Source organism: Lathamus discolor, chromosome 6 (assembly GCF_037157495.1).
Source record: "Lathamus discolor isolate bLatDis1 chromosome 6, bLatDis1.hap1, whole genome shotgun sequence".
In the NCBI taxonomy this organism is placed as follows: domain Eukaryota; kingdom Metazoa; phylum Chordata; class Aves; order Psittaciformes; family Psittacidae; genus Lathamus; species Lathamus discolor.
The window spans coordinates 24488528-24776885 of NC_088889.1; the positions used below are offsets into that span (position 1 = coordinate 24488528).

General features: G+C 42.7%; 3 protein-coding genes and 1 long non-coding RNA gene across 19 annotated transcripts; 1 reads left to right on the forward strand and 3 right to left on the reverse strand.

Moving 5' to 3' along the window:
• The first annotated feature begins 40253 nt into the window (after positions 1-40253).
• On the forward strand, positions 40254-141100 carry CDC42BPB (CDC42 binding protein kinase beta). Of its 12 annotated transcripts, none has more exons than XM_065685143.1 (39): positions 40254-40767; positions 68673-68764; positions 82041-82124; positions 85639-85734; positions 90192-90340; positions 97535-97628; positions 99506-99706; positions 102972-103220; positions 104084-104163; positions 104917-105083; positions 105177-105296; positions 107154-107287; positions 108568-108810; positions 110436-110546; positions 111012-111256; positions 111434-111539; positions 112127-112251; positions 113046-113151; positions 114994-115142; positions 115813-115907; positions 115995-116074; positions 118630-118719; positions 119149-119238; positions 119646-119751; positions 122109-122245; positions 122408-122446; positions 122831-122970; positions 124544-124625; positions 127866-128082; positions 128486-128548; positions 131994-132590; positions 135226-135323; positions 135436-135520; positions 135673-135793; positions 135883-136000; positions 136913-136951; positions 137080-137188; positions 137281-137351; positions 139337-141100. In XM_065685143.1, the coding sequence occupies exons 1-39, from the start codon at positions 40590-40592 to the stop codon at positions 139466-139468; spliced, it is 5238 nt and encodes a 1745-aa protein (XP_065541215.1). In that variant the 5' UTR covers positions 40254-40589; the 3' UTR covers positions 139469-141100. The 12 variants fall into 12 exon arrangements, with proteins under 12 accessions (XP_065541215.1, XP_065541216.1, XP_065541217.1 ...); XM_065685144.1 differs by having other exon boundaries at positions 135676-135793; XM_065685145.1 differs by having other exon boundaries at positions 119164-119238.
• Positions 141101-147433: 6333 nt separating this feature from the next.
• AMN (amnion associated transmembrane protein) lies at positions 147434-169482 on the reverse strand. Its single transcript, XM_065684475.1, has 12 exons — positions 169378-169482; positions 167113-167231; positions 166900-166944; positions 156567-156654; positions 154881-155116; positions 153206-153343; positions 153017-153125; positions 152194-152276; positions 151026-151212; positions 150275-150449; positions 147917-148019; positions 147434-147726 (listed from the first exon to the last, which is right to left on the reverse strand). Exons 1-12 carry the CDS (start codon positions 169418-169420, stop codon positions 147616-147618), a joined length of 1437 nt encoding a protein of 478 aa, XP_065540547.1. The 5' UTR covers positions 169421-169482; the 3' UTR covers positions 147434-147615.
• A 4830-nt stretch (positions 169483-174312) lies between these two features.
• Positions 174313-248583, reverse strand: TRAF3 (TNF receptor associated factor 3). Of its 4 annotated transcripts, XM_065685175.1 has the most exons (13): positions 248452-248583; positions 248041-248169; positions 247296-247351; positions 211183-211439; positions 208134-208185; positions 205050-205154; positions 203991-204158; positions 197196-197276; positions 194429-194503; positions 192534-192626; positions 188121-188261; positions 183360-183534; positions 174313-182125 (listed from the first exon to the last, which is right to left on the reverse strand). In XM_065685175.1, the coding sequence occupies exons 4-13, from the start codon at positions 211422-211424 to the stop codon at positions 181554-181556; spliced, it is 1704 nt and encodes a 567-aa protein (XP_065541247.1). In that variant the 5' UTR covers positions 211425-211439; positions 247296-247351; positions 248041-248169; positions 248452-248583; the 3' UTR covers positions 174313-181553. The 4 variants fall into 4 exon arrangements, with proteins under 4 accessions (XP_065541247.1, XP_065541249.1, XP_065541250.1 ...); XM_065685177.1 differs by lacking the exon at positions 248041-248169; XM_065685178.1 differs by lacking the exon at positions 247296-247351.
• Positions 248584-254673: 6090 nt separating this feature from the next.
• LOC136017405 (uncharacterized) lies at positions 254674-269595 on the reverse strand. 2 transcript variants are annotated; one of them, XR_010613928.1, is made up of 4 exons: positions 269455-269595; positions 265835-266021; positions 262486-262702; positions 254674-256584 (listed from the first exon to the last, which is right to left on the reverse strand). It is a non-coding gene; the product is annotated as an uncharacterized LOC136017405 (long non-coding RNA). The 2 variants fall into 2 exon arrangements; XR_010613929.1 differs by lacking the exon at positions 254674-256584 and adding an exon at positions 257343-257421.
• Between the last annotated feature and the right edge of the window lie 18763 nt (positions 269596-288358).

Sequence of the window (288358 nt, forward strand, 5' to 3'; positions counted from 1 at the left end):
TTCCCTCCTGCAGGCTGTGGTTGTGAGTATGGTTGCTATGGTGGTAGCAAGACAATTCAAATGACTTTATAACCAGCTGAAGGTACCAACTGTTTCCAGGATACCATATATCCTAATCAATCTCAGCTCTGACAGACCCTGGAGCAAAGCCAGGTCCAATGACAGCAGTTGGTGGTGTTCAATGCTTTTCCTCCTTCTTCAGCCCTCTAGGGTTAGCTCTGCTTCATGGGTTTGAAGCTGCAGCTCAAGACAAAAGAAATCATCTTTTCTGCATGTGGTATCTTTCCTTCTGCATCCTTTAACTTGGGCCACACAGTGCACAAAAAAATATGTGTGAAGTTATCACCACGCTTCTGATCTCTTGGCCTGCCAGAAGCTGAACTGCCTTCCTTGCACTGACTGATGTAGGTGCTGCCCTTTAGCTGAGAGCAGGGAATAACGGATCTCTTTGTTAGAGGCTCCTCCTAACAGGCTGTGCTGCTTCCCCTGCCAGGCCATTCCCTGTGGGTGGTGGGGGCTGGAAGCAATATGTTGGAAGTCACACTGTATCCCAACAGCTTGGGATTCAGAGCTGTCAAGCAGTGGCTCATTGTTAGTATAACTTCTTCCAGAATGCCGGAAAAAGAAAAGGCAACTCAAAACTTTTTATGACCTGCTGACACATGAGTCTGGTAGGAATCTGACTGTCTGTGAATCCAGAGGAGTAGTGGAGGGGTTTGGAGATCTGCTGCTGCTAGTTACAGGGTTATTTTTCTCTACAGGTAGCAATGTGAGCCAGAGGACTCCTCCACTTTGCATCCGTTTCTTCCAGCTGGCTTAAATGGATCTGCTGTGTGGTGTAGGTGCTGCCCTGTACTGGGTCAGCATTTCAAATGGATTAGAGGTTTTTTTCTGAGGGCTTCTTGTACCTTTTCCACAACTGAAGAACAGCTGGATTCCCATTTTAGAGAGTTTCTGACTTACATGAGCCCTGAGGTGACTTATGTAGTCCCAGGTAGGCAGCTGGGCCAGCTGTGTCCTGTAAGTCTGGATGTGTTTGCAGCATTAGGCTATGAGATGGAATGAAACAGCCCTCCTAATTGCTACTACTTTTCCTCACACTAGAGAACTTAGCTCAGAGCGGTCCTGTATGGTGCTAGGCAGCTCCCCAGTGCAGGTGCTACAGTGGATTTCAATTTTCAGGGCTCTTCTGCGTATCATGGTCACACTGTCTAGCTTAATGTATGCAACTTTTCTTTTTCTTGAGTGCTCACTTAGAGACAGGATGTTTAAAACAGCCACAGTTACCAGCATAAAAATAAAATTAACATGAACCTGACTTAGGTTTATGGTTCTGCTTAATGCTTCTAGGGTTGTAAAACCTGTTTTGTAAGATGCTAGTCTATGTCTTTGCAATCCATCAATAACACAATGTCAATCACTGTATATAGAATCAGAATCATAGAATCATAGAACAGTTAGGGTTGGAAAGGACCTTAAGATCATCTAGCTCCAACCCCCTGCCATGGGCAGGGACACCTCACACTAAACCATGTCACCCAAGGCTCTGTCCTACCTGGCCTTGAACACCACCAGGGATAGGGCATTCACAACTTCCTTTGGCAACCCATTCCAGTGCCTCACCACCCTCACAGTAAAGAACTTCTTCCTTATATCCAATCTAAGCTTCCCCTGTTTAAGCCTGAACCTGTTACCCCTTGTCCTATCACTACAGTCCCTAATGAAGAGTCCCTTCCCAGCATTCTTACAGCCCCCTTCAGGTACTGGAAGGCTGCTATGAGGTCTCCACGCAGCCTTCTCTTCTCCAGGCTGAACAGCCCCAACTTCCTCAGCCTGTCTTCATACGGGAGGTGCTCCAGTCCCCTGATCATCCTCGTGGCCCTCCTCTGGACTTGTTCCAGCAGTTCCATGTCCTTTTTATGTTGAGGACACCAGAACTGCACACAATACTCCAGGTGAGGTCTCACAAGATCAGAGTAGAGGGGCAGGATCACCTCCTTCGACCTGCTGGTCACGCTCCTTTTGATGCAGCCCAGGATACGGTTGGCTTTCTGGGCTGCGAGAGCACACTGCCGGCTCGTGTTCATTTTCTCATCAACCAACACCCCCAAGTCCTTCTCTGCAGGGCCGCTCTGAATCTCTTCTCTGCCCAACCTGTAGTTGTACCTGGGATATCATTTGCTTTATATTATCAGACCTTGCACAAGTCTCCTGAACTTCTAGCATGCCCATAGATCCACTAGCTCTTCATTTACTGTTTGGATTTACCTGATCCCTCCAGCTGGAAGAGTCTGCAAACAGTCTCCACTTCACAAAAGGGGCACTCCACCTGGGCAAACAGTCCTGGAATCTTCTGAAACAACAGATTTGCAAATGTTAGCCTGTTCCGTAAATCTCCAGGTTAGAGGGTCACTGAAAACCCCCAGTGTAAACGGAAGACCTTGTCTCAAGGCTTTTTTTCCTTTAGGAACCAGCTACCTTCAACACTTCCTCCATGACCGAAGAGAACAGCCTGAAAAAGCCCTGATTTTCCAAATATAAGCCATTTAGCTATGTAAATGGAAAGTTATGGGTTTCTTTAAAGGCACTGTTTGAATACACTTTTCCCATGACTCCCCCTTGACAACATTAGATCTTCCTGGCTTCTCATTTTAGATGATTTTGTTTTAAAATACGTTTAGAAACTTAGGTTCTAATGAAATACAGTAATTACTTGGCTAACAATGAACTTAACCAACCACCCGAGGAGTCAGAATGATTTACAGCTTTCAAAGGAGCTGATGCTAGCCTGCCTTTTGTGTTTCTACTTAATGCCTCTCTAACATTCTTCTCTGGACACAATGACTTTCTGAAGGGGTTGGTTTTCTTTTTTCTTAAATAGAAAGCTAAGTCCCTCCACCACCTAATTCTCTGCATACGAAAGGAGATTTAATATCTAAATGACTGTAGAGAACAAACATAACAGATGGCAGACTTCATTGCTCAAGGGGCATGCAGGCTGCTTTTCTTGGAGAAGAATTTCAATGTGGTTTTGAAAGAGAGAGTCACTAGATGTATTAATCTTTTCCTTAGTGGGGTGCTGTGATATAACTCAGGAAGAAGAGGGCAATACAGTTTGTGATCCAACAGAAGAGACGAACAGAGCTGCATGAGGAACCTTTTCTGCTAATTCCTCGAATCTCTTTGAGAATCACGTTAACTATGACCTTGAGCATCTCTGCAGCAGTTTTGAGACGTAACATCTGGATCCTAGGCAGAACTTTACAAAGTTGGAGGAAGATTCATGAAAGTTACTAACATTCAAAGACTTATTTTCCAGATTTAAAGCAAGGATATTGCTGGCATATAATCAGTGCTCTTCAGGAAGAAACGGTTCTGCTTCATTCTGTTTCCATTTTTCCTGTGTCAGAAGCCAACTTGCTAACAAGATTAATTGACTAAAAGGACTCCTTTAGGAACAAATGTTTTGCATCTCACTTATTTTACAAGTATTCGGCTGCATAATTCATCTGACACATAGCTAAATAATTTCTCTTCATGATTATCTGAGAAGCAATCACAACATTTACATATGGACCTATTGTTCAGACTTACTTGCTAAGTAATTTATTGGAATAATCTGTGCTCTGTGGCTAATCTCTCACTGTGGCCACTTCCTTGGGAGATGTTGATATTCTGATGATGTGATATGTTTCTTTTCCCAAGTGGGTGAGTGTAACTTTCTGGAATTATTTTGTGATGTAAGTGGTTGTTATTATAAGTTTGAAATGTGTTTTCACGCTAAATTCACACTTGGTGAGTATTCCTACCAGAAAATGTGTTCTCTAGGATAATTGTGGAAAGCAAACATGAAAAAGGAAGGAACATAGTCAAAGCAAAGCTATAAAAAGATTCAGATGAACATAAATGTGTTTGCAGGACACACTTATCTCTGTTGTAAAGCAATGTGATAAAGGAGGAGACCTCAGATTTGCAAGGTAGGAATTGCTATATGCCAGCCAGCTACATATCGTGTATGGACAATTTGGAAGACGATCAGCTGTCAGACCTGCTACCAAACAAATATAACCCACCGTCACTTGTGCTCTTCTTGGGATATAGGTTACACAGCAAAGCACCAAGCAAAGCAAAGTATAAAGTTACATACCAAACGATGAAAAGCAAGAAAAGATAAGAAGGGCATATTAATGAGATGGCAGCAATCTTGGTATTAGGGATAAAGAAAATAGGCTATTTCATGTCTCCAAACTAACAGAATAGCCTGTAGTAATAGCCACTACTTGAAAAGCAAAGGAATAATTTCCATCATGATTTAGTGATCAGCTTTCACCCTGGATTTGGAGATCTGATCCCCTTATCTTTGCAAGTGCTACTGGGAGACCTGCCTGGTAACAAGAAAAGAATTCAACTTAACAACAGTCCATTCATCCTGGTGCTGCATCAGGCAAAAAACCAAGCATTTATCTGGAACATTAATTCTCTGCAGACCTTTGCTTCAAATCATGTTTGCTGTATGCCAGTAGGTATATTAATATAGCCAGAGAGAGGCCTTACTCTCACTGAAAGTCAATTGAACTACATTTCTCCCCACTGTGAGAGTAGATTCAAATGGTATACCTGTCACAATATAGTCATATAGCTCAATAGGGGAAAACAACTATTCCAGATTTAATCCCACCTATCAATTGGGAAGACAGGTTGCAGTTTTCTCCCTCCTAGTGTTTCTCCCTACCAGTATACTAGTAATCACATCTTTCTCTAAATTTCAAAGGATGTCTTTGGCCAACTAGAAAAGATATTGGCTTTTTCAGAGCTTTGTCAATGTCTGTACAGGGATGGTAATTTTCTGCATGTATATATATAGTGCAAGCTGTATCTAACTCCCTGGTCCGCACTCCTTGGTATGACAGTCTAAGACCCTTCTCTTAACAACCCTTGTGCACACAGTTTGCTCAGTACTTGGGAGATGTCCTGAGGTCCAGTGCTCCCTTGCTTTATACTGTGCTCTACAAATTTACTGGCAGTACATTGTGGGATGCCTTTCCAAAACTACAGGAATACTGGTCTGGGGAGGTAAGTGTATGAAAATGCCAAACTCCCGTGATTCACATCCTTTCCTGCTATCCATTTATGTTCCTGGCACCATTTTCAAACTACTATTGGACAGCAGATGGAAGACATGCTGCTAATTGCTATGATTATGAGGTTCATTAATATGGGTGGGATTATGCACATGCATTTGTAGTTGGGCAAGCAGAAGAATTTGCATCTGGGGTTTCCTAAGACATTGGGAACTGAGGTGATACAACTGTAGGAAATGATGCTGTAAGAAGATGAGATCAAATTTTGTAAAGCAGTTTTACTTGACAAAATTTTAGTGTCAGGGTTCACATAGGCAGCAACAACTGGTGGTTCCCAGGTAGCAGTGCAGAACTGGATGGCCACTGCCTGTGGCAAAGCTTTTGGATGACAAAGACCAATTAGAGATAGGAGCAGAACCCAGAGGTACAAGAGAAGGTGGGCTATGAATGCGCCCATCCAAGTGGGCAACCGTGCCACCATGACCTCCAGCATCTTATTGCTGATCAGGAGCTCACCAGCTGGGCTTGGGACACCAGTTATAGCACATGTTGTCGTGCAAATTGGAAATGGGAGGGTTTCTGCTTTGTCATATCATAAAACTAGAACTGTGTAAGTGTTGGTGCTGGCTTTAAAGCACTGTAAATGATAGACACACATGCCTAGTCTTTGCCAGCAGGAAAAGGTATTTTCCATGCATTTGCAGAGGCTGACTGATCACTATAAAATATTCACTGACATTAACGTGATGTGAAAAGGTCTGTGATGCTGTGCTATTGCAAAAATAGGGTCTGGGTTCTGGAATGAAGAAGGGCAATTTAATTCTAGAAAGGCTATAAACGTTATGGTTCCTCTTCTTTTTCTGAGCATCTGGATTCAGTGTATGCCGTGTTTCCCTGGCCAAGGAAGCTCTCTGTTAGTGGTTTTGGTATGAAGGAAGAATTATTTTGCTTTGTGCAGAGCGGTTGCAGATGATCATTGGCATGCACTTGAGGAAGATGGATAGGAGGGAGGTAGTACTTCATGAGAAGGGTGGGTGTTTCTCATCATGATATGCCTCATGTGATAAGTGCCTGAAGGTTTTTTGCACATCCGTAAAAAGAGAGATATCCTGAAGGAAATAGTGGAGCAGGAATGTGAGTGGGAGCAGGAGGCAGAAATTTAATATTTTTGGCAGACGGTGAAAGTATCTCTGCAAAATGACCAAAATAGTCATGACCACAACATAATGGATGTTTAGTGTGCTAGGGGCAGAGAGTGATTTTTGGCCTATGAATTCATTGTAGCCAAGGAAATGTCTTTGTGTTTGATGGTGTGTGGGCATGATCTGTCATTTAGGGGTTGAGCTGGAACTAAATGACCTTTTTTCAGTCAAATGTACCTAAACAAATTGGAGTGAGTAAAGTAATACAAGACATGCTAAATAAAACCCAAAGACTGCAGTGGGGAAATATACAAAAGTAGTGGTTGTGAAAGAAATGCCTGGTTGTGTTAAGGATGTGCAGGACCACAAAAAGGTGCCAAAGTGGGGCTGAGAGTAATGAGAGCCCCAGGATGGTATGTGCCCTGGCTTGCAGGGGGTTCTCTGTGCCAAATCCAGTCTTCCCACATGTTTGACTCGGTATTGCCCGTGCTATCCCTCCTTCCAGTTCTTTGGGAGCACCTCAGGAAGTGCCATCTCCCTGCTGTCTCTGCAGCCCCTCTGCTGGGACGTGTTCAGTCAGCCCAGACACAGATTCTCTCACACATTTTCCCCATTCAGGTATCTGTCAGTCTCCCCGTGTGTGGTAATGCTCCTCTTCATGCAGGTTGTGTGCTACAAGTGCTAAGGGAAATGATAAAACCTCTAAGTGCTTATTGTCCATTCCCAGTTTCCATGGCAACCATGATAAAATGCTTCTTTTCCTACGTTTCAGGAATGTCATTCACCTCCTTTCTTCCCATTCTTCAGCTCCCTTCTGGAGGAGGTGATGTTTACCCTGCTGCTTCCCAAGGGACAGACACCTATGACAAAGGCTCAGTGCTGCCTGCACACCCAGGGCAGACAGAGCAAATGGGGTAGTGCTTGGTAGCTGGTACAAACTCCCTAGACCCCAAACAGGACTTGCTTGAAGAGGCAATGATCATGCCAGGACCGCACTGGGAGCCAGTTCTCCTCATGGTTGCAGGAGTGGAAACAGAGAGCCAGCTCTCTCCCGGGAGAGTACCTTTGCCTTGCAGGGGTGAGCTGCGCCATATGGGCTCTGATTTCACTTACACAGGACCTACAGATCAGCATAAGTGCACCACAAATTAACTGAGTTTCCCAGCGGTCTTCCTAAGCACTTTACAGCGCCCTACAATCTGCATGCACCTCGGCCAGCCTCGGGAGCTCAGTTACAGGAGATCACTGCTGATAGCTCACCTTCTTAATCAGCTGAGTGAAACAATGACCTAGAGAACCTTTTCTAAAGAGTTTTTCTGTCTGGGATGTATTACTGTTATACATAGACTGGGTTTGCACTGTGCTTAAGTATTTAACCAATGTGTTGCTGGTGCACTGAATCCTGCATTGAATGAGCTGTGCAGGTGTACCAGTAACAAAGGAATAGGATGTGAGGACAGTGAGTATGGCTAATGACTGTGGGTGGACATAGTAGGCAGCAAACCTCCAAATCTTGGATGACTGAGTTGTGTGATACATGTACAGAAGGGAAGAGGGAAACAATAGCACCAGAGAGCTGGCATGTAGTCAAGATGTCGCTGGAGCTGTGGTGGGAACACAAGGGTACGAAGGAGTTCAGTCCCAATAAGGGCAGTATCACTTGGTTAATGTTTGGAAACCTATCAGAATTGGCAATGTTGGTACCAGAGCTGGTTGAAGATCAGGAGTTCTAGTTCACTCAAAATAACGTTTTTCTTGACTATTTTTCTTTTCCACCTGGATTTTCAGCAGATTTGGGCCCAAAGACCCATAACCTCAAGGCTTCTTAGCCCAGAAAAAGACTTTCCAAATACATCTTTCTGACCCCACAGTTTGCAGTACCCCCAGCCTGGGGATGTTAGGGATCCAGAGGACGGCACCCCAGAGCCTGGCCTCAGATTTTGTCTGTTGAAACTGAATCTTGCATGTGAGACATTCAAGACCTGGAGAAAGCAGGTCTTGGCCTGAAAGCTGGCTGGAAAGCTTCCAGCCAAACATAGCTTGAAATGTGCCCTCATGAACCCTATAAACCAAACAGCCTCACTGGGAAGTCAACAAGCACCTACTCAGGGGTGTTTCTTATGGGTCCATTTGCTTGGGCAAATGAAAGGCCCCAGGTGCAGGCCATCATCCCTCCTTTTAAGTGTTGTCTTGCTCCCTGGACTGGTGCTGTCTGGTGTCCTGGCATGGCATGGATGGCAACATCCACCGAAGACCACGAAGAGCAGCAAGGGCCAGGCTGCACCAGCTTCAGCACCATCCTCCTCACAGTCTTTCACCAGTGCTACAGAAGTGACACACTTTTTCCATACTCCCATTTTTACAGGAATAAAATATCACCCTGCTCCACCACAACACTACTTCAGACGCTTTGAACTGTGAACAAGACAAAGAAAGTAAAAAATAATATTAGTAATAGCATATTAGGGCAAAAGGGGCAGCACATGGGGACCACACAAAAGGCAAACAGATGTGTTATGGACTGGAAGTGGCTAATCTGTGCCACTTGGCTTCAAGGCCAGAGAATGGTCCCTGACCTGATTTATTATTTCAGACCTAGACTAGCCAGCAAATTTGGTATGGAAATGAGCTGCATGAGGACATCAGGCACTTCTTATGCAAACCGATTTAGTTCCTCTGGTGTAATATCTCCTTAATGAAGGTTTTGTGAAAGCACCTGGAGGTACAGATGTGTTGTTTAGCCTGCATAACAGGCTCATAAGAGTGCTCAGGATGAAGTATGTTACACTAGAGGTTCTTCAAATTGCTAAGGTGACTAAAATCCTCGGAGCTGCCCAGCTCTTCTGTATCTCTTGATTGTCATTTCAGTGGTGGTGTTACGAACTACCCATAATTGGCCAAATATCTCACAAACTTATTATGGGACAATTTCTACATGGACCTAGCCCCTATATGATCAGTGTGCAGAATGGGGAATGGGGATGATCCAAGGTTGGAGGATGTTAACTAACATTAGTTTGGATTTTCACTCCTCTAGTTGACTAGTAGTTCTTTGGAAATCAGCTTGGGATTCCTAGGTCTGTTGAAAGAAAGGTATTTGAAGGAGGACTTAAAGAAGAGGGCTAAAGAAGGGACTGGCTGCACAGTTAATTCCACATCATAGCCATGAGCATCTCATCTATCTGCCCGCCATTCCCATTGCATCTGAATAGACCTGTTGTAATGAAGCATTGAGAGGTGAAAGAGGGGGTTAATGTACTAATCTATTACCGCTGGAGATGTCATTTTCAGTTTGATGGAGGTCACACAGGAAAATAAGTGTGGTTGCCTCAGCTGATTCTTCAGCACATATCTGGTGACTAATTTTCTTGAAACCTGGTATTGCATTAGCTAAGAATTTGCATATATGACTCTGAGAGAGGAGACTGTGTTTCTATCCTCTTGGTTTTATTTAACATTGTACCCTTATTACGCAGGGTTTACTTTTCTGGTGTGATGCATTTTCCCTCACTTGGATAAAGCAAAGTAATAGCTACCCAGAGGCCTGTAAAGTATACAAATGGGGCTGAGTTGGAAAGGTCAGCCTTACAGATATGTTGGACCATGCCAAAGAGCAAGGTGAACAGATTAAGCTATATAAATATTTAAAGAGCTGTAATTAGGACTAACATGGCCCCACTCCCAATGCTCCTTGTTATACATGCACATGGAAGAAAAGTAACTAACCATGACCTTTTTGAACTTGATTTTTAACAGAGTGTTTTTCACTTCCTAAGATGTTCCTGGCTGGAATTGCCCTGCTGGGAGGGGGCAGAAGATTTGTCATGGCTTTCTGTGAGTCCCAGAAAAAATCCCAGAGAGGCTGTAGAAGCAAATAAGGGAAAGAAGTTGCCTTTTGCCCAAGCATTATTACCCTGTGCTGCTGGGGTCTGGGGCAAGGAGGCAGAGATTTGCCAGCATGGTGGAAGCTCTTGTCCAAAGCCCAGCCAGACTTGAGGAGCCCGTGCTAAGGACACCAAGTGGCCCAAGTTGTCACAGACACACAAACACCCTCTTCCTGGCAGGATGACTCCAGCATATCCTCGGCCTCAAGACCACGTATTTGCAACTCCAAGACTCAGTTACAGCTCTCCTTGAGGCATGCAATCCACAAGCTAAAAATGCTCTAATTGGTACAAAGCACAATATCCTTTTTGCTTAGCAACACATGTTTCCATGAACACCTCATGCCACGAGGCTCACTGTTGCTTCATCACTCATCAACCTAGCCCGATGCAAGGTCTCCATCCTTGGATGGAGGCAACGGGCGGCACAGCCCTGCACCCTGCTGCCATGTCCTGCAGCAGCAGCCGCCTTTCTGTGACACAAGAACCAGTGGGACAGCCCAGGGGCTGGGCCACCATGGCAGCCATCCTGGGGTTTATGCTCTTTGAAGTGCAGCAGTAGCTCACCACTCTGGTGCCACCACCTGCAGGCAGAGGGCCAGTTGCTGAAAGGGAGTTGCTGCCTTCTTCAGAAGAGATCTGAGCTGTCTTCCTCAGAAGAAGGGAGTGAATGAGGGTCAGAGGCTTTTTCCAGATGGCCCCTGGACAGACCCTGATGCCAGGTGGGAACAGGTACAAAAATGCTCCCTGCAGCATCCTACGGAGGATGCTCTCGGTGGGGACCAGCCCCTGCAGGGCAGCTGGTGTGGGTCAGGACTCAAGGCTACACCACATTTTTAGACCTTCAGCTTTTCCAAACACGGCTCTGTGCCTGGGCCCCTTCCCACAACATAGCTCAGGAGGAAGAACCAGAATCACCCTCTCTACAGTACAACAGGCACATCTATTTGAAACCAGTCATGGTATTGTTGGACAACATTGGATGGAGTAAAGGAGAACTTCTGATGGCTATGAACCAGTTTTGGTGATATTTCCATTGAGAAAAGCTCACTGGTCACCTGAGCAACAGAAGGAAAGAAGGGAAGAAAGGAAGGAAGGAAGGACGGGAGGAAGGAAGGCAGGGAGGGAAGGAGGGAGGGAGGGAAGGAGGGAAGGAGGGAAGGAAGGAGGGAAGGAGGGAAGGAAGGAGGGAAGGAGGGAAGGAAAGATGGATGGAAGGAAGGGAGGGAGGGAGGGAGAAGGAGGGAAGGAGGAAAGGAAAAAAGGAAAGGAAGGAGGGAGGGAGGGAGGAAGGGAAGGAAGGAAGGAGGGAAGGAGGGAGGGAGGGAGGGAGGGAAGGAGGGAAGAAAAAAAGGAAAGGAAGGAGGGAGGGAGGGAGGAAAGGGACATGTCACTACAGAGCTTGAAGCTGGCAAGCACACCTATACTGTGCAGGCCAGGAGCCTGCACCCAGACATAGCTCTCTGAAAGTGCGCATGGACCAAGAGGAATCATATACATACACAGGAAAAGGGAAAAAAAAGAAAAAGGAAAAAATCCTGTTTGCTGCCCTGCTCTTCCCTGCAGCTAAATTAATTGGGTCTTATCCTGCCGTCTGTACGCCGGCAGTACTCCCACAGCACTGACTTTAATAGGAGTGCAGATTGCAGGATCAGGCCCACGGTGTCTTGGAAAAGATGAATAATAATCACTATGTGGAGAAATACTGCAGTTTGCAACTCAAAAAACACTTTAAATCTGCTTAGCAATTTGTAACGCCCACAGAAGCACACTGTGTAAAGCTGCAGTTATGAGACAAATCACTTCTCCATTAAACACAGCTCCAGGATGTGCCTCAAGGCAGCATGCACGGGGAACAGGGAGAGCTGGAGGGGAGGAGGACACTGCAAGCAGAGAGGCGTGAGAAGCCAAGAGAGTTGCTTTTTACAGCTGTGTTATCCCTTTACGGTTATTTTCTGGGCTTGCAGCAATTAATCCCCATACGGCCTGAGTCTAATGTCCATCCATCTGTGGACGGTTGTGCTGCCTCTCAGATCTAACCATCCCTCCGCCTGATGAAACCTTTTCTGGCTGGTCCATCAGTGTTACCCTGGCCACCCTGTGTGCTGCTGGTGGTTATCCAACCTCACCTGCAGCTGAAACATCCCCCTGCCATGGAGAAGTGCAACAACAAAGCTATAAACGCACATTTTAAGAACCTTCGTCTTTCTTATTTAAGCCTTTGACATCCCGCTGATCTTCTGGAAACAGAAAACACCTCCAGATGCAAGATGTCCTTGGTTGACTTGAGGCTTTTTCGCACTAGCAGAAGGCACCGAGCTGCTTGGCAGGAGTGCATCTGTACCTCCCGCTGACCTCACCTGGACCATGCTGAGAGCAGGCAGCCCAGACCAGGGCTGGGAACCAGTGGGCAAAGGAGCACTGGGAGCCCACAGCAGTGAGCAAGGAGTGTTGTTGTTGGTATTAATCCTCCTTGTTGTCATGGGAGGGCTGGCTCTGGGAAGCCTTGTGATGGCTTCACTAAGAGTGAGAGCACTTAGCAAAGAGCCAAAATTGAAGAGGTCACTCTGAAATTAGCCAAGAGAAGCCAAAGAGAGACAGACTCTGATGTTCAGCCTTCAAAGCAGGTAAAGGCAGTGTGTCATGGCAAAACAATCCTGATCCATGGACTAAAGCCTGAACATATTCTCCCCACATGGCCAGCTGGCATCTCAGGGGTCCCCTCAGATTTGGGGGGGGGGAGGGAGGGGTGTGCAACAGGAAGGGGAGATCTTCCCTTCTAGCCTACAGGGAGGGAACAAAGCTGCTAATTCTGGAGCCAGCAAGCCCTGCAGCCTAACACCCATCACTGCCATACTCGTGACAAGGGTGGATTTACCCTGTCCTTGCCAGCTCTGACCCTCTTGTCCCCAGACTCCCCACGTGCCATGTGCAACAAGCCTCCGCCACCCTCTGGTTATAATTTGATGGGTACCAGATGATGACAAAAAGCACTGGCAGAGTCACTGCCTGAACCACAGCCATCAGTGGCAGGAGGCCATTTACAACAAATTCTTCGCCACAGGGTTGGCCAGGGTGAGCTGGCTCTGAAGTGCCATCAGAGCAGAGTGGGCTACTAAGCAGAGCTCTCTACTGAGAAAAGGAAAGACCTTGGACATGTTGGAAATAAAAGTGAGGTTTGAAATGCAGGGAGAGGGAGGACAGTGAGCTACGCTGAAGCATCTACATGGACCACACAATGACATTTAAGCCTGACAAGGCTGGTGAAGAGATCCAAGTGGACTGGGGACTTAGACAAAAGGGTCAGAGTCTCAGTGCAAGCTTTTATCTCATGCCAAGGGAAGGTGTTTGGAGACCTTGAATGAGACAAAAGGGTAGCAAGATAAACAGAGCAGGCAGCTGAATCCCTTAAGATTTTGAAACAATGATCAAAGGAAAATGTAAAAGAGGAACATATTCTCAGAAAGCCAGAGGAAAAAGATTTACAGTGTAGCAGTGGGGATCAGGTACCAGAAGAGGTATTTCAGATTCTCCAGGGAACCCAGCCCGTCCCACACCAGGAAAGCACACACTCACACTACAGGTAGAGCATGGGCAGGGCTGAGCAGAAAGGCCAAGTTTTCTTCTGCCTAGATTATGGTAAATGCCGCAGATCCTAAGTGTTGGATCTGGCTTGGCATGAAATGATGTGTGAAAAATAAGATATCAGATGTAAAGTGAAAAATTTTCTCAGCAAGGGTGGTCAAATGCTGGAACAGGTCACTCACAGAGGCTGCATCTCCATCCTTAGAGATTTTTCAAAGCTCAGTTGGGAAAGGCCTTGGATAAACCATTTTAATCTTGAAGTTAGACTTGCTTTGAATGAGGGTTGGACCAAATGATCTCTGACAGCTCCTTCCAACCTAAATTGCTGCATGATTCTGTAACTTTATGATCTGATATGACCTCAGGGTAATATTTTCAAGCTTCAAGATGTTTGCCTGTCGTACTGGAAACCCAAGCACTGTGACACTTGGACTTAGAGAGCAGAAAAGGAGCTTACAAGAAAATGCTAGCTCCTAGCCATTCCTCAAATGAGTCTAACAACCAAAGTCAAACTTACCCATTTGCTCACAGACTGGGGTAGGTTATATGTCTGTGCTCCTGTTCTGAACTTGAGGGATTTTACTAGTCAGCAATGTAACTCAATTTACAAAGGAGAAAAAGAGATCTCTACTTCTTGCAAGCAGTCAGATACTTTTACTTTACATCCTATCTTAAGGCAAGTTTTAGTGCTTGTTTTGGGTACTTCTGTGCTGATGCGGGAGAAGCAGGAACATTTTGTACACTCAAAGTCTCTTTGCAGACTTCATCCCACCAGCCTCAAGAGAGAGTATTTGGCCATAACATGTTTTGATCAGCCTGCTGGAAGAGCAAGCCCAATGTCATGGACCCTGTAGCCCTGACTCAGAGCAGGAGCTAGAGAAATGAATATTAAAACGCACCTGAAAAATAAAAGTGTGTGTGTGTGGAATGGCAGAGGCTAATCCTCAGTGACACCAGTGGCAACATTTGATTTCAAGTTGGTCATGCCTTATGCATCAACGAATGCCCAGGATGCTTTACCTTGCAGCTGTCAGTCACCCAGGACTGAATATCCCAAATAGATCACACTCGATAGATAATTCTTCAGTAGTACCTTGAGGCTTCACAACACAACGACCTCACAGAGACAGATGTTATGTGCATAAAATATATCCCCTTTCCTCCACCATCACAGTGAAATTTCCAGTCTATTTTCTCCCTTGACCCACATTTTTGTAGCAGGTGCTTTGAAAGGAAGGAAAGAAAATGTGAAGCAGCTGTTTGATGGCTACTGAATGGCCTGGGATGGCAGCAGCAGCCTGGGCTGGGAAGGATTAATAGGCAGTGTGTAATGTGAGGAGGTCAGAGGTGGCAAATAAATGCAGTTTATCAGAGAGTTACAGAAAGAAAGGAATGAATCACATTGCTCTCATCATCACAGATGAGGTATAAATAGAGTTAATCAGCACTGAATGAAGGCATATTAACTCAAGGAGAATTATTCATGCACTGCAGGTGTTTTCCCGATCGTTGTCCATGGAAGTAATGAGTGAGAGTAGTAATTGGTGTCCAGCCCATCCCTAGCCAACAGCTAATGCCCCTTCTGGACTGAATTAATCTTCCAAATTGCTATGCTGCTTTACAACAAATATTTCAACATAACGATCTTTTACTTATTAGTTTGGGTAGCTGGTGAGCTATCGAGATTGATAGCATCCTTTGCAGGAGAAATAAGGAATCCGAGGGGAACTGATAACTCATTGAACTTTTGAACTAGCTCCAAGTCACCTCTCTGGGACTTGAAAATTATGATGTATTATTTATCCAGCCCTGGCTGTGCCTCTCACAGTGTGGTAGAAAGCTTCAAGACAGTAATACAACGCCGGCCCTGTGTGCTTCCCCTGAACACTCCCTTGCTTGCTACTAATTTGCCTTTCAATAAGGGCTGTATTTTTGCTTCATAGCCACTTTTTAAAACAGCAATTTCTATGTGCCAGGTTACCAGTGCAGCCTCAAGAGTTTCCTTCACTCTGGTCAGCTGAGCTGCTGCCTCCCTGCTGTGGCACAAGCCGCGTTTGGCAGCCCTCATAGGGAAGTGTACAGGTACTGCTGCCCTCCCTGCTCTCTGGGCTGACACCACATCTCCCACAAACTTCAGCAATACAAGGACTGATCCCCAAATAAGTGGATGTAGCTCCTCTGGGTCCAGATCTCCCCCTGCAAGGTGCTGAGTTCTGTAGCCCAGATTCAGAAAAGTGCTTAACCAGAGGCTTAAACACAAGCATGTGCTCACCTTCCTCATGAGCTTAGGGCTCAAAGGGTCATCTCTGGGCAATTCCACACTGCATTTAGTTCCCAGTGAAGCAAAACGCTGAAGACTTCAGTGGGTGATGAGAAAGCAGTTTTCATCCATACCAGCAACATGGAGTTTTCTCACACTCACCTCCTTACCCTCCCTACATCATGTTAGGCAGGGGGAAGATGCTGGCTTAAGGGTCACTAACGTGACCACCCCCAGCCCGTCAGCCTTATGCTGGGAGGTGGGCTATGGCTGTGACTCTAATGGCAAACTCCCGTTTCTCTGAAGGCCTGAAGTAGTGCAGCAGGAGAGAAGGTGGAGAACACAAGAGGTGTCTACCTTTGCCACTTGCACCACGTTTGGCCTCTGACAGTCTCTGACAGTCCCCGCCCGCACCCCGCATCCCGCATCCCCGCCGGGCGGGGGCTCCGCGGGCGGCGGCGGAGCCAGCTCCCTCCTTTCCTTTACTCCTGGCTCCCTCTCGTGGGCCTCCCCAAAAGCGCAGCCCCGGCGGCCCTCCCTGCCTCCCGGCCGGCGCTCAGCCCAGCTGCTCTGCGGGTTCGCAGGAAGCAAACTGCAGCTGGGGCTGCGGTACCCGGCCCGGGAAATCGTTTGGGTTGCGAGGTAAAATACAGTCATTTGAGTTTTCCAGGGGGTGTTCGGCTTCACAGCTATGCTCAAGGCCCCAGCTACGGGGACTTGATCATTTCATGCTGCTGCTTTCGCGCCTTACCACCAGTTTAGGGACATTAGTTTTGGTTTTTACCCAAAGTAAAGGGCCATCCACTCCTCTGCCCTCTCCTGCACTCCCCCAAGCTAAAGTTTGCAGTAGCTGTGTCCGTGCCGGTGTCGCTGCATTTCCTTCCCCTGCTGCTTCCCTCTGTCTGTGGGATTGATCCTGCCTGTCTCTGTAGTATCCCCCATCTACCTCACTACCTGGCTTAAATCTTCATCTAAATCTTCAGCATGCAGCACTTTTGAAGAGCTGCCACCTTCTTCCTCATTCCCAGCCTGCCTGCCAGATCCTCTGCCCCTTCTTGACCCACTTCACCTTGGCTCTCACCCCCTTTTTCACTAGCCATGGCCCTGTGCCTATTTGGCAGCCCTTTCAACTCTCTTCCTTCTCTCTCGGCACCTTCTACACTGCTGTCTGCCAGGGCACTGTCAACACTGCTGACTGCCTCCGTTGCCTGACCCCTTCCTTTCACTCCTGTGACCTCAAGTCACCTGAAAATGTGTTTATCCGCCTTCACTCCTTCCTTTCATTCTTCCCCTTCTTACATTTCCATGTTTCAGTCCCGGCTGTATTCTGTATTCCAGCCGTAACTCATTCTAAGATGCAAACAAAGAGTGACAAGCCATGTCACCGAAAGCTGCACCAGAGGTGCCATGAGGCTCAGGATGAACCTGCCGCTGTGGGGATGTGACTTAGTGTCTGCTGCTTTACTGCATGAGCTGAGGTGGGTAACCAAACCTTCCTGCGCCTGCCTTTCCCTCCTTCATCTGATCTCTGTATTTCAAGCTTAAACCTGTCAAATGCAAGACAATTTCTTCGTCAAGTTCAGAGGGGTCTTATTTTCTGTGCAGATCTAAGGCCTGATAATAGGACAAATAAAACAACAGTGTGTCGAGCTTGTAAAATAAACCTTTGGCAAATGGATATTTTGTAAGTGAAGTGATGCTTGCTAGACTTTAACACATTAAAGATCCATGAGCCTGCGGCTGCCTTCAGGACAATTTGTTTCAATTCCACCTCATTTTCCACTTGTGAGATACTCCATGAGATTTAGTGACAGTATGTGATAAAGGAGCTAGAAAGCGTTTTGGTGTAGAACAGCCTCTGAGCCATCCAATGTGCTTGATGCACTATATTCAAAAACATAAATCACTTGAGTACAGAAAATTTATGAAGAATGATACCGTTTGGTGATGTTTCTGCCTTGCCCGTCTCACTAATTAAGACCATAGCTGGGTCTTCCATGCCCCAGGCTGATGACGGAGCTCCTTTGCCTCATGGTATAAAGGGCGCACGTGACATGGAAAACACAACTTCTTCCTCCGCAAGAATCAGTATTTACACATCACTTGCTCAAAATTTAGCAAGAATTTTGTGTTAGGACTTGTGTCTCAAGTCTTTGGAAAACAAAGCAAGGCTATTTCTGAATGGTGTCGTTCAGACCTGTGGGTTTCCCCATCAAGATGGATCTTCACTATTAGAAAGCAAGGCAGTTCACAGCTGACAGAGGAAATAATTTTTGCTTTGACTGATTCAGTGCCTTTTCATTCAGGTTGCATAGATCAGATTGCCCATGGGTTGTCCTGGGCTAGAAACGCATTTGTGTCTGGCAGCCTGCAACCTACTTCCCAACAGTTCTTTTATCTGAGGGATAAATGCTGGCCAGTGGCTTGGCCACTCACACTATTTCAAGCTGGGAATGTGCTGCTGAGTGGAGCCTCATGATATCTGTTTGCCTCTCCCCACCTCCTTTGTCTTCAGCTGGAATTATTTACTGCCCAGGAGCAGCAGTGAGGGGCTGGGTGCTGGTCTCCCAGTTGGAGAAAGTCCATGGCCAGAGCTGGGCTCTGCTTTTTGATTACTTTGGCATCAGATCCATTTTTATTTCAGAGGACCACATACTCTTTTGATGTGTAATCGAAAAGAGTGAAGACATTGTACTTATCCCAGGATGAGCATCTTTAAATTCTGATGTTTGGTCAGCAGATGAAGTGGCAGAGAGCAGGAAAAGTAGGGGAGACCACAGGACCATAAGAATCCTGAGGAAGCTTTGTCATCTTTGTGCTGTTTCCATCAGTGCAGGAAGCCTGCAGATTTTGATTTTGCACATTGAAAAGAAAGATGAAGGCAAGTAAATGGAGTTTATTCACTTCTCATTTGGGTGGTAAGAATTTACCCATTCCTTACCAGGTGCCTAGAGCCCCAAGCAGGGATGATTGCTGACTGCTGTTCGCCACTGTAACACTGATCCTGTTTCAAAGGCAGGTTATTGTTATTGTTTGGTGGGGTTTTTTCTATTTTTTTTTCTTCAACTTACTGTTACACAAAATGGGCAAACAAAGTCCTCTTTAGCTTGTACCTGGGAGAGGCAACCAGCAGGTACTTGGGGGAGACACAACACATGCTTCCCTTGCTCCACGTTCACTGGTTACACCCAGACCTCTGCACTGGACCCCCCTTGGTGGTCCCTCTGTACCTGCTGGGTGTGCATTTCCACCCACCCTTGCTGCACCTTGGTGGGCTCCTAGGTGGATCATGCAGGATGAGGTGCTGTGCAAACACCCCTCGGAATGGTCATCTCCTCCTCCAGGGTCTTCATGCCAAAGGATGGGATAGGGAACTTCAATATGGCCATAAAGCAGAGGGCAGCAACAAAGCCAGACCCTTTGCTGCCTGTGCTTAAACTCCTCTCCACTTGTCCTGCTTCACCACAAAACCTCTGTTGGAAAATTTTGGAGGGGTCACTGTAGTTGGCAGGTGGATTTGGGGAGGGCTTTGTAGCAGCCGCTGAGTGGGGAAGCAGAAGCATAACCACAAATAGCAGAAGACCACAGATCAGACATCAATACTGCCTGCACAGGGAGAGCAAAGTGGCCAAGAGTGTATGTGCACATACACGTAGTGCATGATTTCAAGGTGGAGCCCAGGGTCTAGCTGCAGGAAGGCTTCTTAACTGAGACACAAAATGACATGGCTTTGGTGTTATAGTAATATGATGCAACACAAAAGCTACCTTTCCTTCTTTTTTACGCTTACTTTTTATTAATAATTTACCAGGAGAAGGTAGGGAAAGTACACAATTTCAGCCTACATCTTTGATGGCAAGCTGCAAAGCTGGACTGTTGAATCTATAAATTCAGGGCTCTTTAGAAGAGCCAGTGGCTGCAAGCTGGGTGCCCTGACTGTCCCCACGCCCAGGCTCATGCTCATGCACTGGCTTGCAAGAAACCAGGAGTGGCATTGCAGCTTTATCTGCAGCAATCTTCAGTGCTAGAAACTCTGACTAACTCCCCAGGGACTCATGGGCTGCTGACTTAGGAGAGCATTTGCAGTTAGTCAGGCTGGAGAAGTTCAGTCACAGGCAGCAATGTGGCATCTTATTACTCAATTCATTCATCTTACTCGTCAAGTGTTACGGAGGAAGAAATATCCTGGAAATACCTAACATTTGACAGGCAGAAAGTGGCCAGAAGCCTTGCTAGTGTGATTCCCGCTCCCACTGCGGTTACAACACAGGGCTGTGGTTATGATACCCATCACGGTTAGACGGTACAGTTATGGCTTCCTGCTGCAGTGAGCAGGGTCTGCAGCAGACAAGGGGAATCCTGTGCCACCCTGGCTTGTGCTTAGCAAGCCACTGTAAAGACCACTGAATTTAGATTTAAGAGTGGGGAAAATGGTCCTTTGGAAAGAGGGTTCTGACTGGAAATGATGGATAAATACTATCACAAGCTTCTGCCCCCTCTCAGGGCTGCTGCTAGGGTGATTTATGAGCCAGTTTATGGACACAGACATGCAGTAGCAATTGCCTATTCCTCTGCAGTGCAGCACAGGCTGCAGCTGGCAGTAGCTGAAGGGCAGAAAGCACAGCCATGCAGTCTCCATGGCTGGGTAGAGACAGGCCCGCTGCTCCTGACCCCCGAGAGACCCAACCTTGGGTCCTCCCTCAGGATAACACCCGGCCCACCAGTCACAACAGTCATATCCTGGCCTCTCATTGGAAGTCAGGGCTCAAGAAATCCTAATCACAAGGCAGCTGCAATATATTCAAGGGGTCAGAGCTGCAAGGATGCTCTTTCATAAATCAAGTGCATCTGCTGGCTACATCTTCCCAATCAGAGTTCCTGGAGAAAAAAGGCTTTTTGTCTGGAATTAATGTTTGGGGGTTTGCTTTATGGTTCCAAGTCAATACATTTAAATGCTTTGCAAAAGAGCAATGGAAAAGAAAAAGCTCTGCAAACTGGCCATGCATATTAAAAGCTCCATCCTTCAACAGACTAAGGCCAAGTAATAATCCACTCAGCTCTTGCTTATTCTGAGCTCATTTTTAAAATAAAACATGGAAAGCCATCAGAACACTTGGAGTTCATTAGACAGCCCAGTATCTTTGACTGAACAGGTCGAAACTTGCAGCTTGCGTAACGAGCTGTGTGTGGCTAATCTGAATGTCCCTATTCTGCTACTGCACAGGGCTGTGTGGGGACTGCAGCCCCCTTAGGCCAAGGGCAGTTTATAAATCTGCTCAACCACATTTCATTCCTATCTCGCTTTGCCATAATAAATGCAATAATCACAATCAGCATTATCACCCTAGCTATTTATTGTTGCTACTTGACTTATAATGGTAATTTGCATTATCGTGTGAGAGCCTCTCTATTCTAGGCAACCACATTGGATTGGGAAGATATATTGGCAGTCAAGCTGCCCATTTTAATTTATTCCCTCATCTTCGCAATAGCAGCGCTAGTCCAGCCAGCACACAGAATGAAGGGCTGCCAGCTGAGAACGCCAGCAATTTGCTCAGCTGTTCATCTCCTCACTTGACTTATCCCAGTAAATGGATTTCCATTGGGAAGCCAAAGAACAGGTAGGCTCCTACCCAAGCCTGCTGCAGTTGCAAAAATGTAAATGGAGAGACACAGCAAAATCTATATAGAAACTAGGGAGCCAGCTGGGACAGGTACAGTCCCCACGCAGTGAACAGCTGGAAGAACAGAGATGGCTTCCCCCTCGTTGTGCGCAGAACTGCACAGAGGGAGGGGAGAGATGCCTGTGTTGGGGTCAGAGGGGTTTGGCCCTGGAGGCACAAGGGGAGAGGGCTGAGATAAGGTACCGCCAGCTGCCTCTCTTGCCTCATCTGTATGAAAGGGCAGCTCATGACAGAACTGCAAGGAACATCTGTCTGTGACTTTACCACTGGTTTCCATGGAGAACGTTGTGTCACAGGGGAGTATGAATTCAAGGCAGGAACAAGCTGTAGAATCAGAGAAGCTGGGTAACAGGGCTGCTACTGCTGGGCCAGGACAGCTGGGAGAAGGCAGGGCAGGGACAGTAATGTTATCTTACCAGTGGGCTTTCTTGGTGGTCACCTTGCACTTACAGGCTGCAGAGCTGCCGTGGGGTTTCCAGCAGCCTACAGTGGCAATGCCACAGGTTGCTTTTATAAACCATCACCCCTCCAAAGGCCTCTCCCGCAAACCACCCCACAAGGCCTCCCTGGGCTCCCACTACTCCCCCTCAGCCAGACGCCCGCACCCCGAGTCCACGGACCCCCGCTCCCCGGCACGGCTCGGATCCTGTGTCACTAGAGGGCACTCGGGTTATTTTTTCCACCGAACCTCCGGTATTAATATTCACATCAGGCGCTGCGCTCCTGCGGCGGGTTGGCAACATCCTCTTACGGGAGCAGAGCGGTTTTCCCTTCTGGTTTGCAGGGAGCAGAGCGATCCCAAAGGCAGCGCCTGCTTTTGGAGGGGATGCCACAGGGGTTGGAGGGAGCACCAGAAATGATGCGTGCATGGTGTACGCTCTTCAGGCTACTGCTGCAAACACCGTACGTGGGACCCCTTCCTGCTGCATTACAAAGCGGTGCAGGAGAAAGAGAGCGGTCCTGGCCCCTCAGGGCTTTCAGTAAAGTGCTAATTGCAGCAAACTCTCATCCTCCTAGAGCTTCAAGTAAAATAAGAGTGCCAACACATCTGAAGCTTGATGCCTGGTGAAGTATGAACTAGCAGTACGGGCTTTTGTTTACTGCCTCTGATGCGGATGAGGAAATATATTTCTATAGGGACCTGGAAAAGATTCTTTAGAAAGAGAAGATGTGAGCAGTTAACTGCCTGGATTGAGGGGTTGCACTGCAGGCCTCATCTGGAGGGGTTTTTTCCTCCTATTTTGACCTGGCTATTAAGGCTCCTAGTGTCTTGCCTGGCTCTGATGTCCTCACTAGAGCAGGGGGTCCAGCCACTGCCCATGCAATGTCCTGAGCCAGAGCACCACTGCTGCCCTTGGTGCAAGCACCATGGGCCAGACTCCTTGGCTCAGCACTGCAATTGGTGCTTCCCCAGCTGCAGGATGCCCCATGCCAGGTCCTCCCCACCGTGTCCTGCCCACAGGCACATGCACACACATGCACATCAGCACACAGGTTACCATCGGCATATGCCCCAGAAGCCAGCGGCTGGCACAGGGTACAGCTCTGAGGGATGGGCACGTAGGGTCACAGGTCCTGGGTTCCCCCAGCTGGCTGTGGCCAGCCCTGGCCCAGGGGGTAAGCAAGCTGTGGCAGATTCCCAGATGTCTCCTGTACTGATGCTGGAGGGGAAGCCTACACCCTCCCATAGGATGCCAGAGCTGACACATTGCAGGTCACAGGAGGGTTGGATCTCACACGGGCCCTCGAAGCCTTTGCCAGCAGCAAAGTGCATGTCTCTCTCAAGTGCATTTCCCTCTCACGGACCACGTCTCATTAGCAGTAATGCTTTCTAAGCTGTAACTGGTATTCAAATCAAAGAGAAGTAGAGTATTTTCCCTTATTTATTGCCACTTTATTTGCAGTGGAGTAGCAGCTAGAGGCTCTGATTGGGACCCCCTTGTGGAAGACATAATGAAAAGATGGTCCCTGCCCCAAAGATCTTCCGGTTTAATTACAGAACAAGTGACAACAGATGGATGCCCCATACAGACAGGGAGGAGCACAAGGTAACAGGGAGACAATTATGATTAGCTTAATAAGCCATGGTCACAGTACAACAGCTGCCTGCCATTGTCAGTAATTGTCACTCCAATTGCTATGAAAGAATTATTTCAGTTTAATCGTAGAATGTTCTCCATCACCCAAGAGGAGAAAACAGATATTTTCCTGTGCCTTGCGTCTCATTTCTCTATGGAAACGTCCTACTAAGCCTAGGGATGCAGGATGCATTGCTTCTGGCAACGGTGCTTCTGAAGGATCTCCCTGCCCCTGCTCATTTCCCACCTGAGACAGTGGTTTCTGCCCCCTCCGCTTCTGTCCCAGCCTGGTGTCACCATGAAATGGATGGAGAAGCTACAAATAACCGTGCTGGCAGGAGTGCAGGGGCAGAGCACAGGAGTGAGCAGGAAGAGGTCTTGCTTCTGGTGCTCTGGTACTATCCAACCACAACCTGAGCCCATCTTTCTCTTTTCTCTCTGTTTCCCACCACCATGACTCAGCTACACTGTGCTCACTTGCAGCATCTCTCATGTGCTCCAACACTGTGACTGTTGCAGTCTAAGACCAAATTGCCGGCCTTTTTGTGGCTAAAGTGATCATCACATTTTTAAGTGGTGCTTAATTCAAAACTGTTCCCATCTGTAGCTTTCTTCACTAACTATTTTCTATGCATTTCTATATTTTTTCTATGCATTTTTGCGTCTACTTCCAGACTTTGACTGCTCAGATTAATGTTTCAGATATCTTCGAGCATCAGTTGAGACTGGCTTACTGTGTCACACACATATGCATGCACGCTTGGAGGAAACTGGATTCCTCCATGCCCGTAGAGAGGAGAAAAACAGAGCACATCTGGCCATCCAAATTGGATTTCTGCTCTGACTGAGCCCCGGAGGAGCCTGTTTCACTCCAGCAAACAGAGAGAATCTCAAGAGACAGGCTGCAGCTTGGGCTCAAGCCCAGGCTCCACCAGGCACAGCTGCCCTGCACTCCTCCGTTTCTACAACCACTGCCTGTTGTCCATTCCCATGCACAGGCATAAGCCCTTGCAGGGTGAGTTGGCCACGCGGTGACTCGGACCATCCCATATTATGTCTCCACAGATGCCCATCTTACCTCAGACTGGAAAAAGAGGCTGACTGCCTGCTGAGTTACACCCTGGCTCTCAAGGATCTCCACTGGTGTGGAGCCATGAGCTCATTTGGCTATACCAGTTGTTGACAGTGTGTCCCTGAGGAACGAGCAGAGCTGTGAGCACTGCCCCTGCTGGCTGCAGCAGTCACTGTGTTACAAGGACCTTAGCCCACCCTTTCTCACTTCCAGGGGCTCGTACTGGATTTGATTTCCTTTGCTGCTCTCCTCAAGCTGAAGTAAAAGACACCTGTGTACAAGTCATGGGGTAGGGAAGGAGGATGCACAAGTCTGCACCCATGAGGACATGGCCTCAAGCTCTCCAGGGCTCAGGTTGTTACTTGCAGCACCAAACCTGCTGCTGCAGTGCAGCATGTGACAGCGAGCAGTGAGTGCAGTGGCTGGCATATCCTGCTCATGTTGAGAGAGGCTTCGCTGGAGAGGGACTAGAAGGCTCCTTCAGCCACTGCAGTCCCTGGGGAAGCAGGAGAGGCACCGGCGGCTGGGCTAGTCTGGCTCAGCTGGACGGGCAGTGGGCTGCAGCCTACCTCTGCTCACCAGCACAGTGTGCCAGCATCCTGGAGAGAAGAGAACTGCCGGTTTACCGGCTATGATGGAGCCTGGCCAGCTTTGAGAGAACTAAATGGGAGCGCTCACACCAAAGCGAAGGATAAGCCCGTGTGTGCTGCATGCCTGCCAAGTGCCATGGGTGGCTGCTGGGCAGGCCTGGCTGTGTCCTCTGTGTAAAAGCAATTTCAGGGAACTTCATTTGCTTTGTAGTGTCCCAAAAGAAAGAATTAAGTTGCTTTTGCCTTGCAGCTCAGATCACTCTGTGTCCTTGGATACTCACATCAGGTCAAGTGTGAATTAATTGTACTTGCTGCTTTTCTAGATTTATTGCTTTTGTTGGGAGAGTAAACTGCCAGGTTTATTAGCAAGCTGAAGAAAATCTCTGGGTTTTGGTTTGTTTGTTTGTTTCCTGAGCATTAATAAGTTCTTATTTATTCCACCATCATAAAAAAACAAACCCCAAACAATCAAAGATTTTATGGCAGCTGCTGCTGAATCATGCAAAGTGGAAAACTTTCTTCAGTAAAAATTAGCCCATCACATGTTTGTTTGCTGGGTTATCTGGGGTTGCATTTCTTTCCTTTCCCTACCAGGTAACTATTGACATGACAGGTACAAGCAAGGCAGAAGATAAAGGGCAAATGTAATCTTAAATAAAACCTTCTGCATTGAGAAATGGTAACTATATTGCAATCAATCTGCTGCTACTGTTCTCCTTCTGCTCAAGTGGATATAAGTCAGGGTAAAGGAGGATGCCACAGGATGTAGCAATGTGCTTGCTGCAGCCTAGGCTGCCAAACGAGGTATCTTGGGGCCTTAAAGACCATGACAGTTGGAAATGATTTGCCGGCACATATTTTGCACCATATGTCCTAACAGTTGCAGTACCTTTAAAGTGTGTTTAAGCAATGACATGCTGCCAGGACAAAGGCTGGTGTTCCTCAGCCTTTCAGCAACTCTGCTGATGGGACCGATTGCAGAAGCTGCAGAAATCTGTTGGGTTTTCTCTACCTTGGGAACACAGAGCTGGTTGAACTTGCCAGCCAGCACAGCAAAAACGTGTAGGCCATAGAGGCAATTAAAGGCGAGTCAGCGTACAGTTTGCAGAGTTCAAAAATACTTGAACTGATCCTCTGAGAGTGAGACCATATTCCCAAAAGGAAAATACAGTAAAATGGAGCGGGAAGCCCAACATAAACATGTATTAGGAAGAAAATATTTCTGAAGGATGCAATAATCTATTTGAGACAGGTCTTGGTAAATCAGCGCTTCAGTGCCTTATTTACAATGATGAGACAGATGATGTGAAATGATGAGAAGTCTTGCATAACTAATTTGCTGCAATGTTTCAAAGCTGTTAGTGGGATGATAGTGAGAGAAAATAGAGAGGTTATTTTGTGCCAAGATTTTTGAAAAGCACTTCATAAAGAGAAAAGTTAAAGATTAATTAACTATTGGCTGTGGTATGATAGTGCAGTAAAGCATCTAGTTAGATAGACAACCGGCTTAAAAACAGCTTATGAGGGGAGGCTAAGACATGAGCAAACCAGCAAGCATTTGATTTGAAGACTTTAATTATCTCTGATGTCTTGTATTTTGAAATGACTAGGTTGGGATATGAATTATTAGTTACCAAAATTTGCAGGTTAAGGCAACAGTGAGATTTAATAAGCAGGAAGGGAGCTGGGCTGTGTGGAATACAGTTCTGCTCTGAAAGGTGACTGTGAAAATTACATGCTGGAAATTTTTTTACAGTTATATTTCATGTAGAAGCAAATGACAGTTTCATAACCACCTGCTCTGCAAACTGAACTGGAGATTCTTGAACGTCAGTGGGAATGTTTGTAGAGTTGGGTGCTCCTCAAAGTGAATCAGGGCATCAGTCTCTGACCCAAAGCCAGTAAAGGAGAGATGTGCTTTAATGTTGGTGACTAATGTGAAACAATAAATCAGGGAGAAGGGCCAAGCTGCAGATAGCACTGTCATGCAAGACACTGCCAAGTATTTGGGAGTCCTATTCAGTAAAGTTTTGAGCTCATCAGCATTGTATGTAGCTGCAATAAAACTGAGAGAAATAACACTGTTGTTGATGGTATTGAATGCAGAATCTGCACCATATGCCCTGTGCACAAAACGAAAGCAGCAGTTCCATAAATGCTGTTTTGGGCCTGGATTAAATCTCAGGAGCTATGGTAGGTTTCTATTCTGCTCTTCCATTTAAGGGATCTTTAAGATGCAGTAAACATATGTTTCATATAGGGGAGCCTGCTCAGGAATTCAGATATTCTGGACAGCATGGGTTTGTCTGGGTAGTGTTTGAGGCTGAGTGACAAGGGCTGAAAGATGGAGAAGAAACTCACAGGCCATCCAGAAACAGGCACAGGAATATATATTAAAAACACAGACTCAGCAGCCATGGGGAGAATGCTGGGCTTGTGTGTCCCTATGTCTGCCCAGCCTGAGCCCAGAGAGCTGCTCATTTGAATCAGGGCACTGGCTGAAAGGCCTCCAGGGCTGTCAGTACCAAAACCATCTCAGGCTGTCTCCAGTCCTGTGCTCGGTAAAGCCTGAGCAGCTCTCTGGCACATGGGGTCTGACTCTCCCCAGTGTCACAGTGATATTTTACAGGCCTTGAAGAGCAGTTTCTGACATTCTCACTCTCTTGTTTTCCTCCTTTCTCCAAACTCGGCATGCAATTTAGGTCACGGCCAACCCTTCCATTATTGTTTCAAACCTCCAAGCCAATAAAAATAGCTTCTAAAGGCTTTCATCTTATCTCCACCGCCCATTTTTTAGTAATTCAGCAAGCACATTCTGTGCCCTGCTGCCTTGTTGGTCCTGAGCTTCCCAAGCATCTCTTCCATCTTTTATTCCAAATTTCTGCTGCAAACAGCTCTGCTGCCTGGAAAACAGCCACTTACTCTTCACCTTTGCTCACCTCTCAGTTAAGGACCTCATTAAAGTGATCCTCTGCCTTTCTGCAATTGAATGCTTTAGACTAAAGTTCCCATTTTTGTTCTTTATAGGACTCACTCCCACTTGCTATCTTCCCTTCACTGCCACTTCTGAAAAAAGCTCACATGCATTTCTACTTTGCTCCCTTGTGTCCAGCAAGCCACAAAAGAAATATCTTTTGCTTTGTCCTATCAGCTTTGTGTACCCACTTTCAGCAACATCACATTCCTCTGCAAGAGACTGTGTTGGATTTTGAACGCAAACAATCCATCATGCTGCACATAAATCCTCAGCTGCTTCTGTATCATCTTCCCCATGTTGTGTATGTCTTGTAGATACCAACATCTGTCATAACTCATCCAACACTCAGGCAAACCCTAAAACTCTTCTTAGTATTTCTGTGACATCCCTATCAAGATTTGGGTTCCTCAATGCCTCTAAGGTGTATCTATGGCTGTTCTTCATCTGCTTCTTCATCATGTAGGTATTTCTGCTATTGGCAGTCTTACAAGTCACAGTCAGAGCTCCTGAGATGCCTGGTGTTCTGATTGTTTCTGATTTCCTTAGCAACCTCTCTTCTGGTTACATGTCTGGTGTTCCCCATGCATCAGTAACTAGAGAACCTGATTCCTAGCAAATTTGGCAAAAGCACAGAAATAGCAAAGACATTGCCTTCCTGCAAGTTCTGTGCAAGTGAGTGTTTTAATAGAGGAGAGAGATGCTGCATTTGTGTCCTCCCACAGAGAAAGGCAAGACTGCCTCCAGCCTCACCTACCAGGTCTGGCAACAAACACAGCCAGGATGCTCACGGCACTCTGTTGAGAGCCTGTAAGAGGTAGGTGGGAAACAACAGAGGAATAGGAAATACTGTGATTAGCCATGCTTTGGCATACCGCAGGGCTGGAGGAGAGAGGTAGGGGAAGCATGGATGGGAAAGGCAGGTATGGGACTGGAGTGCTGGATGGAGAGCAGATCTGAGGACGCTGCTGTGGAAACGATGTAGAGGACAAGTGGAGGAATGAGTGTTAGAGCAAAGGGCACAGATCCACCAGGAAAAGGTTCCTTAGTACTGCTGCTCATGAACCTGAGCATGTTAATAATGATTGGCATGATTAAGAGTTCTCCAGATTAACAGATCTCCAGTTCTGCACAGCCATATCTTTAAGTGTGGCACAGTTAGCTGATCTCATTCCTTTGTAACTATTAATAGCCCAAGGACTCTTTGACCATGTGATTGGTTTCCTCTATTTTAGCACTGTAGATCTCTTGCCCATTTCTGATGACAAACTTGAGAAAACTAGTGTGATAGGAATAGTTCTTTATGGACTGTTCCTGTTATTTCATCATTCACTTCTGCAGTGAGTACTGACAAAGCAGATACCATGCTCTTTTTTTTTATCCTGAAACAGCAAATTTATTCACCAAGGGCTTCCGAACCAGTGACTGCTAATAACCCAGGCTCATCATAATACATGCACACACTGCATGTCTAGCTGGCTTGCTTCTGCTACAAAACACTGGGTTTGCTCATTTTTAAAAGACAATCTTCCATCTCTCTCAACATTTCCATGGCTGTGATACTCCTCTGGTTGCAGCACTCTATTTTGGGGGTGGCCTGAACTGCATAAGATCAAAACATTCCACATTCAAGTTTCTAGATCTTTTCTATCATAAGTCATTTGCACATACTATAGTTGATGCTTTCCCAAAGTCTGTTTCAGTTTCTTACAAATCAGGGCTTTTATAGGAGAGATGTTAAGCATATGCCCAGCCTGCAGTCTGAAGGACCAGACTTCTTAACCTGGCCACTTTCCTTTAGCATGATGGGGAAAGGAGTCTGCAAGCAAAGCTACTGGAGGCTTGGTTGTGCGCTCATGGGAATAAAAAGCCCTTCTGCATGGTCATACACTAACTAGAAAGAGCCATTAAAACACCATTAGAGTGTCTACTTTGTGATGAATGAGGCTCACAGCTCTGCCTCAAGGTAGTGAAAACGAAGCATACCTTCACTGGAGCCTCAGGAGTTATTCTCAAGGGTAAATGCAGTAGGTAGGAGGAGGTGCAGGCAGAACAGGACAAACTGTTAACTTGCAAGACATCTGGGTTTAACTTATGTTGCAGACTGAGGACTACATGCCAAATGCATTGAAATCATTGAATCATGGAGTCATAGAATGATCTAGATTGGAAAAGACTTTTAAGATCATTGAGTCCAGTTGTAAAGCTAACACTGACAAGTTCACTGCCAGAATGACAGCCTGTCCCACACAGACAGGATAGCTACTCACAGCAACACCACTAAAGCTTGAGGGGAGAGGGCCAATCTGATTGGGCTGCACCTTGGCAGGTCAGGGGCTGCATCTTGACAAGCCGGGGGTTGCTACAAGGCACCTTAGATACATGAGTATCTGCCTACATGACATTAGGGTCAAAATCCTGGGGTAGGTGTCCACCCAGGGCTCAGCATGGCTCAGACCTTGGGTTGTTAGCCTCATGTTGTTGTGTGTGCCACCAGCCAATGCCATCCTCATGCTTCTCTAGAGGTCCAGCAAGATCCTACAATAGGAACTGCACATCACCTTGCTCAGTGGTGTCTGCTTCTTATGAAGGCTTTCTCGGTAGTAACACATTAGATAGTTCTGGGGCAAGATAGATGGGCGGACAGGTCTAGTTAAGGACCTGATAAGATAGATCTGTTGGTTAGCTTAGTACGCTCTTTGTTATGTTCAGAGGAGAGACCTTATCAGTCCTGCTGAATGGTGTCTAAGTAGGCTCTCTAACTGTGAGGCTTGGCTCCAAGAGTGATATCCTCCTGCACAAAGCCTGTTTCCCCCAGAAAATATGGCAGTTACATGAGGCATCAATGTGCTCTAGTGTCAAAGAAGGACAAAAGTATCCTGGGCTGCATTAGGAAGAATCATGCCAGCAGGCTGAGGGAGGTGATCTTTCTCCTCTACTCAGCACTGGTAAGGCCACAGCTGGAGCACTGCATCCAGTTCTGGGCTTCCCAGTACAAGGCAGATATGGAAATAGAGGACAGAGTCCAGTGAAGGGCCACTAAGATGATTAAGGGACTAGAGCATCTCTCTCACAAGGAAAAGCTGAGACATCTGGGACTGTTCAGCCTGGAGAAGAGAAGGCTCAGGGGGGATCTTATTAATGTATATAAATAACTGAAGGGAGGGTGTAAAAGAGAATGGAGCTGGGCTGTTTTCAGTGGTGCCCAATGACAGGAAAAGAGGCAATGGGCACAAATGAAAACCTGGGAGCTTCCATCTGAACACCAAGAAACACTTTTTCTCTGTGAGGATGACTGAACTCTGGCACAGGGAGAACGCTGCCCAGGGAGATTGTGGAGTCTACATCCCTGGAGGTACTGCCCATGGTCCTGAGCAAGCGACTCTAGGTGGCCTTGCTTGAGCAGGGGGAATAGACCAGATGACCTCCAGGGTTCCCTTCCAACCCCAACCATTCTGTGACCTGTGATTCTGTAATACAAGCAGTGAGGACCATGCCTAGCACCTGAATGCCCAGCACTTTTAAAAGGTGACCTCACCTCTGCTATGACAATGAGTGATTACCTTTGGAAGCTGTCCCTGATATTATGCTTCAGTTGAAGCCTGCTGTGCATACTTTGCATTTACTCTCAGAAACTACGCCCAGGTGGATGGTTCAGAGTACAAATGTATTTAAATTAGGTATGTGGATTTGCATCTTAATCATGTTATCATGATTAAGTAGTACCTTGGTGTTACCTGAGGCAACCATAGGCTACACACCTAAACGAAACCTGAAATAGTCAAATCACTTATGCTTTACATATATTATGTCAGTGCAGATTTTCACATCTGCAGGGCAAATCATAGATTGGCAAGCAGCATTTTAATGATTGAAAGAGACAGCCTTGCCCAGGACAGGCACTGATTAATTGCAGTAATGATGGATGCTTTGAAATAACGTATCCTGTTCCTGGACCATCACAAAATTAAATTTAGGCCTTGTCCTAGACCCAGCATATTTGATAACAAAACCTCAGGGTCAGCTGGACAACAGTGGATTTCAATGAAGCTGGATTCTATTAGCTGAAGATCAGCCCTGAGGAGTTTAATTACTGACACAGGAGTCTCTTCAGTTTGCTATTTATTCCAATGAAGTCATAACAATTTACCCCATTCCTGCTTAACGTCAGGAACAGAAGCAGTATCCATTTAAGATAGGCTAGGCTAGGCGATTTCCACTGGGAGGGACCTACAAGGATCAACTAGTCCAACTGCCTGATCAGATCAGAGCTGAACAAGTTAAAGCATGTTGTTAAGGGTATTATCCAAATGCCTCTTAAACACTGACAGGCTTGACCATCTCTCTAGGAAGCCTGTTCCAGTGTTTGACCACCCTCTTGGTAAAGACATGCTTCCTGATGTCCAGCCTGAACCTCCCCTCGTGCAGCTTTGAACAATTCCCACACGTCCTGTCCCTGCATACCAAGGAGAAGAGATCAGCACCTCCCTCTCCACTTCCCCTCCTCAGGAAGCTGTGGAGAGCAATGAAGTCACCCCTCAGCCTCCTTTTCTCAAAACTAGACAAGCCCAGAGTCCTTGACTGCTCCTCCTAGAACATTCCTTCCAGCCCATTTACCTGCTTTGTTGCCCTCCTCTAGTCTTCCTCAAGGACCTTAATATCCTTCTTAAACTGTGGGGCCCAGGAATGCACACAGTATTTGAGGTGATCCTCTCAGAAAGAGCAGTCACTTCATGTTCTTCTGGGTTGTCCAGGCTAAGCACTCAGCCTGTGGAATGGCCACTGCAGAGTCTTCATTTTTGCACTCAGAAAAGTCACCAAGCTAACGGACTCAGAACTGATAAATGCAGCAGCTGCCTCCTTTTACACTATACATCTGCCTTTATATCTCACGATGGAGAAGCAGGTCTCTGAACCCAAGGCTGTTGGGGAATCCCTCCTTATCACTGCTCCCATGGTGTTTAGTGGTTGGAGGACCTCCTCGCCTAGGACTAGAGGCTCTTGTCAGCATGTCATAATCACTGCCTGGTCTTTTGTCACTGAAAACAGGGCTTTGATAGGACATGTGTGATGCCATAAAATGTATGTTTGACGCTCTCACACACATTAGCAGGCACATTCTCTACCCCCATGTTAGTGGGAAGTGCACCCACACCCGTAACACTGTGTTTGGTCTTGTCTGAGAATTTGAAATCCCAACTGAAGCAGCTCATCACAGATCCAATTTTCATAACTTAAAGTTGCTCTAAAATGCATGGATCACTCAGGCATTATATGCAGAGAACTGTACAGAGCTAAAAAGAAAACAAGAAAAAAGAGTGGGGACGGTAGGTAACATTTTATTGCCTGGAGTGGTTAAGGGCTGGTAATTATAGAGCTAGAGACCTGTGCAGGACCACCAGTTGTCCTGTCCTTCTTCACTGAAGCTGAAGAGTGAAGCTTGCTGCCACTTCTTCTAAGAGGGGCTGAATGCTCTCTCAGGAGCATCATCAGTCCCCAACCCTAAATTATCAGGTGCATGTCCAGCTCTTCAGGGTCCTCCCTGGCTTTTTGTCTGTGCTTCCTGTTGATTTCAGAAGACAGCATGATCTCCACAGACTTCTGAAAAGTCCAGCTGAGTGCCACGACCCACTCCTGCAGTACCTGCTGCCTGAGGACGAGTAGCTCATCATCACCAGTCCTGAGGAGAAAGGGGTTGACATGGAGGGTGACAGGGAGCCAGCCCCTATCAGGGAGGTGGAAAGAAGGGATCAAATATTTCCTGTGGGTGTGGGACTGGCAGTGGCTGGAAGAAGGGGATTCATGCAGGGGCAGCAGTCACACTTGCCTGCAGTGCTGTGAACCTCAGGTCTCTTCCAAATTGCTGTCAATGTTGTTACAAATCTTGGTAATTGCTGGCATAACGTGTGAGACGGAGGGCTGCTGTGCAGCTCTGCTGAGAAGGGGTAAGGCACAAGACAAAGGCAGCATTTGTGTAAATCCAGACTGAGTGCCTTTCGGTGTGTAACGGTGCAGCCAAGAGCAGCCTGCAGCTCAGGTGAAATCTTTGTTCAGAGCAAATGAATAAGAGCAAAATGCCTCTTTGCACATTGTCAGAAAAATCACTTTGGTTTTGGAAGAGATTTTATTGAACAGAAAAGTGAGAATTCTCAGGAGCAGCCTTTCAGGATATTTGATGCTGAAGTTATTTTTTCACTGTCCCAGGATGCTGTGAATAAATTGGAGCCATTTTGGTCCCACTCCTGCTCAGAAATTTATAGTAAAGAACCATCAGCTGAGAATGGTTTGCCAGGTCATCATAACTGAAGAAGAAAAAGCATTTTTTGCACAGCATCTCCTGATGCTTTTAGGGCAGTGTACAACTGTATTTTTCCCGAATGCTATTTCTGTACTGTCTCTATCTCAAAATTAGATTGCAGTATTTTCTGATTTTAACTTCTCGTTACCACAAAATTATTATCTATGGATTGTCCATTGTGGGGAGGGAACCACAGGGAAGGGAATACAATAGAACTTGCTTTTTATTTTGATTATACAGTTTCTGAAACTCAAAGAGCACTTTGTCATAGAAGAATGAAGTGTGTATTAGAGTTGCATTACTTAAAATTCAAAAATATTTAATTCAAAGCAGATTAGTTTTCTTCCTTTTGGGTAGACTTAGTTGTGCTTATCTCCATGGGAACACTCCTATTAAAGTCAGTGACAGATTTTTAAAGGTTCAAGAGAGGAGACTGGAGAAGTTTTATTTTTCATCTCCAGTCATTTCTCTCAAGACATAAAAAAAAAAAAATATTAATTTAAAATGCAATATGAATAACACTGCTACCCTCAGCAACCCAAGAGAACTAATCCTACAGATTAGCTAAGAAAAAGGAACACATTTTCTACCTATTTTTCGCACGTATTATCTAAAACTTGTCTTATTCTCCACAATGAGCAGTACTACTGTCAGCTTGGCTGAACCAGAGTGCCAGAGTATCTAGCAAAAAATAAAAAAGACCACAAACCAGAACTGAATAATCTTGGTCTAGCATCAATTTAGGCACAAAAAATTGCCTCTAGCAGTGTGATGCTTTTCACGCTTTCTGTAAGGATTGATCTGACTGAGTCTGGCAAATGGAAGTTGCAGTAACACAACACTATTAAATGAGAAAATGGCAGCTGTAGAGAGAACAAGACACAGTACTGCTACTTGTAAGATGTCATAATTGCTGACCACTATTTGTTTTTTCAATATAATCTCTGCACCATTGTTCACACCTCCTTTGAAGATCCCTGAAGTAGCGTGAGTCTAAGGGGGGGGGGGTTATGTTTTGTTTTGTCACTCTTTCAACACTGCCACGTGCCTAAGCAGACTGCTTCATTGACCTACTGCTTTTCTTAGGATACGTGAAATCAGGACTGAAATAAAAAGGAGCTGTTGCGTTGCCTAAATGTGGTGATGACATTCTGCTCCAGATGTCCACAATGGCCTCATCTAAACCCCTAGTTCCCTGCACTTCAGTCATCTTCAGACAAATTCTGGAAAAAAAAAACAACCCAACAACCCAGAACAAGTGTCATCACAATGATTTTGATGGAAGCAGCTGCCCACTTCAGTTAATGCTACTCTCAAAGCGTGAATGGAATGGGAAGCCCGTTAATTTGATGTGCTCCTTCTATTAAACTGTCTGTAATCAAGGATACATACTGATCAATAAGACTGACAGCTTCCTGAAGCAACAATAAGGAGGCAAGTTCCCTTCTTTCAGGTGAACTTTAAATAGGCATAAATTATTGAGTAAGAAAACTACAGTAGAAAGAAAAAATACTGAGTTAAAAAACACCAACAATGTCTTTGGGAAACTGCTGCTAGACTGGAAGAAGTGATCAGCATGGTTTGGGAAACTGCTGCATCTAGACTGGAAGAGGGATTAGCATGGTTTCTTTGCCTATGTTGGCACTCTGCTCCCTAAACAAACCAGTCAGAAGTGATAGTATCCCTAACAGTCTCTACTAATGCACCTAACGATTTTTTGCTTCCTTAGGTTTGGTTTTGGGTTTGGGTTTTTTTTCTCTTTAGGAAAGCATACACCAAGTGCTAAATCTTTTCATATCCCAGTTTGCCTTACATTCAGTCCAAATTGTTGGGTTATGACATCATTAAAAGCTAGATACAAGAGCAAAACAGAAGCTCTGCTGACAAATGCACTTAATGGCAGTAAGCACTTAGCTGAAGGTAGCTTGCCAGATGGGTTTGCTGCCTTTTTTCCTTTTAATTATTGTTATGAGAAAGCATTTTAGTAAAAATTTGAAATGACCAGACCCTCAGCCCTTCCCAGCACTTCTCTGTGAGCAACTGCCCTTTCTTTCCTACCACTTCCCTCATCATTACGTACAAAGATGAGAGCATCTGTGAAACTGCCTTGCTCAGCTAGTGCCTTAACAGTGACCTGAGGCAGACAGACCTCCCTGGAAGCTGAGGAAGGGTTCTAGCATTCATCACCAAAAGAGCAGAGACTTTGTCTTCTTTGAGAAATTTTCTATATACTTCCTGCCATTGTGAACATCACACCAATAGTGACTTAGCTGCTGTTGTTTTTAATATCAAGTACATCAGCTCAATGCTCAGGCTTACATGATGCAATGTCATCAAAGACAGCCCCCACTGATAGACTATTTTTGGCTCCCAATATGGACCACAGCTGTAGATTTAAACTGCTTTTGGCAAGAAGGAATTTTTTAGAATATTGCCAAATACAAACAGAGCTGGAAAGGTGACAGCTTCCTAAAAAATAATTCCAGGAAGGAAAGTCTAGGATAACAAAAAGATACAAACCAGTTGTGCTGCTTTGAGGTATGTTTAACTCTTTCTTGTGTTCTACTGTCGGAACTCATTCCTATGAGCTTTCTCTGATTTCAACTTAATTATATTTTGCTTTCTGAATCCTTAGAAAACTCCTCCCTTGCTGCACATTAGCCAACTTCTCAGTTAGAAATTTCATCTCATTTCCTTAATGAGAAGAATATATTTAGGTTTTCTAGCTAAATTTTCTAGCTCTTCAAAGTCTCTCCTTTGCTTATTAATATAAAAATAGTCAAAACAAAAAGCAAATAACAGACTGCAGCTTGATGCTTTTTCTCTCTTTTTCTAGAATTATCTGTCTGAAAGTGACAAAGCAGATGCTTGAAACATCTTCACTTTTGTTGCTTTGTTTTAGCATGGGGGTTCTTCATTGTTAATGAGCAATGTTTGCAACTTCTGCCCATACTCTTTATATTTCTTCGTTCTTCTCAATTCCAAAATGATCTGTGGGTGGATTTTCCTGAAGTCATAAAGTGGTGACACAGCTATTTCCTGTTGCCATCAAAATTCTGTAACAGAATTTCTCCCTCTACTAGTTACTAAGTTACTTGGAGTACAGCCAAATCTAAAAAAAAATTAAAAATCCTAACTTGATTGGATCTGAAAAACTTTTCAGTAGCCATACGGGCTTAATGCCTTCAGTTCTGTGGGTCTGCAATGATTCCAGAAAATACGTAATTGACAAACCCTTCACTTATAATTCTTTTAATAAAAAAATAAAAAAGAGGATTTTTAAAATCAGATCAGTCCCAGAAAAGGGGGCTGTATTTTTCCACTGAAATATACCACAGGAAAAAGGAACTGGTAAGATGGATCATTTAATTCATTTTAGCCAGATCACACTTATTTTTAGTATATGGAATTGGCACAGATGAGTAACAGAAGCAGAATACATTCAGTTACATTTCCAAGCTTACATACATCTTTACCATGTACCCTGAATGTCGCTTTTCAGCTCGGTAGGTTTTTGTAACTGAAAACCTTGCTGTGGAAACCCAGCATTATTTGCAATACACAAGGCTTTTAAATCTTTGCAAGAGTTTTTGAAATCTTTCAACTAATTCTGGAATACCTGCAGTATCGCTCATAAATAATCCTGCATGTGCCGGTCTGATACACTAAGCCTTCCATAGCTGTTAAAGCAGGCTTCAATATCATCTGTCACCCATCTGTCATTTTCCCAGCACAGGAGTTAATTCTTCCCTCTGACTGGTGTAAGACAGGAATAGCACTTGAAATCCCTGAATTTTTCTAATGAAAACCAGACTGAGACTGGAAACATCACAGCAATTGTTAAACTGTCCTTTAAAAAAACCCGGCAGCACCAGAAAAAAACAAAACAAAATGAAACAAAACAAAACAAAAAAGGGATTGTTATAATGTGAAGATCCTGCAAGTGAACCTATCTGTGATATTAAACAGTTTGAGATTAGGTGAGACAACTGTAATCAAGGAGGAACACAGAGAGAGAACAACAAAAACTTCAGTATCTTCTGTGAAATATTTTTCTCAAGTGGGTGCCTGCAGAAGGAAGTACAAACAGAAGTCATTTACGAAAAACTAAATAATCTATTTTAGTCCACTGTATCTTTATTTTAAAATTATAGGATCAGGGTATAAAAGTATGATTCACAAGCTCTTCTATCGACTTGCATTTTTTTGAATTAACAGGTCCCAACATGCCTGTACCTTCTTGATCCAGGTAGTAGGTCCAAATGCACAGCACAGTATTATTACAACCTGAATAACTCTCAGATCTAACAGGTATTTGGTGTCAAAGAGACATCTATCAGACACGCCTGAGGGCAAGGGCTTCTAGAAACAAGTATGTCTGTAATCATCTGCTGGACCTCTCTGTCACGTTGGGAGCAATACTTTCTGCCACACAATAGTCCATCTAGCTCTGTCCGGTTATGCGCCTGATCCTTTGAAAAGGGCAGCTTCATGTATGCTGCACTGGCTGGATTTGGTCTAGCCAATGGCCCTGAAGGCGATGGTTGAAAACATACAGTTCTTTCATCAACTGACATGTTAACGTCTGACTGTGAAGGACCCCTGGCAACCGCAACTACCATGGTGCAAACCCCTGTCTAGCTCCAGCTCCGGAGGCAGGGGGTTTCCCAGCCCTGACAGAGCCAGCACTCAGCTGCCTCTCCTTCCAGTGCGATGAGTTTCAGCGCACAGCACTCCAGCTACTTGCCAGGGGAGACAAGGAAAATGCATCCTTCCCAGTTCAGCTTTGCATCAGGACCTGACTGGCTGCATTCCTAGAGACATAAACTCCCATCTCAAGCTACTCAGCATCTTGCCTTCAGGTGCTGCAGCCTCCAGAGAGAACAGTTCTCAGAGTAAGTGGTAATGCAAAAAAAAAAAAGCACTGCAGAAAAGTCTGAGTGCCTTACACTCCAACCCGAAGAAATTCCAGGGAGTGTGGACAGTTGCTGCTAACACACAGGGCTCTATTTGCCCAGGCTAACTGGTGCTTTGAAATAAAACCCTATCACCAGGTAGGTTCTGAACGGTACAGCCAGTCAGACCTTCCAGGCGCCATCTCCTGATATGGGGCCCTGCCAACCCCGGGCCCATTGCCAGGGTCTCCACAGGGGCAAACCCAGCTGCAGAGCAGGAAATCGCGGCTGAGGCAGCGAAAGGGAAGGCCCGGTTCCAGCCATGGCTGGAGAAGCCTCCCGCGCCCCACATCGGCGCCCTGGACGGGTAGTGCACTACGAAGGCGTGTGGGGACGCAGACCCCTGAGTCACCCCTGTCCTGGCACAGCCCGGTGCTGCCCTGGGTGGCTCGGAGCGGGTTGCGCGGCCTCTAGAGCACGGCGATCCCTGCCCTAACACCCGAACCTCTGTCGGGGTCGCACAGGGAGACGAAAGTGCGGAAGTGAACAGCGCTGCCCCTCTCCCCGCACCCTCCGTAGCGAATCTGCCGAAGCGCGACCACGACCGGACAAACCCAACTCTACCCCACCCCGCTACGGCGCGGCGCTCGGCCCAATCTTGCGCGGCCCTGCCTACGTCGGAGCGCGGAGACGCTGCGTGGTGGGCGTGGCCGAGTGCGGCCGGGGCCGCGCTGTGGGACGCGCCGGGCCGCGCTTGCTGGGGCTGCCGCTGCCGGGGGAGGAGGAGTGGGAGCAGCTCTTCCCCGCCGCCGGGGAGAGGCTGGAGCGAGGCGCTGGCCGGGTCCGGCCCATGGACCGTCCGTGCCTGAGGCGGAGCCCGCGGAAGGAGCCGCTCGGCCCCGGCGCGGCCGTGAGGGGCGGGGGGCGGCGCGGGGCGCGGGCGGTGCGGCGCGGCTGAGCGCGGCGCACGGGCCTTTCAGCACCGTTTTCCGCCGGCTTCGCGGCCGCTCGGCCGTGCCCTGCCCTGCGCCCGCCGCCGCGGCACCATGTCGGCCAAGGTGCGACTGAAGCGGCTGGAGCAGCTGGTGCTGGACGGGCCGCAGCGAAACGACAGCGTGCTGAGCGTGGAGACCCTGCTCGACCTCTTGGTCGGCGTCTACGCCGAGTGCAGCCGCGACTCGCCGTTGCGCCGCGACCGATACGTCTCCGACTTCCTCGAGTGGGGTGAGGAAGGGGATGAGGAGACGGGGCCAGGCCGGAGCTGGGGAGGGGGGCGGGGCCCGGATCGCGGGGGGCTGTGTGGGCTCCCCGGGCGAGGGGCGGTGGCTGCCCCGGGAGTGCGCTCCCCGCCGCTCCCATCGGCGGCCGAACCGGGCGGGGAGCGGGGACGCCGCCCCTGGATGCGGAGCCTCCCTGGGGAACGGTCCCGCCGCCAGCCGGGGCTTGACCCCGGCAGGTCTCCTCCCTGCCCCGCTCGGCCCCAGGCGAACTGCTTGGCAGCCGCAGCAGGAACAGCACCGGAGTGTCCTTGGCCTGAAACCCTGCTCGGCTTAACCCGAAATGTCAGGCTAATCCAGCGCTCCTCGGAGGCTCCCTACCTGCGGCGGGGAGGAGAGGGAGAGCAGCGGGCTCCGGCTTTGAGATACTGCTCTTGGGCCGGATTGTTGCTGTTAGAAGAGGCGTGTGTGTGTGTGTATGTCTTGAAGAAACAACAGTTACCGCTCATCATGCAGTCTTGGGCATGCCCCCGAAGGACAGAGCAATTCTAAGCAGCCTTTATAACAGCTTTGTTTAATGGTTTCCTACTGTTAAGCAGCCTGATAATGAAAAACCTTCAGTAGTCTGGAGCGTGCTGACAAAAGAAAACGCGGATACTTGTAATAATGCTTGGGATAAAAGTTTTCTCTCCAGTGTTGTTTAGTTAAGACTATTGACTACACGTTAGGGGAGAGAGATCTTTCCCTGCTGCATGCCTAAATGAATTTATGTTAAAATGGCCTTGACGGCTGACTGGTTTATTCATCTGACTAAGTTATGAATAATCATGTATGACAAAGGTGACTTAACTTCTTCATGGAATGAGAATTGGAGGGGAGGGAGGAGAGATCACTGCTCACAAGTATATTGTCCCATTTATCAGCTGTTCCGTGCATGTACAATTAATTAGGCTTTTAAAGAGCCCTCTTATGGAAAAAAAAACCAAAACAAACCCACCCCCCCCAAAAAAAAACAACCCAAAAAAGCCCCCCCCAAAAAAACAGCGACCAAAACAAAGGCTTTCCTAAGGGGGAGGGAGGGGCTGATTTACTTCAGTAAATGCAAATGTATGTCTTTAGCATTACAGACCAGAGCACTAACATTTAGGGACAGCTGGTTCTCCTTAATTTCTGTGGGGACCACCACTCTTTGTCATACACTAACAGACTAAGAGGATTCACTTCCTGGACTCTCCTATTGACGTCAGTAATGCGATTGCCAACTGAATAATTAACCACTTTATCACATCTGCCCCTCAAGGCTGCAGCCTGGGGAACATGATTATTTGTTTTGTGGTGTGAGATTTGTATGTGTTCTGCAAAGTGCAATCTGGTTTTACAGTCTTGCTCCCAAGCTGATGGCTTGAATGAGTGAGCACCTACAAACTGTTAGGATGGTAGTTCAAGCACTGAAGTTGAGGAAAGGATTTAAGGCAGGCCAAAGAATGATATGCTTTTTTCTATAGCACTGCTGGTGGTTGTGTCTTACTGATTGATCCCTGTGTTGTCGCTTTCTGTGTGATGGAGAGACTGATTGCCCAACTGTTTATAAAATCGCTCCTTTTAATTCTGTTTATTGTGTTCACTGAATGTGAAAAGGTTACTGACTTGATGAAAAGTATAGCTTGCAGTAAAAACAGTGTGTAGTTCTTACTGCAGTGTGGGATTACCCTAGTATAACAAAGTGCCTATTCAATAAATAATTGAAATGTATGTGAGCTACCATCTGGTGCTGCAGAGTAGGGATAAAAGTTTATAATCCAGGCCCTCGATGATAAGGAGATGGACCTAATCTGGACTGCTATTTATTACTATATTTCTGTTCCATCAATAAGGAATACCTTTTAAAACCAACTATAGTTGGTGTTCTCTGTTCCTCTCTTTCCTTCAAGCTATTAAAAACAAATAAATGCCAACAACAAGACACCTTTTATCTGTGTCCTAGTGCCCTCACAGTATGTTTCCACTGACAAGGAACTTGTTTCTGCCTCCAGCTAATAAGGAAAATATCATGCCAAACACGCTAATCTTCCTCATGTCATGATGTGCAGTCTTAATTACAGCCTGATTCTCTGTCAGAAGATATTCCGGATTGATGTGCACAAGTTTTCTGTGCTGTTATGTGTCTGTAGAAGCATGAGAGCATAGTTAAATATTTGAGATATACTTTGAAGATCAGTGTTTCTTTATCAACTGGAGACGGAAGGAATTTCCTTTTGACAAAATGGAGACTTATCACTGACAATGGAAATAAGCTGCATAGGTATTAAGGTTAAATTAAGCTGAGCTACATAACAAACATTTCTTTAGTATTTTGGATTTAAAACTGGGTGTGAGGTATCGCACATATAAAATTCCCTTAAAATGATTCAGCATGGCTAATGGACTTGCATTCATAATTGCCAAAATAGAGTTCAGGCGTGGCAGTTGAGGCAGAGCTTCTTCCTGGCTGTGGGGTGCGGAGGAGATGTTGAGTTGTGTGGTGTAGCTGTCTGGCAGCAGCAGTGATGCTGCTCATATTATGAAGCTGATGACTGTGGGAGAAGGGAAGTGGGGAGTCCAAAAATTAAGCCTCACATTTATCCTGTGACACACCACCTTCTCCCTATTCAACATCTGTAAAAGCCTCACACCTCACCTGCAGAGGCTGGTGACACCCAAACGTTGGATCTCATTGCTTCTGCCCTATCAATACCGCTGCTGCTTCCTTGCAGTCCTGCCACAGGCTTATTTCTTCAAAATCATCTTCCTATTTGGTAACCATAGAAGAGTGTAGGGTGTGGCCTTTTGCCTTGAGGCGGCTTGTGGCTTCCATTGCTTTAGAAATGTTGTAAGAATCTGCCATTTTAACCTTGGCAGTCATAGCTTTCCCATGGTGAATGGAGCTTTCAAACAGACTGTATTTTTTCCATGTACTAGAATTATAATACACATACCTTTATGCCAACTGTCATTGGAGAAGAGCTAGCTGAGCTGCAAGTGAGGAGGTCAAAAGCTCTTTTCCGCTAGTTGTTTTTATTTATGAATCCTGTTGAATAAGTTTTCACCCATTTGGTTATCACTGTATTGTTTATATAATAGCTATTGAAATAACGCCCAGTATTCTTACTGGGAATTGAGATCAAGTCTGTTAGTTAGCGGACCCATGTCTACATGTTCAGAAATAATTTCCCAAATCTGTGCCTTTTAAAACTTGCTACATCTGCTGCTCCCAGAGTGAGAAATAGTGAGGAGTCCTGTTCATTCTGGTTGTACTTGCTCATTGCTCTCAAAGTCATCAGCTACAACGCTTGTGCCTCTGGGGCCAAATTGCTTGACCATCTTTGCTTGTCCTTCCAGTTGTCAGGAGAGCAACCTAGCTGGCATCTGGGGTAATGCTGGAACTGGACACTCCTGGGTCCTAGAAAGCCTATGTGGGCCTGAAAGTCCGTGGAGGTACCTCCCTTGTTGAAGCTGATGTAGGCCACTAGTGAAGACTACCTAATGTTATCATAAAGCACAGAGGAGGCTGTGTGGCCTCTGGGCTTATGCAATGGATTATGGTGCACACCAGTGTTGGGTGCTGTGGGGGGGTGTTGTCCATCCACTGCAGAGGGACCTCCTAAGAGACACTTCCTGCAAAAAAAGTTATGCTGTTACTGTTTCTTGTGACAAGGAGAGAAGTATGAAGTGCTGGAGCAGCATGGCTGCAGCTCAGATCCATGCATTGCTTGTCCTTCAGCTTTCAGGTGCAGGGTGTTCTTCCCTGTGGAGCTCCTTGTCCTGTCATACTGAGGAATCTGAATCTTTCATAATGCTGCACTGGAATGGCTGCTTGCAGGTCACCTTGCTCGCTGGCATCATGTTCATCCTCGTCTGACATCACCTTGTTTTTAGGGAGTTATCTTAGCTGGCTGTGGTTGGTGCTCACTGCCCTCTGCTTCCAGTCAGCAGGGACTGGTGAAACTGGCTGCTCCATTTTTGAACAGCTACTTGGCACAGTTTGCAGTCAGTAGGCAAGCATGTTCAGAGAAGAGCCTGACAGGAACGGGCTTTATTTGTATTCAAAATGCTGTTGGTGCGGCATAGGCTCTCTTTCTTGCTCCAGCCTTTGTTTTCTCTGACCCTGTTTTGTACTTTTGGCATGCTACAGAGGGCAGGATGGCACATGCGCCCACATAGTTCATTCAGTGTTGTCTCACTCCTGGACTATGTACTGGCTAGTGCTCTCTGTGAGAACACCTCAAAACCAGTGTCAGTAGTTCAGATTGATCTGAAATGTGACTTTTTTTACCTTTAGGCAGGTACACGGTATACTTCTGTGGACTGTTTCTCCTGATGTGCTATGATCCATCTGTTTGAATGCTGACTTATGTTCTGCATTCTCAGTTTGTGCAAGGTCTGCTGCCTGGCTGGACTGGTGTTCTGCTTTTGGATAGTGGCTGTTTGTTGGCTGGTTGCTTTTTTTGTTGTTGGTGGTTTTTTGGGGGGGGTTTCTGTTTTTTTTTGTTTTTTTTTTTTTATGTTTGGGTGTTTGCTTTTATTTCTCCTGAGAGGGGGAACTTTAAGAGGGCTGAAGCTGTGGGGAAAAGAAAGAAGATTGCAGGTTGTTAGCACAAGAAGGCCACCTGGGCACCTGCTGCCAAGCCCTCTAAGACAGTCTGGCATAAGAGGCCATAGATGGGAAAAATCATGCATGTAAAGTTAATCAGAAAGGGTTGCTGTTGTGCTGGTGCAGTGATTCACACTGTTGGGTTAGAACTGGGGCTTCAGGTTTGCATCTTGCTCTTGGAGGGAGGGGAGCTCTGTGAACTTTGGAAGTCTGTTACCAGATGTACTTTCTCCTTCCAGTTTTGCTTAAAGAGGCACCTTAACCTTTCAAATACAAAAAATATTTAGTGAGGGAATGGAGAGCCTTACAGGTGGCCTTTCTGCAGAAGAGTTTGTAGCTTGTTCTTTCCGCCTGAAAGCAGTTGTATTTAGAAGTGTAGATGTGGACCTGAGAAAAGGTCTTCCCAGCCTGCATTAGAGCATCTTTAAAACTAGCTGCAGGGTAGACCTAGTCTTCTGACTGCCACAGGCGCTGATGTACTAGAGAAAGTACTAGGTAGGGGTGAGGGCACAATGTGTAGCTGAGTGTGCTGCTATAGGAGGCAGAAGCTATCCTTAATATTTTTGAGATGACCTTAGAATTATCAGACTTGGAGGGCTGGTTATGAGGATCTTTGGCCTTTTTGGGTTGCACCAGGAAAAACTGTCACATGATAACATGTTGTGTATCTTGACTTGAGGGCTTAAATTCTTCTCATCCTTCCCTTTAGCGCTTCCTCCCTGCCACCCCTGCTTACAGAAATACACATATAAAGCCAGGAAGAAACATCAGGCTCTGCTAGCTTGTATAATGTCCTTCTCTGTGCAGCAAAAGCTGTACAGCAAGTGATAAGCCTGTTTGGCACATGTGTGAAGTGAGTGTGGTTGGATAATGAAGACAGCTGATGAATTTCAGATTCTGGCCTAAATTCTTCCTACTTCCATCCACTATCTGCCAAAGCCTATTATAATCCTTTATACTAGAGCTAGCAGCCAGGAGGGTGTGGATGTGGGCCCACTGAGGCAGGGTGTCTTGCAGAGGTTCTGGAAGGGCCAGTGGCGGTGGTGGCAGCCATGGTTTCTTTGCATAGTGCAGTGTGGATGCAGCTGGAGCCTTTTCCTGCTCCCTGAAGGCTTTCCTGTGGTCAGAGATGGGGCACTGTAGCGTGGATTGCTTTTGCTTATGAAGTCTTTGATAGTCATCTGGCAGAGTAGTGTGAACATGGCCACTGAATCCCAGTTTCCTGCATTCTCTGTTTTGAGTAAACTGGTTTTGTTCTTCTGAAAAGTATGTTAGGATTAATTCTTGTTGAATTAGCCCAAACTGCCATGTTAGCTTTGATGGCATTGTAGTTGGGGCATGAGGTTCAAAGCCTGCTGCTGTATATATGATGGACCCTTTACAGTACATCTCTTCTAATCTGTTATTTTTAGAACGAGGCAATATCTTCTAATGACTTTTTCTGTAAAACTTTATGCTGTGAAACATTAGCACTGAATGTCGCAGTCATGTTTTGACAGTGGGAAAGTAAAGTGGTCTGGAGGATGTGAGATATATTGGCATGTGCTGTTAAAATGACTCATGTCCTGGGTGAAGCTTTTCTTGTGTCCCATAGGAGGAAGTCATTGTCACTTTCCTCCTCTGGATAAAGTTGCTGATGAGTAGCAGTACTGAGGGCTTGAGGAATTATGTGGTATGTTAAAGGCTGTGGCTTATATTTTTGATTTTAATTTTTATTTATGTATAAAAACTCAAAAAGAGGCAAACAAGTCATAAATTTCTCGTTGTGTAGAAAAAAATGTGTGCTGCTAGTAGCTTCTCACTCATAGTACATAAGGTGTAGAACGCAGAGGTAAGGTTTCATCAGCATCCATAAATCTATCATTTTTTTCTGACTTGTTTCACTTTTCATATTGCTTTGTCATATTTTGCAAAAAAAACTCCTTAATTTACATCTTTTAAACTAATGTTTTTATAGGGGTTGGCGCAGTTACGCGTTACCAGTGGAAATGACTTGGATGTTGGTTTACTCAGCAGATTCAGTACAATGAACTTTTTTATCAAATGAAGCTGAACTTTTTGGTTTTTTTCCAAATAATTCATATGTTAGTGAGTCAGTTTCTTCTACACCTACTAGAAACAAATTATTTTAACTGTGAGTCAGAACTTAAGAGGCTTGTGTCATTAGCTTTTTTTAGCAAGCTACTTTTACTTTATTGTTATATATTAATGTTTGTTGTTTTAGAAATGTTGATCTGTAGCTGAGATCAGTTGGGAATGTCAAACTACTACAGATTCTTCAAATTTATGAAACTTGTATTTTATCCCTTGCTTGTAATTTGAGGCAATTTGTGCAAACTGGTTTTAGATGGGTATTACAAAAAGGAAAAATTATAGTACTTACCTAAACAATCAAAAATTTATCTGAGCCATTAACAGAATATAGATTCATCTTTCTCATTATCTGTGTCTGAAAAGCTGAGTAGGATGGACTACAGGCAAATTTGTTTAGAAAAATAGAAGGGCTTTGTTAAAGCTTTTTACTATGTTTTTGCCTTTGATAATATTTTAAACAGAGTTGAGGTTCATTTTCTCAGTCTTCCATAAGGTACACCTGAGAATTTCAACATATTCTTGATGTAGTTACCAAAGAGCTTGTATTGTGCTTACTAATATATTCCACTGAAGGATTTCATTTTAAAAATCTTTTCTATTCTAGGTCTTTAATTTTGAGTACATTTCTGTGATTCAGTGTGATCTGTTCATTTTAGCTGTGTCCTAATACTAAAGTATTCCACTCTATTTTTCTCATCAGTGTATGCAAATTGCCAGAATGCAGGCTTTCATTTATAAAGATCTTTGTTCACTGTAATGAATGTAGCTTTCTTCAGTAGGAAACTACACACTGTTTTCTTAAGCCCTGATTTTGCATAGACCTCGGTAATCATGTCTGTAGATATACTTAGGGTGCATTCAGATTAAGTGTGTGCATCCATCATTGCCAGCTGAGGCCTTAGGCATCCTGGAGTGCCTGAGATCTTAATTTCTGTCATTCATGTCATCAGGGTCTTAACACTCTGAAACCTGTTGTTACTTAGCCATGGCCTAAAGCTTGAAACGTGACTCAGGGTATCCAACCTGAGACCTCTATAAAGGAGTCTGAGCTTTGGAAAAAGGTGGGGATGTCTTCACCAAATATTGAATCATTGAAAATTTGTGGAGTTTATTAATCAGGGGTACATTAATGAAGGCTGAGGTATAGTTCTTAATTTGCTTGAAAATGGTGCCATTGAGGGCTGAATATGTACAGCTGCCTTTCCCAAAAAGGCCAAGAAGAGAAAGGATCAGAAACAACAAAATTCTGTATGTATCCCAGATTCTTTTCACCAGTTATGATTGTTTTCCAACATAAAAATAAACATGGATAATTGCTCTGTGAAGTTCTACTTGAAACATGTTTATGCTAGGTTAGCAAGATGTTTATGTTCAGGATTTTATGAATTCTATACAAAATTTTGTCTGGGCTTGTAATTCAGATTAAACCTGTATTATACTCTTCTAATTTTCATTAAAAATGGAGTGAAAGATGAAGTAATAAGATGAAATGAGTTTTTAACTCACTTAAAGTAGGTATGTGGAAGTCAGTCTTAAAGGAGTGTTGCAGCTGTTCTGGCCATATTGTACTTTTATTGGGAACGGTGTAATTCATAGGATGTAGATTGACTATTTTTTATGTCGATAGCATAGATTTACCCTAAATACAGCAACCACTATTGAAGTATAGGAGGTTTTAATGTATTGTAATTTCCCTGCAAGGAATGGTCCCTTAGCCTAAGAGCTAAACTGTATGCCTTCCCTGGATAAATGAGACTTTAAGAAAAGCTTTGGGTCCAGTTCTCGAAAGGTACATAAAAATAGATCATGCTCTAAATTGGTTTAAACCCTCTAGTACTGGAAAAAAAGGAGATCAGAAAATGTCCCCTTCTGGTAAAGAATCTATGCTTTCTAACTGAAGGTATTTAAAACTTTTAGGTCTAGAACTCCCTTTTAGAGTTGTGCTAAGTGAGGTGGGGGAAATCTCTGTCCTCAAATTTTGAGGAAGGATGAGGTTTCTGGTAAGTGCATGGTTATACTTCTGGGGCATCTGAAACATTTTTCCCACTTTTGAGGAACTCCTCTGTCCCTGGTTCCTCTCCTCTTCCAGAAATCCATGTGTACCTTGAGAGGAAATGGGAGTCATCTCCATTGCCTTGCACACCTTTGGATTTCTGCTCTTGTTTCAGCATGACTTCTGTGATGTTCATTTTGCACATCCTTCCTCAAAAGTTGTCTTCTTCTGGAAGCTTTTCTGTGTGCTGCTGCCTTTACTGCTGCCCGTGTGAGTTGGATTATCAGTACTGAAAGCCATAGTGTTCTGAGTGTCTTTTATTTTACTGTAATTAAGGCAGAGGAGAAACAGCAGGAGGGTGACTTCAGGCATGAAGATCCTGTTAAAATTTTGAAATATGTTTCCAAAGGCTTTCTTTTCAGTAAGTGCTTTTAGTCTTTAAATTTAATCTTTTTTCTATTAAGATTAATTAGGTCGCCATTCCCTCCACCCCCATTTCTGTGTATGATGGCTACCTGGTTATGGTCTTGTCTCTTGTTGGTGCTGAGAGATGGACACCTAGTGTACATGTCTGCTGGCTTTGTTGTGCAGGCTTCTGACTATTCTTGGACTGTAGACCCAAAGAAATGTATTTTTTCTACAGCTAGGTATACTTGAGTAAGAAGTTTGTGTTGAAGATTTTAAATTAAAGGATTGGGATTCCCTTATCTAGTCTGTGATCATTTGTGCTGCATCTGAGTGAAATGGGAATATAACATCTCTCTGCATTTTCTTTCATTTTAGTTTTGATGTTCTTTGGGGCAAAGAGGGGATGTCGCTGCACACTTGCTATCAGTGGTTCCTTTTAGGATGCAACGCTCTCATGTTAGTCACCTGAAAAAAGGAAACTAAACTTTAGTGATTCAGAACCTCACCCTATATGACTTGTTACAGGAGACTGGGAGAAGAAAATTTCTATGTGTACAAATGGCTAAAAAGTGATCTAAAGGTCCTAGTGGAACAACTGGTAGCTAGTAACCACTAGATGCTGGGTTATAAACACAGAGTGAGGCCTGAAGTCTGTGGTATTTAATCTTTCTGCCTTTTATGGGTAACGTGGTATTTTTCCTAAACTCACAACAATTCAGTTTCCAGAACAGACTTTCTGAGAAGTTGCAGATGAGTTAGCCTGTTGTGTCACAGGGAAGAAGCACAAACATTTTCCTTACAGATCCACTTTAACTAGTTGTAGCAAAATGCCTTAGTCATGTGGCATGGTATTGTGCAGAGGAGTTGAGTTTGACTGTGTTAACTTACTCTGTTATGTAACTGAAGAGTTCCATTACCAGTAAGTTCAGCCTTTGGTTTCCTGGACAGTTAATATTTAAGTTGGGAATAATGGCAGTATACAAACAGCTGTTTTGAAACTGTGGTTCTGCTGGCCTGTACTCCAGATAACGTAATACAGGACAACACACAGCAGGGATACTGAACTGGAGGCTGCATCAGGCCCACAGGCTGTCTTTTATCTTATCCCTAGAAGTATTTACTGGTTATTAAGGCAGCTGAAGTGTGGTTATCACTCTGTGTATGTGTCGTGGTTTAAACCAATCCACACAGGTCGTCCACTCACCCCCCCCCCCGACCCTCCCCACTCCCGGAGGGATGGGGAGGAAAATCAGGAGAATGTAACTCCCACGGGTTGAGATAAGAACAGCCCAGCAACCAAGGTACAACACAAACCACTGCCGCCACCACAAATGATAATATTGATAAGAGAAAATAACAAGAGGATACGATACCACCGCCGAACGAGTTCGACCCCCCCGAAGAGCCAGAGCCTGCCCCTTCCGGGTAACTTCCAGTTCCCCCTCCAGGCATGACGTGCTATGGTATGGAATACCTCCTTGGCCAGTTCGGGTCAGGTGTCCTGTCTCCGCTTCCTCCCGGCCTCCCTCGTCCCCAGCAGAGCATGAGACCCACAGAGTCCCCGGCCAGAATAAACATTACCCAGCAACAACTAAAAACAATCGGTATTATCAGCTCTCTGCCCAGGCTGGAAGTCAAAACACAGAGCTTGCACCAGTCACTAAGAAGGAGCAAAACGGCTCCTGGTAAACCCAGGACAGTATGTTATTGCAGGCCAGCAGGATTTAACAGACTGCTGGGTGTAGTGCTGTGGCAACAGGGCTGTTCTGGTCAGGCTTGACGCAGGCAGGCAAGACCCAGTCAGGTCTACATCTATGCTGTCCTGGTTTCAGCTGCCGTAGAGTTAATTTTCTTCCTAGAAATAATAAGTCCTTGTGCATCCTGAAGTTGCCACTCTCCTGATTTGAATTGTAAAGACAAAAGACCTGACACTTTGAGAAAGAAGGAGGGATTTTTTGTTAAAAAAAAAAAGTGATGGACAAGCATTTACTGCTCTTAGGAAAGGACTTTGCAGTAATTATCCTAAATGTTAAAGGCATGCAAGCATTTAAGTGGCTCAAACCTAGAGCAGAAGTGCCCTGATTTTGACAGAATCAGAGTTACAGGTAGTCTAATCGTAAACTTCCTGTTCTTGTGGATACTATTGCACATTTTAAATGTTTTGTTTAATATTTCAGGTGCTTTTTGAGGGCAGGGACAGCAGAAATTCAATGCTTTACCTTTTGCATACCAGTGTTATATTTCCTCCATCCTATAAAACCTCATGAAGTTCAGTATGACAAGTGTGAAGTTTTGCACTACGGAGCAGTAAAAGTCATGGAATGACCAACTAGAAAGTATCCTTGCAGAAAAAGATTTGGGGATCATGGTAAACAGTTAGTTAAAGTCAGTACTGCATTAGTGCAGAAATGGAGGCTGCCTGTATACGGTACTGTACTGCAAAAGCAAGATGTAGCCAGCAGGCTGAGGAAAGTAGTTATCCTGTTCTTTACAGCACTTGTGAGGACATTTCTGGAGTATTTTGTCCAGTTCTGGACTTCCCAGTACAGAAGAAACACTGCAAAACTGAAGTGAGTCCCGCAGAGAACCACTGACTTGGTTGGAGGCCTGAAGCATGTGGTGTGCAAGAAAAGCCTGGAATACCTGGGTCTGGTGAGCCTGTAGAAGCGGAATCTGATCATGATCTTCAACTGCCAGTTGTGTGAATAGGGAGAACACAGAGGCAGACTCTTCTCAGGTGCAGTGTCAAGGAGAGGCAATGAACACAGATTGTGACAAGGAGGATTCTGACTCTGTGTAAGGGGGGAAAAAATGTTCTTCTTGAGGGTAGTTCAGTCACTGGAAGAGGCACCCAGGGAGGTGATAGTCTCTCTATCCTAGGAGATGTACCTCAGCTGAACAAGGCCTTGAGTAACCTGATTGAACTTTGATGTTATCTTGAGTTGGAGGTTGGATTCTGATCTCCAGGGGTCCCTTCCAAACTAAAATTGTTTAGTGGTTCAGTATTATCTTCCCCCACTCCATTAGTAAATGTATTTAACATCATGTCTCCTTTAATAGGAACCGGTTGTTCTTCATATTTCTCAGAATGAAAAGAAATATGTGAAACAGAATCTTGTTACTGTAGATGAAGTAGTTGACACAACTTGCGTAAATTACCTTTTTGGGTTTGTTTTTTTTTTTTTTTTTTTGTAACTTAGGTGTTTACCCTGATAGGTTGGCATTTTACCATGATTCCGAACATAAGTATTGACAAGCTTTTAACATTAAGGCTTGTAAATGATGGAAAACTAAATTTTCTTCACATTATTCTGCCATGTATTTAATAAATGCACCTGCTTCCTTGTTCCTGGAGGAGAATTGCCAGAACAGGTTTCAAGAACTTTGAACCTGTGTTATATGTCTAGTGGTTTTTCCCAGGTGTGATTTCTGTATATCTAGTTGTTACCCTTGATAGCAGTTGAGGTATTTTAAAGCTTTGTTCTACTGAGCTCTCAGAAGAGCCTGCAATCTCTGCATGACTGTGAGCCTGAATCATCCTTTACAAAAAATACAGGTTTAGCTGTTCTGCTGGATACGTTCTCATATCACAAAGGGATCTCCATCTAGTAGGATTCCTAATACCCCTGTATCTGACATTGTAAGGAGTCCGCCTAAGCAGTTGCAAACAACAGGGTGAAACAAATCTTCCTCATAGTTGTAAAGATCTAATGTGACATAGTCGCTGTTCTTTTGTTTCATCTGTAAAATGAGAGCTCGTATGACTTGCATGATGTTAGACTTGCAACATGGTTTTAATGCTGATACTCTCTTGATGATAGTGCACTTAACAAACCAAAATACAGAACATATTGTTTCAAAATCATATTGATATATGGAAAATAGCATGGGAAGTGCTATCAGTGATGAGGATAACAATGTACAAATGGGACAAAACTCAAGAACTGAATCCTTTATTAGTGGTTTGTTGTAGTTACGAATAGGGTTTGTATATCTGGGGGTTTGCGTGTGTTGCTTGCACACTCCTGGGACATACTTCCTGTGAGAATGAAGACCTTGGGCCCACTGTGGGAAAGGATTTTGTTCGAGACCATCTTAAAAACCTGAATGTGCACAAGTCCATGGGACCTGATGAAATCCATCCGCGGGTCCTGAAGGAGCTGGCGAATGAAGTTGCTAAGCCACTGGCCATCACATTTGAAAAATCATGGCAGTCAGGTGAAGTTCCCAATGACTGGAAAAAGGGAAATATAACCCCCATTTTCAAGAAGGGGAAAATGGAAGACCTGGGGAATTACAGAGCAGTCAGTCTTACCTCTGTGCCTGGCAAAATCCTGGAGCACATTCTCCTGGAAGGCATGCTAAGGCACATGAAAAACAAGGTGCTTGGTGACAGCCAGCATGGCTTCACTAAGGGGAAATCCTGCCTGACCAATTTGGTGGCCTTCTATGACGGGACTACGGAACTGATGGCCAGGGGTAGAGCAGTTGATGTCATCTACCTGGACTTGTGCAAAGCGTTCGACACTGTCCCGCATGACATCCTTGTCTCTAAGTTGGAGAGACATCAATTTGATAGGTGGACCACTCAGTAGATAAAGAACTGGCTGGATGGCCGCATGCGGAGTTGTGGTCAATGTTTCAATGTCCGGCTGGAGACCAGTAACAAGTGGTGTCCCTCAGGGATCGGTGTTGGGACCGGTCTTGTTCAACATCTTTGTTGCTGACATGGACAGTGGGATTGAGTGCACCCTCAGCAAGTTTGCTGATGACACCAAGCTTGTGGTTTGGTTGATATGCTGGAGGGGAAGCAATGCCATCCAGAGGGGCCTTGACACACTTGTGAGGTGCGCTGATGCCAACCTTATGAAGTTTAACCATGCCAAGTGCAAGGTCCTACAGCTGGGTTGGAGCAAACCCAGGCACAGCTACAGGTTGGGCAAAGAAGAGGTTCAGAGCAGCCCTGCAGAGAAGGACTTGGGGGTGTTGGTCGATGAGAAAATGAACATGAGCCAGCTTCAGTGTGCACTCGCAGCCCAGAAAGCCAACCGTATCCTGGGCTGCATCAAAAGGAGCGTGACCAGCCGGTCGAAGGAAGTGATCCTGCCCCTCTACTCTGCTCTTGTGAGACCTCACCTGGAGTATTGTGTGCAGTTCTGGTGTCCTCAACATAAAAAGGACATGGAACTGTTGGAACAAGTCCAGAGGAGGGCCACAAGGATGATCAGGGGACTGGAGCACCTCCCGTATGAAGACAGGCTGAGAAAGTTGGGGCTGTTCAGCCTGGAGAAGAGAAGGCTGCATGGAGACCTCGTAGCAGCCTTCCAGTATCTGAAGGGGGCCTATAAGGGTGCTGGGGAGGGACTCTTCATTAGGGACTGTAGCGATAGGACAAGGGGTAATGGGTTCAGGCTTTAACAAGGGAAGTTTAGGTTGGATATAAGGAAGAAATTCTTTCCTGTTAGGGTGGTGAGGCACTGGAATGGGTTGCCCAGGGAAGCTGTGAATGCTTCATCCCTGGTGGTGTTCAAGGCCAGGTTGGACAGAGCCTTGGGTGACATGGTTTAGTGTGAGGCATCTCTTCCCATGGCAGGGGGGTTGGAACTAGATGATCTTAAGGTCTTTTCCAACCCTAGCTATTCTATGCTTCTATAACAAGATTTTTTCAAAATTCTCCTGATTTCTAAATGCCAAGAAGTCTGGTAGACATCCTTGCCAGAGAACATGTGCCATCAGCTAAGTCATGAAGAGTTTTGTTGACTCTGCTATATAATACAGTGGTTCATTACCCATCTGGGGCAAGGACTGTGTATGTGAGCAATTTATAAAGTGTGTTAGTTTTTCAGAAGAGACTTTGTTCAAAATGTTGTATAGTTGTTTTGGATGCTGTGGTTGTGAGCCCTCAGCTGTCTTTATGATTGATGTGTGGGAGTTCTTCACAGCTGCAGTATATTGCTTCCTTCTTGGAAGGTACCTGCACACTGCAGATATCTTTTGGGGAGAAAACAGGTAAAGTAATGGCAATAACTTCTTTCTTTGAGTCTTGCTGCATAAAACTACAGAGAAATATCATCCCCCTCCTCTCATAATACAAGAAATAGCTCCCTCTCCTTAATTTCCTCTTTCATTTCGTTGCTCAGAGGTTTTTTTACTTCTTATTTCCTATTTATATTTAGAAAAGGTGCTTTGCAATGATGTTGTTAAAACAGCAATGCACACTTCTACGCTCATTGCTGCAGTGATCTTTTGCATCAGTGGCTGTAATATGTCATCATGCACATTGGTAATAATGGCTCTGTCTTCAAGTGTGTACTTGGTAGCTACAGAATAAATAATACAGACACTTTACTGGAAAATGTGCTTTAGTAATTTACCTTCAGAGCTCTGTGGGTAGCTCTGAAATCAGTGACAGCTGGTGAAAGATAATGGATTATCTTTCTGCAAGGGAAGCATGGACAAGACCTACTTCTTTACTTCAATCTCCTTGCCCCTGTCTCTCCCTCCCCCATCATGTCCCATGTAACACTTAAGAGCCTGCGCTCTCCGTTTTCTGAGGGACTTAGGTGGAGACTGTTAGTTATCACTTTTGTGTTTAAAAGAAAAACAAAAAAAAAATTGGCAAGGAAATAAATTTAGCTGTGCATAACAATTCGTGGAAGAGGAAATCAACACTGTCAACTTGTAATCTTCTAACATTTGTCCAGAAATAGATTGTTGAGGAGCCATAGTATTTGAATTAAAATTTGCAGCATTGGAATAAAAAATAAGCAGGTACATGGATTTGAAAAGGTTGGGGAAATTAAAAACATCACTTCAAGTCCTAAATATTGATCAATATACTACAAATGGTGGTCAGGCCAGATGTCTTTACCTGGTACTTCCAGAAGTGGTAACCTATAGTTTAAGTTGAATTTATGTATTAAAATGTCTGTTAAAAAAGATTTTGAAGGAGAGAGATGGAAATGATTTACTTGAAGAAAAGTTTTTCTTACGTGATAACTCAAAGACTCCTACTAGACTTTGGGGGTTTTGATGTGTTAAATTATGTTCACGTAACAAAAATAAGACTCCAGATTGATATCTTGGTTCTTTGAAAATGCATTTTTTTATAGAGTGGTTCTTCAGAAAAGTGAAACTTCTTACATATTCATTTATAATACAGTCGTAAACACTCCTGGCTTCTTTTCTTCCTTTAAAATACAGCTGAACAGTTAGTCAGGGGCAAACTTTGCCAGCAACTGCACAAACTACTCAGCTCTTGTAAAATTTCTTAAAATAATTAGGCACATTTTTGTTCCTGTGTAAGAATTAATTATTTTTGTTACTTTAAAGGCCATGAAGCTATCAAGAGATTAAAACCTTTTTGGTAATATTCATGTCCTTGCTGGATTCACAGTGGCAACCTGAAGATGGAATGATATGTTACTAAACCAGCAGTTCTGAGCACCTTTTTCATGTAGGTTAGAGAAGAAAATTATGTAAACTGGTATAAATACTGAGAATCTTGAGATGAAAAGTAAAGGGAGAAAAAAAACCAACAGAACTCTTTCAAACTTTTCTTTAGAAAATTCCAAAGCAGTGTATGGAACAGAAGGATTGTATAAACTCAGCTCCACAATACTTGCATCAAAAATGAAACTATCATGTCTGAACTACAGTATCAGGGATGAAAAGTTTGACAGTCTTTAAAAGATTGTGGTTTGGGACTGAATGTTTTTATTTTTTTAAGTGAGTCAGTGGAAGTGGAAAATATTACTTAAGAGTTAAACCAATCACTGAGTGGGCAAAGTAGCCAAGCTTTACTTAGATGACACTGGAGATAAATTAGTAAAGGAAAATATTAAATTCTGTGTGGAAAAGAAGGAGGGAATAGGGTATAGCTAAAATTATGTGCAAGAAAGTAGAAAGGCAACTGTTTGGCTTTTCTCTATGTAAATAGTTGCCTCGATGTCTATGCTAGTTTACAGTTACATTGCAACAGCTTAAAGTATCTTAAAGATTGGCAGATCTTGCCTTGTCCTTCTGCTTGTGGTCTCCTCAGAGGCCATGTACTATTTCAGAAGATTTCTATTAGGAAGTGAATTCATCTTTCCTGGTTCCTACTCTGAAAATGGAAAGGTGTAAAGGCACATCTACACTGGTAGGGTTTTTTAACTGCGTCTGTACTGGCATGAAGGTGTTCACCCTGCTGTTGCATTGGAGCATCCAAATGTTTGCTTGTTATTTTTGAGTATGAGTAATGAAAAAGTTTGGAAGCCAACAGAATAGAGCCTGAGGTACAGATGAAGATTTGAGATTGCCAGCCTACTACAGGCTTGTTCTGAATGTCCTGGTACTTGATTTTCTGTTTTCAGATCAACATGCCTGTCTAGGTGGGCTGCAAATGAGGAAGGAAAAGGAATTCTCTACTTAAATGCATGGAAATAAATCCTAGGGCAAAAGTATTATGGATGTAGAGTTTATTAAATAAAGATGGCATGTGGATAATCTTACTCATAAATTCAAGCAAGGAGGAGTGTAAGAAACTGAGCAGTTGTCTTTAAAGCAGCAAGCTTAAAAACAGAGTGTTCTATCAGGTACTGCATCTGATATAAAAACATGTTGGGATGAGCTTGACTCTAAGTATCTACCTTGAAAAGCTGAGGAGTGAAACATAAAGGTACAATATGTGGTATTTACAACTGTGACTGTAATGATTGAAATACTTTTCATATGTTAATGGCAGTAATTTTGGTATTGGCTAAGTACAATGAACATACTTTTGTTTCCTACTGGCTTTAAGCATATGCAAGAAAGAGGAAGAAGCTAAAGCCCAGGGAGCTTGGAATACTGCTAATCAGGCTGGGGTGTGCATTAATGGGAGGTGTGTGAGGATATAAGCTTCCAGGAGCCCACAAGAGGTTTGGGAATGCCTAGAATTGTGTGTTCTTTAAACAGTGTGTTTGTGTTGTGTGGCCTGGCAGTCTCTTGAGATCTTGTTGTCTAAAACCATGATACAGAAACTGGATTTAAGAAATTCTGAAAGATATCATTGCAAAGATATTAAGAAATGATGGGCTAAAAATACTAAACAAAAGCAAAAGTGTGTTCTTTGATACATAAAAAAATGAGATAAGGGGAAAGAGCTTTTTCAGTGTGATGTATATTAATTAGCAAAAAGCTGAATAAGAAAGGTCGAGGGGAAGAGAAGAACGGAGGACTCCATCCCAACTGTACTAGAGAAAGCTGAATTTATAATGCTTGGAGACCTGGAAACGTCTCTAGGAAAAGGCACAGTATTCTGTTTTTAGATTCTTGTTACTTATGCTTTGCATATGCATGTGATGTTGAAGCTCTTCAGTAGTGCTCTAAATCATTGGATTTTAAAAATTCACTCTTAACTGTTCCAGGATTTGACTGCCCTAAGGACACTGTTTGATTTAAAGGACAGTTTAAAATTGGAACTTGTATAAACTGTCATTTGTCTAATCATAGAATCACAGAATAGTTAGGGTTGGAAAGGACCTTAAGATATCTAGTTCCAAACCCCTGCCATGGGCAGGGACACCTCACACTAAACCATGTCACGCAAGGCTCTGTCCAACCTAGCTTTAATATTCCAAATTAACGTTTATCCAAAAATGTTTTCTTTCAGTGTTATTTGATGTCTATTTAAACAAAAAAGCAATAGCCAGCCAAGCAAACAACCAAACAAAGCCCTGCTTCCAAGCAAGCCTTAGGTGGATTTTTATTCTTAATAGCAGGTGTTACAATCTTGGTCAGTTTGAAACTTCGTAATAATTACTTGATGCTGTTTAGCAAAGAAGTAACTTAAATGGCAGTATTCTAAAACAGAATTCTGGAGGCGTCTTGGTTCATTTCTTAGTCATGACAGTTTTTGGCTTTTTTTGAACCATGAGCACTCTAAAAAAACATCTGTTCTGCTAATGATCCATGTACCGCGCAGTTTGACTCCATTTCTGGAAGTCTACATCTAAACCCAGGTTAGAGGAACTCCTCATAGATTTCCAGTAGATTTATTCTCTCCTCTTCCCCCTGCACAATCTATACGCTCCTTTTTCAGTTTAAATTTTAACTGGAATATAAGGAAAGTCTGGGGATAGATACAGACAAATTTTGAAATGTGCGGAGTCAGTAAGACATTATGGAAAAGTTGCATAGTGAATTGAGAAGAACGTTGCTTTACCTGGGCAAAGTTTTTGTCACGCTTGGAAGGCTGAGAGATTTATTTCTCTTCCCTTTCTACTCTCTTTACATCCTTTCTGAGCAAGTAAGCGTCAGTAAGCATCCTGCCTTCTGGAGATGTGCTTGTCTTCTGAGTACCCCAGATCCCAGGGATTTTTCTATTACAGGTGACTGACCATGCTCCTAATGCCCTGCTTGCCATGTGTTGTGTTAATAGTGACTTAACACTTTGAATCCATACAATAGTGCTGCTCTAGAGGTCTTCCTTTTTGTTGCTCTTAGCCAGGGGCATTGGAAGGAGCAGAGCAAGGCAGAATGGCTGTGGATCCAGAGTTCCTGGTGTAGAAAGGGAGCTGAAGAAGTCAGAGTATTTATAATAGTAAAAAAACCAGTCTGAGCTTTCCGCTATAACGTGCAACAAATCTTAGCACAGGACTTGCTAGTATTCTCTGCAGATTTAAAGACAGTCGCCCTCTTCTTTGTTTGAGAGCTACTCTAAATATTCTCGTGCCTGGTTACAGTAATTGCTTGTCACATGTCTTTGTGGCCTTTTCCTATGGCAAAACTCTGACTTTTAAGTCACCTTTTAATTAGATCTGGAGCTCCAGGGAAGTTCTGAAATAGGGTGAGTAATGTCTGAGAAAATGTCCTGCTGCCCACTGCCATTTAAAAGGAAGTGGGGTGAAGAGAAAGATGTGCCACACCTGTGCTTAAACTAGCTGTTGCTATCTGAACTGAAATTGAAAACCAGCTTACAGTATTTACTGCATTCTGTAGCACTGTAAGCTGATGTAATGCTCATCCCCTTAGTCTTGTACTTCCTGGTTCATTCAAAAATTCAAAAACAAGGCCATTTTGCCCTTCTGCAGCCTCATCCTGCTGCCTGCCTTGGGCTGGGGCTCAAATGTCACTGCTGTGTGTGAGTCACATCGGGTGAGTGGTTCAGCAGGAGGAGACAGGATAGACAAATTAGCTTTCTCCTGGAAACGTTCCCTGGTTTGACATACCAGGTGAGCATTGATGGTGATCCAGACAATAGAGTGAAGTGTGGTGGAAAGGAACAAGGAGGAACTCTTTCAGCAGCAGGATGGATTTCCTGGAATAAAGTGGTCATGTAGCTCCACTATTCAGTTGTCTCAAATGTCTGGGATGTCAGACAGTCCCAGGGGCAGCCTGTAATTCAAAGAGCATCGATGTGCATGTGTCTTTTGTGCTGAATAGGATTGTCTTGAAGAAAACAAAAGGACTGAAGATGAAGTTTAAGAAGACATCAAGTATCAACAGTTACTGAAGAGTGGAAAGGATTCTTTATTCTGGGATAGTAAACTTTTCTTTGCATTTTTTTATCAAGGAAAAGGTCCACTTTTGAAAGCCTTATGAAATTCAGGTAGAAGCGAGATCTAGTATTTCAGCCTCTTCAAAAAGACAACACCCAGATCTTACTGGGCTTCTGCAGAACAGAAAGGTATTGAAGTTTGTAAGGCTGAAGAGGCTGATAGAGCAGCAAGGAATCATGGTTGGTGTGTAGCCTGTTGAAAGAGCTGAGAACCTTAGGAAAAGGTAGGAGGGGCATGGCAGCTTTCCCTCTCCCAAACAAATGTGACAAGTTGGAAAGGGGTATGAAAAACAGGACTATAGGCTGCAGTCAGGAACACAGTTTTTCTTGGAGCTTTCTTAATTCTCCCAAGGTTTGAGCTAGAACTTAATCTCAAGATGCTGAGTGTTTTGAAATGCCTTTTTTAGTACTCATAAAGGTGCAGGGTTTCTTGTTCAGAATGTGTGATCGTGCTTAAAAAAGTCTGTGTCCTGATAGATGTGTGCTAAAATGTTTATAATGAAGCTGTACCACGCTAGTGTGGATGGTAAGTCCCTTCTGTGTTTCCCAATGAAATGCTATTTACAGTCACATTTTTGTTCAGACTTAGTACTAACAGTTCCATCTTCCCAGGTCAACTTCAGTATAAAAAAACAAAAAAGACAAACCCTACCTGGCTTATTTTTCTGTAGCTACTGTCTTATATATCAGTACAGCAAAAAAGTGTTTGCTCTTGGATCAGAGAGGCACAGTGGCTTTGACAGGAATTACATTGGCAACACGTTTTTGTCACTTGGACTACTCAGAACCATCTGCCTGTTCCTCCTTACTTGTCTGTACAAATCTTGAGTATTATCTTCAGTGTTCTTTCATTGTAAGCATGAAAAGCAGTAAATGGGCTAGTCAGGCAGATAGCCAGCTATTAAGTGTTTGTGGTAACATTAATCAACGAGCTGGCAAATGGTGGCATACTGCTGCATATTGAGTTGTTCTATGCGGTACTTGCTTTTGGGGCTTGCCACACAAGAAGAGTAACAGTGAACAGGGATGATGATTCAAGGTAAATGCTTGCTCTTCTGCTGGCCAATTTACTGACGCTGTTGGGATCAGTAGCAGAACTACTGACCAATATTTTTCTTTAAAACATTTCCTGATGCCTTTACCTGTTAGCATGGTGATTTTTCATGCAGTTATCACAAACCGGTATACAAATTCTAAATGCCAGGATCAGTTCTGTAACTGATAAAGCCACTTGTGGAGCAAAATGCAAAAGCTGTGAGCACTCAGTCTTGGTTTGTGCCTGAAAGTAATGATGTTTTTATCCTTTTTAACCTTTGAGGATTTTGCATGTAATTATCTAATCCGAATCTTGTCCAACCTCATGATTCTGTTACTTGCCAGCAAGGTATCTGATTGAAAGTGGATAGGTACGCTATCTTACTATTGTCAGAAGGCTTTAATAAAACAAAGCAAAGTCTGTAATCATGGCTGCAAATGTGCTACTTCAGGAAAGTTTGAGTTGTTTTTTTTTAACATTTGTATATCAGATTAAGTATTTCAATGAAATATTTAATAATAGTTACCATTTATTCTCTTGAAAAACACTGGCAGTCAGCCTCAGGAAGATTCAGTTTTTCTTGGTGTTTGTATTAGTGTATAGAAGTCTGTTTCTGCTGGCATCTCAGTTCAGATAAATACTGTTAGAAGAGAATATCTTAAAATTATGAAGTACTGACTAGCCAGGCACTATAAAACTGGATGGCCTTGCTCAAAGGATAGAGGGGACTCTTGACAGTGTGTGAAGTAGTCTCCCATATCAAGAGGCTGTTCTTCAAGGGCTGGAAGTACTTTGCAAGAAGTAACCAGGCTGTGCTTCTCAGGTTTTTAACAGAACAGAGCTTGTGTCATTATAATGATAACCAAAGTCTTGCACCACTGAGTTTGTCTAATGGATGTTGCTGAATGATGAAGAATCAGATCACTGAGCAAGAGGCAGACAGAGGAAGTGAAGTGTGTGTATGTATGTTATAAAACTGGGAGGAAAGGCATGGCAGAAGTCAAAGGCTCAGCAGAAAATGTGTCAGAGAACGCAGAATGTGTCACCTTTTGCTTGTAAACAGCAGAATTTAAGTAGAATTGGGGTCTACCTCCTTTACTAGGCTCAGTGGAATAACCCCTTGCACCTCCTACCATACTGTCTTCCCTTTTCTGCTGTAAGCTTCCTTTCTTCATTCTCCTGTGTCGTGGTTTGGGTTGGAAGGGCCCTTCAAGATCATGTAGTTCCAATGCCACTGCCATGGGCAGGGACACCTTTCCGTCGACCAGGTTGCTTAAAGCCCCTTCCAGCCTGGCCTTTCAACACTTAAAACACTGTTCTCTGCTGTTTTGGTTTGGGTTTTTGTTGTGTTTTTGTTTGGTTGGTTGGTTTGGTTTGGTTTGGTTTTTGTTTGGGGGGGGGGGGTGGTGGTGGTGGTGAAATTTGTTTTGTTTTTCATAAAACTTGTAGCAACTTGGACAACTTCAGTTAAATTTGGTAAAGGGGATATTAATGGTCTTCACTGGAATCGAAAGGTGCCAGGCAGGAGGAATGGATTTGGACTGCCAAACAGTCTGCTCATACATACCTTTTTCCTTCGGAAACCAGACTGGAAAAAAGCATTCACAGGGCTGGACAGTGAAAGGAAACAGGGCAGCACAGGAAAAGGGAGGCAAGATTGTATAATTGGCAACATTAAGACTGAAGTCAACAAAGGGTGGAAGAATTAACAAAAATTGACATTTCCAAAATACATGGGAAATTTCACAACTAGGTAGCAAGAGGATTGTACTTCTCTAAAACTTAAGTGTGGGTTGTAACAGGTATTTATCACCATAGTAAGCAGGTTGGGGCTACCTGGGTGTGGGTATCTCTCAAGACATGTATACAAGCACTAACTTGTTAAACCTGCCAGCCTACTGTTTTAGTAGCAATATCACAGGAATGCTGTTTCTTTGAAAAGGGAGCACAAAGGGCAAACAAGTTACTTGATTTCTACAATGTAAGTTCAGAGAGATGGTTGAGGGAAATGGTAAAACTTGCTGTTCTTTCATGTTCTTCTTCCAAAGAAAACATCTTAAATAAAATATTGGATCTGCCTGGTGGGAGTATGGCTCCACAGACAATTATCTGCGTCATTTTGTTGTTTCCCTGACATTAATATTTTGCAATTCACATAGTTTCCTACCACAAGGTTTTGTAAAGGGGATAAATAGATAAAGGGAGAGTGGTGGCAGATGCATTTCTGTATGACCAGGCAGTTTGAACATAGCTTCTGGGTAGATCTACCTGAATGTTATCCTGATGTTACATAATGACTTAAACCCCAAATCACCTATAAGATCACTTCAGAACTGCAAAACTCCCTGGTGCAGGGTCATTGAGTATATGAATAAGTTGTCCAGGGAAGCCATAGAGTTACCATCCTTGGAAGTTACTGAGATCTGAATGGAGAAAACCCTGAGTAACCTGGTCTGAAACCGATACTGACTGTGATTTGAGCAGGGGGTTACTAGAGATCTCCTGAGTTCCCTTTCAGCCTGAATTGTAACTCTGTGTATTATTTTCTTGCAGTTGTCACATTTATTTAAAACTTGAAGCTGCCAATGATACAAACCATCACAAGTTCTTGAGCATTTGGCAACTTTGACTCAGTGGTTTTTGTGACTATGAATTTTTGTGAACTTGCGCTGCCTAACAGCACAGGCAGGAGTCGTCAAACTAGAGCCATAGGGTAGCTCCGCCACTGAAGCAGTAGTTATCATAAACCCAGTGGGGTTTGGGGTTTTTTCCACTATATTGTAAAGGTGCTAGGTTTTGTGATTCCAGATAGTAAATTACTGACATATATTGAATGGTTCAATATCTGAACAGAAAGTAGAAATCCAAGACATACCTCAACACTTCTTATTTTTAACCACAGTTTAGCTTGGGAGAAGTTGTCCTATTATTTTTTGAGGATGGTATTGACAATACAATCTTTCCCTGACTTGTCAGAAATGAGAGGAAATTTGACATATGCTTCTGACCTTGACAGAGGCTGACATGCACCCATTCCCAGGGTAGCAGTGTAGAGTGTCTAGTCTGTTGTCTCAGATAGTCTCTGCTGGCAGTTGATGCAGCTTTTGATCATTCTGAAGCAGTCTTCAAATATCTTTTATCAGGTGCATAATACAAATTGACTGCAGTGTAGCTGCACTAGCTAACAAACCTATTTACCTGTGACTGCACTTCAAATTATGTTTTCAAATCATTCAAGTAGATGTTTTCTTTTTGTGCAAACAAAATATCCTAGTCGCATTTATCAAGGGAAGAGGAGAATATGATCAGGATAGAATTTGTTTGCAGGTAGAGAGTTATGTCTTTCAAACAAACCATGGGTTTCAATGAAGAAATAAATGCTGGCATTTAATTTCCCATTATGAGTATTGGCCAAGGCATCGACTGTTTCTGTTTTGTATTATACTCTTGAGAGCATACGTTTCTTGGCTCCTTAAAACTAGTGGTTTTGTTGATTTGGGGGTTTTGGGGTTTTTTTTGTTTACTTTGTCTTATTTTCTTCTTGTGTGTCCTTATGGAGAGCACCCTTCTTCCAAACAAGTGTGAGTACAATAATGTAGAATCAGCCTGAGAAAAGGCAGTGATGCATGCAGATATATTGCACGTGGAACACCTATTCCAAATTCTCATTACAGCTTCACAGTCATGAATAAGCAAAGTCTTGCAATTACTCTCAGCTAATGTTACCCTGGCAACAGTATATATAACAAAATTCAATAATCACTGCCAACAAAACCCCCAGTATAACTAGTGCTTCTGTTTACCAGGATGAAATACCTTCATTAAGTATTAAATCAACTCCAAATAGTCCTACTTTTAATATTGGGATCAAAACTAATCAGTAAAGTGTAATTATTCATTCCAGTATATGGAGAGAAGTTGGCTTTGAGTTCCCTCTTTATAAAGTAGTGATATATAAAAGGAGAAGCTGGAGCTTTTTACCAGCTTTATGGTACATCACTGTGGGTATATCAATGACTTGGCATCATTCTAGCAAGCACAGTGAGCACAGCTCTCTGATACTTTATGTTGCAAGTTTCTGCTCCCTTCTTTTTGACAGTTCTGCATATGCTACTGATCTGGATACTAGAGAGTGGAGGAACAGCAACCTCCTGGCGTGGGAGCAGGAAAGCAAATTGGAAATAATTTTTTATTTAACTTACTAAGAGGTAAAAATTGTTCAATCCAGTACTTAAAAGCAATAGGTCACATCTTGGTGTAAAAAGGGTTCTACTCCAAGATGCCAGTAAAGTAGATATGAGTTTAAATGAACTACTGGCGTATTGCCTCCTCTGAGCTCTGATCTGCTGCATAACCTCTATTGTTATGTCTGTGATTGTGAGATTCTGTGGATATTAGGTTTTATTCCCAAATTTTACCTCCTTTAAAGGAATCTTGGATGCCTTGACAAAGACTTGAAGGTTTTTTTCCGTTTCAGAGAAAGCCCTGTCCAATTCAAAACTTTTCTGTACATTTGAATATTCATGTTTGGCGCTCAGCCTGCTGAGAGAGATCTCTGAATGTGCAGTGTTTCTGAACACCTGCTAAACACTAAACGCCAATATGAGTTAAGTGCACAATTAACTTGTCAAAATGGTAACTTCCTTTTAGGGAGGGAACACTTTGTTGTTTTTTTTTGTGGTTTTTTTTTTTTCATTTACATCTATTAAACTAATTAATTTTAACACGTAGTACTTCAGTTGACCAATTGAAATGGAAAAAAAAAACCAACCTAGGACTCTGGCAGTTTTTTAAGTGAAATGGTAGCAGTTGTTCAATATTTCTGCCCAACTGAGATGAGTAATCTACTAGAAAATCTAGTAGTCTTGTTCTTAAATTTTGTACTTTGGATAGACAAGAAACATGCAGTGAAAGGGGTTTTACTTGTGGGGAAACCTTTTCAGTAATACCTCTCCTAAGCAGTACAAAGAAGCAGTGTGCCTACTCTTCGGTACACCAATTTCTTCTTTTTATTAGCTGTTATATGAATTTCGAAGTCTGTAATTTCCAGTTCAGACTTCCGTATCTACTGTGTGTTTGTAAAATTTGGTTTCTTTGTGTTAACATCTGAAATACATTGTCAAGGCAATGACCCCTCTTGTAGGAAGTCTGTTTGGCTTATAACTCATTAGGTTAATGATAATGTGAGTAAAATGGGAGTCTGGGTTAAATTACAAGTTGTAGTTCTGTGATGTTTTATGCCGTTGCAAATGGGAAGATATATGTTTTTAAAAACTTAATCTTTTTAGTTTAATAACGGTTGTGAAGAAGAGCAATCTTTTTTTTGTGCTTAGATGCACAAGCTGCCACTTTACAGGCACCACACTTGCTCTTGTGCCGTTTAGCTTGCACCACTGTTTTTTCTTACTGATTTGGTCTTCATAATTAGAGTAATGAATTTTTATAAATGTTGTGTATAAAACAGCAATTCTCATCCTGTGACATGATAGAAATAAATAAAATATTCTGAAAGGGAACTGGAGAGGACAAGATTGAGATCTGTAGGTACAGTGGAATTTATCAACCAAATAGTTTGAGAAATATCCTGAATCCGGTGGGACCGTAGAAACGAAGTACGTGTGGGTTAGTTAATTGCTGGACATCCATTAGGTTGCAGCCCTTCAGTACTTACTGAGATCTAGTGATTGTTGCTTAACAGAAAAGATGGTTCAAAGTAAAAATCTTAAATTAGCCACGGATTTTGTAGAAAATGGTTTCGTTGCTATCGAGTAGAGACAGTTATCTCTTGAGAGTGGGTTGTTAAAGCTTTAGAAGGTACTAGCTGAAATAATCAAAAGTAAAGCTGAACTCTGCTTAAGAGGAGAATTATTCCAGTGGCTGAAGGATAGGACAGATTTTCTCTAGGGTTTACCCATAATGAATCAACTGTCTCTCTTTCATATGGTCCTTCACTGAATCACAAAACCCTAAAGAAAGGGGGAGGGAGAGAGAAATCCTTCTGAAAGACTATTTTGCTCTCTATTTGATGGCAGCAAGGCAGAACCAAATATAGGTTTGAACTTAAAAAAAAAAAAAATAGGTTTTTTTTCTTTTCGTAATTCTACTAGTACTTGAAAACCTGCTGTTGTACTGTGTACGCAATGAATGCTTTTGACCTGTAGTTTATGCATTATTTTGGCTTAAGTTATTTCTCTTCAATAATTGATTCTTTTTTTTTTTTTCTTAAACAGCAAGACCATTTACAAAATTGGTAAAGGAAATGCAACTCCATCGAGATGACTTTGAAATTATCAAAGTGATTGGAAGAGGTGCATTTGGTGAGGTAAGAGATTCTTACTCTCAGTTGTAGTAATGTAACTGTAATTGTTTGTGCAAATGATTTCTTGCTACAGTTAACCTCTTCTTATTCTAAGGACAAAATATTCACACGGATGTGTCAGAATACTTCTAAATGTGGGATGTAGCTAGGTACTAGTGAAAGATCCCCTTGAAGAAGGGTATTAGTGCCCAGATTTGCTATTTCTGTGACTGGATTATTCTTACTTCAGTGTAGCAAAACAAGTATGGCCCGGGTGGTCCCACCTAGCAGCTGCACAGCTGAATTTGGGATCTCTTCTCCCACTTGCCATATGTAATCTTCTATGCTGCTGTAATTTAACACAGAACTGGGCTGCTTCTATGGTAGGAACGCAGAGGCTGCTCCACCCATCTGCCTGTCTTTGTAGCAATCTGGTAATGCAGAAAGACACATTTGGCTGCCTCAAAGGCTGTTCCCTGTCATCTTTGAAGATCAAAGGCTGCTGGATCTGTTTTTTGGGCAGCAAGTTGAATCATGCTGGGATGATAGGAACGCCTTGTGTTTTGACAACTCGCCAGTCACAGGACCCTGGACTGAAGCTTTAGTTCTTAATATGCTTGATGTAAGTCTCTTCAGACACAGAAGTCTGATAGGGCTTGCCACTGGCAAAGGCATTCATGAGCATGTCTTCTCCACTAGCCATAGGATACCTGAGACTTCTGGAGAACCTTAAAGACAACCCTTTCAGCATTTAAGTGCATGTAACTAAAGCCACAGATGTTAGCAAAAGAGGTTATTAACCAGATAATTTCTAGAAGTAAAGAACACCCCTTAGATTTCTTTCAGGGAGCTTCTCTTAAGCAGTGCCACACCAAAGTCAAATGTAGTGACAGCCATTAGCGGCTCACTTCAGCCTATTAGCACTTGGTTACAACTTCTGCTGCCAGTGGCTAAGGCTAGGTAGGCTTTCTTATCTTAGTCTGGTGGTGTCTGCAGAAGGAGCAGGACATGTGCAGTGCAGGGCTTTCCTTCCAAGCATGGTGTGCCCTGGACATTTCAAGATACTTCACATAGGGTTTGATTATGAAACAAAGGTATAGATAGAAAAATGCCAGGATTCTGCTCAACCTAGGTTCAGAAAGCAATGACATTTCTGTGTACATAAACACTTGATAGTGGGTGAAGTAGTAGCTTTATATCTGCATAATTCTAAGCTGTTTCAGAAACTGCTTTTGAGGAAAGCAGACACCTATGACAGAACTTAGTGTTTCAAGAACATCTCTTCATCTGACCCATCAGCTAATGATGTGATGCATAGTGAGCATAGCTGCTCAAAGAACTTGAGCATTTCAGGTAAAATGTCCAGATAAATACTAACATCTTGACATGTAAGACATAAGTTTACTTTCTAGTGGTTGTTGAACTTGGTGAGTTGCAACTTCTCCCTTCCCCACTCCACGCACCCCCTCCCCCCCCCCCCAGAGAAAAAAGAAAGTGTTATCTTAGGGTAGGGGAAATACTGCATGAAAATCAGCTAAAAACAAACACTTCAGTGGATTTTTTTTTTTTAGCTGGTGTGTGTTATTTGAATATGGCTTTTAGAGTGAAAAGTTACTGCAAAGAGTTTGGCAGGAAAAAGCAGAAAGGGGAAAAAAAATAGTTAAGTCTTAAGGAATGGCTGAAAGCTACAAATGAAGTCCAGGAAAGAGGTCTGAGCAGGGAGGTTTATGAGTAGATAAAAGGCCTAGAGAACCAAGGCAGTAGGAGGTAACAGTCCACCTCTTCGTTAGGGTTTTGATTCAAAGCAATAGCACATTTTTTAAGGCAGTGCCCCCACTTACTGCAGAATGATTTTGCTGTGCATGAGCTGGATTTCCTTTGGAAGAAACTAAACCAGAATCTCAATTCCAGGTGTGCACCAAATGTGCTCCTGGCCCCAAGGAATACGTAAGGGTCAGTCACTGGGTTTGACTCTCCTGCCAGCTTCAGAACATTTAGGTTGGGTCCAGGAGACCAGCCTAGGTATAGTCTGAAGCAGCAGTCCTGAACACCACACAGTGTAGTTGGGAAGGCTCAACACAGGCTACTTTCATCTGATGTTCTGGTCTGGCTGTGCCAAATTACTTGCTGTAGTGGCTGTGACCACTGATATCGAAAGAATTCTAGATTGGTGTTTTGGCAGTGTGTCTTTTGGTGGGATTAGAAGTGGTTTCTGGATTTTTTCAGAACTAGGCGCGTGAATGCTACAGCTATCAAAAAATGGGAACCCTTTATAGTGACTTTCAGATGGAGTCAGTGTTGGGAATGCCTTCACACAGTATAACTTTAAGGAAGGGCCATTTTCCATAGTACTTGCTCTGTTCTTTTTCCAGTAGATGTTCTCCACTTAAGGAATTGACCAACTGGACATCTCAGTACAACAGCAGATGAAGTATTCGTTAAGAACTTTACGAGGTTTCAGTTTATATGTGCTAGGGGGGAAAGGTATGACCTTTCTTGGCTTTGGATCAAGAGTCTTAAGGTGTATAAAAGATACAAATTCTGGGTGGAAACTCATATTAATAGTGTCTGGAGTGCCTGAATCAACAATGTGTTTCCTATTGTTCCATTTGAAAAGCATGGAGCTTAACTAAAGCAATTCATATATCACATCCACCCTAGTGGAAATGAAGTTTCACAGAAGTGGAATGAGAAAGTATCTTAATTTCATCCTTCTATTAGAGCTGTGAGTGCTCACAAAGTCAGTGGTGTTAGTTATCTGTCAATATCAAGTTATCTTGTTCATATTTCAAAGTGTTAGTTTATAATTGTAGCAGCTTGAAACTTCTTTATCAGTTTAAATTATGCATCATTGATTTTTAAGTTCATTATCTTTTAATCCCACTTGCCAGAGAGTATTTAATGCTTTTTGCTTAGGAATGAATCCTTTGACCCTTCTGTATACAACATTGCTACAACTGCCAAATATTATAAGCATTATAAAATAGCAATTATATAAAGGTTGACATTTCATAATAAGAAACTAAAATCTAGTTTCTTGAGGGACTTGGGCCATCTGACTTGTATAAAGCAACACTTTAGAAAACTGAATGGGGAAGCTGTAAGTAATTTTTCTGTACGATGTTCAGACATACATAGGAACTATGTTAGAAATTAGTTGAGGGGTTACTAGTATTTATAAGGTTATTCATTTGCTCTTGTTAAAAACAAACAAATAAAAAAATCAAGCAACAGAAAAAAATGACCCAAACACAAGCATCTGCTAGAAGTAAACTTCAAAAATACCTATAGAATATCTGTTAGAATGCATAAATAAATCAATCAGAATTAAATTAAACATATTAGTATTAGAATTAAGTAGTTTAAATTAAATGCTGAACAGCTAAACAAGCAAGTCTTCAAAAAGGATGGAAACTACATTCCGTTCTCAGTTTAGCTACTTTGGACTTTTTGGAGAGTGCCAGAGGCTTTCATCTTACCAAAGAACTTTTGCATAAGTTGTATGTTTGATGGAAGACAGCTTAAACAAACTAAAGGTGTGATATTAGTTATTAGTTTGTATCACTGGTTAATTTTTGCAGCATAACATGCAAGCCAAAGAAACAATGTTCTTTGACCAGAGAGAAAATTTGAAAGCACGTGTGAGCTTATATCCATGAACACAACTGCAAAATCAGTGTCTAATTTAAGGCTGATTGATATAATCACCAGCACATATCTGTACTGACATGTCAGTGCCTTTATCTTCCTTTCTCCATTTTAAACCAGCAGAACTCAGCCTGGTTCTTTACGCTTTTTTTCAGCAATAAGAGAAGAAAGCCCAACTGGTAATCCAAAACTGAGTGAAAGCTCTTATAGCACAGGAGATATGAGAAAGCAAATGAAAAAATGTTTCTTAAGTTCTCATAATTATGCTAGGACAGAAATAGCCTAGCTCAGAACCTAGAGATTTCTTCTGTAGCCACCTGCCAAAACACGCAGGTCTCCCTTTTCTCATAAACTAAGCCAGCCACTTTGCATGCAGGATAAGCTGAATGTCTGAATATCCTTTACAGCAATGTTTAAGGCTCTGACTTCTGGAGTCACTGCCTTGAGAACATAATTTATTTTTTTCAGAAGTTTCATAGTTATGAAGTTTAAAATTTGAAATGTTATTTGAGTGCATGACAGAATAGCATGTAACCTGAAATGTTAGCTCTAAGAAGGATAAACTACTTGTGGCTCTTCCTGTGCTCCTAGGATATATTTGCTTGGGTGTATACCCAGCTGGGTGGAACATTTTAATGAGTGCACCAATGTTACTTTTTTTTGTTTGGTTGGTTTGTTTTGGTTTTTTTACAGGTCATATAGGCAGATAGCTCATGTGCAGAGGGGCAATCTCCATGAGGAATAAAGCTACTAATGATTTAAAAGCAGAAGTCTCTTTGTAGACAAGAATGAGTATGTTGTATAGGGTGAACTAGTGAAAATGCACATTCTTTAGGAGATTTAAACAATATGAGCACAGACTGGAAAACTCCAGCTTTTAAACCTTTAAAAAAGCATGTCAAACCAAAAAAAGAACAAACTACCTGTGGCTTGAAGTTCACATGTGCCCAGCTACTTCTGTCTAGAAATATTGTGGACCATTGTTTGAAATGAAATAACGTCCTGAGAGCCTGTGCTTAGTGAGGTTGTGCTTACCTGAGAAACTTATGCCAGCCTAAGAAGTGCCTTCTGTGTGCTTGGTTTTTGCTTCTGCCTGCCAAAGGAACTGGAAGTACTTGTGCTGCAGTATAGTGAGAGAGATAGGAGAAGGGTCTTGTGTATGAGAACTGTCTGGCTCTAACAACTTGCACTTGCTCCTTTGCAAGCTTTATCTGACCCCTTAGTAGTGTAAGTCTTTAAGATCACTCTTCTTTTGTGTGAAGGACCAATTAGACATGCTGCTGTAGATTAATGTATTTCAGTGAAGAGCAGTTGTTGAAAGAACTGTGTCAGAATGTGCCTAGGTTGAGAACTTGGATTGTATAATGTGGCTGACACCTCCTGGAAATTTGGCAGCATGGGGACTGAAGCAATTGTTTTCCTTCCCTTGTTTGTTAGCAAGGACCTCTTGAATGAGCAATGCTTGCTGTGGTTGCAGCAGAAGGGTGGAACTGCTTGTTCTTGCTTAGCACAAAAATAACTAAAACTCTTAATGTGCCCCACCTAAGTATTACTGCTCTGGATGGATTAGAAATACCTTTTGATATAAATGCTGTTGTGTACAGAGTTGATGTGTGTAGTATTTAGTAATAGTACATGTCATCTCGACTCAGGATGCTTAGTTTGAGTCTCACTTGGAATCAAAAGACTTAAAAAATGTGTTTCCAGAAGAAAATAAATAATGGTTGAGAGAACAAGACTGATCTTCTTGTTTCTGTTATATTATGTGGTTCCTAATGAGAATGATTATCCAGGACATAAAGAGGAGACCAAGGTATTCAATGACTTTTTTTGCCTTGGTCTCTACCAGCTAGAGCTCCAGTCATACTGACCAAGTCACAGAAGGCAAAGGCAGGGACTGGGAGAATGAAGAACCACCTGCTGTAGAAGATGAGGTTCAAGACCATCTAAGGAACCTGAAAGTGCACAAGTCCATGGGACCTGATGAGATGCACCCATGGGTCCTGAGCGAGCTGGTGGATGAAGTGGCTACACCACTGTCCATCATAATTAAGAAGTGGTGGCAGTCCAGTGAAGTTCCCACTGACTGGAAAAGGGGAAACATAATCCCCATTGTAAAAAAGGTTAAAAAGGAAGATCCAGAGAACTACAGGCTGGTCAGTTTCATCTCAGTGCCTGGCAAGATCATGGCGCAGTTCCTCTCGGGAGCTATGCTAAGGCATGTGAAAAATGAGGAGGTGATTGGTGACAGCCAACATGGCTTCACTAAGGGCGCTAAGGCATGTGAAAAATGAGGAGGTGATTGGTGACAGCCAACATGGCTTCACTAAGGGCAAATTGTGCCTGACAAATTTGGTGGCCTTTTACGATGGGGCTATGGCAGTGGTGGATAGGGGAAGAGTGACTGATGTCATCAGTCTGAACTTTTGCAAAGCATTTGACACTGTTCCGCATGATATCCTTGTCAATAAACTGGAGAGACATGGATTTGAGGGATGGACCACTGAGTGGCAAAAGAATTGGCTGGATGGTCACACTCAAAAGAGTTGCAGTCAAAGGCCGCCAGAGACGAGTAGTGTTACTCAGGGTTCAGTAGTGGGTCCAGTGATATTTAACATCTTTGGTGACATGGACGTGGGATTGAGTGCACCCTTAGCAAGTCTGCTGATGACACCAAGTTGTGTGGTACAGTCAACATGCTGGAGGGAAGGGATGCCATCCAGAAGGACCTTGACACACTTGAGAAATGGGCCAGTGCTAACTGTGTGAAGTTCAACAGACCAAGTGAAAGGGCCTTCACCATCTGGAGTACTGTGTTCAGCTCTGAGGTCCCCAACATAAGAAGAATGTGGACCTGTTGAAGCAAGTCCAGAGGAGGCCAGAAAAATGATCAGAGGGCTGGAGCACCTCTCCTATGAAGACAGGCTGAGAGAGTTGGAGTTGTTCATCCTGGAGAAGAGAAAGCTCTGGGAAGTCCTTCTAGCAGCCTTCCAGTACCTAATGGGGACTTTGAACTGGAAGATGGTAGTTTTAGATTAGATGTTAAGAAGAAGCTTTTTCCTGTGAGGGTGGTGAAGCACTTCCAGAGAAGCTGGATGCCACATCCCTGGAAGTATTTAGGGCCAGGCTGGACAGGGCTTTGAGCAGCCTGGTCTAGAGGGAGGTGTCCCTGCCCATGGCAGGAGGGTTGGAACTACATGATCTTGAAGGGCCCTTCTATCCCAAGCCATTCTATGATTCTATAATACACTGGCTAGGGGTGCAGTGAGGCTCGAAAGTGAATATGCAAAATCTAAGCTTCCTGTGGACAGGTGTGCTTGGCAGTAAGACACAGAGCTGTTTGTGTGTTTTCCAACTGGTAATCACAGCTGTAGAGTACTGAGTTTAATGTTTTTATGTTCTTCCAGAAATTAACCTGGGGCATAGTGAGCCTACAGACTGCAATTAAGGCTGTCTCTCTATTCAGAAGCTTTGGTGATTGGTATTAAGTACCCAGCAGGGACTGTGACTTCCTACATTGTAGGTTAACAGAATTCATTGCACACAACGTATGACACTCCTCATCCAGCTATTCAAAGAGTTGAAGTATTCAGAATACGAAGCAGAAGAAATATTTAATTAGCTTTGCTTTTCTACAGTATGCTCTTCCCCCACCCCCCCAAAAAAAAAAAAAAAATTAAAGCAACTACTTTCTGCTGTGGAAATGGATGAAGAAAGAAGCTGCTTTGTTCTGAAAAATGCTTCAAAAGAGCTGGTTGCTATCTTGGTTCTCCCCAGCTCCGTGTCTGTTTGTATGGCAGCACCAAGTTACTATGGTGACAGGCAGGTTGCAAGGAGCTGGAGAGGCACGGTTCATTGTAGTGCTGCTGCGAGGCCAGCCATTTGTCTCCGCAGCCCCCCCAGCTGCTGAGGAAGAGCTTAGGTATTATTGAGGGCCTTTATTCTTTTTTTACAGAACCTTTCTTGGCTGGCACTTGTGATTTCTTATTTGCAAATCATGAAGATCCATGCTGTGTGCTCAAAAAATAGATCTTGCTTAGGAAATGTGTACCATGGTGTATGAACCCTAGCAAAAGACGCTCTGGTTGCTCATTTTAAGTGTAGAACAGACATAGGAAAACTGAGAGCGCTGTCCAGACCAGTTTTCCCTCAAAGATGCAGTATTAAAGCCGTTAACTAATGAGAAGCATATCAAAGACTTTTCGTATCCAAGACTATTAGGAGCAGTTCTTGCAGTGTTTTTTCAGTAGATAGTATCCGAGGTATCAATAGCATGACACAGAAATAGAATAAGTGGCATAAACAAGACTTAACTGAGGGAAATGACTGTTATATTCAATTATGAACCTGGTAATAAGACATTACGCATAAATTGTTTACAATTGAAATGACGTTTTGTCTCTTCTCCCAGTTGAAAGGCTTGTCTAATACTTCTGCTCAAATGTCTAAAGCCATTCCAAGTTCCTGCCAAAGGTTAATTCATGGTAATTTTACACTATTTTATCCGTGTAATTTTATTGTCCATTAGGCTAAGCCAATCTTTTATCTTTTGTCATCCTTACAACTGATGCTCTTCTTTCCAATTTTATTTGTAGGTAACAATCATATCCACTTTTTTCTTTTAAACAAGTAAAGCTTTTCCTTTTCCTATGGTGGTATGAGAGGCTCTTTAGTTCCTTGATCATCTCAATATTCTGCCTTCACATCTGCTCCAGATAGAGTATTTCTCTGAGGTGTGGCTCTGTGTGCAGTTTCCAGTGAGTCTGTATTTCTACAGAGCACTAATGTTTGCCTATCACTAGTGGTGTGTATGTGCCTGTGAATTCTAGAGTCACATTTGTCTTTTTAAAAACCATGTGAGCATGGTTCCCAAGAATCTTTTTATTAACTATCTTAATTGTTTTCCGTATATCCAAGCTTGCATTTAGATGATGTCTGCACTTTCACACGCCATACTTATTACTGCTTACTAATGCTGATTGTGTCACTCAAAGGGCAGAGTACAGTGGCGGGAAGTTCTGTCATATTTGTAGAGGCTGATTTGGTGCCTGATTCCCACCACATAGTTTTCATCAGGGCATGAGGAAATGTAGAAAACAGATTAGGATGGCTTTGCACACTGCAGCCCTAAATGTCGGTATCACGTGGCTTTTGAAGATCAAAATGCAACTAAATACTTCTATAAACCAATTCAAGAAGTAAAGTACTAGCTTTTGCCAAAGTCCAAAAATTATATTTTAGCTCTATTGGTTCTTTTTTATTGCAGTACAACTGAAACAGCTTTGAGGCAAAAAGTACAGGGAAAAAATGGATGGCAGGAATAATACAAATCTGATAGGGTGTTATGGCTTGTTGTGGTTGTAGCTACCACAGCTGGCTCTCACTCATGCTTTAGCCTCAGTAATCATACATTTTTTGACATAAAACATGTTTAAAGTTGGTTGAAGTGCAGGCACGAGCATTCATTAGGCTTTCTGAGGTCTGTGAGAAAACTATACTTGATCTTTATTGCAGTGCTCCTGTTGTAGTGAATCTTTAGCATGATGAGTCACAGTGACAATAATCAAATCAGCTGGTAACAGTTTAGACCCATTAAGGTCTTGCCTAGAAAGGGTGGGTGGGGAGATGTAGTGGTGAGGGAACTCCTGCATCTGGCATTTTTCCTTGTCAGTCTTTTAAGACTTGGTAAAGCAGAAGCACCTAAATCTCTTTCTACCACACTGCTCTATGATGGTTTAGTATTCAGAACTCCTGATTCTCCATCCCAACATAGCATAATGAGATACAAGTTGGGTAAGTTAAAATTCTTAATTTGACACAGGTATCAGATAAAGTTATTCTGGGTCAAAGATGTGTGGATTAGTTAGCCCACATCCCATCCCTCTGACCAGGTAGAGAGGTGTAGGAAGAGAACCCAAGGACAAACCAGAGCTGAACCCTCCCAGGCTTCCAGCAGCAGAGGGTTCAGGGGCTCGCTAACCACAGTGGTCAGTAGTCACTGAGACTTCTGCTATGTGTGTTACTCAGGTAATTAAGCATTTATTTACATACTGTCTGAATACTTCACTGCCCACAGCAGCCTGTGGCTGAGTACGAGAACTGTTGTGTGGCAGTAATACTTCCTTAATTAAAATTTTATTTGGTGCTTTTTGATTTCTGTGTTATGAGAAACAGCAAATAATTGTTCTGTATTCATCTTCAAGACATTCATGGTTTTGTGTGCCTGTCATAGCTGTTATCTTGTCCAGGCCTGGAATATTTTAGGCTATTAAACCTTTTTCAGAAGCTAATTTATACCTCTGCTTGTGCCTTTTTTTTTTTTTTTTATTATTTTTTCTTTTCATTATCCTTAACATGAGTTTTTTTCTTTTAACTTCTATTACAGTGTAGGTTATAATAGGCATGGAAATAAAGAATGAACTAATCAAAATTAAATCCTGGTCTTTTACAGCCTGTGCATAATGTAAGCACTTGTTTGGCCAGTTGGCTTTTAAACTTTGAAGATAGAAGCAATGCTTTTGTTCTTAAAGTAGTTACTTGCAGCAGTGTACAAATCCGTATCCTTTAGAATGCCTCTGAACACTGAGTATTTTTTTCTTATGTTAGTAGATGAATTGGATTGGTATGTAGTATAGGAGCCATCATATTTACAACCTGACATCTTGCATGGTTAGCACCACTGCAATATAAGAGACGTCTGTTTGATCTTGCAAAGCAGCCACAGTAGTTATTATAGTTGAATTTGAGCTATGCCAGAGAAAGGGGAATTAATACAGAAGTAAGAAAAAACACCACCACCGCAGCATGTCGGAAGCAGCCAAAGCATTATGTGACAATTGTAAACTTAGAAATACTGCCACCTGATGAAGAAAGGAAAAGAAAGCTAGCTTGAGGACACACTGAGGTGTTTTATGGAACTACAGCTATAGGATTTCTTGCAATATTGCAACAGTATTCTTGCTTATATTACTACTGAGTTTATCAAGGCATAAATTAGTTTGTGCTTTCATGTTTTAGTTAAGACATCACTGAAGTTTGGGTTTTGTGAGGCAACTTCTGCACCTTTCAGGTTTATTTTCGGAGATAAAATTCTTGGGCAATTCTGTATTTTGCTGCATGGTTGTATGATTTTTTTCTGCTGACACAAGAAGCTGTCCCGCTGTCACCCTTACAACTAAAGCAGCAGTATGTTCACTGGTGACATATAACCACTTAATGTGAAAATATGAGTCAACTTGCCTTTTATTAATTCTACTTTTTCTTCTACAGAAGGCAATTATCTTCCTCCTGAAGGTTTAAATTAAGCTTTTCTAAGCAGTCCCTTTCAGTTGAAAATAAATAGCACTAGTATAGATAGCAACTGGGGAATTGCTAAATAGGTCCTACAGACTTGGCTTCCTTTTTAGTTTTTATTCTTTTTCCAGGACTGTTCTCATTTTCTGCTATGCTAAAGTTTGCTCAGCTCCTCAGCTGTGCATGTTCTCGATGCCAGGCTCACGTCATTCCTTAGTAGTGGAGCATGCTTTAAACTTCATCCATCCTGCAGTGCTTTCAGGCAGTGATGGCCTTAGATAAAGTGCAGTAGATGAGTATCTGGGTTGTGACTTGTGCACTGTATTTCTATTTAAACAGTAAAGCAGTTCTAGTGTTGTGTTGTAATGGAACTTGAATAATGCTACTTCAGGGCTTGTAGAGCTATACTTGCGAATTGCTTCTGCCCCAGAGCTTTTGTTTGCCTGCAGCAGGTAATTGCACTCAGTTCTGGACTGTACCTTCTGTGGAGATGGGGATATTTTCTGAGTTGTCATGTTCTATATGGAACAGAGTTTAAAATGTGTAGTGGGTAGTGTCAGCATCTTGCAGTTCCACGAAGCTCTTAAGGTAGTTTGATTTACAGCGTGCTTTCAGCTGTATCAGGGTAATGATTCAATTAAGTGTATAGAGAGAGGTTGTTACAATGGCTTTTAGCTGCAAGGCCATGGTAAGGCTAGGAGCAAGGCTATATGTTTTGGACCATTACTAAAGGTCAGTGTTAAACAGTTTCAAGTGCCAGAGAACCTCATGTGTTTGGTTGAGACCTCATCTTACTTATCCTGCCCCCACAGCATGAACAGTGTCTGCAGGAGGTGTTTATAGGCCAGGAGACACTGGAATGGAATGTATTAGTGGATATTCTACATCACTTAAAGAAGCTTCTTTTTAGTGCTGTCTTTCCCAGCTGCGTTTAAGGCTAGGTTCACATCTTTCCTGTGACAGGTACCTGCTTATTCTTTTCTTAAGTCAGGTTTCCGTTACATGACTGAGTGCAAGTGTATGCTAGTTGTCACTCATCTGTTTATGTGACCTGCTGAGTGGAGCTTCATGCACTGAGTGGTGGAGGCTTAGGTATGCATCTGCTGAGAGGTGTCTGTCTACATATGAATGTCCCGTTCTTGTGTTACTGGAGGAGCAGTTTCCCCCTTATCTGGAATTTCTTTACTGGGAAGGTGCAGAGAGATCTTACATTTACCTCTTTCCTCCGTGAGACTTCTGGCTTTGTATATCGTTGCTCTGCTTGATTCTACACTATTCCAGCCTTGGTTTATAGTCAACATCTTAGAGTTGCTGTAGCTCCTGAATCCCTTATAGATAAAGAGATTTTAAGCGACAGAAGAGGCAAACTGATGTCATTCTGTTAGTTTTCCTGCTGCTATTCAGAGCTCTGTTGGAAGCAATGCAAGCTGTTTGGTCTTCTGCTTCTGAAATGGAGACTGCCTGAGAAGCAACAGAAATACTCAAGCAGTCCATGTATAGTCCTATGAAAATGCTGCTCTCTTAGTCATGATGCCTCCTTTTATTTCGCCAGCTGGAAAAATTTTGTGGAAATGATGGCTTTACTACAAGAAGAATTAGTTTTGGTCTTGGAAAATTCAAGTCCTGGTCAAAATAAAGTCTTTGCATTCCTAAGCCTTGAAGTTTTTTTATTATTCTATTTTTTTCTTCCACTGTACAGCTCTGTGCACAGCTACTGTTCATAACAGACCTGTCTAAGCAAGTCTAATACACAGGATGTGTAGTAATATGCTTCAAGCAAAATGATGAATAAGTAAATGGATACTGTTTTTACTTCTTTTTAAATAACTGCATACAGTACATAAAAGCATGTTCATTTACAAATATCTTTCAAGTTTCTGAAACCTGAAATGTGACAACAAATTAGTCAAATGTAGTGTATTTCTCTTGACAGCAGCCTCTGTTGTTTTCTTAGGCTGCCCTTTTAAATGTTGCCTCATTGGCGGAAAGCATGGCACACAAGCACTGCTTGTTCTTGGCAAACAATGCAGCTTTACTGCGCATCTTCATATGAAAAGTTTCATGCTCCTTCTATATCATCGCCCTGTACTTGATCGTGAAGCACTTGACCACACATAGTGTGCTGTGCATCAAGCACATGCTGATAATGTAGGAGGAACATAAAAGGAGCAAAGACTCGAGCTGTAGTTTATGTGTGTGTTGATTGCTGATGACTCCTTAGTAATTTACTAATTTGTGAGCATTAAGCTGTTTGAAAACTGCATTTCTCTGACTGTGCTTTTGTGTGAATATTAAGCTGTTTAAATATTGCATTTCTCCAACCATGCTTTTGTTAAATAAAGATACCTTATTATTTCAGGTTGCAGTTGTTAAAATGAAGTGTACAGAGCGCATTTACGCAATGAAAATTCTCAATAAATGGGAGATGCTTAAAAGGGCAGAGGTAAGTAATATGGTTCTTTAATGCAGAGAATTTTTTAAATGGCATTAGGAAAATTACACTGAAGCTCTTGAAGATTAGGAAGAATTACTTTGTGAGCATAGGAGCTGGATTCTTTTTTCTTTTTTCCTTTTTATTTTTTTTTTTTCCTTAAGCTGTTTTAATGCAATCAAGTCTGACAGTCCCTTCCAGGCATCTGTTGTTCTCAGCACTACTGCGTATTCATTTACCAGACAGTCTGCCCTAGTTCTTAACCTGAATTTATTGGCCAGATTTTTGTTTACAATAAAGGCAAGTTAAAGGCTACATGAAAGCTGAGATTGGTGCTCCTATGACATTTACAGCAGTATACAAAAACATCTTGAAAGGTCTTTTTAATCCTGCATTCAGAAAGCATACATTAAGGATCTTTGCATCCTGCAGTTTGTAACAGGATTTATATAACTGGTGAAACTATAAGTAAATATTTTGGAATCACAGCTTCAGACTCTAAAACAAAACGTGTTAAGAAGGTAAATCTGTTTAAGGAGGTTATTTTTAATAAAAGGAGTTGTACAGTGTCACAACAAATTATGTAAATGTGAACGGGTACTTAACAGATTAGGAAATGACCTACTAAGAATATGCCATGGGAAGTGGTATATTCCTGGGATACCTACTCTTGCATGAGGAAAACCTTATGGCAAGTGTAATATTACAGTCAGCAGGTAAATGAGCAATAGATTTGAGGGGAAAATGCATGTAGTGCATTGATACTTGCAGCAGTTCTGTTAAGGGCAAAGGCTAGCTGCTTGCTGAGGGCTGAGCATGCTGACCCTTCCCTGTCCCATTCTTCTCTCCCCTTCTGACACCACCTCCCCCCAGTCTACCCTTCCTAGTCCCTCCCTTCCTTTTAGCGAGTCATTGCCAGCTAGCTCTTTTCCTGTGAATAAATCTCCTCCCTTGTGTTAAGCCCCTCTCTACCACAGCCTTTGCCTGATTTAGTCACACTTTGTCCATCGGACCATGCTCTGCTTTACGGTGGCAGCCACTGCCACTCGGCGTTTCTTTGAGCTGTCAGGAGAGTTCACACTCTTGGCTGTGTTGCATCAGCGGTTCTGCATTAAGCCTTCCCCTGTGTGGAAGAAATTCAGTGCCCTTTCGACACAGATTTCAGTTGGGTTAATTAATTGGTCAGTATAGAATTGTTTTAAACCCAAATGCTTGTAGGACTTCTCAAACTCTAATGAAATACAGCTACTGCTGGCTTACCTCAGTCCTTTTTAAAGTGATTTAATTAAATGGCCTATCTAAGTACCTGAAACTTTTACATGTAGAGATGTTCTGAGTAGACAGCTGCCTACACATTATCTTCAAAGTGTAGAGCTGACTCCTCTTACCCTGTCAGGCAGGCACAACAGGTAGAAGAGGGTAATCCACCAAGAAAAATGTGAAGTGAGCAACAGTTTTCCCAAGTAACAGTCCAGCTAAGTTCTCTTTCTGCTGATTTTTCCCCAACTGCAAAGGGTAATAAACTGTCTTCTCTGCTGTGCCCCATTGTCTTTTCCTGTTCAGTTAGCTGGCTTGATTTGGCTTTTCTGGATAAGCAAAGGTTTATAACCTGCATATCAAGTTCATAAAACATCTGGTCATTAAAATTCCCAAATGTGGTAAAACTTGTTAGTTTTTAAAATGAAGCCTGCAAGAATAGAGTAGCCTCTTAAGCAGGCAGTTCCACTGAAAAGCAGACTTTGTCTGTTTCCGTATCCGCTGTATGAGTGGTCTAAGAAGCATGTTGTTATACTGGTTTGTTTGTTTTGTATGACTCATTAAATGTAGCAAAAAGTTACCTAAATACTGCTTATTTGTGTACTAGCTGCAAGAAAAAAAACATATGGTCAGAAACCACTAAAATACAGTAAAGATTAGTGAGTGTCAACTGACATCCATAAATTGGTTGCAAGTATATAGGCATGCCGTTTATATTGATAAGGTGGACCATTTGTATTCATTGTTCTGACAGCAGAATACATAGTCCTTAGTGTATTACTGTCAACAGTTGCAAATAAGTCCTGACTGGCTGATGAGGTAACCTGTCATACTTTTTCAAGTCACGTCTCAAGGCCTTTTAAGCTAGAGTAAGGAGAGAAGGAGAGTTTTATACTTTGAATTTATGATGCGAACTGTTCAGCAGCTTTACTGGTTTTGAAGTGTTCATAACATTCCCTCGCTATTTGAGGTAGCACAGTGAACTGGATCAAGGAACTGATGTCTTCAAAAATAAACAAACTAGTTTTCTGTGTTGGCAGCCTCTTTGCATCGTGGTGCCAGAAGAACTGAGAAGTGCTGTGCTCTGGTGCTGCGGGCAGAGGATAGGATTACTTAGAGCTGCTGTTGCTGCCAAACTTTTGCAGAGTGATACTTTGGCCTTGCATTCATAAACCGTTAAACCACTCTCAGTTAACATTTAATTACAGTTTACATCTGCCTGCACCAATGATTGCTAACTTTACAATGTGGCCACAGTATGGTCATTTTCAGTAGAAATGTAAACTGACTTTTGCTTCCTTAGGGGGAAAACTGGTTGAGATACCTTTACGAGATGCAATCAGTATATGATAAAGCTTAGGCTTCCCAGGCACATTCCTTCTGTAGTACATTTTCGAAGACATCTGGACAATTGACAATGACAAACAAAAAAATTAATTACTATCTAGAACTCAAACGCTTGAGGCTGCAGCTGCTGAATATCCTCGTAATGGCTGTCTGAATTGAGAGTAGTGGAATAGTCCTAGGGTCCTGCATCTTGATGGTTCTGATCCAGTAAAAGTGTTAATGTATTTCTGTAAAGGAGGACTTGCTTAAAGTTATGAAAGTTGGTTTTATGTAAAGATGTTGGGAAAGCCTGTTACACAGAGCTTCCTTCTCTGAAGTTTTGCAGCGTACTATTTGAAGTAGAGGAAAGATTATTGAAATTAAATGCACTATACTGGACAAAGGTAAGACGATAATAGAATCTGCTTATTTCCTATAGTGTGTTGCCAGTGTCTGGAGCTGTAATGTAAGAATTAATCTCTTTTTTGCAAAGGTCTTTTTAAGAAGAACCAGTCTTACCTTTGTAGAGCTGTTGTCTTTCTGATACAGATTGTAGTGACAAGTTACATTTTTCTGGCTCTTAAAAATACAGTATGGAACGAAGATTCAGTGTTGACTTGAATTGGTTTGTGGGCATTTTGATGGTTTGAGGGGGTTGTGTGTTGGTTGTGGAGGTTTCTTTTGGTTTGGGGAGGGTGGGAAGGGAGGTGTTGTGTTGTTTTAGGGTTTTTTTGTAAGGTTGCAGTCAGGATTAGAGTGACTGAATGCTTGACTGCTGGTCTGCAGAGATTCCCTAGCTTGTCACTTGTGCATACTGAATTCCGATGAATAGAGACCTCTGTTCAGTAATTTTAAATAATCCCATAAAACATCCATATATATTCATCCTGTGAAAACTACTTGTTGATGTTGACAATGGCTTCTCCCCTTTCTCTTCCTTTAGACAGCTTGCTTCCGAGAGGAGAGAAATGTCTTGGTGAATGGAGATTGTCAGTGGATTACTACGTTGCACTATGCCTTTCAAGATGAGAACTATTTGGTATGTTTGATTCTTCTGTCGATAAAAGCTTTAGGTTATGAAAGAACTTTATTTTTGGTGCATTTAAGGATATTAGTGCAGTAAATCAGTCTGCGTCATGCCTCACAGCAGTGTTTCGACGTCTTGTTTTCTCCTTGAAGAAAGACTTCAAAGGGACTGACTGTAACTCCAGGAAAGTGAGAAATTCACATAGTACATAGTATATAGAGGTTAAGTTAAGCACCTTTAACTAATCTACCCTTGTATAAAATATATCAGGCTTAAGTTTAATGTTTTGGATAATATTGCATTGAAATAATTTGAGAGGTGTTAACTCTAAAAGTAAGAAATATTTTTATTTTTATTCTAAACTATCAGAATGCCTTTTGAAGCGAGATTTTCTTAAAAAATGGCAAAAGGATTTTAAATATTTATTTTAAAAATTGTTACACTGGTATTTTAAAAGTCTCAGAACTAAAAAATAGCCTATTTCTTTAAAGTATTTAATACACTTTTAAATGAGCAGATTGGTCTTATTGGTAGCCAGAGAGACTTCAACAACCAACAACTCCTATTACATTTTTGAATGATGTCTTACTAACTGTAACGTACATACAAGTTACGCTTACCTTAGTCACAGAAGTCAGAGAAGTCCTGATCAGGAGCGAAGTCAGTAAAGCCCCAACATACTGCAATATACTGAGCCATACAGCTTCCATGTGGCTACCTGAGGTGGGGTTTGCAAGCCTGCTACTTCTGTAACAGCTGGCATAGTTGAAATGTGAAAGTTTTCACCTTCTCAGCACTTTTTAGATAGGACACAGTAGCAAGTCATGATTGTAAATAAGAAAAATGTTATGATAAAAGGCTGCAAATGAGTTTAGGAACTAAGTATAGAAAAGAGTTAGAAAATACTCAAACATTTTCACAGATGCTGAAACAAAACAGTTTACAGTTATTTTGACTGTCATGTTTAAAGTATTTTCAGAATAACAAGCACATCTAAGCAAATAAGTAGTCAGGTCTTAGACCCTCATTTACAGGATATTTCCATTGAATGCTCTGTGATAGATCCAGGTTTTCAACTTCCCAAAGGCTAGTTATCTCTCACTGCCTCATGAAGATAGGTCATGATTTCAAATTCCTTCAAAACCAAGCAGCCTTCAGGCTTACATAAGAATAACCTAACTTAAATGTAACGTATTTCCAAGTAGCTTGTAAGAATGTAGCTACCTAAGAAAAAAATTAGTTGTACAAGATAGCAAGCAGTAGTGGTGACAGAATAAAGAGGAATCTAGTGTTGCTAATACCATCTTGTACAAATCTGTTCCAAGCCAGCTACAGCAGTATGATGCATTTCTTTTCCTGAAGCTCCCAAAGACATTTAGATGTTGAAGTTTCACTTGATGGCAGAATTTAGACATCTAGAATCTAATTTAAGACCCAGTATCTAAGAAAGCAACAACTCTGTGTGACAGCCAAAGTCAGCAGATTCCCAGCTTGCCTGAGGTCTGGTTCTGCATGCTGCCTTCTAATTTGGTCTGTTACTCAGCATCCATCTCATGTAATTGTCTGGTGCTCACAGATGGAGTAATTCTGCATCTCAATCACTCTGTTGTAAATGATGCATGAAAAAAGGTGAAACACATCAGGAAGTGACTTTTGTCCAAAAGCCTGGACAGAAGGTTCTCTTCCACACCAGTGGTTCACTCGTCCAGGGGCTAAAGGATCTCTTTTAGTTCTCTGCTCAGCTTGAAGAAGTTCATAGCCATGTTTTTCCATATCTCAGTAGAGTGCTGTCATGTTACAGAACCTGGACAGATTGCATTTACTTTTTAGCTGTGCTGTTAATCTTGATCCTAGTAGAATGGAATGCAAAGCTGAGAACAAAACAAGAACAGGCATCAGAGCTTGATTCTCCAACCTGGAGTGGGCATCAGTACCCTGAAAGAGAAAGCACTAGGTTCTGGAATCTACTCCCAGTGATGTTTGTGCATTATAGCTAGTGATTCTTAAATACAAAACCACGTAAGCTGGCCCTGAAGCAAAGAGAGAACCTTGGTATCTTCCCGCACCTAGGGTTGCCATCATTCTCTGGCTGCATGGTAAAAGGTTCAGAATGAGAAATATAAACAGAAGATAAGCTGTTAAGGTAGAGAAGTAGTAGCTGTTGTTGGGGAGTCTAAAAGTGATTGGGGATTTATGCCCTCTAATATTAGTAGAGCACATGGTGATGAAGAAGTTATATTTAAGCAAGAAACAGAAAGTTCTACAAAATGTATATGTTCTGGAATTCATTTTCTGGTTCTTATTCTGTAGTTTTAAAATCTTTTAAGAGACACATACACCATGTGGTAGTGTTTTCTAAACAGCCAGGTCTTAAATGACATGACATGGAAATGCTAGCATGGCTTTTTTCTGGTTCTTGGAGAGCTTTCATAGAGACAGTTTGAGTCAAGACAGGTTAAGTAAGCCCCTGGTGATTTTGCTGAAGCAGATAGAGTGTATGTGAAACACAGTCCATGAACATGACAAATGTGTATGGGACCTGAAGTTCTTAATCTCTTCCAAATTCACATCTATTAGTTTTCTGGTGACTTACCAGAAAAATTTTCTTTCCCAGTCTCATTCACAAAGAAGGGCATATGTGTGTTTGTCTGCTGTGAGCCTGTTACAGGCTTCTGAGTATTCATGAGAGTATTTTGGTGTCTTTCCTTTCTTTGATTTCCAACTGCTCTCACCCTGTTTGATGTAGTCACTTCCCTGAAAGAAATGCAAGTCCTGTAGATTTGTGTCAGAATAGTCTTTATTTTAAACCCATGTGAAAGGAGAACTGCCTCCTGGCAAGAAGATCGTTGTGAATTGGAAGATGAATGAAATTTGTCTTTCTTATAGAATAGGTCTCACCATCTCCCTCTGATCCAAGTGCCTCATTTCATGGGTCAGCTGAGTTCTTGCTGAGTTATGAACACTGTGGGAGCTGAGGGAAGTTCATTACCTTGCCTCTGACAGGAGGATATTTCAGTTCTCACAGAAAGCTCTGTAAGCTCTCTTAGCTTTGAATTTGAGAGAAAATACTTGAATGCAGTATCCCTTACAAAAGATTGCTAGTTCCTGTCTGTAGCCTTTTGTTTTCAAACATAGTTGTTGCATGTGTACAGTGTTTCAACATGTTTAAAATTCCTTGATGGGTTGTGCAATACGAAATGATCAATTTCAACATAAGTGATGAAAAATCAGACTATGCTATACTTTGAATAAGATGGAGAAAAACAGAAAGACCTGTGCCTTTTGGAGTCACTCTTTTAAGCCAAAAGATAGCAAGGAAATTATGCGTATTGCGCTTGGTGTTCCTTTTTGGGTTCCTGTCACAGAATCACAGAATCCCAAGGGTTGGAAGGGACCTCAAAAGATCATCTAGTCCAACCCCCCCGCAAGAGCAGGGTAACCTACAGTACATCACACAGGAACTTGGCGGGCCTTGAATATCTCCAGTGTAGGAGACTCCACAACCCCCTTCTTTAATTTGCTTCCCTTGTGGAAGATCAATGTACAGCAGGGACAGTGGATTGTAGGTTGCTTTACCTTGAGTAGAAGAATAAGATGACTGTTTTGGAAAGCTTCATTCCAGAATAAGCAAAGTTATTTCTAAAACCATGGATCAAATCATCTTGGGAAGTATGGAACAAAGTGGATCTACTGGTGATACTAGGTAATCATTATACTTGAAGTGATTTAGGTGGATATTGCTAGGAAGTAACTAAAACGTAATCCTTGTTTTGTGGTGTGAAAAACCAACAGCAAGTCTAAGTCCTTCTATTTCAAGTCACTCTATCTGTATCTTTCTACAGATAGTGTCCTGGTTTTACCAGGAGCCGTTTTGCTCCTTCTTAGTAACTGGTGCAAGCTCTGTGTTTTGACTTCCAGCCTGGGCAGAGAGCTGATAACACCGATTGTTTTTAATTGTTGTTAAGTAATGTTTATTCTGGCCAACAAAGGAGGGCTCTATCCCCTCGCTGGGTACACGCACCCCTCACTTGAAAAACACTACCACAGCAAATACCGGCTGTATGTAATGTACAGAGTTCTGAACCTGTGAGAGATAGGATGATGGCTGATTGGCCTAGGAGACTGATTATTTTTTTCAATTATATATATGCAGAAGAACATTGATGTTTGATTTAGGTTTCTCACTGTAGCGTGTCTGGCTTGACAGTGTTTCTGATTTGTCACAGGCACTCCTAATGTATAGTTATCAAGTTCCTGCCAGCTATGTTACGCATCCATGATGCGGCATGTACTAAGATGAGTATTTGAAGATGGTGATGTGATAAGTTTTGGAAGAGTTAGTGGAAGGGTTTTGGGGTTGGTTTCTTTTTCAGGGGTTAACTCATGAACTTTTATTTTTTGTTTTGGTTGGTTTGGTTTCCTTACCAGCTGTCTCTCGGTACTTGACTGCTTTATTTCCTCCTTTTCAGTATCTAGTGATGGACTACTATGTTGGTGGTGACTTACTGACACTTCTCAGTAAGTTTGAAGACAAGCTTCCTGAGGATATGGCTCGGTTCTACATTGGTGAAATGGTGCTTGCTATACATTCCATACATGAGCTGCATTATGTGCACAGGTAAAATACCATCTCACTGGGCAAAAAACGCATGTATAGTTATATGAAGCTGATCCTAATGATACTGCTTCATATACAGGTGAGCACAGTAGCCACAGGCAAATTACTGTGAGTACTTGCTATATGCTATATAATAGCTGTATAAGTTATTACATTTTAAATACCAAGTTTTGATGGATTGATATTAGAAGCAGTGACATTTATCTGACTAACCTTTTACTAAAGCTTCTATTTTTAACCAGGCTTCTTGACTTATTCTCAATTCACTTCATGAATATTTATCTGCCTTTGTCCAAGCCAACCTAGAAGTCTGAAGCAGTTTGAATTCTCTAGAAATGTTTAGACATTCTGCAAAATTATACACAGTAAGCCCATGATTATATCAATGCATCTGTTTACCTGAGGTCATCTTTGAAAAGGTTTTGTAATGAGAAGGCATGTGCAGGTCTAATTGTTTTTCAACACAGGATGCTATTCTGGATCAGTGCCTACCATCGTGCTAACTTAGGTTGTGTTTTGTAGTATTTAAGAATATGTAATATTCCTTGTTGTCTGTCAGAGGAAATGGGTCAGGAAGGTAGAGTACACTTAGTATGCTGCTACTTTGGCTTCCTCTAAGAGCAGCTGTTTTAGAAGGCCTGCGAGTACTGCGTGGGAGGAACTTGACAAATATTTTGTTTCATTATGGCAAGAGTCTTGATCAAGTGAGAATTTCAATCTTTTGTTTGCTTTTCAGATTTAACACCTATATATGACATGTCAGTTAGGAAGCAAAATTAGACTAATTCTGGAAAGCCTTGTAGTTGTCTTGTTTTATATACTGACTTCAGCTTGATTTCAGTAAACTCAGAGGTTTTTTAGTTGACTGAAATCTGCTTATGGCCATATGAGTAGGTTCATGGTAGGCCACTGAAAGTCCTGGCTGAGAAGTGGACTTCATGTATAGCATTGTATCTGATTTGGCAGGTGAAACTTGGCCAGGTCCCTTTACCTCTTTATGCCTTTTATCTTAGTCTGTGAAGTAAGGACAGTTTTACTGTCTCTCTTTAAGAAATTTATGGTGTAAACCATCAGGTAAGTGAGGTGATTTTTATTTGCAATTAAATCATTAAAAAGACAGGGAATTCTCAAACTATAATGCTTTGAACTATTCTGTTTGGACTTTGATCTCTGTTTCAAAAATTAGAAAGATAAAAGATGCACAAACTCTGCAATACCCGTGTGAATATTAAATGTTGTGGACTCTGAAGTTTACCAGAGACATCATTTCTGAGGAAGGTGGCCTGACTAAATGACCAGCCTACATCTTTGCATGGGGCTGAATGAATGTCTTTTGGGAAAATAGGAATGAATGGCTCTGAGGCCGAAACATACACTTTGAATAGGAGATGTATGAATGCCCAAGAAATTACTGCGTGGCAACTGGAATGGATTAGGAGGAAGCATGATTGCTCTGGAGAGGATTTCAAGGACTATTTAAAGGCTTATATGACCTGTTAGCCATAGATAGGAAACAGTGGAGCTCAGAGACGAGGCATTAAGCTTTTCTGAACAGCAACAGTGTTCCCTTAGGCAAGCGAGGTCTGCATGCAAAGCGGAAATGCAGAGATGTATTGGGTGAGATTGGCTCATGCATTGAATGGCACTGTGAGAAGTGTCCTTTAAAAAAAAAAAACAGATCTGTATATAGTTGTATATAAGCTCCAATAGTCCTCTGCAGTTACTGAGCTTGACTTGTGCTTAGGGGACTGTAAGGGAATGTTGACAGTATGTGGAACTGAAATGTATGGAATAAGTCTAACAATAGAAAATTACCAATGAGTTTATTGGGAGTGTATAGTGAGATGGTCTAATTTTCTGGGTTAGTACATATTTTTCTGTATTACACAAATAAGTGTGCATTTAATTTATTTTGACAGGCATAGATTAGCATTTACTATTTTGTCTTAATACTGTTAATGAGCAGCAGTATTAGTGAAGTTTCAGTAATTAATCTCAAAGCATTAGCCCTTGATTAAACAGTGTTAAATCAAGTTTGTATTGGAAAAAAATATCAGATTGGCAGGATTTTTGCACATATGAGGACCCTTGTTAAAGCTATCCTGTTTTTTCTCATCAGTCTCCTCAAGTGTGAAACTGGAATTTAGCACCTTAAAAATCAGAGATTGTTAACTTCCACATATATGTAGCAAGGTAGATTAGATTATGTGGGGGGGGGTTTCCCTACTTCCTAGTAATTCCAGTCTCTTCCTCAAAAAGTAAGCTGAAGCTATTGCACATTTTTTAACTTTTTGGGCACATGTAGTGGTACTTGGAATTTCCCATTTGAAAGGAAATACAGGATTTTATGGTGCAACAAGACTGGTGGGTTTAAGGTAAAGCGCATATGGTTTTATTATTAATAGATAATATTATTTATAGAATCATAGAATCATAGAATAGTTAGGGTTGGAAAGGACCTCAAGATCATCTAGTTCCAACCCCCCTGCCACAGGCAGGGACACCTCACACTAAACCATCCCACCCAAGGCTTCATCCAACCTGGCCTTGAACACTGCCAGGGATGGAGCACTCACAACCTCCCTGGGCAACCCATTCCAGTGCCTCGCCATCCTAACAGGAAAGAATTTCCTCCTTATATCCAATCTAAACTTCCCCTGCTTAAGTTTTAACCCGTTACCGCTTGTCCTGTCACTACAGTCCCTGACGAAGAGACCCTCCCCAGCATCCCTATAGGTTCCCTTCAGATACTGGAAGGCTGCTATGAGGTCTCCACACAGCCTTCTCTTCTCCAGGCTGAACAGCCAAAACTTTCTCATCCTATATTCATACGGGAGGTGCTCCAATCCCCTGATCATCCTCGTGGCCCTCCTCTGGACTTGTTCCAGCAGTTCCATGTCCTTTTTATGTTGAGGACACTGGAACTAGACACAGTACTCCAGGTGAGGTCTCACAAGAGCAGAGTAGAGGGGCAGGATCACCTCCTTCGACCTGTTGGTCACGCTCCTCTTGATGCAGCCCAGGATACGGTTGGCTTTCTGGGCTGCGAGCACTCACTGCCCGGCCCATGTTCATTTTCTCATCGACCAGCACCCCCAAGTCCTTTCCTGCAGGGCCATTCTGAATCTCTTCCCTGCCCAACCTGTAGCTGTGCCTGGGATTGCTCTGACCCAGGTGTAGGGCCCTGCACTTGTCGTGGTTGAACTTCATAAGCTTGTCATCAGCCCACCTCACAAGCATGTCAAGGCCCCTCTGGATGGCATAACCCTTCCCTCCAGCATATCAACCGGACCACACAGCTTGGTGTCATCAGCAAACTTGCTGAGGGTGCACTCAATCCCACTGTCCATGTCAGTGATGAAGATGTTAAACAAGACCGGTCCCAACACCGATCCCTGAGGGACACCACTCGTTACAGGTCTCCAGCTGGACATCGAGCCATTGACCACAACTCTGTGTGCGGCCATCCAGCCAGTTCTTTATCCACCGAGTGGTCCATTCATCAAATTTAGAAGGAAGGATGTCGTGTGAGACAGTGTCAAACGCTTTGCACAAGTCCAGGTAGATGACATCAGCTGCTTTACCCTTGTCCATCAATTCTGTAGCCCCATCATAGAAGGCCACCAAATTGGTGAGGCAGGATTTCCCCTTAGTGAAGCCATGCTGGCTGCCACCAAGCACCTTGTTGTTTTTCATGTGCCTTAGCATGCCTTCCAGGAGAATGTGCTCCAAGATTTTGCCAGGCACACAGGTGATACTGACTGGTCTGTAATTCCCTGGGTCATCCATTTTCCCCCTCTTGAAAATGGGGGTTATATTTCCCTATTTCCAGTTGTCGGAAACTTCACCTGACTGCCATGATTTTTCAAATACGATGGCCAGTGGCTTAGCAACTTCATTCGCCAGCTCCTTCAAGTCCCACGGATGGATTCCATCAGGTCCCATGGACTTGTGCACATTCAGGTTTTTAAGATGGTCTCGAACCAGATCCTCTCCTACAGTAGGCCCAAGGTCTTCATTCTCACAGTCCCTGCGTCTACCTTCTAAGACCTGGGTAGTGAAGTCAGAGCCTTTGCCAGTGAAGACCGAGGCAAAGAAGTCATTCAGAACCTCAGCCTTCTCCAAATCCTGTGTAGCCAGTTCTCCTGAGAGCTTCCTCAGGGGGCCTGTGTTGTCCCTAGTCTGTTTTTTGTTTGCTACGTACCTGTAGAATCCCTTCCTGTTATCCTTAACATCCCTGGCTAGGTTTAATTCTAACTGGGCCTTAGCCTTCCTAACCTGGTCCCTAGCTTCCCAGACAGCATCCCTGTACTCTCCCCAGGCCCCCTGTCCTTGCTTCCATTTTTTATAAGCCTCTTTCTTTCTTTGAATTTTCCTCAGCAGCTCCTTATCCATCCAAGGAGGTCTCCTGGCCCTCCTGCCACACTTCCTTCTAGTTGGGATGCAACACTCCTGAGCTTGTAGCAGGTGATCCTTGAATATCAACCAACAGTCTTGGGCCCCCCTGCCCTCCAGGGCTGTATCCCATGGAACCTTACTAAGCAGGCTCCTGAAGAGGCCAAATTCTGCTCTTTTGAAGTCCAGGGCAGTGAGCTTGCTACAGGCTCTTCTCACTGTCCTGGGGATCTCAAATTTGACCATCTCATGATCACTGCATCCAAGGCTGCCCTGGAGTACCACATTCTCTACCAGCCCTTCCCTGTTGGTGAGCACAAGGTCAAGCATGGCACCTCTCCTTGTCGGCTCCTCTATTACTTGCAGAAGGAAGTTGTCTTCCACACAATCAAGGAACCTCCTGGATTGCTTGTGCCGTGCAGTGCCATCGTTCCAACAGATGTCAGGGTGGTTGAAGTCCCCCATGAGAACAAGGGCCTGCGAGCGTGAGGCTTTTCCTATCTGTCTGTAGAGTGCTTCATCCACAGGTTCCTCTTGACCAGGCAGTCTGTAACAGATCCCCACAGTAATGTCTCCCATCACTGTTCTCCCTTTAACCCTGACCCACAAACTCTCTGTTGACTGCTCACCTGTCCCCAGACAGAGTTCCACACTCTCCAGCCTATCCCTAACAGAAAGGGCAACTCCCCCTCCCTGCCTGCCGGGCCTGTCTTTTCTAAAGAGCCTGTAACCTTCCATTCCAACACTGCAGTCATAGGAGCCATCCCACCATGTTTCTGTGATGCCTATTATATCATACCCCGTAGACGTGCACACATCTCTAATTCCTCTTGTTTGTTCCCCATGCTATGGGCATTTGTATAGAGGCATCTGAGCCGAGCTCCAATTGAAGCCGACTCGTTGGCTGGAGCAGCCGGAATGTATGTACATTGTTCCGAGCATTTATTATAGGTGTTGGCAACTGACTGGGTGTGTTGGGATGGAATGATGCCCCCCTCCCCCAACACATCTAGTTTAAAGCCTCCTTTATGTCTAAAAAAAAAACAACCCACAAAGCAACACATTTATAGCCTTGATTATCTTCCTTGGCTAGCTCAGATAAATAATAATATTTGAAAATGGTATGATAATATGCTAGCATACTAGAAGTTGATCCTGGATGTATTGGCTAAAGAAAGGAAAGGAGACTGGCATATGTTATTTTGGAAGACATGGACGTTCTCATTTTTAACCTGAAGAATTGGTGCATAGCTGAGTTGACTTTGGTTTCTGCACTTGCTCTTTTCCTTTCTTGCCACCTTCTTCACATATTGGCTAGGTGTTCTTAAAATCGTATCATAAAATCATTGGGATATTTTCAGACTATTAATTAAAAAAATGTATATATCAGGACTGTCTTATGAAGTTGTCTGGATAGAATCATAGAATAGTTAGGTTTGGAAAGGACCTCAAGATCATCTAGTTCCAACCCCCCTACCACAGGCATGGACACCTCACACTAAACCATCCCACACAAGGCTTCATCCAACCTGGCCTTGAACACTGCCAGGGATGGAGCACTCACAACCCCCCTGGGCAACCCATTCCAGTGCCTCACCACCCTTACAGTAAAGAACTTCCTCCTTATATCCAATCTGAACTTCCCCTGCTTAAGTTTTAACCCGTTACCCCTTGTCCTGTCACTACAGTCCCTGACGATCTTTTACTTGATCTTTTACTGATACTTTAGTTTGTGTGAATTTGAGAACAAAGTGGTGAAATAAAATGTGATTAATTGGTGGACTAAGTTCAATTAACATGCTCTTCAGTAAATCCTTTTTGGCTTCCTTCCTGGTATCAAAAAGAATATCAAGTAATGAGCTAGAATAAAATGGGAATCTCTGTTTCATGTCATTTAGTAGCCTTAGCTTGCTGTATATTGTTTTATACCTTGCTATATATATATATTTATATATATATATATAAATATATATATATATATATGTAAAAATAGGAAAGACACTGCTTGATATTGGAGACTTTTTAATGTTTTAATGTTAGGGTATCCCCTTGAAATGGCATTTCCCCGATCCCAGAGCTGAGCGAATTCAGTGGCTTGTAAAGTAGCTGCTGCAGGTACATAGGATGCAAAGGTTTTCAGGTATCCATAGAAGCAAATGTGCTGTGCAACAATGTATAGAAAGTCTGGAACAGCAGATGAAAAATAGTGGCCAAATGGAAATGCTGGACAAAATGTAGAGAATTGTTAAAAAAATCTTCCTAGGTAAGAAGTCAGAAATTAGTTACCAGCTTTGGTGGAAAAAAACCCCAAAAAATAAGATTAAATGATTGCCCTTTCTCGTTCATCTTTCTTGCCTTTAAACAATGTATTGTGATGCCTGACGTAGCTGAAGTTGTCCCTGATCATTGCAGAGGAGTTGGACTAGGTGACCTTTCAAGGTCAGTTCCAACCCTAGCTATTCTATGATTTTATGAGTATAATCATAAAATTATGTTGATGAAGTAAGCTGCATATCTGTTTCTGTCAACATGACTCACTGTGATTGTTCTGCTTGGTTATTTGACCATCCATCAATAAACTTTGAGCTTGAAAATCTGATGTAGTGCAAGGCTTTAATATTTTAGGTAAAGTTCGAAGTTGGGCAGAAGGTGAGGGTTTTAACTAGTGCAATAGAAAGAGTTTGCATCAGTGGGTATCCAACATAAAAATCTTTTGTTATTCTGATACAAGATTAATCTTTACAAGCAGAACTAATACTTCATATTTAAATATTTTTTCACTCGTTGCTGTTTTAACAGAGACATAAAGCCTGATAATGTTCTTTTGGACATGAACGGCCACATACGACTGGCAGACTTTGGGTCCTGTCTGAAAATGAGCGAAGATGGCACAGTATGTATGAAGCAAAATTTAATTATAGTAGGAATTTTTAAGTGAGTTACTTAAAGCTATTATTCGTTGTCAGTGTGCATCGGGAAGGTGATAGGTTGTAAGCTTATTGACATGCTAAAAATTGAGGGAAGAGTATAACTCAGCATACTTATAAATCATTTTTGACATCTTCATCTCCTTGCTACTTTTTAACCTGAACTCTTGTTAATGTTTTTCTCTCTTTTGCTACTGGGCATTTGAGTTCTCACGAGATTTTTATGAACTGTCCAAAGACCCTTTGTTAAAAAATGATAGTTAAAAACTTTGTTAAAAAACATTTGATACTATTTGTGTTGGAATCATGGGTGTCCAGGAACCTAGAAGCCGTGCTAGACTTGAAGTGCGAGTCATTGAAAATGAGGACACAACTAAGCACAACCAGAACTTAATCTGGCTACAGCCATAAAAGACAATAAAAAAGTTGTTTTATAAATATATTAGCAACAGAAGGAGGCCTAATGAATATATCTCTTCTATATTGGATGTAGAGGGAACATAGTGAAAAAGGATGAGGAAAAGGCTGAGGTACTTACTGCCTTCTTTGCCTCAGTCTTTAATAATAAGACCAGTTGTTCTCCATGTACCAAGCCCCCTGAGCAGGAAGACAGCTCAGGGACAGGGTGCAGCATGAAGCCCCCATGCAGCCTCTTCTCCCAAGTAAGAAACAATAGGACAGGAAGAAATGGCCTCAAGTTGCACCAGGGGAGACTGGATATGATGAAAAACTTCTTCACCAAAAGGGTTGTCAAGCACTGCAACAAGCTGCACAGGAAGTGGTGGAGGAAGCACCCCTGGAGGTATTTAAAAGACATGTAGATGTGGTGCTTAGTGACATGGTTTAGTGGTGGACTTGTCAGTGCTGAGTTAATGGTTGGACTCAATATGATCTTAAAGGTCCTTTCCAGCTTAAATGATTCTGATTCTGTCAATTACTAAGCAGTTTTACATGCCTTTTACAAATGAAACAGCACTGTTATGGTAATCTGCCATTTTATGCACTATACTGGATACATCCCTACAAGCTGAATCACTTGTGATGTTTTTTTGTTTGTTTAGCCTAATTTAGAGTGCTTCCAGAGGTGCCAGTCCTGCCAAAGTATGGCATGTAACAGCATTCATGCATTTTGGCACAAACTTGGCTATTGTTGACATTCTGTAGTCATAAAATGCCTGCCAAGGATTTACCATGTTAAAATGCAAAATAAATTGGAAGGAGCCATTACAACTCTGAGTGAAACCTGAGAACATATTCCTAAAAATTAGAGATGCTCTGCTACTGCTTTGATGGTCAGGGCTTCCTTACTATTTGGGCACAGGGCAATTCCCTGCCTCACCCCTGTGTTGCATCCAGTTGCATATTATGCAGTAAGCGTTTAACCAATTTCTGATATAATAAAAATAGGGGACTACTTGCCTGAGGACCTTGTTTTGTGATCTTCAAATGAAACTGTAAAATTCAGGCACAGGACTTGAACTCCCTACTTACTCATTTTTAATTTCAACTTCAGGCAGCCAATTGCAATTTTAAAGTATTAAACAGACAGAAGGGCAAACTATGTTCTACTTTTGTCTCTCTGCTTTTTTAATGGCTGTGATTATGTTGAGTTTCTGCTGTGTTCAGAATAAAACATCCGTAGATTTTTATGTAGAAGTAGACTGGAACTTACTCTTTGCAGTCTTTGTTACTTTCTTAATATTTTATTTTGTTGCTGTGAATTTATAAATCTCCTCCGTTTCCAGACTCATGTTGTGGTGTCTCTGTTTGCCAAAAGTACTAGTGTGTAAGTTGCTCAGAGAACCTTAAAACTTACGAGAATTGTGTTTACCTTTTTTTTAAGGTACAGTCATCAGTAGCAGTGGGTACGCCTGACTACATCTCCCCCGAGATACTGCAAGCAATGGAAGATGGAATGGGAAAATATGGGCCTGAATGTGACTGGTGGTCACTGGGAGTCTGCATGTATGAAATGCTGTATGGTGAAACGCCCTTTTATGCAGAGTCATTAGTGGAAACCTATGGAAAGATTATGAATCATGAAGTAAGAGCTATACTAAGTGTTTACAGAGAAACTGTTATCACTTAAAGATATCGAAGTGACAGTTCTTTGCTTTTTCATGTTGTTTTAGAACCATCTTGTGTAGATTTGTTGGTTCAGGTTTTAGGAACATTTGCTTCTCTGAACTTTGGAAACTGTGAATTCTTTCTCAAACTGATTTTTTTTTTTTTTTCCTGTAAATGCTGATGTTCTTGTCAAAAAAATTAAGCAGACATCACAAAATTAAAATTAAACCCAACACAGGGTATGTTGTTGCATTTTCTTCTCCCCAGGATGAGTGCAGTTTGCTGGTGTTTCCAATGTTGTGTTCTCACAGTGAAGCAGTGATGAATTAGACATTAAATCTTTGCCAGAGTTGAAACCCTTGCTGTGATGAATATTAATCACTCTCTTACTTTAATTTCTTTAATTAACTAACTGGTTGCAAATGTAGCTATATGTATGTCATATATATACACACAGATATATATTTACACACACCATATATATAGATACAGATATATGTATATGTGCTATTGTTGTTTACTGGAGAAAAAAAAAACAAAAACCACAAAGACCATCTTGACTATACAGTGGTAGTAATGATAAGCTAAAATACAGAAAAAGGTTTCCCGATTTTTATGTGGAATAATTTCAGATGTTAGTGGTAAGTACAGTTTTTAGATCTTCTGTTTGTTTTTCTAATAGTAGATGGTATTTTGTTAAAAAAAAAAAAAAAAAGTGTTTAACCTATAAATTAGAAATATGCATCTTTTAATACAGCAGTGTTTTGTAAAGAGTTGATTACGATCATGGATTTGTAAGAGATTAAATCAATAAAATTTCAAGGAGTATGTCTTCAGGGGATCAGTGAGGATCTGCCTTTACTGTATGATCTTTAATGAATTGTAGTGTGTCAAAATTGCATCCCAACTAGAAGGAAGTGCAGCAGGAGGGCCAGGAGACCTCCTTGGATGGATAAGGAACTGCTGAGAAAAATTCAAAGGAAAAAAGAGGCTTATAAAAGGTGGAAGCAAGAACAGGCGGCCTGGGATGAATACAGGGATGTTGTCCGGGAAGCTAGGGACCAGGTTAGGAAAGCTTAGGCCCAGTTAGAATTAAACCTAGCCAGGAATGTTAAGGATAACAGGAAGGGATTCTGTAGGTATGCAGCAAATAAAAAACAGATTAGGGACAATGTAGGCCCCCTCTGGAAGCTATCAGGAGAACTGGCTACACAGGATTTGGAGAAGGCTGAGGTTCTTAATGACTTCTTTACCTCGGTCTTCATTGGCAAAGGCTCTGACCACACCACCCAAGTCTTGGAAGGCAGATGCAGGGACTGTGAGAATGAAGACCTTGGGCCCACTGTAGGAGAGGATCTGGTTCGAGACCATCTTAAAAACCCGAACGTACACAAGTCCATGGGACCTGATGAAATCCATCTGCGGGTCCTGAAGGAGCTGGCGAATGAAGTTGCTAAGCCACTGGCCATCATATTTGAAAAATCATGGCAGTCAGGTGAAGTTCCCAATGACTGGAAAAAGGGAAATATAACCCCCATTTTCAAGAAGGGGAAAATGGATGACCCAGGGAATTACAGAGCAGTCAGTCTCATCTGTGTGCCTGGCAAAATCTTGGAGCAGATTCTCCTGGAAGGCATGCTAAGGCACATGAAAAACAACAAGGTGCTTGGTGGCAGCCAGCATGGCTTCACTAAGGGGAAATCCTGCCTGACCAATTTGGTGGCCTTCTATGATGGGGCTACGGAACTAATGGACAATGGTAAAGCAGCTGATGTCATCTACCTGGACTTGTGCAAAGCGTTTGACACTGTCCCACATGACATCCTTGTCGCTGAATTGAAGAGACATCAATTTGATAGGTGGACCACTCTGTGGATAAAGAACTGGCTGGATGGCCGCATGTGGAGTTGTAGTCAATGGCTCAGTGTCCGGCTGGAGACCAGTAACAAGTGGTGTCCCTCAGGGATCGGTGTTGGGACCGGTCTTGTTCAACATCTTTGTTGCTGACATGGACAGTGGGATTGAGTGCACCCTCAGCAAGTTTGCTGATGACACCAAGCTTGTGGTTTGGTTGATATGCTGGAGGGGAAGCAATGCCATCCAGAGGGACCTTGACATGCTTGTGAGGTGGGCTGATGACAAGCTTATGAAGTTCAACCATGACAAGTGCAAGGTCCTACAGCTGGGTCAGAGCAATCCCAGGCACAGCTACAGGTTGGGCAGAGATTCAGAGCAGCCCTGCGGAGAAGTACTTGGGGGTGCTGGTCGATGAGAAAATGAACATGAGCCAGCTTCAGTGTGCACTCGCAGCCCAGAAAGCCAACCGTATCCTGGGCTGCATCAAAAGGAGCGTGACCAGCAGGTCGAAGGAGGTGATCCTGCCCCTCTACTCTGCTCTTGTGAGACCTCACCTGGAGTATTGTGTGCAGATCCAGTGTCCTCAACATAAGAAGGGCATGGAAGTGTTGGAACAAGTCCAGAGGAGGGCCACAAGGATGATGGGGGTCATGGAGCACCTCCCATATGAAGACAGGCTGAGAAAGTTGGGGCTGTTCAGCCTGGAGAAGAGAAGGCTGCGTGGAGACCTCATAGCAGCCTTCCAGTATCTGAAGGGGGCCTGTAGGGATGCTGGGGAGGGTCTCTTCGTCAGGGACTGTAGTGACAGGACAAGGGGTAACAGGTTAAAACTTAAACAGGGGAAGTTTAGATTGGATATAAGGAAGAAATTCTTTCCTGTTAGGGTGGCGAGGCACTGGAATGGGTTGCTCAGGGAGGTTGTGAATGCTCCATCCCTGGTGGTGTTCAAGGCCAGGTTGGACAGAGCCTTGGGTGACATGGTTTAGTGTGAGATGTCCCTGCCCATGGCAGGGGGTTGGAACTGGATGATCTTAAGGTCCTTTCCAACCCTAACTAATCTATGATTCTTTGAAAAATCCTGTATGTCTTTAAAAAAGAAGAGTTTGCTTTTCCCAATAGATTTACTGTAATTGCAATTAGTTTCAAACAGATCTGTATTAAGGAAATTGAGAAATGATTGCTTGTCCTCAAAATCCATTTTAAGACAAAGTTCTGTCACTGAATGTATTGCATTGTACTCTGCCACTGCTTGCTGGAACTAGAACGGTGTCTGACTATTTGTTTCGAATGCTGTCGATGTAATTTAGCACATTCCTTTTGAAACTACCATTGAAAGTTCTGGAATGGATTCCTTGTCTAAAAATGTCTCTTTTTTTTTTTTCTAGGAACGATTTCAGTTTCCATCCCATGTTACAGATGTATCTGAAGAAGCAAAAGATCTTATTCAGCGACTTATCTGCAGTAGGGAGCGTAGACTGGGACAGAATGGAATAGAGGATTTTAAGTCTCATGCGTTCTTTGAAGGACTTAATTGGGATAACATCCGAAACCTAGAAGCACCTTACATTCCAGATGTTAGCAGTCCTTCTGACACCTCAAACTTTGATGTAGATGATGATGTATTAAGAAATCCAGTGAGTCTTTCTTTTAAATATTACTGATGAGAATATGCAAACTAGGGTCCTTTCCAGCCCAAACCTTTCTATGGTTCTAAATGGTAGCACTTGCCAAAACTGACTGCTGTTACATAGTCCAAGCTAAACATACTTAGGTGGGAAGAAGAAGTAAACCCTTAGTTGTACTTTTAGTTTAAACCTTTCCAAGGAGCTAGTATTTGGATTTATTAAATAAAGTAAAATAAAAATTCTGTCTTCAAAAATACGCATGTATTTTCCATGCAGCTTGCGATCACAGCTGTCCAGGTGAGAGAGAGCTCATATGGCTACTTCTCCACTCCTTTAGGAGCCAGGAGGTTAGTTTTCAGACTGGGTACATAGGTGTTGCCCTCCTCCGTTTCTGTTGAGAAGTAGTTTACAAATTCAAGTCAACAGAAGCAGAGGGCTTTGTGGCAATTTGTTAATCAGTTTGTATTCCAAGAAATGAAGAGCTTTTGGCAAGTCTCTTGATTTACGTATCTAATAGTAGCCAGCATACTAAAATTAATAGCGTGCATTATTGATGCCAGGTTTAATCAGAAACTTGAAATTTTGGCTTTTCTTTTACTGGTTGCATTGTACTTTGAACTGCTACCTTTTCAAGTGCCAGTTCAAGAGGCTCCTAAATTCAAGTAATTGTATTAAGTGACCTAATCTGAAATAAAGTTTGTCTGGAGACAGTGGTAGTCTCTACAATGAAGAGCAGATGCCAATTGTTGTTTGGTATACACTAGGAAAAGTCTTTCTGTTAGCTGTCTCTCTTTAACTGTTGAATCTAACTCTAATGTCTTTAGCTCTTGTTGGTTCTCTTCTGAGTTTTCATACACGTTATTTTCATGCAGGAAGTGGTGCCACCAAGTTCTCACACAGGCTTTTCTGGATTGCATTTACCATTCGTTGGATTTACATACACAACTGATAGGTAAGCAAAGGATTTGCTGTTCATTAAACTTGTTTCCTGAATACAGCTAGTGCCAGGAAATTCTCGTATTTCTAAGCATGTAGAAAGGTTGATGTCCATAGGTATACCTGTGGATAAACTTTCATCCTTTCGTTTTTTTCCAAGTGTCTGAACATATTTTAGTCATGCTTGCCAAGAATAGTTGCTTTTGTATTTAATATTTTATCTGTTTGAAATGAATGAAAGTTAAGGAACTAGATGTGTCACTTCAATTGGTGAATTCAATACAAGTGACCAATTCATATGGTCACTTCAATAAACTTGCTGTTTCACCACTGAGAAGCTGAGAGTAAGTCTTGTCAATGTTGCATGTCTGCCAGGAACAGTTCGTGATTAGCGCATTAGCTCTGAAACCCTGCTGGTAGTCTAAGATAATGTAGATGTTTCTGAGCATGGACAAAGTTGCTCACTTTTGATAACCTTTGGCATGGGAGAGTTAATGTTTTCAATAATTTAGGCAAAATTAGGCCTTGTAAAGGGAATATACATCTGTGTCATTAAAGTCCTGAATGCAGGTATCTTAATTCTACAGCAGCATACACAGTAGCTAGGAAATAACAACTTTACCTACCTTGACAGTTGTCTCAACAGTAGTAATTACTACACTAATTGTTCTTGTAAATTTAAGGTGGATATTTGTTGGAATCCCATCATGTCACTGCTATAGTCTGCTCTGGGTATTAAAATGTTCTAATTTATGTTACTTGTTTTCAGCTCTTTATCTGATAGAGGCACTTTAAAGAGTGCAATGCAGTCTGACACTGTAACCAAAGATATGGATGTCCAGCGTGACTTAAAGAGCACTTCACAAATAGAAGGCTATGAAAAGAAAATACGGAAATTAGAGCAAGAAAAGCAGGATTTGAACAGAAAACTGCAAGGTTGGTGGTTTCTATCTGTTAGTATCTTTAATTGTGCTCATTAGGAGGAATGGGAAGGTATTTTATTGAAAGCCTTGTCCTTCTTTTTCTAAGAATCTACACAGACAATGCAGAACCTCCAAGGTCCAGTGTGTGTTACAGTAAATACAAGCCGTGATAAGGAGATTAAAAAATTAAATGAAGAAATTGAACGGTTGAAGAACAAATTAACAGGTAAGCCTCTGGCAAAGTAATTATAGTAATGCAATTTATTTTGCTGTCCCTAGTAACATTTTGCACTGGTTTTGTGCAATAAGTAGAATTAATGTTCTGAAGGTGCTAAAAAGCAAAGGGTTTTTTACAGTCTCGTTCAATACTAAGAGACATTTCAGTTTTTCCAGATGAGCACTTTTTTTTCCAATTGCTTGGCCTGATAGCATTATACTGTCATGGAGAATCTAGAGTATGATGAATTGTGTGGATGGGTTCAGTTAAATATTTTCTGTGATCCTTGTTTCCCTAAAAATCTCAGGAGATCCTGTTCTCCTTACTTCTCCTTTTTCTGGGGAAGTATTGTTTTGGAGGGATTTTACCTGGAGACAGGTGTAAGAGACAGTTGGGAGAAAAGACTAGTTGCTCTTTAGTAACATAAGAGGATAGGTGTGGGGATGTATAATAATAGTTCACATTTAAATATTTCTGAGCTCGCATTCCCTTTATGTTTGTCTGGTGATGCATTAATTAGGAAGCATTGAGCATTGCAGAAAAACAAATACTGGCATCTGTCCTGAGAGAAGGCTGACTCATCCATGTCACTGAAAATCTGTTGTCTGACAGTGCTATTAGTTTATCCGTGCAAACCTCCTGTTAGCATCTAATTTTTAATTGGAAATTGGTGATAAACAAAATGGTAGTTTTGAATCCTAATGACTTAGCTAAGAGGTTTATAGGGGCCTGTAGGATAGCATAAGTGAGTTCAGATGCTGAGTTTGTGATGCTGGGTTGGTGTTTTTCCTCCCTGCAGTTTGGCAATATGCCCACTTTTTTAGGTACATACATTGTAAAAATCAGCTCTCCTACATAGATTATCCTTCCAAAAAAGGCTATTCTAGTGCATGCTGGAATTAGGTTTGAGTCAAAATAGGTTAAGGGACTACTGCAAGTGGTTCAAGTTTATCTATCTCTTCATCCAATGGTGTCCTTTTAAGTATAGAAAGTAGCAGTAAGGTCTGTTTTAAAAAGTGGTATTGGTTCATGTAGGGTGGGAGGAAGTTTGTGCCGAAGTGAGAAAAGGAATAATGCTTTAATCATTACAGCAGTGCTTGGGATCCCTGAATTGGGATTCAGGTACAATTTACTGTTCTGCCGCAGACATCAGTGGAACTTGAGAGAGACGGTTATTCCCTGTGCAATTTCTTATTTATTTGTTTAATAAAGGAGTAATTAAAACCAGATGGAGATAGAGATTGGCACTTTGTTTTCTTGCCAACTTTAAGACTGAGCATAAATAATAAAGGTGGTTCATTTGTTGCACTGAATGGTGATAATTTCAAATCAAGTTTGTTACATTTTCCTTGAGAGTGAATTCCCAGGGATATGGTCAGTTGGGTCTCCAGCCTTGCTCATGCAGGATGTTATTTCCTTCCCATATTGTTAGTTCTTATTTACTCTAGGAAATAGTCTTTTCCTGTCTTGCTGGATGCACTAATGACTGACTGCAGCCTTGCTTCAGTCATGTAATGAAAACTATTTACAAGACAAATTACTAGAACTGGTATTAGAGCAAATCAGTTTTATTTCAGTGTTTTCAAGGGCTAGAAGGTGCATCCCTCAAAACCAAAATAAAGCCCTGTGCTAAGGCTTTTTCACTTAGAGATCACAGCCTTTAGGAGGATTTCTTTAATAGACTGAGAATATTAAAATTATTTGGGGGTGTCAGTGCCCCAGGATTACCTTAAACAGTGTAGAATGGTGGGAACAGGAAACAAGTTGATCTTCCAAGCAAAGTGATGCAAGTTTGCTTGAGTAATGTTGCTTCCTTTATTGGTGTAAATCTGGGACCAGTTATCTTTAATATGCACTAATCTACAGATATAAGTAAACTGGAAGGACAGCTTGCAGATGCAATGGCTTTTCGACAAGAACATGAAGACTCAATGCACAGGTTGAAAGGACTAGAAAAGCAGTGCAGAGTGCTGCGGCAAGAAAAGGAGGAGCTTCATAAGGTATTGATGCAAAGATAGATAAGTTTAAAAATCGTCTTGTAAAGTACGTATAGAACAGTTCTGTTGTGATTGCAATTTTAGTGTTTCAAGTACTGCTTTTTAAAACTACACAGAGAATTGGGTGAACCTGTTAATTTCATTAGCAGTGCAGTAGTTTTCCAAAGTAGCACACATTCAATTTTGAAAGTTGATAGGCATCTTGCTTATCTCAGCAATGTTCTGCTACATGGAACAAGCACCTAAAGAATGGGTTTAGTTTAAAGATAAATTATTCTTAACTGTTTCAGTAGAAGTCTGAGGGCAATCAAGAGAGACTTTAGGACTTTGGGACAAGTGGTTAAGGGGTCAAGAGCACAAGTAGTGTTCTCCTCTATCCTTCTGGTTTCAGGGAATGAAGAGGGAAGAAACAGGAAGAGCCAGCAGATCAATAGCTGGTACTAGCCTGGTGTCAGTGGCAGAATTGTTTTGTTTTGGGTTGGTTTACATGACATCAGACCTGCTGGTGACAGATGGGGTACACTTGTCTCAAAGTGGGGAAAGGATCTTTACACAGGAGTTAGAAGGGTTCAGTGAAAGAGTTTTAAACTAGATTTGAAGGGGGAATGGGGAAACAAATTTTAAACTCTTAAGTATTGGAACTTCACAGTTTGTTTGTACTAAGGAACCTGTCTCAGTTTTCTGAAGAGTTGCACAAGATTTACAGCAGCATCTCAGTGCTGGTACAGTGTATTCGATAGGTGCATTCAATGTGCTGTCTGCTAAAACATTCCTTCAAAAATGGTTACTGTTGTACAGGTACATTATTTAGAAGTGAGGTGGTATTCTTGGAGCTGCCACACTAGATGCAGAGTAACTGCTGTCTTGGTACATCAGTGCAGCTGCATAGCCAGAAAAGAAACAAACAAAAAAAGTGTAAATTAAGAATTAGAAATAATATTTAGAATTGATGTGAGGTGGTTGAGCTTTCAAGCGATGCTTATGTATGTCCAGTTCATTTTTTCTTGGAAAGAATATATGGGGTTCAAATCATAAAAGATCTCAAGTGCAGACCCATAAGGGTCATTGAGTCCAACTCCTGCTCCTCACAGGTTTGGCTAACACTACATCAAACATCAGCAAACTTCCTGCCATCCACAGGGGCTTTGGGCTACAGCTGCCAGTTTGTACTGGGTCAGGCCAAAGGGATCCCATTTATACTGGGATGGGGCCCAGTCTGTACTAGGAAGAGGCGAGGGGATCTGGTTTGTGACTCTGTATTATATATTTTTTATTTAAACCAGCAACTTGTAGAAGCCTCAGAGAGATTAAAGACACAATCCAAAGAACTGAGGGATGCCCATCAGCAAAGAAAGCTAGCTGTGCAGGAGTTCTCTGAGCTCAGTGAGAGGATGGGAGACCTGCGGTCTCAAAAGCAGAAGCTGTCCCGGCAACTTCGCGACAAAGAAGAGGAAGTGGAAATGAACATGCAGAAGATTGATGCTATGAGACAGGACATCCGTAAATCAGAGAAGATCAGAAAAGAGGTAGCTTGATAAAATAGCTATCAATAACATGTTTCAGCTGCTGCTTATCCAGTATGTCTTATGTGATTGTACTGAAAAATTGGGACTGTTAACAATAATTTACTTTGTCCGTCTGTAAGAAATTGCCCCAATTCCTCTTCCATTTAACTTTGCCACATTTCACAAAGGAGATCCTGACTTTTTTTCTAAGTGTTTTACTGATGTATTGGGAAATGAACCAAGGCTGATCTTTATTCTGGAGAAAACTATTCTTGCTATATGCCCAGCTTCTTAGTTCCTTGTGTTTTGATTCTTGCAGCCTCATAGTCAGCTTGTAATTGTCTTCATGTGCTTTAACACTGGAGTATTTTAACTTTTTTTTAACTGAATTTTTCTGTTCAGGTGGAGGGAGGAGTGTTGATACAGACTAAATATGTGGTTTTCCTTCCTCTGTAGTTAGTCATTGTAGAGGAAGTCTAATATCTTTAAGCAAGTTAATTTCCAATTAGTATTATAGGCAATTTATCGTTTTACATAAGATTAAGTGAATAACCAGAAGAGGGCAGAAAAAACAGCTATTGTGGTTAACCTGGAGTATTTTAATCCCTGGAAAATCATGAAATTTTATGTATTTTCTGAGTGAAGTGTAGAAGAGAAATTTGTTGCTTTAGAAACATTGCTAGAAAATGTCTGGCAAATTGAAGGGCAGTCTATGAAAATGTAGTTAAGAGATGAAGTTTTCTCAGACTTATCCATGAATAAGAAGTGGTAAAGTGAAAGATTGAAGGGCTGTGGCACCATATTTGGTTTGTAGGGCTGTGGAACCTTGTCTCCACAGCAGAGTGCAGCAGGGGCATTCAAATGTTGTTACTTATTCAGTTAAATATTTGCATGCAGGGCTTTATATTCTCCTGTCTTTGTTGTTACAAATTCCTCTGTTCTCCCTTTCCTAATGACTGTATCAATCTTCTATTCAGAACATTATCTGTAAGTTCATTATTTTGGCCCACAATTCTAAATACAGACCTTTTGAAAACAACTTTGCTAGCTGATTTTGAATGCAGGAAAAACAAATCTTACCCTTCCTGTCAGGTTTTAAAACTGTGCCACTATTACTTGAATTGCAGCAGTTGCCTTAGTTGCCACTAAATCTAAATTGTCTTTCTGATAAGCTTCCTGAAGTTGATAAATGGATGATCAAGTTTATTTTGTTCCTTAATTGCAAGGTAAAAGTGTTTATTGTTCGTGTTTGAAGTATTTTGCAATCATTTGGCTCAAAGGTTGACTTAGTATATAATGAGGCGTGAAGCTGACCTGTAAATATGGGAGACTTCTTTCACAACTGCAATGACTTCCTAGTGCCGTTTCCTTCTTTTAGCATTAATAGAAGCCATGCAGTTATCCCTGAACATATTGTAGTTCGTATCAGTACAAACAGTCAAATAGTAATAGCTCTGCTGCATGAGACAGATGGATGCCTGGATAACTGAAGGGAAAACAATTATAGCATTCTGAGATTATTGTTATAGTGGTATAACATAAATAGAAATAAGGAAAACTTTCTGCTCTTCCATATGGAGGAAGGGAAGTGAATGACACAGATACCACTATCTTGTACTGAAATGATTTAAAATTACTCATTACAGCTGGAAGCCCAACTTGAAGAAGTTGTAGCAGAAGCATCAAAAGAACGCAAGCTTCGTGAGCACAGTGAGGTCTTCTCCAAACAACTGGAAAATGAACTGGAAGCACTAAAGGTTCATGTTTCTTGACAAATGTTTACTCATGGCATAAAGAGCTGCAATAGCTTTGCTTACTCAACTGTTGATGTCTGTGGGAGACTTAAAAACTATAGCATTACTAGAAACCTGACCTAATAAATCCTGTTAGGATTTATTTTCTTTTCTTGATTGAAAGACTCAAATATCTCATTGTACATTAATGCCTTGAAAATGTCCAGTTTATTTAGATTCCAAGCAGCTATTAAATTAATGTAGTCCAAATCTCTTATCTCTGAACCCTTCTGAACCCCTTATTAGGGTCATGGAAGCAGGACCAGTCACTTAGGGGGCTTAATGCTTGGATACAGCCACTTTTTAAATTAATTGGCACCCAAATAAAAATTTTCCCAAGTGCCACCAATTGGACAGTTCTGATTTTAAATAATATTCCCAAAATATAGAGTTTGTAATCTTTTCCTGATGATTTATCATCTTCCACAGCTGAAGCAGGGAGGCCGGGCAGCAGGTGCCACACTAGAGCATCAGCAGGAGCTTTCCAAAATTAAGTCTGAGCTGGAAAAGAAAATCCTATTTTATGAAGAGGAGTTGGTCCGACGAGAAGCATCACATGTTTTGGAAGTCAAAAATGTGAAAAAGGAAGTACATGATTCAGAGAGCCATCAGCTTGCACTGCAGAAAGAGATCATGATATTAAAGGATAAATTAGAGAAAACAAAGCGAGAGAGGTAAGCTTTTTGGCATGTTCCATTCATTATGGATTTCTTTTTTTGTGTATTGCATTGCATAGATAATCTCTGTGGGCTGGTATTTCACCTTAACTCTGTTTATTCCTGTTTGAAAATCCCAGTCTACAGGGTCAGCAGTGTTACAGTATAAGTGTTTCTATTTCTTGTTCTTCTTAGGCACAGTGAAATGGAGGAAGCAGTAGGAACAATGAAAGACAAGTATGAGCGTGAAAGATCTATGCTCTTGGAAGATAACAAAAAGTTAACAACAGAAAATGAGAGGGTAATTATTTTAAGAAATATTTTTAAGCAAAATATAATTCTTAACTTTCTTACTTTATGATGTTGAATTTTTCTACTCATTGATCAGAGCAGGATCTGTGAATGTTCAGGCAGTATCTGAATAAAACAAGTTGTTTTTTGCCATATAAACGTCAGAGATCTAGCTAAATAGTAACTTTAGCGTCTCAGTGCTGCTCTTTGTGAGATTGATTTCCACAGCTCAGAAGGCATCACCTTCTGATTTCTTCATGAAGGCAGCACAGAGAGCAAAGCATTTACAAAAGACTGCCTGCCTTCCTGATGGCTTACAGTTAAACCTCATTCTTCTCAATGACCGCTACACTTGCTTTCTCTTCTCCTTTGTTTTGCGTGAACTGGCAATATTTTCTTCTGTGCTAAGGAGCTAGTCTCCATTTCCACAAAAAAAGATCCCCTTCCAGCTCTTTGATCTGTGTGGTCTGTGTTAGAACTTCCAGATAGCCCAGGATGGTCTCGTTTGGTCAGATTCTATAAGTGTGTAGACATATGCATGTGTAAAAAGTCTGAAACTGACATAAGTCACAAAGTGAAATTATTTTTTTATTTCAGCTCTGCTCCTTTGTGGACAAATTAACGGCACAGAACAGGCAGCTGGAAGATGAGCTCCAAGACCTAGCAGCAAAGAAGGAGTCTGTTGCTCACTGGGAAGCTCAGATTGCAGAGATTATTCAATGGTATGTGCTGTTCAGAGATCAGATGGCCTTTTTCAACCTCTGAAATACTGATTGGCTTTTTTTTTTTTTTTTAATGTATAGGTAGGCCCTTTCCCTGTGTCTGGGACCAACAAAAGCATGGTACTTTTGAGTGTTGATTAACCGTCTCTCTTCTGCTTTCTAGTCTAGTGTTGCTGAGTAGTAATGCATATGAAATTGTCAGATGCTACTAAGAACACGGGAGAGGGTTTCGGAGTCAACTTGCTTTGTCTCTAATGTATTCAGTAAATCACCCACATTGGAATATTTTGATAAACTCAGGAAGATGATTATTATTTAAAAGGTCCATATTAACATATAGAACATCACTAGCTGCACTAGGCAAGCACTTGCACTTCATTTACAGGTCAGTTCTTCCCTCTGTTATTTGCTGTTTTAGCAAGCTGTGTGCAAGTATTTTCAGCATGTAAAACAAGAAGGACTTGAAAGTAGCCCTTATAAAAATTGAACAAGCAATATGCAGATCATGTTCTAAACAATCACAGTGAATCTTCACAGAACTCTTGCTGATGTTGGAAGGCAAACTTCAGTTTCCCTAGCAACTGCCACAATCAAGAGAATTAGATAAAAGAAAAATCTGAAGCAGACAATTTAAGATATATTCAGCTTTTCGTTGCTGGGAGAGTTTTGTCTGCTCAGTCCATTTCTGTTAATGTCCCTAAATCCAGTGTAGACACTGATTATTTCATGCTGCAATATTTGGTGCTATGAGCCATGAAACTTTTAAGTAACTGTTGTTTGCAATTGTACAACAGGGTGAGTGATGAGAAGGATGCTCGTGGCTATCTCCAAGCATTGGCTTCCAAAATGACAGAAGAATTAGAATCATTGAGAAGTTCCAGTCTGGGGTCACGAACACTGGTAAGAAAACAGCAAGCATTCAGGCTGTCCTGGGGACATCTAAGAAGCTGTATTTTTACTTTCAGCTATCTGTTCATAATCAGAATTATTTTATAATAAATCCTCTGCTCTGCTTTCTAGTTTTTGCCTATTGCTCATGAAATCCAACTAGGTAATCTGATCAGAATTTGTTAATTGGAAGTTGAGGGCGTCCCATCTCTGGCAGTGTTCAAGGCCAGGTTGGATGGGGCTTTGAGCAGACCGGTCTAGTTGGAAGGTGACCCTGCCTGTGGTGGTGGGGTTGGAACTAGGTTATCTTTAAGGTCTGTTCCAACCCTAACCATTCTGTGATGGTTCTGTGAATTACAGGGTGAGGTGCTTCATACTAATATCTGCCATCACAAACTGTGTTAAACAGTACAGATGGGAGAAGAAGCCATAACTTAAACCATTAAAGAGGAATACAGGAATGTGTGGAAGATGCAAGTAAATAATGTTAATTGCACTGTGAGATAACAAAGTTTTTCTTTCGTGAACATGTATCAGCTGGCAGATATTGTTACAAACTTGTGACACACTGAGAACATGTAGCTTTATTTACCTGCAGAACAATGAGACCTTACACCATAACTTTCCCACACAGTAGTAACATGAATTCCCAACAAAATCTGCAAAATAGAACTCTCACAAAAGAGTATGGTTTCTAAGACAAAACCAGTGTTTTGCCTTGGTAGGTACAAAATGTCCTGCATAAGGAAGGGAGAGCCTTTTGCAGCTAGGCATGGAAGTTCATGTCCCTAGCAATGCCAGTCAGCACACTCTGCTGTGCAAAAAGTCCATTTGTTGCTGGTTTGTAGAAATAAAAAGTTACTCACCCCTTCCAAACCTATAAATAGGAGATAATAAGAAAAAGTTATGACTTCCTATGAGCTAACATTTGCCTACATCATCAAGAGACTATTATAATATTGAGAAGTTTAATAGGAAAAAAGATCAGATCAAATGCAGTTGGCATTTTCTTTTTAGCTACAGCCAGAAAAGAACAATATAAAACAATATACACTGATTAATAACACTCTCTCTTCTTTATATTACAACTGGTTTTGTAACTTCAGCAGAACCTGATCTAAGACAATTATTTCTCAACATAAAAAATGCCTCTCCTTTTCATGACTGTTATCTGCAAGTTCATGTGTGACTAGAGGGGCAGTATAAAAAATGTAGTCCACACTGCAAAAATGTCTGGGTAAAGCTCAGAACGTTAGCTTTTGGGGTAGGAGGGCAGAATTGTATGTTGTATGCAGAAGTATAGCATACACTACTTAGCAAGCCTAAGAATTGTTTAGGTGAGTTTTCTATGTGTCTTGGGTATCTCAAGACCTGGATTGTATCATATTTTTCATGGTTTTGCCATTTCTAGCATGTTTTAGATTGGTGTGTTTTACATTAAATATTGACATTGATCTCCTGTTTGAAAGCCTGGTATGGCACTGTGCAAGTTTTATACTCTTTTCAAGACTGGACAATGAAAACTAAGTATTTTCAGTGGGTTTTCTCAGTTTGACTTCCATGCTTGGTCATGCAGCATTCTAGTTTCAAGCATATCCTGTTAGTGGTTTAACCAATACAAAAATTGCTCGTTACTTCATTTTTGTGTAACAAAGTCTGTCTGTTGACCAGTTTCCATGCAGCAGGTATACTGTCCATAACTAACTTATTCTAGACTAAATTTTTAAATTTTTTTTTTTTTTACATTTTTAACTAAATTTTTTGAAGCAGTGTAAAAACTAATTTATGTCTTCGAATAAGAACAGAAATATCTTTAGACAGTTGACATTAATGTTCAGTAATTTACTGCAACAGGATCCACTTTGGAAAGTGCGACGCAGTCAGAAGTTGGATATGTCAGCGAGGCTGGAATTACAGTCAGCCCTTGATGCAGAAATTCGTGCCAAACAACTAGTTCAGGAAGAGCTACGAAAAGTTAAAGATGCAAATATGTCTTTTGAAAGGTAATAAGGTCTTTGGTTCTCTTTCGGTTTTAAAAATAGTTCAATTTTTCTGTTTGGTTTAGAACTGTTTTTTTTGCAACCAGTTCTAAACTGCTGATTAGAACAGTAACAACTTTCTTAGAATGGCCCATTGTGCTTGGGATATTGGACTCTGCCAAAAAGATCCAATTCTACAGACATGTTTCTTACATAGTCAAATGAGAATTCTCAAGATTTCTTCAAATAAATGTTTCACTGCTGTGAATAGCTTGGTAATGAGATATAAATCTCATTCTCCCTCTGGCACCTGAGGGGAAAAAGCATAAAAGCAAATTCAATACCTTTTCTTAGACTAAGCTGAGAATAGACATATTCTTGGGAATTAAAAGTCAGACTACTCTTAGAATAATTTTGTTTGGCAGGTATCTGCAGTGACAATAGGAGTCTAAAGTACAGTTTTCACTCTCTAGTAGTGAGGTGCCTGTTCAAGGGGGGAAGTAAAATTTATCAGCCTTAAAAATGGGAATATTTAAAAAAAAAATCACCACTCCTCATTTCCAAAACAGGATGTAGGACCAGGAATTAAATGAAATCTCTGAGATGTAGGGCCAGAAATTATCACCTCTGTGCACTGCTATTTCTGCCTTTGTGATATTTCACATTGAGTTTTGATCATATTGTGTTGCTTTAGTAAATTAAAGGAATCAGAAGCAAAAAATAGGGAACTGTTGGAAGAGATGGAAGGTTTGAAGAAAAAAATGGAAGAAAAATACAGAACAGATTCAGGTAATTAAGGCTACTGTTATTTAACAGAGATCCAACACTACCTGGGATTTTGCCTTTTAGCTAAGCCTGTTCTGCTTTGGGTTTCAGGTCTCAAACTTCCAGACTTTCAAGATTCCATTTTTGAATATTTCAACACGTCTCCTCTTGCACGTGATCTGACATTCAGAGTGAGTTATTACATTAAATATCTATAAAAATATGATAGCTGAATTTTTATTATGTAAAATAACACTTGGGCACTATATGGCACATTTGGATCTGGCATATCAGCCAAATTAGTGTGGTGCAGAATTGAATACCCAGCAGATGTCAGATAGCTTGGCATTTTGTAGAGAAGCTGGTTTCTTTGGGAAATATTCCCAGAAGTTCACATTCATTATTTCTCATTCTAGCTTTTTTGTTTAGGTTAATCTCAAATGTTTGGCTAAATAATTTATATTCAGGTTTTTTTGGAAAGGCCGGCACACCCTGTTACAAATAAGGGATTAAACGCTTTGCAGTTGGAAGATGCCGGTTAATACAAAGAAAAGTATTCATACAGTTCAAAGAGCATTTAAACAGATATGTAAAATTGTTGGCTCCAGATCTTAATGTAGTGGTTAGAGTAGAAGGAACAGGGAAGAGAATCAGAGCACCCACAGATGTTGGTATAAGTTTATCATGACACACCCTCTGATCCTAAGAAAACTAATAATACAAATCACAGGTCCAAATGGGCGTTTCACTTTAAAGGGTTTGTGCATTGCCTGAGGAAGCAGCTGTTAAATGCAACATTGGAATCACATTTCCTTACTTCATGAACTCTTGATCCCTGAAGGTTTTCCAGGAGTTTTTTTTTTTTCTTTACTTTTTTTTCCCCCTTCCCAAAATGTATAGACAGCTTAGGATAAAACCAAGAGCTGTTATGTTTATGGATCTGAGTTAAAGGGACTCAGGTTAAAACCTCATTGGTCTGGTTAGATTTTATATCTGAAATGTGTACTTTTTTCATATTGTCACTGTTGCTGAAAAGAAAACTGTGTCCATACTGTGGTATTTGCATACACTTTGTGTATGTGCTCTTTCTCAGTCACAAAATGTCCGTGCTGGCTTCATTGCTTAAGCAGCAAGGTGTACTATATGGATGAGATGGAGAGAAGAGAGAGAAACATGATATATGCTGCTATCTGAATAATAATTATTATCTACTGCCCTTGTTACTTTAAAACATTACTTTAGAAAGCGACAGTTATACTTAAAACTGTGACATGTTGAATATCAAGCCCATAACTAATCAGCAGTCCATTCTGCAGATCCTGAAATAAATTATAGTTGCCATGGAAATGCAGGTGACATTTTCTAACAAATTACATTAAAATTGCTGATACTATACTTGATGACTTCCGTTAACAATATTTTTTCATGTGTACTTGTAGTCAGTGTCATCTCCTCTGGGTTAATTTAGTTTGGATGAATATCATTTGGCCATACAAAACATTTTATTTAGCTAGCCTACTAATATCCTGTCTGAAGTTTTATTCTGGGTGATAAGTGATCATTTTTATCCCTCATATCCGTTACAACAAAGGATTCTGTTTCTTCTTCGTCTACATCTTCTCTGCTAGCCTTTTGGGAAGAAGTAAGTTTTTGCTAGTAGTTTTGTCTCCTTATCTTGTTGTGACCTGTTGTAGTAAAAACGGCCTTCTAAAACTAGATATTTTGCTTCCTTGACTTCTCTATAAGTTAATCCACTAAACCTCTTATAGGCTTACTTTTTTATGTTTTTACTATCTATATGGCTAAAGCTGAATCACACTTAGCATTTTCAAATAGTTCATATTACATAATGGTAGAATTCGATCTTAATTGGCCTAGCTCTACCAATCAATTCATAACTCAAAAAATAACAAATATCTGAACATATTTAGTGAGCTAGCTGAACTTGAGCTGTCTTCTTGTCTAAACTGGCTGGGAAGTGAGTGATTCATTACTTGTTGCCTTTAGTGCTAATTACATCATTGATGTGATGTCTAATCAGATGTTTGTTAATCATGGTTTTCATGATGTCCTTAGAGTACAGTAATACAGTGTCCTACTTCCACACCCAGCTGCTTTAGCTCTGGAATTGTAGCATACTTCCCCCTTGTGCTGGCAAATAGTAGTTGCTAATTTAAGTGTGAAATTAATAGAAGGCTTGTAATGGATGCTCTTCATCAATTTTAGTGAAATATAAGTCAGTGTGATTAAGAACATGTGATTCTTTTAATAACAGAGGCCAACCTTTTTTAAACAATTATTTAGAAGATGGTGTAGCACTACTTTAAGAATTTTTCTTGTGGCAGAATTACTGGCTGCTGTGTGCTATAAAAATCCTATTGTAGTAAGCTACCGTGAGAAATAAGCTATTCCATGGCTGATTGCCAAGCTTCTCAGACATCATTCCATACCTGCATGTAAGAGATTAGACACAGCCTTGCTGGGAGAAGGTGGCTGTTGCAGCATTTATGCTGCCTACTGTGGGGTTTTGCATTTCAGTACTTCCAGTTTTACAGCTTTTCCATCAGGTGGCAGGGTTCATTTTGAGGAAAGATTTTATTTGTTTTTTTCCAGAGTGGAAAGTTGTTAGAGGTATGTGTACTGCACATAGAAATCAGTGTTGGTTTTTGTTTCCATCTTGTTGATGTGAGAACACTTCATCAGATCTGTGGTATCTAATCTAACATACTTACTGTCACTTTTGCAGACCAGTTCTATTAGTGAGCAGGAAACCCAGGGTCCCAAGTCAGAAGTTTCACCATCTACTTCGGTTGTAACTGCAGAACAACAACAAGAAGTAAGAGCGGTTTTTTTACCCTGAAGAGTAATTCACTAGAAAGTCTCTGTCTTGTTCATGATAAATACATGCTGCAGCATTCATTATGAAGAAGAAGGATTGAACATTGCTTATTTACAATGTGTCAGTCTTAATTGCAACTGCTTTGAAGGCATCTGCAAATGAAACCTTTTTGCTGGCTCTGTGTATGTTGGTGTAACTCATTTACGTATGTTTTCTGTATTGCTGCTTGTGTTTTTGTGTGCAGGCTTTCCTGTGAGTGCTTTAAAACACAATCTGTTTCTCTTAAATCAGAATGGCAGTGTTAATGATGATTAAATTGTTAATAATTTGAAAAAAAAAAGAAAAAGGAAAAAAATCAGAACACAGTAAGCTTTGCCACCCCAATCTTGAAACAAATTCTTGAAGCCTCATTTTGCTCAATTACAGTTTTTTGTGATTCAGGAACCAATTCGGCTTCAGAGGATGCCTGCTGCTCCTTCCCCCACCATTCAGTCCATTTCTCTAGCTGTACCAAAGGTAGGGGGACTGTGCTAACCTTATTATAAAGAACAAAGGAAAAAAAAGCCATTTATAAATGAGCCCTCTGTGTTTGTTCTTGTCCTGTTTGGGTTTGTCATGTGTTTGTTTGTTAGGTCTGTGTTTTTAATCAAACCTTTCTGCATGCAAGTTGGTGGGTTTTAATTTGTCAGAAGGAATGATAAGAAATGGTTGTAGGTTTGGGTTTAAGTGTCTTATGCAGTTGGAAATAAAATTGTTGTCTTGCAACATCTTTTACAAGCTGCACTTACTTAAAAGAAGCCCAGGTTTCATAATGTACACTCTGATACACTGGAGAGTGGTGAAGGGAGTTGCTTCTATTACATAAGTACAGAAAGTGAAAATTTTATTGTTTTTTTTTTTTTTATCCTGAATGTATCTTTCAGCCTAAAGCTCACCAGCTCAATATCAAGTCATTCACAAGCCCCACTCAGTGTAGTCACTGCACTTCTCTTATGGTGGGATTAGTTCGACAAGGTTATGCCTGTGACGGTGAGTCAGTTAAACTTTCTATGTTTTCAGCAAGTCCCTGAAAAATTGTCCCAAAACTCTAAAGTATTTGAAGACAGCCATTTCCATGGAGAGGGAATGAGAGGGGTAGCTGCCACTGAATGGTTCTCCTTTCTCCTATATCATCATCAGACTTCTAAAATCAAAGAATTAATATAAGCCCTCATGGTTCCCTTTCATATTGCTAATTAATTCTGCTACCATTAGTGTTGTTACATTGTGAGTTGGGGGTTGGAAGTGGGGAAGCAGGGCTGCTTTATGCTTCCATACTGGAGAAGACTACAGCAATGCTCTGATAGCAGAAATCTGAGTCTGTCTATTTTGTGCTATCCTGATCCTAGACCCCATATGTTGGGAGGAGCATTTGCTGGGGCTTTTGACCTGTAGCCTGTCTCACTCTCCATTGGTTTTATTTACAATGCTTTCTGTGATGCATGTGTCACTACTGAATTCCACGTTTGAGTATATGGAGGAATTTTATTTGGAAATACTTACCTGTATCTTGATTAGACACATGAATACACAAACCTATTGAACAGTATAAATAACCTTATGTATGTCTGGGCCCAGCTTAGTTCTTGCTAGTGAAACCCTCTCCACTGACACCTTCAGTATCATATTCAGATTACTTCATCTGCCCTTCAGGTTTTTTTTCCTGGAAAATCTTCTGGTGTCAGCTCTTCCCCAGGCGCACCCATGCTCTGCCAGCACTTGCCCTGGGGCTTCCTTTTGTCTCCTTTTGATGACAGTTCTAAACTCTTGGTTTGCATCTCTTCCTGCAAGTATGAAATGGCATTTTTCCCTTAGTGTAGCTGTCAGCTTTGGGTTTGGTTTTTTTCCTCATATTTTGATGAAACTCTGCATGATTAGTTTTCCAGTTTGCCTCGTCTACTCCACGTAGTGATAGCTACAGGAAAAAAAACCCACAATCATTTTGACCTAAGAATATAGATGACTCCAGTACAACAAAATTTTGCAATGTTCCACTCCCAAACACTTGTTTTTCCCAATTCCTCCTCTTTTTAATGCTGGAGACTACAGTAAAATACAGCTGCACTTTTAGAGGCCTGTGGAACTGGCTGTATCCTGTGGATTTTCACTATTATGTAACCTGTGTGCTTTGATATTCACAGTCACAAATAATTATGATGCCTCCTGAAAGAGCTGAATTTATTATCTGGTTTTGGAGAGCACATGCAGTACTTTCCATGCATGACTTTTTGGTAACCCCTCTCCTTCTGGGAGCAGACCGCAGCTCAAAGAGCAAGCTGGGCAGGCTGCTCTGGACTGCCCTCTCTCCTGGCTGTTCCCTCAGGCATCATGAGGAGGAGGTTTGTAGGCCAGTCTGTGGCTCTAGCAGAAAAGCAGGCTGTTCCTAGGTTTACTGAAATCCTTTGACCCTTTGTAACTATGGGACTGCATGTGGATAGAGTATCTGCCAAATGCCCAATTCTGAGAATATGTCTAAGAGAAAACAGAATAGAGCAGTGTTGTGCCACTCGCACTGCCTTCCCAAGCCTACTGGTAGAAACAGGATATCTGGGACAAACCAGCAAAGTCTCTGTGGAAAGATCTGACCCATAAACTGTGGGTCGGATGCCCTGATATCATGTGTTAATTCATTCTGCAGTTCTTGTAGTCTGTCTCATGTAAAGTGATGCATGTGCTGAGGTTTTGCTGTGTAGTGCTTCTGTGTGAATGCTTTATAGACAGGAGACCTAGAAACCCCTGTCCCTTGCTGATGAAGAAAGGATGCAACAATTAGTATAGTTAAACTCTTATGTCCCTTTTCACTACACAGCATTTCAGTCTTAGTCCCTTGGCTTTTACTTTATTACGCTTTCAAGTCTATTGCCTGCGTTTAATAGTTTAACCCTTTTATTTTTTTCTTTGTCAGTTTAGTTTTACTTTTTCTTTGCATTATGCTTGCATACTTAGATCAAATTAAACAGCTACTGTATTTATTTCATATGACTGCCCTGTAATTTTTATTCCTCCTTTAATACTTTTTCAATTCAGTGACTGGGTTAGTTGCTGCTTAACACCAGTGAGGCTGACCAACTCCTTTTCCTTCTGGAAAATGCTTTCATAAATTGCCTTGAAATCTGGACTCAGTTCCTGCCCTTTGTAGAAGTAATAGGCTTAAAAGAGACAATAAAAGCACTTTGGAGAGTCTCATACTGGGTGTGTTCAGTTGTTTAGCATAGTGGGCTATTGCAGTATTTGACTGCCAGTTTCAGTGTGATTAATTGATTTGCTGAGCGTAAGGTTAACCTGTGTTAATCTCCTGTTATGACTCATACACGCGTTTCACTGTGCATTTTCTCTTTTGTACTTAGTGTGTTCATTTGCATGCCATGTTTCCTGCAAGGATAGTGCACCTCAGGTCTGCCCCATACCCCCTGAGCAAGCCAAAAGGCCTCTTGGAGTAGATGTGCAAAGAGGAATAGGAACCGCCTATAAAGGTTATGTAAAGGTAACAGTCTTTTGTTCTTGGACAAGAGAAGAATACTAAACTCCACTTAGAGCTATGCAGCTTGGAACCTCTAAGTATGTTTAAACAGATCTCCTAAATTGTGCTAAAGCCTTAGGGCTTTGTGTGCTGTCTGTGTAACTTACTTAACCTTCGTTACTTTAGATGTGGGAGAAACGGTTGGTTTTACTAGAAGAGCTAAAGGTTAGTAGATTAGTAACTACAATGTTCATAAGTGGGGGGGGGGGGGGGGGGAGGGGGGAAGCATGCTTTGAGGAAGAATTGCTGTTGTTGTTGATGTAAGCATAATATAAAAGGTAAACTGTCGTACCATTTTGGCATTTGTGGAATATACAAGCCCCATTCTTTGTCCTAATGCTACCTAATATATTTATTAAACCGTAACAGGGAATGGTTGAACTTAAGGAAAAAGATTGTTTGATTACTTAACATTTTTAACCCCGTTTTGAAGGACAAGTAGAACGTCTTTCAATCCATTGATCTAAGTATAAGCTTTTCTAAATGCCTTGCTTTCTGTGTCTACTACATGTGCTTACATTTAATAAGCAATCAGTTATTTATATGCAGGTCCCAAAGCCTACGGGAGTTAAGAAAGGGTGGCAGAGAGCTTATGCAGTTGTCTGTGACTGTAAGCTGTTCTTATATGATGTGCCTGAAGGAAAATCCACCCAGCCTGGAGTTGTTGCAAGTCAAGTCTTGGATCTCAGGTTTGTATTCTTATGACAGAGTAGAAACCCTCTGTATTTTTTTACCATCAGGAGTATTTATTTGTAGTACATGAGAAACTTTAAGATCATGAGAGCTCTGTCCAACAAGGCTTGTCTGTTCTGTATATAGACTGCAGCTAATGTTAGGCTGAATTGGTTGTCTCAATAGCAAGTCACTGAAGTGTCTTTATAGTCACTTACACTACAATCACTAATATTTACAATGTTATTAGCATGGTTCTTCCTAGAATTCCCTATGCACACATAGGAAAAAAAATGGACTTTGTTAGATTGCTTTTCCCTGCTACACACTCTGACCTCAACCTCGAGTCACAGATAATTTCCGTACCCAGTAATTTCAGGAACATTATTAAAACAGAAGTAGTCTTCAGAAAAACATCAACTAATTGACAGTACAAGTAGTTTTGACCCTTCTGACAGGAATTACTTTTTCATGGTGAACCACTTGAACCACTGAGTACTGTCTGCAAAAACATCTGAGACTTACATTGATTAGAGTAACCAATAAGTTTCTTTATTTCCGTTTATGGAAATATCAAGAAAATATAATACCTTTTAATGTTACAGCGCCTTCTGTCTCTGTCAAATATAAAGTTTCATTGCACAAGCACCTTGCTCTGTATTTTTTCCAGGCAGTAGGACTGTGGGCTTGCACCAGTACTGCTGTTCTGTTCTCACATTTATTCTCTGAGGACTGTCAGTGTCAGCTCTCTCTGACATGCTGACAGGAGGAGCAGAAGTGTAGAAGTGTTGCAGATAGCAGCATTCACATCAGTACATTGCTTGAAGCAACTTAGCCAGATACTGTACCAACTGTCCAATGCTTTATCTGCTTATTGTAGCTGCCTCTTGGAATCTGTCTTCTGAGGATTCTTGGATGTTTTAATAGATGTTAACCACCACAGCTATGAATTCTAGCAGGAGCAGGTTTCAGGCATTAGTGTCATCTTTACACTAAAATTGGCAATTACGGTGATCAGCTTGGTCACATTCAGTTTAAAAAGGCTTGTGTAGTCAAGCCCTCTGGGGTGGAGCACTCTGAAATGCGAAAGTTGTTCCGATATCTGTTTATTTTACTGTAATAGAGAATAAAATCTAGCTGTTTTGAAAACCCTTATTTGAATCCCGCAAACTATAATTATGTTGCCAAGAGCTTTTTATGTGATTTTTCTTTTTTTCCAAAGGCCCTTCTCTTCCTACACATTGAGGTATGAATTATTCATTTCTAACGTGTCTGCTGGGCTGGAAGAGCAATATTCTTGCTGCTAATTGTAGATTAGGTGTGGTTGGTAAACCAAAACTACATAAAGCCACCCCACTTAACTTCAGGTGGACTGAGTTACATGTAATAAATGCTGTAGAAACATAACTAAAGCTTGTGAGTTGTTTAGGTCAAGGATTGTTAGAGCATAACAAGCAGTGATCGCAGTTGTGACCTCTGTATGGTGCTAGGAGATTGCAGCCTATTGAAGCAGTTGCGATATCAATTAGATTTTGTTGAATAATGTTAGTGTGGGCTTATATGTGATTCTCTTGCTCTCTTTCTTACTAGAGATGAAGATTTTTGTGTGAGCTCTGTCCTAGCATCGGATGTAATACATGCAACTCGTAAAGACATCCCTTGCATATTCAGGGTAAGGCTATCAATTTACCTTTAAAGAAAATACAAGCTAATTATGCGTGTTTTGCTTTGACAGCAAAGTACATTACTCATATTTAAGTTACGCAGAAGTGTAAGAATTTACGAGGGGTTCCGAAATGTGTAGAGGAGCAATGTGATACTCCTCTTATAACTGAATTGTAAAGAACAAAGTTCTCCTTCTTTTGTTACTTCCTTATATACAATGCTTGGCTTTTTTTATTTTCTTGATTATAATGTTCTAGTCTCCTCTTCCATTGGTATTACCAGATCCTGGTTTTTCTTTCTTGGCTTTGGAGTACTCTTGCTTTAGGAACTGATGCTGTAACACAGTAGGCTGAAGCTGGGTTGTGCTCACTGATTCTAGTTTTGTCATGTGTTGTCTTGTATATTAAAAAAAAAAAAATTGAAATTTGTTTCCTTAATTCCATATTGAAGTATAATAGAAAAAATCTAGAATTAGAAAATAATTAGCTTTTTACAATATCCTCTTAAGTGTATCTTCTCTCTGAATGCTGTATTTCATTTTTAACAGCATGAACATCTTTCCTAGGTTTTATGTGGATTATATTTAATCTGAAATTTTAAAATACAGAGAAGAGTAGGTCAGTAACCATTATCTACAATCTCCTGCATTTAAATACACAAACTCACTGTTTTCATAGTCTCTGATGCTCAGTCATATAGAGTCAAGTCAGTGGAACATGGAAGCCAAAGAGCTGACAGTCACATGCAGTCCAAATCATTTGGTCCTTTAGGGTTTTGCATAGGAGATGTCTTGGCTACTTGAACGCTTCCATGGCTTTGTTTTTCTCCTTTTATGTAGAAATATTTCCTGCAGTGAATTTCTATCCTTTAGTTTACTGCTACTTTTACTTTTGTTTTCCTCTTACTTTTTTCTAAATGGGTTTTGTTTGTTTGATGGGGTTTTTTATTCCAATCTGCCTGCTTTCTTCGCAAATTAGCAAACACAGAATACTATGGGAAGCAACTTCTGAGGAGAGAAAATGAGCTATACAGAATGGTGGTTGATTTGTTTAAGAACAAGGCATTCATACATTTTAACTTGCCTGACTTGCTGCTCTAATTTCTGCCTGCAGTTTTTAACTGAAAATGTGTCTAAGAAAAAAGTCAAATATAACCCCATGTAAGAATACTTGTGTGGATAAACGTGACAAAATCTCTCCACAGTTCGATCAGGTCATCCCCTACTAAAGAGATGTGATATGAATTATCTGGAAGTCTGGTTTGTGATTGTATCCATTTAGATACCCTTTTGAAGCGGCCAGAGAAAGCTGCCGAAGTCCACCTCTCTTCTCAGTTTTATGTTCTCCTTCAAAAAAGGAATTTCTAAAACTGGAAACCAGTAATACCTGATATAAGAGAGTTTATTTTCTGCATTTCATTTAATGCTAGATTTGCATCTTGCTGACATAATGACATAGAGTGACTTCTACACAACAGCTAAAACTGTTACTTTACATCATCTGCGTAAAAATTTGATCCTTCTTTCCTATGTAAAATTTCATGTAACATATGATGATATTGGTGGCCCCCCAAAGACAGATTTTTATTTCTTTTTGATCTTCCATCACCAGAAAGCAATACCAGAATGCTGCCAAACACTAAAATATTGCCACCTCTAACCCGCTATGAAATCAAGAAGAGGAAGAACTTGTCTCAGACTCGTATCTCTCCTTGGTAACCAGATTTTAAAGCTGGATGTTAGGCCATCGAACACTGTAGTTTAAGTGCTGCCATTGATACATGGCTGCCAAGAGTGTCTGTAGTGGAATCCTTACACAGTTTAACAGTTTGAGCTAAGGAGCCTTGAGTTTCATAGCAAACACTGGATTTTGGTATGATGAATAATGCTATTTCTATTATGACCAACTTCTCCAATTCTTTTTCCACATTTGCCTGCATTAAAATGCCTCCTTCAAAAGACCAAGGAATCTAGTGGTACATCAAAAGCAAAACCATAGCTGAAGCTAGATTTGGTTTGGTTTTGTTTTCAGATTTAGAAATATTATCCATTATAACCCTGTCTTTAAAATATTAGTGCTTTGTTACAGCTTAGATGTGAACAAAGCTTGGTGCAGGGTAATAACAACTACGAGCAATTGGAAACTACTCTGTTCTTTTCCTACTGCTCTTCACTTTCATTTTACTTCTGAAGTTCTGTCTTTGACATCATACTGTCCCAAATTTACTTTCAGATATATTTTATCTTTGAGTGTTAACTGTTTAATTCACTCTTCTGGGAAGAGTTATGTTGCATAACTATATCATCCACTTTTACGGTGTTTTTCTTATCAAGGCATATAGGCTGAAGGTGTGTTATTCCGTGTTACAGCCTTCCGTTCTGCACTTCTGTAGGTTTTGCTGCCTTTGTCTGTTTATTCTAAAAGTCTGTTCTGGGGACTGATACTGGCTAGTGGCCTGTTTGTCTGTGACTGAAAGCACAGTTCCCATGAACTCACAAACACTCCAGGCTCTTCATACAGGACACAAAACTTAGGATAAGAACTACTAAGTGCATACTTTGGACAGCAGAAAGGTTTTGGATAGTTTTTCTATTCAGACTATGTTCTGCTTTGAGATCTTTAGGACAGTTTACCTGAAAATTAGGTGAAGCCACAGTGATTTCCTTTAATCATGGGGAAGTGGGAGAATACGGTATTTCAGTCTCAAAACATTGCTTTTCTTCAGAGCTTTTAATGCACATGTAATGTACTCTTCCTCCTGGACAAATACTTTGAAAATCAAGTAGCAAAATCAAAATGTAGAACTGACCCTAGCAATGCCATAGTGTTTAAATGCATCTGACTGAGGAAGCATGTGAGTCATTTAAAATAAGTTATTAAAAAATGCTGGGGGAAGGAATCAGGACAAATTAGGGCATGCGACTGCAATTTCAGTTCAGAGCAGGAAGGAGCCTTTTACTGCAATGTACTGATTATTGTAGGAAAGGAATGTAGCGTACATTGCCCATATTTTAGGATTCAGAATGATTAAGCAAGACTGAGTATTTTTAAACAAAGCCACTGTAGCTTGTGTGGGGTTCTTTGAAGCGCTGTGGTCGTATTAGCTGTGTGCTGTGTTGCATATCCCTCAGGTACATCATCACGTTGTCATGAAAAAGTGTATTTTACTTTCACACTTCTGTGATGTATATAATACTGCCAAAAAAGGCTTTTATTGCTCTTATTAATTTAACTCTCTCTGTTAAAAGGTGACAGCTTCTCTCTTAGGTTTGCCTTCAAAGTCTTGTTCTCTACTGATCCTGACGGAAAATGAGAATGAGAAGAGAAAGTGGGTTGGAATCCTTGAAGGGTTGCAGTCTATCCTGCACAAAAACAGACTGAAAAACCAGGTTGTGCATATTCCACAAGAAGCCTATGACAGTACACTGCCTCTTATTAAAGCAAGTTTAGCTGCTGCTATTGTAGGTATGTTTGCTTTAACTTTCATAAGTGCATGAGGATTGTTGAAGCTTTTAGATGGGTTTCTCTAGTGAGAGCACTGACACCTTGAAATAAATTCCTCAGCTGAATTCCTTTGTAGGAATTTAATAACAGGGGGAAATGCTAGTCTTACATTGATATTCAGATTTCTTCATCCACTCAGAGTAAATAATACTATTCAGTTGTTCAACAGGTTGTTATAGAAATATGATATATAGCATGCATTTGACAGACTGCATGAAGTTAAGCAAAATTGATTTGCTATTGAAAATCTGTTTGTCCAGTAATTTTTCCAGCCATTCAAAGCAAACAGTGTGTTTTAAAGAGAAGATTAAGTGGAGCTGAATTAATAGCCTTTCCTTTTTGTTATTTTCCCGTCCTTGTTTAGATCAAGATAGAATAGCAATTGGATCAGAAGAAGGACTGTATGTGATAGAGGTGACCCGCGATGGTAAGTTAGGCCATAATGCATGCAGCAGTTGCATAGAGAATAATGAGCTCCATCACTTTTAATGCTGTTATAATATACGTTACACAGCAGCCCTTCATGTATGTTAAGTGCTCAGTTAATTGATGAGAAGGAAAAGTGAATGTGAGATGCAGGCACTAATTTCATCATTATCATTACATTCAGTTGACTGGCTGAAATTAAAAGGATGAGTTACTGAGCATATTCTGACACATTCTCACCTTAACTGTGTTCCCACAGCAGGTAACAAAATGCTTCAGCACACAGAGCACGCACAGCCCACACAGCAGCAGTTGATGTACAGTGAATTATCAGGCACTTACTAAATAGAACTTGAATTGAGCAAGAAAAACTTGACATTGAAGCAGACTTATTCCAACCTGTACCACCGACACTGGCATGAATTAGAAGCTAGACAGCCAGTGCAAGCAACACAAGAGTTTGTAGACTTCCCATTAAAACTACTACATATTGTTATCTGTTTCTTCCAGAAATTTGACAGCCACTTGCATCCTGTTTCCTGATGATGGCCAAAGCAAATGCCTTGCTTGCCCATTTTCCATTATCTCTTAATCTCCCTGACACCATGCTTCCTTCTGAACCTGCTTTTTCCTTCCTGCTCTTAATGAATTCTGCCCTCTGCTATGGGAAGAATGGAATCCATTTAGCCTGGTCTTCCAGAGGACTGGAATGTCCATTCCAGAAATTCACAGAGTGTGCCCCAGGTACCAAAGCAAAGCGTATGCTGCATAGTCACTGGGCAGCACAGGCTTATCCCTCTATTGTATTATTAGTAATCACAGCTAGGGAGTAAGGGAAACATTTTTCCCTTTACCCTGATATACTGAGCACAAATGCAAATAACAGTGGGAGACATGCCTTGGTATGGTGGGGAAAGCGTGGAGGCCAGAAGGATTGCTAGCACATGAGTACGGAGATACTTGGGGTTAGTCCATACAAAATGCAGTTTTAAGCATGGAAAGCAAAGGACAAGTCTGGTTAATTTTGCTGTCTGTTTCCAAAGTAAGATATTTTTATTTTGAACAAACAAATGAACAAAAAAGTGAATAAACTAATTGAATTAAACTGAATTTGTAGAAGTTAAGTAATATATTTCTAAGAAGCAGTGCAGATTTAAAATACATTCATGTACTACCATTTACCCTTTTCCAAATTACCATAGGAAATATTTGTTGGGGTTTTTTTTTCCTCTGAATTTAAAAGCACCAAACATACCTTGTAAAATTTCTTATAACTCCTGTTATAAGAACTATTTCTTATAAACTCTAAATTTAGACAACACTATAAATCCATGGTTTTTTTTTTGTGGTATAAGAGGTAACAACCTTGGCTTTCTGATAGTATTGTTTCTAACAAAATACCCAGTGCTCTCTTCACCTATATTTATAACCTCTAAGCTTGGGTTCTTCTGGTGTCTTTAACTATGTGGGAGCTGAGGATGTTGAGGTCAGTAATACAGATTTGTGAAATTAAAAAGTGCCATTTCCACATTTGGAAAAATCACTGAGACACTCCTGAAATATCCCTTTGATTGTTTTTAGTCATTGTCATTCCAATTTCAAGACAGTTGGCATCAATGGAAGAACTTGAATTTCCTTTTTCAATGCAATTTAGTTCGTTGCAATTTCAAAGTTGGATTGCAGTCATGCTAGAAGTTGCATTTCAATGTAAAATAAAATAGTGAATAGAGGTTTTTAAAGACTTACTTGACCTTCAGAAACAAATGAAGTCAGGGGTGTGATTTTTGGGCCAGAAAGCAAAATGTTAGTGCTGCTTGTTGCTTGGAATAAGGCATTGCCCAGTTCCAGGAGAATCTGCATTGCACAGGGAGACAGCAGGTATTTGAAATTCTTTTTAGCAGTAATAAATGCCATTCCTTTGAGTAAGCTTCCAGTGGTCACCATTCTGTAAGTACTTAGATATAAAAATAACTTTTGATGCAGATAATTCCAGAGATTCCAGTACAGCTTCATGCATAAAAGAAAATTGTGCACTGAATTTAAAAGGTCATTTCATAAAAGAATGGTTATCTGCATCACCGTGTCAAATGGAAATGTGAAAAGGATTTACCAATTTTGGTTTTAAATTAGCAAATGCTTTGCAGGGGTTTCCTATGGCCAGTTCCTTTGTATTAATAGCATTTTTATAAACTGTAATCCCTTACTTTATGGCAGTTGTAATTTTCAGTGTTAATTAGCTGCTAGCTGCTCATATCAAAGGTCTTTGGTCAGAACATCACTTAGTTCTTGACAAGTAAAGTAAACTGTAAGCTGGAGTTGGAGCTAGGGAAAAAAACAGCCTTTCTCTGTGGCAAAGTTCCAAGCTGGTTATTTCATAGAACATTTCTTGAGACATATCATCTATTTGTGCAAGGGGGAGAGACACCACAAAAGCACTTGGATTTGTAATCTGAACAGCCAAGGTTGTTCCAAAGTTTACAGAATTTGGTAACTTGGCACGGTTATTCAACTATTGGTGAAAAGAAGGCGTAAAATCTCTAGTTAACTTTTTAAAATTATCATTCACAAATATTTTTAATACATTCAACTAACAGAAAACTGAAAGTGACATTTTAATATAACTGGCTTATGCATATTATGTTTCCTAGTTTGGAATTGACTCATCTCTTCTATTTGTTCCCCATGAAATACTCGCTACTTTCCTGAAAGTGCCTGTATACCCACAATCCCCAAAGCAGAACATATTGTACCTAACCCTCTTAGTTGCCTCTAACCCTGTTTTAAAGATTGTAAAACTCCCCAGCTTCCATGGTAGCCTAACTAGTACTTACTGTGAGAAGGCTTTTCTTGGTGCCTGTCCTGAACCTGTCTCACTGCAGCTTAAGTTGGTACCTCTTTATTCTTTCCCCATCACACAGCATTTTTTGCCTTTCCATATGGGTGTTTTAACATCCGCTTACTATTCTGCTTTTGTGTTTGGCTGAGACATTTGCCACCAGTACAGCATTAACTCAGTTATCATCATTAAATACTTTGTATTTCTTCTCTTTGTGTTCTGCTAATTTGGTCTTCCTCTGTAATCTACTGAAGATGCGGATATTTTCCTGAAGGTGGAACCCATTTCAATGGATACAGCATCTTGCAGTGTATAGATAGTACAGATGTTATGTAAAAAATTTTCTGTTTATCCCAGATGTTAAGCAGTCTTTTCCTGCAAAGTGTTGCTGAGACTTTGTATCAACAGAATGAGTTGCAGGAATGCTTTGTTTCATTGTTCATTCTGAGAATTAATAACAAAGGATTGAATATGTATAATAAGTACTCTTTCTTATCTGGTATGTGTCACTGTTTAGATTCATTTTCAGACATCAGTATATAACACTGCAGTGTTTCCAGGCCTGGTGGTTTTCTTGTTTAACTTACAGCGCCTCTTGTTTCCTTTGCAGTGATAGTCCGAGCTGCTGACTGCAAGAAGGTGTACCAGATAGAGCTTGCACCCAAAGAGAAAATTATCATCCTCATCTGCGGTCGGAACCATCATGTTCACCTTTACCCTTGGGCCTCTCTGGATGGGTCAGAAGGAAACTTTGATATTAAGCTTGCAGAAACTAAAGGCTGCCAATTGATTACAACTGGAACGCTAAAGAAGAGTTCCTCAACGTGTTTGTTTGTGGCTGTCAAGCGACAGGTTTTTTGCTATGAAATTCACAGAACTAAACCTTTCCACAAAAAATTTGGTGAAATTCAGGCTCCAGGAACTGTACAGTGGATGACAGTGTTCAAGGACAAGCTCTGTGTTGGCTACCAGTCTGGGTTCTCTCTGTTGACCATCCAGGGAGATGGACAATCTATGAACCTGGTAAATCCTAATGACCCCTCGCTTATCTTCCTCTCACAGCAGTCTTTTGATGCCCTTTGTGCTGTGGAGCTCAGTAATGAGGAATACCTGCTTTGCTTCAGCCATATGGGAGTATACGTCGATTCACAAGGTCGAAGGTCACGCATGCAGGAACTAATGTGGCCTGCAACTCCTGTTGCCTGTAGTATGTATATGTTTTTCTGTTGTCATATCCCTGTTGCTGCTTTACTTGTCTAAAAATAATCAGCATTGTGTTCTATTTTGCTTGGGTTTGTCTTTCAACATCAACAGTTTGATGAGTTAACAGGATACATAGTTCTTCGTGATGGTAGTTTTGGAATTGGCCATCTCCTGGGCTGAGATCCCGAATGCTGCAAGAAGAGAAGCTCTGTCTTGTTACAGGACACAGAAGAACAAATAATGGAATAAAAAACTGCAGAGAATAGTCCTGGATGCAGGACAGTGCAACACTACTGGTCTGTGAAATTCTGTAAAGATTGTTGCTCCCCTAGCAAGTGTAACTGTCTAGTTGTCTCTAGGATGTCTTCTGTGTCCTGTACTCAAAGTACAATAGAAAATTGAAGAAGTGTAACCGAAACTCAGTTTCATAAAGATAACAAAATGGGAGGTAAAAATATGACTTTTGGCAGAACTTACAGTGGTGTTTTTTTTGTTATCCTTTTGGTTCTATTTTTAGGGGAAGAGTTTCCAAAAATAATACAAGCAGGTGGAGGGTAGTTTTTCAACCCCTCTGCTTGTTTCAGGAGCATTGTTTCATCAGCTACTTAGGATAGAAGTACATGCAGAGCATTTTTAAGTGTTCAGTAGTTAAAGGCAGTTAATGATAAAACTGGGATTTCTATTTGGATCTCAAACAGCAAGTAAAATGTTTTGAATGATGGAAGGCAAGAAGTAGCTTTTTGTTTAAATAGTACGGTAAGCAGTTAGGTGCACATTGATCAGGCCAGGCGCTAATGGAAGTTTGTTTAATTTTAATTGTCTTGAACTGAAATTGTTTGCTTGCTTTATTCTGACCTAGTTCTGTACAGAAGTCTGAAGCAAGGGCCCAAGGAAACAATGTAGTTGCAAATTTACTTTAAAACACCATTAGCCAAAGCTAATGTTTCCTTTTCCTTTATCAGCTTTAGTTTTTTGCATTTCAGCAAACTAGGCTTGCTAGACAATGGTTTTGTCTGTTATTATTAGATGCTGTTCTTACTGTAAACTGTTTCACAGCATTCTTGTATGTGCAGTCCTGAGTGGTATTGGCCTAGGGCTGGTTTTGTAGAAAGAGCAATTTTTTCCTCTGCCAAAGGAAACTGTATTGCTTTCCTTTTCATTAGCCTTGTCCTCCCTCTTCATTCCTGGTGTCAGTCACTAGTGGTGGTGGCTGTTTTTATCTGTTCCATCCGAAGATCATCAGAGTACAAATGGTTCTGCCTCATTGCAGTTTCTGCTGTGGTAAAGGACCGTGTTGTAGGAGAGGTTTTAGGGTGCAGTGAAGAATTTGTTTCTAGGGCATTCAGTCCCTTCACACTAGGAGAGGTTGAGGTCTGTGCTAACACAGTCAGTGTTATTGTGGGTGGCCTGTCTAGGTTGCAGCTAAACCAGCTTAATGTGCTGGTTCTGTGAAGAGTCAATGTAGGTGTTGTGGGGCTGCTTGGCCTGAGTACAGCACAGTGCAAAGATGTAGAGCCAGCAGGTCTCAATGCTGTAGCGTGGGCAACCCCCACACAGACACATGTGTCTCTCTGCCAACCAGGTCTGATCAAGCTCAGCAGCTCTGTTTGGTAGGTGCTGCCTTGGCTACAAGCTGGCCAGACAGAAGCAGTTGGTGTTTCTGTCTGATGCTCAGTAGTGTCCTTTGATTTGGACTTCCAAGCCAGCCATAGCTCTGTATAATAAATACTTGACTAGAAATCATTTCTGGGATATATATTTACGATAGCTGTCTGAGGCTTTCTGTGAATGAATTTCAAGAATAGCACCACAACCTTACTTCAGTTCTTCTAAGAAGATTCTGTGGTGTGTTTGATTTCGTACTGGGTTATTTTCCTTTTGTTTATTGAAGCAGCTCTTTTCTCTATTAAATCCCATAAATTTCTAGTAACTGCTCTTTACATAAGGACACAGTCTTTACATGGGCGAGGTATATTGGTACACAGCTCTGAGGATCTCTGCTTTTCACTTGACCTAAAATAAACTTGTCTGCTGATGCCTTTTTTCCTTTAAAAAAGAAAAAGAAAACTGAAAAGGGAAAATGGGCTGTGGGCTTTAAGCATGGTGACATTTTTTCTGTTAACTTGATGAAATCAGCCCGTACGTGAATATCTAGAACTAGATAATTGTTAGCAAAAGAGGAAGGAAATTGAGAACAGATCCGCATCATGACTTCATGACCCACCTCACAGATGGTGGCCCTCTCTTTTCCCCTGCAGCAGATGTATAGTTAGTTTGCTGCTTCCGAAATGAAGTAATCTGCATCTATAGAGAAGCTAGCTGCTCGCTTCCTACCAAGTAGCGAATTTGTATGCATCTGAAAACTTCAGATGCCATTTTGCAATTTCGTGAAATCATAATTTGAAGTTTAAAAATACTGAAAGGGTCAAACTCAAATCTTTCCATGATGCTGAAGTTGTCGTTAGCAAAACTGTTATCACAAAAATATCTGTTCGAAAGCAGGGCTGGGAGAAAGTGTTTTTAAAATGTATAGTTCATGAAGTGGAAAACATGTAACTATTGAAATTTGCCCAAATGTATGTCAGTTCTGGACTACTGAAACCACATTGGGGTTTTATGTTTCTTTTTAATCTTCGCAGGTTGCAATTCTTCGTATGTAACAGTGTACAGCGAATATGGTGTTGACGTATTTGATGTTAACACTATGGAATGGGTCCAGACTATTGGCCTGCGAAGGGTAAGTAGTTTTCTTTAGGTATAGAACTTAATTGGGCTAATTCTGAATTGAGATATTTTTTCACAGTGTATGCTAGGCTTGAGTTAATTCTCTGCCTCCTTCCTCAAAACAGATCAGACCATTAAACATGGATGGCACGCTGAATCTCCTTAACTGCGAGCCACCAAGACTAATATATTTCAAGAACGCGTTTGCAGGTGAGTACTGAGCAAGGGGAGAAATGGGAAAATGATGTGAAGCTAACAGGACAATTTTAAGCAATGTTGCCTTTGCATAAGATGAAACTTGTATGGGATGTGTCTGGGTCAACATATACCTATTTATATGAGACTGCATTGTGATATTACAGCAGGAGCTGTCCTCAGTGTACCAGAAACATCTGACAACAGCAAGAAGCAAATGCTTCGAACTAGGAGCAAAAGAAGATTTGTATTTAAGGTTCCTGAGGAAGAGCGATTACAGCAAAGGCGGTAAGAATTTAATCGTGGTATGTAACTTAAGATATGATGACGTGCAGAGGCTGGGAATGCTGATAGTAAAAATCACTCTGTTCTTCTAGGGAAATGCTTAGAGACCCTGAGCTAAGGTCAAAGATGATTTCTAACCCAACGAATTTCAACCACGTGGCTCATATGGGACCAGGAGATGGAATGCAGGTTCTCATGGACCTCCCGCTGGTAAAATACATTTCAAAGAGAGAGAGATATATGTGCATTTGTTCTTGCTCAGAAAAATTGTGATGAGCTGTATGGGGTTCAAGTATTGTCTCTGTACAAAATTCTTTTTTTAGTCATTTTGAGAAAGGTAAACCTTCCTAATGTGCAATGCAAGGAAATTCTGTTAGCTGACTTATGAATGAGACACTGAAAGAAAGAGGTATCACTGCCAGGACCTTGTTGGTAATTTTGTAAATAATCAGCCTCTCCTCCTTCCTTTTTCTTGTTTGTCTTCTTAAAATAACAGAATGAACTTCCTTCCCCTCATCCTCACGGCATTCTGCTCTGCTGTCACCTCCAACAGGCTTTGAGCATGTCTATCACATGAGCTCTGTCTCTGCTGAAACCTTTCTCAAGAGTGACCATTCCTCACTGCAAGGCTCCCCTCTGCTTTCTTCCTCTTCTTGTCCCTCCTCTGCTTCCCTATCCAAGGGTAGGAGTAGCTACAAACTGTTAGGAACTGGAGTGGTGTGCTTGTGGCACTTAGCCAAATCTAGAGCAAAAACAAGGAGGGGAGAAACTAATGCTGTGAAGGTAACTAACATGCATGTAAGTTGCAGTGCTTTAGAGCATAATTTTTATTTTGTATTTAACAAATACAGCATTTTGTAAGCTATTTTAGTGTTAAATCCAAGAGAGGAAGGTGAAAAGGTACACTTTTATGTTCCGTACCTTCCGTTTTATAGCTGCTAGTCAGGCTTTCTCTTTGTCTTTCTTAGCTAGCCCAGATGAGTGTAATGCATTTGTCCTTTCAGCAGGAGGAGGAAGGAAAGCAGAGCTGTTGGTACAGTCCCTGCCCCTTCATAGAGGGTTTGCTGGCTGACAGGTTCCAGTGGCTGCTGTGGGGCTTAGTTCTTTCTCTGTCTTTCTCAGGGTTTGTGTCTGTTACTGAAAATATGTGGATGTGGTCAAGTAAGTTCAGTTTTTCTACCAACACTGGTTGTAATAGCTTCAAAAGCACAGTACAGTTTTCATGAGTAACAGCTCCTAATTGGATCGCTTTTGCTGCTAACTAACAAGGTGTTTCATTTCAACCACAGAGTGTCCTACCTGCTGCGCAGGATGAAAAACCATGTCCATCTACAGCTAACCTCTCACGGCAACAGCAGCACCAGAGAAACAAAACCTATATTTCATGGCCCTCATCAAGTAAGCCTGGAAGCAAGCTTCTCAGTTCTGAGCTGTAATTTACAGGTTCAACAGGAGGTGTAAACCTGCCTTTTTTCCGTCTTTCTCTACAGGTGGCAGTGATGTGGGAGGAGCTGTGCCTTCCCGAAGTATGTCTGATCCTGACCAGGAGTTTGATAAAGAGGTAAAGTAGCTTTTATTAAATGGAGACTGACAATATCCTGTTGCCGTAGATTTTCTTCTTCCAACAAATTAAATTTCTGAGGAAAAAAACCTGTGTTCTTTATGGAGATGTTTTCCTTCCACAAATATTTTCTTCAGCCTGCAAGTTAGAGATGCCAGCCCAAAAGTAAAGCTGTGAAAAGATCTTTTTATAGTGATATTTTAAGAAGTATTATGTCTTGGATTAAGCTTTGTAGACAAGGGAAATGTGACTAATTGATGAAGTGTCCTCAAAGCTCCTAAAAATGTTCTCTGGGTTATTAGCATAGAATAGCAAAGTAATACGACTAGTTAAGTAATTTTCTGTGCTGCCTTAAGAAAGACTTTTTGTCTTGTAACTTGAGTAGGAACCATATTTTAAAATAAGTAAGACTGCTTTTAGCAAGAGTAAAAGTATGTGCCAGTAGTCACTAAACAGAAAAGTCCTGGCTGTACGAAACTGGTGTTGCTGAATCAAGAGAGGTCGTTTTTATTTCCTTGATTTATCGTGGGTGTAGATTCTTCTAAGCTTTACTCAAGCACTGCCTGTGCAAGGGAAGTGTTAGGCAAATAATAATCTGGGAGGCAACCCCCTAGATCAGGATCTTTGCATCTTTAGTGCTTTCTGGTACCCAACCACAGGCCCGTGTAATGTTCTGGTTTTTGAAGGGTATTTTCCTGAAGGCAGATGTTTGCAGGATGCCATAGTACACCCCAAGTCAAAGCACTTATCCAGAGTTCTGATCACAGAGCCTTGAATAAGCCATTGAAAGTGTGTGAAAATAGAAATTTCTAAATACAAGTATTCTTTAAAGTGTCTTGATTCTTCCAGGTAATGGACTATGTCAGTTGACTTAGGTTTTCTGCAGCATCCTTCCTGAATTCCAAGTTCCATGCTCTAATGATAGTTGCCATTTGTAGGCACAAGTAGTGGTGAATTCTGAGGTTTTTACAATGTTTTCTTTTTCAGTAGATGCTACAATTTCTTATGACTCCTTAATAGTAGTTTGAAACTTGAAAGGGGAGGCTCTAATAACACCCTTTGGCTTTATTTAGGCTTTTGGCTTTATCGCAGCATGAACTGTAATGTGTTAGGATAATCTTGTTATGGATGATCTTATTGTTTGAGCCATGCGAAACCTTGTGAACAGCATTCTTGAAGGGTATTACCTTTCAATCTATTTGCTAAATGTGCATTCCCTTTCTTGAAAATAACTTGCTGTGATAGTAGCAGGTTTTCCTGTGCAGTATTTCACTAGCTGTGAATGTGTGCAGTGCTCAGAGTTGTAACTCACCAAAATAGTGGGAAATTTGCCAGCCATCCTGTTGAAGTGAGACCAGTCTGTGAAGGCAAATATTCAGCAACCAACCTAATGCTGGGAAAGTAACTGTGGATAGACTGTCTTTATTAGATATTGACGCAGGGTGTCTCCGGTAAGTATATTCTGTTTCCAGATCACCAGGCTGATACTTGGCAAGCTTCACTCTTTTGTCAGGCACTTCACATGCTTTTGCTGTTTTGTAAAGGGTTCATATGCTAGCTTCCTTCTTTCTCACCAAACCGAAGATGATTTGAATGTAATTATTTACGTGTTTATATGGACAGATAAATCTCCTAGGCTATAAAAACTGCTTAAAAAAACATAGGCTGGTAAATCCAGAGCAACAGTGGACAAAGAGACGCTTTCAGACAGGAAAGCTTTGCAGTGGCTAGAGGAGCCTGAGGTGCAGCAATTTCCACTTTGCCATAATTCCTGTTATGTCAGGAGGTCACCTTCAGGACTGCACTAGGGCCTGTTGATGATGATGGAAGTATTTGCATGAATGTTTAGCAGTGAAGTAAATCTGATACACAGTGCTTCATAGGTGTTGCTCACACTAATTTTTGAGTGCCTTTGAAAGCTTTGGAGTGTGAAGAATTGATTTTAAGTAAGCATATTTTTTTTTTTCCATGTTTCTCATCAACAGCCTGATTCAGACTCCACCAAACACTCTACTCCCTCCAACAGCTCAAATCCAAGTGGTCCCCCAAGCCCCAACTCTCCTCATAGGAATCAGCTTACGCTAGACGGACTGGACCAGTCAACCTGTGATGCATAACACTACCGCTCTCACTACTCTGGCTTCGATCATCCACTACTCTGTGGAGTATTCAAGAGCAGGGCAAAGCTTTCTCAGATGCTAGTGCCAAGACTGACACTGAATCTCTAGTGTTGTACAAGAATAATTATATATCCAGATTGTAGATACAAACTATTGAAATGAAGAAAATTCTTTACTAAATAGCGATCGAGCTTTTTATGCAGAATTGTTCACTGCTCAGTTACGGTTGATTCCTTTCTGCACAGCTGTGACACAGTTTTATTGCATAGGAGCATTTAAGGCCACCAGTAAATAGTCTTATTCTTATGCTGAAAAAGAAATAGAGAGAGATACTGATAATGTTGTTACAATATCAGGAATATTATTTTTCTATAGAATGATGTAATGTCTCGTTAGCAGGAAATCCTTTTAGACACAATTTGGACCTCTAAATAGGAAATGCAGGCAGGTCTGGTTACATCCTCAGATGAATACTCTCTTCCCTTTTTCCCATAACTATTTGTTTCCTAAATCTTAAGGAGAATGCTAGGAAGCTGTAGGTCGTTTCCAACATCAGTAGAATCACCGGGAAGTCAAATAAAAGTTGGTTATAGTTTTGTGGCCTTTTAATTCATTTAGCCATTACATATGCAGCTGCATAACTGTCTTTCTATCTTTCTACCAACTCCTTAGTCTTGTACATAGGACTTACTCCCAGTTATCTTTTACCTATACCCTGCTTTTTAGTCCTCCTCAATCAGACATTAGTCAGGGCTTTTAAAATATCAGTAATTACTGCTGGGAAAGAAAATTTACTCCTAGATCCTGCCTATCTCCTTCCGAGAAGTTGCTTCTCCTGGGTTTTTTGGTGTAAGGACACACTACGTTGTTTAGCTAGCAAGCCTTCTCATGGACACGTTGCCCTCAAAGTCTGCTTGATCTAAGGGACTATATCACACTAAAACATCAGTCTGGTTTTTTGGTTACCAAAGTGGAACGTGAAGGACATGTAACTAGGGGTGCTGCTTTTCTCATTAATTGTATCCTCACCTGCATGAAGACCCCATGATTATTAATCAAGTATTGATCATGTAGAAAAATGCACAACACACTCCTGTATATTTTGCTATGGCCCACGTGCAGTGGTGATGTTTTGTGTGTATATTTAATCTCATGCTTCCATGTATTATACATTTAGTAATCAAAGATTTGTGACCATGTTTCATTAAAAGCTTGTAATTAATTCAGCGGCTGGCATATCCAGTTTGTCATTGTCACACTAGTGTGCCTTCTGTGCCAATTTTATGACAGTTGGATGTCACTTATTTAAAATTTGGTTTAAATGGGCTAAGGATATACCAATGGCTAATGTTCTTTTCTGAAACACTGTATAGGACGTGCACTTATCTTTAGTTTAAACTGAGTGTTCTAGTCAACATTTAATCCTGTTATGTTAAGTGTTCGACAGTACTTGCTCTTTTTCTCAGATTCTTGATAAAGGGGCTCAGATGGAGCTGGACACTACTGCTTTGGGGGTTTTCTGGTTTTTACTTTTTTAATGTAAGTCTAAGTCTTTGTAATTATTGAATTGTGAGAACATTTTTGAACAATTTACCTGTCAATAAAGCAGAAGAGGGAGGTTTTAAAGTTCATAGTCGTCTGTCTTGACATCCGAAAACAGTCTACACTGACACTCACTTTAGTTTCATGGTAAATTCACTTTGCTCACATGGATGCTTTACGTGAGCTGAAAGATACTTGTGGAAGCTCCGTATCACAATGCTACAAGAAAGGTGTTTCTGCACGTAAACGGCATGTTCAGGAGTGATGGAAGTCGCTTCAGTGGAATACAGTGTTGAAGTTTTGTGCCCCTGGTTTGTGTTAGAGTTGTCATTTTATCGAGTCACTGGTCCTATTAATTACTTTTTTAATTATTTGTATGACTGTTTCCTCATGGCTGAAGCATAGTGAGGAGGCTGGGGGATCTGTTCAGGCACCTTAAGTGTGATCATAAAGACTTCTCACTTGTCAAAGCAGTAATTCCCAAAGAAACACTTGGGACCGTTTCAAGGGTTGGAGTGTGAATGGTGCAACCCCTGATACAGGGGTTTGTTTTAAGCTCCCCTCATGCAATGCAGTGAGCATTGCAGAGCTCACTGTAGCTAGAACAGAGCCAACGTCTCTAGTGAGATGTGAGGTTACATCTCCATAACCTCGACACGGAGCACCTCAGTGCTCCTGGATCACTTCTTGGTTTGTCTTGCCCATTGTTCTTCAGGTTATCTTAGTGGGGAAGGCCTGGGTGGGTATTGCAGACCCTGCTGCCCCTTGACCAAACCTACCTGGGCAAGGCCAGCAGGCTGCGGCAGGGTACTGTGGGGAAAGTGCACTGGCAGTCTGCGCTGGGGGTGGGCTGAGGGCTGACAGGAGGTTCGAGGACTGTGTCGGAAGCTTTCTCACAAGCGAGTTCATGCTCATCAGCCTTCAACTTCTAAAAAACATTGCTGCTGCTCTTGAGCTGATTTTTCTGTGCACACTGAGGACTTCGGATGACAACAAAGTCTTTAATTATGGGGGTATTAAATCATAGCACTCAGCAGTGCCAGGGCTTGGTTATAATTTAAGCAGGAGAACGTTTCTAGAAAAAATAATTGCTCAGTATGAATACATTTATTCCTTTCTCTTTTTTTCACAAAGTCTGGCCAAGCAGAATTCCTCCCTAAGTCCTTCACCACAGCCCTTTGCAAATCTTCTATTCCCTTAAGGCTTCGGATTCTGGTTTCCTAAAAGAGTCCTCCTTAAGCCCTCAGGAGAACTTTCAGAAATGCAGAAACTCAAGATTTGATGTGAATGTTTTCCTCTGGCAGTGCAGTTTCTTCTCCCTGGAGGGTACCAGACTAGTATCACAAGTGAGGAATTGAGTTACACAAGGAATAAGGATAATTTGGTCTCTGCTGTTCCTCTGCCCGTTCCATTTTCACAGAGGCATTACATCAGGGCCTGAAGCTTGGGTGATGGGTGTACCAGTCATCAGAACACATTCGTCATTTCTAGCACAGATCTTTACCCTAAAAGACTACATATTTTGGAGTACACCCTGGTGTTGCTTGCAACCAAAGAATGAACTCATCTGCCACCATCTCTGCAGCATACGCATGCCGAGACCAGCTTCCTACATGGGTGCAGTCTGCTGGTGGGGTGCATAAATACTTCATGTTTGCAGGGTAAGTGCTTAACACAGCCAAGTGACAGGGAGGGGACTTCAGCACGGAAATGCTGATGGTCCAGACACCCTCATTTTCTGCACAGCACCAGATGAGGCATCCCAGGGAGAAAGCAGATGTGTAAAATCTGAAGAGCTGGCGCTCTAGCGCTGAGAAGCAATGAAGCGTTTGAGGGAAGAGATGACTGTAGGGACTGAACTGCACCTTTAGGTGCAATTAGACAGAGTAGCAGCCAAAGGAAGGTGGCACATCATGACCACGAACCTTGTCTTGCTGCTGAGTTTAGTCTATTTTGAAAGGAAAAAAATAGAGATGTTATTCTTGCATGCTGGGCTACCAGAGCATCTCACATTCCAGTTTGTATGGTGCCCGCTCTGTACAGTGCAGGTCTGGCAGGCAGAAGAGAGGAGGATGTACCAAGTAACATTCATCTGCCCAGCCCTTGCCCTCCAATTGCAGAGGCAGCAGGGCTGGACCTGCCTTCTCCTGGCTGCTTGCTCCTCTATAAATGTGGCTCCCCTCTCGATTCCCCCTCACAGCTCTCGTTGGCAGCTTTGGCCTCCTCGCAGCTGGTGGGGCAAGATCTGCCGCTGCTGCCACCCTCACCCAGCGCAGAGCAGCCCCTTTGCTGCAGGGTGAGAGCTGCTGCCTGGCACATCAGGGGCAGTGCAGCGGGGTCGGAGGGGAAGGGGTTGCCACACGCACTGCATCAGGGAGGCAGGAGGGAAGGCACAGTGCTTGGGAAGCGCCAGCACGATGCTCCATTTCAAAGCCTTCCTAAACGTGCTTCTGGGAACACGGGGTGCTGACGAGACCGGACATCAGCTGCACGCCTGTTGCCGGATGTCACGGAAAGCCAGACGTGTGCAGAGCATCTCCCACCGGGGAGAGATGCGCAGACTATCGTTGCCGGCAGGGTTAGCCGAGGACAGCGGGACGTGCTCGGTGGGCGAGAGCTGCAGTGCTGCGCTCCAGCCAGAGGAGGAACCTGAACTCAGGAATCAGCCGGCTCCCCGTCCTTGCAGCATCTTTTTCCCTGCTCCCCAGTAAGCTGCCGCACTTTTCTGTCACCTGACTACGCGGTTTCATGCAGCTTTATGGCTTGCTTTCTCATAGATAAAACTCTCAGGTTTTTGCGGCGTCACCTGCTTTCCATTTTTTTACGCAGTCCCTGCTCTGCGATCCCGTGAGGGAGAGCAACGTGGAGCCCTGTGTGCTGAGGGAGATGGCCACAGCTCTGCTGCCACCCTGCAGCGCCCTGGCCAGCTCCTGCATCCCAGTGGTGCCATCTCTCCCCAAATCCCCTTTTCTGCAGCTGCTGCTGTTGCTGTCTCCTGCTAAGTAAATAAATAAATAGACAGCTAAATGAGTAAATAAATAGGCAAATAAACAAATAAAATGCCCCCGGGCCACGGCTGTTTGCAGGCTTGCTGGTATTTTGAGTGCTGCTGCCTGCTGCACTGTTTGAACCCAGGTTTGAGTAACTTCTGTGGGCAGCCATAATGTGTGGTGGGAAGGCCAAACGATATGAGTTGGTGTCCATTAATAGTGTGCAGGTTGCTTTTTCTTTTAAGACCCCGGGAAGCAATGACTCTTGAGATCTTGCCATTAGCACTAATGCATTTTTCATTAGTCTGTCACAGCTGGGGACCCTGGGAGCAGAGCAAAGCCATCAGGTGCCCAGCTATGCTGTGCACAGCCTCAGCGACAGAAACCAGCCACCTAATGCACTGCTAACCGCAGATATCTGCAAGTCAAACTCCTTGTTTAGGCAGGATCCCAGGAACTTGATGATCTTAAGGTCCTTTCCAACCCTAACTGTTCTATGATTCTATGAGATTCTTAGGTACCAAACACCCTTGCATTACCCCACCTGCACGGTGTGCTGTCTGCGTGCGCCGGTGCGCAGGGCGGTCATCATGGGTACAGCTGGTTTTACAGCAGCTGGTGACCCCCAGCATCTCAAACTGACTCCGGTGCTTCAGTTTCGTCTGCAGAGCTCCCCCCCTCTGCATCGCTTTCTGTACAAGCAAGCGAACACGGCTCCAGAAGGAAAAGTACAGACTGTGCTCTGCTAGCGCACTGACAAAAATTGATCTCTACTTTAATTAAAGCCTCTATTGCAAGTGACCTCGAGCGGCTAATGCATTTTAAAAATGAAGCCTCGCCAGCAGCAGATCTGCACACCCCACACAGGGGGGTGACCAGGCGGTGATCCGTGGACCGTCTCCTCCGTGCCATGCCGGATGTGCAGTGAGCTGTGCCCCCCCCGCCCGGAGGCTGTCAAACTGTACCAGTACGTGCTGAGAGTCCTGCGTGCCCAGGTGGGACACAGAGCTGATGTCCTCAGGTGCTGGCAGGGGAAGGATACCATCCTGCCACCATCTTGTGCAGTGAACTGTCCCTGTTGCCAATGGGTTGCCTTTTCCCTCCTTATCATGTAGCCACCGGATGCTCTTGCCTCTCACCTTAAGTATGCGTTGTGGGGATGCAGCCACTGAGACTCCTCGCAATCCTGCAGCAAGGGGTCCAAAAGCAGCACATAGAGGGATGCAGTTTGCTCCAGGATGAGTGGCAAGGGGCTCCTTGGGGAGCCTTCTCCTTATATGGAGCAGAGCTGGTGCAATGGGATGCCTGGTGCAATGGCCTCCAGCATGCAGCACTGCCTTGGCCTCAGCTGTGGAAAAATAAATCATGAGTATGTGTATTTAAAGGCTTGTAAGCTAGAGGAGATTCAGTCACTTGCGGTGAACTGATTTGCAAGGGAGAAGGAGCACAAAAAGGCTCTCACAGGCAGCAGGCACAACAGCTGGACAGATACGACCGCCTCCTCCTCCGCAGTGAGACCCAGCCGCGGCGCGATGCAGGACCAGCGGATGCTGCGGCTGCTCTCGCAGGCACCATGGTAACACCGCGGCACCCGCGCCCCACCAGCCGCGAAGTGCGGGCTGACCATACTGCTCCGTGTCCACACCAGCGCCCAGCTGCGGGGTCCTGTCCAGCCTCTTGAGGGCTGGAGGGGGACTTTGGGGTGGGGGTGTGAACCCCTGGGTTCACGTCATGGGGTGACACTGTGCTGTGGGGTGAGTTTTGGGGACCTGGGTCACTGCTCTCCACAGAGGTGCATCTCTCTTATGAGGAGAGACTGTGGGAGCTGGCCCTGTTCAGTTTGGAGAAGAGCAGAGTGAGAGGGGATCTCATTAATGCATTGAAATATCTCAAAGGCAGGTGCCAGGAGGATGGTGCCAGACTCTCAGTGGTGCCCAGTGACAGGACAAGGAGCAATGGCCATAAACTAAAACACAAGAAGTTTCACCTCAACGTGAGGAAAAACTTCTTCGGTTTTTCCTGGAACAGGCTGCCCAGGGAGGCTGTGAGGTTTCCCTCTCTGGAGACTTTCAGTATCTGCCTGGATGCCAGACCTGCCTGTGTCAGCCACCCCCTGCAGCAGCCGATGGCTTCCTCTGTGTTTTGACCCAGCTGGTGGCTGTTTCCTTCAGCACCAAGTACCTGACAGCCACAGCAGAAGCTCCTGCCCAGGCAAGTTGCTTTTCACCCCAGTGCTGCTGGAGGGGCACCTCAAATAGAGATGTGTATGGTGAAATCCCAGAGGTGTGCCCCGCAGCACGGACCTCCTACCAGCCCCAGCTCTGCCCCGCTTGCAGAGCAACAGCAGCAACCAGGGCTATGGAGATGGTCCTGTTCCCTGCTTGGCTCATACTTTGTGTCCTGCCTGCCTGCAGTGCCCAGTACCGGAGGTCTTGCTGTGGGCAGGGGCCGGCAGGGCTGGTCTCACTGCCACATGATACCCGTCACCCTTCTCCAGGGCTCTGATGTGCCTAATGATGAATTCCAAGGCCTTTGAGAAGGGATTATGTCTTCCAGAGACTAGAACAAAATATAATAAACTTAAAATAGCTGCTTCCTTATGGAATATGCCAACAAGCACTACTGAAAACCCAGCAGCGTGTAAATTTGCATAAATTTGCATACATCTCCATAATTTCCACCTCACCCATCAGACCTGCTCCCGTAATGAAGCGCTGCCTGACACTGCAGGCACACAATTCAGACACATGCCAGGCCGCAGACACCGCCACTAACGAGGCCCCTTGGTGCCACTGCCACGACTCTCATTACACAGGCCAGCATGACTGGCCCCAGCCGGTGTGCTGTGCCAGCATCCCTCTGAGGGAACCCCAGCACAGTACCCTGTGCCCCTTTCCCCTTGTGCCAACAGAAGATGAGCTCTTTCGCCAAAGGAAATAACACAATGAACCCCCAGGTAAGTCCAAGAGGGTCTCGTAACTGTCAGCCTGGGTGCAGAGCTCAGCCATCAGTGGAGAGGATGGGGAGGAAAATGTTTCCTTAGGACTGTGCCTTGTGCCAGCACCCAGGGAACGGGAGTGAGATCCCCAAGAGGGACCCTGAGTAGAGATCCCTGAGCACTGAGCATGCTGCTGGAAATCAAAATGATCTCCTTTTAAAGCTAAATAATCGGTCCAAGCCCTGAAGGCTCCAGGCTACATTTTGAAATGTTTGAGCACTGGATTTCCATCATGCACCCAGGGATGCACCCTTCAGCCTGCTGTGTACCCTGGGCAAGTCCGTCATGGGGCTGGCTAAGGCACGGGGTGCTGAGTTAGTTAGACTCCAGCTTCCCCACATATCACCTAAGACCCAAATCTCAATGTTGAACTGTCTAAAAAGGACCAATACCTACAAAACAGTGTTTAAAAACCAGAAGCAATACCAGGGAGGCCGTGCATGCATGGCTGAGCCCTAATGGGGAAGATTTCCTTCACCATGCGGACACTTTTATTCAGGTGGGATCTGCTTGTGGCTTATATCTCCCCAAGAGCAATGCGAGGGGCTGTGAGAGCTGGAGAGGCGGAGGTGTCCCCATGGAGGTGGTGGATGCCTCAGCACGAGGTCATGCCATCAGGTCTCTGTCTCATTTGCATCATACAGAGGGTTGAGGTAGAAGACCGGGTGGTCTCTGCGAGCCATCTCCTGCGGTGTCTCCTCTCCAGGGTCAGCTCTTGGTGGCTCCTGCAGCACCAAGGGAGGGAAAAGCAACCGATGGGAAAGGGAAGCAACACCCTTGCCAGGAAAGGAACCCTTGCCAAGTGCTCTGCACCCTGTGTTGCACCTGCACTGGCATGCAAGCAGGTGCTGGCTGGGGCCCTGCCATCTCCTGCCCACAGCCCAGAGCATCCCTGTCCCCAGGCACTGGACTCACCACATCGAACATAGGGTTGTCAAAGCCTTTCTCACTGCCTGGTGCAGGGGGTGCCGGGTCCTCCATTCTGTCCCAGAGTTGGGGAAGGTGCAGGGCAGGCAACCTGGGGAGAGACCTGGGCATCATTCACCCGCATCCCCTCTGTTCCAGCAGCTCCCCTGGCTGAAACCCTGCATCTTCAAGAGGTAAGTGGGAAAATATGTGGCAAAGTTTCAGGATGTCTCTGAAATGGGACGTTTGTTTCCCAGGGAAAAGCTGCCATATCCAGCAGAAACCATTAAGCCTGGAGGTCTGGGACCTGCGTGCTGTAGAGAAGTTTGTCAGAGGCAGACAGCCCTAGTACAAACTTCACTTCAGAGCCATTGCTCTCCTCCCCCGTGGCCTAAAATGAATTGCCACAAAGCCAACACCTGTTCCCACTGCAATCTCAACAAGCACTAATTGCTTTTATCATTACTTTTATCATGTTATCATTTTACCATCTTAATCACCATCACTACTTTTATTATTTTCATCATTACTCTTACCCTAAGGGTTCCAATTGCTGAGAATCATCCCCTGAACCAGGCTCCTAGGGCTCAGCGTGGGTCCACACGCATCACCACCGGTCCTGAAAGCCCACCAGTATTGAAGCACTGTGACCATGGTCTCTATGTGTGCAATTTGAGGAGCTGTGCTATCTGCAGGGAAGCTGTTCCAGGCCCTTTTGGGTGGAAACAAGCTAAATTTGCTGTTTTGCTGATGGTCAGCCACTCCGCTGCATGGAGACAGACTATTTGCAGGCTCCCAGAGCCTCTGGTGTTATTTGCAGCATCCCTGCTGATGTCTGATGCCTCCATGATACTCAGCAGCACTGCCTGAGAGGGCCCTGCCCCGGAGCCAGCCAGGGACATGCAGCAGGAGCGGGTCAGCTGGGGACATGGCCTGGGCTCAGGTTCAGCTCTGTCTCTTGTAGCTACATGAGCTTCCCTCCTGTTGCTGACACAGCTGGTTTCAAAGACCTGTCCAGCATCCAAAGAAGTGTCAGTGGAAGACAAATCATTAAGTAACGATTATGGGGCTGGGAGTTTTATTTAGAAATTAAATGAAGGTGCAGGTTTATTGCTAGGAAATACCATGTCAGCACGTGCTGACCGGCAGGACAAGCATCCCTGGCCACTGCCACTGCTCTGCAGGAAGAAAACACTGGCAGCGGAACTGGGAGGGAAGAAACAAACTGACTTGTGAGCCTGTGACTCCCCAGCCCGAGTACTGGGGAGCTCAGCATCCCCTGGCAGACATCAGTGCACTGGTTATAAACCACACAGGGTCCACCCTGCCTGCCACTCAGCTCATGGCCTCCTGCACAAGGATGTCCAACAATAAACCCTGCAAAACCCTTCACATAAAGGTGGGTGCATGGGCGAGGAGCAGAGGCGGGTGCCCCAAGCGCCTGCTATGGGCACTGTTGGGATGCCCTATTCACTGCCAGAGCCCGTCTCTAAGCTGTGATGGGGAAACATGATGGAGAAGGGGCATTTCTGACCAGCTCCCAGCTGCGGTGCAGTCAGGTGCCAGAATAGATGAGCCAGGGATGCTCCAGAAGCTGCATTTGCTTTTGGATGCTGTCACTCTTCATGGCTACAAAGGTGGGGGATGAGTGTTTTGAATTGTTTTCATGAATTTCTATTTAGCGGCTGTCAGTTTCAGCCCTCCACCCCCTGGCAGGGCTGCAAACTAATGGTTACAAGGAACAGATGTCACCAGGCAGCATGACCAGGCTGCGCACGCCTCCAACTGAGCTGCAGCAGCCCTGCTCCCACCATAGTACACAGCACCATGCCAAGAAGCAGCCAAGAAGCCAAGTCTCCCAGCCATGGAGGAGACTGAAGACCAGTCCAAGAGTACACAAGTGCCTTTCAGCCACCTCACCTCCAATAAACCATGAGGAACAATGAGAGCAATGGTTTTAAACTAAAATAGTTTAAATTAGATTAGATATGAGGAAGAAGTTCTTCACCGTGAGGGTGGTGGATACTGGCACAGGTTGTCCAGAGAAGCTGTGACTGCCATCCCTGGCAGTGTTCAAGGCCAGGCTGGATGGGGCTTTGAGCAAACTGGTGTGGTGGAAGGTGTGCCTGCCCATGGCAGAGGGTTGGAAGTAGATGATGTCTAAGGTTCCTTCCAACCCAAAGCATTCTGTGATTCTACTAACCAGTAATGTTGGGTATAGCAGGCTGCCTGGCCATGCTACTGTGGGAGCTCTGGGAAGCACTATGTGCCTCTGTGTTACCAGGCTGGCTGGAAGGACAGCCAGGGGCGACAGCTGCCACCAAGCAGAAGCCTGGCATTATGTTGCGGCAGAAGACTCATCCCTACCTTAGCTTTCCCCTTCTGTGGAGAAAGAGGATTCCTCCAAGGAACAGGACACCAAAGAGTAGCCCCAGGACTGTCCCCGTCGTGATCCTGCTCAATGTATGGCTCCCCACTTGCTCGCTGAAAGCGTTGCCATTGGCCACCTCCATTTTGCCACTTGAAATGCCAATTGCTTCACCTGGGAAGGGCAGGAAGAAACGGGGGTGAGGACTGGACAGGGCAACGCATCCCAACACCAACGCACACACAGGGCAGAGGGAGCTTGCGGCTGGGTCTGGCACTGCTTGTCTGGTTGAGCACCTTTCCCTGGGAACAGGATACACAGCTGGATGGACTCAACTGGGATAAGCCCCTGTAGTTCTGCTACCCACACAGCAACCACCAGGTCTCCTGGCTGCCACCTACATGCTTACCAGTGTCTGCCAGCCTACATGGCTGCCTCCACATGCAACGTTCTGGCTGGAAAGCAGCTCTGCAGAGAGGGGTCCTAGTGGGCACCAAGCTGACATGGCATGGAAGGACAACAGTATCCTTAGCTGCATGAGCAGGAGGGTTGCCAGCAGTTCAAGGGAGGTGAACCTTCCCCTCTGCTGTGCCCTGGAGCACACAGCTGGAGTGCTGACCCAGGCAGTGACAGGGCAAGAAGCAATGGGCACAAACTGGAATATGGTAAATTCAACTTAAATATAAGAAAAAAACTGGTTTACTGCAAAGGGGGACAATTGCAAGGACAATGCGAGGACAGCGGTGTTACCGTGCTGTGCTATGTCCTCCATGATGTCTGCTGCCAGCTGCTCCACAGTGCTGCTGGTGTGCACTCCTGTTCCCTCATGGATCAACACAATTTGGATGACAGGAGTGGGGCTTCGGGGTATGACTCCCAGGAAGGTCTGTTCTTTTTGCACCTTGGATATGGCCATCTGCATGCCAGTGTACTTGGGCTTTTCAAAACACAAGGGGACACGCAAAGCCCATGAGAGTGGTAGGCAGAAATTAGTCACCTCTACAGACACCCATGATGGATGCACCATCAAGGCATATCTATAAATCTTCATATGAGCTCCATCACAGAGCTGCCACCCCTGTTACCACAGTGCTGCTGCGTTTCCCAAATAAGAGGTTCATACCTCCCCTCCCTTCCAAGCTATAACCAGCACCCAGCACGCAGCGTTCTCCTGCGGAGGCGAGCACACTGAAAAAGCAATTTCATGGAGCACACCCACTGAACCTATATTGAGATGTGTGGCTGTAAGGAGGACAGGCAACAGGCTTTCAGGTCAGGATCAATAGAGCAATACTTTGGTATCGATCCTCCCAGTGTATCTCAGAGCATGCCTCCTCCTCCCAGCAGCTCCCAGCCAGGAGGAAGGATGTCATGCTGTGTCTGACAAGCAGCAGCATGGAGTGATGCCTTATGCATCTGAGCACTGCTCAGTGCCAGCTACCCATCCAGTGCTAGCCTACTGGGGAATGAAAAAGCAGCCCAGCACTGGGAACCATCTCCTACAGGCCATGGGATGCTCTGCTTCAGGTCTACATGACCCTCATGGGCTGACCTGCGTGTTACCTAGACCTGTCCTGGCTGCGTTCCTGTATTTTCTAGACCAGGGTTTCCAGAAAGCCTCCCTGCAGCCTTCCCCATCCAAATGGCAGCAGCAGTTCCTGTGCTGTGTTGAGAGGCGCATCATGGCCGTGGGGGCAGGGGGAAAAGGGCTGCTGCTGCAGCCCCCATAGCAAGCTGGCACATCCAGGAGGCCAAATATGGGGGTGAGCCCTGCAGTGTGGTGGGAGGTGAGGCTGAGCCCTGTGAGCTGATGTGGCTGCATATACCCCCACACAGCCCCCCAGCAGCAAGTCACCAGCAAATATGGCTAGTGGCCTGTGGTTCCATTAGCCCCTCCCAGTCCAGCAGGCTGATGTACCTGGCTCAGAAAGGCTTGGACCAGTCTGTTCTGGTACTTCTGCAGGTCAAAATCAGGCGTGAAATCCAGGTTAATGGTGGCTCCTGCCGCCAGAAAACAGACACACATGACATCGTCACCAAGACTGCGATTCAGCACTGCTACCCTAGCTTTGGAGGGGACACTTGCGCTCCCCGTACAGCTGCACTGCACAGATTGAGCCAAGTATTTTCCTTGGAAAAAATGCAACCAAGCATTTGTTGAAATACACAATGCTGCTAAAGGCTTTAATGGGCTCTGCTTTTAGGAGCATGTTGGACAGAGAACTATATAGTGCCATTTTAATGAATTTGGTATAATATACCAAATGTGATACACCAAATATCCAAGTACAACTGGGCATGAAAAATTCTCCTTAGCAACCTTCCAGGTAAATAAATGTAGAAGTGCCCATTGCAGAGGGAATGCTGACAATCTGCATGTTTCTACTATAAATGAAATGAAACAAACTTGCTGTTGAAAAGCTGACATTAGGGTGACAAAGGTGCATTTTCTCTGAGTGCTTTCCACTGCATAGGCTCAGCAGAGCCCTATTAGCTTGACAAGCTGTGACATCCTGACAGGATAAACAGGAGGCAGGGACAAAAGGCTGCACTCCAGAAAGGCTCCCAAAAGGCAGGCTGCTTCTTCAGAGAGGAAGGTGCCTACAGATAGGACGTGGATGAGACTTGTAGGAGCAGTGATTGATACAGCAAAACTCCAGCAGCACCCCCTGCACCCAGCTTTCCCCCATGGAGCTAGGGAAAAGGCAGGGGGCAGGAACAGGGCCATGCCCCCCACTCACCGCAGACCGGGCAGCAGTGGCCAAGGGGGTGCAAAGGGCTCCGGCAGGCTAGCGCTGGGCACTGCCCTCCTGATGCCCTGAGCAGGGCTGCGCAGATGCGGTGGCCATCCTGGAGAAGAGCAGGGCATCATCAGTCCCTCGCCCTGCAAGCCACGCTGGCCACCCCCGAACTGCGACAGGAGGACTCACCAGCGCGTTCCCGCAGGCACAGCCGGACTTGTCCACACAGCCGGAGCCCGTCACCTGCAGAGTGCCATTGCCGTGGAACTGCAGCGCGGCGGAGGGGCCCCGCAGGTACCTGGCCCAGGCCTCAGGGCTGCTCAGCTCCTGCGTGGGGAGGAGCAGCAAAGGGGGTGAGTGTCCCCAGCCAGGTCCCACTGCTGTCCCACTGTGCCACTGGGCACCCGGTGACACATGTGACAGCCAGCCCCATCGCAGGCAGTGAGTGCAGCAGGAGAATCCTGACATACACCCATTCAGGCTCCTCAACAGGGCCAAAGGAAGAACCCTCTTTCTTTAATTTAAAACCAAAGAAAAAGGCCACAAATAAATCATGATATGGTGGGGCTTTCTTGATATTTTGCTTTCCTTCCTTCTGCTGGCCCAGAGAACTCAGATTTTCAGCTTTTAATTACTGGATATGAGGTGCTTTCCTTCAATCTAGTGATTTCCATTTCAGTGGGCTTGGCATTAGCAAAGGCTGAGCTGGACTGACCAGCTTTGTCCTACCAAGCCACTGGTAATTCCCTCACCCGCTGTGTTCCACAGGAGGCTTCTCCATGCCCTGGCACATCAATAGCATTTCTCAAGCCCTGAGGTGAAAATAGGCCACACAGAGCAAGGAGTGCAAGGGCTAGCTACAAAGGGACAAAGTAGCTTATAAGGTCATGTTTTAGGAAAAACACTATAACCACAGCAATAAAACCCACCTTCTCCTTCCATGTCATTGCTCAGCAGCCTCCTCCCGGGGGCACAGCCAGCTACAGTCCTTGTGGGGTGGCTGTAGGGGGATGATGTGCCTTTGGGCAGAACCCAGGCATCAGTGTGACCAGCATCACTCCAAGTACCCAAAAGCATCCACCTCTGCATCCCTGGGGCTATGTGTGCCCAAGGGGATACCCCGTCCAGACCCGCCTGCACTCACTTGGACACCACCTGAGTTTATTAGTCCAAAAGCAGTTACCTCATGCCTGGCCCCAGAATGGCAGATCCCAGGCAGCACAGCAGCAGAAAAAATAAACAAGTTATGAAATGTCTGCTGCATCTCTCCCTCCTGGAAGGAGCCCGCGTTTCCTGCTGCAGTGCCTGTGATCTTTCACTCCTCTGACCGGAGAGGCACTGGGCTCGTTGTGCGCCTGATTCCAGGGCTGAAGCACAGCAGGCTGCCGGTGTTTCTATAATTAGCCCTCCAATCAATTAAAGACCAGCACTAAAGCAAAGCTGGGAGACAACTGTCGGGCCATGGGCCATGTTAAGGTTCCGGGCAGGACAGAGGTGTCTCTAGAGGTTCCCCTGCACAGTGGGGCTGCAGACATGTGCCTGAGAACAGAACAGCCCCTGGGTTCTGGAGAAGATGCCATTTGGTGGTTGTCTGACCCGTGCATGCTGGCCTTTTTTTAATGTGACTGGTGAGACAGCCTGTACTCCTACACTGCAGGGAGGGAGGCATAACAAAACGGTAGAGGAGACACGTTGAGACCATCCACAGCAGCAGCAGCAGCCCATGAAGCTGCAGCACCCTGGGAGTGCCTCATCTCCCAGCACAGTGCTGTGACTCCATCCCCAGCTGGCCCTTCCTCTTCTGACCTGCTCTGGGGCTGTGGCAAGGGGGCATCAAGCTGGCTTCTCATCATCCCCACATTACCTGGCCCATGAGAGAGATACTGCGGAGACGAATCACTTGCTGCGATGAGTCGACGTTTACCCTGAAGGAGGTTTCAGGCTGGAAGATAACGTCATCGTAGTGGCACGGGACACGTTCCTCATCCACAGAAAAGATGTGCCTGCTTGACTCGAGCTCTCCACTGGGGGACACAGCCTGCCACAGTGTGGGGTCGAACCACGCGTGGTGCTCGGCATCAGAAAACCTCACTGTTGCACCTGAAAAAGCAACAGGAAAGGTTGCGCATGACCCAGACTGAAATCACAGCCCAAATGGATGCACTTAGGTTGGTAAAACCAGGCACTGTTTGGCCTGAAGTAGAGGAGCTCATGCTGCAGGCAGGGAGAGAAGGGCTGGCTCGGGCACTGCCCTCCCAGGCAGCTGCCACGAGCACTTCCTAGGGCTTGGCAAAGCTTCCCATCACTCAGGACTCGGGTCTCATCAGCTCAGCCTGGACATCTTTCCCCCCTTCTTTAAAGCTCACCATTATGGCTAGAGAGGAAAACGGCTGCCCAAATGTTGAATAACAGCTAAACTGGATAAAAATGGATATGATAATTCATGTCCCAGTTTCCAAGCAGCCTGTCAGGCCCACAGAAACGTGACTAGCCCTCTTCTCTGCAGCAGGTAACCCCCAACCAGTGCCCCATTTAACCATCAATTATTTAATCATTAACCATTTCCCTGCTGGTCACAGTTAGTACCATCATGCAGTTCCCTGCTTCCTCCTCACCCTTCCCCAACAGCTGAATCTTTGCCAGTTCAGTCAGCATGTGGGTGTTTATTGACTGAATTACTTGTGTTCATTTTAAAAGCATGCTTTAAAAAAATCCATTTGTGAAAGTTGCCCCAAAAATGCCTGTTGATTTCATGGGAGCAGCACATACGTGGTCAGCAGGAAAAGTGCAGATGCCAGAGCATCCCTGATGGGGACAACAGACCCAAAGGATTTCAGAGTGGCTCCAGGCAGCCTGACGTTATAGTCCTTCCTCTGGGCAAACCTGTCTGGGCTTTTTTTCTGGTTTTCCTCTTTTTTTGCCAGTCAGGGCACAGCCATTCTGCTTGGACTTTTCCTTTCCTGCAGCTGAACTAAAAAGATACTTGCCAATGAAAGCATTAGTTAGCTCGTAAATACCCGAGGTACATCTCTCTAGAAAACAGTTTTCAGACTATTAACAGGCACCGATAAAACAAACCTGCTACCTCAGTCACAGCAAACATGGGCTGGAGGCTAAGAGGGGAGGGAATGATGCGCTCATGCCGAAATGCCTGTGGGCATTGGGCCAAAGGCCTGCTTGCTGTGATGCTGTGGTTCAGCTCACTCGAGTGCAATGCCTAACCAGTTTTCTTTGGAAGTACCATGGCAAAGAAAATGAGGGCTTTGATGTGGCTACATGCCTAATAGTGTGGGTAACATACAAACAGTATTTGCCTCCCTGCTACAACTTCAAAGGCTTGCCTAGTATAATTACTTTTTCAGAAGACAGGTGATCCAGCAGGAAAAGAAGATCTGATGTGAGGGAGGTCATCAAAGAGCAGGTAGGTACTAAAAGAGGAATGATTCACTTTGCTCTGAGGTGGGACAGCAAAGACTTTTGTGAAAGCGTTTGGGCTGCATCTGTGTGATTAATCACAGGCTCAGGGGTGACTGGGCTGGGCACAAAATACCTGAGTCACAGCCTGGATCCCAGCTGCCATCGAAAGCTGCGAATCCTGCACCAGCTGCCAGCACGAGCTCTCCATTCCGGGGCAGGTACTAGACAAAGGGATTCAGAGTATTACTGTGTGGTCCCGCTGCCAGCCACCCAGGCTTGTAATCAAATAACAGAGCTAATTGTTAGGCTGCCTATTACACTTGCTGTCTCTGAGGCACTTTACAGTCATTAGGAGTTACCCTCACCATGCCCCACGCTTATGGGAAAGTATCAGCTCCTGTTTTAACATGTGGGGGTGCTTCAACAGGGAGAGGCAGTTTGACATCATCTTCCAGTAACATAGAAAAGAATAAAGCATTCAGGGAAGCAAGAACAGGGAAAAAACAAACTAAGCTCTTTTGACGGCTCCTTCCCCTTGCACACACTCCCAGCAGCTCAGGAATGACTTTATACCTTGGTATACCATGAAAAACCCAACCTTACCTTGCAAGTGCCCAGAGACCCTCTTGCTTAACGGGTCCCCACGTCCGAGGGCTGCACTTGTCCCACAGAATACAGCTCAGGGGCCCAAGCAATACTTGGTGAGGTGTCAGCTAGTGGGTTTGCACTTGGCATGAGCTAAGAAAAACACACAGTGGCATTTGACACAGACTGCCATAGCAAGACTCCGTGTTGGGTAGGTCATCACCAGCGGGTAGTCACGGTCACCACACTTGCCTGGCTTCAGCCTGCCCAAGCTTCTGCTCAGGGCACAAGGACAAACCTCAACAGGCACAGCTCTGCCATGAGACCTCTTTCAACAAGTTGCTACGGCCATCCTGGTCACCAGCCAGCACTGTCGACCCCAGGGCAGGCCTTGGAAAATAACTGTCAGGGTTCTTGTTCACAGCACAATGGGTTATTCAGCCCAGCCCATCTTATTTTACATTTAGAAATGGCCAGAGAGAAAGTCAGGTTCTATCCCAATACTTTTGTCGTGTTTTAACCCCAGTTGGCAGTAAGCACCACACAGCCACTCACTCATTCTACCCTCAGCCCCTAGTAGGATGGGGGAAGAACTGGAGAAAAGTAAAACCCATGGGTTGATAAGAACAGTTCAATAATAACAATAGCAATAATAATAATAGAGGAAAGAGAGAGAAGAATAAAACCCAAGAAAGACAAGTGATGCACAACACAATTCCTCACCACCCACTGACTGATGCCCAGCCTGACCCTGAGCAGCGATCGGTGGCTCCTAGCCAACTCCCCCAGTTTCTGTACTGACCATGATGTTCTGTGGCATGGAATATCCCTTTGGCTGGTTTGGGTCAGCTGCCCTGGTTATGCTACCTCCCAGCTCCTTGTGCCCATCCTCACTGGCAGAGCATTGGAAACTGACAAGCCTTTGATTTAGACTAAGCACTACTTAGCAACAACTAAAACGTCAGTGTGTTATCAACATTACTCTCATACTAAATCTAAAACACAGCACTGTACCAGCGACTAAGAAAAAATTAACTCCATCCCAGCCAAAATCAGGATAATTTTCCCATGTCAAAGAGTGATGTTCACAGCTCCCTTCTCCTCTAACTCAGTCTCTCCAGGGTTTTCACATCACTCCCCAGGCAGCAGCAGGAAGCCTTCCAGGGCTGCGTTTTGCTGATGCACTGGGTCCTGTGCTCAGGCAGAAGCACGTTAGATGGGATTTAAGGTTTCATCTACTTAATTGGTCTTTAAATATGCATGTGGGTTAGAGAAAGCAAGACTTCGGAATGACTGCTGCCAGTGGCTGCAATAGCTCTCCGTCCTTTGGGCACTGTCCCACACAGCGACTGCCTTGGCAGAAGGTGGACATGGCAAAAGGCTACTCACTCCCAAGCTGTAGGCAGCTGTTAAGAAGTTTAGTGCCCTGGTGGTGTGGTGCTTTGAAGGCCATAGCCCAGCCCCCCTCTTGGGTCAGAAACTGGGAGACAGGGTAGAGAGCAGAAGGCAGCTGCCACCAAGAAGAGCCCTGCAGTGCTCCTGTGCTCCATCTGCTTCAGACCCAGCAATGTTGTATGCTGGGCTGGACAAGAGGGGATGACAAGGGAAACAGCTGAGGTCTGAACCATGTCTACCACAAGGGTATGGAGTCTCCCCACCAGCCAGGGAGAAGCCTATGGGACCATAGCATGTGTCACGCCTAACTGGAAACCATGCCATCATGTTCTTTGCATTTCTATTACTCTTGAGTAAAGCCGATTTCTCCAATACTGAAGCACTGACAGAGGCTGAAAGGTCTGCCAGGATACAAATGGCAACATGCCCTTTAGCTGCACATATAAAAGCCATGTCTACTGATGTTTCAATGCTCAGGACTTGTCCTGTTTGAGCTGGGCAAGGTCTACGCAGAGTGCTTCACTTCACAAGTGCCCTGGCTTGTTTTCCTGTGAACCCACACAGGTATGGGTGGTGGGACACTTTGGAGCACTCAGCTAACACCTCTACCCAAGGCAGGTATCAGCAGCACTGCCAGCCACGTGCCTTCTCCCAAACCTGCTGGGCCATTTCACTCACTGCTGACTCCTGCTCAGTGTGCAGGTTGCCACCCTGCAGCCTGCTGTGCATGATGGGGCCAAGCAGGGGGGGTAGCCAGCTGCCTGCTGGGGCCCAGCTGAGAAGATGAGGGTGGGTTTTTGGATGGGATGCAGGGGATCGTGTCACCAGTGCTGGGTACCAGCTTTTCCCAGCAGTCACCCGTGAGCACTCAGGCCTGTAGCTGTAAGGATCTCTGGATGGAGGAAATAAAACATCAGACAGCAGCTGCTGGTGATGGAGATGGGTGACAGAGCAGGGCCATGACTGGCAGGCCTCTGCTTGCTTTCCCAAGCTGCAGAAGTTGGCATTTGTGAGCGTTGTGGCTGGATCAAGACCACTAGAAGGAGAAGCCCCTGCTTTCATACTTGCCTTAAGGAGACTAACAGCTCTTCCCCTGCAGTTACCAAACACTTTGATTACAGCTGTGGGACAGAGTGTCCTGAACGCGGTGGCCATGCAGGACACAATGAGTTTTCCTGTCCATGGAGCTGTTCATTCAGATCTTCACAAATTAACTAGAATGAAAGAAAAAAGCTACAGAGACAACACTTAGACAAATATGTGCCTAGATTTGTAAGCTGCATCACTCACATAGCTCCAGGGAGCAATGCACAAGCATCATGTGCATGCATTACGCACATAGCGAAGCAAGGAAAACCTGGTAAGGATTCACACAGCATGGCTGAGTTCAGAATGGCAAGATCAAGAGCTGAGGTGGGCTTGCTTGCTTAGAGATACACAAGTGCACGCACAGATGCACAGCTGCTGGTCCAACAATCAACTGAGGTTGCGTCCTCCTGTTCCTGGGAGGGCCCAGGTGAATGGGCTCTGGGATGGGTGCAGAGCAGGCGCAGGGTCAGCAGTGCATGGCCCCAATCCTGCCCGTGGGCAGAAGTGGGAGAAGACGCTTGTGCTGAACCCACCCCATGCCTGCAGCTCCTGTGCAGGGCTCCGAGACACTGGCCTCTGGGCTCTCTGGAGAAGATGCAGCTTCTCCAGCCACCAGTGGAGATCCCCCTCCACCACCAAGGCCAAAACCTCAGGCTGGCTGGACTTCCCAAGCCCAGAGGAAGCAGTCCACATGAGTGTGAGCGTGAGGGAAATAAGGGTCCCACAGCACATACGTTGTCCCAGCTGCTGACCCCTCCACACTCTGGGACTGCCCAAAAGCTGTTACCACCAGCCCTGGAATTAAAATGCAACACAATGCAATGCAGCTGGGGGATGGAGTCACCTCATCTCCGCAGACACAAGTGCAAGCAGAGTCCTGTACTGCTTCATAGCAGGAATTTCTGAGGCTGGCCCCTGCAGCTACGGCTCCTGGCCCACCAAGGCAGAAGTGTTGCGCATCCATGACCAGCACCACCACTGGGAAGCATTTTAGAAGTGGCTCTGTCATCCAGTGGTTCTTAGTTTGTAGTTTGCCCTTTCTTTTTGCCTACCATAAGTTAAGCATCTCAGCTTGCTGCAGAGGACAAATGGAGACTCTGGTTGGGCAGTGGCTTTCTGCATTTGGGAGTTTAGTACAGAAATTGCATAAAAGCTGGGCCACTTTCCAAGTACATTTTGAACTGAGCAATGACATATACCAAAGGACCCGAGCCAAAACGCTGGCAGTTTCATCTGCTTTTTCTTGCTCCTGCCAACCTCAAGGGCCATTAATACAGTGAGCTTAGAATCCCATTAGTCATTTCCCATCCCTGATACTGGTAAATGACTTATCTCCTCAGTCATCATTATCAAGTGTAATGACAACTGAAACAGTCATAGTTCTTCTCATCAAAGTCAGCAAAAGAGGAAAGACCCCTTGTGGCTCTGAACACAATCACCACATTTACAACCGCAGCATTGGACCACTGAGAAAATATCCCACAGCCCCAGAGAGTAAGTGAAAATGAAACAAACCTCCGAAATGCAGAAGGAAAAATAAACCTGAGAGGCAGCTTTTGAAGTGGGTGGCTTTGAACCAGCCTCCAGCACATCCCAGCTCTGCTCAATTCATAAGTACCAGGCTGAGATGACTGACAGCAGCAGTGTGACTGGCATGGCATTGTCAACAGAGCAGGAAAAAATGCAGCACTTCTGCCTTGAACTCGGGTGAGCGATGCTGGTGACTGCAGCCAGCTCTTCCCCCAGCCTTGTTTTGATTCACAGCACAAATGCATTTGAATTCCTTGCTTGGGTGAGACAGTGTCACCATCCCTATCACACAATGCCGAGCCTGACCGTATGTGCTGGGCTCTGCAGAGCTGCACCCATGGGTGCACCAGCGAGCCAGTCGGTAGCACTGGGGTTGCACAGGGCTCCTGGGTACATCCCATCACCTGGCACCCGGCCAGGAAGCAGTGGATCCCCATCAGAAAACATCACTGGGGTAGGATGTGGCAGGGGGTACTTCTCCAACACGGAGCCCTGTAACCCACCACAGGCATTATGTGCAGGGAAAGGGATTTCTGCATCACCTCTCCCAGCCCTGCTCTGCTGGGGCAGCGGCAGCCCACAGACAGCACGGGGGCAGCAGGCAGGAAGGCAGCAGTGCCTGTTGCTGCCCACGGGTGGGTATAGTGAGGTTTTCCCAATGCCCATTTGGGCCAGGGGGAAGCTGAGCACAGCTGGGCTTGTAGGTCCTTGGGGGGGATCCAGCTGCTGGCTGGAGGCTCCAGGCCAGATGCATCCACAGGTGAATACTGCTGATGGCTCTGGAGTGTTGCCAGGTTCATTAGTGGGGATTCACTTGCTCACTTTCCTGCCCAGGTGAAGCTCCCACCTGCACCCTCAGGCCAGCACCCTTCCCCTCAGCCACAGGCACCACCCTGCGCTCCCACACTGCTGCCAGATCCTGTCTGCCCATGCCATGGTCTGGATCCTGCAGCAGCTATCCCAGATCCCCACCAGAGGAGCCAGCAGGGCAAAATGACCTGCAGCCACCCCGAGACCTCTGGGAGAGCTGAGGGGAGCAACCTGTTGCTGGACTAGGACCTTGCTGCTACAAGAACTCCTTGCCCAGGTTTATGCTCCCATGAAGAGTGGGGCTTTAGCACCCCAAGGACACCAGGCAAGAAACACAGTTTTTATCCCCACGAAATCATGCTCAGGCAGGATGGCACAGTGTGGAGCAGGGCACAGAAGCTACTGCTCCTCTCTGCAGGACTCACTGTTGGTGGGCAGAAGATGCACAACAGCCCTGCTGTGCTCCCAGCAGTAATTCACCCCCCTGCTTTCACCAGCCAGAGCAGGCAGGAGCCCAGTCGAAGGAGCACCGTGCAGTCAGGCCACCATCATTTCAACATCGTCCCCTCCACACTAACAAGGTGCTTGGCTGCTGTCTCCTGCATCCCCCTCCTGCAAGGCAGGGTCCTTCAGCAGCAGCGCAGCCACACTCATTAACACAGGAACTGGTTCCCCTGACACGTCTGCTCATCACATTTTACGCTGTGTTTTGGGGCATGGGCTCCCCACATTACATGCCCATGCTGGCCTTGCCTCCATGTCCTCTGGCACAAGGGTGGCCTGACACATCGGGTTCCCTGCCCATCCCCACAAACCCCCTCCTGATCATTGTCCATCAGTACTGGCTGGTACACCCCCTGCCAAACCACCCTGCAGACAGCAATAGAAACCATGGAGGGCATAAAAAAGGGAAGGGTCTCAAAAAGGCCATTAATTTGACTGCAGACCCCAGCGCCCACTTCCAGATGCAAAGCCAAACAGGTCCCGGCAGGGTGCAGAAACCAGATGTCCCTGGGAGATGTGGGACATTGAGACCCCCTCAGAGAGCACATTAAGGTAAACCAGCCCAAGACACTTGAGTTATGGATGCAGAAGGCACACAGAGGCTTAAAGCCATTTGTCAAATCTACAGCAGGTTAGTTCAGCTCAGTTTCCTGAACTTCCCCCCGCAGACAAGGTCAGAGAGAGCGGTAAAGTGGTTTGAGGTGTGGGCAGGGGAGCAGCCCAGCAAGACCTGCCCCAGCATCCACCCCAGCCCAGGCTGCTGGCAAGCTGCTCCGCTCATCACAGGCTTTACCAACTCCTCCTCCTGCAAACTAGCCTGCAAGGAGCAAATAAAATGAGGGAGGTAGCTGTAAAGGGCTGTTTTACCACGCTCGTTTCCTAGGGCAAACCTTCAGCAGGTACACTGCCGGAGGAAAGCCTGCAGGATTTGGGCTTGTAATTATGTGCTGGTGCACACATGCACTCCCGTGAAATATGTTACCTTCATCTCAGAAGAAGGAAATAATCCTTTTTCTGGGTGTCTCATTACCCTGCGGCTTGGGAAGCAGGGGGAGGAAACGCCGGTGCCTGGGACCAGCACACACTGTGGCAATTCATTAGAGCCTGCGCCCCTGGAGAGCAATTGGCATTTCAAGATCAATCTCTGCCAGGAACCAAGCAGGAGCATCCTGCAGCAAAGCCGAGTACATTCTGCTCTCGCAATTAAGCGGCTAAAAATATAACGCTGGGCAATGTGTCCCTGGTTAGACCCCACTGTCTGCACAATCCTGACTCAGCCGTTGCAGCCCCTCACCATGCAAAGAAAGGTACGGGCAGCTGCGGCCACCGTGGCAGGGCTTGGTGATGGGGGCAGAGCTGGAAAGATGACATGGGTGCTGGTGAATAACTGTGGCCAGTGCCCTGACCCTGGCACCAAGGGGGTCAAGTGAGGCTGCTCTGCCATGTGGCTAAGCCTGACCCTCGTCACCCCAAAAATAGCAGGTGGCATCATCCATCCCTGGCCCGTGCTGCAGTGCTGGCTGGCTTGGGAACAAACTGCACCAGGGCTGGGGTTATCAGGGCAAACACCAGGCTCGGAGCCACAGCCACAGCTTCCCCGTCGGAAGTGCAGCCATAGCCAGACTCGGAGGACCTCTTCTTCCCCAGGAGGGAGACAAGTGAAGCCAAAGCCCACCTCGCTCTGAAGAACCCACGTCAGGCACTGCCCCCCTGAGCACCTCCATCTTTTTTGTGGATTTACCTCTGAAAGCTAGCTAAATACTGATCTGCATCTTTAGGCAGCTAAATACCATAGAAAACCCAACCTAATCACAACAGTTGTGCTTCAAAGTCACTTACGTTTAAGCTGGATTTGGATTTAGAGTGTGGCTGAATTAGGGATCCACTTGAAACTTCAGACCAAATAACCACTGAGCTGGGCAATAAATGGGTTTTCTCCAGGTGTGGAGGTGGGCTGTGTGCCCCAACAACCCCAGCCTCCTCCCAGCAAAGCAGCTCCCAGCATCTGGCTGGTGCCCAGATGGGATGGATGGGGAAAGGGAGCTGAAACACTCACCATACAGAAGCATTTCCTTTAGTATCGATGTCTGGGGGTCTGATGGTGGCACATGAGGACCCCCCGGCACCCCAGGCCTCACTACACTCAGCTGGGGAGGCCGGATGGGAGGTCTCATGCTGCCCCTATGACAGCAGGGCACTGGCTCCAAGCACTCACCCCTCTGCACCCACTGCAGTGGCACTGTCCTCATGCAAGTCAATGAGCACCCAGACCCTTCCCCGGTCATGAATTTCTTCCTGCGCTACTACAGCAAGCAACACTCTCTCTTTCTTTCAGTCAAAGGCTGTATAGCATCTCCATGGTGACTCCAAAGCTTAATGTATTCCTGCTGATTTAAGTGATTAATGCTCCAGCGCGGCGCGGCTGGCAGCCAAACAGGTGCAGCCCAGTCTCTCCGCAAAAACCCTCACGACCAATTCATTGTCTAAGGAGCTGGTTGCTGAAATTCCTGCCATCCCCACAAGCGGCAGGCCAGCTCAGGTGCTGGGTTTCATTCCTTTTTCATCCCTAACCTTGGCAGGCCCTGTACCACCAGCTGACAACAGAGCACTGCAGTGCACAGGAGGGAGGTAGCTGAGCTGAAATTAAGAAGAAATATTAGCCACCATGCTAGGAAACTTGCTGGGGCAGTCCATCACAAATCGCTGGGGTGGTGATGCTCAAAGGAAGGTGCAAGCTGAGGTGTGGGTTATAGCCTGGGACAGGCTTGGTTGTTCACAATTCAGTGTGAGTCCCCAGCTGGAGGGGCTCTGTGCTGTGTTCTCACAGCCAGTGCTGCTGCTGTGATTTATTCCTACCCTAGGGGAGCAGAGGTTCCTCAGAAACTCCTATGAGGACTGCTGGATCTTCTGATTGGGATGAGCTGGGGCCACTCCAGCACCCTGACCATCGCTCAAGCCCATGATGAGCAGAGCAGCTGGTGGACGGTTGGCACTGCCACGCATGTCACTAGTTGTGCAAAGGTTGTGTGGCACCTCCCTCTCCCTTGGCCAGCAGCAGGGCTGCTCAGCTTGGGTTTTTGGTTTGGATGTGAAAGGCTCACGCCATAATGAGTGATGTTGCTCTGCAATTATGCACTTTTCAGGCCTCTGATGAAAGTACTTTAGAAATATTATACATTCATCTGTAAGTAGAATAAAATCTACTGGAGTGATATTTTGCTCTTTTCTTCTCTGGGTAAATTCCACATCATTTATTACATTATATTTGTACATATTTCCCCAGTACATTCTTTCCTTCAAAAATTCATATTTAAAATGCCATATAAATAAAGTAACTCCTGCAAATATTTGTAGAGGGATTAAATGTAGCACATGGCATTATTAAAGCATCAAAACTATTAGTGGTGTAGACAGCCTGAACAAATTACACCGCATGAATTTCAAGGGATTGTTCAGATTCAATGGCCTGTAAAAGAGCAATGATACCCTAAAACCGAGAGAGGAAACCTGGCCACAAGTTCATCCTGTCCAGGGAAGGAGGTTTTGCAAATGGGATCCAAGCCATTCCGTGTCTTCCGAGTGCTGGGATGGGGCTCACTAGTGACCTGTCCCACGCTGCTGTGCTGAGGCAGCGGGTTTGCTTTTCCCTTTAATTCCTCCCCGATAAATTTGACTCTACAAACCACGAGGATCAAGACCCCCAAGCTTTCAGGGCTCCAGGCAGGGCTCCTTTTCTAGAGGGACACTGGGTTGCTCAGAAACCCCTCAGAGACAAGACCTCCCAGTCTCATCGCACTCAACAGGCTGAGGAAGTTGGGGCTGTTCAGCCTGGAGAAGAGAAGGCTGCGTGGGGACCTAATAGCAGCCTTCCAGTATCTGAAGGGGGCCTATAGGGATGCTGGGGAGGGTCTCTTCGTCAGGGACTGTAGTGACAGGACAAGGGGTAACGGGTTAAAACTTAAACAGGGGAAGTTTAGATTGGATATAAGGAGGAAATTCTTTCCTGTTAGGGTGGTGAGGCACTGGAATCGGTTGCCCAGGGAGGTTGTGAGTGCTCCATCCCTGGCGGTGTTCAAGGCCAGGCTGGATGAAGCCTTGTGTGGGATGGTTTAGTGTGAGGTGTCCCTGCCCATGGCAGGGGGGTTGGAACTAGATGATCTTGAGGTCCTTTCCAACACTAACCATTCTATGATTCTACGATTCTATAACACCTGCATTTCAGTAGGGTGTCATGCCTGCCCTGCCACAGCCAGGCAAATAATGCTGCAGAAAAATATCAACCCCAATGGCTCTTGACAGAAAATTTCTCCAGCAACATTCTGGGGTTTCCCAGAACTGCTTGTTTCCATTTCAAGTTATTTTCATGTCAGTTTCACTAAGCCTCTGCCTGGGGGTAGTACCTGCTCCATGGTGGCCATGTCATGGCTTGGTGCTCCTCAGCAAACTACCACCAAGGTCTCAGTCCCACGGAGGCACATGCCACCCAGCTAGCAGCACTCCAGCACCAGCCCTGCCCTCACCCGCTGTCCCAGCAGCACCGCACGTGACCTTACCATGTCTGTCAGCGCGTGGGGAGACCTCACAAACACCGAGACGACCTGTAAGAAAAGCAAAAATTAAAGAGGGCTTTTCTAATGCTCGCTGGTGTTTTGCAAAAAATAAATTAACATCAAAATAATATTAAAAAAAGAAATATTAAATAATAATGATATTTCTTATAATATTAAAAATATTAAAAAATAAAATAAGATAAAATAATCCATTACCTTGTTCTCCTCAAAATGAACCACATCGCTGGCACAGGGGACTCTGCCTTTATCCCAGTTGGAGGCGGTTTCAAAATTGGTGTTGGGGATCCACTGCTTGTACACGGCGGTGGCAGCAGCTGGGAGACGCAGGGAAACCAGTGTAACCCAGTCTGCAGGAAGCACTAGGAGCTCCCTCCAGGATGCACTATGGGATGGCTTGACCTTTTGGGTCCAGATTTGGAGATTTCCCACCCAGGAGCAGCCCCTGTGTGTTCCCAGCTGAGCAACCTCAGCCCTCCTCTGCACAGGGGACTTCTTTGGCTGGGTGATGGGTTTTACCCACCCAGGTAAGAAGAGGAATAAGGGACAAACACTTTGCAAGCAGAGAGAAGGCAGGAAGGGCCTGCAGGTGGTGGGCAAGAATATCATACACCTGGTACCTACGCATTCACTGTGGTGGGCTTTGCTGCCACTCAGGGTAACCAAATGTGCAGAGACACCTTGTCCTTGGTGTTTCAAGAAGGGACAGAGGGGGCATGAAGAGCCAGCAAGGACCATGAGAGGAGACCATTTGCTATGGGATGTGTAGCACAAAACATGGGCTGGATTTATGTGTTCGGGGCTGGATCAGGAGGATTCAATGCTGACCTGCAGGCTGAAGCAGTGGCAGGTTGGGAAATAGAGGTCATCCTCATGGGGTTTGCCAGGACAGCAGTGATCCTGCCCATGGGTCACTGCAGGATTGAGCCCACTGGCTGTGGACAGGACATGGCAAAAATGGGTTTTCACCCCGACCTGCTCTGTTTGCATGAGCCCAGCGGAGCCACCTGCCCCCTGGCCTGACATTGCTCAGGCTGAAGATGCACTTCCAGCTGAAGATGAATCTCTAGCAGCCTGAATTAAATGGCTTTGGGCAAGTGAGGTATGAGACAGGAGAGAGGAAACAAAACAAAACAAAACAGAAAACAAAACTAAAAAACCTTTGCTTTTAACATGGATCATCTTTTCTTTAGGAGAAACCCCCCCATAACTACAGCTACATAAAAGCCAGTGGTGGAGAGGACTGGGCAGTGGAGTCAGGCTTGGTCCTGGAGGTCAGCAGAGAGCAGGGCAGGAGGGGGCACAAAGAAGGGAGGGGGAACTGATTGGCTGATGGAGGGAGATGCACTGCAGAAGCCTGGGCCCTGCTTGCTGAAATGATAGGGAGGGATGCGGCTGGTTGCACTAACTAGGCTCTGCAGAGGCTACTTAGTGCAACCCGCATACATAATGATCACCCTGGGGTGATCTGCCCTGTCTGACTCTGCCAGGGGTTCCACCGGGACCATATGCTGCAGGTAGCCATATCTCAGCAAAAAGGAAATAATGTATTTTTATCCAGAATGGAAGTCCTAATGTAGAAGCAGGGGCTGGAGCCTGGCTGCAAGGTGCAGAGGGGTTCCCCAGCTGCCGGAACGAGCCCTTGGGCAGAGCAAACACCCCCCTGCACCATATCCACTTTAAAACCCACTGAGAGGGAAAAATACTGTGACAGTGATAAGAACAGGACCGAAGCAGCTGCCTGCAGTGTTGTGGGCACAAACGCTTTGCTGGCTTAGAGTCGAAAAGAGCTTAAGAAAGGATAAAGAGCCCAGATAGTAATTGCAAGTTGTTCTGTCTCTGCTGGTTGACCTGCGTCCCTCCCATCCCGGGAAGCCAGAGAATGGAGAGATTAAAGCTCCAGCGGGCCCCACTGCGCACATGCCGCCCCTTCCCGCAGCCTCAAGGTGTCGTGTCAAGCTTGCTCAGGCCACCCCGCCAGACAGCATTGCCACCTCCTCCAGCCAAGGGCTCAGGAGCCATGGAGGTTAATCTCCCATTGCAAAGCCTTTCCCCCCATGTAGCTGCACTGATGCATTACTCCACGTTTCCAGTCCTCCACAGACCTGAAATATCATTGTGCTATTTAATCAGCCTTGTCTCCAGAGAAGTGCAGCCCTTGATCATCAAAGCAACATGCATATTCAACAGAGAGCGTGTCCTGCGGAGCAGAGCTGCTTGCTTTAAATCAGAGCAAGAAAACCCGAGCTGTGGAGGTGCAGCAGGCACGATTCAGTAACCCCAGCCTCATTCCCTTGCGTTCTTTCTGTTGGTTGGAAGTTCCTCTTCCTGTTCGCATTACAGATATGCCTGAAGCGGCAGCACCTGCAGCTGTGCCCCAAACCAGGACTGCCAAAAGCGCACCCAACATGGAGTGTTGGGTCACCCCTGCTCATCATGGCGGTCAGGCCCTGGCATACTCACCAAGGAGCTGCAGGACAGCCAGGAGGAAGCACAGGCGCCTCATCCTGCCGCAGGCCGCCAGCCCTCGCCTCCACAGCCCCTGCCCTGCAGGACCTTGGACCCTGCACGTGATGGGCTCAGCCTGGAGGAGGCTGCAGGGAGAAGGGAGCAAACCGGTACCGGAGGCAGGATTCCCCCGCACAGACCAGAGCCTTGCCCAGCTCCAGAAGCTGGCTTGCTTGCAGCTCCTTTCCCCAGCTCCTCGCTTCCTCGGCATCCATGGGAACTGCTGCTGGGGAAGGAAGCGAGGAGGGGAAAGCCACGGTGCCCCTGGTGCTCAAGGGACCTTGCCATCCGCCCTCCACCCGTGTGTGTCCTGCTGAAGGGTGAGGGTGAGCGCAGGGAGTGCGCAGCTGCGCCGCTCTCCCGCAGAGCATCGGCTACGCTGTGAGTACTACTGCGGGTCTCAGCGCGCACTCAGCTCGCTGGGAGAGAGCGGCTCCCGGCGCTGACTCCTGGCTGTGCTGTGGCCCCAGCTGATGTGCTCCTCACCCAGCGCACGCCGCGGCAGCCGTGCAGCCCCACGCTGCTGTTGTTGGGGCTGCCCGGGGCCAAAGGGAGCAGCCAGCGGCAGCGCTCGCACACGTCTGCGGGAGGAGGAGGAGGAGGAAGGACTCCACCATCCCTGTCCTCTGACACAGCATGGGGGGTGCTGCGTGCATGTCCAGGCCCACGTCTTTAGAAGGGTGTGTTAGGAGCAGAGAAGGAGGAGAACATGGACATCCTGGGAGGGGGATAGCATGTGGCGGTGGCAGAGGCCCATGCCATGGGGAGAGCTAGGGGGCTCAGCATCCCTCTGACAAGGACCCTTCATTAGACGTTGGTACAAGCAGGGTGAGAGCAGATTTGTGAATGCAGGGATTTACAGGAGACTGAAGAAGTGCTTGGAAGGAGCATCAGTGGGGAGGGGTCACAAGCCACAAGAAGTTCTGATCTGACACCGGCAAGGATACAGGAGCACCGGGGGGGAACCGGCCACCCCCACCCATCATGCTCCCACCGCTTCCCAGCTTCCAACGGGGCACACTGGGGGAGAGTCTCTCCTTTTCCTATCCTTAACCCACTTGCTGCCATTTCCCACCCCTGTTGCAAGCGCAGGAGTGAGAAGAGCAGCCCGGGGTGATGCCCTGTGGAGGAACATGGAGGTGCTCCTGCCTGGAGCTCTGTTCCCAGAGGTGTCATGAGTGTGACCCATGAATTGCCAAGGGGAAAAGCTCCTGAGCAGCAGCTCTCAGCCTGGGCATCAGCCAAAACACGGTCAGTGCTTTCTGCACAGGGAGCTGGATGTCAAGAGATGTCCTTGAAGTGAAAGGCTCCCACACCGACATGACCTCTCACATCTCTCTCAGGGGACTCTCAGGGTGAATGCTGGCCGCAACGAGATGTCCTGTATTTTAATAGAGCAGGGGAAAGTATGAACGGTGGATACTCAGCACTAACAGCTCGGAGAAAGGACTGCAGTGTGCAGAGGGCAGGGTGCATGCTATTGCACAGCCTCAGCACCCCAGAGCACAGCCAGGGCACGCAGGAGGGGAGAAACTGTTCATGAGACTGTGCAGAGATGAGTGCCACGGCCTCTCAAAGCTGGTGCTTCAGGAAGGCTCCACGCTTTTGTTTTTACTCTCTGTACCACACAGCTGCTGCTTCCCAGTGCTGCTCGTCTCAGCTGCTCAGCAGCTCCAGTCCCAACAAAGCTGATACTTGTTTAAGCAAGTCAGGTTTCACCTGACAAGCAGGCAGAGGTCTGAAGTACCCAATCTGCCCTGTGTTTATCAAAGGGCCTGTGAAATCCTGCCTGTGGGTGCACAGTCCCTTCTCCCCCTGCTCTAGCATTAGTGTAGGACAGAGCGGGGCAACTGCAGCAAGCCCAACAAAACCTGAGTTACTGGAGACAAGTCTTCACTGCACTGCTACTGCTGGGAGCGAGGGGACAGAATAAACCAGCCTTTGCTGTGGGTCTCTCCCTAGGGCCAGAGCATGCTCCTCTCTGACCCAGCTTTTGTCACTGATGCTGCTGTGCTCAGGACCAGGCAGGCACAATGGAATGTGCATGGGAGGAGGATTTGGATCCAGCAGTTACAAGGAGAGAGGAACAAAGATGAAAGGAAGCAGAAATCAGTCCCTAGAAACAAAGCAGCTGCCCTAACGTGGAGATCAGCACATTCTGTTCCTTGCTGTTGGCTCACCCTGCTCCCCAGCCTTGCTCCGCTGGGGCTGGCTGCCCACCCAAAATGCCCTTGGGGAGAGCAAGCCCATCACCACTGCAGAGGGGAAAACCAGTGCACAACAGATACTTGACAGCTCCATCTGCGTGGATGTGGGGACGTGAGCAACCGAGCCTGCTTCTCACATTGTGAGCCCACAGCTTGCTGGACGCATTCATCAGCCCAGCTCATCCAGTACCTGTGCTTGGGTAGGATCTCTTTTTATTCTTGGAGGACTGAGGATCACCTACCAGCCACCACCATCTACCCCCAGGACCCCTGTTAAAGGGGCAATGGCTGGGGAAAGGGTTCACGCCTGGTCTGTGTTCCTGCTGACTGATGGCGCAGGGTATGCCGAGGCTGATGCCATTTCTACCAGCCAGGACTGATCCAAATATTCTCCTCTGTGGGAGCTTCTGTACTGGCAGAGCAGCCACTGAGTGTCCACAGCAATGTCTACAAACAATTCCTGCCTCTAATCAGCACAGTGATGCTGTCAAAACACACTTCCACCAGCTGCAATGGGTACTGTGGGCTGCAGCCAAACATTTCTTAAAGCAATTTGCAGCCCACGGGGTGGAAGTAAGTCCCCAGGGCCTCTTCTGTGTTTGCCAGCCTTGCCAAGCCTGGAAGTCAGCTCCAGGCTTGGGCCATTCCCTGTTCTTGGGAGCCAGAGGGACAGGCGAAAGCGCACATCAGGGACCGACATTCGCTGCTGCCAGGGCCCACCCTCCCTAGGTGCTGTGTTTGCCAAGGGGTGCAGGGGAAGGTACTCAATCACCTCTTTTAGCCAAACAAGGACAAGCTGAACACCATACTCTATGATGACAGCCTCCATGGCTCAACCCAGGCATGTGGGAAGGAAACAGGCAGCTGACTCATGGAAAACCAGCTTTGGGGAAGGATGGGGGAAATCACATCTTTCATCACTTTTATGACCACTGGATATTTCCCCCTTTCTCAGACAATTCCAGGACTTGGTCACATTGAAGCAGGCTATCCCAGAGAGCAGGAGATAGGTCCATCTGCAGGGCCAAGAAGTCAAAGGTTTTGAAAATGCTTCTCCTTACTGGACAGCAAGCAAACCCAAGGCTCGAAACTCCCTGAGAAATAAAGAGATAAGCCCAGCAGCAGTTCTGGGTATGGGCAATGTACAGTGTATGATGTCTGCACAGCACCCTCTGTAGACCAGGAATGCTCCTCACCCCACTCTCCCATCGCCCTAAGTACTGTAATGCCCACCAGGAGAAAGTATGCTACAAAAGCTGCTATTCGCCTCCTGTGACCTGTCATGAAAGAAGAAACCTTGTATAAAGACTCATTCTTGCCAGGAGTGACATGATGTATCATTCCAATTACGATTCATTGCTGGGGGGAAGCAGGAACAGGGAGGAAAGAACTGGTGCTTGTCTTCACCTTTAAAACAATTTGTTTCCTCTCCCCCTGCCCGGCTGCACTATAATGACACAAGTGTCATGCCTGAGCAGCACCAAGCAAAAAAACCTGGCAGGAGGAGCAGTGCGGGGGATAGCAAAGGTTATCCTCCTCTTCCTTAGGAGGGCTCTACTTGAGGATAACCCACTTCATTAAGGAAACAAGGAAGTTCACCATCTCTTCACGCTCCACAGTGAGGAGATGTGAAGAGCTTTAAGCGCAGTCTCGAGTGCCGGATGTGGGAGTGGAAAGTGCGATGAGCAGGGCAGGGGGTGCCAGAGCATCCAGAGAGTCACTTAGCAGTGACTGCTCTCAGCAGCAGAAAGGAACATCCACCTCAGCACATCCCGCACTTGGCGACGATGGCTTTTCATAGCCACCCTTCCCTCTTACCATGCCAGCCTTCCGGCATTTGCTGTTTCTCTGGCCTCCCCATTTTATCAAAAGGCAGTTGGCCACCCAGCACTTCTCCACTACCTGCTGCAAACACCAGTATTGGCCGGCCGGGTCATACTCAGATTTGGGTGCCAGCAGTGCGGCTGTGGCTTTGCCAAGACTCCGTGGTTTTGCCTCTGAGCACAGGCAGGACGTTCCCACATTGCTAAGCCCAGAATTACTCCTGCAGTGACGCGAGAGAGGGGAAATAGGAATTTCAGTAAGAAACGGGTGGGACAGGCTTCATACAGGAGCCCTGGGGATCAGGGTTTTCATCACAAGGCTAAATCCGAGTCATGGTAGAAATACTACTGCTGCCCTCATTTCAAAACAGCATGCTGCTTTCACAGACTGCACTGTGCTCCACGATGTCAAACATACACCTGAAACACATCTGAGTTGATAAAAGAGTCACTAACCACACTGGAGAAGGAATCAAAAACTGAATCTCCATTTCCAGACATTCAGGCCATGGCCTGCCTCCCCTTTCCCAGACCTCTTTGAGGAAATGGTGCACCACAAAATGCATGAAAAGCCATTTCAATTATTTCTACTCTATTTGCACAAGGACTCTTGACACTGATGTTAGGATGAACACCATCACCTAGTTTATTCTAGCGAAGTTATCACATGGAAAATAGGACTCTGATAAAAGTTATGGCAAGTTTGCTGTGAAGAGGAAGGGAAATGCCACAATAAAGGTCTATCAGGTGCACAAGCATAAAGCACTGAACAGCCAATGTACAGTGGGTTCAGCGAAGAGGAAGGCTGCACGCTGCCCGTCTGCAAGTCAACAGCAGTCATTCAGATTCAACACACCACGTTTTCTTAAAAAATACGATTTCCTACTTAGATTTATTTTTCCTTTAATAACACAGTTTAGCATTTCAGAGTTTGGCATTCTACACTCTTACACACTGTCCTTGTTTATTAGCATTTAAACACAAAAAAGACATCGCAAGACCTCCAAACACAAATAAATACAAAAACACAATATACAAGAAACTGAAATACAACACATAATAATGCTATTGGGAAATTAAGACATGTTGCTAATTCCTTTTTTTAATATAATTATTATTTTAACAACATGGTTATTGCTGAGCAATAAATTATACATTTTAAAGTTGTTTTTCCCCCCTAAAAGAAAAGGACGAAAACCACTGGTTACCAGATCACTTGCACTGTATCCTTACAGCTATTGATAATTAAGACAGGCAGAATATACACAATCAAATGAGGCTGGCCTTCTTTGGTCTTTGTTTTTGATCATAAAACTGAACACAAGTGTACCGTTCACTGAAGAGTATGAGATTAAAGAAATGGATACACAAGTTTCAAACACATTAATTTGTACATTATTCTCAGTCACTGATGGTTTTTTTTATAGATAGTTCTTACAGAATTTCTTGGAAACAAATGTCAGCTTTAGTTTTACCAATTATTATGTTGTTTCATGCATTTTAAAGGTTATCCTACTTGTCTAAGAGAAATGGACCTACCTTCAGCCCATCATCTCCTAATGGAGTATTCTTCACAGTCACCAATAAATCATTGGAGTTTTATACCTTGTAGAAAAAATCCTGAACTTCCCCTGTTTCTTTTTTTATTATAAAATAAAAACTAAAAAATTAAACCAAACAACAGCTATAAGGAAAACAAAGGTGGATCACATGATGCATCAGCAACGATGGAAGCTTGTACCTTCCCATTCCACAAGTACAGATTATACAACTCTCTGCCAGTGATGCAGGTCATAGTTGGAAGATGTGTCCTGTCCAACATGAGCTATTTTCAAATCCAAAGCTCAGAACACTATGCAAGAAAATGACCTTTACGAATGATAATGCTGGTTTATCTCAGTAACCCTTAGACAGAGTCAAATTTTATCACTACGCATCGCACTGCCAGCAATGGAGCGTGTGAACACCGGCATTGCTAAGAAGTTAAAAAGTCCTTGCAGAACTGGCAACCAAATTAAAAGCTTAGTTCCAAAGGACCAAAAAACACAGACGCCACATAGAGACAACAAACCCTTCCCTAAATGGGTAGGTTAGTAAGCCACAGAGTTGGGATCCAGATTTGAATTTCACATCAAGTCTGGGATTTTTGGATCCAGGATTTTGGTTCAGGTGCTTCTCTGTGAAATTTAGAACTTATTTGAACCCTAAGGAACTAATCCTAACTTGGAGAGAAAAAAAACTAAACAAACACAGCCTAGTATCTACACTAAGATCATGAAATGGAAGACACAAGCTGCAGTCTTGACCATAAATTAGAAGAGAAATAGGAATAGTCAGATCCCTTACATGTTGTATATCTCTACTCTTCTAAATCTTAAGAGGATGTCCCTGAATCAGCAGTCCAAAGTTTTCCACAACTTCCTACCTGGTGCTTCTCAGCAAAGGCCTGGATTAAGAGGCAGGAAAGAATTAAGCCCTCTGTATTTTGGTTTAAAGAAAAAAGGAGAAAGCCCCACAAGAAAGAACTGGCCAGTCACACTACAGGCTGGTAGAACAAAGATGAACCCACTTCACTTTAACTGAGAGACAATACCGTTTCAAGAGGAGCATCAAATGAGACTTAACTTTGTTGGGTGATTCTAAACAAATAAAGCAGGACATTTGCTGCTATTGACACATTGCACTGGCTTTCCACTCTGCAGGCTGCACAAAGCACCGCCAAGTAGTGAGCAACGTCTGGGCTACCATACATGTAACAACCCCAAATCACGACAGCTTGTATGTTTAATTCTAGCCCTTTCTGTCCTGATGTGGGTCTTTAAGGTATGTAAACTTGTTTTTCAGTTCCTTTAAGGGACAAACGTATTAGAAGAGTAAAACCTAGTGATCTGAAGATAACACCAGGGAACTGGAACCTCTCATTCAGTCCCGGCTCCAGGAGATTCCTTTTGTGACTCTGGGCATGTCACTTCACAACTCATCCTTGATTTCCTCTTTCCAGAGAACACAAATAGCAGTTGCTATAAGAACATCTTTGCAAATGCAAAGTGCTTCCTATGCTGTACATAGCACTAAAACCAACTCTCCGACTCAGTTCTCAAACCAACTGTCTTTACTGCAGTAGCTATGGTTTCTAGGTCAACCAGAATATAGAGGTATTGACTGAACAGGATAGGAATTCCAGGAAGAGGTCCAGCTGCTTTTTATATCTTTTGTTCCCAAATTAAAGGAAAGAATTTGCAATTAACAAGTTGCCCATTGCTACATTTGTTTAAAATACAGGAAGCTCCAAATTAGAGGAGTATGAGGAAGGACACATGCCCTAGATTACATTCCAAGGTCTTCAGAAAGGCTAAACAAACTGTTTGTTTGCTACTATACAGGTCTTCAAACCTGGAAGATGCAAATCCAAAGTATGCCCTTAGCCAAGATCCTCCCTTAGCAGCAGCAAGTTATATTTGCACCAATCAATCAAGTATAACATGGAGAAAAGGGTTTTGTTTCATCACTTCTACATTAAAAAAAAAAAAACTTTGCATATATATGTGCATGCATGTCTGTGTGTATTATGTATGTACCTACACACGTACGAGTAATTTCCAGAGCAAAACCTAAGAGATTAGATATGCAAGCCAAGAATTTTTCCCCCTTCACCTATTTGTATATTTGCATAGTTAAATCATATCAAGGCATCAATTCTGCAGTCACATTTTTCATTCTTATGTGGTGCAGGCAACTCTTCTTGTCACTTTCTACACTTCTCTGTCTTGGACAAAGCAGCACCAGTGTTTTAAATATGAAAGAAAACAGAAGCCCTGCACTGTTGGTGAAATGCCTATCCCATGGGATGGAATACAAATACAAATAGGTGGTAGCTTTTAAACTCCATCTCAACAGCTGTAATTGTGGCACGCTGAGAAACACAAGCGATACAATCACAACCTAACATTCATGGGTTCAACACTTAAATTACAACTAACACAAATCGCTATTACCTTTGCATTCGAGAAATTCACCAGGCACAGAATCAGGCACGTATCTTCAACTTTCCTTTTCCAAGTAGGAAAACCCAATGGAAAGGAAATAAACTATATTTCATACGAAAGCTAGTGTGTTACCCACAATTTTTTTGTCAAAATTATGCCACCAATCATCCCGTTTTCCTATTGCACATTCTCTTTGTGAAAAACATTTACAGTACAAGGCTGAAATCAACATTGCATATTGTAAGTCAGCAGCTGAAGGTGTACCACGTAGATAGTAACTGAAACAAGACCCCTTTAATTAGATCAGAGAAGTAATGCAGACATGGTCATGCATCATCACGCAGGTTGGTCTTTAAACACCCAAATAGTTGCATCCTGTTTAGAATTCAAGACCTTCTAGGTAACAGACACACTCACCCTGTACTGAAGAGTGTACAACAAGGACAACATCCAGATTGTCACACACTGGAATCTCCCTAGAGAAGGCTGAAAACGGAAGAAGCTTGTACATAACTCAGAGTGTCATTGTTAAGAAACAATACCAGCAAGAGATTTCAGTTTCGTGTTGCTAAGAATTACTAAGCAGAGGGAAAAAAAACGTTCTGTTGAAGAAACTCTGTTCAAAGTAATGCAAATACTCTCAGACCCCCTTGCAATCACACACACTGAGGAGTCAGCTGGGATTCAAGAGTACATGTGTGGGCAGACTGTCACCCCACAAATCACTTTGAACAGACAGTCCCTATAAAACTTTGGATCTCTCAGTCAGGAACATACAGAAAGAAAAAGACAAAGGGCATTTCAATGGTGAGAGTTAAATAATTTAAAGTGTTGAGTAAAGCACCAGGTATCTTTTTGTGGCCTTGTTTTCACAAAATGCTACATACTCCTTGCTGGAAAGCAGAGGAAACCGATTTCTATGTACACAGTAAGAACTCTATAGAGATGGCCCGCGAGTTCCGCGGAGAAAGGAGTGTTACAGTCAAGGCTTCAGGTATTCCACAGCAGGCGGTGTCTACATTTGTGTAGCAAGATCCTGGATTTCACAGTACGCAGGGCTGGCAAACTGGAAATTCTCTGGCAGCTTCATGTAGTTTAAAAAATAAGTGCAGTAGGCCTCCATTTTATTAACTGTGATAAAAAGCACATATGCAAAAATATTTTTATATTGATAGCACATTACTGCATTATAAAAGCTGCCCAAGTGAAGCTGAAGATTCTGGCAGCTGGTGCTTTTGGCACTTGGGAGATGTGGAAAGCAGCATAGAGATCTGTGAAATACAACAGTGACTGATGTTTCTGCTACAGTGATCGGCATTAATATAGTTAGGAGTGTTCATATTTAAACTTCTCTATGAAGTTTCTGAGTCAATATCCCATTAAGAAGAGATATTCAGATCTCTTAAAGCTACTAGTTTAGGCTGTGTGCAGACTCAGGAAGACTTCCCTAATAGTTTACACTTTCGTATGTTTCAAAGTCCACTTTCAATCACAAAGGCTGGAAACACCTTTTTCCTCCTCTTTTAAAGAGCCTGGATTTAGAAGCGCAATTCTGTCACAGGAGTTGGAAACTGTAGTCACAAATCTGCAGAATATGCTGGCCCTGCTTATTCTAGAAATCTCCTCCAAGTCCCAGATTGAAACAGGATATAAACTGTTTTGAGATGGCCAAACGGTTTCATTTAAGTTTACAAGACATGCACTAGCAATGGGAGGAGAGTCCTTTGGACATTTCCACTTGGGAATCCTGTTTTCAGTAAAATTCTGTGATGCACAAACACAAAAGCTCAGCTGCCTACATTCACAATTATTAAAATAACACAAGTTGGACGAACTTTCGCCCTAAAGCATAAGTGATGGGTTTGCTTATGCAGCCTGCATAAAACTGCAAGTGCCATACAATTATATCTAGAGATATAGATGCGGGTATATCTATAGATATTTATGTCTTGTGCAGAACATCCTCCTTCTGTGCTAGAAATTAAATGCTAGCACATGCCTCCATATTTGAGCTTGCACCTGTTGACAGCAATGTACCATAAAGGGAGTACAGTACCTGGACAATGGAAGGCAAGAAAAGGAAGACAAGTTGCTCCTGACAGTTGTTGACAGTCAGCAGCAGGCAGTATTCTAGCAGGTGCCTGGAAAACCCATGAAGACCGCTTAGCATGCATTGTATATTCATAAATACTTCTTGCAGGCACTGTGTGTGAAGGCACAGCCAAAAAAGACAACGGCAAAAACAAGCTGAAATACAAAGGCATGAATTCAACTGCAAAAATTGTGACTATGCCTCAAAAAGCAGAAAACTGACACATCCTGACATTAAAGGCTGAGATGCAACGTTTTCTTTTAAGCCCACGTAGGCTAAAAACACAATGGTGCAAGTCCGCTCTGCTTAAGCAGTTCTTAGATTTTAAAGAGCACCACAGTCAGGCTATATCTCTAGACTTGCTTGTCACAGGCTATTAAATAGAAGCAGATGAACACAGCAGGTTGCAATCAGCATGTTTCAGGGCTAGCAAATGCTTTCTACTACAGTTCAGGCTGTTTTTAAGAAGGAAACCCATGCATTCCCTGTTAGGATGCTTGTCTGCTATGAAAGCTGTAATGAACATACATATTCACAGCCCCACAGAGTTCTAAGAAGATGGGTCCGTTTCAAGTGATGCCACCTTACAACCACAGGCATTAGAAGAAAAATGTCACCTGACTTCACAGGGGCCATGGAGACTGTCTAGTCCAAGCTCCATAGGAGCACTGAGCATAATGTTTTGGCACCTGAATAAAATGGATTCCACCATGGCCAAGTCATAGAAGTTCCAGAAGCCAAAGAAATGGGCTTTGGCTTCTATTTTGTACATCACAAGGTACCTAAGGGCTCTGAAGACATGGCTAAACATTATGCCTGATGTCCAATTAAACTACCGTTTCATACATCAGAATTAATCTGAATAAAAAGCTATGGTTTATAAGCAGCACAGCACATCTAAGGCACATATATGCATGCAAGCCACCATCACTGTATTAAGACATTGCTGATTTGTCCTTAAAGAAGCAATGGCTGCTAGTACAGAACAAACATACAGGCTTTTTTCAGCACTAATCCTCCTCCCCAATACTGAAAATACTATATACTGCTGACAGCATAATGTGCAACATATATAGCTTGATTGGAAAGCATGGGGCAGAACTTTAAAAAATGTACAGGATTCCGTTTAGAACTCCAAAGTTCAACAAATGCCCTATTTTAGGGTGAAAACAATTATAAATCTGATAATGATGCACAGCATCCATGAGTGATTTTTCCTTAATTTTGAAATAGTGTCATTAACTACGACATATATTGTAGGTTTACATTTCTAAAGAGAAATAACAGAATTGAATAGTTTTTTTCCTATCACAAGTGATAACCAGTGTTTGATATCTTCTATTTTTCTTCCAAGAAATATCAGTCTATCAACAGTTTTAAAATAAAATGTTTTCTGTAACAATAGAACTTTAAATAAAAATATGATTTTGATTCAGATACTTTTGAGAAGACATGGATTCTTTTCCAACATCTTCTGACAAAGTAATTATTAAAACAGAGACCAGATGAGGCCTTAAAAAGACAATATACTATATTTCAGACAAGATTGCACCTCAGTTTTTCAAATAATATCATAACTGCAACATTACTTCATTTCTTCTTTTAACATGCTGACAATTTCCAGCTAGCCCACGTGTGAAGTTTTTGTTTTTGTATTCTAGCTTAACAAAATAAAAGTGAGTAATTTAATCAGCACATACTGTATATGTCTTTTCACCTCCAATTGACTAGATCATTAATAAGTTTTAAAAAAATCCTCTCTGACCATAATCATTATCCTCATGAGGGATAAGTGATTCTTCAGAGCTTAAGTGTTGCTAGTTCTATTAAAAAATATATCATGGTATGATTTCTTAATGTGTTGCTACTTTTGCAATTGGACCCTATGCAGTTATGCCTTCAAACTCTTCCATCTGTTCCACGAGGTGGTTCTGTGAGCTTTAGGACCTCTGATTGAAGACAAACTGATATAAAAACCCCAAAAGGAGTTGTCTTCTGTTTAATCTGCCTCCCCTATTGTATGTCAGGGGTCTGGTAGATCCGATGTATCCACTATGACTTTAATAAAAATAGTATCATCTTTAATATACGTTCCATTCTCTAGAACAGTTTGAGCCACAAAGACTGGGCAGCCAGATGCAATGTTCATTTCTCCAGTTGGCTTCTTGAAACTGCTGCTGTTTGGATCTGGCTTGAAAGCATCTCCTAAGTGGCGTCGAGACGGTCCCTGATCCATCAGCATGAGAGTCACTTTCTGTTTAAACGGCCAAGGAAGCAACGCATCATATTCCCCACGCATTATGACAAAAAACAGTGATAGGTGCGTCCCCTTTCCCATGCCATCTCCATTAAGGTAAACTCTGGCACACATCTTGTAGCCAAAGTATCCAGTATAAAAGGGTTGGCTGTACAAGGACAGGGTCTTCCCCATGACTGCCTCTTGCTTCCGACGTTTATAATCTCGAATTTTCCAAATTAATACTCCATTGTAACTAGCAGTTTCCAAAACTTGGAATCGGAGATCCATGTCAGCCAAACGGATATCATGAACACTCAGCATCTGATCATGTCTACTCAGCTGCGTCTCTAGCAGGCCTGTAAGAAAACGGAAGGGACTATGGTGAGAAAAAGTGGGTTTGGTTTGGTCTTTTTTCAGAAGATTGTGAAAATCAATCATACATTGTATATGAAACACTTTCTTCCTCAATAACCAAAGTGTGTTTGGCCACTGATGAAGCAATGTCCACAGACAATAGTTTGCCAGCTAGTATTCTTACAAACATAGGTGTTAATCACCCATTCAGTAAAAGTCAAATATTCAAATGATCTAGCATAAATTTTGTCTGGCGATGTAACTACAGAGGCTTCCCTTTTTTGAAAGACGACTTCGTAGCATTATATGCAGATTGCTATTAGTGAAGTCTTTGGAAATGGTCACACATCCTACATAATCCTTTTGAAATTCAGAAGCACTGCTGATCACTAAAAATATCCTTCTCAGAGACTACTCATCTCAGAAATGCAGTGCTGTTACCATGTCTAAAGTTCATCATAAAACCCCACAAAATTCAGACTTAGCTCTGTATTTTATGGTCATTTAGTTAGTTTGGAGGAAGGTCTGCTTTTAATTTCCCCTTTCCCCCACAAGAGAAGGCTACTCCCTGTCTTTGCACACTGGCAAAACTGGCCAACATAGAACACTGAGATGCAGACGAGTTCTTAAGAAATGTTTGTTTTATACAGATCTAATTAAATGTTAATAATTTAATTACTTATTTTTAATGATTTAAATGATTTACCAATCATTTAAACACTTACATATGGCCTATACTATCTTGCTAAATGCAAGGTTTCATTTCATTCAGCAAGCATGACAATAACCTCATTCTGAAACAGATCTCATAGTCTTCTTTGGATCAAATATACTTCTAACAGATATCGGGACAGGTGGTTTCAGGTGGATAACCATACTGTTGATCCATTCATGTGGGAGAAGAGTAATAAAAGAATACTAATCAATATATCAATACTGTATTTAATGAAGCTGCTGAGCTACTAGATGTCAAAGACTGACTGAGAAACTATAATGAACTAACACTGTAATCAAGATACAGGTCAAGAAAACAAAAAAGACAAGTCAAGCCTAAGAAATAGTGTGGAAGCAATACTTCAGGGGGATTGTAGTTTTATTTAAAAAAATAAATAAAATCAGAAGAATCAGCAGTATTGATGCTTCCACAAAAATCACAATGGGAGTGCCATTCAAAGGACACCATTCTTCTCTTGACAGCACTGCTTGAGTACTTCAGTCCATTGTGCTTACACTTACTTGTATTTCGAGCTCCTTGCCCTGCAGTTTTATCAACACTTTCCAGCTCAGTCACTCTGTTTTGGAGGGATTCTACACTGCTCTTCATGCTGTCAGCCTCCTCCCAGTTCTGTCGGAAGGGACGGATTTCTTTGTCCAGTTCTTTGAGTTTTTCTGCTTGACTGTCTATCACTCGCTTTATAAAACAGATATGAGTTAAAATAACAAAAATACATTATTTTATGCAAATTAAAAAGGGATTATAGATCAACAAGATGCATTTTCAATATAAACAAGTTTCACTGATGTCAACTGTTTTAATAACAAAAACCTTGAAAATTTAGGACTAGCCCAAGTATTTATAAAACGCTTGTATTTACTGCTGCATAAGTATTAATATTAGAGCACTATCGGAATTATCAACACAATTATTTAAAAGAGAAGGAATTGTGCTCATCTAAATTTAAATAAAAAACCAACCAAACAACAAACCTTCATTGCAAGAACAGTATTCTGAATGTCTCTATACTGATGTTATGGGCTGATACTTGTTGGGTTTTGTGTCAGAGTACTCAAGCAACAAAGCATGGGCACATGAACTTACCATGATGTGAATCAAATGGCTGCTTATGTGCTTGTGTTTATCCTTGGGTAACAGCAAAATAACTTACCCTTGCAGACACAGAGCAGCTGTATGTATATGTGCAGATACATAAGTATTAGCAAGCTCTAAGTTTACATAAGTCAGCTATTAAAGCCTAAGTTATTTCGTGCCCATAACCATAGCAGAAGCCCTCAAGAGTGTAAGCAAAACTACCACTTCTGTCCACTTAAGCACTTCTAAGATACCCACCATTATTTCCTAAAATGAATAAGCCATGCATGCTGAAGGGGTTTGTTGGTTGATTAAGGTTAAGAAAAACAAACAAACACACACCATACAATTGGTTTTGGAAAGGCATAAAACATAATAAGAAAAAAAAAAATATATGAATGCTGGTATTCTATGGAAGAGGAACATTAGAAGCACCTCAGTACAGTACAAATATAAAGGAGAACACATTTCCTAGTCTGCCTCAAATCTGATGGAAGAAATACACAGCGCTCACATTATTACAGCTAATTTGGACTAGCAGGAATTTTAGCCAGAACCCCATAATCAGTTGTGAAGTTCACATGATAGAAATATTTAAGACAAAAAACTACTTTTGCTACCACCTACAGTTAAATTTCAAGTCTAACTTTACATTTTATCATCATATAGTGCCAACATGTGTAAAAATGATTTCTCACTTCTTTCTTAAAAAAAGTAGTAGTTGAGTACAAAACAAGAAAATAAAGTTATTTTGCATTTGCCTTCTGGTTAGCCATGTGGATTTGATGTTCCCCGCTGATGGGGAAAACCCTTCTGTCTCATGCAACCTTCATTTCCCCTTTTAGGCATTTGCTTTCAATCATGTGGTTTCAGATATACTGAAAGTCTGTAACGATTAACTGAAGGCTGTCAATTTGATAAGCCAGCTAGCCAAATCATGTTCTAGGAGTGTTTTATTTTGTTGTGTCTCAAAGCCACTGAGTAATCTAACACATTTCAAGATTAACTATTTATTTCTGTATTAGTGTTTTAAAACAAGCACATTGCAAAATTACAGCTTTGTGAATGAAAGTTGTGTACTGAATCATAAATACAGCGGTATGATCCTATTAAGTAGATAAAGCAACTTGCTTGGATGTATAAACTATCTGCTGCCAACATATTCTCTTTCATCACTTTGACTGATGGTAATCATAAAATAAGATAGGGAAGGGCTGTTAGCTACATACATAAAAGGAAACACACCACAGAATGGCCTGAATGAACATTGTTAAGAGCCAAGCCACAAGATTTATCCATTAGTTCACAGTTAACATGCTGCAGTAAACTCAAGCTGTGCCCAAGTCTGATCTTTTTCCTCTACTCACACAAAATATGAACTTTGCAAGGCAAGAACAGTAACACGGCTATGGGTTTGTTCAGTGCCTTAGCACAGAGATACTCTAATTTCCAATTGGGAGCTCCTGGAGCTAACACAGTATTACACAAAATGAATAAATACATTTTTAGATGAACTGGGAAAGTGGTACAGATGCAGAAGAACTGTAAGCTATTCTTTTGTGATAAGTTTACTAAATGTTTTTACTAGGCAACAGCTTCTCGTCACCAACCTGTGTGTAATATTCTACCTTTCTACATGCAGAAACAATTCTGGTTTTAGCTGCTTCTACTACACACTGGCAAGCATGCAGTATTTTATCTCCTGTACCTCTTAATAAGAATTCAAGAGATACAGAATAATCAGAAATAAGACTTGAACTCATTTTTAAAAAGCATTGGGATCTTTATCTTTTTACCCTACAGGGAGTCAACATCCCTCATGCTGGGAGATACTGATGTGTAAAAAACAAAAAGCTAAAGAACACACTGGAAAAAGGAATCAAAGGCAGTACTTGACTAGGAAAACCAATTACGCATCCTCCTCCTTTGAAGGAATGTACTATTAATCAAATCATTCTATATTGATATGGTCACTGCTTCTTTTGTCTTTTAAGTACCTCATGCCCACACTCAGCTTCAGACTTTGCTCATTATCCTTCCATATTCTACCCACACTGGATGCTGGATGTCAAATTTCCTTTCCACAAGACAGCAATTGAAAAAGTATCTTACATACTCTTAGTGAAAATACTTTCCCTCGAGAGCAGCAGACAGAACATGAATCTGAATCGAAACATCTCAAGGTTGAGGTTCCCCACAGTGCCCAGACACCTTTTATGCACTAGTTGTGTTAAATGTCCCACAGTATGGATGATGCCAGTTGTGCTCAGTGAAACAGCTGTTCCCAAGCCAAAGAAGGTTACATGACAACTAATACCAAAAAGGTGTGAGAAATTATTAGCATGCGATAGGACCTGGGGGAGTAGGCAAGCATTGCTTGCCCAGACCTGAAATGGCTAGTTCTACACTGGAAATATCTGTGGCTCTTCTAAAGCCATGGCTGTTGAACACAACCCAGAAAACGAATGGCTCACAACAGGTAACCAATTCCTTCAGCCCCAAGAGGCTAATTATATTGAGGTGCGTTTCCAGGATGCCTTTAGCAACCTGACTGAACCAGAAGGAATCAGGTTGAAATAGGTGTAAAACACAGTTTGGCTTAAATTAACTAAACTAAAATAGCTGGTCAGAAGAAGTAAAAAGGGTAGGGGGAAGAAGAAAGAGAAAAGAAAAAACCCAAACAAACCAAACCCAACAAAACCCATCCTCTCTAGTATTTATTACCAACAAAAAGCTACCTGTTGGAATCTGACAACCATATTGTTCTGTGGTTTTTTTTCTAAACATAAACCATTTGAAAATTGATTTTGCTAACACATACAGCTTGAGGAAATCAAAGATATTGCAATCTGTCATAAAGGCAATCACGAAAAACTCTGTTCTATGTGTTTGCCATTTCCCCTCTCATCACTGGTTATAGAGACAGCATGTGTAAAAACCCCAGGCTTACAAATTAACTTACCTCCTGGTAGATTCAATCACCAATATCAATACATACAAGTATTAGCTTTCCAGTGTTAGAATGCAATCTTGTAAGTATGCAGCCATATCCCAGACAATCATCAGACCAAATAACAATGACTAAGGCAGGCTAAACTGGATACTATGTGGGCACAACATGGAAACAGTAAGTACTATAAAGAGAAACGCTGCTGTTGCCAAACCTAAAGGTTTCCTTATAAATCAACATTGAGGGCCTCAAGATGCTGAGCTCTTGAACGTGCTATCCTTTGAATTTAGCCTTACTCTAGGTTGGATAACTATATCTTGCTTGAGTATCAACATTTGTATTTTCACGTGAAGTGAATAGTAAGTGACAAAAGATCATTTTATTTACATTCATTTAAGCTAAATGCTGAAACAGCTACCTGATATTCTAGCAGGAGGCATACTAAAATAACATGTAAATGATACTTTCACAATAGCTTGTTAAATATCTCCTGAGGTTTCCCTAATTGTGGTAACTATCATGCAAGCTAGCACAAAATTCCCAGTATCCACATTTCAGGCCAGCTCTGAATACAAAGAAAGAATTTCAGCTTGGGCTAAGCACCACACTACAGCATCCAGAGAATTTCTAGTTTGATGCTGGCTTGTATCCAGGTGATTCAGATCACAAAATAAGAAACTGAGACCTACTAGCAAAGGAATAATTAGATACATTTTCCTCAGATGAAGGACAACAAACATGGATTCAAATGCATTGTACTACATTTGGATTAATTCCACACCAGACTGATCTCAGTCATGATTAACAGTTTTTAAAACACCAGCAAGTAGAAAAGGAATACACATTATATATATATGACAGTTTTAAGGTGCTAATCTTGCTCTCCAGTTCTCCAGTCTGACAGTAGTTCCTCAAGCACTTTTGTAGAGAAGTCAAAATAGTTACAATTATTCCTCCGGTTAAGATCTGTTATTTTAATTTCAATCTTTTCCCTTTTTAAACAGAGCATTTTGTTTTAACATAGGCTAGGCAGCTGCAGTGTTCTAGTGAGTTATCTTACTCCAACAGACCAACCAGTTACTGACCAGGGGCAGGGGGAATAATCACAATAGCTTTATAACAGGGTAAACTCTGTCCCCCCCCTTTTTAATTGGAACACCTAACTTCACAAGTGTAAAGGCACAGAACAGAAGCTACTACCATTTCTGCTTCAATGGGGAGATTCTGAATTTCTTACCTGTAAGTGAAGTATTTTAGATTCATTATTCCGCAGCATTTCCTTCTGTCTTTCAATTTCTATTTCAAAGCTACAAATCTGATTATGTAAAGTTTGTATACTCTTGTTCTTTTCCAAACTTTCATTCTGGAGCAAGGCCACCTGGAAAAAATTCTACAATTACTCCTGCCAAAGTTTATTACAAATACCTATAACTTTGTTAGTTTTAAACTCTCTTACACATATGAAAGGGCTGAGATCCTAGTAAAATCTCTCTTGTATCTTGCAAATAAATAAATAAACAAACGCCAACTTTCTGATAGCTACTTTTGCACTTCCACAGTGTGGTATTGGTACAACTTTGGCTAATGAAAGTGCAGATGGGATACACAAACAGCAAAATAACTTGTCTCTAAGCATATTATTTTCTTTATTCAGTTTGTTATTTAATGGTTTGGTTTCTTGGTTTCCACTGACTGACTTAGGAGTAGCTTGGAGTTTGGAAGAATCAACCTATTTAGCTCTAGATCAGTGTAAAGAACTCAAGCCCAGCATAGAAGGGATACCAGAGAGAAGCTCAGCAAATGAAAAGCTGGTTGGGAAGGGGAATATTAATCTTCCCCACCTACCACAATCTATCCTGATTGACAGCAAATTTAAGAAAAAATATCATCTGCATGGGATTGGCTTGGCTTCACAAAATATGGTGATGAAAACTCCTGAAATGAGTGAATACAGAAGGGATCCATGTATCTGAAGGAAAATACAATGGTGCCTACTAGTACAAAAGACTAAAGAGCTACAGGCAGAGGATTATATTCTCTCCCTGTATTGACATTTTATGAATTTGTTCATTAGTGACTCATTCCGATTTTAAAACGTAAGCCTTGTTAGAAGAGTATCATATAGTATCTATTCCTTGGGGATGAAAGTAATACAGTAAATATTCTGTCACAGTATTTCGTGCTCTGCTCATTAATGTGGTTAGAGGAAGGGGGCTGCTTTTTGGTGGTGGCTTGCTTTTTTTTCCAAAAAAAAAAAAAAAAAAAAAAAAAGTCTTGTTTTTCCCCAGGTCAGATAATTCAGTGGCAAAAACGTAGAGAAAATACACTTGACACAAAGTTACATTTGGAAATGCCCTGCCTAGCTCCACAGATAGATCTTTATATGGATAAGAAGCAGCACCATTTCTGACCCCAGAAAATCTTGGTAAACACTCCACATTAAGACCACTTGGATGCATCATGTTCCCCCAAAAAACATACACCACCACTACCAATACAGGTGCTACCTTGAGGTCATGCCACTTATACTTCTGATGTAGATACCACTGTAGAATTCCGCCACCTTAACTGCCTTCTAATAAGTCACAGTCAAATCACTTAGATATCACTACTACTGAATCACACTCTTAGACTCAAGAAGCAAGCCTGTTTAAAAAGGCAAATAATTTCAATCTCTATACTAGCCTAAACTAGACAAGAGCTTTGAAGTCCACAGGCATTCAGCAGGTTCATCAGACAGAGGCCCGAAAATACAGATACCATAACATATAGGTATCTACTTTTCAATATACCACAGCATGTGCGCATATACACACATACATTAGTTTCTCATTTTATATATGGAAAAACTGGGAGAAGAGGCTCAACAGAAATGAGACAAAGCTACTTTTTGCCACTGCAGAGAGAGAAACAATCTTGAGGCTGAAGGAATGCATAGCTAGATACTAGAGAAAATTTTCAAGAACAAGTTTAAATTTAAATCAGCATCCTTGCCTCCCACATACTTCAGATCTGCTGGGTAGCCACTTTTAATTTTTTGCATCCTCTTTTTCCTTAATGAATCAGAGTTTTTTAGTTAACTGTGATCTTTACATTCCCCTTTTCTCATTGTTTCCTCCCCAGGCCTCCCAATCATAAGGCAGTTACACTCTGTGTCACTAGCATTACATTTCCATTTCTGTACTGAGTTATAAAACTCAGGCCTGTCTTGTACTGAGATTTTCCACGCAGTTTTACAGAACACAAGAAAAACAGAATTATGTCCTGCAGCCCTTAGTCATCTGTCATTGCCAAGTTAGTAACTGTAGTTAGGTGGTAATTTGTGAATAAGAAATCTTTAAATATAATCTCTTAATTGCATCTGACATCTTTGGAACTCTAGTTAAAAAAGATATGGTAAAGGAAACAGCATCTGTTTATAAACTGCACCATTCAACTTCCCTTACTTCCTTGTCCTATTTTAAATATTGCTAGGACAAAGCATGCTCTATTCTGCATTTTTTCAGATTAGCTATTCCTTATTACTGCTTACTAAAAAAGAATGGAGGAAACTTCACACTACAAAGAAATGGATTTAAAAGGCTCCGTGTTTAAGTCATGTATTAAAAAAGAGAAAACGGTTTATACAACATTTCTTTAAGAATGTGACAAAGTCACATTAAGCGAGACTTATGTTCAACTCATTATTTCCAAGATCACAAAACCCGTGGGAGTTCAGTCTGTCCCATCACAGAGTGAACAAAGCATGAAATTTTAAACTTGCCCCACAAGATTTCGATTCAAGATTTTACATCTGACCTTTTACTGTTCTTTGCCCACAGCACCATTAAAATACTAAACTGATAACACAAGCTTTGCAGCTCTGAAGACTTTCAGTTCGCACAATCCACAAGCACTGTTAAAGAGCGTGGTGACTGGGAGCAGGCAACTTCTCCTTTCTCCTCCATACACATCACAGTGAGTACTCCAAATGAAATCTTGACCCTACAGAAATCAACATGACTTCCCCTGACTTCAGCAGGGCCAAGATTTCTGGGATATTCATCAGCTAAATTAACTTTGCACTGTTATCGATTCATTTCTTCTCAAAGAAAAGAACAATAAAGTTACAATCATTTTGTTACCCCTCTCTAAAATAAAGTCACTGACATATGATATGTGGTTAGCTATTCTGGTAACTTGGCACGGTCTTGGGATTTCCAGTGATTCAACTCTTTATTATGAATACGAAGAAGTCTACAAAGCAGGAAGTGAAAAGGAAAAAAAATAATATATATATAAAAATGGACAAACAATGATAAGAAGTTATGTCCTAAATGAAAATTAAAGCAAAAATTGAACATAAGAGTAGTAAAGTGTATATTCTCTTAGCTCTATTAAGAGACAAACACAGAACTGCTGGGCATTCTTTAAATGACAAAGAACCTCTCAGGACACTGACAAAAAGCAGAACAATCTATACGGAAGTCACAGGGAACCTGTGGTGTTTTTTTCCTATGATGTAAAATAAATTGTGTTGTTTTAATCAAGACTAATGAAAAAAAGAACTAAGGATATGAATTTGTATCTGTCAAAATCAAAAAGTGTATAGTTCCTACATTAACAAAGAGATTCAAGTGCAAAAGAAAACTTAAGTATTGTTATTGATCACCAAAATTAAGACCTACACATGTAGTAAAATTCTACCTAAAAAAACCCCAAAACTACACTAGACCATTCCCAGGTTCAGTGGTTTCCTCATGGGACCTTAAGTTCAAAACCAAGCAGTCCAGAGACAAAATGTGCTGGGGACAAAAACCAAAACCATATTTTGCTGTTGCTGTTAACTTCTGTTTGAAAACTGTACTTTCTGTAGCTGTAGTACCTTGCTGGAAACCCATGCACATGGGATCACTGTAGGTCAAGAAAAGAATACACTTATTAGGCAGTTTGCTAACCTCAAAACAGTGATTTGTTCTTCAGTTTTGCATTTATGTATCAAATGCCTTAAATTTTATTCGCAGACAGATGGCTAAGTCATCTACATGATAGATCATAGCCGATACTGATATGATTTCCAACACCTCCCAAATTGTGAACAGTCTAAAAGCAGGAGTCCCAAGGAAGCACTTCAACATGAACTTCATTGTGGTCTACCACAAAATTAGAAATCATCATGCCCAGGAGTTATAGTATGTTTAATTTAATTAACCTTTGCAGTTCATTAAGTTTGGAGAGCAAGAAAGAACAAAAATAAATAAAATTACTGGTTTATTACATGCTATTTCTAATAATGTTATCTCTGGAAAAAATACTGAGGTAGCAAAAATACAGCTCATATCTGCCATACCTTTTTGAAGCCTCCCCTTTTGTAAGAAGGCAGCTCAGAAAGGAAATTTAATACTGGACTTTTTATCTACATGAAGATAGTGTTTTAATTAAGTTACCAATGAGGAAAATTGTATATGGAGTTGTGAAGCCAAGTTTCTCACAGCATTTTGTTATAACAAAGGTACCAGATATGCTAAATGGCTTGACTGCTTTTGGAGCCTACTGGTGCTTTAGCTGTACTGTTGAACAGCTGTTAAACAGAAAAAAAAAAGTCCTTCTTCTAGTACTTTTATATGATTTAAAGAAATCAATGAAAATTAGAAGTGAGTAGAAGATATACCTTATTTTCTAGAGCATTGCTCCACTCTTTCAATAAGTTAACATGCTGCACTGCTGAGCTGGCTTCATGTGCTTTAATTTGTTGGTTTGTTCCCTGTGACAACAAAGAATTTATACATTTTAGCCAATTCCACTCCTTTTAAACCTATAAAGAAAGAGTATATCAAGACATCGAACCAACACTACATATTTTGGTTCACAGATGCACGTTGCAGAACTGTAGAGAGAAGGGAAATCTACTCAGGAATTTGCAAAAGTCAGGAACACATTTAATATCGCAAGTGTTTTATACAATTGCCATATATCTCCATCCACTGTGCTTGACACATCAGAGACAATAAAGATGAAAAAGATTTACAAAATGAATTGTATTTTAGAGTCTTCTATGTAGCTTTACACTAAATAAAGCACAATAAAACTCCTGAGTCATACAAAACCTAGAAAGTCCAATTCCCCAAACTGCAGTTTAAAACTTCTGCTGTATTTCATCAACAGCTTCATAAACACTTAATTTTCCCTCAGTTGAGTATTAAAGACAAATATTTAAGATAAATTTATCATCACTGGAAGCTGCCAGCTTTATAAACTATTTTGAGAGATATTACAATGCCTAGTTTGTCATCTTAAGATGTTACCATGATTGCTCTATGATATTCGGATATGCTGCCTCTGCACAACCTAGAAATGCTGTTACAAATAACCACTATATAAAAAAGTTTACAGAACACACATAGATCATATACAGAGTACATAAGATGCAGACCATATTACTTTATTTGTATGTTGCTGCATTACACCTACTTCTATTAGTGTTTTGCAATGCAGAGTATATCAGCTTTTATGGTAGATATGCTGCAAAACAACTGAAAGGGTTTCAATGATCCTCAAGGTATGTACTCTATATAAATTACTAAAAATATATATGTGGATATATGTACATATATGCACACATATACATACATAAAATGAATGGCAATACATACGACATAACAGTGGGCAGGGTTACGGCATTGATCAGTTCTACCATGAAGAGCATTACTGTTAACTCTTAAAATGATGAATGCTCGTATTTAAGAACCTGGAAATACCTGCAGGAAGTAATTTATTGAGAAGTGCTGCTGCTTACAGTTTTTGTCTCTCAAAGTTGTCGTGGGCTAACAAATGAATCACACTGTCAGATAAACTCTGTATTTTCCTGTCAGTGGTTTCTGAAGGTTCCTAATCTCTTCATTATATAAGCATCCGAATTCCCCAAGATATACGACAAGAGAAGGGGAATATTGGAAGAGACTGGAATAAAAATACTGAAACTAAACTCTGAGGTCTGGTTTTCTTTTTTTTTTTTTTTTAATATTGCAGGGATTGCCAGGATTAAAACCTACAACTTCTTTTTTTAAATGTCAGGATATGCTTTGATTATACACCTATGTGCACAGAGACATACGAATGCACATAAAAATACATGTTAAGTGTGTTAACCTATGCTTAACCTTAATAAAAATACTAAGACACACAAATGAGAGAAAATATAAACATACTTAGCTCAAGAAAATTATGTATTTTCATAGAAACAACTGAAGTTACGAGTCTATTTTCTGAAGAACAAAAGTAACTTCCCTTTTATTCTAAGTTTAAAAGTTCTTCAAATATATCATCTTCCTATTTCAACATGATGCACGTAATAACTGAACTCCCAAACCACTGCAGGAATGTGTGGGCTTTTTTATATTGTTTATTTTTAAAATGCAAAACCAAACATCTGCTGCATAATCACTTGGTGCAACTGGATCACTTTTTCTTAACCAAGACTACAGAAGTCCAGAACTTTAATGTCAAAGAGTTAGGTTCTATTTGCAGACTTTCATCAATTGGGAAGTATAATTGTTATATACTGACCTGAAAAGTGCAGCCATAACGCTTAAAACTACAGGTACTTGGGGCATTAATACATTCTGACAAATGTGCATTCAACTGCAATAGGAAAAAAATGTGAGTTTTGGCAAAAGACGTTTGCATGATAATGCTCAAAACATAAAGGGCACAGGTTATCAGGTTTGTATTGTGTGCCATTTGCAGAACATACAATACACGTGTGTATATTTTCTCCAGTCTGAAGTGCAAATGCTATATATACACATATGTAAACCACACGCACATGCCAATACAGTATACAGTGTGATACATTTAATATACAGTGAAACTTTTACTAAAGACTATTTCAGTAGGCAACCCAATTTAAAAAAAAAAAAAAGCAAACAGAAAGAACACACTACTATTATTTATATGATTTCATTTGACTTTAGTGAATGGCTAATTTCTTCTCAACAAGTGATTTTTTACTGGTGCTCTGAGCAAGTCTGAAGATCAGTTTCACTGTAGTAAAGTACATTTTTTCTAATTCTAATTTCATGAGGAACCGATTTTTCAAAACATAACATGCAATTCTCTCCATGCCTGAATTTAACAGTTAAGTTACACGAAAAAGACTAAACAAGTACTGTATGAAACAGACAGAGTTTTAGAATAGGTACAGTTCAGTAATTTTAAAGAAAATGCAGTACACAGGAGTAAAATTGATTAGTAAAATGCCTGCATTTTTCACAGATTGAGATTTATTCCAGTATCTTGGATTATTATGAGCACAGACCACTTTTCATTTAAAAATGAACCAATTCACAGAAGCATATACATACATACAGACAGAAGCCATTGCAGCACAGAGGGCAGCAGCTGGATGCAAACTGCCCAAAAGTTGAAGCAAGAGCCTTTTCTGGAAGGGATAGTGCAATAAACACTCCCTGTTCAAAAACACGATCTGCAGTTCATATTTCCCTCAAAGCAGACAGGAGCTAGAGCACAGCTCCTCAGCTGCCATCACCCTTTAGGGTTTCAAAAACTCATTTGAAATTCCCACGCCATAAGCTCCACATGACTCAGCTCATCCACCTCCATGGAAAGAGGTAGTGAACCAATGCTGCTTTAGACACATAGTTCTGGTAAAGACAGGTCAGTCTTTAAAATCTGATACTGAGATGAAATTGGTCGCTCATCTCTGATATACACCTATTATGTTCTAAACACTACCTGCAGAAATTCAGAGTGTAGTTCCAAGACAGGTGGTTCAGAAAAAAAGTAAAACCAAGTAAGAGAGAGACGTGGTACAACAGGCTTCACAACAATGCCACATGTTCAACTTCTTAAACTAGAAGTCTGCCAAAGAGTTATGAATTTAACAGTAAAAACTGCCTTTTATTCTACAGTAAGATAGTAATTTGTTGTACACTACAGAATTTTCTCAAACTGTTAGGCAGGCATTTTCCCATTTTCCACATTAGAGTCATTGTCCCTAGCCATGCAGCTAAGTAATATCACATTTTCACAGTATCAGAAAAAAATTAAGCAGCATACAGCAACAGATGATGCAGGGCAAGATGACTGTTTAAAGTTCTGTTGCTAATGGTGGTTTCAGAATCCACTTCTGACTATATGTGTAACAACCCAGCCTTTCATGGGTCAATTCCTACAAGCACTCAGATAAACCTCAAAGTAACCGCTGAAGATGTAAGAATATGCCTAAATGTTCCAGAACCAGGATCTAAACTTGGAAGAAAGCACTCATAGAATTAGCTCAATGTATATATTTTCTCTTTTTTTAGCTGCTCTATTTCTCCTAATAGGTACAGTATCTATCACGTATTTCATTATCATGGGGGAAAAGACTACCCCTGTGTTTGGTAGGTGCCTTATATCCCTTGTGCACTACAACTTGATTAATAATTTACAAGTGTAACTGAAAAATCTTATAAATCCAACTGAGGAAGTAATTATCAGAGAAAAGAGGAAAGCTTATCCTCAGATCAGAAACTTAACTTTCTTTAAATGAGGCTTACAGAGAGCTGAAGACTTAAATAAGCTCTTCCCCATCCTTGGAGAATAAGTTCTATGTTAGGAAAAAAATAAACACATCAACTCTGACAGACGGTACTTAAATTGTTTAATGCACAAGAATATAGATCTGTTCAAACAAGAAAAGATTTAAATTTTTTTTACTCTGGTCTTTATAATATTCCTACAAGCTTCTCTACATTAAGAGACATTTTTATGCATTGTTGCATTTGGCTGTTGGAACTTTGTACTGATATTACTTTGTATCGTACACTAATTCTGTGTGTCAGGTTTTTTTTTTCCCAAATTTAACAGACTTAATGATAACTTAAAGTTTTCCCATTGAAGGATTCTACACACGTCCATGATTTTTCTAGTCTTTACTAACTCCTGTCCATGTGCACTAAATATTAAATCCCTCTTTTTATTTTAAAATAAGCTAACTATCCAAGATGCTGCTCTATTATGCTCAACAAACGCTTCAAATGGGGGAAGTGCAGGGGAAGAGCTAGTAAAAATGAAAGCAGGAAAGACATGCGCTAATCTTGGGCAAGCAAAGTGTAATAATAACACAAATCTCAGAAATCACATCTTTTTAAATAGTTTTTCAAGAAATTATTAAAAATATTTGGGTGTTATCACACTTAACTGTGTGGTAGAAAAAGCTTTTCTTTAGATCTCACATTTTAATAAAAAAATGGCTTCTGGCAAAATTCTTGCGAGATCTTACTAAAAAGATATTTAATTTTTCAGCACAACACTGAGCATGACTTCTTACCTCGCTCCTCATGAGTGTTTTAACACTACATTTATGAGGACATGAAACCATGACACACGGGCAGTCTGTATCTTCATGTTTCTACAGAGGGGAGAAAAAAAAAAAAAAGGCAAACATACCACAGATCAACTCTTACTCTGAAATTAAAGAGAGCACTTACCTGCAAAGAAAAGCATCCCACAGTAACTAAAAACACACAATCTTTCTCAGTGTTTACCCCAATTGTGCAGGTACAGAACTGTAATTGCTTAAACATCAGTTTATGCTTTCAATAGATCGACAGATATGCTTGTATTCTGAAGCAAAAATTAAGGGGTGGTTGTATTTTCCCATGCAGAGTAGAAAGTTATTTGCTTCCCGTTTTATTGTTTTCACTTAGAGCAATGAAACAAGAAGTCTAGTTTTCTTCCCAAAGAAACACTGACAAAAATGGGCATCTTTAAGCGCTAGCAGCACCACTACAGATACCCTTTCTAGTAAGGGTATATCATGCAGCTTTAGGAGCCTCCTGCCCTACAAACTTCTTTAATGGTTTATCAACTATAACTAGAAAACTAGAAAAATAATACTCCCTTCTATCATCTATTCCTTAATTTTATTTCCCTTCCTCTCTTCTCTAACCTACTCAAACTATCTGGCAAAGGCTGTAACACTGACTCTCAGTTCATGATAAAAAGACAACAGCCCTCTTTCCAGTTCTCCACTTCACATCCCAGGGCCCACCCACTGAAACCATGGGGAACCTTTCCAGTGATTTCAGGATATACCACAGCAATCCCATTCCACTGGCAGAATCCTCTTCCTACTGACCACAATAATACTGTCCAAGTACAGATTTTAAAGAAGCACTTTTAAGTAGTTTTTTTGATTATCCAGAGAAAACCTGTCCAAGTCCATCTACCTGGACTCATGCAAAAGCATTTGATGCTGTCCTGAATGACATCCATGTTTCTAAATTGAAGAGACATGGATTTGAGGAATGGACCACTTGGTGGACAAAGAATTGCCTAAATGGTTGCACTCAAATAGTTGCAGTGAATGGCTTGAGGTCCAGATGGACACCAAGGTGAGCAATGTTTCTCAAGGGTCATTACTGAGACTGGAAATGTTTAACATCTCTGTTGGTGACACGGTGAGATTGAGTGCACCCTCAGCAAGTTTGCCAATGACACCAAGCTGCGTGGTGCAGTCAACACACTGGAGGGAAGGGATGGCATTGAGAGGGACCTTGACAGGTTCGAGAGGTGGGCCTGGGCAAACCTCATGATGTTCAACAGGCCAAGAGCAAAGTCCTGCACCTGGGTCAGAGCAACCCCAAGCACAACTACAGGCTGGGCGGAGACTGGACTGAGAGCAGCCCCGAGGAGAAGGACTTGCGGGTGGTGGTTCACTAGAAGCTCAACATGAGCTGGCAGTATGTTTCCAGCCCAGAAAGAGGTAACTGCTTAGAGAGCAGATTTTGGCCTCTTCAGGAACCTGCTTAGTAAGGTTCCATGGGATATAGCCCTAGAGGGCAGGGGGAACCAACACTGTTGGTTGATATTCAAGGATCACCTGCTACAAGCTCAGGAGTGTTGCATCCCAACTAGAAGGAAGTGCAGCAGGAGGGCCAGGAGACCTCCTTGGATGGATAAGGAGCTGCTGAGGAAAATTAAAAGGAAAAAAGAGGCTTATAAAAAGTGGAAGCAAGAACAGGGGGCCTGGGAAGAATACAGGGATGTTGCCCGGGAAACTAGGGACCAGGTTAGGAAAGCTATGGCCCAGCTAGAATTAACTTGGCTAGGGACGTTAAAGATAACAGAAAGGGATTCTATAGGTATGTAGCGACAGACTAGGGATAACACAGGCCTCCTCCGGAAAGCTATCAGGAGAACTGGGTACACAGGATTTGGAGAAGACTGAGGTTCTGAATGACTTCTTTGCCTCAGTCTTCACTGGCAAAGGCTCTGACTGCACCACCCAAATCTTGGAAGGCAGACGCAGGGACTGTGAGAATGAAGACCTTGGGCCCACTGTAGGAGAGGATCTGGTTCGAGACCATCTTAAGAACCTGAACGTACACAAGTCCATGGGACCTGATGAAATCCATCTGCGGGTCCTGAAGGAGCTGGTGAATGAAGTTGCTAAGCCACTGGCCATATTTCAAAAATCATGGCAGTTAGGTGAAGTTCCCGACGACTGGAAAAAGGGAAATATAACCCCCATTTTCAAGAGGGGGAAAATGGATGACCCAGGGAATTACAGAGCAGTCAGTCTCACCTCTGTGCCTGGCAAAATCTTGGAGCAGATTCTCCTGGAAGGCATGCTAAGGCACATGAAAAACAACAAGGTGCTTGGTGACAGCCAGCATGGCTTCACTAAGGGGAAATCCTGCCTCACCAATTTGGTGGCCTTCTATGATGGGGCTATGGAACTGATGGACAGGGGTAGAGCAGTTAATGTCATCTACCTGGACTTGTGCAAAGCGTTTGACACTGTTCCACACAACATCCTTCTCTCTAAATTGGAGAGACATCAACTTGATAGATAGACCACTCGGTGGATAAAGAACTGGCTGGATGGCCGCACACAAAGAGTTCTGGTTAATGGCTTGATGTCCAGCTGGAGACCAGTAATGAGTGATGTCCCTCAGGGATCAGTGTTGGGACCGGTCTTGTTCAACACCTTTGTCACTGACATGGACAGTGGGATTTTGTGCCCTCAGCAAGTTTGCCGATGACACCAAGCTGTGTGGTTCGGTTGATACGCTGGAGGGAAGGGATGCCATCCAGAGGGACCGTGACACACTTGTGAGGTGGGCTGATGCCAACCTTATAAAGTTTAACCATGCCAAGTGCAAGGAACTACACCTGGGTCAGAGCAATCCCAGGCACAGCTACAGGTTGGGCAGAGAAGAGATTCAGAGCAGCCCTGGGGAGAAGGACTTGGGGGTGTTGGTCAATGAGAAAATGAACATGAGCCGGCAGTAGTGTGCGCTCACAGCCCAGAAAGCCAACCGTATCCTGGGCTGCATCAAAAGGAGCGTGACCAGCAGGTCTAAGGAGGTGATCCTGCCCCTCTACTCTGCTCTTGTGAGACCTCACTTTGAGTACTGTGTGCAGTTCTGGTGTCCTCAACATAAAAAGACATGGAACTGCTGGAACAAGCCCAGAGGAGGTCCACGAGGATGATCAGGGGACTGGAGCACCTCCTGTGTGAAGACAGACTGAGAAAGTTGGGGCTGTTCAGCCTGGAGAAGAGAAAGCTGCGTGGAGACCTCATAGCTGGGGATGGACTATTCATTAGGGACTGCAGTGACAGGACAAGGGGTAACTGGTTCAAACTTAAACAGGGGAAGTTTAGACTGGATATAATGAAGAAATTCTTTACTGTAAGGGTGGTGAGGCACTGGAATGGGTTGCCCAGCGAACCTGTGAATGCTCCATCCCTGACGGCGCTCAAGGGCAGGTTGGACAGAGCCTTGGGTGGGATGGTTTAGTGTGAGGTGTCCCTGCCCTTGGCAGGGGGGTTGGAACTAGATGATCTTAAGGTCCTTTCCAACCCTAACTATTCTGATTCTATGAAAGCCAACCATGCCCTGGACTGCAACACAAGGTACACGACCGGCAGGTTGAGGGAAGCGATTCTCCCCCTCTACTTGCTCTCATTAGACCCCACCTGGAGTACTATATTCAGCTCTGGGGCCCCAAAAATAAGAAGGACATGGACCTATTGCAGAGAGTCCAGACAAGGGCCACCAGGATGATCAGAGGATCTTGGAGCACCTCTCCAGTCCAGAGAGGCTGAGAGAGTTGGGCTTGTTCAGTGTGGAGAAGAGAGGGCTCAGGGGAAAGCTTCTAGCAGCCTTCCAGTACCAGAAGAGGGCTACAATAAATCTGGAGAGACACTTTTACAAGGGCGTGTAGCAACAGGATGAGGGGGAATGGCTTTAATCTGTAAATGGGTAGATTTAGATTAGTTATTAGAAAGAAATTCTTTACTGTGAGGGTTGAGACACTGGAACATGATGCCCAGATAAGTTATGACTCTCCCTTGAAGTGTTCAAGGCCAGGATGGATGGGTCTTTGAGCAACCTGGTGTAGTGGAAGGTGTGTCCCTGCCCATGGCAAAGAAGTTGGAACCTGATGATTTTAAAGGTCCCTTCCAACCCAAACCATGGTATGATTCTGTGAAAAATATAATAATTCAGAAGCATTTCAGGCTACTAATTTCTGATTTAAGAACACACCATCTTTATCTGCCAGAAGTATAGGATGAAAAAAGAAAAGAAAACAACTTTTGAGATGATGTAAACAAAAGAAAAGAAATTGAGAAGTTATCCCACCTTGTGACAGTGCAGGCAAGACACATGCAATCTAAAAACCAGTGTACTAATGCTAACTAAAGAGTCTGCCTCCAACAATGGGGATTTCCTACCCCACGGGTCACGGGATTCTATGAAGATAGGAACCATACATACTCCAGTAAAATTATTTTTGTTTCCATTTCCATACCTTTTTCCTCAGTACACTCCCTTTATCTCCATTTTCAGTTCAAGTCACTGAGGCCTGATTGAGTCATCATTACATGAGAGAAAATCTTAGGCTAGAAATGAACTTAAGGTCTGGGTGACAAAACTCAAATGAGAATTCAATAGGAGCCTTTCATACAAATGTACAGTCTCACTCAGCTTTTGATTCTCATTACCAAAGTACAAGGTAACATTTTATCAGGCCACAACAAGAAAAAGCTGTATTTCTATAGTAACTGAAATTTTTAAAATCTAGGAAAAAAAAATAAAAACAGTAGCCAATTGTTAATTTTCTAATTGCAGAGCTTTCTACACCCTTAAAGCAGCATGGAAGCAAACTGTCCTTTTTTCTTCATACTGAAACATACTGATTGATTGATTGGCTGATGGCCTGGCTTCGCAAACGAAGATTTGGGAAAGGCTTTACCCATGCTTACTACAAGCATGATGAGGACTAAAAGGGCAATATGGGATAGGCAAATCTGGTTAGAAAAAAGGCTGCTTGGTCATTCAGGATGTTTCTGAACAAGACTATCATCATAAGCCAATGACAACATGAGAACACATAATACTGCTTGGAAATGTTCTGATTTACAAATGTAGATTTGTTAAGAACTCTTAAGGGCAGGTGTATAGCGGTACCAACTTTAACACAATCAAAACAGTGACATCCCAACATAAAACTACATTTTAACCAACCTCTTTGGCTCTCTGGATAAGCCACTTCTATTACCTTTTAAAGCAACTCAGAATTCCATTACTTGGGATTTCGGAGAGCAGTTACTTTATTTACACGCACTCTTTTCTCTACTTCAGAGTAATATGCCATTCTTGTTTCCAATGTGTATGCCTAAATTAGGCTTCACTGTGAACTAAAAATCTGATAGAAGCTGAGGTGGCTTTAGTCTAAGTATGTTGAAAGGTACCACTAGTTCAAAGATTTCACAAATGTTAAACCCATCAACAGCTTACAAAAGAGAAACCTCTTAAACAGAATTCTATGTTCCTCAAAACCTAAGAAGGATTTCAAGACTGACAAGTTTAACTACATTGCTCCTATAAAAAGAAATTGCTACAAAGAACCTGTATGTTGCTTAGATATGGAAATCCAGTTTGTATAACAAGACATATTTAGTACTCACTGATTTTGCCTGTTAAGATACTACACATTCTTTAATGTCACTCTTTTGCCTCACATAGATTCCCAGCCTAAAGAAAACTCTGGGAGAACAGCATTCATAACCTAACTAAACACAGTTTCCCCTTTGTATCAGAATGTGTAAGAATAAACACAGTGTAAGCTTGATTTTCACATCTCAGATACCTTATGCTAGGTGAATGCACAATAATTAAAGTACCAGCCTTTGCAAGTATACACTCAAATAATTGAAAGCCAGATCTAAATCAGAACTTGGTGTGATTCTACCTATACCTTTTTGTAACAACATCTCTGAGCAAAGAATGCTTTTTTATTGTTGTGAAACTTCACCTAACAAACAATACACAAGAACACAAATGAAAATTAAATTTTCATCACTCTTACTATACTGACAATCCAAGACTGTCAAACTACAGAAACTATATAAACAGAATTTCTTTCAAAGTGTTAAAATTACAGCAGGACAGGTTCAGCATAATTCAGTTCAATGTGAAATAACACAGTCAAGTTACAATTCTGTATGTAAAGTAGGTATGACTTTCTCAGCCTCTGCCTTATACTTCTAACTCACAATATGCTACTTGTAAGACAACCTACTTGTATGCCATTAACAGCAGGAACTCTGACTAGGCCTGTCAGGTATCATTGCTGGTTATGCCACGACACAATTTGTTTTTACACTATTTCCTCCTTTCCTCTCATAACAGACCACCCAAGAAGGATTATATAGAAAGATACTATTTTTCCAGCCAATTGTTATGCTTATGCTTGTCCTATGCAATATTTAATTGTTATCATGGTAGTTGCATTTATTGTATCTATTTAAGCAAAATAAAAAAACACAGCAAAAATTACTTTAGTATCAATATAATGCAGTGGATCTGATTTATTTTTTTAAAATGCAATATCTGATCAGGAGATAAAAAAAAAGAAAGTGCTTCCCACTCAATACAGCAACTCTTTTCACAGAAGAATGCATGTTTTGAATGTCAGCCTACTTTTTTGACTTACTAATTGTGCCTGAGAGGCCAAGGCTGTATGGGCAGCTACACAGAAGCACAAGAAGAGTTATTATTCCACATTAATACACAGAATTCTGGTCTATATACACAAGAAAATACCGCACCTGCAACATTATCATTGGGACTTGGCTTTTACAGTATTTACAAGTTGTCTCCCGGTATTTACAGGTCTTCTCTACATGGTCTGGCAAATCTTTTCTCAGTATTTTTTCTTTGCAATCAGCACGAGGACACGATAGTTCTTCAAACTGACAATCGGTTTTCAAATGCATCTGAAAGATTTAAAATATTAGTCAAGCCAACTAAGTTTTGTGTATGTCTTCTATCCTGTAAAGACATCCGACATTAAATAACTTCAGAAACAATGAAAGCGAAGTTATTCTGCGCACCATATTGTGCAAGAACAAATAACTAACAAACCTACTCAGGAATGCATTTCTGGCTTTACACTCCCTTTACCTAGACAGCAGATTTCACTATATTACAGATGTACACAAACTATTCTCATACCAAAAGCATTCTAACACAGTCCAAAATTCCACACAGGCTATTTAAACAAAAGGTAAACATTCTTCAAGGTATATTATTGCACATAAACATAAATGCTGTTTTCAGTTGTTTAAGTACCCGAGCTTGCTCATTTAAAGCAAGTACCTACACATCTCACTGCAAACTGCTGTGTAGTCATACCTTATAACCATTAAATTACTGGATTTCTGCTACACTATGCATTCATGAAATAAAGCTACAGGTTATTTTGTGCAAGTCTGGAGAAGTCAAAGGTTTAACTTCACACATAAACTGCCACTTATGTGAGAGGATTAAGACTAGTAAATAAAACCACATAAAAAAAGGAATTTAAATTTCTCACATTTGTGAAGCACACATTTTTCCCCAATTTTAGTTCTCCCTCCAGGTCTCACTTGCTTCAGACATTTATATTGTCACGCTTTAATGTTGCACAAGCACGCAATTTTTTTTACTACAATTCCTTACAGCTGATAAAAAGTTAAGTTTCTAAATAGTTTAACTATTCCGACATTTATAAATTCTGACATTTATAAACAACTAGTATGAGCAACTCAAGAAAAGGTTTTAATTTGCAAGATTTCTTCTCATTCTTTAACTGACAAGGAAGTTTATGACTATGTTAAATTACTCACCAGTAATTGACCCAAAGATAGCTGTTCCTTACAGCCCTTGTTTTCATTTCTGCAGTATATTTGAAGGGCAAGTAGTTCTCTCCTGCAACAATTATCTTTAAATACCTGAAAAATTAAACATCACTTCATTTTAGAAATTTAAAACCACTCAAGAATATGCAACTTGAAATGAAGTAGAAGCCATACAATTTGGCTACAGCACCATCATTTAATTCTAGCCTTATGTGCCAGAAATAAAATCCTACTATTCAATTTTTCTTGAACATAAACATCACAGATTCCTCCACCATGAACCAGCCCAATGAAAGAGAATATTTGGACAATTACTGTTTTACTACAAATACAAAAAAGGGAAAGGTAGAAAAAAGGACTAATGTTTTTGCTATTTGCTTGCCAAGAAAAGGCCCGCATAAACTGGAACTCTACATTGGGAAGCTGGTGTATTAGACACAATACCATAAGACAAAGAAGAGCCAAAGCATAATGGTGCAGAAAGAAAGGACTTTATGGAAGGCAGTCTCACAGTGACTAGACTGGTTACTTGGAACTCAAACTTGCATTTCAGTGGTAATGAAGCTCAATTAGTTCACATAATGAAAGGCACTTTTCAAGGTCTTGAGCCTCCTCCAGTCTATTATTTCACTGATCTGCAGGCTTCACCTATTTCCCCATTTTAATGTTTATAAGGGTGTTTTGGGTGAGGGTTTCTTTTTTTTTTTTTTTTGTTTGTTTGAAGGGTTTTTTGTTGTTTTCATTTGGTTTTGGGGGTTTCTTTTTGTTATAATAGAACTGCAAGAAGTTGGAAATAGCTTGGAGTTCGGATTTTTCACTTTTTACAGATAACAGCCCTTAAAAGACAGAGACAACAGAACTACAATCTCAAGAAGTCCCACTGGTAAGGGCAGGAATTAGCAGATAAAGACTAAGAGCATTGCTATTATTTTGAAGTCCAAAACAAAGGGATAGAAACTTCCAGTTATTTTGCAATTGCTTTTATGACCATTAAGAAACACCAAAGAACCAAGCCCAGCCTCTAACAAACGGAGTTCTGTGATACTGCATACACTGCAGGGTTGCTGTAATTACAGAACAGTTCTGCAGGCTTTCAACAGCAACAAAGAATTATGATGACCAGATCTGTCTACAGTGACTATGAATCTATCCCCCAGTATCAATGACAAAGGAAACTCTGCAACCATCTGCAACCATCTGACACAGTTCACTGATTTGTTTACTTTCCAGATGCACATGTGAAGTTTAATGAATCGACAAATCTCATTTGAATAATCAGTTGCCAGTACTGTAGTATTTTTTGCAAATTCACAGGGTTACTAGGCACAGTTTTGCTGACTGAAGTTAAAGTAAGGGGACAATTTTAACCTTTTCTTCCAAGACTATCTGAAAGCTCTTCAGTGATAGTGGACATCAGCATTCTCTGGGAAGACAGAGGTTTCCAGTTTCCTGAAAATAACTTGCATAATTAGTCTAACAGATTTTTAATGTACACTGCTCTTCTTGTCCTCCTCCTGGTTAGAGAGATTTGAAGTTTCATAACAAATGTATGTATTTAGGTATATGAGGAGCTAGAAAGAGTTAAAAGGACAAAAATGTGGACATCATGATTACTGGTCTGAGCTCCTGGAGACCTGTCCTGGTTTCAGCTGTAACAGTTATTTTTAATCCTGGTGCAGTAGATGGTAGCTGGTGCAGTGCTGTGTTTTGGCTTCAGGATGAGAACAATTCTGACAGCACACTGATGTTTTAGTTGCTGCCTACCCTGATCAAGGGCTTTTCAGTCTCTCATGCTCTGACAGTGAAGAGGGGCACAAGAAGCCAGGAAGGAGCCGAGACAGGACACCTGACTCAAACTAGCCAAAGGTGTATTCCATACCACAGCACATCATGCCCGGTATATAAACTGGGGGAGAGTTATCTGGAAGGGCAGATCACTGCTCGGGTCAGGCTGGGTATCGGTCAGTGGGTGGTGAGCAATTGTATTGTGCATCACTTGTGTGTATTGGTTTGGTTTGTTGGTTTGTTGGTTTTTGTTTGTTTTTTTTTTTTTTTTTTGTCCCCCCTTTTAGTTTTATATTCTCTCCCTTGTTATTTTCCTTATCATTACTAGTAGTAGTTTTACAGTATACTTTAGTTATTGGATTGTTCTTATCTCAACCTATGTGGTTTACATTCTTTCAATTCACCTCCTCATCCTGCCCAGAAGAGTGGGGGGAAGAAAGAGGGGTGAGCAAGTGGCTGCATGGTGCTGAGCTACCAGCTGATCTTAAACCATAACAAGACCCCATCCATGTCAAAACTGAATTATGCTGAGTACTGTTCAGAAAACTATTCAGAGTTAAAAAAAGCAGAGATTAATGTACCTACTGATCTTTTATCAAAAACTGTTACTATTACAAGTATTTACTTAGGCAGGAAAGACTACTAACACACAGAATTTACTACACATTTCAGAAAAATCTAATGTAAAAACTGCAAAAACCATGTACTATGTCAAAAATAATTTTCTCTGCCCTCAAAGACGGAGAAAGGCAACACAAGTTTTGCTGTGAAAAACACTGAAGAGGGTATCAGCAAAGTAACTTATCCGTATAAGCATCTGATTCTATTACAGCTACTGTAATTCTATACTGTTGCTGTTCCAGTGTGGTTCACAGAACAACACACTGTAAAAACAAATCAGTTTAACAGTAGACACTGGAGCCGAATCAGGAGTAAGGTTTGCCTAGATCTGTCACATCTCTTCATCTACAGGAGATGCAATATTTCTTACCATCCTCCCAGCTGATGGGGAAACAACTGCAATGTGTTCCTGCAACTCCCAACTATGAAAACAAGTTCTGACACCTGGCTGGACCATTAGGGTTGAAGCTGACATGTTTTCTACCATGTGGTTAACAGTAAAAGTGAGCTGTCTCCCTACATAAAATACATGGTTTATGTTTTATAACATAACTGTCTTCCTCAGGTAGCTTATTAGGCCTACAAAATAATTGCCACAAAGCAGTACACATCTTATGTACACCACACAATTCAATACACTTGAATAAGAAACAATTTTAACAATACCTTATCTTTTACTATGCTTTCTTGACACGCTGTACATTTTGGACTAGAAGAACTAGAGAGAAAAGAAAACAGAAAAGCTATTTTCACTCATCTGAATTTCTGTAGTACAAAAATTTCTCTTTATGAGGCACTTACGATTATTAAATTTTATAATCATTAACAGTGGATATAGTTCATTATAATGAGATAATATGATGTTATTTAAAAAATTCAACACCGAGTTTTCAGTGGGCAGTATCTGACATTCTTTAGGAAATAAGACCACCACAATGCCTCCAGCCAACTGTGCAGTTTTCTTCAGGGCTGCACAATTAATTCCCTATTTTACAGTCTGTGCCCCATCCACAATTTTCAACACTTCTCAATCTATCTGTGCAAACAGGCAAAATATCGTCTTTTCAATTATGTAGTCCTTTTTCAAACAACATCTCATTATACTTTACTTTCTCTGACAATCAATTATACATTTCTTTTCAGGGAAAAAAAAAAAATAAAATAATAGAAGTACTTATGTTCATATCCTTCAAGTCTGTTCTGGCTTTAGCAACTGTTACAGATCCTTGATCCCTCCTTTATCTGAACTATTGCACCATAGCTGTCTTGGTAATCAAATTACTAAACTTGTAATCTCTTAGCACATAGGTTGAAAACAGAGCAGTCTATGAATAGAAACTGAACTGGAATGTAGGAAACCTGGGCTCCTACAGCTGCTTCTGTCTCTGACCTGCTAGGTGTCATAGTGTAAATCTCTCAATTCCTTTTTAACTGCTTTTCTCCATGTAAAATGGGAGCAGCCACACTGATCTCCCCTGTAAAGCACCAAGATGTGTGGATGAAAAGCACTAGGTAAAAGCTAGGTAAGTTCTTTCATAAAGCGACTCATTGACAGGCTACATCAGCTGAGGCTGCTACAGCAGCAGTGCAAATCAGTGTCAAAGGCTGAGCAAGTTTGGTTATGTTATATAATCTGTGCGGTTATTTCAAATCATCTCAGTGGTTTCTGCTCCTTGCACTGACCATTCCATGTCTCATCAGGTTTCGGAGCATCTGAACTACCTTGCAGCTTCCGTATCCGCAATATTTTTATTGAATAAAAAAAAAAGGGGGGGGGGAGGAGGGTATAACTAATCTACTTGAGGGCATAGAGTAGTACATCACTTTCCTGCCTCCTATTGAATTTACTCAAGCATACCATTTGTTCTTTTAAACTACTGCTGCATACTGAGCAGACATCTTTACTGAGTTATCTACACTGACTCCCAATTCTTTATCCTCAAATAACCCTGTAACAGAAGCTGCTAGCACATAATCAGTGAGTATGTGTGCAGCAACGTGTCAACACTGAATGAAAAATTTTGTGCCAAATACAGAAGCAAAGTAAACTTACTTTGCTTCCACTTTTATGGCACACTTTTAATTTCTCATAAAAAGGAGCTGCAAATTTTCATAAAGGATTTGTCTGCAACAAGCACCTAAATGCTGTGAAATAACTGGTCTCACCAATGCACTCTTCTCAATACCACACAGGTTGGAAAGTCAGGAAGGTAAATTAACACATACTCCAGATGCACTATAATAAGCACATGCACACGTCTCACAGCAAGGAAGAAAATCTGTCCAGATTCCAGCAATGACAGAATTGTTACTACTTAGATTGTTAAGGATCTGCTCTGTCCATCCACACATACCCAGGCATGGCAGGTGTTTGCTTTTCTGCAGTCACTGTTATTAAACACATAAGAGTCTTTCAACATATATTCAGAAACAGATAACTGCATTTCTTAAATACAAATTATACCTCACCTGAAAGGCTGTATTGAAAGCAAACTTGGTAAGGTTTTTTTGTTGTTGTTTTAAATTTGACGTGCTGTAGCACAAAACATACGCGAGTAGATTAGTGAGCTATGGACCCCTGTAATTGCCCAGTACAGAGGTTACTCTTTATCATGAGACAGAGTAACGTAATATCCTTCAATCTCTTTTGCCATGCTGCATGTAGTCTTGACTTACATCTACCTGAAAAGACAGTATTTCCAAGTTAAACTAATACCTAGAGTCAGGATGGTTATGAAAAGTGAACAGAAGATCACCAAGACCTTCTGAAGTCAAATCCTCTCTGCTAGCAGTGCAGAGTACAACGTCCAGTGAGCTCAATCTCTTCCATACCTCTGCTTTCCAAGTAGCAGATGGAAGTACTAACTGTTTATTTACCCCAGCTTGTAGAACGGTCTTCAAACATTAAACCAAGTTTTGAAATCGCACTACTAAATGCTATCAGTAGCAATGCATCAAAGTTGAGATGCAAAGAAATACACTTTAACTGATGCACAGATACTTCTTAAAAACTAGACACTCCTTGAATGACTGCACTTTTTTTTCTCACCTAGACCAGGAAAGATTGCATCCCTCTGTGTTCATCTTACATCTCTAACACCCTATCACCCACTTTACACTCTGGCCCAAACATCCCAGAAATAGAGAAGCAAGCCTTCCATACCCTGCTGGACTCCACAAAATATGCAAGCCCCAGCACACAGAGCTAGAAGGGTTATGGGGAAAGGAAGCTCAGTTACACTTATCCAAGGGTCCCACCACTCAGCTCTAAGGCTTGGTCCACAGGTAGGTTATGTACTCCAAGGAGCCTCTGCAGGCTCACTTCCTCACACAGACATAATTTACTAAGTATATTCTACACCAAACAAGCCATGTCAGCAGTCAGGTGAAATTGCTACTAAGTATAGGCTCCACAGACAATTAAATTCTTACACAATACATTACTACATGGTATTAAACCACTCTAACAACTATTGCAACAATACTGATGGAAGGCTTAGCTGTCTCATCCTGACCCAGAGCAGAACACAAATGTTCGCACCAGCATATGGATAACAAAAAAAAAAAAAAAAAAATCAAGCAAGCAACAAGCAGAAGGCTGCTTCAAGCCAGAGCATTAGCTTAATGTATTCCTAAGACAATGCTGTTCACACTGTTTTCAGCAGTTCACAAGATTTAAAGGTATCAACACGTTCAATCGCGACAAAAAACATACCTTAGCAAAGCATTCATGCAGGTCTCACAGAATCTGTGCCCACATTCAGTCTGCTTAGGATTGCATAAGATGAGGTGACATTTTTCACATTTATACTTATCTTCCACAGCATTTACAAATTTCTCTTTGTAGCCACCTTGCTCTGGAACATAAATCGATGCTGAAGGACTGCGATCAGGATTGGCTCTTTGTTGTACCATTTCTACAGATAAAGGGGGTTCTGTCTTCTTACTGGTGTCCATGCTCTAAGGTAGTTGCTGTGAAGCAAAAGTGAGAAAACTTCTGAGAAATTAAGAGCTCTTTTTCCATTCAAATAAAACAAATACAGCATCTTTGAAAGACTACATAAAAACAGAAAGCACCAAGAACAGACATAATATACTTAGGCAGTTATGAATGCATTAAGTATAACAAGTCTATAAAATATTCTACATTTTTCAATGCCTCTACAAGGTCAAGGATTAAAACCTGCTTCTGAAAGCAAGGAGTTAAGTATGGGCACCACTCAGAAAAAATAAGAATGCAGCTTGCATTCTTCCTTATCTTTCTCTGTAAAACATACGCTTAATATTGAAGTTGTATCATTAGAGGAAGCAGCAAGGAGTGTGGTGGAGAAGCTGCACTGGTACAGGACCACACACTACACAGTTTAGATGCTACTGTAAAACAAACAAGCAAACAAACACAACCACCAGTGTCTTATATAGGGTATCTGGAGTCTACACAGTTCCACTGCTACCTCTTCCTGTCTATTCCACGCAATAGCAAAGGGTAAGACATGCTGCTTTAAGTCTGCTTTAGAACAACACAACAGGTTTTTACCTATTAAACACCTTCCAACCTTCTCATTATACATCCCCACCTGAAGACAAGAGGTGATACAAGACTAGCTGGCAGAGCAGAAAAGCCTATTTATGTTATGACACGGCCACTTGACGAATTCACCAGGACTAAGAACAACTGACAGGCGGCTGAGAAAATAATGAAGACTGAATTACAGTACCTATTAAGTTGGACTACGATTCTTCTAGGTCAGCATGCAAAGCATGAGCAGAGCAGCAGAGGAAGAATACCTCAGGTTACATTTTAAAACCTGTTTTCAATAATTTCCTTGCTTATCTTGTAGCCAAACTAGTGTAAATGGTCATAAAAAACAGCACATACAAAAGAAAGCACAGTTGAAGGATATGACACTTATTACTGGATATTTACAAGAGAAAGGCATATTTCAATTCTCCCTCTGTTAACTGACACTTGGAATATAAACCAATTCCTACCGTTGCCTCAAGTGTTACTGTTAAAATTCAGTTTTAAGAAGATGAATGAAGAAATGAGGCCCAGTTCACTTACAGAAGTATGTCCACCAATACCACAATGGGAGTCAAATGCCTCACATCCCAAATTCTCAAACCTTCTTGTACACAGTTCTGTGATCTCGTCTTCCCTTGCTAAGCGCAAAACAAGTACTTGTAATTAAACATATTTTCTTGTAGACCATTTTTGCATCTATACTTCTGGTATAGAGTTCTCCATGGAGACTAAACAGAGAAGGAAATTTTTTTCATTTCTGCTGCCAACTGCTATTTCTAGAAACAAAAAGACAAAATCATTGACACTTATCTCTGATTCCATTTTATGTCTTTATCAACACAAGCTGAGCAAGGGTAGAGGTGTTCAGCGAAGGATCATCACTTCATTGCCCCCTTACCCTGGGGGAAAACATCTCTCTACCACTGTCAAACACAAAGCCCACAGAAGCCATCCTTGTATCTCACTACACAGATCTGATGACTGTGTTAAAAAAATGAGCAAATAAATAAATAAGGAAAAAAAAAAGCCCCACAGAAAACAAAACCAAGCACCCCAATCACCCCACCCCCCAAAATCCCAAAACAGTTTCTACAATAACTGAAAGGGAAATAAAAATTCTGGCCTATAATTTGAATTAGTATCTGCCTGTTCCTTGTCTACTCTTCAAAGACTGCAGGGTCTAATGCCTTGGCAGAACAAGGGAGGGGAGGAGAGGGGAAACGGGGGAAGAAACCAAACAAACCCAAAACAAACTAACAAAACAAACAACCAAACAAAAACAACCAACCAAAAAAAAAACCCCACAAAAAAAACAACAAAAAAAAAAAAAGCCACACACAAACACAAAAAAAATACAAAAAAATTACAAAAAAAAATCCATGCTGAACCAAAAGTAACCTGCATTTCTCATTAATGATGAAATTCAAACTACTTCAGTTCAGGGAAGTAAGCAAAGCCTCAACTAGAACTTCAGCAGCAAGCATAAAAAAACCAAAACCCAAGCAAACAAACAAAAGAACCAACCACCAACAAAAAACAGGTAATGATGACACTGAAGAGGCAATTCAAGAGACTGCAATCAGCACACCAGAAATGAGATGTGATGCTGAGAATTAGGGTCTGAGAGACAGCAGCTTCAGAGAAGTGCCATGGGTGAGAAAGGAAAGCAGCTGATGAAAGCAGACTAGCTTTAGAGACTGTTTAAGGCATGACTGCCACAGTTGAACATCTGTGGCCGGATAGAGGGAAACCCAGTCAGGACTTTAGGCACAACCACTGCAGTTGTAAGAGAACAGGATATTAGCAAGACAGGAAAAAAAGTGCAACTCCATGAACATCCAGACTGGTGAAACTTATTTACCTATGGATCTGCTTCTTGTGGATAACTGTGGGAAAAGCTTCACTTACAGCTTGCTGTTTAAAAATGTGGATTTTCAGTTCTCCGATTTATAATTTGTATATAGATACTAATGCCTCTTTCCCCTCTGCAACTGTGATTTTGTTTCATATTCAATACCTCCACCATTCTGTCAACTCTTGAAGTCAAAAGCCAGCTTCAAGCATGCTGACTAGTAAGAACAACACAGGGACATGATTTTCCTTAAAATGCCAGAATAAAACAAGGCATGGCCTGATTCTAACCCACAGAAGAAATTAAGAAAAAGAGACACTAAAAGAGATGCTGACAGAACTGGCAGGTCAACAGAACACAAAGTTCCTGAACTTAGAAGCCAAAAGCAAAATTTCTTCATGGAAACTGAGTAATTAGTCACAAGGAGGCAGGCAGTGGTGAGAAAGAGAATATTCAAGATTTAACTAAGGAAGAGTATGCCAAATGAGCAGCAGGTGAGTTTCAGAGAGATATGAAACTGCTCAGGGGCTGGACTGTCAGCTGTCAAGAGAGATTTCATAACAAAATAAAACACACAGGGCTCCACAGGACACCACTTTGGGAATTAATGTGTTGGGTATCTTGTCACAGAAAACCACTAGAAAGCAATGATAAATGATAAACAAACATTTCCACTGCTACCGATTTGCAAACAGCTTTCTATTATGGTTTCCATCCCACTACAGGGTGTCATCTGCAATGTCTTCTTTTCCTTTTCAGGAACCTTTAACAGCAGGACTCAGATTATACTCCCATAACCATGTTTCAAACTGCCAACAAGAAGCAATTTTGAAGTCACACCTCAGTAAGATACCATACACTCACTGCACTAAAGATAACACACTTCCAGAAAGTAGGAAGAGGAGCCTGGCTAGAACATTCAAGACAGAATGGTTCTGGTGGGGCCCTCCAATTCATAAAGGCACAGCAAGCTGCCATCAAGTCAAAGACTGGTTCTTGTTCAACAATCTAAATCTTAACTCCTAAATCACTAGTACCTGTTTCTTAAGCTCAAGTTTCTTATCCCTGAGGAAAATAATCACAACAAAATAACATGACTTTTAGGCATTTTTTAAAGCTGTTAAATCTTGCACAGTCACCTTTGAGGACATACAAGCACATAAAAAGCATCACAGTCACCAAGGTCAGTTCTGTCCACTGTTGATTACATTCTTTCAGCCACCTTTCCTGCAGCCAGCATATGTTGATATTCACGCTTCTGCAGAGTAAAAGATACTCTTCTGGTCATCAGACTGGTGACAATACCTGCTCCAGTCTGTCAAGTCTCATCAAGCTCCATTTTTATCAGTATTCTTTTCCGGCACTAGAGGAACTCATGTATCTGAGGCTAGACTTCATAACATTTCAACCTGTATATGTTGTAATAATGTTTTGGTTACTTAACTCATACTAACATTAGTACAGAGGGTTAGAAACCGGAAGCAAAAGTGAGTTTACTTAAACAGGTGTTCCAAGAATTAGAAAGCATGCGAGTTCCCAAACAGAAAAGCATCTTGCTCTGTCCTTATTTAAGCATGGATGCTGTTCTCACCAGAGGGGACAAACATCACTGTCTTTTGTTATTATTTGCTCTTTGGGAATAAAACCAATTTGCAACACAGAAATACAATGAAGCTGCTACAAAAACAAACAAACAAACACAAAAATAAATGTGCATCTTAAAATGGAAAAAAAACCCCAAAATAAACAAAAAAATGAACTCTTACATAATCTAAAGCACCCCCCACCCCCCCCCCCCCAAAAAAAAAAAAATCATAGCAATAAGGACCACAGGATTTGGAATGCAGCAAGCTCTGCATGAAGACAGTTTCAATATATTGACAATATAAAAAAATTAAGCTTCTGTCCAGCTTTAAAATTCAAAAAGATCAAGAAGTTATTTGAAGTAAATGCTTTTGTAACATTACCAGAGAAGAGGATAACAGAAGACTCAATTAATTTGGTTATTACTTGGAATAGAAAAGCTTTATTGATCATATTACAATTTGCACTAAGAGCAGAAGTTACTCAAACAGAACAGCACTGCATGCATAATATCTGAATTAAGCTCTCAAAAAGAAACCTGAAGTTGGACAGGGAGCTAAAGACTGCAGCAGAAAAGAGACCAACAAGATTCAAAAAAGTATTTTTTTATCTTAAAAGCTTAAAACCAAACTTCAGCATCTTATCCTAATTAGATCATTTTGCTTATTGGTAGCAAATGGTATGTTATTTTAGTCTAGTTTTTAATGAGATAGGGCTTGTGATTGTGCCATCTCTCCTCCTAGCCTCCCAAAAACATCTGGGAACCAACTGGACAGACGGGTTTCACGAAAATGAGCAGCTATGTGGGGAACAGAAAGAGAAACTTAGCGTAGCGCTCCGGCGAGTAAAAGGCTGTTAAAGTGCAACGTCAATCATCACCACTCCTGCATGGTCTATCAGCTGGCCAGTCAATACACAATTACATCCAAACCAGCCAAGACCACCTGATCCGTCTCACCCAGGCAAACTTCATGGTCTTAGTCTCCCCCAGTATTACGATGACAGAGAGTGGGCTGGAGGTATTTTTTCTTCCCTTTTTTTTTTATTAAGTACAGGGGAGTATGGATACAAAAAGGAATGTAGAGCACAGATTAGCCTGAAAACAAACTTCATCAGTTTCACTCTTCACAAAATTCTCTATAGTGCTTTACAGGATACCCCTCAGAAAACCAGGTGATCAGGTACCTCGGCTGGTATTTCCAGCCTTTCAGTCTTCCCAGCCTTTCAGTCTTCCCAGCTGACGTGCTTTCTATCACCAAGAATTATTGCTTCAGGTTATCCCACTGAAATCTTTTATCTTAAAATTAAATTCTTATAACAATCTGAACTTTTCCTTTGTCTTATATTTCAGCAATTCATAGTTTCTAATAAACTCCTAGCACATTCTTACATCTGTCTTTCACCATCTTTTAGAAAAGTCTCTTGACTTGGTTCTGCTTCTACATCTGAATGCAATTATAACACGCAACGTATACTGTCATACCTTGGTGACTGGTTAAAACACTAATGTAGGCTGAAAGCAGTATAGCGGTGACAATGTATTATCAATTTACTCAGTGCACACATGTAAAAAAAAAATTAAAACTGAGCAGGGAATCTTTGCTCTGGAGCTCTTAAGCATGAAGGTGTCTACTACAAGGAGCCATTCTCTCAACATTCAGCTGCCCCTCAGCCGGGCATTCTGGTAAAAGCCACAGTGTTGAGTCTGGACAGGGGCACGCAAGAACAACTGATAAATAAAATGCAAACACTCCACAAAAATACCTAGGCAGTGACTGAGGCAATACTGGGTGGCAGGTCTGAAAGCAGAGCACTATCCCTCCATTTAGCCTTGTGTGAGCTCGGAAGTCTTTGCACTTCCACCCTTCTTTTTTGCATATGGGAACTACTTTTATTTCCCCCAACCCCCCCCCCCCCCCATCCCTCCATGCACTAGTCATGCTTGAAGCACAATTCACTGTTTCTGTACAGCATATATAGGACCAGCTAACCAGAGCTGAGGTATTTCCAGCACATGCTTTAAGATAAAATCCTGACAGAGGGTAGGGGAGGACAGGGAAGGGTTGCTGATCACTAACACTGGATATAACTTTACAAAGTGAAAGAGATGAAACCATTCTTTACCTTCTTTTATGCAAAACATTCAATCGCCAAGTCTAATTTCTGTTGAAAATAAAAGCAGCACTGATATTTAACACTTATTTTTCCTTGTATTAAAATAAATTGGGTATTTTAGCTACTTTAAACTTTGCCCTATACTTCCATAAGCATCCATCTTTCTTGCATAAACTAATGCAAGACAATTGTGAAGAAGACCTTGAGATCATACACATAAAACAACAGAAGATCAATAAGAAAAATCACTACTTGGATATAACCAAATAGAATGGAAGCATTTGAAAACACACAGACAACATGGAGCATTCTCCACAAAGAAATTTCCCCCATCTGAAAGCTCTTCACAGCCACTTATTAGTGCAGCATCCTAAAGACACTGAGGCTGGAAGGCACCTCTGGAGGTCATCTAGCCCAACCTCCTCTTCAGAGCAAGGCCAACTTCAAAATCAGACCAGGTTATCCAAGGCTGAATTTTCAAAAACTCCAAGGATGAAGATACCACAACCTCTCCATGCAACCTGTTTCAGTGTTTAACACTCCTCTGTGAGGAGTTCTTACTATAGCAATTATGGCATGACATTGTTACGCAGAAAAAAAGCCTGTTCTGATACACAAACTGCTATGCTCTAAAGCAACTAAACCAGATTTCGGCATCATCTTTATGGCTCTATTCTGTAAAAGTTCTTGAACAAATAGCAAAACTATTTCTGCCTTGGATAGTACAGGCCATTTCTTCTTTTCCTGTCTCAACTACAAAACCAGAAGTATAACCAAAAATTGTATCTTGATATTCTGGCAAATGAACAACCATACAAGTCACCTGAATCACAAACATGTATTTCCCATGTTCTAGTTTGCAAGATGACCAAATAGCAGAAAACTAATGGTAAGCTAAATTTTACATTGCTCTATGCTTTTAACCTTTTTATAACTTTCTTTGTCTCTATTTCTTCCAAAAATGAGTCTTCACATTCATGTGAAATGTCTTACAGGATTAAATAAAACAGCATGCCAGTGCAGGGAACTCAATTTAGCAAGCCTGTTAAACTATGCTTTCATGAAAACAGTTCTAATATATACTCTGCCCTGCTCAGTGTAACAAATTTCTAGATACTAAATAGAAATTAAAACATTGGATAGATGTGCAAAGCAATTATACCAGCTTTAAGAGATGAGAATAGGAATGTTTATAAATAATCACGTAGTATTAATATAGTCTGGAGTATCCAGAGCCCAAGGACTGGCACTTTTAGTACCTACCCAATAATAAGTCAAATAGAATTAACATGCAGTCTGATATATACTGCACTGATGTGAGGAAAAAAAACCCACCAACTTTAAAAGGGATTACATTTTAACTATTAAAAAAAGACAGGAGAGAACTAATTCAGTGCAATTTAGGAAAGCTGGTTTTTACATGACACTGTGTTCAACCATCATTTTTTTGAAGGTTAATAACATTCTTTTGAATCGCGACGTAAGGGCTGGCAAAACAGCTTTAAGATTCAGCCTGAGGCAGTAGTAAAACCAAAGTGTTTGTATTTTGACTTACACTTACTATCTACAGCTCCCAATAATTACTTTGTAACCTCAATGGGATACGAAAATACAGTATAAAGTCATTTGAAGTGCAAGAAATCAAAAGCCTCTTTTAGAAATCAAAAGACCTCTTAAGCTTTGAAAGCCTGGGTCACAAGACAACAGATAAGAGACATGTTATCCAAGTGCGCCATGAGCACTTTCTGATGCATTCTGAATTCCGATTTGGGTCCTTGCCTATGGGTATAGGAGAAAAAAGATAAAACACAAGGTTACTGCATTTCACCTATGAAGCTAAACCCCAGTTGGGCTCCATATTTCTATATAAGGTTTTTAGTAGAAGCATTAAGTAACAGGAGAGAACAGAAGATGATCAGATGATGACAAGACAAAGTGTACTTTAATCTCTTCCTTTGCTGCTCAGAAGTCCACGATTGAGATATATACACGAGTCCCTTGTGGAGGAAGTGGATCAACACTGTATTTTTTTTTTTGTAACTTCTGTCTCTGTTTACAAACGAAAAGTTCTATCTACCATAGAAGAAAAATATTCAGATCAAATATTCTGGGAAATACCATGGTAATCATAGTATTTCAAATGAAAAGGTAGTTTCCTTTCACAAAAATATTTTATATATACTTTAAAGAGACAACTAGCAGAACCAGTTCATATTTGCATTCTGGATACTCTGGTTTTATGGAAAGTTATTTCCATCAGTCCAGATTTTCTCTACTTCTCACTTTACAGCAAACCTAGTGTTTGCTTTACTTCCGTTGCACAGCATAGAAGTTATTGGTTCACATGTTACAAGTGGTAATGTCAAATCATACACAACTCAAAAGAGAAGTCGTTCACTGTTTCCCACTTACACCTGCTATGACTGGGAAACAGTAAATTTGAACTACCCATCACAAATCCTAACAAGGATCAACAAGGGTTAAGGCAGATGGCATGTCCAAATCATTTTGGACAATGCATACACTGCTAGAAAAAGATGTCTCATCCTCTAGAGACCCAAAAAAGTCCCCTTTTCCTGCAAAAGCACGCCTTCAAGAAAAATCTGTCACATGATTTACCAGAAACAACGTGCGTTTAAATTATAAGACACCAATGTCTCTCCATCTCTGAAATCACCAAGCAGGAATCAATCTTGCTGCCTTTTAAAATTATTGTCAGTCTCTTTTTCCTTTTTTTTTTTTTTTTTAATTTTTTTAACAAGACCCATTGATGGCTGCTGGTCTTTTCCATTCTGTTAATCAAACAGATCCTCCGTTTCAAAACTAATGACATTTCAAACGTCTAGCAGAATAGCAACAGATATTCTTCAAATTATAGTCTATCTATCTACTCTGATGTCTGGCAAGTGCACAAAGAATACTATCTGCATTGCCAATTTCTGGCTGAGTGCATCTGTGCGGTCTCTTAATGAATCCAGCCTTGAAATCTAAGCAAAGCAGAGGTACTACCTCTCCCAAAATTCTTTACCTCAGCTTCTACAATTTTTAGAAGGTATCTGAAAGTTTCAGAGACCAACAAAACAAAAATAAAATAAAGGGACTTCAAGAGGTTTATTATAAATAATTACAGGAAAACTGCCTTCTCAAGAACCCCAGAAATATGAGTTAACCTAATTTTAAAATGCAGCTCATCTTTAACAAAATAATCCTCCCAAGAAATTTTGAACATAGCAGAGTATAGAGGAAGCTGTAAATGAAACAGAATGCATCTTCAATATGGCACTGCACTTCAGGAGTCCAAGGCTGAAATAAAACACTGTGGAACTAGAAACGGCCATCCCAGGAAACTGAGATCGTAGTATCTATCTCACTTCCGCAAGAAGTGCTTTCGACTCTAAGTATGTTTTCTAAGCCTACATCCAAAGCTAAATCAATCAATCAATCTCTCTACCCTGTGTCCTATGGAAACTAACCCTCAAACACTTCCTGCTCAGCCATTTTGTTCAGTTGAACACTGCATACTATGAACACAGATGAGAAAGAACTACTTTTTCACACTGCCCTAGATACTAATCAAATTCTAGAAACTAACAGCAGCAAGTAACATCAAAAAATTTTACTCAACATTGAAGTGCCTGGAAGACATTCATTCACAAACAGATCTCAATTCTCAATAATCTTAAATGGATTTTTCCACCATTCTGGAGGATGTCTTCAGCTTTGTCTAAAATTGCTTCTTCACGAAAAAGGGGCCTACGGGCAACTCTCTTGTCATTTGCCTGTATTTTAATATTTATCAGAATGTGAGAAAAGACAAAACATTATCCTTTATTTAACCAAGTGATAGCAGGTTTAACTTCAGTGGTTTCAGTGTTTATACTGTATACTTCACTGTTTCATGTGCATTTTCTATGGCCAACATCTTGAATTTTAGGAAAAGTGAGGGAGGGCGTTTTGTTGTTAAGGTTTTTCTATTGGGGGGGGGGGGGGGGGAACTTCCACACAAAACCAAAACAAAACAATGAAACACATTTGTAAATGGAATCTGGAAGAGAAAACAAACACAGGAAGGAGAGAGAATTAAAGAAAAAAAAAAACCCCACCAAAATATTTCCCCTGATATTTCTAGTTATATTAGGGTGCTTTCCAGTTTCTTATAGCAGCCTTCCAATAGCTTAAAGGGGCCTACAAGAAACCTGGAGAGTTACTTTTTACAAGGCCATGTAGTGATAATACAAGGGGGAATGGCTTTAAACTGGAAGAGTACATTTAGATTAGTTATTAGAAAGAAATTCTTTACTGAGAGGGTGGTGAGACACTGAAGAGGTTGCCCAGAGTTGTGGTTGCCCTGTCTATAGATAGAAGTGTTCAAGGCCAGGCTGGATGGGGCTTTGAGCAACCTGGTCTAGGAAGGTGTCCCTGCCCATGGCAGGCAGGTTGGACTAGATGATCTTTAAGGCCCCTTCCAACCCAAACCATTCTATGATGCTATGATTCTACTTCTCTAGTAAAAATACGTATGTTGAGTATGTTGAGAAGGAAAAAAAAAAAAAAAAACCAAGGTTTGGAAGACGTCACAGACCCTGACTTGTCAGAATATTCAGAACAAGAACTTCACATTCACTGCTATTTAAAGCATTTTTTACCTTTATAAATATGTTCACAGATGAAGCTGGGGTTTTTGTAACTGAAGATTCGGATTCACAAAACATGTTTCCCAGGAATGCAAGAAAGAAAAGAACCTGTTGCTTCCTCTTGCAGTAAACGCAGGCTTTGTGAATATGCTATTGAAGGCCAAATCTATATAAAACACAAATTCCTTCTGATATATGATGCTATTTGTTCTTCCAGCTGCTAAGTCTCATTAAAAGATTCTTTTACCTGGAACCTGCATTCAATTTCCTAGTTTCTCTCTCAGAGTGTGATTACTTCTCCATATATCAAACAATTTTATTATTTTGCCTTGTGAACCATAAGTCTTGTGTTTGCTGCTGCCTACAGGTTTATACCAATTCTTATTCTGGAGGTTTCAGATCAACAGATACCATTGACATCCTGAGAGCAAGCCATCTCTACAGCACCAATTCAGACAGGATACTTACAAGGAATATAAAGTTGGCAGTTTTACTTAGAAGTTCTTTTGGCATGCTTAAAGCCAGAGGGCTCCTCTAGTTAATATTAATGAAATTGTGTTCACCTCTACCAAATAAATACTGAATAATTTTGTTTCATGCATTAATGGTGATCTAACATTTAAACATGCATTTTTACTTTTGAAAATTCAAACCTGAAAGCCTCCAGGTGCTGCACTAGAAACTAAAGGAGAATACTCAGAGATTCCTTGGAGAATCTATGCTGATAAAGACTATCTGCTTGCATTATAAAGATCCATGCAGGCACAGTCTATGTACGCAGAATGCAAAGAACAACTTCCAACTGGAAAAAATGACAGATTTAAAAGTATGCAGAGGGCGCTCACTGTTAGATCAAGGGGATTATGTACTAAGATTAAAAGTTCTTGCTCCACTAATGACTAGTCAGAGGACAGGCAGTGCAGATTCCTCACTTTTTGCAGATAACTTGTACATAGGCAATGAAGCAGGGGAAGTTTAAATTGGATATAAGGAGGAAATTCTTTCCTGTTAGGGTGGTGAGGCACTGGAATCGGTTGCCCAGGGAGGTTGTGAGTGCTCCATCCCTGGCAGTGTTCAAGGCCAGGTTGTATGAAGCCTTATGTTGGATGGTTTAGTGAGAGGTGTCCCTGTCCATGGCAGAGGGGTTGGAACTAGATGATCTTGAGGTCCTTTCCAACCCTAACCATTCTATGATTCTATAAGCTTCCAATATTACAGCTGTGGTTTGGAATTTTCTCCCCATCAATTCTATTGAATGGCTACATGATTTTAAGACTTCACATTTCCTCCCCCTCCCCCCCCCAACTGTGAATTAAACAATACTGCTTACCTTTTAGAGCATTCCTGGACTCAAGTGATCTGTATCAGTATGAAGTAGTATTTTTAGACTTCTTTTCTAGCAAGATTTGTCCCCAGTCTAAATCCTCCTAGAAGTATTGGTAAGAAATCACCTGCCTGCCCTTCTCAGTCTTGTAAGAGATTTCTTATTCCACAATGCAGCCCAATGCTTTATGATCTATATGAAGCAATTTCAGGATCTGAAAACACTAGGTATAATATTATATACAAACAACCAGAGAGGTCAAGGTACCCTCATCTTTATATATAAGGAGAACTACCACCTTAACATTATAAATGCTTCTATGAAGAAGCCTTCCTTCTGCTTCACACTGTTCTGGGGGGTTGTAACTAGATGATCTTTAAGGTCTCTTCCAACCCAAACCACTCTATGATTCTATTATCTCATACTACTGCCTTCAAAATATCACAAGAAGGTGTCAAACTGAATCCAATTAAGAACATATATAAATGTACTTCCTACAATATAGCATAAAGTTCAAAGATACATCAAAAATACTGTAATATACATCCATGAAGCCAGGCACAATCCAGTTCCTGAGATTCTTTTTCCACCATTAAACAACCTCTAAAACACACTTGTGGATAAGCTCATTGGCTACAGCACAGACATCATGTTGTCATTTAATTCAAGCCTGAGTACATGCTTTCAGTAGACAGTTAAAAGTTTTCTAGCAACATACAACAGTTGGAGGAAAAAGAAAAAAGAAAAAGATTAAGAAAAAAGGTAATTCCAAAATATCTGTTAAGCATGATTCCTATTTCCTCTACACCTCTGCTAACACTAGAAGTAGTTATTTTGAGGCCAAAAGCAGAAAATTCTTAGTGTTATCTCAGATCGGTGAGTTCTGTAGGTTAATCATATACTGTAAAAAATTGTTTTTGATTTGTTTTTTGTAATCTTCCACTTTTCAAGAGAGGTATTCAATAAAAAAAAATTAAATCAGGTATATGTAGACTCACACTCTATTTTTCTTTATATAGTTTTAGTAATTTATTCTCCTGGGAATTGACAGCACCAGAGTTTTGCTAATCAAAGCTATCCCCAGCATAGCTATCAGCATATAACGGAAGGCTATACCATTTTGGAACAAGGATACATTTTTGTTATCAATCCGAACAGCTTCTGTGTTTCATTGAAGTAAGGAATTTCATTAGTGCACTTACAGAAGACAGAGACAGCTGTAATTATGGAAAATCCACAGTATCTTAAATTCAGCTTAATGAGGACAACCCCTAATTTTCTCTCTCTTCCCACATGAAAATTTGAAATCTCTAATGACACAGCATCACAGAATTTTTTCCAAATCCTCTCCAGAAACATTTTTTTTTAAGTGAGCTGAATCTAATAGGCAAGTAACAGCTCAACTCTACTAATCCAAGCTTTCTTTACTCATATACTACCTTCTATAGCTCCCCTTTTTTCTCTCTCATCTGCTGAGTTTTGACTAGTAATTTCAGTCGAGGCCTCCACTACCACATTCAAGTTTTACATTGAAGCATAACATAAAAATCAACAACACAGATTTTTGCAATATATATTCCTGGTGTCTCTCTCTCTCTTAGTAGCAGTGCAAAGGAAACAAGCATTGCACATGGAAATTCAGACCAAAGTCACCAAAGTAAATGCTCATCCTCACAAAAAGCTGCAATACATTTTCATTACGAGGAGGAAATACTACATATATGACTAGATGCTGGATTAAAAACAAAGCAAAAAGGAGTTTTCCAGTAGAGTTCAAGATGGCAGGTAAGTAGAAAAATATTCCATACAAGTCCTAACCACCCACTTCAGTGCAGTAAAAAGACTGCTCAGGTAAAACATTCTCCTCTATACAAATACTCATGTTTTAGTAGTGGTAAAGAAACAAAAATTCTGAAAAAATAAAAATCACAAACTCCTTAATAATAGTAACAATTTGTCTCCTAGCCATTAACTAGCAAGCTCATAAAGGTTGGATTGAGTACAGCCCAGTTCAAACTCAAATAGGCAAAAGAAACCTATGAGAAAAAGTATATCTACCTGTAATTCCAAGTAATTTTATCTTCTTCAAAGTTTATCCAATGCTATAGGAACTTTTCCCTTTAGAACAGGTTCACCTTAAGAACAGGTTACAAGACCCTTGTCTATTTAAATACCTCACCAGTATCACAGCTGCTGTCAGAATGGCATAAAGGTTGAAATCCTCCACAGTTCCCATCTTCTTCCCAGCCCAACCTTTGTTTTCACTCACTGCCTCGTCTAACCTCTTCCCTAGCTATCTGCTACCAGGTAAACTACATCAGTCTGGAAATTACCTACTACTCCTCACATAACTGCTCTTCTTGACAAAAAAAAAACAGAAGAGGCTACAACATTAAAAGGGGAACTGTTAGTTTAAAAAAGCTCTTGATTTCCAAACTTGTGCAACAGTTTTCTTGATCGGATCTGTATACTACTTTTCCTCATACACTAACACCTCTCCCTGCCACGAGGTTTGGAAGACACTTTCATTGCTTACATTTCCTTTCTTCTATGTGAATTTCATTTGATCTGCAGTTTGAGGAAAAAGGAGAACAGACTTTCTCAATGCTCTGTTAGGGTTCTCTTGGCTCTTGCCAATAAGGGGAGCTTTGCTATAGTTGGCCTAGTTTCTCTTTTTGCCCTAAAGAAAGAAAAAATTAAGTTACACTACTCAAAAAACTCCGTAACATGTTTCTCAGCATCTGTAAAGTTAGTCTAATGCAATTGAGAAAGCAAACTATTTTTAATTATCAACTTTTAAAATAACATAAATAACATCACAGGTAACATAACAACACATGATTTTTAAACCACTGTTTTCCTATCCTCCACTACTGTTCACAAACAACTCTCAACAACAAAAATTATAGAAAGACATGCACAAAGTAAAAGTAACAGCTAGTTTTTCCTGCCCTTACACACACACACACACGAACTTCTCCACCCGGATACATTACATGCCATTACAGACTGCCCAAAATCTTTACAGTAGTGCCATTTTCTTGGTAAAAGTCTGTTAGATTCCATTTGGAAACATCAGCTCAATTCTGAAAAGTAATTAATTGTTTTGCAGAGCATTTCTTACAACACAAACACCTTATGAAAATATTAAAATATCATTAGAAGAAAGCAACCTGGTTTGGGGAAGAGGAAAAGAGTCTGAAAGCATAATTAATACTAATTTTAATCAATCACTATCTACATGCATTCCTAAATGTGATACTAAAGTTTAGATGCAAGATATGCTACAACAATGTCCAGGCCACCAGTATGCTACATCTTAAATCCCCATGGTCTCTCTCATATTTACACTTCAAGGACAACATTTTGTGACTATGTTGCAGTAACCTCACCTGACCATTGACCATATACACACTCAGACCACATTTTTGCAAGAATTTTAGTTTCTCCACTCTTGCCAACAAAGTTTGCATCCACCTACCACAGAGTCCAATTGTGTCAGTGAACTCCAACAAATCTGAGGAGCTATTCCATACTGCCAGAGCAGCAATGCTCCAGCTGACACTAAGCAATGTGGCAGCAAAGCCGAACTTATGAGCATGTTCCCAGCTGTCACCCTGCACAGAATGCTGTGAAGATGGATCAGCTTCAGCAGCTGCACAGAGGTGGTTAAGTTCAGCCACAGAACCCCATACCTGCCACTACATGTGCTCGGCTCCCATTCCCATTATCATGTCTAAAGAAAGTGACTTTGTAACAAAAGACCCTGATAACATTTATCTAGTCAGAAAAACTGCCACATACTTACACAGTTATAGATGAGCCTCCTTTGTGGCACTATGATTTTTTAATTTTTGTCAGGTGCTACAATTCACCTTTGGTTCTCAGATAGTGAAAAGGAAAGGCTCCTGCTACTAGCAAAGTAGCAGCCACACTACTCTGTATCACACTAACCAACAGGCTAACCAGTGATTACAGACTGTAGCAAAACAAACACATTGGCCAAGGAAAGTCCAATCTGGCTCATTCTACAAACATGGCAAAAAATAGTGTGGAAAAATAGCTCAGCACTGAGATTTATAGAAAACTAGAGGAATAAACCCTTAGTCATATGAAAAGGGAATCTGCAACCATACAACACTTTCCCTGCCAAAACAGCATATGAATTCTAAATCAGGCTGTAATTCTTACAGATGTCATGAATGAAGTATGAATTTCTGTGCTAAACATTGATATAGTAACTCAGCAAGAAATTTACATTCTAAAGCTCTTATAGGCTCCCATCCCAAGTTCAGACACCAGTTACAATTGGTTACTGTCCGCGCATATTCTTAACTGTAAAGCCAAATTTAGCACAGGGAGTATTGCACTTCCAGCCTCTCCTTTCTCTCCCAACACCACCCCTTCCAATTTACAGAAAATTCAGGCACCTTCAAGGTTTCATTCTTACTAAGAAGTGCACTCCACTGCTAAACAGCAGCATTAAAACAGTGCTATACCCTTAATATTCTGCATTAAAAAAAACATCCAAAGACATGGATAAGAGATAGAAAGGACTGGGTTATTAGCTCTTGAAATGAACATAAAAAGAGAAACATTTCCAGAACACTGTTCTTGAAAACAATTCCTTATTATATTAGATAACCAAAGTGAAAACTAACTCCAAAAAAATATTTTAATACATACAAAGTACAAATAACTGTTTGACAACTTTAATATACTAGATTATTCAGGGAACATATTACAATGAATTTCAATGAGTTACAAGCAATAAAAAAGGTAATCGAAACTTTTACTTGCCAACAGAACACAGTTATTATTGCATGCTACAACATGCAGAAATTATTTCTATTATCCTTTGTGTTAGGCAACAAAAAGTACCTTACCTTATCCTCCACTGTCTGAGCACAGAGGATTAAAACCAAAGTATTAGGCAGAAACTGCAAGTGTTTCCCATCAAGAAAAAAACCAAACCACTGCATCTATGAACTTCATGGCTGTCCACCATGCCATGCACACACTAAGGACGACACTTAATGAAAACTTATCCACATCCTTTTTTTGAAAGCAGTCAGATCTCTGAATTGGAAACCTGAAAGCAGCCTTTCATTACCTCTTGCTTCTAAATGCAGATCTCAGCAACACAATCCTGAAAGAGGCTCCACCATAGCTTGATTTCCTCTCCTTATAATTCCCTCCTTGCCAATTACTGCACTGTGGGGGGAGGGAAGGGGGAATTATTTTCTTCCTCTTTTTTTTTTTTTAAGTTGTTTCTTATATTTAGTGACTTCACTGCTTGTAAATTATATTAAAGCTACCTTTTATTCTCATAACCCCTAATATTTTAAGGTATTAAAGATAACAAAAAGTATTTTAAGGTTTGTGGGGTTTTGGGATTTTCTGGATTTGGCAAAGGGAGATACAGTGCATTTTTTGGCTTTGCTGCTTAAATTAGGGAGTTTAGTCAATTAACTGTTTTAACACTTGGATGCTTCCCCATACAATTAAAACTGCCATGATTACACAGCAGCAGCATTTGTGAGACAAATACCCCCAGCAGGGCATTTGTAATTATTTCCGAAGTGTTCCACAACAGCAGCTAAAGAATACATTCGAGTATTAAAGAAGCTTTCACAGGAGGGCTGAAGTTGGAAGGGACATACGGATATCATCTAATCCACCCCCTGCTCAAGCAGGGTCAGCTAGAGCCAGCTGCCCAGAATGGTGCCCCATCAGGCTTTGAATATTTGCAGAAAGTGACTCTATTACCACTCTGGGCAGCCTGCTGCAGTGTTTGAACACCTCAAAAGTTTTCCTTGTCTTCAGATGGAATTTTATGGGGTTTTTTTTTATTGTTTGGATTTGGGTTTTGCTTTTTTTGTTTGGTTGGTTGGTGTTTTGGGTTTTTTTTTTTTTTGTTATGCCCATTGCCTCTTTGGACACTTGCATTCTAATTTATACTTGGTTAGTATAAATCTCCCCCTTGCTGCTTCATTCTTCACAGCTGCATTTAAGAGCAAAGCAAGCAACAACGAGCCTTCAGCGTCAATCAGCCAGTTGTTGGCTTATTTGCAACAATGGGCTCATCGCTTCTTTCTCCCCTCCCTCCTTCTGCATCCTGCAGAGCCAGGCTCAAGGCCAGGTCTCTAAACCCATAGAAGCCCAGCTGCCTACCATCAGCAACCTATTATTCCTTGAGATCCATGTCCTATGTGGGGGAGGATCCTGTCTAGCCTTTTCTGGTTTGGCCTCACTGGAACATTAAGCAGGCCTGAACACATGCTGACAATGGCATGGAAAGCTCAGAAGCTCCCAGGCAGCTCTTCAGCACTTCCCTTCTGCTGCAGCCTCCTAGAAAAGGGGCAGTAGCCAGCATTCACAGAAGGGATAAGCAGAAAGGAAATGGGAGAGTTTGGAGGCAGATGCATCCTTTTGGCTCACAGGAGTGAAAAGACTGGTTGTTTCAACAAGGCCTACACTGGCCTTTTAAAGAAAAGGTAATGGGCAACATAGGTACAGACTCACACAATAAACATACCTAATACCCACTCTCCCACCCATAGAAAGGAGAAAAGTTAATTTCTCACAGCTGTGCACATGTCCTTTGCTTACTCTTCACAGGGGCTCCTGAGCTTTAGCTGCACTATAACAGGGTTTTCTTGGGGTTTCTTTTTTTTTCTTTTCTAGCATGGCTTAGTTAAAATTGAAATTCCCGTAATTGACAACATACAGTCAGTTTAGGCTCCCAAAGTTCAGTTAATTTTATTTTAAGCTTACCCCTATTAAAAATATTTTATTTAACACTAAAGGTCACCTTCGGTTTTAAATCTCTTCCCTGATTTGTAGGCCAAACATCACCTACCACATTTAAAAAATATGATACTGAATTTGAAAAGGGGAAAGGCTGTGTGGGCTTTGAAACAGATAACCCCAAAGAATAGAAAAGAGCTATCAGAGGCTTTCAGCACGACTTAGAGCACTTCTGCACATTATATACATATTCTCCTTCGTCGAGGAAGAAATATGCCTCTTTTCCATGGTCTTACCTGGACACCTACCAAGTTCCCATTCTCTTCACATACTCATATATGTATTACCTTGTATAACATGATTTCAGTCTTAAGCTGGGAATTGCCAGAAGTGAAAAAATAACTAGATATAAGGAACACAAAACCATATCTTAATAACGCTGGGGGAAACAGGATTAAAAATATTAATTTCCCCTAAAACCAGAATGTAAAAGGCAAAATACAATTTGAAATATTTTTTAGTTTCACAGTTAGTCTAAAGCTAGCACCTTAACAACATTTTAAGCTGTTTTGCTTTAGGACAGAGAAAATGACTTGAAGACATCTGTGTTCAGCCTAGTTGCTGCTTTCTGGCTGGGATTTATCAAGAATGCACACAGCATTTCTAGGGAAAAATCCACCTAGCACTAAGTCAAAATATTACAAAGGAAGAAAATATTACAAAAAGATAGCAACTCTGCTTCTTAAATTGTCTGAGGTCCTGTGTGTTCTTGGTGGGAGGGCAAGACAGAGAAAAGGCCAAAACACTACCCAGTCATTCCAGCAGAGTATTTCCTCCTCCTGCACCCTTCAGGTGCTACATCCAGATCACAACCTAGAAAGGATTTGTTAAACTGTTACATGAACCTACAAAAAGAACTTATTGTGACAAGAACATGAATTTGTGTATAAACAGCATCATTAATTCACATAATTACTTGCAACAAGTTCTTCAGTATTTAACATATTGTCTAGTGTTACTATAGCTAAAAGCTTATGTTTACCCCTTTTCCACAAAAAATTTTGGAAGAGCCTCTTTACCTCTCCGCTTTATGAAGCTGCACTTGCTCTGACGAACACGCCACAGAGTAGTCCCAGAGCATCACCTGCCACTACTCTCCAAAGATACAAAAAACCCCTATCACTCCCGTGAAGGATTGAGGAATTTACTATGTTCCTAGAATCATAGAATAGTTAGGGCTGGAAAGGACCTCAAGATCATCTAGTTCCAACCCCCCTGCCATGGGCAGGAACACCTCACACTAAACCATGCCACCCAAAGGCTTCGTCCAACCTGGCCTTGAACACTGCCAGGGAGGGAGCACTCACAACCTCCCTGGGCAACCCATTCCAGTGCCTCACCACGCTCATGTCAAGAAGTTGAAAGGAGCATGTTTCGCTTTTTTTATCCGTTCCTAATTTACAGCTTATTAACTGAAGGCAAACAGGACTACCATCTTTATTGCAGAAGCATCCTTTCTTTTCAAACTTCAGTAAGAGTGGAAGGAGGAAGGAAAGTACAACCTCAAACCCATTTAATGTACTGTTCTGACGATTCAAAATAGTTTCTACCCTTACAACTAAGGTATAACAATTTCCCAAATTAGGCTGTGGCTGACTGAGGAAGCTGACTACCAGCAATGAGTTCTAATCACATAGTCTAGATATTTAAAATAAAAAATTTAAAATATTTGGTCAGATGTGAAACAAAATGGGGACAATTTGCTTATCTTCTTTGCAAATACAACAGAACTGATAAAATGAACCAAAAATTTATGAACAAGCCTCCACTTACTATCAAATAACTTAATTCCATCAGGCAAATAGTGCAGAAGAATTTGCTAAATAGTCCATTATGACTGTGTGGAAGACACCGTACGAAAAAAGAGTTAGGGTATAAGATGGTTTACTTACAAAATTAAGAGTGAAACTTAATTGACTTTTGAGATATCATCCTCATTCATAACTAAAGCAAATCCAGGCACTGAATATGGTTTGTAAAATTGATACCATCAACTTAAAGATGTGAAAACACAAAGGAGAACAAGGTACTTTACAGTTTCATGCAATGATACAAATATTACTAAAAAAAATAAAACCCCAACAAAAAACCCCTACTCACACAACTGTCATGAGGTTTCTAAATGTGCATATCACAAAATTATACAGCAGAATTGTTGCTACCTACCTGCTTACATGAAAAAAAAAATATAATCATAACACAAACCACAGTGACACTGAAGAGTGCGGTCTGTGCTTCCAATGGATTAATACACTGTCTCTCACTGCTGAGAGAGAGTCTTGATTCAGTTAAAGCCTAAGCACTCAGGCTTTCCTGCTGGGAAACAAACAAGTAAATCGGTTTCAAGCATCTCCTATTAATATACAGAAACAATTCTCACAAGCCTGAAGGCAGGAGAGAGAAATAGTACGTTATGGTTGCATGAAACCGTAACAAACTATAGCAAATCAAAAAGCTGCACTGAGATTCATTAGTTTATTAGAAAATTCACTGCAAAAGTCTGCTTCACAGAGGAAGTCACCACTGCCACCACTTAGTGAGTCAAGCTAATCTGCAAGAACGTTTCACATAATGGGAAAATTTCTATTGGCCGGAGGTTCACAGTGTTCTTAAATTTCCAGAAACTGCAGATGTAAAGATACTTCTGCTAACCTAAACCAAAATCAAGAAAAGAAACTATCTGAGAAGCATACTCCATTTCACAACACAGGTCTATTTCTACCAGCTACTGTACTTCAACCTAGTCAGCATAGGACAGATTTACACTCTGATCAAAGGACGGAAATATGAACATTGAAAACACAGGCAGTTTGAATACTACCACCAAACCGTATTAGAATATATTGGCTAGCATGTCATCCCCATTTCTGAACTGTGATACTGAGAACTGAAGTAGCCTTTTTAGCTATCAGTTTTATTCTTGTAGGAAGTAAGTACTAGAGAAACAGAAGGAATGGAGTTACAAGAAAGCACGATACCATCTTATTTCATCCATTTTCACTTTACCATGGGAAAAAAAAAACCCCAACAAAACAAAAAACTAACAAGAGCCAACGATCCCTACACACAATCAGTAATAAAATGAAAGACATTCTTCCCTTCCCGTGGCAATGAAAATATGCTGCAATACAACTGCAGCATAAAATCCAGTTCACTCAAAGTCAAGTAGCTTGAATGAAGGAATCTTTCCTCTGTTTCAGAGGGCTGATAACAGTTTAAGGATTCCATTTAAAAATCAAAGAGTAAATTCAAAACATTTCACAGCTCAAATATTATTCCCCTGTCTCTGCTAAAAATTATCAATTTAAAAGTACAGATTGTTCAGATTATATTTTAGTTGCTGCCTGTAAAATGTTTTTAATGATACTCAAGAGTAAGTAAATTTTTTTAATTATATAACTTTATGAAAGTTAAAAATTATGCTGTGGATCATAAACGCACAAGTATTGGGATTCGAGCTCTAAAGCAGACTTTTAAATTACAAAACTGATCATAAACTAAGCCCTACTACCTGAAGCCTCAGAAGCTCAAAGACCATATTTGTTTTAGTACTTAAGTACAACTCTGTTACCATGACAGTGTAGTACAACCTTTCTAATAGGCCACAAACCATTTGAGGGAGGGGGAAGCAGAGAAGTTTAGAAGCCCAGACTCAGAGTTGAATTCATCTTTTGCCAGACACTGGTTTTAGGGCTCCATAATGCAATATATGAACAACTGTTTCTGTGGTCCTTATTTTTTATTTTACTTTAGTGATGTAAATTCTTTATAAAGTATTCTGCCCTATTGAAACATTCTTTCCACCCCACAATATGTTATGAAAAGTGAGATACGATGTTTTAGACAATTTACCTATGAATTTCCCAGCAAAAGCTATATCTGTGATTATGCAAGTTTTATCTTAGTTGACAATAACAGAAGGATGAATGAAAAAGGCATTCTGACTCCAGTAACTGCATGTTCCTTTTGAAACTGGAAACCTAGTTAAGGGGACTGTCTGTCTCCACAGCACAACAGAACCAACTTGTAATTATGGAGAAAGGAAGGAGAGCTAAAAAAAAAAAAAAAAAAAAAAAAAAATGGAAAGAAAACAGCAATCAAAACAGAAACTAAAAAGCACATTTCCTTCTGTTACCTGGTGATGCACTCAACCATTTGAAGGCCTAAATTCTACCCCTGGAGCATACCAGCCATACAGCTGCATTGTCCAAGTGAAAAGCAACATCTCAGTGTTGTAATGACTAAAGCAATCTCTGGGACCCAAAGGTGTCCACAAGTTCACACAGAAAGCACAGCTCTTTATGTTTCCCAGGATAGCTAAACACTTCTCACCTGCAGCTATACTTTTCAGTCTCTTTATCCACATACTGAACACCAGTCCTCACCCTCCAAGAACTGGCAGGCTGCACTCCCTGTATGCCTTATCAAAAAACCACAGTATTGGTTTTGTGGTCTGCCTTAGGTTTTCTACCTAAGGCAATGCTACACTTCAAATCACCAAAGAAAGCACAGGTCTTCCTACAGCACTAGACATCTGGAAATCATACTGGAACAAGCTCAATCTGCTGTTTTACAAGATAGCCCTACAGAGATCAGAACCCTTGGAGCTACTGTCATATGCTAAGGTCACACCATGAAAGCAACTTCCCCAACTCAAATAGGAATATAATGCTATGGAAGGTTCAGTAGTTCTTGTCTAACACTGTATGTCCGTGTGGTTCAGGGAAGGACCTCAGTACGGTAATCCAAAACACATAACATACAAAGCAAGTAATAAAAAAAAAAAAAAATTAAAAAAAAAAAAAACAACAACAACCAAACAGCAACAAAAAAATTCAAACCCTAGACCAGAAGCAAAGGATGGACTGAAGAAAGAAATCCTTGTAGCAGCAGCAAACAGCTGTGTTCTGGCCTGTTGTCAAGCCCTGATCTGCAGCGAATGGAAAAACAAGAGGATGAAGGCAGACAGAACACTGTATACCTGAAAGACTCTTTCTTCTTGTAATGGAGACTTCTGCCCTACTGTAACAGTCAAAGATCCATTTCCCCTATACAGTTCTGCTTTATTCAGTATTGGTACTAGACCAGTTTTATCAGTTAACAAACCTGAAAAGTCATAAGCCTGATACCAATTCTCATTCTGCCTGCTTTCCCAAAGTTCGTTAATTTGGACTGTCTAAATAGTTCTGCCACAATCACAGCAAAACTGTGATACAGTCTCAACTGACCATTTTGAGTATCTGCTGAAAGAATGACCCAGTCACCACCACTTCGTCTCATCCTAGTTATTGAAAACAGATTAACAGCCCACATTAGACTAAAACAATGGAAGATGAACTCCTCTGTCCTAATTTACAGACATTATATGCTGGCCTCCTTATTCTTGCAGTGAATATATGGATATGTGGCATAGTTTCATCAGAGGCCACATAAAGGAACAACATCTTGGAAGTCACTTCTATGCAAACATTAAAGGTTTCTTAAAAAATCAGAGACCAGAACAAAGAGACAACAGCAGTTTAAGGGAAGTATTACATGGGCTCAGGGAGCTGTAACAGGGAATAAGGACATATAGAAACATGCATATACTGAAACTCTCTAAATACTCTTGTTTCTGCTTTATTTATTGTATTAAATACCAGGCAATAAGCTCTGATGCTTAAGCCCTGGTGAGTAACTACAGCCATTGAGATACTGGTACATCTTCATCTGGTCTTCCCATCTCTTCTTTGGAATTTACCATGCTAGTAGTAGTTAAAAAAAAAAAGTCTTTTAAAAAGCCACCAACACACAATTGTGGTACCTTCATTTCTACAGTTCACTTCAGTTGGGCAACAAACAGGACGAGCTGGAAGCCATTGTGCAGCAGGAAAACCATGACATAGTTGCCATCACAGACACATGGTGGGACAATTCACAAGACTGGAGTGCTGCAATGGATGGCTACAGGCTCTTCAGAACAGATGAGCAAGAAAAGAGAGGGGGTGGTGTTGCATTGCATGCTAGAGAGTGCATTGACTGCTGGGACCTTAATGTCATAAGTGAGAAGGCTGAATGTGCGTGAAGATCGGGGGAAAGCCAACCAAGTAGATATCCTGGTGAAGCATTCTTCAAACAACTGGGAGAAGTTTCACAATCACGCCCCAAAGAGTGCTGAAGGAGCTAGCAGAGGGGCTTGCAAAGCCACTCTCCATTATTTGATCTCCTTCTACGACAAGGTGACCCTCCTGGTTGATGCGGGGAAGGCTGTAGACATTGTCTACTTGGATTTTAGCAAAGCATTTGACACTGTCTCCCACAGCATTCCCCTGGAGAAATTGGCTCCCCATGGCCTGGACAGGTATAGTCTTCACTGGCTTAAAAACTGGCTGGCGTCAGCATAGGCAGTGTGTTGGCAATACTACCCAAGATGATGACAGTTACCTGCATCTTCCTACTCGCTTTTCCAATCTATTGCATGCTACCCTTCCAGCTATGTCCTTTAAACCAGGCTGTTTCTCTTCAGTCCCCCTAGACCCTCAATCAGGATACAGAAAGAATTGTGATAAAATATAACAGAAAAATTTCTAATGCTCTTACCATCATTCTTTTACCTTACAGATGCTTATAATCAAAACATTTATTCAAAACTTCCTGGAAAATAAATTTTACTCAGTTTCACATAACTCACCACAGAAAACAATCGCAAGATGAAATACAAGAACTCTTTTGCTTTGCATTTAACCTCAATCAAAACAGTTAACAGCTAACTGGGTTATGCATTATATCGGTTCTTCTGAAGATAGAAGAAATAAGAATTAATTATTTCATTTCTCTTGGCATCAATTTCTGTTGCTTTTCCCTCCATACTGGCTTCTGGAAGAATATGCTCTTACTGCTCAGACCATATGAAAAACATTTCCTCATTATAATTTTATTACCCATGTTAGTTTGCTACTGATTTGTGGCTTGAACACTCCAATCCCTACACACTTGTGTCATTCTTTCTTATTCACTTTTAACACCATCACCTAAATTTCTTCTCAAATTCCAGATCATTAGCAATGTACTGATTCAGTCAAAGAAGTCTGTTGCTGTGTGTCAGTGCAAAAGAAAGTAAAAAATCACCAATTCAAGCTTGTTTCCTAGAAAGAAAATAACTTTACTGAATTCCTCTTAGACTGTAACATGCTTCCTATGGCATCTTACCTACAAATTTTCTGAATTCTTCATGTTGTCTTTATTTTGCCATTCTTCTCTATTTCTCCTTTAATTCCTAGGAATACTGAATTTTATCAATTCATCTTTCATAAGCTGCCTCCTTTTGTCTTTTTAACCAGATCTTGGTCAACATTTAATCAAGATGAGCATCTATATTATCAAGAGCTTTCCAATACATCAATATACTCTTGAATAGAAGTGCATGTCCGACACGCCTTTGTCAAAAGATACCCGTGCAGATAAACTCATTCATTTACACCAAATCTCTTGTTTGATCATTTGTTCATTTAGGGTTTTTTTGTTTGGTCAGTTGGTTGATTTTTTAACAGAAACAAGCTTCACCACTCCAATCAGTTTTGGTGGGTCTATGACAATACTGCTCCCTCCCCTCCTTATCTTTTTCACCTAAAAATAAACATACACATCCCTAATACATTACAATACATTCTTAATTCTTCCCTGACTATCCTTACTATGCCCTCCCAATCAACATTCCTGTGGGATATGCCATTGATGTCATTTTGACCATAGAAACAACAGCTATTTCTTGATCTGGAGTCTAAGCACGGCAAAAAAAAAAAAAAAACAAGCAACAAATCCTGTTAACAGCCTGTAAACACAAAGGTAGTCTCCTAATCAGCTGAAAGTCAAGGTAGGAGAGAAGAAGAAAGGTTAGATGTTGATAATATTTAAAAGTCTATTAACAGAGCTCAAAACGCTATCACACTTCTGTCTATACACTATAATGTGACAATGTTAAAATCAAAGCTTTCTACTCAAGGTGACCAAGCACAACTGACTTTCTGCCCAATTCATGCCCCCCTTCAGTTCTGGCCTCACTTAGCAAGCCAATCACGTAATTGAGGAACAGCAGGTTCATATTTGATGTGAAGTCATATGGCTGGATGACATCACAAATGCTAACTTTTAATTGCCCCTTTAAGGTTTATTATTAGCAAGCTCTATGTTATTATTAGCAAACTGATAAAACCTTAATGGCCAAGTTCTCTCACACAACAGCTTGTCTATTTCTCCAGATTTCACACAACTGATAACTTTTCCTATTTAAGTTATTCCAAAATGGATGATTAAGACCAAGGAAAATCATTCCTCTGCCTATTACTTTATCCTGATAAACTCTGGGGAACTAATAGCACTTGCTAATCTTCCATTTTAACCCTGGCCAAGGTTAGAAAGTCAAAAAAGATTTTTGCAAACTTTTCAAATTTTTTTTTTTTTTTCCTTAAAATAGAATATTACATGTGAAGTCCACTGGCTGCTGCATGGTAATAACAGCCATTAAATTCAGGCCAAGCCTCTTAAGGTAGGCTTCCCGCTGCTGGTTCTGAAATTATTTAAACTTTCCAATCCCAGGAAGTGGATTTTTGCTAATCTACTTCTTATTCAGAAGAAAAAAATAAAATCACAGTTTCTTAAGAAAGATTTTGTCTTACACTTTTTGCTCATTCTTAAGGTCACACTAAAAATACCTGCAATAAGAAGAGGACTGTGGCCCTCTAAACCCCACCTAAGTCTATTGCTCTTAAACAACATCATTTCTAAAAACGAGAGGGTTTTTTTTCCTACTTATAGCCCTGGGATGCAAGAGAATTCAAAGATCTCAGCAATGTTGTCTTGCGACCTCTGAAGGAACCCTAACAGCAAGGAGTACTCAAAGACAGATGCTAACGCACCTTTTTTTTTTTTAATTTAATATGTATCTCAGCTCTCACTATTGCAGAGTAAGTCAGGTGTCCGGTAATGGGCATTTAGTACAATTCTGTATGTCCTAAATATCCAAGATGTGCAGGGCCGACGGGTAAGACTTTGGCCATATGCAAGACTGCATACTTTTGGAACATCAACTTCTGACCATCTGAGATCAACTACATCATTTAAAATGGTACTCAGTGCCTCTGGTGTGTAGGCACCATCTCTGTTCCCTTAAATTTTTACAAAACCACTAGTCAGTCAGGGCTCAGGCAAAGGAATACTATCATGTGTTTAAGTTGAAACAGTACTCTTCAAACAGAAATTTGAATAGACAGGGGTCAACAAGAAGACAGGACCTTGAATACTAGATTCATGAGGGTATTATTGCTGTAATGGGCAGTCTAATCAACTTCTACATTTTCAAATGAAGTATTTCTTGACACTGAATTTCTTTAATACTGCAGTATTCCCATCTACAAGATAGCAGACAGCGTTAACACAACGTCAACACTTAAACAGATGAGGGCTACCACAGAGGCTGCTAAAACCTACACCACCCATGCAAAAAGCCTATGGATTTATTTCTTCCATACCTCCTTCCCATGGAAACAGCCTGTATCCCTGCCTTTGGAGAGTATTCTGATAAGGAGTCCATAAAAAACAAAACAAAACAGACATGAAAACAGTTCTAGGCAGACGTCTGCTCCACTAGGTATATAAATATTTCAATCCCAGCAGCACCATCTAATGGAGAGCTCACCAATTTTTCCCCTTTAACATGACAAACATTTTATTTTGGAGGTGTTAACAACTGATACTTTTAACACATGGCCTATTTAATACTCTATAAAATCTGATCAGCTACAAGAGAAGCCAAATCATTTCTCCATAGACAACAATCAGACAGACCTTTTTTTCCTACAGATACTACATACAAATTTATTAAGTACAACAGGACATTTGTTTAAGCAGGAGAAAATATTTTACTTAGAAGTACTTTTTTTTTTTCCCTTAATTTAAACAGCAACTGAGAAGCATCAATGAAAGCTTAAAAATACAGCTACCATAAGCATGTTTAAACTTTCCCTCTGAAAGCAGAGCAGAAACGTCAGCACCTCTAATGCGTAAGGAATATTGGCAAACCTGAACCTTAAACACAGCAACAGAAGTCACAAGTTATGCCTGCTTCAGATGAAGTTAAGCATTCCAGACATCTTCAGATTATGCTTCTTCTACAAAGCATGCTATAGATGGGTAGCAAATTATCGTAAGCATCAATAAAGCATGTAGCACGATGACCATTTTCAGCTTCCACTGTTTTTCTCATTAACATTTTCTCATGCAAACAAACATGACAGAACTTAGGTATGAAATGGGTCTATAAAAAGTAGTATCTTTTTCCTCAGTGCATTCTGTCCTCCTTGTTCTTTTTATAAATCACAACATTGCAAGTAAAGGTTCAACAACTTTTCCAATTAACTCAGCATATAGACACTCTTGATCTGGAATAACTGCTTTTTTATTATAGCTCAGAGGACTTTCAAAGTCTGTCTGCCCTATCTCATCTCAGAACAGTCAATACATAAATACACCAAAAAGTCTGGGTAAATAATTCTGAAAAAACACAGCACTGTATTTTGGCTATATGTACTAACAGCTTTATTTACACTAACAGGACAATTCCAAGCTTCTTCCTCATTTATTTTGAGAGAATCAACTCAGCAAAAATCTACAGAATACAGTGGGCAGGTATTTATCTACTTCTCCTAAATTTTTATTTAAAACCAAATACAACCAAACTAAAAACAAAAACACAAAAAACAAACAAAAACAAACCACACCACAACCAACCGAGTAAATCCCCCAAAACTCCCTCAAAATCTTACTGGCCAAAATACTGTAACTTCCATGTCTAAATAATCCTTTTCAAAATGAAAGTGACTTTTTCAGCAACTTGTAAGGAGAGAGAAGTAAGGGAAATTTATGGTCCCAGGTACTGAAAAGCAGCTGACGAAGTACAACACACTAACAATAAGCTTGGTTTATCTCCCTAGAAATTGCCAAGAGCATTCTTCTGCACATGCTCAAAAAAAGTGTCAAAATACCTTGCTATAACACAAATACAAAAAACCCTGCCAAACAGTATAAGCAACACAACACCAATATCTACTAGCTGATCTACAGTGTAGTATCCATTGGCATTTCCACTATGTATTGACACCATGGGTGCATAGCGAGACATATTTGCTAATCTTAAATGCAGCATGCTCAGGTTCTGTTGATAGAAACACAATTCGAGTACTGCAGGAAAACAGAGCAGATACTGCTGACTTCAAGTGATATTACATATTATTAACTTCAGATGAAGTTAGCTCAAATCCTTTTTTTCCCCAAGAAATGCTGAGTTTTAGAAGGCAATGAAAACACTACTGTATCAAAGCGTTCACATCAAAGAGACGCACATATGCAAATCAGCAACCTTCATTTATTTAGGTATACAAAACTTCCTTCTACTCAAACTGTCAGACAAATGGTAGCATTTTGAGAATATGTCATTTTACAGCCACAGGCACTTTACCTTTGGTACCTGTTGAAGGTAGAACTGCTATCCTAATCAGATTCAACCACTGCAGTCATAACAATAAAAACATTCCAGGGCAAAAGCACAATGCTTCTCTCTCAAAGCTGCTGTGCTGAATAGAAAAGAGGAAAGTGAAAAGGATGGAATGAGAGAGCAAGAGCAGATTTAAAGACGTGTAATTCAGACAATAGCAGGGTACATTGTAGACCATTGTTAGTGACCTAGAAGAGCTGCTTTTAATTGACCTGGAGTGGAAGGTGGGGTGGGGACGGAATCAAGAAGCAGGTAGCTATATAGAGAGGTCAAAGTGGATTTGCAGATGAAAATTATTAGCCAGAACTACGAAAGCAAGTACAAGACTGGAAACAAGTATTTAAAGAGAAAAGTGATGTAAATGGAAGTAAAGGGCAAAACGCAGTCACTTTACCAAGTGCAATGATGAAACCACATGGGTATAAAAATAACCCCTTAAACAACTCTAAAATTACAAGAGATCTGACCGAAAGCAGTTCAAAACAAGCCACTTTAAGAATCAGAGGAACCAACTTGAGAAATTAAGAGCATTTATACTGTTTGGCCAAACACTTAAGATGGAAAAGAAGCACAGCATGGACAAGAGCATTCCATTAGTAGCTGAAGAGCATAAAATGCACAAAGGGGAATCATTTGGGATGGTTTAAAGGAAATTAAAACAAGAACAAGTTGAATCAAAATTGTAAGGCTATAATGCCTATGCAAAAATCAAGACTCGTATCTGCAAGCTGTAATTTAGAAGCCACAAAACTCAAGGCAACCTACTCTCATTAGGTTCCTCCCTGTGCAAAGACAGAAAGAGGGCATAGTCAAACTAGTAGAGTATCCAAGATCTCCATTATAAAAGCCTCTAATAATTCTTTCAATTATCTCCCTTCCTCAAGCACATGGATGAGCTTACAAAACAAAATACATTCACATTGTCAAAATCTGGTTTATGAGTTGAGCTTTTCTGTTAGAAATTATTTTAGGCACATTTATCATATAAGCAGGTTCCATAGGATAAGAAAAAATGGTTACTTTTCTGTACATCCAAAGCAGAAAGTTGGGAACAAGTACAAGCACCAGAACAGCTACCACTGACAAAGGCTGTCATGTAAACTCAGCTTCATATAGCACTGCATGTTTGCTGTACACAACAATGGAAGAGCATAAAGCAAATACTGTTTCTTGTGCCATGGTGCTGATGGTGCAGAAGGTACAGCGCTGCAGAGGTGGCAATAAAAAATGCCTCTACACAACACTTGCAGTTTATTTCATTTATCAACAAATGACACTTGTACTGCCCTGCTGGGTCTCAGTACCTCATCATTTTTATGTCCTCAGACTGTGGGAAAGCACCACTATTCCCACGTTACTACCAGGAAAATGGTCTGTAATCAAAGCTGCATCAAAGTCATTTTCAGAACTCCCACTCAGCTACCACCTAACCCAAGCGGCACCCAAGTATCAGTACTCTTTTTTTTTCCCAGCACATCTTCTATGCTGAAGGAAACATTTGTCTTGATAAGGCTGATCACCTCTGCAAGCATCTCAACATCAACTTCAAATGCATCAGAAAACAATAAACAAAATGGCAGTGGAAGAAGAAGCATCAGCAGACTCTGTGCCCTTCCTCATCCTGGTAATTGTCTTAACCACTTGACTGAGACATCATGCTTCCTCTTGCTATGTTTCTTAGGCACACTGAGTTTGGATTTTTTCCTGGCATAGCAGAAGAGTTTTAAGAGAAGGAAGCGACATTACTCTCTACTGGCCTGTGGCTTGATGATGACAATACTCCCCAGGGAAGCAGGAAACTTGGACTGGAATCCCCCTTCTGCCCCTGGGACTCAGACATGATGTCACATCACTCTGCACTGCAACATCAAAGCCCCTTGTTGGTTTGGCCCTGACTGAATGACTTACAGTACACATATCTACAGGAACAAAGGAAAATCAGCTTCCAGGTCTTCCAGATTTTACACTGGTACCTTGAATGCACCATCTTCTCTTTCTTGATAGATGTCAAAGCTTGTGGGAATGAAGTGGCAGTCAGGAAGGCACTTCTCTCACAGTAGCATCTACAACATGTTTTTGAAGACAGTCCAAATTCAAGTAGCTCTTTTTGCTCAATGCCTAGGAAAGCTGTAGAGACTCATGGCATTTTGAGCTTCTCTTGAGCGGCCATACCTTACTTTCTTTTCAAAAAGAAACCACTAAATCAAATAGAAACTCAGCATTACTCCAAATGTTAAATTTTTCTAATTCCAAGCTCACATACAGTCATCATTAAAGCATGTAAAACAGAAGTTTTAGGACTTCTTTCACTACTGTTTTTGACTGAAGCATTTGCTATGTGTGTGGAAGGATATATTCACTTCAGAACATTTATATTAGACTACAGAATTATTTGCAATTTTTATCATTGTAAATAATCTACAGAATATTTCCTCTATACATCAATCTATTCCATAAATTATTTATGACACTATATAATACTGGAACTATAAAACATTCCAACTTTAGGCATTCCTGCTATGCCCATTTCCGTTTCAATGCCTGCTATTTGCAAAAATCCAGTCTTCATGTCAAAGTACACAACACCCCAATTTTCAGTACAAGGAGGGAGCCAAGGATGGAGGCAGTCACACGTGTCCAATACTGAACCTCTGTCTCCATGAACATGTTGAGAATTCACTTCCCATGCTACCCTTGACTAGATGAACTGCAGAACTTGGAATTCTACTGAAATCACACTTTACACATCGAGAGTAAAGCAACAGGGTAGAACAACAGAATGGAAATCAAAGGCTTAACATTTTTTGGGGGTGGAGAGGATTAGTGAGCTACAGTTGTTGCATATAATTTTAGAGACACTCGCTCTGTTAACCTAGTTACAAAGCCAACGGTCAGTAGCAATTGAAATCACAGTGGCAATGACACTTTGATGCCAGTGCTCCAGTGGAAAAGATTTCCAGGAAGAAAACAAGAACACCCTCAAAGGCTATATAAATATGTATCTCTCACAATTTCCAATACCAAATAATCTTTTGCCTTATTTTCTCCTTAAGCTCCTTCTATTGTATGCTTTTCTTACTGACTTTCTAGGGGCAGTTTTGTTTTTATTTCCTTCTCTTTACCATTAGAAGAGAGCACCTTTCCTACTTGGAAGACATATAATAATCTTTTATTGTAATTTACTCCCCCTTTCCTCCCAATTCTCTAGTCCTTTCTCTATCTTAAAAAAACATAGAAAAAGAAAAAAGAAAAGGAAATGCGTTTGCGATTTGTCAAAACAAAATATACTGACTTCCCATTTATGACAGTGTGGGAATCTAGCAGGCAGAGCTGGGAGATCAGTTATATTCCTTTACCAGCCCTTCACTGCTGTAGTTTCTTTGTCACCACTTCATCACCACAGATTAAAAAGTATAAGAAGAAACCTAGTATGACTACAGCGCTACCTCCTGTGCTACAATCACATCTTTATTCTGTTGCACAAACATACACAACTCTTTCTCCCTTGGTTTCTTTTCCCCATACCACGTCTTGAAATCTCCGATTTCAGTCTCTCCCACCACTTTTGGTGTTCTTGAGCCATACACCAAAAATGCCAGGAGGTTTCAAATACAAGCATTGCATTCAGAAAGTATCCACCCACAAGCATAAAAAAATAAAAAAAATACAAATTATGCCTTGGCAATTCTTTAAAGGAACTGTGCACAAGAGCAGAGAAATCTGAAACCAGTGTGTAACGAGCAGTCTTCACACATCGCAAGATTCGGCACCTTCTATTAAGTAACACTATTATAATAAAAAAAAAACCTAATGAAATCCAGTTATTGCATCATCTAACATATCAGAGATCAAAATGTGTTATTCTTGCAATATCTTCATGCAAAGCCAGTTCAGGATATTGAAGCAGATTTAATTTCTGGTTTTAAACTGCCTTTTCATCCATAGAAGAACTATGGTATGGACTGTGACATAGACTGTAAGAATAATGGTTAGTCTACTTATCAACGCATTTATGTTCCAGTGGTTTAACAACAAAAGTTAAAAATTAAGTTTCCTGGCTTTGTGAATTTTCAGCATTGCCATATCCACTAACAGAACAGCTAGACTTCAGGACTGATAAAACACATTCCTCTTCTCTCACTTAAACTTCTCATTATGCACAAGAACAATGCAAAAGTCTACAGTACAAGATCCTGAAAACATTTAGAAGACAAACTGTATTAGCATGGACTTCATAAAGAATTTTTTGTCACTGATGCTAACTAACTACTGCCACCTTACACAGTTTTCCAAGGCACCATCAGTAAATATGCTTACACAAATGATCTAATTCACTGAATCCACACAAGAATGGCTTCTCAAAATTGGTATCACCACGCTTAACTGCAGAAGGACTTCAGGAAAGGCTAAAGAGCAAGTCATTTAGTACCCTCTTTTAATCAGAATTAATTTACATTGCTACTGACTGCACTTTACCTTTCTATGCTCTAGGTCCAGCTATTAGGAGCTTTGTATCAAGTTGTATTTCAGTAAAACGCCTACCATTTTCATTTCGGAACAAAGCAACTTTTATAACCTCATGGTACCGTCTGCTTGCAATGCTCAAACTCATGATACATCAGTGTTTCCATTATCAAGCTTTATGAAAAGGGATTTCCCCATTCAGCCATAAAAATCTCTGATTCGTCCAAACGTTCAGAATATTTCTTGTCTTAAAACAAAAGACTTCTCTCTGATCAAAAGAAATAACATTTCCATCTACATTAATCCATGCGCAGTGTGCATGGATTGCCATTTATAGCCACTTTAAACCAAATGGCTCATTTTAAGGGCCACCATACGGTGTGTGCTATGATCTCTTTAGTTCTAACTCTCACAGTCAGTGTAGCCTTTGAATCTAGGCTTCTATGCAAGTCAGTAGCTAATTTAAATACAGATTTTTACTAGCTATTTCAAATTATACTGTTTCATATGTCTAAGCAAAATACTGCTAGCACACATTCACATCACACAGTAAACTCATTTTCAGTCTATGAACGCAAGTTCAGATCAGTGCACAATAATGCTACGTGTGCTCTACGGTACAAACCTGAAAGGAAAAATACACAGCTCTACTGAAGAAATAAAAGATGAACAAATTACAATATACAAGGCTTGGTTAGATCTCCACAAGCTAGATAAGTCACTGGCCCAAGGAGACTGCAAATTTCAAATTGTATCATTGGAACTTCCCACATATTACTACTACAGAAAGAGAAAAACATGAAAAATGTCTTAATACACAGTGAAGATCCACACAGAGGTGCACATACAGCCTTTCACATCAAAAACAAGCTCAGATCGGCAGAACGTGAGATTATGCCTCTTGGCATTAATGCCATTTCTCTCGGTTTTCCGCAGATAATTCGGATCATTAACACATGAAGATACAAATAAATCAAGATGTAAATGCCTTACCTTCCTATTTTACAAGCCACTGCAGTTCTCAGATTATGAGTCAGTCATATGTTCATCTGCAGAGGAATGACTCAGTATAAACTTTCAAACACTCGTTATTTTTTCTAACACATAACACGGTAATTAATTAAACGTATTAAAACGCAGCACTGAGAATCAGCACACAAAACGAATGGCGTGAAAACAAAACACTTTTCTCTCTGCGCACGCCAAGCAGATGGTCTTATACCGCAGGACCGTTGGAGGCAAACAGACTTCATAAAAATATAACTCCTTCCACACCAGTTAGGGGCAGCTCCGTAACAACGGCAAAGGATTTTCCCCGGCGGAGACCCCCTTCGTGCCCATCGCCCGGACGCCGAGCAGAGCTGAGCTGAGCTGAGCTGAGCCGCCGCAGAGGGCAGCCACGAGAGGTATGAAGCTACGGGGGCCCCGCGCTCGGCTCCCAAGCGCGGCGGCTGCCGGCAGTGCCCCTTTAAAGGCCGTCGGCCCGCCCCCAGGACTGCATATGGAGGGAGCCAGGAGCGGAGCGAGGCTTCTGCATTCAAACGACACATCAAACGCCGCAAGCGTCGGCCGCCGCCGCACGGCTCCGCTCCGGCCTGCGGCCGGGCTCCCCTCTCCTCCCCTTCTCTCCCCGGCACGCACGCACACACACACACACACACACACACACACTGGGGGGCAGAGGGGGAAACAAGAGGAGAAGAGGGGAGGCAGAAATAAGTAAGTGAAAAGGGGGCACCTGCAAAGCGCTGGAGTGTCGTCCGGGCAGGAAGGGCCCACGCCGACCCCGCCGGAGGCTGCTCTATCCCCGGGCACCAGCAGCCACCAAGGTCCCAGCAACAGGCTGCGGGTGAAGCGCGCTCGGCCCCTGCGTGTGGCAGATGCCTCCTATCAGCGCCGCGCCGCCGCCTTGCCCCCGTCGGCGCCGCGGGAGCACACCCCAGCTCCCGCCGCCCGCCCGGCCCCGTCCCTACGTCGTCCCCGAGCGCCGGGGGGCCAAGCCCAGCCGGCGCCACAGCCCTGAGCGGGAGCCGCCACCAGGGCGGCAGTGAAGCACGGTCCCCGCCGTGTCCGTGTGCGCCTTCCCCCCTCCCCGTCACCTCCTCACCGCGCCGCTCTGCGGGGCGGCGGAGCCCCGCCGACTCCGTACCTGCGAGCGTGTGAGGGGAGCGGGACGGCGGGCAGCAGCCGGACCCGGTGAAAGAGCCCTCCAGCCCGACGGAAAGTCCCAGCCGCTCTGCGCCGTCTCCCCCCGCCCCGCACTTCCTCTCCCGCCCGCTCAGGCTGGAAATCCCCGGCGAAGCCCGCTGCTCTCCCGGCTCCTCCTCACACACCGAGGGGCGGGCCCCGCCGAGCCGCTCAGCGCGCGCGCAGCCGGCAGCCGGGGGTCGGGCCTGCCGTGCCCGCCTGCACCTGGGGACATCGCTGCCCCCGGTGCCATCGCTACCCCCGGCCCCCGGCAGCGGGCACAACCGGGGGCGCGGTGGAGGGGCCGTGCGCTTCCCGCCCGTCACACGGAGCCCGTCCCGCCCGGCGCCTGCCGGCCCCCCGCTAGCGGGGCAGGGGGCGCGGGGTGGGATGTGAGGAGAGAGCGCGTCCCGCTCGGGGCGGGAGTGGGGGCAGCGGCGGGGCAGCCGTGCCGAGGCTCGCCCCGGCGCCGCGGGTGCTCGGCCGGAGGGCGGGCGTTGGTGCGGCGGCCCGACCGTTGGGCACTGGGGGAAGGGCGGGAGCGCTGAGGAGGGGATGGCGCCGGGACGCGGGGCGCCGGAGAGAGGGATCGGCGCAGAGGGGAGCCGCCGGTTTTCCGTCTCCGCGCCGAGGAAGGTGCGAGCCGCCCCTCACAAAGGGTCGCCTCGAACACAATAGCCTCTACTGAAATAAAGGAAAAAGACACTGGGGAAAAGGGGCGGGAGGAGGAAAAGAGAAGCAGGGAGGGGAGGGGGAGAAGAGTCTGGAAAAGCTCTCGAAAGAGCAGCGAGCCAGAGCTGTTCGCCCCCCGGAGAGGCCGATCTCCTCATGGAGCAGGCGGGGAGCAGCCGACCGCAGGTGGCAACCGCGAGCTGGCTGGGGGTATGGGGGGTGCCGTTACCCGGCGTCCCGGGGCGAGAGGCAGCAGTCCCCTTCCTCGGGAGCCTCTCCCGGCAGCGGGGAATGGGGGCGACGCTGGCACCCGGTGGAACTTGTCGGTCCGGGCGGCCGCGTTAAATAAATGCCTCTTTCGGGCTCTGCTCGTACCGCGGTGTTCTGATCACGGCAGATGCCGAGCCGGTACCGGCGTCCCCTGTTTTACGCGGAGCGGCTTGTGTCACCGCGGCCTCACCGGCTGCTGGAGGGGGTGCGGGGGCAGCCGTGTCGCAGGACCGGCGCGGGGGCTCGACTGGAACGGGAATGTGGGGCTCAGACGGAGCCGGCGGTAGCGTGGGCTGGGTCGGTTGTAGGAATTGCCGCACAAGGGCTCTTGGAGCTCCGGGTGCAGCGATGGGGCTGGGGAGGTCAGGGAGCCGGGAGAGCTGAAGTCGTGATGAATGTGCAGAGCTGAACACGGAGAAATGAGTGGTGTTTGGCTAATTTCAGTGAGATGAGATCACCATCCTTTTCGGACGTTGTTTATTGAGGGATCACTAGGGAGGAACAGTTGGATGCGTGATCCTGAACGGACAAGCTTTGCGTCATAGTTGCTGCTTACAGCATCTCCCCGCATCCCGACATCCATCCTGACCCTCTCCGGTCTTCATCCCCCGGATCTCTGTACCGCCCACTACCACCTGCCCTGCACGACCAAACACCTCCAGCTCTGGCTGTGTCCCCACCAGGCCCCGAAACGTGAAGCCTGGCCCGCGCTGCTAATTCCCTGCTCGTGTGCTGTTTTTTTCTTCTTCCCACCTTACTGCTTTCTCTCTTCCGCCACCCTCTCCCGCTTTTTGCTGCTGTCCCCAGTAAGAGGCTGGCTCAGCTGTCAAGCCTACTGCGCCTTTTGAAATGATGCTGTGAACCCGCGATCAGAAAGACAATCTAAGACCGATGTCTCAGACGTTCCCATTACTTGTTCAAGATTGCTTAGCTCTGGACCGCCTGATAGGACTGTGTACCAAGCCTGGATCTCTCCATCAGTGTGGCAGCAAATAAGTTTCTAGCAGAGACAAACCTGCAATTTCCTTCTTTGCCACTCGCCACTCTTTTTGCTGTTGTATATGTGTCCTCTAGCTTTTCCCGGGAAAAAAAAAAAAAAAAAAAAAGAGAAAAAGAAAAAAAAGAAAAGAAAAAAAACATAACAAGATTCCAGTGCCTGTAGCTCTAGCAGCTGGATTAATGTATTCTTTCCCAAAACCAGAAAACAAATTCCTATACCATCTAAAATATGTCAGAAGCTTTTCCACATTCATAAATGTCTGTAGCCAAAGGGATAGTGTTGATCTAATGCAGTATCCCGTATCATGACTGCAAGATTTGAAAGATTTTCTAATACCGTTATTTATAGTGAGCTGTGACACCGATTATCTTGTCCTTAACTGGTTTGGAATCTAACATTATAAGCAATGTTTTCACTGGACCTGAAACACTGTCCCAACGCTGCTGCTATGTGCTGCACACCTCTGCATAGCAGTACTGTTTAGAATACACTTTGTCCAGAACAACGGAATAACAGAAATAATGGTAAGGACCATGGGGCACCCCTGTATTTTAGTAAAATGGTTTGAAGAAATAAAATATTAGGGCATTACACTGGAAAATTACATAAGAGAAAAGAATTTTTTAAATAAAATCCTCTAGGAGAAGAGTGGTAATCCATTACAGACTTGGGCAGGGATAGTTATCTCCAAAAACTATGGGGAAGATAAATATATATATATGGAGACCGGATATCATGTGATTATGGAAACTATAATTTCCCAGATACAGCCTGGAAGACACCACTGGGAAATGGTGGGGCTTAAATGTTCTCAAGTGTCATAGAAACTCAATTTCTCAAGCAAACAGTCCATGATGCAATTTTAGCCCTGTATTAATAAGCAGCAAGGACCTTGTAGAAGGCCATAGTACTGAAACCAATCTTGAGCTGAGTGATCAAGGACTAATCCAGCTTATGTGAAACTGCAAGAGGGACAAATTCAGATCTTTAAGACTTGGGATCATAGAGCAGCAGACTTCAAGAAATGGAGGAAATTCCTGAGACTGACAGGACAAAGGAACCCAAAGGTGTTTTTTACTCAGAGAAAGAAGCTGGCAAAGGAACTAGTAATTGCCAAAGCAAGGATTTGTTCAAGTTTAGAAGTAGTACCCTGTGCCTAAAACACTCTGTAGTGAGAGGAGAAAGGTGGTGATGTTGGTAGCCTTGGGCCTGATTTGCCTGACCTTACTATGTGGGTGAATTCCTCCATGAGAAAATGACTGTGATCTGCCTGCAGTGATAGCTCTGGAAAAGGCTTATGTCAGTCTACGATGCATAAAGCGGAGTATTTTTAGTAGAAAGAAGGAAGTGTTGTAGAGCTTTACACAGCACAGCTAAGGACCCTTGTTGGGAAAATTATGTCCAGTTCTGGTGAATTACTATCAGAAAAGATTGACTTAGGTCACCACAGGTGCAGAAGATGAATACTGGAGCTGCTGGGCAGCAGAGTAGCTGTATTCTTGAATGGGAGCTGCAAGCAAGCTTGGGTTCTTTAACTAGCCAAATGAAGCCAAAACAGTGTGATGATTCACTGTGAATACATTCAAACAGTAAATATCAAGGAAGGAGAGCTATTTAAATTAAAGAATTATACTAGCACAAGGATGTATAGATATAAATTGGTAATGAGTACACAGAGTGTAAAGCTTTCTAGCCATTCCAGGAGCAAACAGTACTCTAGGCATAAGCGCCTAAATGATTTTAAATCAGAGCATGATACTTTTGTATGTCTAAGAGGGATTTGAAGGGGGCTGAGCTCCTGACATTATACTCTGACCGTTCACAAACTTCAGGGCTTATTTTGGTCCTCTACCCCACCTGCATCGGGCCTGTGAGGGTTTTTTCAACTGCCTCTGAAGTACTGGAAATTAGCCAGAGATACCATGTAGAGAGGACACTGGTGATATTAAATCATCAGGTGGTTTGTTGTACATCTTGCTTACAGGCATTACCATTGAACTGATTGCCAGATTTGGGTCACAATAAAATGCTTTCCCTCAGGTGAGCCCAGTAAAGGACTTTTTTTTCCTCCCTGCTGCTTAGAATCTTCTGGGAGATTTATGTGCTAAATATCTTGTTGCAGGGGTACTGGTTATAGTCTTCTGTGATAATCCTGCTTAAGAGATTTGGTCCTTTTCTGCAGCTCTTAAGTTTATTACCTGATACCAAAAGGTGTTTAGTGACCCTCAATGAGTGGGGGCTGCAGAAAATGTATTCTGTGAGACTTCCTAAACAAAACAGCCATTGAGTGGTTGTAGAGAGGGATCATTTCCAGACTTATCTTCCCAAAAGTAGCATCAACAGGTTATTTTTAATGCTGGAAGTAAATCGGAGGGGGATGGATGGGAGAGAAGGCAGCAAACCATTGTTTCTTGTGTGACTTAACTTACTGCAATTAACAATCATTCAGCTAAACGTTTGTAACAAGTAATGATACAGTACATGCTTACTAGCCATGCTGTTTCAGGTGCAGTTTAACACTGCTTTTGTACATAATGCTAACTGTAAGCTTCGTGGTTTGTGTCTATTATGCATGCCCTCTCCACAGTTTCTGCGGAAGGTGGTTATGTTTTGCTCCTAATTGATACCTATTGCGGATCTCAGCAAGACTTAGCAGGACCCAGTTTCTGCATTTCTGGCACTGAGGCAGCTTCCTGACTTGCAGCTTCCTCATCTTATGTTTTGGATTGAAGATGCTTATTAGTAGAATAATAAAAACATTAAATTTACATTCCTTTTTATTGCTGAAGCACAGCCCAAGAGGACCTGTATCATGGGAATATACATTCATTTACTGCATCCTATACATGAGATAAAGATTCCCTGGAGTTTATTTCAACTGCTACTAAGCAATAATGTCTAATGTGATAGCCCACTTGCTTAAGGAAAAAAAAAAAACTTCCCCTGCCCAAGTGATGATTTTCTAATTTAAATTCCTAGAAAGTGATGGCTTTCTAAATAACAAGCATTTGAGGTGAAACATTTCCCAAGTCTTACAGAAGTTAGTTATATATGCCTTCATGAGTATGCTGTGACATTTTTCCTTTCTTTCAAGCTAATTGTCATTCCCAAGTCAGCTTATAGATTTGCTTCACAATTGACAAGAAATACTAGTATGGCATATCACAACTGCATCTCAATTATTTGAAGGCCTTCTTACTCTCCTGTTGAGACTATCAAAAATATATTGAGGTTCCCAGGCTCCTCTACCATCAAGACTGCCATTGTGTCCATGCTAAATTGACTTTGGTGTCAAATGAAAATTTTGAGTGCATGTCAGTGGATTTCCAAAGAGGCCTGTAGAGTAGTTCATGTGAACTCTAAGCTGTACCTGGAAAAAGAGACAAGATACAGTCCCACAACAGGGAATTACTAGAGCACAGATACGCTTCAGCTGTACGTCTGTCTCTCAATATGGCTGCAAAATCAGAGCTGTGATGGGAATAATACAGAATCAGCAAGACCAGCTCTCCACCATATGGAGATTTCCCTGTGACAGCTGAATCTGAATATAACCGGTAAAAGCATCTTAAAGGCTGCTTTGTGCCTTTTGAACAGCATAAAGCAGCTTTATCAGGAGCAAGGATTTGGTCCAAAAGTTTTCCCCAGACATAAAATGTCAGTTATTACACTAGTTTGTGACTGACAACTGCAAGGATTCTGTTGAATACCTGGCAAAGTAAAAAGCTGACATGAATATAACAGCTGGATTGATTTTTTCAGATGCCCTCATTTTCTGAATGATACATCTATTTCTTAAAAGATCCCTAGGATCTTTTCTCCATTAAGAATCTCAGAATCTAATCTTATAAGAGGAAAAAGCCTTACTTAATATTGGCAGAAAGGCCAGATTAGTGTATTTGCAATGCTGAGAATTGTTCATCATTCTAGAAGCTGTAATTGGCTCATTGCAGTAATCAATAATAGCTGTTTCTTCAGAGTGACGTAACTGTTTTTACTTTCACCTTTTCTGCATGTAGTCATGGGAACACAAACCAACCTGTGAGAAGAGGGCTTAGAAACAATTGGAACATTTGAGATGTCTGGGAGGTGGTCACTGAGGCTCATCACTTTCCTAGTTTCCAGCTTAGCAGTGTGCCTTACATCAGAATAGATTTGTTTCCAGTTGTGCCAGCTGAGAGCCTTTCCCCCTTTTCCCTCCTCCCTATTCCCCCCCCCCCCCCCCCATTTTTAATGGCACTGCTCTAGTAAGTTCTAAAAGGAGATTTCAGAGTATTCTTGAAGGTTGTTTGAGCCCCTGGGTGTTCTTTTGTTAAAAGTAAACTCTCTGAAAAAATGCATTTCCAAACCCTGAAATATTCTGTCCTGACTTCACATGCAGCCTGATCCGGGTAAACTTACCAGGCTTAAGTACTGAAGAGATTACCATGAGATGGAACCTCTGTGTTTGCTATGCAGTAATGTCAGCAGACTCCTGGAGAGAATCCAGTCAAGAGCAGTCATTATCTAAAGAATAGTTGTTCTAGAAGCCTAGAGGAGAACAGCACTTCTCTTGTCAACACTGTTCCCTTGGGAGCTATAGCTGATACAGCTAACCCTCATTTCCTTTGTTAAATTGCATGGATCATGCCCTGCGTGTATGACAGAGATACTGTTGTGCTTGTAAGGTTGTTCCATTCCAGATCTAGCTCTTACAGATGCAGTGTTGGGCCTTCTTTCATGGCATTAACAATTCCCTGCCACCTTTGTCTTAACATATATCCAGCCTTCTAGTGGACCACAGCTGTTGGATTCAAGACATATGCACACCGACACAACAGTATAATATCTTTCTGTCTCTCTGACTTTGCCATAAAGCTTGTAGTATGTTGTTGGTCTGCCACTTGTTATTCAACAGTTTTTTTTTCTCTATTCTTAGCAATCTTCTCACCTTGTATAGTAAAACGGTAATTCAGATTTACAGGTATCATTCATTCTGCTGCATGATAGTATGCATAAAATGTGGTAACTCTAGAGAAAAAATAATTACCCAGCTGTTTGTCTGAAGATATTTCTTAGCTGGATTCTACTTATCCACCTGAGTCTTCAGAGTTAGGAGAGGAAAGAAGATCAGCATACTCACTGACTGATACTTAGAATAATTTCACTTTTGCCTCTATTTTTTTTTTATCACAGGGTTTGGAAAGGTTTCTGCCCTGTGCATATGAAGAAAGTGACAAAAAGGGCTCCAGGTGGTGTCAGGACAAGAATGGCTGTCTTGGGATCCGAACAACTCACTGTCTTAGCAAGCCCCATGTAGTGCATAGGTGAGACCCAAGAATAGGTATCTAGCTTAAATATATCTTCAGGGAAGCATAATTATATTCAAATATTTTCCTTGCTGAGTTTCAGTATTCACTGTATCAAGTATGTTTGGTTTTCAAGTAAAAATGTAAGATCTAAATGCTCTCAGGACAACTTTAGCCTAGCCCCTACGAATCAAACTTCTTTCCTTCTTTCTCACCAGTTACGATGAATGCTCTGCAAGCCATGTTACACCCTAATCAGCATATGCATAATCTATACTATCTTTGTTATTACAGTATGACAGGGTTATACATAAGCTAGACAGTAATTAGAGGTAGAAAGAACTCAGCTCCAATGATTAGGATAAAGGAGTAAAGACTCAAGAGTACATAGACTGGGGAAAAAAGGCTGAGAAGAAGAAAGGTGAGTTAGCTGGATAGTAAGACTTCCAATGAACCTGAGAGATGTAGGATTGCAGAACCGCTAGTGCAGGAATGAGGAAGGAGGAGACCTCCAAGTCTGAGGAAGGCCAGTGCCAGTCAGCTGCCAGATAGCTGTGGTGAGCTGTGAATCTTCCATGTACAGCATTTGGAGGAGAGCTACCCCAGTAGGGTAACTACCTTGAGTTTCTTAATCATGTAGGACTATTCAGACTTCTGGTACAGACCCACAACAAGGCCTGAACAGCAAGAGGAAGCCAAACAGACCTGTTGGACATTGGACCTTCAACTACTGGATGTAGTCTTCCACTATTTCACTGTAGAGGCTGCTGGTTTGATACTGGGGGGATAGCTGACAAGTTCTGTTTGCACCAACACACAGAAGAGCCATGTCCACTGAAGAAGCATCTTCCAGATGCTGAAAGACCTGTTGTGGAAAAGGTGAAATATTAGCTCACATCCTGCAAAGGTCTGAGATAGAAGTATTAGAAAAATTCCTTTGGAGCCTTCCAATGATTGGAAAGCAGATGCTTAACAAAGCTGGCTTGAAGATTTTCTGCAAGAAATGTGTGAGCTACTGCTGTCGGTGGTCATCTGCTGCAGCCATGGGGTGGTGTATCACCCATAGGTATCTCCCTGTAGAAAAAGTGGACAAAGGGTGATAACACTTTACTGTAACTGCCCTCATGACAAAAAAAAAAAAACAACAGGTCCCTTGAAAATCAGGTCAGATATTAGGCTGCCACTCCATAAAGAACTTCTGGAGCAGTGGAAGATATATGGAGAGATCATCTGATCAGCTTATAGAACACACCTAGTGATCTGCTGCCAGTATGGAAAACAAGGACTCCTTGCACAGCAAAAATGGGCATGTATTTGTTCACAAAAACAGATAATGGTAGAACAGAACCAGTTTAACAGATATAGCCAAAGCAGCTCCGATACATTCTGAGTGCAACCCGCTCACTTTAATAATAGCAGACAAATGTTATCGCTGAGTTTGAGGACAAGGGCCTGCCATGTACAACCTCAAATGGATAGCTGAATTCTCAGGATCCTTAGGGAGATGGTACAATGGGCCTTCACTGTTCACTAGGTCATGCAACATCAGTTCCCAGGTTCTTCACTTTTTCCTTCTTTCTAGGTTATATCCTAGAAACATAAGAGCCCATACCTGATCCTGTACCACTTTCCTAAGTTCAGTCTTCATTGTCTGCTCTACCCATTGAGAAATGTGCTTCCATGTCCTGAATTAAATGCTCCCCTGTTGAAGACAGATGTGAGTTAAAATGCACAAAATGTAAAATCATCTTTCTACTGAAGTAAAAGTTGCAAGAAGTTGAATTCTTCTTTGGCCTCAGTCTTATCTGCAGTATGCTGATTTGTCTTTGTGCAGACACTGCAGAATTAAACCAATGTAATTCAGAGCAGAAGAAGGCCCCAAACCTCTCCTGGGCTATTTGAGATAATACAAAACCATAAAAACAAAACCCAGTATCCCTTCCTCCTCCAGTTCCCTTGATGTATCAGGAAACATTCAGATTTTAGATCCAAAGTGGAAAGCTGTGGTATTTGCTCCAACTTTCCTGGAGTTACTCCCAATCCATACTGTGGTAACAGATTGTCGACTCAGCTGAGATCAGAACTTCTTTTTTTTTTTTTCTCTTTAGCTGGGCCCCCCATTTCAGTTCTTGTGGAGAGAAGGTGACAATCTCTGTCTTTCCCTGGAGAAAAAGCTATTTCTAATGGCATTACAGCCAAAGTAAAGCTTTGCATCTTTCATATACTTCAGGAAGTTCTTTATTTGTAAAAAGGGCATATATAAACCTCAGACATTTGAGGCAATACAAACTGCAAATTCTCACGGTTTTATCATAAGTTCTGTGATAATTGAGGCTTTTTTCCTCAAAGCACCAGCTTTTGGGATGATGTGATTATGTAAGAAATTTCTGTGTCTTTTTTCTTTCATTTAGACACAAAGGTAGTAATTTTCTTTCTCCCATGGTTGCAGATAGAAAGCTTAAAAATACAACCTGGGCACTATGCAAAGGCTTAGGAATCAGAAGGCAAAGCAAAATAGGTTGAATATATATCCACTCCTAAACATAATTAGAAGTCCATGTCATAATGGGTTTTGGTATTTTTGAGATCTGACTCATGATTTTTATATTATTTTATTTGGCAATACCATATAGATTCACTATGCTCTTGGATAAAATTCTTTGTCAAGCCAAAGGCTAAACCGAGGCAAGAGTAAGTTCACTATAAACAATTACACGCATTGTCTATTCTTGGCTTTTTAAAAAAGACCATCTTCTCATTACAAAAGCTCTATAACACAATGAAGACTAAAGCTTTCACGCAGCCAAGTCCCAGCATATGACAAAAATAAAAATTGAAAGGCAGTGCAGAAACAGAAGCTAATAAAACTTGAAGGAGGTGAGACTTACTTCTTTAAAGTGTAACTTTTCCCATACCCACTGGACCACAGTCTGTTTTAGGTTATACTAGGGTAAACTGAGAGTCAAACCAGTGAAATAATCTGACTTTATTGGTCATAACTAATGTATTTTGCAATGAACTGATATCAGTTCTGTTAAGCGTATTTTCATTAAATTTCTTTTTCCAGCGTGTATATAAAAATCTAGCAAGAACAACGTGACACGGTAATTGGGGAAGTACTGAAATTAAGCCTGTGTGCGCAACTTCAGTTTAACTGATACCCCTTCTGCCCTGCTTCTGAATATTAACTCTGAAGCCTTTAATGATATAATCATGTTTTTTTTCACAAGGATCCTCTGCCTCTCTGAGTAAAGGATCACTATGTTGGGGTTTAGATGTGATGAGTGCAGCAAGAGAGACGTCTGCCTTCTAGATCTCTATTTCACTTTAACATTAAAGAGGTACTTAGAGCTGCACAAACCAAGTCCTGTAGAAATTAGGTGAAAATGGGGTGTTTCTGCACTCAGCTGGTAAGGAATCCAAGATTGCGAAGTTTCTCATGCTGTGCTTCAAACACCTCCAATAAGAAGGGAAGAGCATGTGGCCTGCAAAAGAGAAACTATCCACGAGTCATACTTACAGTCTTCTGATCTATAATCAGTGAGTGTTCTCCATTATACTACTAGCATGCTGTTGGCAAGGTCTTTGCTTGGACAGATGCGCCTTATAATCAAAGTTGAGAGATGGATAATGAAATTTATTTCTAAAACCCCACCTAACTTCTCCCTAAAGTAACAGAGCAAAATGAAACCCTTGCCAGGCCAATATGAAGATGAATTAAGTATTTGTGAAGCCCTCAATAACAGCAGTGATGAGCACTAGAGAAAACTTTAGGACTCAAGCTTCCCTACCACACTGACAAAAAGTAAAGAGTAGAGGTCTTACATGGGAACTCTCAAATCCTCCAAAACCAAGAGCACCTACCTTTCAAACTCTCTTTTAAAATCCTGTTTACTGCCTTAAAGGATCATCCAGATGAAATTCAAAGGGCAGAAATGATGGATGTACCAGAGAAAAACAAATATATGGCATCCTTACTTAGGAGGAAACAGATGGCTTTTCAAACAAGCCTGAATAACACACAGTAAAATAAGTAAGGGACCACACATTAAATACTGCAGATAAAACAAAATGACTAAGGAATCCTCTGTCTGCCTCGTGTTCCAAATAAATTCAAGTCCTTTGGAAAGAATAGCATCCCATTAGGAGCTGTATCATAATGCAGTTTTTATTCTGAATAAAATTAGTCATTTTTCTGAATCATCTGAATTTCTGAATCACCTGAACTTCAACCTCACTGTTACTTGTACGTGTAGGTTTCTAGTTTGGGTGAGGGAAAGGAGAAATACGACTTTCTTTTCTCAATGTATCATTTGGAATCATTCATATTCTCATACTCAGAAGGAGACTCTTGAGATCTACTCCACAGACTTCTATCGCTTGACCTACTGGAGTATCTTCTGATGGTACTACAATGCCACGTAGTCTGGAGGGGAGGGCAACTGTCTGCCATCGCAGTTTCACTGTTATATATTGACAGCACAATCAGTAGGCTCAGCAGTCTGAATGTTTTTCCATGCACTTATGGGGGGTATTGCACATCTTGATGGGCATTCCACTGTAATGGACCTTTCTGCATCTCAGTCTTTTCTACATCTCTGCTTCCTCTCATGTCGTTCACTTTTCCTGTTGTTTTTAACTTCACATTCCACCACTCAGGGGTCTCATCCTCATTCCAGTCTCTCTGATGGCTTTGGAAATCTAAACCTGGCCTAACTTCTGAAGAGAGAAAAACCAAGTCCATAGATGAATTTACCATAAAGCATTAAGGAGACACACTTGCAAGTAAAAGGATCAGAGTAAATACAGCATATCCTGAAGCCTTCAAAGTGATAATAATAGCACGCTTAATTTACCAGTGTCAAATTTTTATGTCCTTGGTGTATTCCAGTAATAACTAGAATAAGTCTGATTTTTGTCTCTAAGCTTATATGTCTCCTTTCCCACAGTTCAGAGAAACCTTGCTGTCTGGAATAAAGTGTTGAGAGGACAAAGACAGAATAAAGTAGGTATGACAATCTAAATTACTAGGGATGGCCTGTGATGCTGAGATAGGTGCTCTTATATCTGAAACAGAGTTACTCTCCCCCTTTCTCCTCCCACAAGAATCTCTAATTGTTTCATGCAGCAGAGAAAAACTTCAAAAGGTCTGCACGGTCTTCTCTTCCAGCATGGTTCCAGCTATGCCTGGATGCTCTGCTGATAGACAGGAGGTGAATAGATCTCTTTGTCAAGTGTTCTAACCCCTGACCCTTGTGTCATCTCCAGCAGCTGACACAGAAACAACAACAACAAACAGACTAACACAATAAGGCAAAGTTTCAGACATCTAGCTCCAGTTTGAATGTTGAAAGGAGAAAGGCACTGCCTGGTGGAGAGCAGTAAGACTTCTATGCCATGGGGAGGGATGGATTTAAAGCCCTGGTCAGATGGCCTCTGGCAAATATAACTGTGACAGTGTAAGGAATTAGCTCCTTGTCCTTCAGCTATAACTCATGGGCAGAAAACTGTTGCTTCCTCTTAGCAGGGCTGGTAGAGTTGCTTGCGACATAACTCAGCTGCTTCAGTGCAAGAGCTTCCTGGTCAGACATTGCACTGGAGCAGATGAGGAGCGCTCAGGTGAGCTGTTCTGCTGTGACAATGGTAACCTCAGGCAGATATGTGATGAACTCAAACAGCTGAAGGATGTTTGTGTTTTAAATTGTTGCAGCCTCTTCTAACATGGAAATGTATATCCAAGGATGTGTCCTCTTTTCAGTGCCCCCTTTGGACTATTTTCAATAACTGGCATTTCAGCATTTGTGGATGCCCTTCTGATGTTAACTTACCCTCTCCGTACACTGAGGGACCAAGAGGTCTACTGCAGATCTGCAGCTCCGTATGTGGCTGGTTTGTAGCTGTGGTCTGATTACCACATCAGTAAGGAAATTCTCCCTTAAATAAATGCCCTAACAATTCGAAGGCACTAGTAAAAGATGGGAAGGAGGCCACGTGGGGCTTTTCCTGTATAAATCTTACCATGGAGTTACTCAAGCTTAGCGAAGAGCCATTTGTATAGAAAGAGAACATCTTTTAGCTAAAATATTGTTGTCACTGTTACATGATGATCCAAATAATAACTTTAAATGTACCTTTAGCAAAATACAATCAATAACAGCAGAAAGGCATGGATATGCCAGCTGGTGCCTGCCTGATCTCCAGGATCCCCAACTATGCACAAAGCTGGCAGGCTGCCTTTTTGAACCTTGAATGTTTGTACTATTGACTGACTTTGCTTTTGCCCTGTCTCCTGTCTCCCACCCCGCCATCATCACTATGGTGATTACTGTATCATAGCCTGTCTCCTAGCCTTTGAAATTCTGTCTCTCCCTTATTCATCCTTTCTCCCTTAACATCCCTCTTCCTTTCGACCCAATTTTGCCCTTTAAATGATAGGATCAGATCTGGACTGTGGCTGAAGTCATCCCAGCTGTCCAGCCTGTCCCTGCTACGTGTTTGTCTCATTGCTCATCAATCATCTCCTGAACTACCTTGGTTTGCCAAGCAACATTTTAAGGCAAACTGAAATAAGCAACAGTTCACCTTGAAACACACACTCCCAACTGTGGCAGCCGAAGAGCCTACTGATATGCATATATACAACAAAAGGGAGGGGAAGACATGTCCTAAGGTAAACTTTCTGTTCTCTTAAAACGGTCTCGATAAATACGGGTAATGAATGCTCATCCATCTTCCTCTTATTGATTTAATCTTATGTCAAACCTACCTTTTCACATATTCTGGAAGACATCCTGTTTTCCTCCACGTGTCAGTTAGCATCACGTAGCACAGCGACTGATAGGAGCAGAGTTCAGGGATGATAATGAGCTCTGTTGTTTCTGATGCAAGAGACAGCCCCAGAGACTCAGAGGTTCTAACTCAACTTCGAGTCGGTAAATGAAGCCCGAGGCTTCAGACAGAGCATCTCAACCTTGCATGTCCCCCTTAACATATTGAAAGAGAGAGAAAATATTAAAAGCATTAGATATGCAAAGGATCAAGTAAGGCTGGGTTTTTAATACTCCTTATTCCATTTCCCATTTTATCCCAATTTCCTATAGAAATAAGGCTTATGAGATCAGCTGGGCAATGTACATCTCTCTTTCCCCTAGCCCCCATATCTTCTTTCCCCCATTAGCCAATCTCAACAGAATTTGATACAGAAAGTAAAGTTCTTCAGAGTTAATTAAATGCTTACATGATTTATAAAAAACAGTAGCCGGGAAGCAGAGAGTGTGGTTTGGACCTTCCCAAGTTGACCTCAGATCATTTTGCACCTGTCACCCAGTTTCTAGAATATCACTTGGCTTTCAAATACTCATGGTGGGGGGAAAAAGTTGTAAGGGTAAAGAAAGGGGAAGCATAGTGCCTTGGTGAGTACATGTGGGGCCACAATTCTCATTATATGCAACTGCCACTGTGTGTCATTGTGGGAAAGGCAGGAGCCCTCTTGGCCACACTCGGATAGCATGCTGAGGGCAGGCAGTAAAGGGAAGAGGGCAGGGTTATGCAGTGCGAAAAAAGAGTGAAAAAAAAAACCCAGGAAACCTCATGTAGCTATGTAACTGCAGCCACACCAGTGGGACCATGCTCCTCCTGAGCAGCACAGCTTATGGGCCAGACAAGGTGAGTCCCATCTGTGGAGTGCCACTAGTTCTGGAGAGTCTGTTGTAGTTAATGGAGATGTGAGAGGCCTTGAGAGATCACCAGCTGTGGGGGAGTGGGGTGAGGTACTAGCCCACTTCCCCTGGTGTTCCCCATTTGCTGGGAGTTGTTACTGCTTGACCTCAGCCCTCCCGTTAATGACGGTTACAACAGCAGCTCACACGGCCCTGCAAGGAGAAGAACAGTGACGTCAAGGGTAAGAGATGGGTTAAAGAAGAGGAGGAAATGACAAGATGATCTCAAGAGAAACCTGGAGAAGCAGAAAAACACGGAAGCTGTAATATGCAAGGATGGGAAAGGAGAAGGAAAGCCAGTCAGCTAAATGCAGTGGAGCAGCTGTGGAGAGGCAAGGGAGGCAACGTGGCTGCAGAACATGGACGACAGGGCACAATATCATTTATGCTTTATGCAGAGATTTGAGTATAATTAACTTAAAAGTCAATACTGCCCTTTATGTGATAGGAACATAGATCTGCAGAGAAACAGGCTTCATTATTTTTCCTGCTTACAGAATGACCTACTATCAGGGAAAGCCACTCTTTGGCTGGCTCTTGTAAGGTACTGGAGGTGACAACAACTGTCCATTTTGGCAAAAAGGGAAAAGGTTATTTTAAATGGGCTGGAGCAGATGTTGTTTTCTTTTGTTCCTCCAGAGGAAAAAAACACAAGAGCACACAAATGGAGAGCGAGAGGGAAGAGCTGTAAAGACAGAAAACACAGCGGCTGTTGTAGTGCTGACTCTTCCTTGCCATCTCATCGTGAAAGAAAGGGCACAGCGCACACTCATATCATTTCCTCTGAGATGATTTGTAACAGCATTTGGCTGTTCAGGACACAGCTCAGCCTTTCTGAGCACCCTCACAGTACTCTAACAAAAATGCAGTCTTGGCTGCCTAATCCAAACAGGGGCACAAGCAGACAGGGAGAGGGAAGAAAGAAAATAAGAGGCCAAACCAGGCTGAATAAATATCTCGACTGAATCCTTTTCTTCAGTTTCCCTGACTGCATAATTTTCCCCAGATAAGTAGAAGACACCCATCTGAGTAACTCAGTGATTTCTGGGGTCTGAGGAGAGCCTGAACAGGGCAGCCCTGATGGTTAACAAGGTCCCCAGGAATGCGTCCTCCTCACCTTCTGCCACTGCAGACCCTTAATGGGCAGAAGCCCCATGCATTCATCATTTTATCCTTTATAATGACCTTCCAGTTTGCCACATGAATTTAACTGAACTCTGAGCCGGTGACAGTAATCCTTTTTCTCCAACTAATTCCATGGATTTTTAATACTTCAATTACTTCTATTTTTCAAAAAAAATCTTGTGTGAGGGACTGAGTTCAACCCTGTGTAACCCCAAATACCTTAAAGGTGTTGATTTCCACATTTTCACCCTGCTTTGATAAACCAAAATCAATCCTGCTTTAATTTAACATAGTAACTGTCACAACTGCTGCAGTTCTGAAGCTTCTGCACATCCTCAGCTGCTGTCCCTGCTGTAGGGATGCTGGGGAGGGTGGGCATGGCGCTGCTGGGAAGCTGATTCAGCCGTCACACTCTAATCCACTGCAGTGCGCAAGCTCCCTGAGAGTGGTCACCTCCTGTAGGACAAGCTCTCCTTGAGCCGGGCTGCAGCAGAGCCCCCATGGCAGGTGCTGGGAGGGGAGCAAGAATCACACATACCCTGCTTCCATGCTTTCACAGGGGCTCGGAAGGGACCCCACAGAGATATTGCTCTGGCTGGCACCACAGCCATCCCTAGCTACCACAGTTCTTCCCCATGAGTGGAGGGATGAGCACCATGCTTGGTGCATGGGCGAATGAATTGGGAGAGTAACCCTGAAATGCTGAGGAAGAGATTTCAAGGCCCAAAGCTAAAAAGCAGGCTGCTACTGCCAGCTGCCCCAGCCAGAAAGCAAACAGGCAGACCCTCCCTGTGCCAGCATGGCAGCAGTGGCCCCTCTGCAGTGCAGCTCCCCTCTGTGTCCCACAGCACAGTTGTCTAGGCACTAGTGCAGGAGAGAAACCAGCCCTGGCTCTTCCAGCCCCTGGAGAGGGTCTGAGCCACAGGGCTGCTCACAAAGCTATTGTGGCTGTGCTGGATCACAGCCTTTGGCCCAGCACAAGGAGAGACAGGAAAGACATGGCAGAGCAGGGGGGTCCCCTCATGGTTGATTTGCAAGAGAGCACAGCTATGGGGACGTTGAAGGTGGGTCGCATCCCGTCACCTGCTGCCTCTGTGGAGAGATGCATGGGCATGGTCTTAGCATCATGCTAAGATGCCAAGGTTTTATAGCTGGAGTGCCTCTACACAAATACACAAACTTCAGCTATTGAATGAATTTTCATTTTGAAACCCAAGAGGCTTCGGTTAGGTTTTAGCTACAGAGGGATTTTCAAGTTTGTTTTCCACTTACTGTCCCTTGCTGCACAATGGTTGTATCATCACCAAAGCAAGCTCCCACTTTCCATGCCTGGTGTGTTTGTTTGTGGCATTTTGTTCATTGTGTCGCACAACAGGCTGAGGGTCCCAGCTGTTAATTCCTGTCTCTCTGCATTTTAATGGACTCTCTCAGTCCCATCTCAGCTGTGGCAGCAGAAATACTGTAAAGGTACAAATACAAGTACAAAATAAGTTGTTAAAATATTGACCCTGAAATACAGAGTGAAGTAAAGAGAGTCTCCTGAGAAAGCCTCCTCTGCTGCATTTTATTAAAGAAAAATAACTTGGAGACACCAGAGAGTGAAGTATTTGCTCAGGCCCCAGTGAAGAGATTTGATTTTTATTCTTTGCTTGCTGCTGCTCCCTTTATTTTCCTGTGAAGGAAGGAGGACAAAAATACCCCCTGGATTGGCTGTAGAGTCCTGTTCAGACCTTGGCTCAGGATCCAGGTGAAGGAGCTGACAACTGAGGGTGCTGCAGGGTTGGGGAGAAGGGACAGGAGCAAACCAAGCTGGACAGGCTTTTCGCATCACGCAGTGACCCACCGGAGTGAAGTGATCTGAAAGACTGACAACTCCAAGACGTTTTATGCGTCTTAACTTTATGCCAACAAAACCAGAACAGAGCTAAACAGATATTTGCCCCCACTCCCTATAAGCTGTCATGAGCTAAATTGGTTTGGTCTTTGCTTTGGGACCATCTCTTTTTATTTTTTAATAACCCAGGCGTTGCTTCAAGAGAAACATTGCGAGCTGAAGGACTGCAAACCTGAGGAATACAAGTAGCCAAAGAGCACAGTGGTCCAAGAACGAAACCAACAGTCCTTGACAAAAATAAATCATTACTGAAATAGAGCCTAATCTTAATTGGGATTTTTGAAATGCAGTTTTTTAAAGGTATCGAGCCCAAGAATTAACTGAGTGTTATTTAAAGCCTGAAGTGTACTGGTCTCTAGATTCTTACCAAGCCCCCAGAGATGATGTGTGTGATACTCGGCGTTTAACTGCAAACACTCACAGGAGGACACCACTCTTTTTTGGTCCGCAGGGCAATTTCTTGCCCTTCCGTAAAAATACCCATTTTAAGTCTCCTTGCTTCCAGCCCCTCTGGCAGCCCTTAGTCCCATTCCTAGCACTTGGAGGATCTCTTTGAGAAGTGCGATGACAGGAGAAAAAGGGGTCCCTTGAGAGGTCATCTAATCCATCTGGTTATCTGATTCGATTCATGAGGATCAGCTCTACCTTACAGATGGAAAAACCTCAGGAATCTTCCAGACTGAAAGCTATTTAGTCGCTAAGCCAAGGTGAGAGGATTGTCTAGTGTTCCTGGAGGATGACTTCAGCAGAGAAAATCTGTACCCCAAAGAGAGCTTCTAGAGCCAGATGTAGAGAGAGTAAGCAGCAAAAACACATACAAGGAGGCGTCCTGTAATTTCCCTGCCACTGCAACAGTCACTGGGGATATAGCACCCATGCAGCTTAAGGCAGCTTTCCAGAGCTGGCGCATGCTAAATGAGCTCTTGGGATCTCAGCTGTAAGTCTCTCACCTTGTACCAGCATTTCTACCAGCACACCAACAAATAGGGACATACAGCAGCATGATGGCTCCTCAGGACCCAACAGATGAGCATGAAATGTGGGCAGCAGGGCAACCTGCATGAAAGCTTCCAAGCCTGCTCAGAAACGCATGGCAGCCCAAAGAGAACAAAAATCAGGCAACTCTGAGAACTTCGGGTATGTTAGCACACTGACACAAAGGGCAGATAATTTACAGTTTAACTTTGGAAGGTTACTTTGGAGAAAATATATTGTGCAGCATTAGGGAAGCTCAGGATGGTGAAGTGAGGTTTGTTCTGTTGCTTTATGAAATAAGGGGTCATTAGCATGTTTTTAAAATACACAAACATCAACATAAACAAGAGACCTGAAGTGGGAGGTTGGTCTTTCTTCTTCACACATCAGCCAGCCTAACCCAGCCCTTTTCTGCGGTTGTCTAGGTGGAAAGCAGGGCAGCTGTCTACTTCTTGGTCATTACCTTAAAGGAACAGATTTCAGGACAAAGCCCAGGCATGATTTGCGCCACTGCTTTTCAGAATGGACAGCTGCTTCTGGGTCAGTAAAAGCATTTCTTTTTCTCTATCCAAATTACTTATTTCCTAGGTTCTTACTGAGTCATTTTAGCCTCCATACACAAGAATTGCAAGAGTTATTTTTATTGAGGTGACAGAATAAACATCCCCAGGACAGCTGGGGAGCCCATGCTCCTATGAACATTGGAACATTGGTTTCCATGAGCCAGTGGTGCCTGAGACTTTGCAAACAATGTCTGGAGAAGCTGAGACACACGCTGCAAAAGAGCAGCACTCCTCCTGGACGTGTAGTGTTTCCAAGAAAAGGATGTTCTCTTCTCTGCCACCTCTAAAAACAAAACTGATTCTGTCATCTCCATGTTTGTTTTGCTACATCTGATATTTTTAAATTGTTTATTAAATGCAGTGGTGATTTCACTAAGTGTTTGTAATAGCATGAGATCTGTGCCATTGGCTGGAGCCAAGAGCCAGAAGGCATGCAGAAAAACTTCCCCCATCACGCTGCTGTTGCCAGGCCTCCATGGCTTGCAGAAAATCCCTTTCCCATCACGCAGTACTAAACCTCTTTAGTGTGATTCCCCCACCACCAACTGGGATGAAACTGCTGTGAGAAGTTGTCTCAGAGTCTGACCTCACGCACAAAGGACCTCTCTTTAATTTCACCACAATTGTCAAAATTTGTTTTCCAAAGCGTATTGTAACCACAGTATAGAAAGAGTTTGTGTAAAAATCTCCTCTCCTTGCTGCATTTACCACAATCATAGGGCTCATGCTGCAGTACTATTGCACTGGAAACTATTATAAGGAAAGCTCATTAAATTTCACTGCAGAAGTCAGCAAACACGAAATGTATACAGCAAAACCATTTCAAGGAAAAATCTTTAAAGATCCCATGTCAGGAAGATGAAAATGCAGGGAGTGCAGTCTGGAAACTGAAGGGAAGGCTGTGCTTATGCAGTTACGGTGCTAAAACAGATACCAGAAAATACGGAAATTAGCTTTGTAATAATGAAATAAAATAATTGCAAATTAAGTGACTGCTTACACAAAATACACTACACAAAAACAATTACAATATGAAGAAACAAATGGGGAATTCTAAATTAAGTCAATTCTTTGCTTAACGCAGTTCTTATAAAAAGGACACTTCTCCAGAAAGATACCTTATTCACAGCATGGTTTTTTCTATGTATCAAGCCATAGAATAAGAATGAAAATATTATTTACACAGTTCAAGTAATGCTCCATATATCACATTCACTGCTAAATGTGTGGGACTCAAGGCATCCAGCAATATGAACAAGCTACCAGGATACATTTTATTATGGCTGTCTCTCACCATCACCCTCCACAGTCCAAAGTCACTTCTGCAGTGAAGTCAGTAACATTTGTCCCCCCCTACCCCATCGTTCCCCCAAACCAAAGGCAAACAGCAAGTAGTGGAAACCATGCCATCTTTCTCACTGCTGCTACCCTCCTACAGAGAGGACAGGTGGCTGCCTTACCCAGGGGTGCAGTGGGGTTCATCTCTCAGCCTACCATCGCAGCTGCTCCTCATTGCTCACTCACAGCAAAGGTTCTTGACTGAGCTGGAGAGCCACATTGACACTGGTCCCTTTGCAAGGCTTGGGGCCACCAATGTGAGATGCTCCATGGCAGGGCTAGGGGAGACCAAGAAGAGGTGAGCCAAGGACCACAAGCATGATGGTTTTGCTGAAAAGGAGTTGAAGAGCCACAAGGGGTGCATCTTGCCCCTGTACTGAGGGTTAAGTGCTAGCCTGAGCTATCAGGACTAGAAGTCCTCAGCCACCACTCTAAAGCTGTGCCTGGCCCGTTATGGAACTATGCCTGGCTAGGAGGCGAGGGAGACCAGCCTGTGCTGGAAAGGGAGCCTGAACCACCATGGGGAAGAAACTGGTCTCCAGGAGGCCTGGGCATCAAAGTGGTGGTGGAGAGGAAAGGGAGCAAATGGGGACAGAAGTGACAGGGAATGCATGTGCCAGGTGCCACAGGAAACAAAACAGGAGTCCAGCAGGAGAAACATGTGATAGAGGAAAGGATGGAGGATGCAAAACTTGGGGAAAAGAAGGGTAAAAGAAGAAAAGTACTTACTTCACTTGAGGAGGAGTCACTGGCCCTGGAAGACTCACAGTTAGACAAAACCCTCCTTCCTAGTTTCCCAATTCCCCATACAGAAATGAGCACAAGAAAATTTTCCTTCTTCTCCTAACAAAACAAATTGGGTCATGGCCTGACCATGGGCCATGATCAAAAGCTACTGAAGCAAAGTTAGCATTGGCACAAGAACAAATAGGTCTGAGCTGGCCACAAATGTGTTTAAGGTGGCAGTGAGAAGCATGGCTCTGTGATGTAAAGGGTGGGAGCTTAATTCAGTATGAAATGGAGCTTGATGCGTTCATTAAAGGGATTATATACTGCCATCACTTGTGAAGACAGGCAACTTGTTTCAAGAGTTCCAAAGACCCCCAGCTTTGTTCCCAAATCCCACTGTGCTTTCTGTGCCCCACTTTTGCCAAGCTCTTGCACTTTCATGACCCCAGGATCACCACACTTCAAGAATAAGGGATAAAGGCACAAAACAAATTTGGAAGCTATTAATGTAATGCCATACATATTTATACCCCTAGACAGATAAGACCAACTTTTTCACCCAATCAAGGGTTGCAAGAGCACATACAGATCCATCCCAAAATAACGCTTTCTGTATATTTCAGGAATGACCCTTAACTATACTTAGGATGAGGAATTTGTCTTCATGTGATGAGCCTGACCTCATCATCTACAAAGGGAGACGTTGTGGGCAGCCAGATGCTCCTCTCATCTGCAAGGTCCGAATCACCAGTATATTTCATATATTTAAAGTACTGATCTGGGACCCGTTGCTGTAACATCTGCATGCCTTGTAGTCTGCCTAAAAATAAACAAATATCAGTTACCCAAGTGAGTGACTCATAATCATACATGAGCCCCTTTGAGTGCGAGCAGGTTGGCTGGTTAATTAGTGTGAAGGCTGACTGACAGTCCTAATACTATCCTCAAACTAACACCAAACCACTTCAATCAGTATGTGTAAAATGGCCAAAGTGCATAAAGCTAGTAACTAACCTTCCCTTCCCTCTTATATCATGTGCTAAAAAAAATTCCCTGTTCTCAGATCAGAATTCATGCCTATTGACAAGAAACACTCATAGAGCTCTTTCTGTCCCACATTCATAATGAGGGCAGAGGAGCAGATTTTAATCATAGCACCATCAAAACCCCTTCCATCAAACCATGAACCCAGCATAAAATTCAATCACAGAATCACAGAATCACAGAATCCCAAGGGTTGGAAGGGACCTCAAAAGATCATCTAGTCCAACCCCCCTGCAAGAGCAGGGTAACCTACAGTACATCACACAGGAACTTGTCCAGGCGGGCCTTGAGTATCTCCAGTGTAGGAGACTCCACAACCCCCCTGGGCAACCTGTTCCAGTGCTCTGTCACTCTTACAGTAAAGAAGTTCTTCCTGATGTTAACGTGGAACTTCCTATGCTCCAGTTTACACCCATTGCCCCTTGTCCTATCACTGGATATCACTGAAAAAAGCCTAGCTCCATCATCCTGACACCTACCCTTTACATATTTGTAAACATTGATGAGGTCACCCCTCAGTCTCCTCTTCTCCAAGCTAAAGAGACCCAGCTCCCTCAGCCTCTCCTCATAAGGGAGATGTTCCACTCCCTTAATCATCTTTGTGGCTCTGCGCTGGACTCCTTCAAGCAATTCCCTGTCCTTCTTGAACTGAGGGGCCCAGAACTGGACGCAATATTCCAGATGCGGCCTCACCAAGGCTGAGTAGAGGGGGAGGAGAACCTCTCTTGACCTACTAACCACTCCCTTTCTAATGCACCCTAAGATGCCATTTGCCTTCTTGGCCGCAAGAGCACATTGCTGGTTCATGGTCATCCTCCTATCCACCAGGACCCCCAGGTCCCTTTCCCCTTCGCTACTTTCCAGCAGGTCAACCCCCAACCTGTACTGGTACATGGGGTTGTTCTTCCCCAGATGCAAGACTCTACACTTGCCCTTGTTAAATTTCATCAAGTTTCTCCCCGCCCAACTCTCCAGCCTGTCCAGGTCTCGCTGAATGGCAGCACAGTCCTCTGGTGTGTCAGCCACTCCTCCCAGTTTTGTGTCATCAGCAAACTTGCTGAGGGTGCACTCAGTTCCCTCATCCAGGTCACTGATGAAAATATTAAACAGCACCGGTCCCAGCACCGACCCCTGAGGGACTCCACTAGTCACAGACCTCCAGCTAGATTCTGCGCCATTGACCACAACTCTCTGCCTTCTTCCTTTCAACCAGTTCTCGATCCACCTCACTACTTGATCGTCAAGCCCACACTTCCTTAGCTTATCTATGAGGATGCTGTGGGAGACAGTATCAAATGCCTTACTGAAATCAAGAAAAACTACGTCTACCGCTCTACCATCATCCCTCCACCTAGTCACTTCCTCATAGAAGGCTATAAGGTTGGTCATACATGACTTCCCACTCATAAAACCATGTTGGCTGTTCTTAATGACCCCCTCATCCTTGATATGCCTAGTGATGGAGTCAAGAATAAGTTGTTCCATCATCTTTCCAGGGATGGAGGTAAGGCTGACCGGTCTATAATTACCCGGGTCCTCCTTCTTGCCCTTCTTATAGATTGGTGTGACCTTTGCCATCCGCCAATCCTCAGGCACCTCGCCCGTTTCCCACGACTTACCAAAGATGATGGAAAGTGGCTTAGCAATGACCTCCGCCAGCTCCCTCAGCACCCGTGGGTGCATTCCATCCGGACCCATCGATTTACAGATGTCCAGTTTGCATAGCTGATCCTTAACCCAATCCTCATCTACCAAAGCAAACTCCTCCTTTGTCCTGACTCCTTCTGGGGCTATAGAAATCCGGGGCCCTCGGGGAGAGTCTGCAGGAGTAAAGACAGAGGCAAAGAAGGCATTCAGCATCTCTGCCTTCTTTATATCCTCTGTCTCCAGGGTACCCACTTCGTTCAGCAGTGGGCCTATATTGCCTCTTGTGTTAGTTTTATTTGCTACGTATTTGAAGAAGCCCTTTCTATTGTCTTTAACCTGACTAGCAAGATTGAGTTCCAAGGAGGCCTTAGCTGTCCTAATTGCCTCCCTACATCCTCTAACAACTGTCCTATATTCCTCCCAAGCGGCCAGCCCCTCCTTCCATAATCCATAGATTCTCCTTTTCCACTTGAGTTTGCCCAGCAGCTCCTTGTTTAACCACGCCGGTCTCCTAGATCCCTTACTTGACTTCCTACTCATTGGGACGCTCCGATCCTGAGCTTGGAAGAAGCGGTCCTTGAATGCTAACCAACTATCTTGAGCCCCTTTACCGCCTAGTACACTTTCCCATGAGACTTCCCTTAGCAGTTGACTGAAGAGGCCAAAGTTGGCCCTTCGGAAATCCAGAACTGTGGCTTTGCTAGGTATTCTATTCCTCCCACACAGGATCCTAAACTCCACCATCTCATGGTCACTGCAGCCAAGGCTGCCATTGACCGTCAGCACTTCAACCAAACCCTCCTTGTTGGCGAGTACTAAATCCAGCAGCGCTGCTCTCCTAGTTGGTACGTCCACCATTTGCATTAAGAAATTATCATCAATGCACTCGAGGAACCTCCTAGACTGTGAATGACTGGCTGTGTGAGTCTTCCAGCAAATATCGGGGTAGTTAAAGTCCCCCACGACGACTAAGGCATGTAGTCACGAGGCTACTTCCAGTTGCCTGTAGAAAGCCTCATCAACTGTTAGATACTTGCCGTGATGCTTATGTAGCCTCTTGTTGATATTTCTGATATCTTAACCTCACACTCCTTCCTGAGCTCATGAGAAAGATTGTTTTAAATAACAAATATTTCAAAATGAAAGTATTTTTGAAAGAGCAGAACTCTTTGGGATCTGACAAGTGGTGTATTTCTTAGTTTAGTTGTTTTCAAAAACTGCCACATATAGGTGCATACACATGAGAATAAAAATATATATATATACACACAGATATATATGGACTATAAGGGACCACATGGAACTCTTTTTGCCAAGCCAGACTCAGCAGGAGCTTTGCTGGCAAGCACAGGAACATTTGCCATCCTTAGACTCTGTAGCAGCCCTCTCACTGTCAGCAATGTTAGTTTAGTTATCATCCAAAAACACAGAAGAAAAATCTGGGCTCGATTTCCCTCAGAAAGCCACCATACTCAATCATTCCAAGAACAATACAGTTCACCTTCTAAAAATTAAAATAAATAAATAAAGAGACCAGATCTTGTGGCATCTCTCTATGAAGTGTTAAGACTGGCCACCTTTAAAAGACATTTGAAGTTTAACCCCATGTTATATTCCACATGCTGGGTGCTTTCCAGTCCAAGCAATTCCTCTGGGCTGGAGAGGGAAGGAAGGGGGATCCCGACAGACACTCCTCATCTATAATCAGCAGCTATAATTGCACTTTCCTTTAGCTGGCTCTAGCATTTTCCAGACTAAACCCCACTGTTCTCATGCAGGGAAAATTCTTTGGAAGTCAATACAGAACTGCTGCTCCCAAGTCAGTGAGAATTGACTTTTTCAGTCTGTCTGCAGGTGCTGGCCACAGTCGCTTTTTGACATCCCTGCATTACACCGGCTTTGTGTGTACAAATGAGTGAAGTTGCTCCCCAGTGACTGACTTTGAGAGACTTATTACTACCGACAGCTGCAGGAACTGTCTTTTTGCTCAGGAGATAAAAATGCGTGGTTTGGAGCCAAAGAATCAGAGAGTCAGAGTAAAACACATTGAAGCTGATGGGGAAACTCCTACCAACTTCAATGGGATCAGAAATTCATCCCTTCTCCTGGTGGCTAATGGGTATATGCGGTCATGCCTCTTGGCTTCTCTACAGCTCATACCGCAGCGATCTGCTCTGCAGCCCTGCAGCACATGCACAGCAACATCAGGTACAAGATCAGAGCACACATCACAGAGTGGTCTCTTGTCTACATCAATCCCTACATTCTTCTGTACAGAAATATATGCCAGCCAATGCCATCTAATGAATGAGAAAAACATCTGCTCTCATAACCACTTTCACTGGCTCCATGGAGCCGAACTGAGATGACTCTTTAGGGCTAAATGCACACATACAATACTCCTCTTGGTGCTGTTACTCGAGTTTTCTATCAGCATTCCAGAATGTGTGAAAACAAAGATGATTCAGGTTTTCACCTTACTTTATTGACTATTTCAAACTGCTGCTCACCAGAGCCTATGTAATTATCAAAGTGAGATAATACAGCACAGTTTGAGCCACAGGACTGCATCAGTGAACGAGCTGTGCTTATTGCAGCATGAAAAATAGTGTTAAATTAAGCAGGGTTTTCTTCTGAGTTATCCTTCAAAAGTTGAGGGTTTTTTTTGTAGGACTTATGAAAGTACATGAAAACAAATTGAAAACTCTGCTGTAGAGGCAAACACAATGCTCACCACAAAAGCCAGCCTGAAGGAACAAAAAGATTCCCAGCATTGTTTTGCGCGGGTTTTGTTTCAGAGAAAATAATTAACATGAACAGCACAAATAGGCAGTCCTCTGACCTGACTGGAGTCTGAACAAAAGCAAGAAAATCTTGGTGGTGGGGGGTTTTTCCTTTTGTTTTAAGATGTTTGTGAATTTCATGGGATTTTTTCAGCCTGATGTTGGGAAAGTGGCCACAAAATACAAAAAACTTCACAAGCTACACCTGACCCTTTCCTTTCCACTGAATGCTTTTCTGGATATACAACTGCAATTTCCTTTTGAGCTTCCTTCCTACTCTAGAAAAGAGCTACCCAGAGCTACAAGGGGAAGCAGATGATTTTACACGAAAGCAGCAGCAAAACTCATTATTTAAAGTATACCCTCAAACTTATCCAGTGAACACGCTAGAAAAATTGAGACATTTTAATTATTTTAAGTAAAAGAGTGATGCTGTAATTGGTAGCTTTGTTTCAGCATTAGCAAAGGCTGCCAGTTTGCACTGGGGGTCTGAGCGCTCTTTACCTCTATGTCATGGGGTTTTCTCATTTAATGAAGGTACATATAGCTCCCCCTGCCATCAAGCTGGGGCTTTTTCTACTTCAGTTAAGGAAAGAAGGAGGTGAAAAAAAAACAGAAACCCCCTGACACAGAAACAGCGGATGACTTTAAAAGACATTCAAACTACAAGTTTTATTTCTGTCTGAAATATGTCATTCCTGCCGATGTACTGTGTGCTGTGACATTACCCTGTAGCAAAGTGAATTCTGCCATGAATCTTACGAAAGGAAAATAGTTTCTATTGTAACTCCCACCTCAGGGCTTGTCTCTAGATTTGTTTTTTGAATTGAGGGTTATTTTGTTACTTTAAAGTTCCTATGTGAAAAATACCTGGAGGTTTTGTGTTGGTTTGTTGGCTTAGTTTTGGTGGTTTGGGTTTTGTTGTTTTTTTCTTTTCCCTTAATTTCAGCACCTAAAAAGGAATTAATCCGTTTGCTTGGCTGAGACCCTGTGGTGAGGTAAGAAGCCATACAGCATCCTGAGAGTGACCCCTTCCTTTTGGTTCCCTAACACCATGGGGGAAGAGCTCTCTCCCCTTCTCTCTGTTACCAGAAGCTCAGAGGTGTTGCTTCCATGTGAGTACCTCATCCGTTCCTGCAGGATCCCAAGGACATGGATGTGTCACTCTCTCCTTTGCCTGTATCCTGCACAGAAACAAGTTACATCTTCAAAGTCTGCAGAAGTGCGCACAATTCTGCAAAAGGTACCTATGGTTACACTACACCCATGTAGTGCGTGCATGCTCTAGACTGGTCTAGCTCACAGAGACCAGACTTTGCTCCAAGCAGAAGCACTCCCTGGTGCTACATATTGATGGTTTAACCAGATCAGAAGCAGGATCTGAAGTCCATGAAGAGCTCGGAATCCAGCGCACTTGGCACAGGGTTTTTTCATGGTTCCAGTAAGAGGAGCTTGGAACATCCTGTGAACGGCTCAATGTCCAGCTGGAGACCGGTAACGAGTAGTGTCCCTCAGGGATCAGTGTTGGGACCGGTCTTGTTCAACATCTTCGTCGCTGACATGGACAGTGGGATTGAGTGTGCCCTCAGCAAGTTTGCTGATGACACCTAGCTGTGTGGTCCGGTTGATATGCTGGAGGGAAGGGATGCCATCCAGAGGGACCTTGACATGCTTGTGAGGTGGGCTGATACCAACCTTATAAAGTTTAACCATGCCCAGTGCAAGGTCCTATACCTGGATCGGAGCAATCCCAGGCACAGCTACAGGTTGGCCAGAGATTCAGAGCAGCCCTGCGGAGAAGGACTTGGGGGTGTTGGTCAATGAGAAAATGAACATGGGCCAGCTTCAGTGTGCGCTCGCAGCCCAGAAAGCCAACCGTATCCTGGGCTGCATCAAAAGGAGCGTGACCAGCAGGTCGAAGGAGGTGATCCTGCCCCTCTACTCTGCTCTCGTGAGACCTCACCTGGAGTATTGTGTGCAGTTCTGGTGTCCTCAACATAAAAAGGACATGGAACTTCTGGAACAAGTCCAGAGGAGGGCCACGAGGATGATCAGGGACTGGAGCACCTCCCGTATGAAGACAGGCTGAGGAAGTTGGGGCTGTTCAGCCTGGAGAAGAGAAGGCTGCGTGGGGACCTCATAGCAGCCTTCCAGTATCTGAAGGGGGCTTATAAGGATGCTGGGGAGGGACTCTTCATCAGGGACTGTAGTGATAGGACAAGGGCTAATGGGTTAAAACTTATACAGGAGAAGTTTAGATTAGATATAAGTAGGAAGTTCTTTACTGTAAGGGTGGTGAGGCACTGGAATGGGTTGCCCAAGGAAGTTGTGAATGCTCCATCCCTGGTGGTGTTCAAGGCCAGGTTGGACAGAGCCTTGGGTGACATGGTTTAGTGTGAGGCATCCCTGCACATGGCAGGGGGTTGGAACTAGATGATCTTAAGGTCTTTTCCAACCCTCACTCTTCTATGATTCTATGACATGTGCTGCCTGGAATTTCTTATTGTAGGAACTTTCCCTGTGTGCTGAACAAGAGCACAGCACAGCAAAATGTGTTGTCACATACCTCGAATGGGACAGCTCCATGTGGGCACAGAACCATCTCTACTTTTTCCCTGCTAGCCCACTAACGCCAGGGGAACCATTCGCAACTGAGATAGGTACTCCCATTCAGTGTTGTGCAAGTGGTAATGTCCAGCAAAGGCTGGAGTGGTCAGATAGAGGCAATCAGGCTCCAAATCACCACCACAGGACATCCTGGAGCTTCTTTGACAAACCCCTTGGTCTCTGTGGCTTAGCCATATTCATGAAGATAAAACTACTACTTTCCTGCTTGCACTTGTCTGGCTCCCACAGTGACTGAAGAGGTTCAAAAAGCATGCAGGCGAGCAGGAGCACTCCAGAAAACGGGCTTTGGGGCTTGTTGGTGTTTTTTGAGGGGGGGGTGGGGGGGTGGGGGTGGTAACAGAAATGCAGATAAATTTGCAGTGGTTGATTCATGATTTTTAAAGGATATCTTTTCTTTCCTGAGCATCCCCGCCATACCCAGCTACAGATCGCATCTCCCTGCAAACACCCTTACAAAAATGCAGCTTATTGCAATGTCCTTCGGTTGGAATATCACAGACTGGCTCTTGAGAGAGAGCAAATAGTGCCAGCAAAGTCCTTTTCAAGTGATACAACTGCATCAGCACTGGGACATTTGCCAGCACAGCTTTTTTGGCAAGAGAAGGGTAAAAAGCCACTGCTCTGACCAACATAATGAAGCTGGCAAAACAGAAGCAGGGGCCATGGCATCTCTGATAGCATCTGTCTCTTCTGTCCCCTTTGCCAGCCGCACTTTCTCCCACCACCACCACTTACACACACAGTTTCAGGTCTGCCCAGGGAGGGAAGGGATGTGCTGCTATCTCCTAACGAGGATTAAACCAAAATGTCACATACACAAGTCCAAAGGACTTGTGGGAGATGCAGTCTGCATGCTGCAAGTCACTTCAGCCACTCATCACCCCACTGAGCCGCTAACCTGACAGCATCTCTTCAGATCGCCTCACTAACTTTAAAGCTTTTATTCCAAAGGAAAACGCTTTGAATGATCTTTGTGCAGAAAAAGATACCATGTCGGTGATGAAAGCTGCAGTGCTGCCGTTTGGTCTGTGGGGCACTGCTGAAAGGAGCAAAGAGCCAAAAGCATAGCTGCAGCCTGTTCGCTTTAATAAGCAAATGAACTTCATGGGGGAGTTGGGACTAGTTTCATCAATAGGGTTATTAAGCACAGCTCATTTGCCCTCCCACCTTCCGACTATGAAAAAAGGAGAGAAGTTCAATACCCAACTCTGCGCTAGTGCAACTGCAAAACTACAGTTTAAAAAGAGCTCAAAAGGGGGAAGCTGGAGGCTGGTTTAGCAGCAGCCTTAGTCCAGCCTTGCTGCAGTGACCCAGGTGGGTTCCTCTGGGCAGGGGCACGCTGGCAGCATTACAGTTTTGATCACGATGCTTTGGCACAGCAGAGAGCTGAGGGAGACTTGGCACAGCCCAGGTGCGACTTCCAGTGCCTCTGCAGGCTCGCACCTTGGCTTTCCTTTCAGCAAACAGTGCATGGTGCAGTCTGACAGTGCCTGGAAGGAGGCTGTGCTGTAGCTACGCATGCACACAAGCAAACTGAGGAACTGCTAGGAAAAACAAAGTCTATGCAGCCACATCTCTGCTGACAAGCAGGTGAATCCTGATGACAGACTCTAATCCTTCTTGTTAACATACCTAAATTTCCAACTTTAGCAAGTTGATGCAATTTGGGCAGAATACCACAGTCAAAATGTAAGCTGGCAGGCATGGTAAATTGAAAAGGCTTTAAATAATGTTGATCCAATTCCTAGCTTGAAAGCTTATAGCTTACAAACAACATAACACGTAACAACTCTGTGTATTGATTTCATTAAAGAATAGCACTGGGTGGGGGGAGATTGCTCTGAATAGCAGCTTTTAGGAGAATCACTTCATAGTCCATGGTATCTGATAAAAATGTAGTGCTGGCAATCAGGACCAAAGGGAGAAAGAGCTGAATCAGAGGCCCCTGGGATGCAGTGCCAGGCTCTGCTGCAAGGGTGTGGGAATCCTGCAGCAAATTTTACTAATTCTCCTCCAGCCCTGCAGCAGCAGCATGTGACTGCAATCCCCTGGCCCCGGGCTGCCCCGCGGCCCCAGGAGCCGCCGCTCACATCCTGCACGGCAAGACACAGGATCCATCCCTCCAAGCAGCGCTTCTGCTCCAGCTGGTCCGGTTCTGCTGCACAGTAAAACGTTGCTCGGGCAGGCAGGAACATTTTGGGTAGGGGCTAGAGCTGCACCGACAGTATTTCCAGGACAAGTAGACCAGGCTATCCCCTGGTAAAGTGGGCTGAGTGCAGGTCATCTGCAAAAGTGAATTTCTGCCAGATAAACATACCCACCCTCTCCTCTGCTCCCCGTGCCCTGAACAAGCCCTAGGAGGCAAAAGGCTGCTCAGGACACATCTAAGGCACTTATTCCATGACAATTCTCTCAAGCACCTCCTCCATCTCATCACCCCTCCAGCCAGTGCAGCTCTGCGGGGTGAGACCAGAGCCTGGCTTCCAGCAAGATACGAGGGAAAAGCCTCAAGAGTTGTCAAGCTACCTCCCGCTGAGAGCAGCAAGGACTGCATCAGGATCCGGCAGGGCAGCCATTTAACCTTGCCATTAAGCTCTCATCAGGCAATGCCACTGCCCCTGCCAGGGTGGAGCCCAGTTAATCGGGCTTGTGACCTCCCCCTTCCCGCTCCTCTCATCCAGAGCAGGCTCCTAAGAGCGCAGACGTTGCCAGCCAGAAGTGCACGATTAGTAGTAATGGTAGTGCGCTGTTATTATTAGCTAGTCTTTTATTTATTCTTTAGGAAGTTACACTGCTAGACTGCAGACCTGCCTGTAATGCTTTTCTAAGGGGGGGGGGAAGGGCAGACTCCCCGGCACCAAACCCATCATTAATCTATTTTGAAAACAAGATCGTGTTTTCCAAATACCGCTGCGTGACTCGCTCCTGTTCTGCCAACACATTTTTATGGTGGTTTGGGATTTTTAGGGGGTTTCTTCTTGGTGGGAGGAAGAGTTTAGCAACTGATAAGCATACTAGTGTGCTTCACAGCGAGCCAGAAGAGTCTGTGCCCTCACTGGGGAGTGCTTAGCAAGTAAAGTCCTTCTGCATCGCGTAGGGATTGAGTCCCCGGAAAGCCCTCTCCAAGGGTGCTGGTAATCCATTCCAGCTGGAGGATGTGCACATTTCAATACCAACAATATCTGAAGGCAACAGCGTCAACGGCCATGCATGCAGGATGTTTGCTTGGGTGCGTGCCCCAGGAGCATGGTTAACCCCCCCTCAAAAGCTAGCATGAACATAGCCCAGCAAAAAGTGAGGCCAGATTCTCTGCTGATGCTCTGCAAAGCTGAGCTCTAACTGCCCCATACCTGGGGAATCCTGGGCAAAGGAAAACAAATTAAAAGTGAGGTGAGAAGTCAGGTAGCTGGTAAAGTCACACAGCTGAGGAAACTGAGGCAGAAACAAGCTTCAGTTGGGAACCAATTCACTGACACCACAAAGCTTATTCTGCAGGTCTCATCCACTCCTGAAACTGGAACAATCCTGGCAGTAAGAAATCCATGTGCTACTTCTGCATATTGTAGAAAGTCCCAGCTACTGCAGGGAAAGGAGTCTTCCACCAGGACAGAGCCAGGCCAGCTCAGGGGAACGTGAGCGTGCTGCAAAACGTATTTCATGGAGAGGCTATTGGGTGCCTTGCTCATTTAAAACAGCATTGTGCTTATTCATCTTTGTGCAATGTCCCCTGTGATTGCACACGGCTACATGCAATACTGGGGAAGTTAGGAGAAATTCAATTATATTGATTTACAGAAGAAAGAGACAATAACAAATGTAATGGGTAGTTGCTATTCCATTTTTTATAGTAAGCCATTAAGACTTTGGTTTCTAATATCCTCTACCTTTAGAATGAAATTAAAACAATCATTTTCAGGAGGAGGCACTTCACACAAAGCCTGGAGCTGCCAGCTAACCTAGTGTTGACACACATAAATCAAGACCTCCTCAAATCTGGGTGCATTCAGATACTTGCTGGAAATCAGTTGAAGAAGGTTCCTCTCAGAAAAGATGCTCTTGGTATAAAATATGCCAAGCGGGCATCCCACTCATTGTGCAAATCTAGTTCTGGACTGGATAAACAGACAGTAGGAAACTGAATCTGAGGAGGCTTCTGTTTAACATCCATGCTTTGAAGATCCACCTTCTAATTACTACGTAGGGGATCACAACCTACAGCAGGGAAATAAAAACCTCAAGTATTAAGCTAAAGCAATCAGTGAATTGTACCGCTCTGTAGCATGTTCCAGGTACCAATGGCCAAAACCTGACTGATTTAGGAGAGACTTAGAAAAAAAAAAAAGACAGATGTTTGACAGGGGTAACAACATCAGCCATCCAGACTTGAGATTACCAGCTAAGAAACCCCTGCCATCTCCCACTGCTGGGGACACATATCACAAGTGACAGACAGCTTAATGTGCTGCTGCTCTGCTGCTAGGTGTATGGCTTCACTTCCACAAGGAATAAAGCCCTGAGCCTCTCCTAACCAGGCTTCCCTCCTCTGGCTCACCCTTCATTAGTGGTCAAAGTACCACGATGGGCCAGATGGGGTGATGGGGAAGGACTCTTCATCAGGGACTGTAGTGACAGGACAAGGGGTAACGGGTTAAAACTTAAACAGGGCAAGTTTAGATTGGATATAAGGAGGAAATTCTTTCCTGTTAGGGTGGTGAGGCACTGGAATGGGTTGCCCAGGGAGGCTGTGAGTGCTCCATCCCTGGCGGTGTTCAAGGCCAGGTTGGATGAAGCCTTGTGTGGGATGGTTTAGTGTGAGGTGTCCCTGCCCATGGCAGGGGGGTTGGAACTAGATGATCTTGAGGTCCTTTCCAACCCTAACTATTCTATGATTCTATGGAAAACAAAGTGCACCCAATTCCCCAAATCTCTTCCTTTCAGTAAGTAAAATGTGAAACCACCTTGTTTATAATTATGTTGCTAGCGGAGGAGTTTGCCTCCCCAGTATTCAGATTCTGCTGGGCACAACACAACCAGGCAGCTGCTCTTTCTAACACAGATTGAAAATGCCTGCTCTTTATTATGGACAAGGGCTAAAAAGCTGCTGAGACACATTTCAGCATCTTAACATTGCTCTGAATAAAAAAAAAAAAAACAAGAGGCTAAAACTCTGGTTTCTTGAGGTAGAGCATTTTTATGTTAATTGTGGTTTAGGAGCCCTGCTCAGTAGTTGAATGAATGACCGTTTGTTTGCAGCATCTTATGCTACCACTGCATGCATTTTATGGCAATTTAACAGAGTATTTATAGCTGAGGTTAATAATTTCCCTGCAGTTTTTCTTAGCTCCTTGCCATTATTTGACACCTTGAATGGCTCCTCCCCACCCACTGCCTTGACCGAGCAGCAATGTGCTGCCAGAACAGCAGAGATACCTCTTTCAGCACACTCCTTTCTCAGCTGAGTGATGGGAGCAACTTTTGCCTTCCTACATGATGGCCCCCTGTTCCCAGAAATCAGTCTCAGTCATACATCTCTTTTTCTAACTCCATCAATGCGAAGGCTTCCCAAAAGTGCCCCCCTCCACCCTGAAACACCAGGGCAGCCTGTGCTCCCCCTGCGCAAAGGCTGATGTGACCCTGGTGCAGCTCCCCAGGGCGTGAGGAAGACAGCCTTCCTCCAGTGAGCAGAGCAGGGTGCTGCCTGGCACCCCTCCAGGTGATGGTTGCTTGCTTTTTAAAGCAAGCCACCCACAGCCCAGTCCCAACAGCAGTGGTTTCCCCAGCCCTGGCTTTCTGCATGAAGTCTGGAGGCACATTGTGGTTCAAAGCACTGGTGGCAGAAAGTGGCTACCTGAGCCCTGCACATAGACCCTCCCCAGAGCACCACCCCTGCAGGAAGCCTCCAAAGGAGGCTCTTCTCGTGCTATGTGAGAAGAGCTGAGAGAGAGGGCATCTCCCTCTACCAGGCTCTTCCCTCTGCCCCAGAGCATGGGTTTCACTCCTATTTCGCACCTGTTTGGATAGATGGAAGGATGGATGGACGGACGGATGGATGCTCTAGGGCCTCCACCTCCTCAAGGATGCATTTGCTCAGCTCCTGCAGGGCAGCTCACTGAGGGCTGGCTCTGTCCCAGGCCTGAGCCTGGAGCTCATCCAACAGGTTAATCCTATGCTTCCAGATCATCTTTGGGGACAGAGGGCCTGAGGTTTGGGTGGAGGCCAGGCAGGTGGGATGGGGCTGTGGGGCATCCCCAGGGTGCAGGGCTGGGCTGTGAGGGGAAGCAGCAGCTGCATGTCTCCTCTAGGGAGCAGATAGCTGAGAGATGAGTTTCAGTGCCAGTTTCAAAGGCACGTGCTTCTCACAATTAACCCTCTGACCTCCCAGCACCCCCTCGGCCAGCCCATTGCCACTCTTCTTGGTGTTTGGGAGGCTCAGGGCATCCTCCTCGAGCTTTACAACAGGACTCCAGTGCGCGAGCTGCGTTGCAAAGCAGGAAGAGGGAGGAAAAGGAGCAATGAGACTGGATGATTTACAGTATCAGATGGGTGAGGGTGGCCTCTGGAGACCGTCCGCCCCTGCACAGCTCAGGGTCAGCCAGAGCAGGTTGCTCGGCTGGGCTTTCTATGTCTCTGCAGGTGAAGATGCTGCATCGGTTCTGTGTGCCCTGTTCCTATGTTTGACCACTGGTAACATCCAGGAAGGCTGGGGTTTAATCTGTCAACATCTGAAAATGTCATCAAAGCTGGGGCAAAGCTGGTCACCTTCACCCAGGTCTCCTGCATTTCTGGCACCCTCTGCAAGGCCCCTGGGCCAGCTCTGCGCCTTGGGAGCTTTCACCACCTCAGAACTATGATCAGCACAGGAGACTCAGACTCCCAGCTAGACCTACTCCCTTCTCTTTCTCAATCCACACATTTTATAACTCACAGGTTTGAATATTTTTGCTATTTAACCTTTGTCAGCAAAGTTAATTTGCAGAGGCAGATTGTGAGCTCTGTGGGACAGAAAACATATTTTTCTGCTGTGTTGTACATAGTAACAGTTTCTATGTAATATTCCATAGAAATAAGAGTCTCTATAGGAAGGGCTAAATATAACAGCTCTAATGAAGTTACCTCTGGTCTTAAACATAACATGCTGCCTTCCATCCTGCAGGGCTTCAGCACACGCATTGTTCCCCTTCATCAAAAATAGGGGAGTAAGATGGCTGTTTTGCTGTCCTCAGGCAGATTTACCTACCTCCATTTTGGCCTGGGAGCAATTTCACTACATCCTTCTCTTTCTAAATATCACACAGTGACCCCCAGGGAATGTCACAGTCCTCTTTTCTACCTCCTCCTGCCCAGGCTGCTTCCCAGCTCTGCCCCACCGCTCCATGGCCTCCTCATTCCTGCCGTTGCAAAAGCTTTCTCCCTGCCTTTCTTGCCATTGCTGTCCCTCACCAATCACCAGCACTACCCAAATCTCGGCAGAAAACGAGTCTGCCACCATTACTATTTCTAAAAATGAGGAGATAAAGCTTATGTGAAAGAAAACAGAATCATCCCCCAACATCAGGATGAACAAAACTGATCGTTGCCTGGTTAGGTGGAGCAGAACCGCAACTTCCCTCTAAAAGCTCACAACATAGGAGATCCAAAACTGAGGAAACTTTAGTGACCTCAGCCATGGATTAGGCTGCTCAGGTTGATTCCTACTTGTGAGTTTTATGGCATCACACACGGCGCAGCAGCACAGCCATCCAGGTTAAAAACATACACAATCACCTCCAGGGTTGCAGACAGCAATGGCAGAAAAGGGATTCTCCCCCGGTCTGAAGAGCCAGCCCCTTGGATCCCTGCACCCTAGCATGTACGATTATTAAATGCCTTTGTTGGGGCCACCTGCTCTGAGAGCTGCAGCACAAGGGCAGGGGAAGCTGCCTGCAATAGTTTCTTGTCTCTAGCTGCTTATCTGGAGCTCAAGTCACAGTTGGCTGGTGGTCCAGAACTGAGAAGCAGAAGACACCCAAATGAAATGTATTTAGCTCGAGCACCGCTTTAACATTTCACTAGCAGGCTGCCTCGCTTAAAATCACTTACACCTTCTGTTACACGTGCAGAGGGAAAGAGCACTCCAGAAGTTACAGATTCTCTACAGATGCACAAAAATAAGCAGTGGCTTAGCTAAATTGTAGTTTGGGGGAGGGGGACGGGACATGACACAGTATCCCTATTATGCATTTCAGGCTCACAGACAGTAAGAATCTGATTTTCCTTCCCCACTTACTATCTGCATTCTCTTCTACTGCAGGCAATGTTTAGAAAACCCAAGTAAGCAAAGAGCACCTGATGACGTGCCACTGCAGATGCAGTGGTGGCACTTGCTATTTGCACAGAATTATCTTTGCTGTGCAAAACAGACATCATGCTCTTATAAAACAAGCCAGAGACTCTATCCCACACTCCTTCACTACAGTAGGTACACCTACTACAGTTATACCTATAGAACTCTACCTATTCTTAGGTAGAATAGGTACACTCATTCGCTGTACCCGAAGGATGTACTGGATAGACAAGGGGAGAAGTTGCTTTAAAATACCCATTTTTCACTCCCTGTGAAGGCCAGATCCAGCCAATAGCACTCTGTACCACATGCAATGCAATAAGCTGTAGATCATGATTTGACAGGAGTCTTCCCCACAGACTGCCAAGCTGCACAGGAGCTGGTAACAAGAGACTTCGCTGCCTCCAGCTAACCTTTATGTGCTCAGGACCTGTGAACCACTGTGCACCACTCTTTCCCATGAAGCAACCATTGCTCCATCCAGGTCATGAAGTCACTCTCATTGACAGCAGTGACCAACACATCCAGCTGCATCTCAAGTCACTGCCAAAAGCCTCTTGGCTGGGGTGGCTCTGTGCAGTCCCTGTGGGCTGCAGCCAGGCAGGGTGGAGGCTAATGTCACTGGTCAGCTGGCTGGCTCCTGGCCAGCACTCCAGATAGCAGTGGAGGGTTATCTGCCCCAGGGGATCTCAACTTGGGATGTTCCAGTTCCGAGTAACAGATCAATTTACTGAGCTCTGCATCTGCTGGAGTCCAAGATGCTCTTTTGAGCACCATGCTGTCACCAGGAGCTGGCCACCTGCCAGCCCCAAGGTCTCCAGGTTGGGGCTACAGCTCAACTCCAAAACAAACAACCCCAAAACCCATGCAAGAGCCTCATTTTCTGTTTTACCACTCTAAAATGCTGTGTTGGCTGAAGTGTCTGACTATGCTCAGCCATCACCACCAAGCAGACAGCTCAGCAGCTGTGTCCACCCTGGCACTCATGGTGCGAGCTCAGCTGGAGAGCACAGCCATGCACCAGAGGGACTGCAGGAGAGGTGGGAGAGAGGATCTTCCTTCTGCTTTACTCTCTGTTCTGTCTTGTCTCCTTTTACCAACTTTATCACTGATTTACGTTTTTCTGCTCTTTTGTTCCTCCTCTCTCCTTGATCATGAACCCTCCTTCTGTTCCCATCAAAGCCAGGTAGGTCCAACCCCCAGCACTGAACTGACCTGTGTTTTTTCTCAGGGAAGGACCATCGAAGTATGAGGATTTGTCCGTTATCTTTGCACTTCCATTTCCCTCCTGACCTTTTTCCCCGCCAGCCGCAGAAAGCGTGAAGTGTCTGGGTGAGGTTACGTTTGGAAGCTGCAGGCCGATGCCCACAGCGGTAGAGGAAACAGCCTTCGGCTGGTTTGCTGGAGCAGAGCACTGTGGGTGCCTGAGCTTCAATGCCAAACCCATGAGTCCTCTGTTGGGTGCACAAGGGCAGGGTGCGTCGCTCTGTTCAGCTGTCTGGGTCCAGAGCTCTCCTCTCCCAAACCGGCATCTCGAGTCACATCATCACCATGTGCTCTGCCCTCCAGCGCTTGCTCAAAATCAAATGGTATTCACAAGGATTCTATTGTAGCACCTATATCCTTCATTCCCACCATCATGCAACAGTGAGCTGAAACTCTTCGGATCCAGTTTATCACAAGATTGTCTTTCACTAAATCCATGCTAGAAACCCCTCACGTTATCCCGAGACTTGGCATTAATCCAGCATGCAGCCACCACCAAATTCAGATTTGTTGCTAACAAACATGTGGAAATGCTTGGCAGCTGATGCATCCACGACCTTGTCTCAGGCATCACGAGGAATTACTGTTTTCCCCTTACCTGCTGCC

Coding starts and splice junctions, on each gene's coding strand:
- CDC42BPB (XM_065685143.1), top strand. CDS start 40,590: ATGTCGGCCAAGGTGCGACTGAAGCGGCTGGAGCAGCTGGTGCTGGAC. Junction 111,540..112,126: donor TAACAACAGAAAATGAGAGG/GTAATTATTTTA, acceptor TTTTTATTTCAG/CTCTGCTCCTTTGTGGACAA. Junction 132,591..135,225: donor TGCAACTCCTGTTGCCTGTA/GTATGTATATGT, acceptor TAATCTTCGCAG/GTTGCAATTCTTCGTATGTA.
- TRAF3 (XM_065685177.1), bottom strand. CDS start 211,424: ATGGACACCAGTAAGAAGACAGAACCCCCTTTATCTGTAGAAATGGTA. Junction 188,262..192,533: donor GCAATGCTCTAGAAAATAAG/GTATATCTTCTA, acceptor AATTTTTTCCAG/GTGGCCTTGCTCCAGAATGA. Junction 183,535..188,120: donor CTAAAATACTTCACTTACAG/GTAAGAAATTCA, acceptor TGTTTTATAAAG/CGAGTGATAGACAGTCAAGC.
- AMN (XM_065684475.1), bottom strand. CDS start 169,420: ATGAGGCGCCTGTGCTTCCTCCTGGCTGTCCTGCAGCTCCTTG. Junction 167,232..169,377: donor GGCTGTCCTGCAGCTCCTTG/GTGAGTATGCCA, acceptor TGCGTCTCCCAG/CTGCTGCCACCGCCGTGTAC. Junction 147,727..147,916: donor ACAACCCTATGTTCGATGTG/GTGAGTCCAGTG, acceptor TTGGTGCTGCAG/GAGCCACCAAGAGCTGACCC.